At 39.9% G+C, this 259,935-nt stretch overlaps 2 protein-coding genes across 2 annotated transcripts; both read right to left on the bottom strand.

Moving 5' to 3' along the window:
* Positions 1 to 92,066: 92,066 nt before the first annotated feature.
* On the bottom strand, positions 92,067 to 215,455 carry eif3ha (eukaryotic translation initiation factor 3, subunit H, a). The gene is made up of 8 exons (XM_067447783.1): positions 215,302 to 215,455; positions 191,185 to 191,341; positions 136,955 to 137,122; positions 121,460 to 121,559; positions 112,143 to 112,292; positions 104,328 to 104,448; positions 97,809 to 97,941; positions 92,067 to 92,306 (listed from the first exon to the last, which is right to left on the bottom strand). Exons 1-8 carry the CDS (start codon positions 215,380 to 215,382, stop codon positions 92,209 to 92,211), a joined length of 1,008 nt encoding a protein of 335 aa, XP_067303884.1. The 5' UTR covers positions 215,383 to 215,455; the 3' UTR covers positions 92,067 to 92,208.
* Positions 215,456 to 221,308: 5,853 nt separating this feature from the next.
* Positions 221,309 to 251,906, bottom strand: rad21a (RAD21 cohesin complex component a). The gene is made up of 14 exons (XM_067447776.1): positions 251,770 to 251,906; positions 250,897 to 251,083; positions 250,683 to 250,812; positions 250,501 to 250,600; positions 246,746 to 246,852; positions 245,816 to 246,013; positions 244,967 to 245,089; positions 241,550 to 241,681; positions 239,027 to 239,250; positions 235,614 to 235,767; positions 232,343 to 232,488; positions 231,954 to 232,136; positions 228,156 to 228,239; positions 221,309 to 221,998 (listed from the first exon to the last, which is right to left on the bottom strand). Exons 2-14 carry the CDS (start codon positions 251,038 to 251,040, stop codon positions 221,807 to 221,809), a joined length of 1,917 nt encoding a protein of 638 aa, XP_067303877.1. The 5' UTR covers positions 251,041 to 251,083; positions 251,770 to 251,906; the 3' UTR covers positions 221,309 to 221,806.
* Positions 251,907 to 259,935: the final 8,029 nt, after the last annotated feature.

Raw genomic sequence — 259,935 nt, 5'->3', positions numbered from 1 at the left:
CTCTACGCATATGTTCTAGGGTATATTATGCCACGTGAAAGCACGAGGTATAGCGCAAACAACCTGTTAATCTGGTATTATTACACGGCTCTGTGAAATACTTGCTTCTGATTGGTCAATCGCTCTGTGGTGTGGCAAGCAGCGGGGCGAGGGACCGCGAGAGCGGGCCGGTGATTAATGTTAACGAGTGCCAGCTGCGTGGCACACCGGTCTCGTCTCGCGGCCATGTGACGGGAGCATAAAAGGAGGAGCAAGAGCTGCGGAAGACGAGAGAGGACCAGGCCTGGATTTTATGTTTAGTTTTGTTTATGTGTTTGCGGGCAGTCGTCCGTGAGGGGCTGCCCACGTTTTAGTTTGTGTGTGTTTGCGGGCAGTCGTCCGTGAGGGGCTGTCCGCGGTTTTACTTTCATTTTGTTTCTTTACTTTGAATAAATGTTGTTAAACGTTCGCCGGTTCCCGCCTCCTTCCTTCCCATCTACGAACTTCATTACACGCTCATTCCAGCGGTATGTTATTTCCAGATAACACACACCGCTCATCCGGGTACTGCGAGTTATCTTGACCGGTTCTACTTCTGTGCTTAACGCTGGCGCCATCTTGTGGCTTAAACAGCCGTGGGTTACAATGGAAGACTTCAAGGCGGGTTTCCTTTATAATGTTTTAAATATGGATATTTTTCTGACACAAACGCATCGATTGGAATCAGAAGGCTCTATTAACCCATCGGAGTCGTGTGGAGCACGTTATTTGACGGACAGCTGCATTTTTTATGGACTTCAAAAACAGCTACAACTAGGGCTGTGTTGAAAAAATCGATTCACCAATTCCGAATCGATTTTCATTTTAATTTCTAAAGATCGATCCGTAACTCAGAGGATCGATTTAATAATAGGCCTACATTTCCCCGTGAATTTTAATTTGCCGTGTCAATGAATTCACGCATGCGCGCGAGGTGGAAGGACACTAAAACAACGAACATGGCAGCTTTGAAAACTCCAGAACCGCCGCGGACAAAGAATACTAGAGTAGATAAACAAACTCAAGCCGAAGCTCTCATCACTTCTTGAATCGAAACCCAGCCCTAGCTCCAACTACTGCTGGGATTAACGTTAGCCTGGACTTTTTAAATATAACTCTGATTGTATTTGTCTGACAGAAGAATGTCATAAACACCTATAATGACCTGAGGGTGAGTAAATCATAGGCTTGGTTTCATTTTTGGGTGAACTAACCCTTTCAGCATTCATTCTCAACATTTAGCAGCGATAGATAAAGGCTTAAAGCAGGTGGAACTGGTTTTCTTCGCGGAAGCTTTGCGTAAGAGCTAATAAAATATTTAATCTCAAGACAATATTTAGTGTGTAATTTATTTGAGACTAGTAGCCGTGTAATAAGAGGGATAATGTCCACCCAGCCGGTTGTTATCTCAGAATAAACCCCTTCAGAGTGACGCTCCGCTTCGCCTCGGGGTCCTGATCACTCTGAAGGGGTTTATTCTGCGATAACAACCGGCTGGGTGGACATTATCCCTTACATACAATTGATTTCTCTGTCTGAGCAACCTATAAAGTCCAAACTGGGTGTCCAGGAAGCTGGAATGAAGATCTCCCAGAAAAATTGTCTCTCTCTCCTATGTCTGATATAAAATTATATAAAATAAATCTCCTGGCAAAATAACTGGTGTCCGGTCCTGTGAAATAAACTACCACGGGGAAAAGCTTAATTTTTAAGTCTTCAAAGGGAAGGCCAAAAACAGAGAGAAAAAGATGTGAAAGACAGGGCCTGTGAGAATCATAAAAATAGTGTTACCTTGATTTCTACATTCTGCACTCTGATCTCCAGCAGATCTATGGGATGGGGAAACCACACACACACACACACACACACACACACACACACACACAATATCAGCAATATATTATATCCGAGCACCATTACAGCGCTGTTCTGTTCCAGGATGGATGTGAGAATAACAGGTATAATCGAATGATCTACAGCGTGGCATAAAGTAAATCAGTGAGCTAATAATTGTACTGAAGGAGCTTCAAGATAAATAACAACATCAGATTAAAGCTCACGCTGCATATTAATTACAGAAACAAGGGAGCCAGCCGGTAATTTCGGCGGGTGAAATGAATCTCAGTATAGTTCAATCAATTTTACGCAGAAGCTCCAGGATTGGGCGGCGAGCTCCCAGGTGAAGATGGCATGAGGGCGTGTGGCAGAATGCCAATTCAATCCCCGGATTGTGGACAGTGCTTTGGTCCCCTTGGGCAGGGCATTCACAGCGAGATTACCGAGAGGGAGCTAAAGCACAAAGCACTCAATAACCTTCCTTTCTTTATTCCTCTGGTATATACTGGGAAAAACAGACCGGAGGAATCCGTCTAGACCACAGGGGGAACATTTGATGAGACTCCGTACACGCTGTATAAGCCGAAGTAATAGAGGAAAGCACTGTGGGCATACATGGTGGAGCAAAGCTATCAGATATACCGGTACACCGATCAGGCATAACATTATGACCAGTGAATAACACTGATGACCTCTACATTACGGGGCCTGTTAGTGGGTGGGATATATTAGGCAGCAAGTGAAAATTTTGTCCTCAGAGTTGATGTCTTACAAGCAGGAAAAATTGGGATTAATCCATCCATCCATCCATCCATCCATCCATCCATCCATCCGCCAATCAATCCGTCCATCCATCTGTCTGTCTGTCTGCCCATCCATCCGCCATTCAATCCATCCAGCCGTCCGTCCATCCATCCATCCATCCAAGCATCCATCCTTCCTTCCATCCATCCATCCATCCATCCATCCATGCATCCATGCATCCATCCATCCATCCAAGCATCCATCCATCCGTCCATCCGTCCGTCCGCCCATCCATCCATGCGTCCATCCATCATTCAATCCATGCATCCATCCATCCATCCATCCATGCCTGCGTCCATCCATGCGTCCATCCGTCCATGCGTCCATCCATCCATCCGTCCATCCATGCGTCCATCCCTCCATGCGTCCATCCATCCATCCATGCGTCCATCCATCCGTCCGCCCATCCATCCATGCGTCCATCCATCCATCCATCCATCCATCCATCATTCCATCCATGCATCCATCCATCCATCCATCCATGCGTCCATACGTGCGTCCATACGTGCGTCCATCCATGTGTCCGTCCATACGTGCATCCATCCATGTGTCCATCCATCCATGCGTCCATCCAAGCATCCATCCATACATGCGTCCATCCATGCATGCGTCCATCCATCCATGCGTCCATCCATCCATCCAAGCATCCATCCATCTATCCATCCATCCATCCATGCATCCATCCATCCATCCATCCATCCATGCGTCCATCCATACATGCGTCCATCCATACATGCGCCCATGCATCCATCCATCCATCCATTCATCCATCTATCCGTCAATCCATCCATTCATCCATCCATCCACGTACCCATCCAGGCATGCATCCATCCATCCATCCATCCAACCAACCGTCCATTCCTGCGTCCATCCATGTATCATCCATCCATCCATCCATCCATGCCTGTGTCATTTTTTTGATCAACATTAAAAACAGACAGCAGGAACCGTCCGGTTCGATTGTTTTACGGAGAACCTTTACACTTGGTGCAGTGATGGTTGCCATCCCTCCCGTGAAATACTCGTCCCGTATTTACAGGGAAAATGACGCGTATCAAATCAATATGGAATTTGTCCCTCACAGGTCCACACGGATTTTGCAGTGTGTAGAATACTAAAAGCAAATATAAAGAAATCCATTCTGGGTGTCTCTTATTTTGTCACACTGAAAGTGGCAGCCCTAGTGATGGTCTGATGGCATTTCTGTGTCCGTGAAAGAATACCGTGGGCTTCCAGGAACAGTAATACCGCGGTCACTGATGACTTTTCCAGCTCTCCTCAGTTATTGTCCTCAGGTTTAGTCTGGATCTCCGCTGAGCCGTGATGGAGCAGAGGCCGTGACCGCAGAATATGTGGCGGCACAATCGTATTACTGAGCTCCATGGAGACCCTCGCAGGCCCCGTTACCGGCACACGGACACCCCGCCGGTAAAACCACTATTATGCTTAAATGTTTTGTTAAAAAAAGATTAATGTTGGAATATGCTTTTTATAATATTACAAACAACAGTGTTTTTTTATGTGTACTTTATATTTTGGGGGCTTTAAAGTAAATATCTTTTGAGGATGGTTGTTAGTGAATGTTATGTTTTTGTGGACATTTAAAATCTTGTGGAATGCTCTTTTTTTAAATAATTTTTTGTAATGTATAAATAAAAGACATTCTAAAGTCAAAAAATTATCTCCCTCTCCCTCTCCCTCTCCCTCTCTCTCTCTCTCTCTCTCTCTCTCTCTCTCTCTCTCTCTCTCTCTCTCTCTCACACACACACACACACACACACACGCGTGCATTCAGCATAGCAACAACACTGGCAATCCCCTCCGCCAACCGGCCCTGAACTCTACAATTACCGCCGCCGCACAAGCAGATGCTCCCGCTGAGACCGAGCGTGGTGAGAGTGACACTCGCCGTAACGCCACACTTAAACGGCTCCACTCTTTTACGCCACACTCGCTCAAGACTGAAGTTACGGGATTGACAGCCGGATCCATGGATCAATATCGCTCTGGTACTTCATTTCAAGGTTACACGTTAATAGATGCACTTGGTAAAGTAATAACAGTAAAGCAAACCCTAACCGTGATATTACTCACCTTATCATTAAAGGGTTAGTTCAGCCCAAAATGAAATGTCTGTCCTTAACTCGTCTCCCTAATGTCGCTCCACACCCGTAAGACCTCCGCTCATCTTCACACACAGTTTAAGATATTTTATATTTAGCCCGAGAGCGTATGCAAGTGTATGCACACTATACTGTCCATGTCCAGAAAGGGAATAAAAACATCATCACAGTAGTCCATATGAGACATCAGTGGGTTAATTAGAGTCTCTTGAAGCATCCAAAATACATTTGGGTCCAAAAATAACAAAAACTACGACTTTATTCAGCATTGGCTTCTCTTCCAGGTTTGTGTTCAATCCTCAAATAAAGATTCAAACGGTTATGAATCAGCGAATTGATTCATGATTCGGATCGCCAATGTCACGTGATTTCGAATCATGAATCAATACGCTGATTCATAACCGTTTGAATCTTCATCAGATTATGACACGTCGCTCTGTCTCTATCAGCACTAACAACTATAGACAGGCACACAGTTTACTTTCAGTCATGTGAATGCGGCGGCAATAAACGCACCATTTGTCTGTGTGTGTCTGTGTGTGTGTTTGTGTGAGAGCCTGTTTATGAGGACACAAATTTGTATAACTACATGGGTATTACACTGGTATTACAATATAAATGTGTTTTATGAGGACATTTCAAATGTCCTCATATTTCAAATAGCTTTAAAAACATACAAAATGATGAGAAAGTTAAAATGCAGAATGTTTCCTGTGATGGGAAGTTTAGGGGCAGTGTGTGTGTGTGTGCGTGTGCGTGTGCGTGTGCGTGTGCGTGTGCGTGTGTGTGTGTGTGTGTGTGTGTGTGTGTGTGTGTGTGTGTGTGTGTGTGTTTACAGCTTCAGTCGTGTTGACAGGTGAAGCACTATTATCTGTGCCGACACAATGACCTGCCAGCCAATGACAGTCGGAGGACAGACGCGCCACTGAAACACTTTGCTTGCCTTTCAAGGTTTAATAAATGAATGCGCAGTGCCTTCATTCTCACGGAAACACGCTTTAATGCATGTACAGTTCCACTGCGCTTGACTTCGCTGTAATTAAACAAATGCACGTCCTTTCATTTAGATTTGCTTTACTGTGCTATGCATAACTGTGCAGTTACAGAACTGCTTTATGTGGTTTTTACATGGGGGAAAAAAAATCACTGTGGATGCACATTAAATAAATTAACCTCAAAGGGTTAGTTCAGCCAAAAATGAAATGTCTGTCATTAACTCCTCTCCCTAATGTCGCTCCACACCCGTAAGACCTCCGCTCATCTTCACACACAGTTTAAGATATTTTATATTTAGTCTGAGAGCATATGCAAGTGTATGCACACTATACTGTCCATGTCCAGAAAGGGAATAAAAACATCATCACAGTAGTCCATATGAGACATCAGTGGGTTAATTAGAGTCTCTTGAAGCATCCAAAATACATTTGGGTCCAAAAATAACAAAAACTACGACTTTATTCAGCATTGGCTTCTCTTCCGGGTTTGTGTTCAATCCTCAAATAAAGATTCAAACGGTTATGAGTCAGTGAATCGATTCATGATTCGGATCGCGTGTCAAACTGCTGAAATCACGAGACATTGGCGATCCGAATCACTGATCGATTCACTGATTCATAACCGTTCGAATCTGATTAAATGAAATAAACGCTTGAATAAAGAAATAAAATGCGGTATGGCACCCCTTATGGGTTCTACAGCTGTAGAGATTTGGTACTATATAGCACGAAAAGTGATTCCCCAACACTGTAAAAAATGTTATGTTCAATAAGTTATGACAACATGTGTTTTTACATTGTTTTAACTCATCAAAATAAGTTAAGAAATGTTCAACTTTTTTTATAAGTTATACAAGATGCAACACATTTTTTAAAGTCAGTTTAACATAATTTAAGTTCATTCATTCATTTATTCTTTATTTGACAGGGACAGTGGACAATAAAATATTAACCCAGAATTAGCTACAGAACTAAATTTCATCTGTTGTCCCTGAGCAGGAATACACCAAATCATCAATAACATACCATACAGATGAAATAAGTTAAAATAATTTAAACATCCAAGTCGACTGTATTTAAAGGTGCCCTAGAATGATTTGAAACAATATGTTAAATTGTTCTCCTATATCTACATAGAGGGTATGTGGATTATTTAAGGGCAAAAATTGTCCAGATACAGTTTTACAGGTCCATTTACAACCCTATAAATTGTCCCTAGGATGTAATGCTCGGTTTTGGAAGGGTCATGAATATTAATGTTGAGCTCTGCTCTGATTGGCTTATTTCAGCAGCTCACAGCAGTTCAGCGAATCGGCTCGAGTCCTGACACAACACAGACCGACTGAACATCTCAAACGGAGATTGATAAAATGCAGCTTACTTGTTTATTGGTGTTATCAGATCATCCGCGGGCGAGAGAGAGCTCACATTCGTGCGGTTTCAAGATTTCAGTAATTAAATCCCCCAAACAGAGCTTTTCTGTGAAAATAAACCTGTATACTATCCGGTTTTACCTAAACATGTCCAATCTGGCAACCCCAAAATGATCCCCAGCGCTTACGTCACGGTTGGGTTTATGTTGAGAAGCACTTTTTTTTCTGTTGAGTTTTTGATTTTCAGTACAGTAGCTCTCTCTCTCTCAAGTAAGCTGCATTATCAATCTCCATTTGAGATGTTCTGCTTAAAGTGTCGTTCAGTCTACATTTTAGACATGTCTTTTTCGTCAACAATATTGTTCACTCTGTCTTTTTCTTTCTTTTTATTTATTTATATAGCACCAGTAAACACAACCAACGTTGACCACTGTGCTTTACATAAAATACATAAAGAAACATCAAAGAAAACCCCAATAACATGCATATACCCCAAATAATAATAATACTTGTATAACCCCAAATATTGCATGTTCACATAGTGTTAGTCACAATGTAGGCTAAGGTAGCCTAATCTGAAATACATATAGGGAAAAACATCATAGGAAATGCCATACTTCAGTTCTCAAAAGTATAAATATATAATTTATGTTTTTACAAAATGAATAGCCTTGTCAAATGACTGTTGTTTTATCTTATATGGTGGAAAAGGTGACGCTTGCTAGATGGACCGAGTAAACGATCTGTAAGCAACGTATCTAGGGTTGTAGTTTGTAATACAAAATAATATTAACCTTTGTCATTAGACACACTAATTTATTTAATAATAATAATTTGTTCGATTTATATAGCGCTTTTCTAGGCACTCAAAGCGCTTTACATTGAAGGGGGATCTCCTCAACCCCCACCAATGTGCAGCACCACCTGATGATGCGACGGCAGCCATACTGCGCCAGAACGCTCACCACACACCAGCTGATTGGTGGAGAGGAGACCGAGTGATGAAGCCAATCAGGAGAGGGGGATTATTAGGAGGCCAATGGGCAAATTTGGCCAGGATGCTAGGGTTACGCCCCTACTCTTTATCGAAAGACATCCTGGGATTTTTAATGACCACAGAGAGTCAGGACCTCGGTTTAACGTCTCATCCGAAGGACGGTGCTCTTTGTCAGTATAGTGTCCCCATCACTATACTGAGGCATTAGGACCCACAAAGACCACAGGGTGAGCGCCCCCTGCTGGCCTCACTAACACCTCTACCAGCAGCTCCTGGTTTTCCCAGTTGGTCTCCCATCCAGGTACTGACCAGGCTCAGCCCTGCTTAGCTTCAGTGGGAAACCAGTCTTGGGCTACAGGGTGATATGGCTGCTGGCCAGTTTTGTATTTAGTTTGGTTTGGTACTTGGAGTATCCTATTGTTACTGCACTATCTTGCGTTATCTAGACAATGCTGTCCCTCTAAGAAACTTTCAATTTAATCAGAAATTGTGAAGCTTGCTTGAAATGGGCCGAACAAACGAACAATCTTGAATTAAATTGTTGTGGTATCGGATTATAACCATGACTGTTGACATTTTTTATCTGTGGGAAGGGTAGAAAAGTCCTCAGGTCTCCTGAACAGCCTGAACATGAAGTGTGTTACCTGCAGTCCCAGTTACCGTCAGTTCCGCCTGACAATGCACATGTTTGGACAGATGCAAATGTTGGGGGCGTGCATGTAAATGATCCCCAAAACTTACGTCACGGTTGGGTTTATGTTGAGAAGCACTTTTTTTTCTGTGGAGTTTTTGATTTACGAGATTTACATTAGAAGTAGGAGCCAATGGTGTTTGTCTAATAAACTCTTATTATTTCACTATGGCAAGGTTAATCAATTTTTCATTCAAGGGCACCTTTAAAAAATGTAGTCTGTAACTTTTTTTTTTCTGTGTATGATTGCGAGTTAAGAATCACTTCTGGTGCCAAATAGCACCATTTTTTTTAATTTATTTTTTAGAGTGCATGCACGCGATAACTGTGTATCATATGCACGCAAAAAAATCATTTTTGTTTATACATTGATAGCAGGATAAAAATTTGTGCTATAGACACACTTTCATGAGATCAGGCTGTGTTCATAAGCCTGGGGTGTGTCTAACTGCCGGCATAGAAAGCGTAATAGCCGATAAAAAATCTTAAACTATATCTGAAGATGAACGGAGGTCTTACCACCTGTAGCCACCCGCGAACGACATTAGAGTGAGTAAATTATTGAGAGAATTTTCATTTTTGGGTGAATTAACCCTTTAACTGTCATCGTCCCACAGGTGCTCTTTTTTTGATGGCCTTTTTTCATATCATATATTTAAGTAATCATCATAAATTAGGTTTCATTCAAAAGCTTACGAACTCAAAACTTCATCCTGTGAAAACCGTTTTGAAATCAGACGTTGCGTTATCATGGAAACGGTACTTCTTCTAGCAGGCTCCTCCCCCTAGTGGGCGGTGTCATGTTTCATATTACTGAAGTTATTTTAACTAGGCTACTTTATAATCAAAATATTTTCTAATCTTGACAAAACATATCGTCGGAAAGGTCTGAGTCTCAAGGTTCCATATTTGGAGACTGTTTCGTGATGGAAGTGATATTTGAACAGAAATTTACAGGAAAATGCATTAATGAATCAATCAGTGAAATGTGGATGACACCTGGTGGTTGATTGTGGTACAGCGCCCTAAACTAAATCTCATGGGGACTTTAATTTTTGTGATATCAACTTCAAATTTGGAACACAACTTGGTTAGACATTTGCATTTTATAGTAAAAAAAATTTGTAAACTATATATTTTGTATAAAATAAATATTTAGTACAGTATTTAATTCACAGTTAAACTTCCATAACTTTTTCATACTTTCATATTTTGAATTGCTTTTAAAAGGTTTATTTTCCAAATGCATTCTTGAATTACAGGCATTTATGTTTCGATAGTGCATTTTCATGGGGGGGGGGGCAGTTCATCTAAATAGATTTTCGATCAGCTAATCTACACTACTTCAAATGAGGCTCTTTAATTAAATTTTTGGACCCCGCTACTTCAAGCCTGTGTATGCATTATAAAGGTACATTTAAAATGTCATGCATATAAAGTTTTTATAAATAATGACATTTAAATAGTTAAAATGCATTATAATATTTGCAGATTTCTTGTTGCTTCTGAAATGGGTTGATTGATGTGTGTTTTATACTTTTTATATCTAAAGGTGTGTTCAATGAATAATATTAGCTGTGGTTACAATAATTCATGAGATCTTTATAAGGTGCATAATTAATGCATTAAATAGTTTAATTTATAAAGGTGTTACATAAATTGTTACCCAATTTTTATTATATATTGAAATATTTATCACTGGATTATACAAAATTATGCATTATGGAGTAAACATGTAATTTATTTTAAATATTTAATATTTAATTTATAAGCTAGGGGTTCAGTAAGATATTTGTGAAAGAAATTAATAATTACATTAATCAAAGGTTACATTAAATTGATTAAAAGTGACAGTAAAGAAGTTTAAAATGTTACAAAAGTTTCAATTTCAAATTTGAACTTTCTATTAAAAGATTCAGGAAAGATAAAATGTATCACGGTTTCCACAGAAATAACACTGATAATAACCATTAATGTTTTATATGAGAATGATTAGTGAAGGATCATGTGCAAAAAGGAGATATTTATCAACAAATATGTGGCAAGGGGGGCGTGGTTCAGCGAGGTCTGCAGCGGGAGAGAGAGCCGCGGGACGAGCGGTAAGTGAGTGGGTTGGACGCAGATTAATAACACCTGTCTCTTGTTCTAGTAATGAGCGCGGAGAGGGTATAAAACCTCGGCGGAACCAGAGACCAAGGAGAGAGAGAGATCGGACGGTTGTTGCGAAACCCCAGAGACTGAGTTGCCGGAAGCCGGAAGTGCCGACCCGGAAGTGATCGAATGTCTATGAGAATTCACACAGCAGTGTGTTGTTGAAGTTATACTAAGTTTTGACTATAATTAAAGAAGCATCAACCGTCCAGCCGACCCCCGTGTCCTCTTCCTTCCTTCTATTATCGAACTTTGTTACACTGGTGCCGAAACCCGGGAAGGAAGTAGGACCGCGCCGCCGCCATGACAACACCGACGCCCTCCGCCTCGCCGTTTGCGGACATCACCGCTCTCGCGGCCCTCCATCAGGAACAACATCAGTCCATGCTGGACTTGCGGGCAGACCAGGAGCGCCGCTTCGAGGCCATTGTCCGCGGCCAGCAAGAGGACCGCGAGAGGTTCCGGAGCTGGTTCGACCGGGAGGTTCGCACCGAAGCCGCCGGGCTCGCCAGCACACCGGTCCACGTGCCCCTACACAAGATGGGGCCACAGGACGATCCCGAGGCTTTCATAGACCTCTTTCAGAAGGCCGCGGAGGCCTGCGGGTGGCCCCGGGCACAGTGGCCGGTGCATCTCATACCTCTGCTGACCGGAGAAGCCCAGGCGGCCGCCCAACAACTGCCGGTGGCGAACCTCCTGGAGTATGAAGACCTGAAGAGGGCCATCATCCAGCGGGTCGGCCGGACCCCCGAGCAGCATCGTCAGCGGTTCCGCTCGCTGGAGTGGGGTGAGGCCGACCGACCCTTCGCGGTGGCCCAACAGCTCCGGGACGCGTGCCGCAAATGGCTATTGGCCGGTGGAAGCGACGTGGACCATATCGTCGATCTGGTGGTGCTGGAGCAGCTCATTGCTCGGCTCCCCAGGAAAACTGCCGATTGGGTCCAGTGCCACCGGCCCACGTCGCTGGAGACGGCCATCCACTTGGCGGAGGACCACCTGGTGGCGTGCCCGGGGGTCGGCGAACCCCTTCTAACCTCTCGCTCTCTCTCTCCCCCCTCTGTATCTCCCTCTCGCCCTATCCCTCTCCCTAGGTCCCGTCCTCCAGGCCCTGGACCATCCGGGAATTCGCGGGCTCCGCCCAGGGGGGCGGAACTCCTGGGGGTGGGGGGTGACAATGGCTCTGGTTCCACACCCTCCCCGCGCTCATTCTCCAACCCACTCCCCGCCGCAGGGGCACCGGGTAGGCCTGGGCTGGCCTGCTGGAGGTGCGGTGATCCGGTTCATTTTGTGGACCGATGTCCGAGGATGGACGTCGGGACAATGATCCGGATCCCGGACGTCCAGCGGACCACCCCCGATCAAGCAGGAGAGTACCAAATTCCTGTAAGTATCAAGGGAGGTACATATCAGGCCTTAGTGGATTCAGGATGCAACCAAACCTCGATCCATCAAAGCCTGATGCAGCCTGGGTAATTGGATACAAGCCGCATGGTTAAGGTGAGGTGTGTGCACGGGGATGTGGTGGAATATCCGGTTGTCCCAGTCACGATACAGTTTCGGGGTCAAAAGCATAGTGTAGAGGTGGCGGTTAGTCCACACCTCCGGCATCCGCTAATTCTGGGGACGGATTGGCCCGCCTTTACGGCTTTATTGGGATCATTGTGTGCAGATGCCGCTCTGGAGAAAAAGGCAAGGAAGGGGGCGGTGCGAGTACAGCTTGGGGAGACTGAACCGGGACCCTCGGCGACAACTCCAGAGGAACCGAGCGGGATTGAGAGACTAATTCTCTCGGACCGCGATGACTTTCCTCTGGAGCAGTCCCAGGATGAAACCCTTAAGAACGCTTTTCAGCAGGTCCGATCGATCGACGGACAGTCTCTCCAACCTGCCTTGCCGGTCTCCTATCCTTATTTTGCCATAATAAAGGATCGGTTGTATCGAGTGACCCAAGACACTCAAACAAAAGTAGATACAACCCAATTGTTAGTGCCAAAGAGCCGCCGGGAAATGCTTTTCCAGGCGGCTCACTCTAACCCGATGGCGGGCCACCTGGGACAGGCGGCCACGCTGAATCGTTTAATGACCCGATTTTTTTGGCCAGGCATTCATGACAACGTGCGCAGGTGGTGCGCGTCTTGTCCTGAATGTCAGTTGGTGAACCCACTGGCCGCCCCAAAAGCGCCATTGCGCCCCCTTCCATTAATGCAGGTTCCCTTCGAGAGAATTGCGATGGACCTCATCGGGCCATTAGAGCGATCCGCACGCGGACATCGTTTTGCGCTAGTTATCGTGGACTACGCAACACGATATCCGGAAGCAGTGGCTCTCCGCAACATCTCTGCGAAGAGTGTTGCGGACGCACTGTTTCGTTTAATCTCCCGAGTGGGGATTCCGAAAGAAATCCTCACTGATCAAGGCACGGCGTTTATGTCACGCACGTTAAGCGAATTGTACGGATTATTGGGCATTAAATCCATTCGAACAAGCGTCTATCACCCACAAACAGACGGCTTGGTCGAACGATTTAATCGCACTCTTAAATCCATGATCCGTAAATTCGTACAGGAAGACGCCAAAAATTGGGATCGGTGGTTAGAACCCCTCTTATTTGCTGTGCGGGAGGTCCTGCAAGCCTCCACGGGGTTTTCCCCCTTCGAGCTTCTCTACGGACGACAGCCACGGGGGGTGCTGGACGTCCTACGAGAAACTTGGGAGGAGAGGCCTTCTTTGGCCAAGAACGAAATTCAGTATGTGCTGGACTTGCGAACAAAACTCCACACTTTGGGGCGGCTATCGAGGGAGAATTTGTTGCAAGCCCAGGACCGCCAGAGCCGGTCATATAACAGGGGTACAAAACTACGCAAATTTACACCGGGAGAGAAAGTGCTCGTTCTACTCCCTACGTAGAGCTCAAAATTAATGTCAAAGTGGCAGGGGCCGTTTGAGGTCGCACGACAGGTAGGAGAGCTCGATTATGAAGTGATACGATCCGATAGGAACGGGGCACGTCAAATATACCACCTCAACCTGCTAAAAAAATGGAATGAGGTGGAATCAGTGTTGTTGGCAACGGTGATCGGGGGAGAGGATGATCTCGGGCCAGAGGCGAGCATTAAAGCGCAATCAATCGCGCTGGCCCCTGGGGGAGAGCACCTCTCACCGTTACAACTCACTGATTTATCAAAATTACAGGCGGAGTTCGCGGACGCGTTCTCGCCCCTACCGGGACGTACCGACTTGATTCAGCACCATATCGAGACCGAGCCGGGCGTGGTAGTTCGCAGCCGGCCGTATCGCTTGCCTGAACACAAGAAAAAAGTAGTTCAGGAAGAATTAGGCGCAATGCTCGACATGGGAGTAATCGAGGAGTCCAACAGTGACTGGGCGAGCCCGATAGTTTTGGTCCCCAAAACAGACGGCTCGGTCAGGTTCTGTGTGGACTACCGCAAGGTGAACGCTGTGTCGAAATTCGACGCGTATCCAATGCCGCGGGTTGACGAGTTGCTTGATCGGTTGGGCACGGCTCGATTTTATTCGACGCTGGACTTAACAAAGGGCTATTGGCAGATCCCCTTGTCTCCATTGTCCAAAGAAAAGACAGCTTTCACCACGCCGTTTGGATTGCACCAATTTGTCACGCTTCCTTTCGGGTTGTTCGGGGCGCCCGCTACCTTTCAGCGCCTCATGGACAGGATTTTGCGTCCCCATGCCGCATATGCTGCTGCCTATCTGGATGACATAGTGATTTATAGTCACGATTGGCAGCGGCATATGCAGCATGTGAGGGCGGTCCTGAGGTCGCTGAGGGGAGCGGGGCTCACGGCTAACCCAAAGAAGTGTGCGATTGGGCGGGTGGAAGTAAGGTATCTGGGCTTCCACTTGGGTCATGGACAGGTGCGTCCCCAAATTGATAAGACCGCAGCAATTGCAACCTGTCCAAGACCCAAGACCAAAAAGGAGGTTAGGCAGTTCTTGGGGCTGGCGGGATATTATAGACGGTTCATACCAAATTATTCGGACCTCACCAGCCCTTTGACTGACCTTACTAAAAAGGGGCTACCAGATACGGTCCAGTGGACGGAGCCGTGTCAACAGGCTTTTACCCCCGTAAAGGCGGCTCTATGTGGCGGGCCGCTCTTACTTTCCCCTGACTTTTCTCTCCCTTTCTTGTTGCAGACTGACGCGTCGGACAGGGGGCTGGGCGCAGTCCTGGCCCAGGAGGTGGAGGGGGGAGAGCGGCCGGTGCTGTACATTAGCCGTAAGCTCTCCAAGAGGGAAGCTAAGTACAGCACCATAGAGAAGGAGTGTCTGGCCATCAGGTGGGCCGTTCTCACCCTCCGCTACTACCTCCTGGGGCGGGAGTTCACCCTCTGTTCGGACCACGCTCCTCTCCAATGGCTCCACCGCATGAAGGATACCAACGCGCGGATCACCCATTGGTATCTAGCTCTTCAGCCGTTTAAGTTCAAGGTGGTCCACAGGCCGGGTGCTCAGATGGCTGTGGCCGATTTCCTCTCCAGAAATGGGGGGGGGGGGCTGCAGGCCGGACGGCTCCCCGGCCTGAGTCGGGCGGTGGGGGTATGTGGCAAGGGGGGCGTGGTTCAGCGAGGTCTGCAGCGGGAGAGAGAGCCGCGGGACGAGCGGTAAGTGAGTGGGTTGGACGCAGATTAATAACACCTGTCTCTTGTTCTAGTAATGAGCGCGGAGAGGGTATAAAACCTCGGCGGAACCAGAGACCAAGGAGAGAGAGAGATCGGACGGTTGTTGCGAAACCCCAGAGACTGAGTTGCCGGAAGCCGGAAGTGCCGACCCGGAAGTGATCGAATGTCTATGAGAATTCACACAGCAGTGTGTTGTTGAAGTTGTACTAAGTTTTGACTATAATTAAAGAAGCATCAACCGTCCAGCCGACCCCCGTGTCCTCTTCCTTCCTTCTATTATCGAACTTTGTTACAAAATAAAACTAACCTAAAGCAAAAACCCACGAGGGGGGAAAAACACCTAAACAGAATAATAACCTACAAAACACATACCAGGAAGGGTTACGGGGAAAACGGGACACGTAGACAGTACAACGATCTGACCAGGACTGACAAACACAAGGAGCTTAAGGCCTAGTCCACACAGACGCGGGTATTTTTATAACCGGAGTTTTTCCTCCTGCGTTTAAAAAAAAAAATCCCGTCCACACATGCTCGGTTTTAAAGGTCCCGTTCTTCGCGATTCCATCTTTCAAACTCTAGTTAGTGTGTAATGTTGCTGTTAGAGCATAAATAATACCTGTAAAATTATAAAGCTCAAAGTTCAATGCCAAGCGAGATGTTTTATTGAACAGAAGTTCCCTTTCAAAGCCTACAGCGAACGGCCGGTTTGGACGACACCGCTGCACTTCCTGCTGTGATGACGTCACTAGAACCGTTTGTTGACTAAAGCTCCGCCCACAGGAACACGCAAATTCGGGGGCGTGGTCTCGTTGCTCTCGCAGGTCGAGAATAGGAAGCGTTGTTTTTGTAGAGTGTGTTTGTCGCCATGCCATTGAAACGCTGTTATTTTCATCCCGGAGTCAGATCACCTTTGTTTGGCCGTCCCACGGACGCTGCACGAGATCAATGGCTACAGTTTATGGTTAACTCTGTTCCGGAAAATTATAATCACAATTTAAAACTATGTGCAGCACATTTTGCTGAGGACTGCTTCCTCAATCTCAATCAGTTTAATGCCGGATTCGCAGAAAGATTATTCTTAAAAGATGACGCAGTTCCCTCTTTGTCTGGAGAAGGCGTCGTTTATGGTGCACAACCGGTAAGTGTATTTTATTATTTAAGTCGGTCCGTTTAACAGTTTATGTAACTCATGACACAAAGTGCATCGCTGTTTAGCTTTGTTAACTAACGTTAGATGGTAATTGAAACTAATCCGAATAACTTAGCATATAAAAGTGTAGTAATTCATTCAGACACCATCGATTGTTGGTGTGTGTAATGATCAGTTTAAACTCCTGAATAGACAGCTGACCATTCTGAAACATCCAGCAAAAGTCTTTCCTGAGCAGGTTGTAATCGATCCTCTTCGATATTCTCCGGGTCTGATTCCGGCTCAAATTGATAAGGCAATGTAGACATTTCTACAATAACATTGAGTGCGCGTATCGCCCCGTTATGATAAGAGGCGGGACCTTTCCGGGCAAAGTGTGCTAAGCTGCTGTCCAATCACAGCGCGGGAAGCGCTGGCCCAATCAGAACTCGTTACGTGTTTCTGAAGGAGGGACTTCATAGCACAAGGAAATCATCAGGCCGTTTTTAGGACAGAGGAAACAGCGCTGTACAGATAAGTCAACTGTGTGAAAAATACTGTTTTTTTTTACACGCGAAACATGAACTCATGTTATATCGCACACTGAAAACATAATCAAAGCTTCGAAAACACGCGAAGAACGGGACCTTTAAAGAAATCTCTGTCTACATGAAAACGCAAAAACCCGCTATCAAGCGCTGTCAAGAGCATGCCACACCAGCGGCGGCGATATCACCGTAATAGTAAATGCATGTTGGCCAATCAGAAGCCTAGAATTTCATTCTCACGCCTCTGTTCCGCAATGTAATATCTCTGATCATGTTTCTGTGCACATGATACAAGCAGCCCTGTTAGCACAGTTACTATCAGCAATACGTGGGCTACGTCCACCATAGAACAGAATCGTCAAGCATAGGGTCGTCAACAAAGCAGTCAGCGGCACACACTCTGACGTCAAACACAGCGGATAGCGGCACACACTCTGACGTCAAACACAGCGGATAGCGGCACACACTCTGACGTCAAACACAGCGGATAGCGGCACACACTCTGACGTCAAACACAGCGGATAGCGGCACACACTCTGACGTCACACACAGCGGATAGCGGCACACACTCTGACGTCACACACAGCGGATAGCGGCACACACTCTGACGTCAAACACAGCGGATAGCGGCACACACTCTGACGTCAAACACAGCGGATAGCGGCACACACTCTGACGTCACACACAGCGGATAGCGGCACACACTCTGACGTCACACACAGCGGATAGCGGCACACTCTGACGTCAAACACAGCGGATAGCGGCACACACTCTGACGTCAAACACAGCGGATAGCGGCACACACTCTGATGTCACACACAGCGGATAGCGGCACACACTCTGACATCAAACACAGCGGATAGCGGCACACTCTGACGTCAAACACAGCGGATAGCGGCACACACTCTGACGTCAAACACAGCGGATAGCGGCACACACTCTGACGTCACACACAGCGGATAGCGGCACACACTCTGACGTCACACACAGCGGATAGCGGCACACACTCTGACGTCAAACACAGCGGATAGCGGCACACTGACGTCAAACACAGCGGATAGCGGCACACACTGACGTCACACACAGCGAATAGCGGCACACACTCTGACATCAAACACAGCGGATAGCGGCACACTCTGACGTCAAACACAGCGGATAGCGGCACACACTCTGACGTCAAACACAGCGGATAGCGGCACACACTCTGACGTCACACACAGCGGATAGCGGCACACACTCTGATGTCAAACACAGCGGATAGCGGCACACACTCTGACGTCAAACACAGCGGATAGCGGCACACACTCTGACGTCACACACAGCGGATAGCGGCACACACTCTGATGTCAAACACAGCGGATAGCGGCACACACTCTGACGTCACACACAGCGGATAGCGGCACACACTCTGACGTCACACACAGCGGATAGCGGCACACACTCTGACGTCAAACACAGCGGATAGCGGCACACACTCTGACGTCACACACAGCGGATAGCGGCACACACTCTGACGTCAAACACAGCGGATAGCGGCACACACTCTGACGTCACACACAGCGGATAGCGGCACACACTCTGATGTCAAACACAGCGGATAGCGGCACACACTCTGACGTCACACACAGCGGATAGCGGCACACACTCTGACGTCACACACAGCGGATAGCGGCACACACTCTGACGTCAAACACAGCGGATAGCGGCACACACTCTGACGTCACACACAGCGGATAGCGGCACACACTCTGACGTCACACACAGCGGATAGCGGCACACACTCTGACGTCAAACACAGCGGATAGCGGCACACTCTGACGTCAAACACAGCGGATAGCGGCACACACTCTGACGTCAAACACAGCGGATAGCGGCACACACTCTGACGTCACACACAGCGGATAGCGGCACACACTCTGATGTCAAACACAGCGGATAGCGGCACACACTCTGACGTCACACACAGCGGATAGCGGCACACACTCTGACGTCAAACACAGCGGATAGCGGCACACACTCTGACGTCAAACACAGCGGATAGCGGCACACACTCTGACGTCAAACACAGCGGATAGCGGCACACACTCTGACGTCACACACAGCGGATAGCGGCACACACTCTGACGTCACACACAGCGGATAGCGGCACACACTCTGACGTCACACCTAGCGGATAGCGGCACACACTCTGACGTCAAACACAGCGGATAGCGGCACACACTCTGACGTCACACACAGCGGATAGCGGCACACACTCTGACGTCACACACAGCGGATAGCGGCACACACTCTGACGTCAAACACAGCGGATAGCGGCACACACTCTGACGTAACACACAGCGGATAGCGGCACACACTCTGACGTCACACACAGCGGATAGCGGCACACACTCTGACATCAAACACAGCGGATAGCGGCACACACTCTGACATCAAACACAGCGGATAGCGGCACACACTCTGACGTCACACACAGCGGATAGCGGCACACACTCTGACATCAAACACAGCGGATAGCGGCACACACTCTGACGTCACACACAGCGGATAGCGGCACACACTCTGACGTCAAACACAGCGGATAGCGGCACACACTTTGACGTCAAACACAGCGGATAGCGGCACACACTCTGATGTCACACACAGCGGATAGCGGCACACACTCTGACGTCAAACACAGCGGATAGCGGCACACACTCTGACGTCAAACACAGCGGATAGCGGCACACACTCTGACGTCACACACAGCGGATAGCGGCACACACTCTGATGTCACACACAGCGGATAGCGGCACACACTCTGACGTCAAACACAGCGGATAGCGGCACACACTCTAACGTCAAACACAGCGGATAGCGGCACACACTCTGATGTCACACACAGCGGATAGCGGCACACACTCTAACGTCAAACACAGCGGATAGCGGCACACACTCTGATGTCACACACAGCGGATAGCGGCACACACTCTGACGTCAAACACAGCGGATAGCGGCACACACTCTGACGTCACACACAGCGGATAGCGGCACACACTCTAACGTCAAACACAGCGGATAGCGGCACACACTCTGACGTCACACACAGCGGATAGCGGCACACACTCTAACGTCAAACACAGCGGATAGCGGCACACACTCTGACGTCACACACAGCGGATAGCGGCACACACTCTGACGTCACACACAGCGGATAGCGGCACACACTCTGACGTCACACACAGCGGATAGCGGCACACACTCTAACGTCAAACACAGCGGATAGCGGCACACACTCTGACGTCACACACAGCGGATAGCGGCACACACTCTGACGTCACACACAGCGGATAGCGGCACACACTCTGACGTCAAACACAGCGGATAGCGGCACACACTCTGACGTCACACACAGCGGATAGCGGCACACACTCTAACGTCAAACACAGCGGATAGCGGCACACACTCTGATGTCACACACAGCGGATAGCGGCACACACTCTGACGTCACACACAGCGGATAGCGGCACACACTCTGACGTCACACACAGCGGATAGCGGCACACACTCTGACGTCAAACACAGCGGATAGCGGCACACACTCTGACGTCAAACACAGCGGATAGCGGCACACACTCTGACGTCAAACACAGCGGATAGCGGCACACACTCTGACGTCACACACAGCGGATAGCGGCACACACTCTGACGTCACACACAGCGGATAGCGGCACACACTCTGACGTCACACACAGCGGATAGCGGCACACACTCTGACGTCACACACAGCGGATAGCGGCACACACTCTGACGTCAAACACAGCGGATAGCGGCACACACTCTGACGTCAAACACAGCGGATAGCGGCACACACTCTGATATCGCAAGGCAAAAACGCCCGTTTTACTGTCCACACGACAACGCTGCAACCGGCGTTTCTGAAGATCCTCACCCTGGCAGGGGTTTTCAAAAATGTTTGGTTTTAGTGACCTGATACTGCGTTTCCGCAGCCGGATCTCACGAAAAATACGTATAAATAGTAGGAGTGTGCAATGTCGTGGAATGTATACGCCAAAACTCATTTTTGCGTGCATATGATACGCACTTTATGGCGTATTATACATACGAACCCCCCACCCCACCCCACTACCCTAAACCTACCCAAGAGCGTGTCATATACGCCATAAAGTGCGTATCATATGCACGCCAAAATGAGTTTTGCCGTATACTTTCTACCACACTGCACACTCTTATTATTTATATGCATTTATGTGTGATCGGGTTGGTTTCCGTGTGGACGAACGGCCGAACCGTGTTAAAAAAAAAAGTCACGGTTATAAAAATACCCGCGTTCGTGTGGACAAGGCCTAAGAAGGGAAGAAATCACGAGGGAACAGATGTTGGACAAATGAAACCAATAACGAGATAACAAGGGGGTAGGTCGTTTAATTGTGTACATCGGTCCCACACGAATCGATTCATTTAAACATAATTTGTTTATGTAACTTAAACATCATGGAATGAACACATTTTGAGTGATCATCAATTAAGTTGTTTCAAGGTAAATTTATACGACTCCCTGACATGATTCAGGCCTTCAAAAATCATATATTCATTCCTCCACTTCAGTTTCATATACTTTAATGTTACACGCCTGAATTATAAAACTGCACTAGCTAGTTGACAAACGTTTAGCTAGCAATAACACACATTAGGATCTTAAATGTAAAGCATTTAAAGCTCCTTCAGCAAAGCCGTTATGTGGTTTTAATCACAGCGTAAGCAAATGTCCACTCTTCTCCACAACGGCAACACACTGTGATTTAAATAGTTCCAACTTAATGAACATTAAACACTTTAAAACACGATCAAGTCTCAGCCTCTCATCTTGATCAAAAATACATAAAATTACACTTTTAAATATAAAATAACAACATTTACTCTCTTGATTTAGCCAGTTCAAACTTCAGTTTGACTTATATTTAAATTGATTGAACAAAATCAAATTAAGTCAACTGTATAGCAATTGTGTTGCTTTAGCTCATTTTAATGAAGCAATTTGAACAAGCGGTAAAAATAATCTTTTTCAGTGTTGGTGCCATCAAAAACTTTGTATATATTAGCATTACTGTAATTTAATATTACTGACACGAGTAAGTGCGATAGTGACTGGAGAGAGTGTAGAAAAACCTCTGCTGGAAGGGAAACGTTTTCATTACAGTGTCAATGATAAGTCTTAAGCTGCACTTCATATTTGGGACTAATCTGGAGCATTTAGGGCCTATGTAGGACAGCATGGAGTCAGCAGTTTACCGGGACAATGCAGACCGGCTCTCCTTTCGAGCGGCTCGTCTGTAATGCATTTAGAGCGCTGCGTTTGTCGGCCTTGGAGTTAATATTTCTTCCGATTTAAGCCAGGTGCACACTGGGTCTTGATTTTGCCATCTAAGACTAATTTCAGTGAGCAGAAAACATTCATTTCAAAGGCAGTCTTAGTGTGACGCTCACTGACAGATGATTAATTGCCTTTGCAATGAAATTGTTTAAGTTTCACTCAGCAGTCCTGCAGCATGACGTCTCTCACAACAGCCTTCTCATGAACAATCACGGCATACATTACGGTCGGTACAAATCCATGAATGAATGAACGAACGAACGCATGAATGAACGAACGAACGAACGCATGAATGAACGAACGAACGAACAAACAAACAATCACGCCATGCATTACGGTACAAATCCATAAATGAACGCACGAAGGAATGCATGAACGAATGAATGAATGAATGACTGAATGAATGAACGAACGAATGCATGAATGAATGAATGACAGACTTAATTAATGAATAAATGAATGAATGTATGAATGAATGAGTGAATACGAATGAACGAATGAATGCACGAGTGAACGGACGAATTAATGAATGAACGAACAAATGAATTAATGAATGCATGAATAAATAAATTAATGAATGAACGCTTGAATGAATGAACGAACGAACAAACAAACGAATGAATGAATGCATGAATGAATGAAGGAAGGAACAAACAAATGAATGAATGCATGAATGAACGCATGAATGAATGAATGAATGAATGAATGAATGAATGAATGAAACAATTAATGCACGAAAGCAGGTGCAAATGAATGCATGAATGAAAGAATGAATGAATGAATGAATGAATGAACCAATTAATGCACGAATGCAGGTGCAAATGAAAGAATGAATGAAAGAATGAATGAATGAACCAATTAATGCACAAACGCAGGTGCAAATGAATGCATGAATGAAAGAATGAATGAATGGCACAAATTAAACGCAGGAATGAATGAATGAATGAATGAATGAATGAATGAATGAATGAATGAATGAATGAATGAATGAATGAATGCACACATGAACAAACAAAACAATGAACAAATGACTGCACAAATGAATGAATACACAAACAAATGAATGCATGAACGAGCGAGTGAATGAGAGAAAACATGCAGCTGCCCACAGACCTCAGCGCTTCACTCTTTGGTCAGACCTTTATATTACTCCTTTTCCAGATAAAGTATTGCAATCATTAGCATTAGAGCTCAGGGCTTCACTTAAAGGGGACCTGTTAGTCTTGTTTATCATTTACTAGAACAGGTTTGCACGAATTATTCCTCATATTCTCCATTGGTGCGGCTCCTCTCTTCCCAGTCTGTCAGTAACTCTGTTTAGTTCCTGTCTCTATGAAGCCCCTCCTCCTGAAAGCACACTGTGCTCTGATTGGTCAGCTATTCTGCATATTAATTATTATAATGAGGAATACTGACTACAATGGAGGCGTTTCAGGAGCTCATAAACCGTGACTCTGATAGAGAGAAGAACTCCCGCTGGAGGCCAACGTTAGCAATCATAACCAAAATCTTAAAGGGGTAATTCAGTGGTTTTTCTAGGCTTGGTTGTGTTTATGAGGTGCAGTATAACATGTCTTAATACTCCTTTTTTTTCCTATCCCCCCTTTATTCCACACCGCTGTCTGTCCTTTGAACGGCTCGTTTGCTTCCAGCTTCTATGAAGCCCCTCCCTCTGAAAAACGCAATGGAGACAGAGCGACACGTGTCATAATCTGAAGCCACGCCCACCGGGGGGAAAACAAACCAACCGTCTCCATTGACTTTCTATTGCGGGAAGCGACCTCATTATTTCTGACTTATTAAAAAAAATCTAACAATGTTAAAAGCTGATATGTGACAAGGTGTACAGAAAACAAGCTAAAGAACCCAGAACCCAAGAACCCAGATGTATTTATAAGCTGCTGACCCAAAAAACAAGCTTTTAAAGACATAAAAGTGGATACAGGCAATTAAGACAGAGCGCGACATGCAAGATTACACTGAGAACTACGCCCACTGGATGGGAAAGTAATCAGCGACAGGAAATATAATATATAAAACTGACATTTGGGTATTTGACAACATGTTTACTGCACACGTAGACATACTGAGACATACTGAGTGTCAGGATCCCAAAATTGACCCATTCTTCCAGCCGAAGCTTCACTTCTTATTGCCTGTATCCATTTTTATCTCCTTAAATGCTCGTTTTTTGGGGTCAACAGCTTATAAAAACGTAGGTATGTGTTTTTGGCCTGTTTACTGTACACCTTGTCACATATCATCTTTTAGAAATCGTTCTGCTTTTTTTAATAAGTCCGAAATGGCAAGGAGGTAGCCTCACGCAATACAAAGTCAATGGAAAGCGTTGGATTGTTTTCCCCCTCTGGGTGGGCGTGGCCTAAATACGCTCTGTCTCTATGGTCTTAGATTGGTTAGATGGCCAAATGTAGTTTCCTGTGTTTTTATTGGCTGATGTGCCAAGCACAGTTTGTCCAGAAGCCACGCCCCTTCCCATTACGGGCAGAAGTCACATCTGCGGAGACTAGCGAGGGTTTATGATGTCACCAACCCAGGAAGAAGCTTGTTGTAGTCCAAACCGGCCATTTTTGTAGGCAATAAACTGCCGTAACTTTAAAAGACAATATCTCCGTTTGCATTAAACTTTCAGCGCTGTAACTTTACAGAGACTGTTTATGCTCAAGCAGCGACATTACACACTAACTAAAGTTAAAAAGTGACATCGCATGCAGCCGCCCCTTTAAGATACTATATAATTGCTGGATTTCCCGATAATGTTGTCTCGGATCTAAAAGCTGCTGAATTGGCAGCTGTGGCAGGCGAAATGTATTTCTGGGGACTGAAGTTTTCACGGATGATATTAGTGCACAAACACCTAACGGATCCGCGGACCGTGGATCCGAGTAAGAAGAGCATTTTTGCAGTGCATTCCTGTTAAATAGACTCCATAATGGTTTGCCAGCTGATGTAGCCTACCTTTCGGTAATATAATTAAAAAGCTAACAGCCATCAGTTTAATGACAATTGTATTATTAACTTATCCATGTCACCGTGAGTTACTATTTTAGTCATTTTCCTTAGTAAAAAAATAAAGAACATATTTTTCCTTTCTTCTTGCGTATCAGGAAGAATATTTTTTCAGGAAATATTTTTCAATTTCAACTTAAAATGTCAGGAGATGCATTGTTGACGTTACTGTTAAAAATGCACTTCCAATAAAGTGAGTGTTGGCAGAAACGGTCGTCATCTCTGTTGAGGCGGCAGGGGTGTTGGAAACTGCTGAATGTTACTAATAAAGTAACTTGTAATCTTATTTAGTTACTTTTAAAATCAAGTAATCTGTAAAGTAACAAAGTTACTTTTTAAAGGAGTAATCGGTAATCAGATTACGTTTTCAAAGTAACTATATATATATATATATATATATTAGGGGTGTAACGATACGCGTATTCGTATTGAACCGTTCGGTACGAGGCTTTCGGTTCGGTACGCATTATGTACCGAACGGTTCTTGGACTAATTAATTAGACTTGGAAAAATAAAAAAAAGTGTGTGAAATATAATAACATGCGTTCAACAATAATCAAAACGACATAACAGGCAATGCCCCTGACACCGCCGAAGTGAAAAAAAAAAAAAACAATTATTTTAGGCTGCTCAGTCAGGTGCTCGCTTACTCAGTAGGCTACGCGCTGAATGCTCGTGGCAAAATGGCTATCGCGTTTAACAGACCAGAAATAGAAGATCCTCCAATAACCAACAGGTCTGGTGTTTGGGTGAACTTTGGATTCTTTGTAAGCTATGATGGTGTTGGCAAGGATAAAAAAACAACGGTATGTCGCATTTGCTACATGATGGTACAGCAGCGGGAATAATTAATGTCATGTCAACTCATTTACGCCGACAACAAGACGAAAAAAAGGAGAAACAGCCACAAACTATCCCCGCAGCATTAAGACAGACATTTCCAACTTATTCAAATGGAAAAAGACATCACCGCGGCGAGTGGCCCATTTATAGCCGCTGATATGAGACCTAACGCCCGTTTCACACAAACTCTGTCTGCAGTGCGTAGTCTATGCGGTGCGTATTTTTTCCGTACCCATGTTAACGGTGGCGGACTGCAAACGCAGCATATTTGAATACGAATACGCATACGCAGCGCAAAACGCACTGCAGACGGAGTTTTAAGAACATGCTAATTGAGCCCCGTTACAATGTTCCTTCACGAGCCCATTTCAGCCAGCTTTGTCCCAAAAAACAAAAGCACAAACAGAGAACCAATTGGCCAAAGCAACAGCGGTTGGTCTGACAACAGACGGCTGGACGTCAAGGGCTACACAAAGCTACCTGACTGTAACGGCACATTACATTATGAATGGGAGCTGAACAGCCACGTTCTTCAGACACGCCCCCTTGAGAGTCACACCTGTTGAGGATTTGGCCAAAGGGATGACACAAGCAGTAGTGTGTGAAAAAAGTGTGGAGAGAGCTAATGTAAAGAGCTAATGTCTTATTTCTGTAACTACATAGAAGATGGGTAAAGTATAACTCCATCATTGTTCAATGTAAAAAAAAAAAAAATCATACTTTGTTAGTTTTAATAAAAAAATAATCAAAAAAGGTAATTTATCTGCCAATTTTTTCTTTTTGCTGTATCTAAAACATACCGAACCGTACCGAACCGAACCGTGACACCAGTGTATCGTATCGAACCGAACCGTGAATTTTGTGAACCGTTACACCCCTAATATATATATATATATATATATATTATATATAGATTCCTCATTAGTGTCAGCGTGGATCGGTCGAATGAGGCATCTATGTAAATATATCTATGATCACAGCAGTATTTTGACCTTCTTTAGTGGAAGTAATGGCGATGGGAACACTAGATGAGATTCGTCTGATATGAGGTAAAAAAATAACACAAATACTGTTGTGTTTCTCTCAGAAACTGATCGTTTCGTGTCTTAAGACATCAATGTGTCTCCACAAGCCACAGGGTTCAATATGGATTCGTATGTCTGTGTGTTTTATACTCTTATAGAATTACACCCCATTGACATGCATTATACGTGCAACGGTTGAGTTAAAAATCTTAATTTGTGTTTGACAGAAGAAATACATCTCAGATGCCCTGGGGGTCAGCAGATAAACATCACACTCATTTTTGGGTGAACTATCTCTTAGGTTTAACTTAAGAACCAAGTAGCGTTAAGTAGGTTTCGGGAAAAGCAGCCAGAGCTCAAGTCGCTCATGTACCATCAGACAAGCACCAATTGACAGTAAGAAAAGGAGGATTATAGAAAAATCAGCTGCAAGTGTCATGCAATATGATCTTACATGATTAAGTGTGGCATTTGCATCGCATTGGGTCGTCAGATTGATAATTATGAACAATGTGCAATTATTTTGGCTTCTTTGGCTTTGATTGCCGGAACAGAGAGCCAAATATCCATGTGTGCGAGTAAATAAATTCAAGATGAAGTGCAGCAGTAATTGAAAGCGCTTTATCACAGCTCTCAGATTTCCTTGTCTGAGTGAGTTCTGTTGAGCTTTGATCCTCACAATTAGCACTGAGATGTGTCTTCGTTAAAAAGTGCTGCGCTCCGTCACAAGTCCCGACATGGGAACGGCTTCGCATAACTCAAAAGACTCGATGCTTTCAGAGATATGGCAAGCAGCCTTAACATTTACTCCTTAAAACTAATTGTTATGCTACTAGTTCTTATTTTGTAGAAAGTAGTCATAATTTATTAGATACTAGAATTTATTTATTAAGGCTGTAATCAACCAAAGAAAATCTTGGAAAATCTAGGGGAAAAAAAAGTTAAATTCATTTAGCTGCACACTGTGCGCAGTACTTGGTAGGGTTGTTGTCTGCCTAAATAAATTATATATAAACATAAAAAACTATTAGGCTATTTGCAGTATATTAAATTGTTTTTGACCTGATTTTGCGCTGAAATGAGTTTCTGACGGTGTTGCATCAAATGCATATGTGCAATATATTAGCCTATGATTTCCCAAAATATTGTACTATGTTGTCAACTAGTGATGTCTTTGTTGACATGTAGAAGAGGACTAGGAAAACGCTCTCACAATTAAATAGATAATATACAGCAAAGTAGCCTACTTTAATCGGTCTTTCTTCTCCAGTGGGTTGGGCTAAACCAAAAGAAGTGAAAACAAGGGGGTGTCCTGAAGACAGACTGCTACCTGTGAAACGGGGGTGCTCTGAAAACACCCCCATTAGCAATTAGTGCTTTCCACCTAATGAAATCTGATGAACGCAGCAAAACTGATGAAATGAACGCAGCAACGCGAAAAAGTACTAGTACTTATTCCAAATGTGACTAGTAAGGGTTTTATTGAACTCTACAGTGGCCATTCTGACTAGTCATAACATGAAAATTTAAGCAGTTGTGACTAGCTTTTGTTGAATGAGTACTAGGGTCTATTGAATGAATACTAGTGTCTATTGAATGAGTACTAGTATCTATTGAATGAGTACTAGTGTCTACTGAATGAGTACTAGTGTCTTTTGAATGAGTACTAGTATCTATTGAATGAGTACTAGTATCTACTGAATGAGTACTAGTGTCCATTGAATGAGTACTAGTGTCTATTGAATGAGTGCAAGTATCTATTGAATGAGAACTAGTATCTACTGAATGAGTACTAGTGTCCATTGAATGAGTACTAGTGTATATTGAATGAGTACTAGTGTCTATTGAATGAGTACTAGTGTCTACTGAATGAGTACTAGTGTCTTTTGAATGAGTACTAGTATCTATTGAATGAGTACTAGTATCTACTGAATGAGTACTAGTATCTACTGAATGAGTACTAGTGTCCATTGAATGAGTACTAGTGTCTATTGAATGAGTGCAAGTATCTATTGAATGAGTACTAGTGTATATTGAATGAGTACTAGTATCTACTGAATGAGTACTAGTGTCTACTGAATGAGTACTAGTGTCTTTTGAATGAGTACTAGTGTCTACTGAATGAGTACTAGTGTCTACTGAATAAGTACTAGTGTCTATTGAATGAGTACTAGTGTATATTGAATGAGTACTAGTATCTATTGAATGAGTACTAGTGTCTACTGAATGAGTACTAGTGTCTACTGAATGAGTACTAGTGTCTACTGAATGAGTACTAGTGTACATTGAATGAGTACTAGTGTATATTGAATGAGTACTAGTGTCTATTGAATGAGTACTAGTGTACATTGAATGAGTACTAGTGTATATTGAATGAGTACTAGTGTCTTTTGAATGAGTACTAGTGTATATTGAATGAGTACTAGTGTCTATTGAATGAGTACTAGTGTCTATTGAATGAGTACTAGTGTACATTGAATGAGTACTAGTGTACATTGAATGAGTACTAGTGTATATTGAATGAGTACTAGTGTCTTTTGAATGAGTACTAGTGTATATTGAATGAGTACTAGTGTATATTGAATGAGTACTAGTGTCTATTGAATGAGTACTAGTGTACATTGAATGAGTACTAGTGTATATTGAATGAGTACTAGTGTCTTTTGAATGAGTACTAGTGTATATTGAATGAGTACTAGTGTCTATTGAATGAGTACTAGTGTCTATTGAATGAGTACTAGTGTACATTGAATGAGTACTAGTGTATATTGAATGAGTACTAGTGTCTTTTGAATGAGTACTAGTGTCTACTGAATGAGTACTAGTGTCTACTGAATGAGTACTAGTGTCTATTGAATGAGTACTAGCGTCTATTGAATGAGTACTAGTGTTTACTGAATGAGTACTAGTGTCTTTTGAATGAGTACTAGTATCTTTTGAATGAGTACTAGTGTCTATTGAATGAGTACTAGTGGCTTTTGAATGAGTACTAGTGTCTTTTGAATGAGTACTAGTGTATATTGAATGAGTACTAGTGTCTATTGAATGAGTACTAGTGTACATTGAATGAGTACTAGTGTATACTGAATGAGTACTAGTGTCTTTTGAATGAGAACTAGTGTCTACTGAATGAGTACTAGTGTCTACTGAATGAGTACTAGTGTCTATTGAATGAGTACTAGCGTCTATTGAATGAGTACTAGTGTTTACTGAATGAGTACTAGTGTTTACTGAATGAGTACTAGTGTCTTTTGAATGAGTACTAGTATCTTTTGAATGAGTACTAGTATCTTTTGAATGAGTACTAGTGCCTATTGAATGAGTACTAGTGTCTTTTGAATGAGTACTAGTATCTATTGAATGAGTACTAGTGTCTATTGAATGAGTACTAGTGTCTACTGAATGAGTACTAGTGTCTTTTGAATGAGTACTATTGTATATTGAATGAGTACTAGTGTCTATTGAATGAGTACTAGTGTCTACTGAATGAGTACTAGTGTCTTTTGAATGAGTACTAGTATCTACTGAATGAGTACTAGTATCTTTTGAATGAGTACTGGTGCCTATTGAATGAGTACTAGTGTATATTGAATGAGTACTAGTATCTATTGAATGAGTACTAGTGTCTACTGAATGAGTACTAGTGTCTTTTGAATGAGTACTAGTGTATATTGAATGAGTACTAGTGTATATTGAATGAGTACTAGTGTCTTTTGAATGAGTACGAGTGTCTATTGAATGAGTACTAGTGTATTTTGAATGAGTACTAGTGCCTATTGAATGAGTACTAGTGTCTATTGAATGAGTACTAGTGTCTATTGAATGAGTACTAGTGTCTACTGAATGAGTACTAGTGTCTACTGAATGAGTACTAGTGTCTATTGAATGAGTACTAGTGTCTACTGAATGAGTACTATTGTCTACTGAATGAGTACTAGTGTCTACTGAATGAGTACTAGTGTCTACTGAATGAGTACTAGTGTCTACTGAATGAGTACTAGTGTCTATTGAATGAGTACTAGTGTCTATTGAATGAGTACTAGTGTCTATTGAATGAGTACTAGTGTCTACTGAATGAGTACTAGTGTCTTTTGAATGAGTACTAGTGCCTATTGAATGAGTACTAGTGTCTTTTGAATGAGTACTAGTGTATATTGAATGAGTACTAGTATCTATTGAATGAGTACTAGTGTCTTTTGAATGAGTACTAGTGTCTATTGAATGAGTAGTAGTGTCTATTGAATGAGTACTAGTGTCTTTTGAATGAGTACTAGTGTCTTTTGAATGAGTACTAGTGTCTAATGAATGAGTACTAGTGTCTATTGAATGAGTACTAGTGTCTACTGAATGAGTACTAGTGTCTTTTGAATGAGTACTAGTGTCTATTGAATGAGTACTAGTGTCTTTTGAATGAGTACTAGTGTCTTTTGAATGAGTACTAGTGTATATTGAATGAGTACTAGTATCTATTGAATGAGTACTAGTGTCTTTTGAATGAGTACTAGTGTCTTTTGAATGAGTACTAGTGTCTATTGAATGAGTACTAGTGTCTACTGAATGAGTACTAGTGTATATTGAATGAGTACTAGTGTATATTGAATGAGTACTAGTATCTATTGAATGAGTACTAGTGTATATTGAATGAGTACTAGTATCTATTGAATGAGTACTAGTGTCTACTGAATGAGTACTAGTGCCTATTGAAGGAGTACTAGTGTCTATTGAATGAGTAATAGTATCTATTGAATAAGTATGAATGTTTAATTAATTAGTACTAGTAGCTAATTAATAAGTACTAGTGTCTAATAAGTAAGTACTTGTAGCATACAAATAGGTACTAGTATGTCTTAAGGATTAAATGTTTAAACGGCTTGCCATATCAGGGCCGTCTTGGGCTGAGGAGCTCCCAGGGCATAGTGCCAATCGTGGTGCATTCAAAGCAAGCAGCTATTCATAATTAAAGAGAATGTACAGTCAGACATCATTACTGCAAAATAAACCATCGAGATGGGTCTCTGATCGTCCTGAAGGAGTTTATTCTGCGGTGAAGGCCATCTGACTGTACATTATCCTGAGTAATGCATGCAACACTAACACTTTATTGTGTCCTTCTTACATGCATGCACTACAGTAATAGCTATACATTATGCATAATTACATGCAACTAAGCCTAACCAAACCCTCATCCTAACCATAACCCTATAGTACATGTAGTCAAATAATTCTCATCATTACTTAAATATATAATTACAGTGTAAAAAGTTGGGTTTTTTCTAGCATGAATTAGTACACAATTCTAGCATGCTTTAACATGTTTGTAGCATGTTTTAACATGTTGCTATCATGGTTAACATGTTTCTAGCATGATTTAACACATTACAATTTTTGAACACATTTCTAATAAGTATTAGTACATTGCTGGCATGTTTAACGTGTAGGTAACATTTTTAACACATTGCTAATACGTTTCTAACGGGATTTAACATGTCGCTAACATGTTTCTAACATGAATTAGAATCATTGCTAGCATGTTTTTAGCATGGTTTAACATTCTGCCAGCAGGTTTTAACATTTTTCTAGCATGAATTAGCACACAGTGCTAGCATGCTATACCATGTTTCTAGCATGATTTAACACATTTCTAATATGAATTAACACATTGCTGGAATGTTTTAATGTGTTGTTAGCATTCTTTAACACATTTTGCTAATACATTTCTAATATGATTTAACACGTCACTAATGTTTCTAACATGGATTAGCACATTCCTAGCCTGTTTCTAGCATGGTTTAACATACTGTTAACAGGTTTTAAAATTTAGCTAACATGAATTAACAGATTGCTAGCATGTTTCTATCATGATTTACCATTTCGCTAGCATTTTTATAGCATGAATTAGTACACAATGCTAGCATGTTTAACAGGTTTCCAACATGGTTTACATGTTTCTAGCATGATTTAACATATTTCTAATATGATTTAACACATTGTTGGCATGTTTTAACGTCTTGTTAACATTCTTTAACACATTGCTAATAAGAATCTAGCATTATTTTAAACATCGCTAACATGTTTCTAACATTAATTAGCACATTGCTTGCATTTTTCTAGCATACTGTTAACATGTTTTAGCATTTGGCTAGCAAGAATTAACACATTGCTAGCATGCGTCTAGCATGAATAACCATTTTGCTAGCATTTCTCTAGCATTAATTAACACACAATGCTAGCATGTTTTAACATGTTAGCATGGTTTAAATGTTTCTAGCATGATTTAACATTTCTAATATGAATTAATACATTGCTGAAATGTTTTAACGTGTTGTTAGCATTCCTAATGTGTTTCTAGCATGATTTATGCATATCCAAAATGATTAAATGAATAAAAACTGGCCAACTAAAACTAAAATAAAAAGTTGAGTAGGCTTGAGAAAGCCAGACCAGAAAGTTTGAAAATGACAAAAGTCTAAATTAAAACTAAAAACCATCAAAGTTAATAAAAAACATTATAAACTAAAACTAAAGCAACACTGATCTGTATTACATATAATAATAATAATAATTCTATAAAGAGCTATCATTTTAATTGAATTGATGTCATAATAGCAATAAAATATGAATTCACACTGAATGTTAGCTTATGATGTTTGACATGCAGGGCATGCTAGTATAACTCCATGAATTATAATTATTAAATTAAATTTTAAAAAGCAGCAACAACAACACACCACTGGGGATCGCCTGCCCTGATTTCTGCAGAATACAGCAGATCATCAACTCTGCATCGCTGGCAGATTTCAACTCATAAATAAGCCCAGCGTAACTTATTTGAGGTCCAAAAGTTTGATATTTAAAGTATTAAACACAATGAACAACAATAACTGTCTTCAACCCCACGGTATACGTGTTACTTAAGCAGCATTAAAGGGTTAGCTCACCAAAAAATGTGCATTGTGTGATGAATTCCTCCTGTGGTTGGCCAGCCGTCAGACCTCCGCTCATCTTCACACACAGATGAAGATATTAGTGTTGAAATCCGATGGCTCAGAAAGGCCTTCATTGACACCAATGTCATTTCCTCTCTCAAGACCCATAAAGGCACTAAAGACGTCGCTACAAAGCCCATCTCACTACAGCGGCTCTACAATCATTGATGAAGAGGCCAGAATAGAGTTAGTGCGCAAAAAACACTAAATAACGACTTATATAGTGATGGCCGATTTCAGAACAAAGCTTCGAACCGTTATGAGTCAGTGAATCGATTCATGATTCGGATCGCCAGTCACGTGATTTCAGCCAAGCCTGCAGTATCCCTCTCAGAAACTGAAGCCTCCGCGCCTCCTTTTTTAATCATTAGCATACTTTACTAGTCTAATTGGGTGGGCAGAAAGCTATGCTATAATCAGATATTATTAGTGTAAAAACGCGCGTTAAACTCACAGCTCGTGCAGTGATGAAGCGCAGCGTCTGAACAGAACCGCTCTGAGTCAAGAGCTGTTTTAAAACATGCTAGAAATGTGCTAACGCGTGCTAGAATAATTTTAAATCACACCAGAAACATGCAAACAATGTGTAAACCATGTTAGAGAACAGTTCAAAACATGCTAGAAATGTGCTAACGTGTGCCAGAATAATTTTAAATCACACCAGAAACATGCAAACAATGTGTAAACCATGTTAGAGAACAAGTTAAAACATGCTAGAAATGTGCTAACGCATGCTAGAAAAATGTCAAATCACACCAGAAACATGCAAACAATGTGTAAACCATGTTAGAGAAAAAAAATAAAACATGCTAGAAATGCGCTAACGCATGCTAGAAAAATGTCAAATCACACGAGAAACATGCAAACAATGTGTAAACCATGTTAGAGAACAGTTTAAAACATGCTAGAAATGTGCTAACGCGTGCTAGAATAATGTCAAATCACACCAGAAACATACAATGTGTAAACCATGTTAGAGAACAGTTTAAAACATGCCAAAAATGTGCTAACGCATGCTAGAATAATGTTAAATCACGCTAGAAACATGCAAACAATGTGTAAACCATGTTAGAGAAAAAAAATAAAACATGCTAGAAATGTGCTAACGCATGCTAGAAAAATGTCAAATCACACCAGAAACATGCAAACAATGTGTAAACCATGTTAGAGAAAAAAAATAAAACATGCTAGAAATGTGCTAACGCATGCTAGAAAAATGTCAAATCACACCAGAAACATACAATGTGTAAACCATGTTAGAGAACAGTTTAAAACATGCCAAAAATGTGCTAACGCATGCTAGAATAATGTTAAATCACGCTAGAAACATGCAAACAATGTGTAAACCATGTTAGAGAAAAAAAATAAAACATGCTAGAAATGTGCTAACGCATGCTAGAAAAATGTCAAATCACACCAGAAACATGCAAACAATGTGTAAACCATGTTAGAGAACAAGTTAAAACATGCTAGAAATCTGCTAACGCATGCTAGAATAGTGTTAAATCACACGAGAAACATGCAAACAATGTGTAAACCATGCTAGAGAACAAGTTAAAACATGCTAGAAATGTGCTAACGCATGCTAGAATAGTGTTAAATCACACGAGAAACATGCAAACAATGTGTAAACCATGCTAGAGAACAAGTTAAAACATGCTAGAAATCTGCTAACGCATGCTAGAATAGTGTTAAATCACACGAGAAACATGCAAACAATGTGTAAACCATGCTAGAGAAAAAAAATAAAACATGCTAGAAATGTGCTAACGCATGCTAGAAAAATGTCAAATCACACCAGAAACATGCAAACAATGTGTAAACCATGTTAGAGAACAAGTTAAAACATGCTAGAAATCTGCTAACGCATGCTAGAATAGTGTTAAATCACACGAGAAACATGCAAACAATGTGTAAACCATGCTAGAGAACAAGTTAAAACATGCTAGAAATCTGCTAACGTATGCTAGAATAGTGTTAAATCACACGAGAAACATGCAAACAATGTGTAAACCATGCTAGAGAACAAGTTAAAACATGCTAGAAATCTGCTAACGCATGCTAGAATAGTGTTAAATCACACGAGAAACATGCAAACAATGTGTAAACCATGCTAGAGAACAAGTTAAAACATGCTAGAAATGTGCTAACGCGTGCCAGAATAGTGACCTTTTCAGCATAACGAACGCGCATCACAGAACAGAGCAAGGCCAACATTTGTGCTTATAAAACTTAAACGTTATTATTTTGTGTTTAAATGAGTGATGGTTTGGCTAGATAAGACCCTTATTCATCATCTGGTGTCATTTAAAGCTGCACTGAAACTTTCATTTGGACCTTGAACCGTTTTTTTCCAATTGAAGTCCATTATATGGAGAAAAATGTATTTTCCACTAAAGAAAGACACGGACATCTGGGATGACATGAGGGTGAGTAAACTATCAGCAAAAGTTTATTTAAAAGTAAACTAATCCTTTAAGTTGATACAAGGATCATTATGTCAGCAATACTAAGTGTACTTATATATAAAATGCGTACTTTATAGTTTTCAAAACATAACAGAAATGCTGCCATCATTTCACCACAAGTTTGAGCTAACATGAAAATAATACTCATTAAAAGTGAATGGTGACAAAGTGGGCTCTAAAATAATGATGTATCACTCAATCAATACTTTTTATAGCATCAGTCCATCTAGTTGTTTAAGCCGTCAGCAATCAGAGCACGAAATTATTCCTGCCTCGTTCTGGAGCCAAACTACAGGACGTGTTCCGAGTCCAGCTGTTTCTGCCAGATTTCACCAGCACAATTAACCAACAAACATGTCTAACAGCCTTCATATCTGCAGGAGGTGTTGAGGAACACCAACAAGCTCAATACATGCGCTTCAGATTCAACATCGCCACTGATTTTGACAAGTGTGTTCAGGAATGATTATCTTTTGCTGCTCCTGGAAAAACAAACATCGTCTCCGGGGAGAAAAAAAGGAAAAAGGTGCTTTGAAAAATACAAATGGGAAAACCAATTAGAAAAAACCTATTAGAAATATGCTTAAATCATGCCAGAAACATGTAAGCCATGCTAGCAATGTGCTAATCTATGCTAGAAACATGTTAACGACATGTTAAATCATGCTTGAAACGTATTAGCAATGTGTTAAAGAATGCTAACACACATAAAAAATGCCAACAATGTGTTAATTCATATTAGAAATGTGTTAAATCATGCTAATGTGTTGAATCATGCCAGAAACATGCAAACCAGACTAGCAAAACATGTTAAAACATGCTAACAATGTGCTAATTCATATTATATGTTAAATCATGCTAATGTGTTAAATCATGATAATGTGTTGAATCATGCCAGAAACATGCAAACCAGGCTAGCAAAACATGTTAAAACATGCTAACAATGTGCTAATTCATATTATATGTTAAATCATGCTAATGTATTAAATAATGCTAGAAAAATGTAAACCAATGCTATCAAAACATGTTAAATCATGCTAGAAATATGCTAATCCAATGCTATGGTAAACCATAAACCATTTATGGTAAAAAATGTTAGCCATGTTTTAAAATGCAGTTGAAATCTTTTTTTAAATGTAATCAGCTTTGTAAACATTGACATGGTTGCTGTTAAATTGTTTGTCTTGACAGTATGTATATTTTTTATGGTGTATATATGTATTATTTATGTTATTTTATTGTTTATGTTGATCTGCCAAAGGACTGCGGGTGAAAATTAGCTTTGAGCTAAGTCCGGTACAATACATGAAATGGAAACATTTATGTTAAAAATTGTACATGGTCCTTTTTATAAATAAAGTAAAGTAAAGTAAGTAAAGTAGCAACATGTTAAACACGCTATCAATGTGCTAATTCATGCTAGAAACATGTCAGCGACATGTTAGAATCAAGTTAGAGAAACGTATTAGCAATGTGTTAAAGAATGCAAACAACAAGCTAAAAAAATGCCAACAATGTGTTAATTCGTGTTAGAAATATGTTAAAGCATGCTAGAAACATGTTAACCATGCTAACAAAACATGTTAAAACATGCTAGCAATGTGCTAATCCATGCTAGAAACATGTTAACCACATGTTAAATCATGCTAGAAACATGTTAACCATGCTAACAAAACATGTTAAAACATGCTAGCAATGTGCTAATCCATGCTAGAAACATGTTAACCACATGTTAAATCATGCTAGAAACATGTTAACCATGCTAACAAAACATGATAAAACATGCTAGCAATGTGCTAATCCATGCTAGAAACATATTAGCAATGTGTTAAAGAATGGTAACAATACATTACAGAACCAGAAAAGACCTCGATTGGACAGACTAACAACCAATCAGAGCAAAGGAGCGACGCATAGCGTTAGTTGTCAAATGTCAACAGAACTCAACTGCACTGCCAAGTCTGCGGATTTCGTGCATTTATAAATAATAATACAAACATTATAAATCACAGCAAACAAATCACTACAGGGGGGTTAATTCTATGGCATCAGTACACAAGTCTAAATCTAGACTGAGGTCGTGACTATAGAAAGATTTGGGGTGGATCACAGTGGCTCCGATGAGAGAAAGAGATAAGAGATCATCTTCCTGACCAGCCGTAAGGATATCAATGCTCACTTATTTACTCCTACAAACTCACACAGCAGACTGAGAGTTTCAATCCAGTCGCATCCGTCTGGTCGGCAATGATAACATATGTGATAGGAGGAGAAGGAAAAAAAGGTTGAGCTGCAAATCCAAGGTCAGCAGGTTCGCCTATTCTGATTCTGACCTCAAAACGCGGCAACGTCGCACAAAAAGCAACACAACCTGCAGTATGAACTTGATCTGGGCTCGTCACAATCACTCTTAGAAGAAAAGGTTCTATCGGCGCTACGTCTTTGGGACCCCTAAAAGGTTCACTGCAAAAAATGCTCTTCTTCCTCAGTATTTTTGTCTTGTTTCGAGTCCAAACATCTAAACATTCTTAAAACAAGAAGTATTTACTAGACAAGCAAAAGTAATTGTCTTGTTTTGGGGAAAATAACTCAAAATGAAGAGAGTTTTTGCTTAAAATAAGATAAATAATCTGCCAATGGGGTGAGAAAAATAATCTTAAAACAAAGTTATTCATAATTTTTGTTACCCCATTGGCAGATTCTTTATCTTATTTTAAGCAAAAACTTTCTTCATTTTGAGTTATTTTCCCCCCAAAACAAGACAATTTTTACTTGTCTATTAATTGTTTCTTAATGTAAGAAATTTTTAGGCTAGAAATCTAGACGCACCCTAGCGGCAGCAAATCTAATCTGCCACGAGTGTCGTCTAGCAACTCTCAATACCCTTCTGAGCTGTAAAAACTAAACTCTGGACGGCCCAATCACATCGTGTATAGAGTCGGTGGGCGGGGCTTAACATAATGACGGCCGAGTTGCGTTTGCGTGCTTCTACTAAACACAGAAACTGGCGAACGGCGCTCTGTCGAATCAGCTTTGACCGCGACTCTGGAAGACTTGAGTTAAGCTTTTCTCTGAGAAGAGAACGGCACTGAAGTCATTCTTAAAGCCCCACAGAAGTGCTTTGGATCGCGCCGCATTATTCAATGTGTTGACGTGATTTCCCCTGAAACGGCTCCAGCTGTTAGCAGCTCCTCCCCTTTTTTGAAACAGCCAATAGGGTTTCATTAATATACAGTTTGACTAGAGCGCAAGAGTGGACCTTTCTGTTTGGTAAAGTCAGTTTCCTCTAAACGTTTATCATCATAATCTCCTCCATATCGCTTTAAAATGCAGCATTCTGTGCAGAATTAAAATGGGTCGATTTGTTTGTTGTCTGCGCCGACTCGCGCATATGATCCGCGCTGCGCTCTTGTGTGTCTGTGGTCAAAATTTAGACCAGAGCCGTTGGGTGTGTGTGTGTGTGTGTGTGTGTGTGTGTGTGTGTGTGTGTGTGTGTGTGTGTGTGTGTGTGTGTGTGTGTGTGTGTGTAACTAACGTGAAAACAGACTTCATTCGCCTCAAATGAAAGCATATTTACACTGAATTGTTTCCTACCACATATATAGTGTGCTATGTGCCTTTCACCATATAGAAATTAGTAGATGTGTGTTAACTGACCGATTTCAGCTACAGCTTCAGCAGTGTAGGGGGCGGGCTTTAGATTCAAGAGAGCATTTTGATTGGACAGAAGATTTGACGAGAGAGTGAAGTTTACTTTACACTTTATGTTCCACTTTAACCACTTGTCTAGATACTATCTGCCCTCTGTCTTCTAGGCCAGCTCGGGCTACTCCCTCTAACCCTTGGTTATCTGATGTTCTTCGTGAACACCGGACCAAACTTAGGGCAGCAGAGAGAAAATGGCGCAAATCAAACGACCCATCTGACCTGAGTAAGTACCAATCTCTGCTCATTTCCTTCTCACAGGACGTCCATACAGCTAAATCCTCATATTTCCACAACAAAATCAACAGCACCTCAGACTCACGCACACTTTTCAGAACTTTCACCCCTCTCCTCTGTCCCCCTCCACCACCTCCCACCACCTCTCTTTCTGCAGACGATCTTGCCAATTTTTTCACAAACAAAACCACACTCATCAGCAGTCAGTTCACACCTCCACACACACACACTTTTGAATCAGCCACATCCACAGCCAAACATCTTCTCTCCTCCTTCTCTACACTCACTGAGGACGAAGTATCTAAGCTTCTCCTCTCCAGCCATCCCACTACCTGCCCTCTAGATCCCATCCCCTCACATCTCCTACAAGCCATCTCCCCTACACTCTTACCAGCACTCACACACATCATCAACACATCTCTCTCCACCGGCATCTTCCCTACCACATTCAAGCAGGCTCGAGTAACCCCACTGCTTAAAAAACCCACATTAGACACATCGCTTGTAGAGAACTACAGACCTGTTTCTCTCCTACCATTCATTGCGAAAACACTTGAAAGAGTTGTTTTCAATCAGGTCTCATCTTTCCTCTCACAGACTAATCAACTGGACGTAAACCAGTCAGGCTTCAAAAAGGGCCACTCAACTAAGACGGCATTACTGTCAGTTACTGAAGCCCTGCGGCTGGCTAAAGCTGCATCCAAATCATCAGTCCTCATCCTCCTTGATCTATCTGCTGCCTTTGACACTGTGAATCATCCGATTCTTCTGTCCACCCTCTCATCACTGGGCATCACAGGGACTCCACTCCACTGGTTTGAGTCCTATCTCACAGGTAGGTCTTTTAAGGTTGCCTGGAGAGGAGAGGTATCCAAAACACATCAACTGACCACGGGGGTTCCTCAGGGCTCAGTGCTTGGACCTCTCCTCTTCTCCATTTACACTACATCACTGGGACCCATCATTCAGGCACATGGTCTCTCTTATCATTGCTATGCTGATGACACACAGCTCTACCTCTCATTTCAACCAGATGATCCCACAGTAGCTGCACGAATCTCAAGCTGTCTGGCGGACATCTCGGCATGGATGAAAAAACATCACCTGCAGCTCAATCTAGCAAAGACTGAGCTGCTTGTTTTCCCTGCTAACCCCACCATACAACACGATTTTACCATCCAGCTAGGTTCATCTCTGATTACTCCTTCGGGGTCGGTCAGAAATCTTGGAGTAATCTTTTATGACCAGCTGTCCTTCAAAGACCACATCTCGAAGACGGCTCGGTCATGCAGGTTTGCATTACACAATATCAGGAAAATCAGACCGTTCCTTACGGAGCATGCAACACAGCTTCTCGTCCAAGCCCTGGTCATTTCTAGACTTGACTATTGCAACGCGCTTCTGGCTGGACTTCCATCTTGTGCAATCAAACCGTTGCAAATGATCCAGAACGCTGCAGCACGTCTTGTATTCAATGAGCCCAAAAGGGCTCATGTCACACCTCTATTCATCTCTCTGCATTGGCTACCACTCGCTGCCCGGATCAAATTCAAAGCCCTGACTCTTGCTTATGGATCTTCCACAAGCGCAGCACCCGCATACTTCGACTCACTCCTACGAGTCTACACCCCCACCAGAAGCCTTCGCTCAGCTAATGAGAGGAGGCTTGTGGTACCATCACAGAGAGGCATGAAATCCCTCTCTCGAACTTTTTCTTTCATTGTTCCGGGTTGGTGGAACGATCTTCCGTCCTCCATACGCACAACAGAATCACTCACTTCGTTCAAAAGACAGGTAAAAACTCATCTCTTCCACGAGCACTTAATCTTACATTAAAAAAAAAAAAAAAAAAAAAAAATTCCCCCTCTATTTCTCCTTTCTTCTTTCCTTTTCTGGTCTTTGCTACTCTGAGCTGTGGTGTACTTCAATAACGAGGCAAGGCACGCGTTTTACTCTTTATCAGTGAAGAGGGGTGAACACATGAGAACTCTACATCAGGGTATTACAGACACAACTTCCTGTATCTATAACATGCGCAGAGGGTACCCCAATACTAACTATGGCAAGTCTTCAGGCCCAACCTTAATGCACATATTAATAGTATCAAATACACAAATCTTAGTATTTAGGGCACTTTTTGTGTTTCGTTGCCTCTTCTTGACGGATCACTTCCTGTTCTCCTGAGTTGTAAGTCGCTTTGGATAAAAGCGTCTGCTAAATGCATAAATGTAAATGTAAATGTAAATGTAAGTCTGCGATGATGTCATCAAAATCTGAGATTCGTTTTAAAAGTAAGTGGGAGACTCTAAATTTTGAATGCTTATATCTCCTAAATGCTAATTTTGTCATAGTTTTGGAACATACCAGCTTATTCATAACTTTAAGGCTAACACAGTCATACTAAAAGCTAAAAAACTTCAATTTTGATTTCAATGGACCTTTAAGAAGGGAAGATGTGTTCGGAGTTTAGCCGACAGGATACGGCGAATGTTTAATCTGTCAGCTCTGCTTCACCTTCATTGCTCTGGTTGGTTGTAGCGCTATCCTATCGCGTGCAGAGGGAGTTTGACAGACAGCCGTTCATCCCGCCCCTCGGATTGAGCCGTCAATAGGGAGTTTCCAGACCAAACATCTTGATGTGGGTCTGGCTTGTCAGGCTAAGAATGTTTTATATTTAGACTAAACAAGACAAAAATACTAAATAAGAAATGCATGTTTTTGCAGTGTTCTATACAGAGCCCTTTTTAAGCGCCAAAAGCGTTATTTCTTGTCATTACAACCTTCTTAGCATAAAAGTTTCATTGGAGTTGAGAATATTCCAAAGAACCCTTTATGCTAAAAAGGTTCTATAATGACAAGAAAGAACACTTTTGGCGCTTAAAAGGGCTCTAAGAACATTTTAGGGTTCCAAATACGTAGCGCTGATAGAACCTGTTGTTCTAAGAGTTTACAGAAGTCATTAAATACTTTACACCCCTGTGCTGTCGTAGGTGTCCAGTGATTTGTAACAATGGATATTTCCTGACAAGAGTCCTTTGGGCGGTTGCCTTTAGGGCTGGTATTGACGGATCACTTTTGGCGGTCGAGCCGACTTTTGAGCTAGAACAGTAATTCAGCTGATCATGCTGGAAAATTAAGTCGTGAAACACTGGCAGAAGGATGGAGTCGGAGTAGTCTTGCGTAACCAGACTTCTGAGTTTTGGCATGAGAGAGTTCTGGAGGAAGATAGAGGTTTATTGGGGCAAAAATCAGGCAGTGTGAACTAGGCTTAACTTTATGTGTCGCTCCGTTGCTCTGATTGGTTGTAGGTCTGTCCAGGGGCGGAGCGGGGGGGTGGCTAATGGGGCTTAAGCCCCGAATGTTTTGTCAAAAGCCCCGAATCTTTTAGTAAAATAATAATAATAATAATTTTGTTTCATTTCCTCTCAGTCTTTCAGACTGGAGCGGCAAAAAAATGAAACAAAAGCTCCTTTACCGTGTGTGTGTGTGTGTGTGGCAGTCGGCAATGCGTCTCAGCTTGTTTGCTAATGCCAACTGCTAATAAAAACTAACGAAGAAGAATATACATCTTCTTCTTCGTCGTTGTCATCAGGGATTGGCGGGCTTTTGTATTTCACCGGCGTCGTAGTGAACTATAGTTAACATGGACACTACACATTTTTTTTTAAAGGAACACTAAACCTCACCGGCCAGAGAGAGATTATGCATCAGACGAAAGTGTTACAGGTTTGTGAATCCGCTGTTGTAACACTTGAGTTACATGACTGTATTGCTGGCTAGCTAGAGTTACGTTGAAGATTAACGTTAGGTTTTACTTATTAAGGCGAGACACGACAGGTGAAAACAAAGTCAATTTTGAGATTTTGGGCCAGTTTACTCCCTTAACATGTAAGCTTTCATGTCACAATAAAAAAAGGGCAACATTACACATTTAAGGGTGTTATTTCATTATATTTTGTCACCGTGCGCCTTTAGATTTCTACCTGAAATCATCCAAAGTTACTCTAACGCGAGCTCCCGTGCCGTCTCCTTTCACAGAAGCATGTCATGCCTGGTATCATTATAAAGCTCCCAGTCTCACACCCAGCGCTGTCTAATCCAAATATGGGCATTTCCTTTGAAGAACTAACCAACCGCGAAAGTTTGCAGCCGAAAACAACATCTGATTGGTCATGGATTCTGATGTAGCAAATTTGTCAGCTAAGCACAAAGTAAACCAAACTGAACTCTAAAGATTAATAATGATGTTTACACCATATTCCAATTCCACCTATGCAGGCTAACTTAAAAATAGTCAGATAATGGTTGGCTTTTTTATTTGCCAGGGGTTAAAATGAGTCATCCTTAACATGTTTGGTGTTTTGGATTCACTACAGCTGGAGAACAGTTAAATACCAAACAGGTTGTAGGCTCTACTGGGTGAATTTTATTTTTTTATTTTTTACTGAGTAACTCATTTTCCCAGATAGTATATAGATTTTTAGGCATTCTATTATCTCCAACAGTCTGAAAAATAGTGCATTTAGCTGATGTAAATGGAAAAAAATCTCCCCGGGGGAGTATGCCGCCGGACCCGTTTGGGCTAAGCCCCGAATGTTTACATCGTCTGGCTCCGCCCCTGGGTCTCTCCAGTCGAGGTCTTCCCTGGTTAGGTTGAAACACGCCCCATAATCACAGCCCAATGGAGCATCAGACTCATATTCTGACTGGAGCTGACTTTGACCATGCCAGGCTAATGTTATATCATGACACTGTGTTTGGCCAAATTGTTTGCTAGTTCGTATGACGAGTCACTGCTTATGCTCCAGTGACTTATGTTTAGGTTATTTATGCATTTTCATACAATATTTATTTGAAATCGCCACCTTGAAAAATAATTATGCCTTTCCGTTTGGTGATCGAATGCCACATGAACCCTGGTTGCATAGGATACATGTCCAAAAACAACATTTTTGAATGGCCTTTAATTAGAGAAAGATGAATTTTGCCTGCAGAATATGAAGCTACAGCATCAAGATCTGTGTGGTTAGCATTGGGGACAGAGGTGGACAAAGTACACAACTTACTTGAGTAAAAGTAACAGTACTGCTGGTCTAATATTACACCGTTTCAAGTGAAAGTTGTAAAAACAGATTTTTACTCTAGTAAAAGTACAGAAGTATTTGTTTTCAAAAGTACTTAAGTATCAAAAGTAAATTTCCTTTTTTATGTCGCCGCATAATTTAATTATAGTTGTATAAATGCACATTATGCCATCATGGTTTAAGCCAGTCGGCTTCTTCCATTTTGATATGAAGTGATGCAGTGTTCAAAAAAAGTTGGGAAACTTTACATGTCCCTATAAGAGTGATTTCTGATAGACTGTCTGCAACAACAACAACAAAAAAACCTTTTAAAAAGGGGAAAAAAAATACTTTTAAAGCTGCTACAGAAACGGCTTTCGACTTCGAGGACCTTGATAGAAATGTAGTGGAGTAAAAAGTACAATATTTATCTTAAAGTCAAAGTCAAGTTTCTTAGTGTTTATTTAGTTGACTTAAAGGGTTAGTTAATCTAAAAATGAAAATTAGCCCATGATTTACTCACCCTCAAGTCATCCTAGGTGTGTATGACATTCTTTTTTCAGACGAATAAAAGTTGAGTTACATTAAAAAAGTCCTGGTTAGTCCAAGCTTTATAATGGCAGGGATGGTTGCTCTGTTTTAATCCATAAAAAATGCATCTGTCCGTCAAATAAAATGCTCCACACGGCTCTGGGGGGATTAATACATGCCTTTGGAAATGAACTGATGCGTTTGTGTAAGAAAAATATACATATTTAAAACTTTATAAAGAGCCGTGTGGAGCATGTTATATGATGGACAGATTTTTATCGACTTCAAAAACAGAACAACAATCCCTCCCGTTATAAAGTGTGGATTAGCCAGGACATTTTTAATATAACTCTGATTGTATTCGTCTGGAAGAAGAATGTCATACACACCTAGGATGACCTGAGAGTGAGTAAATCATGATCATTTTCAAGTTTGGGTGAACCATCCCTTTAACACTTAGTCAATCACACAAAGATTTGGTGCTACTTACATTGCAAACTTCATGATCCAGTTATCAACATGTTGGTCTACTGCAAACATGAAAACTTTCCAGAGTGTTTGAACTGGTGGTGGCGCTACAGAGCTGGTGCTAGAGATCCCAAAGTTGGTCAGGTTACTATTTAGGACCACCTCTATCAGTGCACCAATTTTCATAATGTTCCTATGTATGGTCTCCTACTCCCATTGGGGAAGAATGATGAGAAAACCACTTTGCTTTTCTCTTCCAAGAAAGAATGATTATTTCAGATGGGTAAGAGAAGGGTGCAGCGCATGGACAACATATTGTAATGCATGGAAAATTGCATTAGTTTGCAAATTACAATGCATCATCTGTCAGGCTTTGAAGTTCTCCGCTTGCGCTTGTGATCTGCACCGATCACATTTCTTTTGGTTTTGCATTTAATTGTAGGTTTATAAGATGGGACAAGCCGCATAATCTTTTGGGAAGTCATGCCGCACTCTACAAAGCTCATTGCCTTTGATGCTTTGAGTTTGTGCGAGTGTTTGCGTTTTGTGTGTGTTGACAGCTCTGGTCGACGAAGCGGCTTGCGGTCGTTCATCTGTTTACTCTACCCATGTCTTCTCCAGCGGCTCTGGCACGACTCTTTGTCAAGAGTTCAAGAGAGGATCTTGCACTCGTTGCTTGTGTTTGCAGAATCATGTGCACACACACACATATCATTTATTCAATACAACTCAGCCATTTGACACTAAACCAACATGGTTTCGTACAAGAACTGGGCTGCAAGATTGCTTTGGACTGTTTTACAGCATGTTTGCCTTTGAATGAAATATTTAAAGACACACAAAGCCAACAGAAATAGAGCAAACCTGTTGTAGAGGGAAGGAGGAAATGAGTTTTAGTGCAGCAGCAGTTCTGAGGGTTTTAAGCCGAGATCAGGACATAAACACCCCACGGCGCGCACTAAACAAAGTAAATCCTCTAGTTTCTCACTCGCAAACACCATATAGTTTCGCTAATACTCCTGCTTTACTCACAAATGTTTCCTTGTCACCACAGAAAAGCCTAGTTTTGATTAGCTGCAAGGCTAGCAGGACTTGAATGAGGCTGCGTATGACCATAAATTATCATCTTTATCATACCTGGAGAAAGCCATCGGTTAGCATTGACATTCATCTTAAGCACAAGATATTAAATCTGCCATCTTTGCTCAGTTCTGGACACAAGAGACAACCACCTGAGCCGTAGATGCAACGGAGAGCACCACAGGAACATCATCTCAAACCCTTCATAATGAAGTCAAAGACAACAGACAGAGAAAGTCTATTTCAGACTTCAAAATAAACCTGTCACTGCACTGTTAAAAAGAAAAGGAAAAAAAGGCAAATTTTGAACTTTTGCAGTACAATCAACTTGGATTTTTAAGTTATTTCAACTTAAACTATGTTGAACTGACTTAAAAAAAAAATTGTTACATCTTGTATAACTAATAAAAAAAAGTTAAACATTCCTTAACTTATTTTGATGAGTTAAAACTGTAAAAACATATACTGTCATAATTTATTGAACATATATATTTTTTGCAGTGTGGATATAATATTGTATATATATATATATATATATATATATATATATATATATATATATATATATATATATATATATATATATATATATATACACAGTATTGTTCAAAATAATAGCAGTACAATGTGACTAACCAGAATAATCAAGGTTTTTAGTATATTTTTTTATTGCTACGTGGCAAACAAGTTACCAGTAGGTTCAGTAGATTCTCAGAAAACAAACAAGACCCAGCATTCATGATATGCTCACTCTTAAGGCTGTGCAATTGGGCAATTAGTGGAATTAGTTGAAAGGGGTGTGTTCAAAAAAATAGCAGTGTGGCATTCAATCACTGAGGTCATCAATTTTGTGAAGAAACAGGTGTGAATCAGGTGGCCCCTATTTAAAGGGGGGGTGAAATGCTGTTTCATGCATACTGATCTTTTTACACTGTTAAAGACTTGGAATCCCATACTAAACATAGACAAAATTTCAAAAGTTAAGGTGGACGTTTGATGGGAGTATTTCTTTGTCAAAAATACTACTTCCGGTTAGTCATAAGTTTCGGCAAGTTTTTTGAGATCATGCGTCCCCTTTGACGTTAATGGGGGCGGAATTTCCTTGTATGGGCCTTACGGACAATTCTACCGGAAGAGCGTGAGAGAGAGAGAGAGAGACAGAGAGAGGGAGACAGCGAAAGTAACAGGCTACGCCCATCAAAGCGCTGGCTCGTAGGCTGCGCTGCACAGGTAATGTGCACAATTAACAATGACATCAAAAAGTGCCAGACCAAGACAGTCCTGCACAGATTCCCCAAAAACCCCGCGTTAAGGCAACAGTGGATGTAATTTGCTTTTCCGGATCAGCAACTGAGTTGCGCGAATGTTTATATCTGTTCGCTGCATTTCGGTGCCGACTGTTTCATAAACAAGGCCCAGCTCGACACCGGATTTTCCCGATCGCCTAATGCTGAAGGATGGAGCAGTCCCAACGATAAAGGTCCCAACGTTAGAACCGCAGGCGGTGAGTGAGACTGCTTCAAATGTCTGTGTTTTTGCCTATGCTCATCAAGTAGCCCAAACATGATCACGTATAGCTAATTGATCAATGGAGCATGCGATGTGTAGTGCGTGTACATTTGTTTAGCTGGCCACTATATGTGTAACTTTATGTTTGTGTATTGTAAAAGCACTCCAAACAACAATACACAAAGAGGGGGGAAATATGTTGAACTAAATAAGCACGCTTCTTCATTCAAATGCGCTACTATTCCGTGTCTTTCTATGTAAACACTAACTAATCCTGCTGTGCAAAACCGGTCCGCTTACTGTCTACATAAACCACGCGTAAACACACACACACACACGTGCACAACTGCACTTCCCACATGTACACCTTCAAAGACAAAAATACGACGATATAATTCAAGTATAAATATGTAAATAACACAAGCCGCTAAGCATATTATATAGTTAGTGTATAACTTGTACCACATAGAGACGTCCTGCTCTAGTCGTTTTTGCTGCTGCTCCTGTTCAACTGCAGCCTCTGGGTCTGATTCCGGATCATAGATGTATGGCTGTATCTGATTAAAAGCCATATTTTTATTTTGAATAAAGTTTTTTTCCCGCTGTTAGGGATGAGACAGCTTTACTACGCACTCGACTCAACACAATAACAGCGGCGCGCACACGTCATTATTTAGCTCCGCTCACACGACACGCCCCCACCCGCTCGGCTTTTTTCGGAAAGACTCGGAACAGCGCATCTTTCTTATATAATTATAAAAAAAATAAAGACTTTTCGGAGATATGCAGGATGCAATGCTACTCTATAGGTACTCAAGATTGACATGACACTGACTGAAACTGAGTGTTTCACCCCCGTTTAAGGATGAAGCCAACACTTGTTGAACATGCATTTGAAAGCTGAGGAAAATGGGTCGTTCAAGACATTGTTCAGAAGAACAGCGTACTTTGATTAAAAAGTTGATTAGAGAGGGGAAAACCTATAAAGAGGTGCAAAAAATGATAGGCTGTTCAGCTAAAATGATCTCAAATGCCTTAAAATGGAGAGCAAAACCAGAGAGACGTGGAAGAAAACGGAAGACAACCATCAAAATGGATAGAAGAATAACCAGAATGGCAAAGGCTCAGCCAATGATCACCTCCAGGATGATCAAAGACAGTCTGGAGTTACCTGTAAGTACTGTGACAGTTAGAAGACGTCTGTGTGAAGCTAATCTATTTTCAAGAATCCCCCGCAAAGTCCCTCTGTTAAAAAAAAGGCATGTGCAGAAGAGGTTACAATTTGCCAAAGAACACATCAACTGGCCTAAAGAGAAATGGAGGAACATTTTGTGGACTGATGAGAGTAAAATTGTTCTTTTTGGGTCCAAGGGCCACAGGCAGTTTGTGAGACGACCCCCAAACTCTGAATTCAAGCCACAGTACACAGTGAAGACAGTGAAGCATGGAGGTGCAAGCATCATGATATGGGCATGTTTCTCCTACTATGGTGTTGGGCCTATTTATCGCATACCAGGGATCATGGATCAGTTTGCATATGTTAAAATACTTGTAGAGGTCATGTTGCCCTATGCTGAAGAGGACATGCCCTTGAAACGGTTGTTTCAACAAGACAATGACCCAAAACACACTAGTAAACGGGCAAAGTCTTGGTTCCAAACCAACAAAATTAATGTTATGGAGTGGCCAGCCCAATCTCCAGACCTTAATCCAATTGAGAACTTGTGGGGTGATATCAAAAATGCTGTTTCTGAAGCAAAACCAAGAAATGTGAATGAATTGTGGAATGTTGTTAAAGAATCATGGAGTGGAATAACAGCTGAGAGGTGCCACAAGTTGGTTGACTCCATGCCACACAGATGTCAAGCAGTTTTAAAAAACTGTGGTCATACAACTAAATATTAGTTTAGTGATTCACAGGATTGCTAAATCCCAGAAAAAAAAAATGTTTGTACAAAATAGTTTTGAGTTTGTCAAAGGTAGACACTGCTATTTTTTTGAACACACCCCTTTCCACTAATTGCCCAATTGCACAGCCTTAAGAGTGAGCATATCATGAATGCTGGGTCTTGTTTGTTTTCTGAGAATCTACTGAACCTACTGGTAACTTGTTTGCCACGTAGCAATAAAAAATATACTAAAAACCTTGATTATTCTGGTTAGTCACATTGTACTGCTATTATTTTGAACAAGACTGTATATATATATATATATATATATATATATATATATATATATATATATATATATATATATATATATATATATATATATATATATATATATATATTTAAAGATCTGTCTTGTTGTGGTATTTTTTGGCAAATTTTTAAAGTTTTTCAGTAGGGAAATATATCAAATTTTGAACTTTTGAGAAAAGTTTGGATAAATTAATACTTGTATTAATCAAGGATGCATTGAATTGGTCAAAAGTGACAGTAAAGACTTTGTTACATTGTTACAATAGATTCTATTTTAGATAAATGCTGTTATTTCGAACTTTCAATTCATTAGAAAATCCTGAAAGGTTTCTGTTTTCAACATTGATAATAATCAGAAATATTTCTTTGTATTTTGGAGCAACCAATCACGCTTCAGTAGCTTTAACCAGCAGCCATATCACCCTGTAGCCCAAGACTGGTCTCCACTGAAGCTAAGCAGGGCTGAGCCTGGTCAGTACCTGATGGGAGACCAACTGGGAAAACCAGGAGCTGCTGGTAGAGGTGTTAGTGAGGCCAGCAGGGGGCGCTCACCCTGTGGTCTGTGTGGGTCCTAACACCCCAGTATAGTGATGGGGACACTATACTGACTAAGAGCACCGTCCTTCGGATGAGACGTTAAACCGAGGTCCCGACTCTCCGTGGTCGTTAAAAATCCCATGTCCTTCGATAAAGAGTAGGGGCGTAACCCTGGCATCCCGGCCAAATTTGCCCATTGGCCCCTGTCCATCATGGCCTCCTAATAATCCCCCTCTCCTGATTGGCTTCATCACTCGGTCTCCTCTCCACTAATCAGCTGGTGTGTGGTGAGTGTTCTGGCGCAATATGGCTGCCGTCGCATCATCAGGTGGTGCTGCACATTGGTGGTGGTTGAGGAGATTCCCCCCTTCAATGTAAAGAGCTTTGAGTGCCTAGAAAAGCGCTATATAAATCGAACAAATTATTATTATTATTCAGTCTGACAATCCCATGGAAGAGTCTGGGTTTGGCGGTTGCCAGGAGAACGGGACTTGCCTGACTACATTGTGCAAAGTGTAAAGTTTGGTGGAAGGGAGATTATGGGGTGGGGTTGTTATTCAGGGGTTGGGCTTGGCCTCTTAGTTCCAGTGAAAGGAACTCTTAATGCTTCACCAAGACATTTTGGACAATTTCACGCTCCTGACTTTGTGGGATCAGTTTGTGGACGGCCCCTTCCTGTCCCAGCATGACTGCGCTCCAGTGCACAAAGCGTCGGTCCATAAAGACATGGATGAGGAGTTTGGTGTGGAGGAACTTGACTGGCCTGCACAGAGTCCTGAGCTCAACCCGATAGAACACCTTTGGGATGAATTAGAGCGGAGACTGAGAGCCAGGCCTTCTCGTCCAACATCAGTGCCTGACCTCACAAATGAGCTTCTAGAAGAATGGGCAAAAATCCCCATAAACACACTCCTAAACCTTGAGGAAAGCCTTCCCAGAAGAGCTGGAGCTGTTAGAGAGGGTGGGCCGACTCCAGATTAAACCCCACGGGTTAACAATGGGAAGCTCATGTGTGTGTAAAGGCAGTATAGTGTATATTTGGTTTTACTTTTACACGTTATGAAAGCAGGAACAAAAAAAAGAACAGCAGAGGGAAATAAAGTTACAAAAACAACAAATGATTTTTCACTAAATTAGCAGCCAAGTGACAGGAGGAGTTATGTTTGATGGTTTAAGCGTTTGGATTGCCAACCAAATTAAAAGTTTAAATGAAACTGACAATCTTTTCCTCAGCCATGCACCCAATTAAAATGTTTCTACTTCACCATTTAAAGCCACAATGCATTCTGGGTCAGCTCTACTTCCCAAATAAAGCTTGAGAGCAAAATGGACAGACGGATGAATTATTTAAATAAAAAAAAAGAACAGCTTTGCAACCACCTTCAGCAGCTCTTCTGAATCCGAAACACGCCACAGTTCACTTTCAATTATCTGTGTGAATGATAGACGAGTTAATCGTCTTCATCAACTCTTAGCCAAGTAGGTCTGGAGATCCAGATCTAGTTCTCTCTCCGCTAATGCCAGGGAAAATGATTATATTCCCGACTCGTACACGAAACCGATGGAATGATACAGATACAACGATAACATTTTTAATGGAGAGATTAAACGCCCTGCTCAGACGACGACTTCATTTTACTGCGAATATCTCTGTGGGTTATGGAGAAACGTATCTTGCGGTGCACGTCTGGCCCAGAGCTCAGACTTTAAAGAGTTTATCTGGGAAGCTCATCTCCTTTCATGTCTGGCATTCAAAACGCTTGTCTGCATCACGATAAGCCACATTCAGGAGGAGCGTTCTTCCTCATCCTACAAACACTTTCACAAACTTTTAACACACGCCGCTCTGTTCCGCTTCGGTAAGAAGTTGTGGAAAATATCCAAGGTTAGTCATGGCTTTTCAGGCTGATGTCTGCTGAAATCACAAGGATGTACGTGGCTGTATTGTTGAGCGGTTGACTGTTTCTGACCGCAAAAACTGGCCGTGGCGTTTGAAATCTGCTCACTAATGAGATGCATTCACTGCAAAAAATGCTTTTCTTATTTAGTATTTTGTTCTTGTTTCCAGTCCAAATATCAAAAAATTCTACAATCAAGATGCGTTTACTAGATAAGTGAAACGACATAAGATATATTTTCTTGTTTTCTGGGGAAAAATATCTAAATGAAGTGAGTTTTTGCTTAAAACAGGCAAAATGATCTGCCAATGGGGTGAGAAAAATAATCTTATTTCTGTTTGGGACGGAAACAGGAAACAAGATTTTAATCAGAAACAAGATTATTTTTCTCACCCCATTGGCAGATCATTTTTATGGAAGCCCTGAACCGCAAACTAGAAAAAAAATCTGTACAAAAAAATCTAGAATTTCGAGAATAAAGTCAAAATGTATTTCAAGAATAAAGTCGAAATATTTAGAGAATAAAGTAAAAATGTATTTCGAGAATAAAGTCAAAATATTTAGAGAATAAAGTAAAAATGTATTTCAAGAATAAAGTCGAAATATTTAGAGAATAAAGTAAAAATGTATTTCAAGAATAAAGTCGAAATATTTAGACTTTATTCTCCAAATACATTTTTACTTTATTTCGAGATTTAAGCCAAAATGACAAACGCAGCCTCATTGACGTTACAGTCCTGTGCCAGCCGCCATTGCACAGGGGGCCCGAAAACTTTCATCATCCATCTATAGAATACACTTCTCTATATCTCTACGGTGTGTTTTTCTTGAGAACTTGTAATTAAATAATGACACCACCAGTAGCCTATGCTTTGTCGGCTCATAGTTGCATGGAGGTGCATGTTCTGGGGATCATATTTCAACATTTAGCCTACACATCAGAAAATGTAATGTATTAATTTACCTCTACGTGGTCAATTTTGTTTAGAACTTGTGAAAAAATGAATGCCACCTACATATATATAACCTGTTAGAATGAAGTACATAACATTACATGTCAGTTTGACATTATATTCCTTCATACTTTTAAAAAGACCAGACATTAAATCCGTTTTGGATGTATTTTAAATGCATCAATCTGTATCTCATCATTTGGCCTGATCCCTTGATTTCCTCGGATTTAAGCTGGCTACCTCCATGCAGTCTGAGAAGTGTTTTCGCCTGTAAAGTCTATTCCTGCGCAGTATATTTTGTAACGTCCTAAGAAGACATAAGCCATGTTGGTAAATAACATTGTGCTGTAAAATTTCCTTTTGAAATCCTAGATAAAAGTAAAAAGCAACTATTATCCATGTCAGAAGCAGTTAGACTTCCAGCGCAGATCTCTACTAAAAAAAATATAACGACTTTATTCTCGGAATGTTTCGACTTTATTCTCTGAATGTTTCGACTTTATTCTCGGAATGTTTCGACTTTGATCTCGGAATGTTTCGACTTTGATCTCGGAATGTTTCGACTTTGATCTCGGAATGTTTCGACTTTGATCTCGGAATGTTTCGACTTTGATCTCGGAATGTTTCGACTTTGATCTCGGAATGTTTCGACTTTGATCTCGGAATGTTTCGACTTTATTCTCGGAATGTTTCGACTTTGATCTCGGAATGTTTCGACTTTGATCTCGGAATGTTTCGACTTTGATCTCGGAATGTTTCGACTTTGATCTCGGAATGTTTCGACTTTGATCTCGGAATGTTTCGACTTTGATCTCGGAATGTTATTCTCAAAATTATTGTTTTTTTTTTTACTTTGCAGTTCTGGGCTTCCGTACATTTTGCCTGTTTTAAGCAAAAACTCACTTTCATTTTATTTTTAAGAAAACAAGGAAAATATCGTCATTTTACTTTTTAGATATTTAGACTAGAAACAAGACAAGATTACTGAGCAAGAAGAGCATTTTTTTGCAGTGTTGTCAGTCATTCCACGAGCATTCAGTTTTCTTACTACTAAAATGTTTGAATATAAAGCACAGGAGTGCAAAACACCTTACATTACGAACAAGATGAACGATTCTGAATACATGAATCAATCTCACTCAGACGGCATACAATTCCTCATATAGATCTTTTATTATATTCCTGTATGAGCTGAAATAGACAGATCACACCAATTTCTCCAGTATTTGCGTCAATGCTCATTTGCACAGAATTAAACATGGATCGCCAAATGTCACTGTTAATTTAATGGCATTAAAAATGAATGAACTTTGATGCTTTGTCAATGCAAATATGTTATCAGTGTGATCATTTATATATTTATTTAAAACGCCAAGAACTGAAGGGGCTCTATCTGTTGGTTTTCTCATTACTCTTCCCCAATGGGAATCTATGGCAGCCCTACACAGGAAAATTGTGAAAATTGGTGCACTGATAGAGGTGGTCCTAAATACTAACCTGACCAACTTTGGGGTCTCTAGCACTAACTCTGCAGCGCCACCACCAGTTCAAACATTCACGTCTCTTTTGGTTATAACGTTTGAACCCTTTGTCCAAGAAACTAAATTCTAGGACATCTGATTCCCCTCCTCATCCTGACCACAATTAACATCTTCATTTAAGACTCCGCCCATTACAGTAGTCAACATTTTGAAATGCATTGTATTCCAAGTTTTACACTATACTCCTGTTTCAAAATGTCCAATTCTCAACAAGAAATATTCCTGTGATCAAAGCATCATTACTCCAGTCTCCAATGTCACATGTTCCTTCACAAATCATTCTAAAGTGATGATTTGCTGATCAAGAAACATTTGATTATCGATTATTGATTATCATCTTTAGTGAAAATTTGTGTGGAAACGGTTTCAGGATTCTTTATGAATAGAAAGTTCAAAAGAACAGCCTTTTATATGAAATAGAATCTTTTGTAATATTATAAGCATATTTACTGTCACTTTTGATTGATTTAATGCATCCTTTCTGAATGGAAATATACATTTTCAACACCAACCTTTAAACGGTGGTGTAATTGATTTCCAACCTGCGGAATTTGGAAAGATTTCCAAATTTCCAAAAGTGCATCTATCCATCATAAAAGTGCATCTGTCCATCATAAAAGTGCATCTGTCCATCATAAAAGTGCATCCGTCCATCATAAAAGTGCATCCATACATCATAAAAGTGCATCCATACATCATAAAAGTGCATCCATACATCATAAAAGTGCATTTATCCATCATAAAAGTGCATCTGTCCATCATAAAAGTGCATCTATCCATCATAAAAGTGCATCTGTCCATCATAAAAGTGCACCTATCCATCATAAAAGTGCATCTGTCCATCATAAAAGTGCACCTATCCATCATAAAAGTGCACCTATCCATCATAAAAGTGCATCTGTCCATCATAAAAGTGCATCTATCCATCATAAAAGTGCATCTGTCCATCATAAAAGTGCATCTATCCATCATAAAAGTGCATCTATCCATCATAAAAGTGCATCTGTCCATCATAAAAGTGCATCTATCCATCATAAAAGTGCATCTATCCATCATAAAAGTGCATCTATCCATCATAAAAGTGCACCTGTCCATCATAAAAGTGCATCTGTCCATCATAAAAGTGCATCTGTCCATCATAAAAGTGCACCTATCCATCATAAAAGTGCACCTGTCCATCATAAAAGTGCATCTGTCCATCATAAAAGTGCATCTATCCATCATAAAAGTGCATCTATCCATCATAAAAGTGCATCTATCCATCATAAAAGTGCATCTGTCCATCATAAAAGTGCATCTATCCATCATAAAAGTGCATCTATCCATCATAAAAGTGCATCTATCCATCATAAAAGTGCATCTGTCCATCATAAAAGTGCATCTATCCATCATAAAAGTGCATCTATCCATCATAAAAGTGCATCTGTCCATCATAAAAGTGCATCTATCCATCATAAAAGTGCATCTATCCATCATAAAAGTGCACCTATCCATCATAAAAGTGCATCTGTCCATCATAAAAGTGCATCTGTCCATCATAAAAGTGCACCTATCCATCATAAAAGTGCACCTGTCCATCATAAAAGTGCATCTGTCCATCATAAAAGTGCATCTGTCCATCATAAAAGTGCATCTGTCCATCATAAAAGTGCATCTATCCATCATAAAAGTGCATCTGTCCATCATAAAAGTGCATCTATCCATCATAAAAGTGCATCTATCCATCATAAAAGTGCATCTGTCCATCATAAAAGTGCATCTATCCATCATAAAAGTGCATCTATCCATCATAAAAGTGCACCTATCCATCATAAAAGTGCATCTGTCCATCATAAAAGTGCATCTGTCCATCATAAAAGTGCACCTATCCATCATAAAAGTGCACCTGTCCATCATAAAAGTGCATCTGTCCATCATAAAAGTGCATCTATCCATCATAAAAGTGCATCTGTCCATCATAAAAGTGCATCTATCCATCATAAAAGTGCATCTGTCCATCATAAAAGTGCATCTATCCATCATAAAAGTGCATCTATCCATCATAAAAGTGCACCTGTCCATCATAAAAGTGCACCTGTCCATCATAAAAGTGCATCTGTCCATCATAAAAGTGCATCTATCCATCATAAAAGTGCATCTGTCCATCATAAAAGTGCATCTATCCATCATAAAAGTGCATCTATCCATCATAAAAGTGCATCTATCCATCATAAAAGTGCATCTATCCATCATAAAAGTGCATCTATCCATCATAAAAGTGCATCTATCCATCATAAAAGTGCATCTGTCCATCATAAAAGTGCATCTATCCATCATAAAAGTGCATCTATCCATCATAAAAGTGCATCTGTCCATCATAAAAGTGCATCTATCCATCATAAAAGTGCATCTATCCATCATAAAAGTGCATCTGTCCATCATAAAAGTGCATCTGTCCATCATAAAAGTGCACCTATCCATCATAAAAGTGCACCTGTCCATCATAAAAGTGCATCTGTCCATCATAAAAGTGCATCTGTCCATCATAAAAGTGCATCTGTCCATCATAAAAGTGCATCTATCCATCATAAAAGTGCATCTGTCCATCATAAAAGTGCATCTATCCATCATAAAAGTGCATCTATCCATCATAAAAGTGCATCTGTCCATCATAAAAGTGCATCTATCCATCATAAAAGTGCACCTATCCATCATAAAAGTGCATCTGTCCATCATAAAAGTGCATCTGTCCATCATAAAAGTGCACCTATCCATCATAAAAGTGCACCTGTCCATCATAAAAGTGCATCTGTCCATCATAAAAGTGCATCTATCCATCATAAAAGTGCATCTGTCCATCATAAAAGTGCATCTATCCATCATAAAAGTGCATCTGTCCATCATAAAAGTGCATCTATCCATCATAAAAGTGCACCTGTCCATCATAAAAGTGCACCTGTCCATCATAAAAGTGCACCTGTCCATCATAAAAGTGCATCTGTCCATCATAAAAGTGCATCTATCCATCATAAAAGTGCATCTGTCCATCATAAAAGTGCATCTATCCATCATAAAAGTGCATCTATCCATCATAAAAGTGCATCTATCCATCATAAAAGTGCATCTATCCATCATAAAAGTGCATCTATCCATCATAAAAGTGCATCTGTCCATCATAAAAGTGCATCTATCCATCATAAAAGTGCATCTGTCCATCATAAAAGTGCATCTATCCATCATAAAAGTGCATCTATCCATCATAAAAGTGCATCTATCCATCATAAAAGTGCATCTATCCATCATAAAAGTGCATCTGTCCATCATAAAAGTGCATCTATCCATCATAAAAGTGCATCTGTCCATCATAAAAGTGCATCTATCCATCATAAAAGTGCATCTATCCATCATAAAAGTGCATCTATCCATCATAAAAGTGCATCTATCCATCATAAAAGTGCATCTGTCCATCATAAAAGTGCATCTATCCATCATAAAAGTGCATCTATCCATCATAAAAGTGCACCTATCCATCATAAAAGTGCATCTGTCCATCATAAAAGTGCATCTGTCCATCATAAAAGTGCACCTATCCATCATAAAAGTGCACCTGTCCATCATAAAAGTGCATCTGTCCATCATAAAAGTGCATCTGTCCATCATAAAAGTGCATCTGTCCATCATAAAAGTGCATCTATCCATCATAAAAGTGCATCTGTCCATCATAAAAGTGCATCTATCCATCATAAAAGTGCATCTATCCATCATAAAAGTGCATCTGTCCATCATAAAAGTGCATCTATCCATCATAAAAGTGCATCTATCCATCATAAAAGTGCACCTATCCATCATAAAAGTGCACCTGTCCATCATAAAAGTGCATCTGTCCATCATAAAAGTGCACCTATCCATCATAAAAGTGCACCTGTCCATCATAAAAGTGCATCTGTCCATCATAAAAGTGCATCTATCCATCATAAAAGTGCATCTGTCCATCATAAAAGTGCATCTATCCATCATAAAAGTGCATCTATCCATCATAAAAGTGCATCTGTCCATCATAAAAGTGCATCTATCCATCATAAAAGTGCATCTATCCATCATAAAAGTGCACCTGTCCATCATAAAAGTGCACCTGTCCATCATAAAAGTGCATCTGTCCATCATAAAAGTGCATCTATCCATCATAAAAGTGCATCTATCCATCATAAAAGTGCACCTGTCCATCATAAAAGTGCACCTGTCCATCATAAAAGTGCATCTGTCCATCATAAAAGTGCATCTGTCCATCATAAAAGTGCACCTATCCATCATAAAAGTGCATCTGTCCATCATAAAAGTGCATCTGTCCATCATAAAAGTGCATCCGTCCATCATAAAAGTGCATCCGTCCATCATAAAAGTGCATCCGTCCATCATAAAAGTGCATCCGTCCATCATAAAAGTGCATCCATCCATCATAAAAGTGCATCTGTCCATCATAAAAGTGCATCTATCCATCATAAAAGTGCATCTATCCATCATAAAAGTGCACCTGTCCATCATAAAAGTGCACCTGTCCATCATAAAAGTGCATCTGTCCATCATAAAAGTGCATCTATCCATCATAAAAGTGCATCTATCCATCATAAAAGTGCACCTGTCCATCATAAAAGTGCACCTGTCCATCATAAAAGTGCATCTGTCCATCATAAAAGTGCATCTGTCCATCATAAAAGTGCACCTATCCATCATAAAAGTGCATCTGTCCATCATAAAAGTGCATCTGTCCATCATAAAAGTGCATCCGTCCATCATAAAAGTGCATCCGTCCATCATAAAAGTGCATCCGTCCATCATAAAAGTGCATCCATCCATCATAAAAGTGCATCTATCCATCATAAAAGTGCACCTATCCATCATAAAAGTGCACCTATCCATCATAAAAGTGCATCTGTCCATCATAAAAGTGCATCTGTCCATCATAAAAGTGCACCTATCCATCATAAAAGTGCACCTGTCCATCATAAAAGTGCATCTGTCCATCATAAAAGTGCATCTGTCCATCATAAAAGTGCATCTGTCCATCATAAAAGTGCATCTATCCATCATAAAAGTGCATCTGTCCATCATAAAAGTGCATCTATCCATCATAAAAGTGCATCTATCCATCATAAAAGTGCATCTGTCCATCATAAAAGTGCATCTATCCATCATAAAAGTGCATCTATCCATCATAAAAGTGCACCTATCCATCATAAAAGTGCACCTGTCCATCATAAAAGTGCATCTGTCCATCATAAAAGTGCACCTATCCATCATAAAAGTGCACCTGTCCATCATAAAAGTGCATCTGTCCATCATAAAAGTGCATCTATCCATCATAAAAGTGCATCTGTCCATCATAAAAGTGCATCTATCCATCATAAAAGTGCATCTATCCATCATAAAAGTGCATCTGTCCATCATAAAAGTGCATCTATCCATCATAAAAGTGCATCTATCCATCATAAAAGTGCACCTGTCCATCATAAAAGTGCACCTGTCCATCATAAAAGTGCATCTGTCCATCATAAAAGTGCATCTATCCATCATAAAAGTGCATCTATCCATCATAAAAGTGCACCTGTCCATCATAAAAGTGCACCTGTCCATCATAAAAGTGCATCTGTCCATCATAAAAGTGCATCTGTCCATCATAAAAGTGCACCTATCCATCATAAAAGTGCATCTGTCCATCATAAAAGTGCATCTGTCCATCATAAAAGTGCATCCGTCCATCATAAAAGTGCATCCGTCCATCATAAAAGTGCATCCGTCCATCATAAAAGTGCATCCGTCCATCATAAAAGTGCATCCATCCATCATAAAAGTGCATCTGTCCATCATAAAAGTGCATCCGTCCATCATAAAAGTGCATCCGTCCATCATAAAAGTGCATCCATCCATCATAAAAGTGCATCTATCCATCATAAAAGTGCATCTGTCCATCATAAAAGTCCATCTGTCCATCATAAGTGCATCTATCCATCATAAAAGAGCATCTATCCATCATAAAAGTGCATCTATCCAAAACACATAGTAACCCTCTTTTTCCCTCCTTTAAAATCTTCTCGTACCCTGACACCAGATTTTATTCATACAGTCAGGCCATATGACTTTTATGAAGGAAAGGTCATTTAAAACAGCAGGCCTTTAGAAACCGAATGTTCGTCCTCATCTGAAAACAAAGCTCAGCGGTGCTCACAGAAGGAATTGGATCTTTTGACCGCGTGTGACCTCTCCATTATTCATATCCCGTTGTCCAGAGTGCAGTAACACTCATCATACACATGCGGCGGGCTATAAAACCACAAATATATACGCCAGAGCAGGATTCACACAGGCAGATGGACGCCTGCAGAGCCGTGGAAATGAGCCTCTGCCATCGCTATCAGTCACACAATGGAGAAAGCTTCATACATTACAGCGGGTTTATGGTCCTTCAACTCTACGTCAATGCCACAAAAACCTCTGAGAGCACTTTTATTCCACCTCGTGCCTTCCAAAGTCCTGCTTATATTGAACCCTGGCACCGGCTGTCCCGCTGAGCCCATCGAGCCATCAATCATGTTTTGTCAACCTTGTTTTTTGACTGCCCAATGGAGACGTGACGGAACCGCGAGTCCCAAAGCACTTCTCCATGGCTGAGTCCCAAGATCTCCTTATTTAGTTTATGAAATTACAGTTAGTGCATGAAAAGAGCATGCCAACGGTGATCTGATTCAACCTTCACACCGCAAAAAAGGCTCTTTTTATTTAGAAATTGTTCTTGTTTCCAGTCCAATATCTAAAAAGTCTTAAATCAAGATTCATTTACTGGATGTGTGGCGCAAGATATTTTTTCTTGTTTTCTGGGGAAAACAATCAAAATGAAGAGAGTTTTTGCTTAAAACAGGCAAAATGATCTGCCAATGGGGTGAGAAAAATAATCTTATTTCTGTTTGGGACGGAAACAAGAAACAAGATTTCAATCAGAAATAAGATTATTTTTCTCCCCCCATTGGCAGATCATTTTGCCTGTTTTAAGCAAAAACTCTCTTCATTTTCAACAAAACAAGGAAAAATCTCTTATGTCGTTGTACTTGTCTAGTAAATGCATCTTGATTTAAGAATTGTTAGATATTTAGACTGGAAACAAGACAGAATGACTGAGGAAGAAGAGCAGTTTTTGCAGTGTAGCAAATAAAAGAGCTCAAAACTAACAGCCACAAAACTCTACACTGCAAAAAAATTATTTTCTTACTTAGTATTTTTGTCTTGTTTCCAGTCCAAATATCTAAAAGTTCTTACATTAAGAAACATTTACTAGACAAGCAAAAGTAATTGTCTTGTTTTGGGAAAAATAACTCAAAATGAAGAGAGTTTTTGCTTAAAATAAGATAAATAATCTGCCAATGGGGTGAGAAAAATAATCTTGTTTTCTGTTTGAATTAAGATTGCTTATTTTAACCAAAAACTAACTCAATTTTGAGTTATTATCCCACACAACCAGACACTAGGCGTTTCTCAATGTCAAGGAAGGATCCTCGGAAGCCAGAATTCCAAGAGTGCTACGTCATCGACATCCGACGAAGGACTGCTCCAATGTCGAGGATCCTCGGAATTTCAACCAAGGACTGAGTCCTTCGTTCGAAAAATATGTCATATACAGAAAAGGATGCATATGAGTAGCCTTCGCGCTCTTCGCGTTTTTCAAATCACCCACAATCCTATGCGCGCAGCTTCGCTATCTTCAGACGTTCCCGGAGTCGGAGCGTGAACGGGGCAAATATGCTTGTATCGGAGTTTGGAGATGGGAAGGAAGGAGGCGGGAACCGGCGAACGTTCAACAACTTTATAATAAATAATAAACAAAACGAAAGTAACACGGGGAAAACCCTCACGGGCGACTGCCCGCACACACATAATAAACCATAAACTCCAGGCCTAGTCCTCTCTCATCTTCCACGCTCCACATTTATACTCCGAGTGACCGGTGACCAGCCGAGAAGACCGGTGACCAGCCGAGAAGACCGGTGACCGGCCGAGACCGGTGACCAGCCGAGAAGACCGGTGTCCAGCCGAGAAGACCGGTGACCGGCCGAGAAGACCGGTGACCGGCCGAGAAGACCGGTGACCGGCCGAGAAGACCAGTGACCGGCCGAGAAGACCGGTGACCGGCCGAGAAGACCGGTGACCGGCCGAGACCGGTGACCGGCCGAGACCGGTGACCGGCCGAGACCAATGACCAGCCGAGAAGACCGGTGACCAGCCGAGAAGACCGGTGACCAGCCGAGAAGACCGGTGACCAGCCGAGACCGGTGACCAGCCGAGACCGGTGACCAGCCGAGACCAATGACCGGCCGAGACCAATGACCGGCCGAGACCGGTGACCGGCCGAGACCGGTGACCGGCCGAGACCAATGACCGGCCGAGACCGGTGACCAGCCGAGAAGACCGGTGACCAGCCGAGAAGACCGGTGACCAGCCGAGACCGGTGACCAGCCGAGACCGGTGACCAGCCGAGACCGGTGACCAGCCGAGACCGGTGACCAGCCGAGACCAATGACCGGCCGAGACCAATGACCAGCCGAGAAGACCGGTGACCAGCCGAGAAGACCGGTGACCAGCCGAGAAGACCGGTGACCAGCCGAGAAGACCGGTGACCAGCCGAGAAGACCGGTGACCAGCCGAGAAGACCGGTGACCAGCCGAGAAGACCGGTGACCAGCCGAGAAGACCGGTGACCAGCCGAGACCGGTGACCAGCCGAGACCGGTGACCAGCCGAGACCGGTGACCAGCCGAGACCGGTGACCAGCCGAGACCGGTGACCAGCCGAGACCAATGACCAGCCGAGACCAATGACCAGCCGTGACCGGCCGAGACCGGTGACCGGCCGAGACCGGAGACAGGCCGAGACCGGTGACCAGCCGAGACCGGTGACCAGCCGAGACCGGTGACCAGCCGAGACCGGTGACCAGCCGAGACCGGTGACCAGCCGAGACCGGTGACCAGCCGAGACCGGTGACCAGCCGAGACCGGTGACCAGCCGAGACCGGTGACCAGCCGAGACCAATGACCAGCCGAGACCAATGACCGGCCGAGACCGGTGACCAGCCGAGAAGACCGGTGACCAGCCGAGAAGACCGGTGACCAGCCGAGAAGACCGGTGACCAGCCGAGAAGACCGGTGACCAGCCGAGACCGGTGACCAGCCGAGACCGGTGACCAGCCGAGACCAATGACCAGCCGAGACCAATGACCAGCCGTGACCGGCCGAGACCGGTGACCGGCCGAGACCGGAGACAGGCCGAGACCGGTGACGAGCCGAGACCGGTGACCAGCCGAGACCGGTGACCAGCCGAGACCGGTGACCAGCCGAGACCGGTGACCAGCCGAGACCGGTGACCAGCCGAGACCGGTGACCAGCCGAGACCAATGACCGGCCGAGACCGGTGACCGGCCGAGACCAATGACCGGCCGAGACCGGTGACCGGCCGAGACCAATGACCGGCCGAGACCGGTGACCGGCCGAGACCGGTGACCGGCCGAGACCGGTGACCGGCCGAGACCGGTGACCGGCCGAGACCGGTGACCAGCCGAGACCGGTGACCAGCCGAGACCGGTGACCGGCCGAGACCAATGACCGGCCGAGACCGGTGACCAGCCGAGACCGGTGACCAGCCGAGACCGGTGTGGCGGCAATCAGCTGCCGCTCATTATCACTCCACCGGCCCGCTCTCACGGTCCCTCACCTCGCTGATTGCCACAATGCTTTTATTTACGTTACCAAACATTTGTTATAACCGTAGTAAATATACGTAAAGTTTAACGTTTAAATGCCGGTACAAATTACTACTGTATTGATATAAAAATATATACAAATAACGTTACGATGGCCAACGGACCTTTTCACTTCCAAGGAATCATCCTTGACATTGAGAAACACCTAATAACTTTTGCTTGTCTAGTAAATGCTTCTTAATGTAAGAATTGTTTGATATTTGGACTGGGGGGAAGCATTTTTTTGAAGTGTAGGTATTGGAACTGATTTACCAGGAAATATAAAATATGCCAAAAATATAAGGTTGCAAATGCTTTTCAGAGTGTAAGAACTTGCTATTAGCAGAAACAACATTAGCAGAAAACGCCTGGATATGGTCAAATCAAATCCTAAAGCTGCATCTTCTATCACTATGGTAACCTCTTAAGGAAATCACTTTGATGGAGGCAAAGCAACAAGCTGCAAAATTATGCTGCTGATCTTTGTGTCTCACATCCGGCCATTATTAATATTCCCCAATGCCGAAATAGCTCATGAATCTGGCCATGAGATGGAAAAAAGGCAAATAATTCCTGCGCATGATTGCAGATCATTTGATGCAGAGCCAGAGCCCGATGAATGGCCGTTTTCAGCAGGTACTGATTATCAAGAGGTAATCAAATAAAACACGTTACACAATCTGAGCAAACCGTAGTGGCGCTACCATACAACAGACCGGAGTCAATAAGATTTATTTTTATATTGAAAGAGTAATACTATTATACAGCAAGGAGACATGAAATTGATGAAAAGAATCCTAAAAATGTTTGGTAACACTTTATAATAACTACATGCTATTAAGCATTTAGTAAATAGTCAATTAATCATTTATAAAGCATTAGTAGACATTAGTAAGCAGTTTATAAATACAGTTATAAATGCTTTGTTCTTGATTTATAAGCATATTTATAATGTGTTTAATTGTATTTTCATACTTTATTAATGACCGATTTATCATTTATAAATTCAGTATTACATTATTTACAAACCAGTTATTTAGGAGTTGTCGGTGGTTCATAACATCGTCTAGAAAGATGGTTAATAAACTATTTACATTTCTACATATTATTTAGACATTTAGTAATGGTTACTAAGTGTGTTAATAAATGCCTTATTATGTATTCCTATTGTAGTTCATGATTATTTCAAGTAGTTATAAAGCATTTAGCAGTTGTCAGTTAACTATTTCTGTGAGCTCATCTAAAGTGAGGAAGTAAGGGAAGAAGAAAATGGAAACTAAGACTCGCCAGAGAGGTAAGCATGCTGTTCTCTCCCTTTCCACTCACTCAGTTTTTAGTTTGCCACTGATTACAATTGTACAAATGATGCATGATGTCCAGAGGTGGAAAGTAACGAATTACATTTACTCGCGTTACTGTAATTGAGTAGTTTTTCTGTGTACTTCTACTTTTTTAAGTAGTTTTAAAAATATCTAATTTTACTTTTACTTAAGTACATTTTGATTAAAGTATTGTACTTCGCTAGATTTTAAACCACATCCATTACTGAGTAAAAATAAATCATTAATGCAAAGAGGGGAGGAAAAAAACGCGATCCGGAAATGACTAATATTGAATAGAGGGCGCGGGAGAGAACAAGCACGCAAATATCAGATGGAGACGAACAAGACAGACGTCAGTGACGCAGACCCAGGTGAAAGCAAAACGCCGTCGTGAACCCCTGGCTAGTATGGAAATACTTTGGATATAGAAAAAAATAACGTGGTGTTGTCCTGGAGGATATCAAATTTGCACAAAATGTGGATGCAAATGAAGAAACACATCGAACATGTTCGGGCACACATCCCTCTGTGCAGATAAAGGTATGTTTATAACTTAGGCTGATTGATTTCTGTGACGCAGAGGGAATCCCGGAATCCAGTCATGAACATTAACTTTACATTATAACGTAGAATTCACGTAATACACGCAAACTGGTGGATGAACGAAAAACTCGAAAGTAGAGCTGGAGGCCTTAGAAATAAATCAAATCGCGACATGGTCTGGGAATATTAAAGCACAAAACATTGCTATATGAATACATGATCTGCTGTTCTCTCTCTGTGAATGAGCTGCTCCGTCTACTACATATGCACTCTATTATTCTTAAACATTTTAACGAATCAATGATAAAAATAAGTTGTTAATCTAATTCATAATAATTTATTGAATTTAGTTTATTACACATGTTTTATTGAAATTTTAATAAACAAAATAAACAAATGGTTAAGTTTGTTATAATAAAGCATTTGTTCAACGCAAAAAAAAAGAAGACCAATCATCTTCATTCATTTAACATCATTTTAACTAGTTATAATAACCATCATTTAATAATAGGTACAATAATTGTTTAATTGATGTTTTCTGAGATAGTTGCCATATCATGAAAATCTCATTCTAATCACAACCCTACACACTGTAAACCCTAATAAGTTGAGAATACTCAAATGATTTGAGGAAAGTGATTCCCTCAGTTCAATTGAGTAAAGGAGTCTCCTAAAACTTGTATATTTAAGTTCACTTAACTTGGTGCTCACATTCACTGTACTTAAATTGTTAAGTTCACCAAACTGGGTACACCAGAAGTTCAGTACACCATGCTGGGTACAACCAATCAAAACTTCCCCATTGGCCCCAGCATGCATTGCAGCATGAATAAATTATGCGTCTAACTTTTCTTTGAATTTTTACTATTTCCTGTTACTTTTGTTGTTTTGTTCTGATGTTTTTGTAGCTTGTTTTATGATCTGTTTATCAGAATTTTGTCACTACTGTAAAAAGATTTTTGTCACCATTGTAGAGATTCATACGCAGATTAGTGATGTGTGTATGTGTCTAACTAATGCCATAGATTTCAACATTTTGTGCACATAAAATATTATATATATATATATATATATATATATATATATATATATATATATATATATATATATATATATATATATATATATATTAGCACAATAGTGAAGATTTTAGTATTATTAAAATTTCAAAACTATTAATAACTGCTTTGACATACAAAGCATTGGACTCTGCACAAGATCAGGGATTCTGCCGATACGTGATGATGTTATTATTATCATCAATGAATAAACAACACCACTTGATGATATTTTCTCTTGACTTTTTGTTACTTCACATAGGTGTCTCACAAACACAAAGCAGCCAGAGAAACACTAATATCACATAATCAAGGGTCAAGAGCCCAACTAAAGCAAACACTTATCCCCATCATGGTGACTTCCAACCAAACTATTATTTTCATTAAAACAGAAATAAAGTCAATCTGGTTATAAGTTAGTTCACTTATTATTGTTAGGTTTAGTAACTTACATATTACATATTTTTACTTGCCGAATTTAAGATTGCACACAATGAAAAAGTCTCCATCTTAATTTGGATCAGCAACAAGCAACAGATGAGGCGAAAAGGACCGCCTTTTGTAAATGTCCTCCAATCAGTGAATTAGTTCTCTTGTTGCTAGACAGAACTCCTGGCATGGCCAATCACATCAAAGCAAGAGCAGAGTGAGCTATTTTAATTACTTATGATTTTGAGTTCATTCAACTTGAAATCTTAAGTTTATGTATTTTGTTGGTTAATAAGTTATACTAACTTATATGTCTGAGTTTTTAGACTAAACTAGTAATATTTAGTCAATTTTACTTGATTTGTTTAAGTAAAGACAACATTAGGGTTTACAGTGCAGGGGAGAGTTTAAAAAAAGTAACTAAGTAACTTTTACTCTGAGTACATTTTAAATGAGTTACTTTTTACTCTTACTTGAGTACATTTTTAGACCAGTAATTTTGTACTTAAGTAAAGTTTCATTGAAGTAACAGTACTTTTACTTGAGTAGAATATTTTGTTACTCTTTCCACCTCTGATGATGTCAAATTATGCTTGTGCCATAAAAATGATTGGGGATTTAACCTGGTAGACCATCTATATCAGCTTCACTTTTTTAATGTTTTGTTTAAGACTTACAAAATGAGAAGGGCAACTTAATAAGCTGTATTTCTTGCATTAAATTAGGGATGTTAACCGTTGACCGATGGTTGACCGTATCAACGTTAACCGATCAAGTTGTCGGTTTAAAAAAAGTGATCTCTAAATTAGTCTGTTATAGACAGTGGACTAAACGCTACTACAGTTAGCCGTCTCATTACGAAATCATTTTGTGTGAAGTGAGCAAATCAGCAATGTTTACATTTTGGCAAAACAAAGATTTTTATTTTCTGTCATTGCAGATGTTTATTTTTTCATTTTATATCAAGTGTACAGTTGCAAAGTTTTGTTACACATTTTTGCATCTTGAAATAAATGTCCATGTTCTGTAACACTCTGTTGTGTGTTTATTTCCTTTTTTGGTTTAGAAGAAAAATGCTTTTCTTACTTAGTATTTTTGTCTTGTTTCTAGTCTAAATATCAAAAAATTCTTACATTAAGAAACATTTACTAGACAAGTACAAATTCTTGTCTTGTTTTGGGGGAAAATAACTCAAAATGAAGAGAGTTTTTGCTTAAAATAAGATAAATAATCTGCCAATGGGGTGAGAAAATGACATTGGTGTCAATGAAGGCCTTTCTGAGCCATCGGATTTCAACACTAATATCTTCATCTGTGTGTGAAGATGAGCGGAGGTCTGACGGCTGGCCAACCACTGGAGGAATTAATCACACAATGCACATTTTGGGGTGAACTAACCCTTTAAAAGCTGCCTACTCAGGGAGCTTAATATATTTTGGAACAAGCACTGCAAAGTTACACAGACAGCAGTTTCAACACAACTATAGATACAGCAACACCGCATTAAAATTCACCTCAAGCTCCAGCCCTTGGTGGTGCAGTGCCATCCTGCAGAGGGTCTGTGGAACCGAGAAAGTGCAAAAGATGTAACGTTTTCAATGTTAAATATATTTTAATACGCAGAGGTTGTCCATTCTGATTTAATGAGCATCTCAACACTGACTTAACCAATAGCATTGGTCGGGGGCGGGGCCATCAGTATGGGTGACCAATGGAAAGTCACATTTATTTGCATAGCTTTATAAAAACCCAGTTGAAAAAGTGCCAGTGCAGTTTAATTGATAGTATTACTGGGAAAACAGTTTCATTTGGTGGCATAAAAATGACTCACTTAAAGGAACACATTAGAAGCAGAACAGAAAATGCTTAATTATCTTGCTAAAGCTTTATAATTAGGCCTAATGGTTTGTAACTATTCCCTTCATGGGCTGTCAGAGCTTTAGTCGTTCATTGTATGAAATCCGTTCATATGCTCAGCTAATGGAGGTCTTAATAGTTGTCCCTTGTGCCAAAGTACAGGTTTTGATCATGGTTTTAACTCGTGTAGTTCTGAATTAGACACGTATTTGCTTCAACAAACATTTAATTTCATGTTCATTGTCACATTAACTTACATGTCAGATAATGATTCGACTTCTTGCGCCACCAAACAGAATTACAAAACACTTCCTCCATCTGTCAAAAGGAGCTTTTGGTTATACTTTAGCTCGTTTTATCATCATGTCACGGGTTTAAAAAGGGTAAAAGCACACCTTTCCTCTTCTAAACGCATGATTTGAGTTTTCACATGTGAAAAGGGACTAAAGTGCTTCTATAAATATGTCCATTAGAGAACATCTGTCTTCTTAAATCAGTGTTTGTGTAATCAGATCATTAGTTTGTTTGAGCTTCATAAAGAGCCATATGGTCTGCTCATCGGCATTAAATATTCCTATTGGCACAGCCATCCGATTTTGACAGATAATTTGTTTCCAGTTTGACAAGGTTTTGCAGCAAACAACTTATTCATGAAATGCAATAAGCAAATATGTAAAGGGCCATCTCAAATGCAACTTGTTTTATTGGAAAGTGGAGATTTCGTGTTGGCAAAGTCGCTTACGCCATCACGAGGAACAGCTCAGAGCTCTTACTGAAGGCCATAAAAAAGGGAAAAAGCAGTGATTTCAGCTCTGAAAATTGGGTGAGAATTTATTCCTCAGTTCCTGAGGTAAGCAATGTGAAAACGCTGACACTTCGGGAGAATTTACCGGCCTCCAAACCTTGAGCGAGTTTCTCAAACTCAAGGTTAACCCGCACAGAAAGCATTTGTCTAAATCATCGCAGGCGTCTGCAGAAGCCAGTCTGGGTCACTCTGACAGGAAGAGACCGTAAGTGGGCTCAGATTATCTGCTCAAAATGCAAAGAAAACATCAAGCTTTTAGTGTCACAGCTCATTCAGGGGCTTCCTGGACATTTTGTTAACATTGTGACACCAAAGCCACCGGACATCACATCCGCTGGGAACCTCAGGGGAAGGAAATTAACTCCTCTCCCTAATGTCGCTCCACACCCGTCAGACCTCCGTTCATCTTCACACACAGTTTAAGATATTTTATATTTAGTCCGAGAGCGTATGCAAGTGTATGCACACTATACTGTCCATGTCCAGAAAGGGAATAAAAACATCATCACAGTAGTCCATATGAGACATCAGTGGGTTAATTAGAGTCTCTTGAAGCATCCAAAATACATTTGGGTCCAAAAATAACAAAAACTACGACTTTATTCAGCATTGGCTTCTCTTCCGCGTGTGTTCAATCCTCAAATAAAGCTTCAAACGGTTATGAATCAGTGAATCGATTCATGATTCGGATCGCCAATGTCACGTGATTTCAGCAGTTTGACACGCGATCCGAATCATGAATCAATACGCTGATTCATAACCGTTTGAATCTTTATTTGAGGATTGAAAACAAACGTTTTTGTTATTTTTGGACCAAAATGTATTTGATGCCTCAAGATTCAATAGCCCTGAATCTAATGATTCAATTTTATGATTTTTGGACGAATGAATCAGAAGGTATAAGCCAAAATTTAAAAAAAATAGTATCTACGGACCAGTAGGTGGCACTGTGCCAAAACACTGCATGTTGCCTCAAGTCACGTTTGTGATGACGTACCAAGTTTGGTTTAAATACGTTAAACGGTGATATGCGTTGCGGTGATATAACCTTTAGTGTGTTTTTGCAACCGCTACATAAAATGTGTTCGCGCATTTATCAAAAACAATTTGACCAATCAGCTTGAATTCCATAACTTTTTGTCAGCATGGTCTGAAGATGATCCGGTTCAATTTTCTTGTAAATCGGACCAACGGCCTAGGAGAAGTTTAAAGTTGGTTTTCGGTCAATTAAAAATGGCGGGAAAAGTTACATAAACATGAGTGAAACTTTGGACAGTTGGTGGCGCTAGAGAGAATGATTTAGAGAGTCCAGATTTGGTGCGGTTACTATTGGTACTGACCTCTATCAGTGTACCAAATTTCATAACTTTCCCTCAAGCGGTGCTATGGGCTGCCATAGACTTAGGCGGAAAGCTAACGTTTCAAGTAAATATATATGCTTGTAACCAATTGCCTTAATATATAATTGTACTTGTAATCACTTATCTATCATGCAGATATGCTAATTAGAATATTACATGCCCAAAACATGTATCATGCAGTCCTGGGGTGCGTCTAGGAGGAATACAAATGAGTAATGGTCATTTTAAAGACCTAACGGCTGCCATTTTGAAAAAGGGGACTTTCTTGAAAGTGAAACTGTTGTAAACTTTTAGTATGTTTTTAAGCACATCTGATACTACTGTAAACCACTGAGAACCCTGTTGTTAGATTTTTTTGGGGGGGGTCAAACCATATTTGCAGCTGCACCTTCGGTACTTGGCCCCTGATTTGTCTGAGGAGTAATATTTGTCTGATAGTAATATCAGACCAAGCTTTGAAATGGCTGTTTTTGGAGTATCTGAGCAAGGTTTGGTCATGTCTAAAAAAGGTCAAGATGCTTGTGCTTTTGCATGTCTTTCGGCTCGGAGGAGAATTTTACTTGATTGGAAATCAAAGAAACCACCATTAGTTTCACTCTGGCTTGGCGATTTAATGCTGTTCTTGAAATTGGAGAATATAAATATAATCTTAGAGGATCCACCAAACGTTTGGACTCCAATGATCATATATTTTGAAAAGAGTGCAACTCTTCCCCCAAACGAAATGATGAACGCTTGAACACGTTTGAAGAAACAAGACAATCAGACACAACGGGCTAACAACCTTGTCAAATTCCTCCATATCATACTTTGAGAATCCGTATTTTATTTAAAATTTTTAATTTTTGTTAATGGTTGAGGGTAAGGGGAAAATTGTAAAATCATAAAGACATTCTTCTTTTTACCTGTATGTAATTTCTCACTGTTCTTTCTTTAATTTATATTTATTTATTTATTTATTTATTTATTTTCTTATTTATTTATTTATATATATATATATATAAAAAGAACCAAGATTATTTTTTCTGAAAAAAAAAAAAAACTCACTTCATTTCAAAACAAGTTTGCAATTTTACTTATCTAGTAAATGCATCCTGATGTATTATTATTATTTTTTTTTATATTTAAACTAGAAACAAGACAAAAAATACTAAGTAAGAGTAAAACTCCAAACGGTGTTTACAGAAAGAAATCCCCAATCACTTTTGTACCCAATGTATTATACTGCAAAAAATGCTCTTCTTATTTTTTATTTTTTTCAGTCCAAATATCTAAATATTCTTAAATCAAGATTCTTTTACTAGATAAGTCAAACGACATCAGATATTTTTGCTTGTTTTCTGGGGAAAAATATCAAAATGAAGTGAGTTTTAGCTCAAAACAGGCAAAATGATCTGCCAATGGGGTGAGAAAAATAATCTCATTTCTGTTTGGGACGGAAACAAGAAACAAGATTTCAATCAGAAACAAGATTATTTTTCTCCTCATTGGCAGATCATTTTGCCCGTTTTAAGCAAAAACTCACTTCATTTTGATTTTATTTTTAAGAAAACAAGAAAAAATATATTATGTAATATTACTTTAAAAAAAAAAAAATTATTGGACAAACTAATTGATGGCAGATTTTCCATCCAATAAATATGTGTAGTCCCAGCTCATGAAAATCTAATCCATGCATTGAAATGTAATCGAGTTGGTCCAACTCAATTTTTATCAAATACAGTTTAATATATTTATATATACATGACTTTTTTGAATGTGTCAAACTTTCATCATACACAATGTATATAATGAACATTTAAGAAAAGTTTAGGTGAACATAATTTAAATGTCTCATATCTATGAAGGCCTTGAATCATTATTTTGTATTATTATGTGTAGTAAATGCATCTTGATTTAAGAATATTTAGATATTTAGACTAGAAACAAGACAAAATTACGCAGAGCAGCATTTTTTGCAATGTTCAAAATCCTGCATATGGCACTGTTGCATAACAGTTTTGTGTGTGTGTGAAAATAATCAAAAAATGCTGCCGGGGTAAGAGTTAAGTCGACCATTGGCAGATGCAACAAAAAGTTAGTTTAAGGCCCTGGCAGCACAGGTTTCGCTCCATCATGGTGGCCTTCTTACAGAGAAAGCAGGTATTGTGAGGGAGGTCAAATTTAAAGCCAAATCAATCATTGGTTTGTCCATTCTATCAACCGCTTACAGAACCCGTATCTCAAGAAAAGCCACTCGTCATAATTATCCCAGAGACAGTTCAGAGTCCGCATTAAAGCGCTTGTATGGCAAGCCGTGTTAGCTTAAATTGTTTCCAGCGTTACTCGTCGTAATTGCATTTTTACTAGTAAGAATACAATTAGAAAGCTCTACAATTCAATTGTTACTAGTAACAATTAGAGAGCTCAATTTTTCAATTATTACTTGTAACAATTCCAGTTAGAGGTCAGAGAGCTCTATAAATTCATTTTTACAAGTCATATGTCTCTTGACTTCCATTAATTTTCAATTAGAGCTCTACAATTGCATAGTAACAATGCAATTGTTGCAATTTTACTAGTAACAATTGAATTAGAGCTCTACCATTGCCTTTTTACTAGTAACAATTCAATTTGAGAGCTTTACAACTGCATTTTTACTAGTAACAATTGAATTACAAATGCAGTTTTACTGGTAACAATTGAATAAGAGATCTCTACAATTGCATTTTTACTAGTAACAATTGAATTACAAATGCAGTTTTACTAGTAACAATTGAATTAGAGATCTCTACAATTGCCTTTTTACTAGTAACAATTGAATTAGAGAGCTCTATAATTGCATATTTACTAGTAACAAATGAATTAGAGAGCTCTACAATTGCCTTTTTACTATTAACAATTGAATTAGAGCTCTACAATTGCATTTTTACTAGAACAATTGAATTAGAGAGCTCTACAATTGCATTTTACTAGTAACAAATGAATTAGAGAGCTCTACAATTGCATATTTACTAGTAACAAATGAATTAGAGCTCTACAATTGCCTTTTTACTATTAACAATTGAATTAGAGAGCTCTACAATTGCATATTTACTAGAACAATTGAATTAGAGCTCTACAATTGCATATTTACTAGTAACAAATGAATCAGAGCTCTACAATTGCATTTTACTAGTAACAATTAAATTAGAGAGCTCTACAATTGCATTTTTACTAGAACAATTGAATTAGAGCTCTACAATTGCATTTTACTAGTAACAATTAAATTAGAGAGCTCTACAATTGCATTTTTACTAGAACAATTGAATTAGAGAGCTCTACAATTGCATTTTTACTAGAACAATTGAATTAGAGAGCTCTACAATTGCATTTTTACTAGAACAATTGAATTAGAGCTCTACAATTGCATTTTACTAGTAACAATTAAATTAGAGAGCTCTACAATTGCATTTTTACTAGAACAATTGAATTAGAGAGCTCTACAATTGCATTTTTACTAGAACAATTAAATTAGAGAGCTCTACAATTGCATTTTTACTAGAACAATTGAATTAGAGAGCTCTACAATTGCATTTTACTAGTAACAATTAAATTAGAGAGCTCTACAATTGCCTTTTTACTAGTAACAAATGAATTAGAGAGCTCTACAATTGCATATTTACTAGTAACAAATGAATTAGAGAGCTCTACAATTGCATTTTTACTAGAACAATTGAATTAGAGCTCTACAATTGCCTTTTTACTATTAACAATTAAATTAGAGCTCTACAATTGCATTTTTACTAGAACAATTAAATTAGAGAGCTCTACAATTGCATTTTTACTAGAACAATTGAATTAGAGCTCTACAATTGCCTTTTTACTATTAACAATTAAATTAGAGCTCTACAATTGCATTTTTACTAGAACAATTGAATTAGAGAGCTCTACAATTGCATTTTACTAGTAACAATTAAATTAGAGAGCTCTATAATTGCATATTTACTAGTAACAAATAAATTAGAGAGCTCTACAATTGCATTTTTACTAGAACAATTGAATTAGAGCTCTACAATTGCCTTTTTACTATTAACAATTAAATTAGAGCTCTACAATTGCATTTTTACTAGAACAATTGAATTAGAGAGCTCTACAATTGCCTTTTTACTAGTAACAATTGAATTAGAGAGCTCTACATTTGCATTTTACTAGTAACAATTAAATTAGAGAGCTCTACAATTGCATTTTTACTAGAACAATTGAATTAGAGCTCTACAATTGCCTTTTTACTATTAACAATTAAATTAGAGCTCTACAATTGCATTTTTACTAGAACAATTAAATTAGAGAGCTCTACAATTGCATTTTTACTAGAACAATTGAATTAGAGCTCTACAATTGCCTTTTTACTATTAACAATTAAATTAGAGCTCTACAATTGCATTTTTACTAGAACAATTGAATTAGAGAGCTCTACAATTGCATTTTACTAGTAACAATTAAATTAGAGAGCTCTATAATTGCATATTTACTAGTAACAAATAAATTAGAGAGCTCTACAATTGCATTTTTACTAGAACAATTGAATTAGAGCTCTACAATTGCCTTTTTACTATTAACAATTAAATTAGAGCTCTACAATTGCATTTTTACTAGAACAATTGAATTAGAGAGCTCTACAATTGCATTTTACTAGTAACAATTAAATTAGAGAGCTCTACAATTGCATTTTTACTAGAACAATTGAATTAGAGCTCTACAATTGCATTTTACTAGTAACAATTAAATTAGAGAGCTCTACAATTGCATTTTTACTAGAACAATTGAATTAGAGCTCTACAATTGCATTTTACTAGTAACAATTAAATTGGAGAGCTCTACAATTGCATTTTTACTAGAACAATTGAATTAGAGCTCTACAATTGCCTTTTTACTATTAACAATTAAATTAGAGCTCTACAATTGCATTTTTACTAGAACAATTGAATTAGAGAGCTCTACAATTGCATTTTACTAGTAACAATTAAATTAGAGAGCTCTACAATTGCATTTTTACTAGAACAATTGAATTAGAGAGCTCTACAATTGCATTTGACTAGTAACAATTAAATTAGAGAGCTCTACAATTGCATTTTTACTAGAACAATTGAATTAGAGAGCTCTACAATTGCATTTTACTAGTAACAATTAAATAAGAGAGCTCTACAATTGCATTTTTACTAGAACAATTGAATTAAAGAGCTCTACAATTGCATTTTACTAGTAACAATTAAATTAGAGAGCTCTACAATTGCATTTTTACTAGAACAATTGAATTAGAGAGCTCTACAATTGCATTTTACTAGTAACAATTAAATTAGAGAGCTCTACAATTGCATTTTTACTAGAACAATTGAATTAGAGCTCTACAATTGCGTTTTTACTATTAACAATTGAATTAGAGCTCTACAATTGCATTTTACTAGTAACAATTAAATTAGAGAGCTCTACAATTGCATTTTTACTAGAACAATTGAATTAGAGCTCTACAATTGCATTTTTACTAGAACAATTGAATTAGAGCTCTACAATTGCATTTTTACTAGAACAATTAAATTAGAGAGCTCTACAATTGCATTTTACTAGTAACAATTAAATTAGAGAGCTCTACAATTGCATTTTTACTAGAACAATTGAATTAGAGCTCTACAATTGCCTTTTTACTATTAACAATTAAATTAGAGCTCTACAATTGCATTTTTACTAGAACAATTGAATTAGAGAGCTCTACAATTGCATTTTACTAGTAACAATTAAATTAGAGAGCTCTACAATTGCATTTTTACTAGAACAATTGAATTAGAGAGCTCTACAATTGCATTTGACTAGTAACAATTAAATTAGAGAGCTCTACAATTGCATTTTTACTAGAACAATTGAATTAGAGAGCTCTACAATTGCATTTTACTAGTAACAATTAAATTAGAGAGCTCTACAATTGCATTTTTACTAGAACAATTGAATTAGAGAGCTCTACAATTGCATTTTACTAGTAACAATTAAATTAGAGAGCTCTACAACTGCATTTTTACTAGAACAATTGAATTAGAGAGCTCTACAATTGCATTTTACTAGTAACAATTAAATTAGAGAGCTCTACAATTGCATTTTTACTAGAACAATTGAATTAGAGAGCTCTACAATTGCATTTTACTAGTAACAATTAAATAAGAGAGCTCTACAATTGCATTTTTACTAGAACAATTGAATTAGAGAGCTCTACAATTGCATTTTACTAGTAACAATTAAATTAGAGAGCTCTACAATTGCATTTTTACTAGAACAATTGAATTAGAGAGCTCTACAATTGCATTTTACTAGTAACAATTAAATTAGAGAGCTCTACAATTGCATTTTTACTAGAACAATTGAATTAGAGCTCTACAATTGCGTTTTTACTATTAACAATTGAATTAGAGCTCTACAATTGCATTTTACTAGTAACAATTAAATTAGAGAGCTCTACAATTGCATTTTTACTAGAACAATTGAATTAGAGCTCTACAATTGCATTTTTACTAGAACAATTGAATTAGAGCTCTACAATTGCATTTTACTATTAACAATTAAATTAGAGAGCTCTACAATTGCATTTTTACTAGAACAATTGAATTAGAGCTCTACAATTGCCTTTTTACTATTAACAATTAAATTAGAGCTCTACAATTGCATTTTTACTAGAACAATTGAATTAGAGAGCTCTACAATTGCATTTTACTAGTAACAATTAAATTAGAGAGCTCTACAATTGCATTTTTACTAGAACAATTGAATTAGAGAGCTCTACAATTGCATTTTACTAGTAACAATTAAATTAGAGAGCTCTACAATTGCATTTTTACTAGAACAATTGAATTAGAGAGCTCTACAATTGCATTTGACTAGTAACAATTAAATTAGAGAGCTCTACAATTGCATTTTTACTAGAACAATTGAATTAGAGAGCTCTACAATTGCATTTTACTAGTAACAATTAAATTAGAGAGCTCTACAATTGCATTTTTACTAGAACAATTGAATTAGAGAGCTCTACAATTGCATTTGACTAGTAACAATTAAATTAGAGAGCTCTACAATTGCATTTTTACTAGAACAATTGAATTAGAGAGCTCTACAATTGCATTTTACTAGTAACAATTAAATAAGAGAGCTCTACAATTGCATTTTTACTAGAACAATTGAATTAGAGAGCTCTACAATAGCATTTTACTAGTAACAATTAAATTAGAGAGCTCTACAATTGCATTTTTACTAGAACAATTGAATTAGAGAGCTCTACAATTGCATTTTACTAGTAACAATTAAATTAGAGAGCTCTACAATTGCATTTTTACTAGAACAATTGAATTAGAGCTCTACAATTGCGTTTTTACTATTAACAATTGAATTAGAGCTCTACAATTGCGTTTTTACTATTAACAATTGAATTAGAGCTCTACAATTGCATTTTACTAGTAACAATTAAATTAGAGAGCTCTACAATTGCATTTTTACTAGAACAATTGAATTAGAGCTCTACAATTGCATTTTTACTAGAACAATTGAATTAGAGCTCTACAATTGCATTTTAATAGTAACAATTAAATTAGAGAGCTCTACAATTGCATTTTTACTAGAACAATTGAATTAGAGAGCTCTACAATTGCATTTTACTAGTAACAATTAAATTAGAGAGCTCTACAATTGCATTTTTACTAGAACAATTGAATTAGAGAGCTCTACAATTGCATTTGACTAGTAACAATTAAATTAGAGAGCTCTACAATTGCATTTTTACTAGAACAATTGAATTAGAGAGCTCTACAATTGCATTTTACTAGTAACAATTAAATTAGAGAGCTCTACAATTGCATTTTTACTAGAACAATTGAATTAGAGAGCTCTACAATTGCATTTTACTAGTAACAATTAAATTAGAGAGCTCTACAATTGCATTTTTACTAGAACAATTGAATTAGAGAGCTCTACAATTGCATTTTACTAGTAACAATTAAATTAGAGAGCTCTACAATTGCATTTTTACTAGAACAATTGAATTAGAGAGCTCTACAATTGCATTTTACTAGTAACAATTAAATTAGAGAGCTCTACAATTGCATTTTTACTAGAACAATTGAATTAGAGCTCTACAATTGCATTTTTACTAGAACAATTGAATTAGAGAGCTCTACAACTGCATTTTTACTAGTAACAATTGAATTAGAGAGCTCTACAATTGCATTTTTACTAGTAACAATTGAATTAGAGAGCTCTACAACTGCATTTTTACTAGTAACAATTAAATAAGAGAGCTCTACAATTGCATTTTTACTAGAACAATTGAATTAGAGAGCTCTACAACTGCATTTTTACTAGTAACAATTGAATTAGAGCTCTACAATTGCATTTTTACTAGTAACAATTGAATTAGAGAGCTCTACAACTGCATTTTTACTAGTAATGATTGAATTAGAGAGCTCTACAACTGTATTTTTACTAGTAATGATTGAATTAGAGAGCTCTACAACTGTATTTTTACTAGTAACAACTGAATTAGAGAGCTCTACAACTGTATTTTTACTAGTAATGATTGAATTAGAGAGCTCTACAACTGTATTTTTACTAGTAACAATTGAATTAGAGCTCTACAATTGCATTTTTACTAGTAACAACTGAATTAGAGAGCTCTACAACTGTATTTTTACTAGTAATGATTGAATTAGAGAGCTCTACAACTGTATTTTTACTAGTAACAATTGAATTAGAGCGCTCTACCATTGCCTTTTTACTAGAACAACTGAATTAGAGAGCTCTACAACTGCATTTTTACTAGAACAATTGAATTAGAGAGCTCTACAACTGTATTTTTACTAGTAACAATTAAATAAGAGAGCTCTACAATTGCATTTTTACTAGAACAACTGAATTAGAGAGCTCTACAACTGCATTTTTACTAGAACAATTGAATTAGAGAGCTCTACGACTGTATTTTTACTAGTAACAATTAAATAAGAGAGCTCTACAACTGCATTTTTACTAGTAACAATTGAATCAGAGCTCTACAATTGCATTTTTACTAGTAACAATTAAATAAGAGAGCTCTACAACTGCATTTTTACTAGTAACAATTGAATCAGAGCTCTACAATTGCATTTTTACTAGTAACAATTGAATTAGAGAGCTCTACAATTGCATTTTTACTAGTAACAATTGAATTAGAGCTCTACAATTGCATTTTTACTAGTAACAATTGAATTAGAGCGCTCTACCATTGCCTTTTTACTAGTAACAATTGAATTAGAGAGCTCTACAATTGCATTTTTACTAGAACAATTGAATTAGAGAGCTCTACAATTGCATTTTTACTAGTAACAATTGAATCAGAGCTCTACAATTGCATTTTTACTAGTAACAATTAAATAAGAGAGCTCTACAACTGCATTTTTACTAGTAACAATTGAATCAGAGCTCTACAATTGCATTTTTACTAGTAACAATTAAATAAGAGAGCTCTACAACTGCATTTTTACTAGTAACAATTGAATCAGAGCTCTACAATTGCCTTTTTACTAGTAACAATTGAATTAGAGAGCTCTACAATTGCATTTTTACTAGAACAATTAAATTAGAGAGCTCTACAATTGCATTTTTACTAGAACAATTGAATCAGAGCTCTACAATTGCATTTTTACTAGTAACAATTAAATAAGAGAGCTCTACAACTGCATTTTTACTAGTAACAATTGAATCAGAGCTCTACAATTGCATTTTTACTAGTAACAATTGAATTAGAGAGCTCTACAATTGCATTTTTACTAGTAACAATTGAATTAGAGCTCTACAATTGCATTTTTACTAGTAACAATTGAATTAGAGCGCTCTACCATTGCCTTTTTACTAGTAACAATTGAATTAGAGAGCTCTACAATTGCATTTTTACTAGTAACAATTGAATTAGAGCGCTCTACCATTGCCTTTTTACTAGTAACAATTGAATTAGAGCTCTACAATTGCATTTTTACTAGTAACAATTGAATTAGAGCGCTCTACCATTGCCTTTTTACTAGTAACAATTGAATTAGAGAGCTCTACAATTGCATTTTTACTAGAACAATTGAATTAGAGAGCTCTACAACTGCATTTTTACTAGTAACAATTGAATTAGAGAGCTCTGCAATTACATTTTTAATAGTAATTGAATTGTTAATAGTAAAAAGGCAATTGTAGAGCTTAATTCAATTGTTACTAGTAAAAAGGCAATGGTAGAGCTCTAATTCAATTGTTACTAGTAAAAATGCAGTTGTAGAGCTCTCTAATTCAATTGTTACTGGTAAAAATGCAATTGAATTTTAAATAGTAAAAAGAGATATGTATAATTGCAGAGCTCTTTAATTCAATTAGAGAACTCTACAATTGGAATTCTTACTAGTAATAATTGGATTATAGAGCTCTCTAGTTCAATTGATAATTGTACAAATGTAAGTTCAGAGCTCTCTAATTAAAAATTTATGGAAGTCAATGGAGACGTATGACTGGTAAAAATTAATTTGTGGAGCTCTTTTAACTGGAATTGTTAGTATAATTGAATTCTTACTAGTAAAATGAAATTAAGTAAAGTAATGTAATGCTGGGAACAATTTCAGCAAAAATGGCTTGCCATACAGTCGTGCCTTATGACGAAGCATCCCGCATCCTCTTTCTGACTGGCTTCAGTTCTCTCAAGGTCTCTCGATCTGCAATCTCCCATATTTTCCCTCATCACGCAAATCCTTCATTCATCTTTCCCACCCACACCTCTGCTAAATCAATATTTTCTTTAGGTTTTGAGGATTTACAAGATTACTTTTAGAAGAGTTGGGGGGGGGGGGTCCTCTCATCTTCTATTGCATGTGCATAGGGAAGCTGCAGTTGCCATGGCAATTTCATAAAGAAAAAAAGCGAGTCATGACTTTACAGTGAGATAACTCGTTTCATTTTATTAAGCCGAGGCAATGTCCATCATTACTGACACGCTGATTTGAACGGCGCAGCTGCTGTTTTTTAATCAACGTGACATATTTCAATAGTTCGCTGTAACGCACCTCGAGTTTCCTGCTTTCATACACACACACATACAGAGAGAGATAGTGTGAGTGAGAGAGTGTGTGTGAGAGAGAGAGAGAGTGAGAGACTATTGAGCAACACATACAGCTTCACTCAGGACCAGAGTTCTGCATTATGTAGTGCTTATACAACGCTTGTTTACTACGCAAGTATACAACGCACTGTTAGGAGCAAATGACAGTGTTTTACCAGAGACTGGCCTTAAAGGGTTAGTTCACCAAAAATAAAACTTCTGTCATTAACTCCTCCCCCTAATGTCGCTCCACACCCGTAAGACCTCCGTTCATCTTCACACACAGTTTAAGATATTTTATATTTAGTCCGAGAGCGTATGCAAGTGTATGCACACTATACTGTCCATGTCCAGAAAGGGAATAAAAACATCATCACAGTAGTCCATATGAGACATCAGTGGGTTAATTAGAGTCTCTTGAAGCATCCAAAATACATTTCAATCCTCAAATAAAGATTCAAACGGTTATGAATCAGTGAATCGATCAGTGATTCGGATCGCGTGTCAAACTGCTGAAATCACGAGACACTGGCGATCCGAATCACTGATCAATTCACTGATTCATAACCGTTTGAATCTTTATTTGAGGATTGAAAACAAAGAAAGGATTGAAGGTCTTGGTCTTGCCTCGGACTTAGAGGACTCTGGATTTTATCTCAAGACCAGTCAAGACCACAGCTGCTGGATCTCAGTAAATCGCTGGAGCATTGTCTGATTTAACATCATTAATGTGATCTGATGTCAAACGTACTGCTTAAAATGCAATCAAGAACTTTTTCTGTAACGTGATTTCTTTTGTTTCTGTGCTCAAAAATGCCCAAAATGTATATAAATGGCCATGTATGTGTGTGTGTGTGTATGTATATGTAAATATGAATATGTATATATATATATATATATTGAAAACAGTATGTATGAAAACAGCTCTCTTGCTTCTGTGATATTGCTTAATTTTATATATATATATATATATATATATATATATATATATATATATATATATATATATATATATATATATATATATATATATATATATATATATATATACACACACACACACACATACAAAATTTATATATATATATAATTAAGCAATATCACAGAAGCAAGAGAGCTGTTTTCATGAATATAAGCGTGATTGCAAATTTGCAAAAAAAATATTTATTTTAAGTGTCTTAAAATGTAGCACAGATTAGTGATATGTTAATGTTTTAATGGTAAATTATTCTTTACATTATTTATGACGGTGTAATTTTTACTAATTCAGATGCGACTTCTGTGCCATTAAATTTGTCAGTGGTTTGATTGGTAACAGCGATAAAGTCTCTTACTATTCTAATTACATTTATTCATTAAGTACAAGTAATTTCTCAAACAGCAGATATGGATCTTCTAGATTAATTTAAGGAGTCTTGGTCTTGACTAGAGCACTAAAGGACATCACAGTCTTCAATGGTGACGCTGGACATACACATTGAGCTTCTTTCTAAGGACACTTACTGTTACTGTACAACTTCGAGAAGTCAATGTTAAGATCAACACTGAACAGAGTCAAAGTTAATCATAACTAAGTGATGATTGGCCAATAATGGTGACACCTGATAATAAGCAGAGTTCTCTGAAGGAAGAATAAAAAAACGAAAACTGTCTTAATTTATACTTGCCAGCATCCGTGTTCATTTTGACCGCACATTTTCAAATCCTTTGACTCAAATGCCATTAGGTTGCCATATTTTAGTCACCTGTTTTTAGTTAAGTGTAGAGTTTTAGTCGACTAAAATCGAATGAGTTCAATTGTAACGCATTGATTGAGCAATTGAGCATCACATAACCGACTGTTACTTCAACTCATATTTTGACATTATTTTGTTGTTAACATAAAAAATAACACCAAAGAGCTCAATTCACTGTTTTTAAAACATCTATATCGTTTTTATAACTGTACCTCTGTTTTAGTTAGTCGGCTATATCAGGTTAAGCTAAAGCTTCAAATAAGTTTATTCTTTTTTTAAATTTTAGTTAGCATTTATTTAATTTCAAGTAATTACGTTTTTTTATGGTTTAAGTTTACTATTATAACCCTGATTCTTTATTGAATACGTGTCGTTTCCTCCTGACTATGAGCTAAATGGAAATGAAATTAAAAACTTAATTTAATTATATAATGAGATTCCTGATGGAAATGTTGGTGACACTTTAGTATAGGGAACACATTCACTATTAACTCCGACTTTTCCCTCAATAATCTCCTAATTTACTGCTTATTAATAGTTAGTAAGGTAGTTTTTGTAGCGTTTAAGTTTAGGTATTGGGTCGGATTAAGGGATGTAGAATAAGCTCATGCAGAATAAGGCATTAATATGAGCTTTAGAAGTGCTTATAAACAGACAATATCAAAGTAATATGCATGATAATGAGCAACTCGTTAATAACTGAACCTTAAAATAAAGTGTTACCAAAATGTTTTTAAAAATCAAAATTCATAATGTCTAATCTGTGGCAAAGGTGAAAAAAAAAATCTAATAACGAATGACCATTATTGGTTCGTGATGAGATTAGTGAATTATGATCACCTGATCATCTTCATTTTTGGCTTTGTAACAAATTATGTTTTGGTAAACACGGTTACAAAAATAACCATCTCGCATAAAAAGCCACGAGTCAAACGGCCCAACTAAAGCCAACACTGATCCCCATAATGGTGAGCAGATATGTTCATGGATTAACATTGGGGATTTAGCTGTGTAGGCCTGAATAAAACAAGGATTTTTAGGATACGTTTATCAATAAAATTCAGTCTTTCTACGACAAAACATGTTTAATCCAGTGCTGTTTTGTTTGAAGAAATTTGCTAGCAATTTCTGGGTGAAAATTTGTTTTACAACTGTTTTTATTTTAGCCTAGACACTAAAAAATAAATAAATGACATGTCAAACCAATTTTTGAATGTTCATATGTGAAGATTATCAGGCTTTTATTATAGAGCTTGAGAAGCCCGATCAATCCAGGAGCCTTGCAAACACAAATGAAACACTAATTTATATTTATGAGCCACTGGTGCTTTTGACAGATAGCATTTTTACACTGACCCATGTTAAATATATAGCCGAAACCTCATATATCTGCTGCTTATAAAAGAACAAAGACAATTAGAAAATCATTTTAAAAGGATGTGGAAAAACTAGAGTAGCAAGCAATGCTTCTGTCTCCAGATTAATACGTCGCCCACGCTCTTCTGCCAATGGAAATGATGAACATCGGGTATAATCGTTAACCAACCCAGATATAAAGTGACCTCAGCCAAAAGTGTGCAAATCTGTCTTCTTTGAAGTGACAAATATCCATTTAGTCTTTTGCATTGATAGTGCATTCAGAATGCTGTTTTTGGAATTTAAATGTGAGGATAAAATGACAGGAATACAATAAATGCATTCAATAATAGTAGCAAAATGTTAATTATGATGATAACAATACATTGTTAATTAATTACGGCGAGACACTATAGGGAATATTTTAAAATTACAAGATATCACTATGAAACCTTTCCAGTTTATTACTGGCATAAACATAAGAAAAAAATGTATTACAAGTTTTGTATAAAATAATGTTTTAATATGCAAATGAGGCCTTGCATACTTAAATATACGCTCATTTGCATATATTTCTAAAAGCAAAATCTGGAAATTGGAAAGGGCCAGGTTCAAAATTCTTGATTGTATTTGTTAACATATTAGATGAGAGGGCTTTTACAGAGGGGACTCTGGATATCTTATTCTGTACTTTAGTTAATTACAGAATACTGACAATAGCCTTGAAAAATCAATTTGCCATATTTTTTGGAGTAAAAAGACCTATAACTCAAGATAGGAATTATATATCAACAAATCCCTCTGTAAAAGCCTTCACAGTATAGTTAAGTATAAGACTGGAAAAGTTGGTGCTTGTAGATGAGAAAACGGCCTTTAAAGTTTTGTATTGTATAATTGCATACATTTCCCCCAACCTAAAAACAAAAGATATATTCACTTCATTTATATCAGCAGTGTATAACATTTAAAACACATATAAATTAATACATTATTAATAGCAAAAGCCTTAAGCTGAAGAGAACTACCTTAACAAACATCATAACAGTCACAAAAACAGCAAAAACCTGTCCCTGTTTGCGGTATGTCCATCTATAACGATTTCAATCTAATTCTGACAGGGTTTCATCATCTAATCTGTTGTTGTTTACTTTCTTTTTATCATCCCTTGCTACTTTGTCCTTTCTGTGAATGTTTGAGCTTTTCGTGGTTGGTTAGTTCTACAAAGGGAATGGCCATATTTCGATTAGATCGTCTCATGAGTATAATAAATTGAAAACTAATTATTTGAAATTGTAATAGATCACACTATTACATTTTTTCTGTATTTTTGATCAGATAAATGCAGGCTTAATGAGCAGAAGAAACTTCTTTCAAAAACATTACAGATAGTGATGTGTCCAAACGTTTGGCCTGTAGTGTGTGTTGACTGAACATTTGATTAACTGCAGCTTCATTTATTAAGGAAAGAGTTTGTGAACTGAATGTGTCGAGGCTTCTGATGTCATTTGATTCCTGTTATTAAATGCTCACCGCAAACTGGTGTTTCTTATCAGACATTATTAATGTATTGTCAGAATAATAAACACACTTAAACAGATTTAACGCATTAGTGCCGCCCACTCTTCTGCATCACTGCTATTTTTTTCATTCATTTCTCCCATATGGATCTTAGTTAAAGGGTAAAGTTTGGACCATTGTAAAAACTTAAAGGACAACTCCGGTGAATTTTTTAGTTTATCTTGATCGTTATATCTATGCGAGTACAGTCCATAGAAAAAAAAACGAACCGGATTGGTGCTTGCAACGCGGAGTTATTACAGTTGATGCCCAGAGCCCCCCCTCAGCTAAAATGGCAGCTTTGGGGGCATAAACGTAACTTAACGTCTTAACAGACACAAAATGTAATTAAAATGTCTGTCCAACATGAACAGGTCCCTCACACGACAACGAGATGCGTTTAGCCACTTAGCCATTGTTTAAATTCACCTGTTTTAGCCGGCTAGCTGTGTCTCGCTGTGGACGCAGCGGTAGCCGGAAAAATAGTCCAGTGAGGAAGAGCGTCGTGTGTATGAAGAGGCTCTGCTCATCGGCTACTACACTGTTAAGAAATATTGTTGGTTTAACTTAAAAAGTAAGTAACCTGGTTGCCTTAAAATTTTGAGTTTATTGAAATAAACAATTAACATTGTTGATACAATTAAGGAAATTGGTTTAATAAATAGAAACTCAAAATAGCATTGTATCTGAACCACATACATTTGATAAATCATAAAAATAGCATAATTTAGCATGTTTCACTGCGTCATCACAAATGCTTACAACATCTTTTAATAACATTTGATTAAAGGTTAACGATTCTCAAAAATGTTCATTGTATTAACGCTTTCATACTTTTAAGGCAACCAGGTAACTTATACTTAAACTTTTTTTTACAGTGTAGCACTATTATTAGACACTAGTGCTTATACATTAGACACTACTAGATGAATTAGATACTAGTACTTATTAACTAGTAACATTTCTTATCTTACTAGTCACAACTGCTTTACTCGTCTTATGTAATGACAAGTCAAAATGGCCACTGTAGAGTTCAATAAAAAAAATTTTACTAGTAACATTTGGAAGAAATACTAGTATCTAATAAGTACTAGAAACTAATGAACAAGTAACTAGTATTTACTGAATAAGTACTAGTATCTAATGAATAACTACTAGCATTTAAATAATTGGCACTAGTAGCTAATGCATAAGTACTAGAACTTAATGGTTTTGATACTAGTATCTAAAAAAAATAAGTAAAAATAAATATATAAAAAGTACTAGTAGCATTAAAATATAGTTCCCTTTAAGGATTAAATGTTAAAACGGCTTGCCATACTGAAACCCTGATAATTAAGCAAATTTCAAAACAAGAAACACACACGACTGTTGGGCAACTGAAGGTGTTTTTTTTACCATTTCAGACATGACATGGAAATATTTATGTACCGTAGACAGCATTTAAAGTGGATAACCTGCTGTGGAAGAACACGAGCAAGAAATGTGCGGCTCATAGTGCATATAAATATCCAACAGGCTCATTAAGACACCCGAGACCACAGGCATTTAGTGCACAAACCCAGTGTGAAAGCCAGTGTGTCTGCTGGCTTTAAAAGTGAGATTTCAAGAAAAACTTCACCAGTTTATTCCTGAAGACGGCAGGATTCTTCCACATGCGCTGAGACTTGGGGAATGAAACATCACAAAAACAAACAAGACAGTAATGAGAGATGCGTTCATTTTTATTGCACAAATTACAGAAAATCTGCACAAGATCTCCCATTAAAGGGAAGTTCACCCAAAAATGAGAGTGTGATGATTGTCTGCTGACCCGTAGGGTGTGTTTGTTTCTTCAGGAGAACACAAATGAAGATTTTTAACTCAGCCGTTGCTCGTATAATGCATGTCAATGGGGTGTGTTTCTATGAGAGTAAAAAACACACAGACATACGAGTCCATATTAAACCCTGAGGCTCGTGGAGACACACTGATGTCTTAAGACACGAAACGATCGCTTTCTGAGAGAAACACAACAGTATTTGTGTTATTTTACACCTCATATCAGACGAATCTCATCTAGTGTTCCCATCCGCCATTACTCCCGCTGGAGAAAGTCAAAATACCGGTGTGGTCATAGATATATTTCTGTGTGGATCGGTTGAATGAGACATCTAGGTAAATATATCTATGATCACGCTAGATTTTCTTACACAGAAGTAATTGCCGATGGGAACACTAGATGAGATTAATCTGATATGAGGTAAAATAACACACATACTGTTGTGTTTCTCACAGAAAGCGATCGTTTCGTGTCTTAAGACATCAGTGTGTCTCCACGAGCCTCAGGGTTTAATATGGATTCGTATGTCTGTGTGTTTTTTACTCTCATAGAAATACACCCCATTGACATGCATTATACGAGCAACGGCTGAGTTAAAAATCTTCATTTGTGTTCTCCTGAAAAAACAAACACACCCTGGGGGTCAGCAGATAAACATCAGTCATTTTTGGATGAACTGTCCCTTTAAACTCCTCATAATGTTGGCGTTTGGAGATGGAAAGGCGGCTCCGTCTCTAGCTGTTGTGGCCCTGCAGAGCCTCCGCCATGAACAGCTTCCCCAAGTTCTGCGAGGTGAACTCCTTGATGTTCTGACAGTAGTTGTTGATTTGTCCTTGTGAAGAAACAGAAGGAAACAAATAAATTATACACACCATGATATCGATTATTCAGATGGAGGAGCCAGAAGTAAACAGCATAGCACCGCCATTAGGCCTGGAGAAGCCAGATAAAACGACACCAAAATACAGGATTGAGGTCAGAGAGCCGCGGTTCTGCAGCTTATTCTGATATTATGGTCCTTCATTGGCTAACAGATGAGAGCGGTCTCGGCTGGAATGGACCATTTTATGCACACTGAGATACTGCATTACAAAAAAAGTGCGTAAAAGAAAACGTTTGCGCTCAGTTGAGGTGGATGCCTTTTAATCCTGAAAGACGATGTGCACAACTCGACTGACGAGGCTGTGATTGGATAACTGCACTATCCAGCTGACCAATGGCGTCGCTGCATCTCAAATGTTGGTTGGGTGGCTCTGGAATGCCAGAGTCAGTCTGTGATCAGTGTATGCGTGTGTGTGTGTGTTCCTCAAGAAGTCTCACACGATTGAGTGTGTGTGTGTGTGTGTGTGTGTGTATGTGTGTGTTCCTCAAATCTCAGACGATTGTGTGTGTGTGTGTGTGTTCCTCAAGAAGTCTCACACGATTGTGTGTGTGTGTGTTCCTCAAATCTCACAATTGTGTGTGTGTGTGTGTTCCTCAAATCTCACAATTGTGTGTGTGTGTGTGTTCCTCAAGAAGTCTCACACAATTGTGTGTGTGTGTGTTCATCAAATCTCACACAATTGTGTGTGTGTGTGTTCCTCAAATCTCACAATTGTGTGTGTGTGTGTGTTCCTCAAGAAGTCTCACACGATTGTTTGTGTGTGTGTTCATCAAATCTCACACAATTGTGTGTGAGTGTGTGTGTGTGTGTTCCTCAAGAAGTCTCACACAATTGTGTGTGAGTGTGTGTGTGTGTGTGTGTTTTCCTCAAGAAGTCTCACATGATGGTGTGTGTTCCTCCAGAAGTCTCACTCAATTGTGTGCATGTCTGTGTGTCTCCAGAAGCATTTCACACGATTGTATTCACCTACACCTGCATCCCAACACAAGAGAACATGAGTGTGTGTGTGTGTGTGTGTGTGTGTGTGTGTGTTTTGCCTGATGCGTCTATAAGACGACACTCGTTTATAGTGTGTGTGTGTGTGTCTATGTTTTGCCTGATGCTCTGAGACGACACTCATTTATGGTGTGTGTGTGTGTGTGTTTGGCCTTTTGTTCAGAGACGACACTCATTTAAGGTGTGTGTATGTGTGTGTGTGTGTTTTGCCTGATGTTCTGAGACGACACTCATTTATGGTGTCTGTGTGTGTGTGTGTGTGTGTGTGTGTTTTGCCTGATGTTCTGAGATGACACTGATTTATGATGGATGTGTGTGTGTGTGTTTTGCCTGATGTTCTGAGACGACACTGATTTATGATGGATGTGTGTGTGTGTGTGTGTGTGTGTGTGTGTGTGTGTGTGTTTGGCCTTTTGTTCTGAGACGACACTGATTTATGATGGATGTGTGTGTGTGTTGCCTGATGTTCTGAGACGACACTCATTTATGGTGTGTGTGTGTTTCGCCTGATGCTCTGAGACGACACTGATTTATGATGGGTGTGTGTGTGTGTGTGTGTGTGTGTGTGTGTGTGTGTTGCCTGATGTTCTGAGACGACACTCATTTATGGTGTGTGTGTGTTTCGCCTGATGCTCTGAGACGACACTGATTTATGATGGATGTGTGTGTGTGTGTGTGTGTGTGTGTGTGTCACTCATTTATGATAGAGGAATAAGAGCCTGATTGAGCAATAGTTTATCTCTGATATTTTGAGTCAGTTTCTCAGGAAGAGATGATTTTGTTCTCTTGAGCACATGGGATGGAAACGCTGCTTTACTCACAAATGTTTTATGCCATATTCCAATTTTGAGTAGTTAAATTTACATCTTTGGATGGAAACGGTTATTGTTTTGCATAGTATGCCCTAGTGGAGTCATGATGGAGTTATTATAGAGTTTCACAGCCGTATTCGAGGCATCTGCTGCGATCAGCTCTTCCAATTGAAATAAAATTAAGACCTGCACATCATTTCCATCGGCTTCAATGCAAAAAACATACATTACAAATGAACAATGGAGGAAAAACTATTTTTGTAACATTAATACTATACTGAAAATAAGTTTTAAATGTAATTAACTTTCTTTTCCCTGAATTGCACAACATCGCATCACTGGGCCAACTGGGACAGCAGGGGAAAAAATCTGCATCAAGGTGCCCGACTACATTTAGAAACAAAATAGAATTTAATTAAATAAGACGAATCATGCTGATGGCAAACTATAGACAACCGTAGTCCTTTATCATCCTCTTCAGAGATGATGGCTGTCTGATACTCGAGGGCGAAGCTAACTGCTTCCCCATCAGGATCACAACATAGTGTGAAGATTTAAGACCTGCCGTTATTCCCATTCCCATTTAAACCGACTCGTTTATTGCCGAATTGACCAATTCAGGGATCAATTCTTCTAGACAGAGTACTATACATTTCCAATACCCTACAGAGTGTGCTGGATGTGTGGGGGAATTTCATTTATCTTTAGTAGACTTAGACTAAACATTAAAAAGACACAAAAATAAATAATGAAATAAAAGAAGGGCCAACAAAGGAAGATTATACTTGTTGTGTGGGAGTCAGCATGGTCATAATTAACTTCAAACCAGTAATAATTTTGCCCAGCGGTCCCTTAGAAGAAAATGGTGTTTGTGTGTAATTGTGGAAAAGCTATGAGATGTCTATCAAGAAAAGATACGTGGAATGATGCCTATTGGATGACAAAGAAAAACAAGTGGCAGTCGGCCACCATTAACCACAACCAAGGCTAGATAAGTTTATGAATGGAGTATAAGGAGTAATGCACCTGCAATGAAACCATGAGTTAGAGCTAGGCATGTGACGGTATCAATTTTTCATGTTGCGATTAATTGCGGAAGCTTTTATCACGGTATACGGTATTATCACGATATTGGAATACGTTGCAAAAAAAAAGTGTTGTCATAGTATAACAGCTAATAACAAAAATAACTGAATGTTTAAATACAATAATACAATGCAGCAATATATGTAAAAGTTACATTTTCAAACAGATTCAAGTGCAAAAGAATTAGGCTATAATTCACATTACAATAAGGTCTCATTATTTCCTGCTTTAACTAAGATTGTGCAATAGCTACATTCATTACAGAAAGTGTTTTTTTTTTGTGTGTGTTAATGTTAGTTAAAAAATATAAATTATTTACGCTATTTTTAAGTGCCCACGATAACAATACCGTGCATATTAGGGCTGCACGATTAATCGAAATCAAACCGCAATCGCGATTTGTCTCGTGTGCGATTATGACAGCTCAAAGGCTGCGATTTTAATTAAATAAATAAATGCCCAGTGTGTTAGCGAAGAGCTGCTCTGTGATCAGGAGTAACACTGCTCCGTCTGAAAGACTGCGAGTTTGAGTCGCTCATAACGTGCGTTTGAAAAAGCAACACGAGTCAAACATCTTCACAAACTAGTGAAGCGTTCATAAACCTATTCAGCAAAAGACAACGTTTAATAACATGTTTTACCTCACTTCATATCGTCAGTCGAGTGTGTGTGAGCTGATGTGGCTTCTCATCTGAGTGAGGCAGACGATGCGTTATTTTATAGCATTCTCTGTCAATCAGCACTGCATTATTATACACTTTATTTTTATGAAAATACCCTTGACGGCTTGAAGAACTCAAATACACCATATTTTGCTGCTGTCGTGTTTATTGTCGTCATGTTTAATCAAAGCGTCTCTATCTTCTGTTTACAGCGTTAGCTTCACATCATGGGTTTCCTGAAAACTAACGTCAATTACTTCTCTGAGGCGAATGTGGCGTTTTCCGCTCGAGGGCGCCCTCTGGCTTTCAGTATGAATTAAACTTTTGGGTAATCAATAATAAGAAAATACATTTTAAAACTTAAACTTAAAAAATTATAAATTTGTTGGACAATCCATGTTTTTCTTCAATGTACAGGAGTTTTTTTCCCCACAGTGGATGCACAAGAGGTTCATATTTCATATTAAAGACAGACTTTAAAGGGGTACTTCAGCACTGGGAAGATGAATCTGTATTTAAACTGGGTCATTAATGTAGTAGAAATGTGAAATTATTTTTGAATTTGGTGCTTTCTAGACTGAGAAACGACAGAAAATGTATTTTTGTCTCATGGGGATGAAAGACTACAATTCCCAGAATGCTTCGCTGCCCTGTGAGGCCATTCCCAAAGCCACCTACTGGATTACAGTGAGTTCAGAAAGTACAATTAAATACTGAACGCGTGTTCAATATAACGATCGAGTTGCCGCGTGAGTCTCATAGCAGACTCAGATTAGGAGTCAGATTACATTTAACGTCATAAGTGAGCTGATGAGCTCTCGTGATGAGAGCTGAGGTAATCGCGACCACGTTCGCGGCATACATTCACAACGCGTTTTCAGTTCATGCCTTTGGAAGCTTAACTTTCATAGAAATTAATTTGAGAAGTTAAAACACTTACATTGCTTAGCTTCCGTTTAAATGAATGCCTGCAGCTGAGCTGTGAGTGTGATCTCCATTCCCCATGCACGAGTTGAAAACATGAGGAAATGGCTCCCTCTGCCGGCTGTAGTCTTTAGGCTCTGGGCAATCATTCCTCTCGTGACGGAAATATCGTCAATTTGCGTCACGAGAGGAATTTTTCCAGAAATAAAATGCATAAATCTCTCGTCTCAGGGAGATATGAGAGGGGGGAGCACGATCATTTGAATATACTCCAGGGTTTCTACTGATACAAAGCCATATGCTAATCGCTGAAGTAACCCTTTAAGAATAACTCCTTAGGCTTAGACCTTTCTAACGTTTTTTAGTCATTGGCTGTCTGCATATTAATAGGTAACCCAGCAGTTTTTTTTTTGTGTGTGTAAAAAGTTTTCTGTAAAATATTACGAAAATAATAATAATAATTAGTATTAGTATTATATAGTTATATTTGTTCTGACCTACTCTTTTTTATTTGTAATTATGAAAATGTTATTGTAATGGTAATATTTCTTATTTTAAAAAATATTTTTAGCAGTAATAATAATCATAATAATTATTATTAGTCACATTAATATAAAAACACAAAATATTATAAACACACACTTTTCATTTATAAAAAAATTATAATAACAATAATCGCATTTTAAATCGCAATCGCAATTTTACCCAGAATAATCGCAATTATATATTGTCCCCAAATCGTGCAGCCCTAGTGCATATTCATTACCGTGATATATCGCATGATAACTATGTCTAGTTAGAACTGTATGAAAGTGTGAGCTGAGAATGAGATGGTCAGATGAACAGCTGCATTTCACTTTGTTGTTCTTAAAATAAAGTTTACCTTCCTGAGACCTGGAACTTCGAACTTCTTTGACATATTGAAGACAATTGGGACGACATAAGAAAAGCCTCTGTTTAGCTGAGGGTACCTGCGATGAGGAGCGTGTCCATGCGAGGAGGAGCCTGCGGAGGCTTGAACATCTTGGTGATGTCTTCCTCCGGTAATGGAGGCTCTCCGCGACTCTGACGCTGGGCGTTTTCCTGCTGCCGCCTTTGGAGATACTAGAGGATGCAGAAAAAGAGAAAATGAGCCAAGGAAAGGGAAAAAAACAGAAACAAGAAACTCTTCATAGAGGAGCCTGGGGCGGCCCAAGCAGTGTCAGCAAAACAAAAGGTCTTCAAAAGGGTGAAAGGGAAACAGAACTCAAAGAGAATGATGGAAGAGATCAGGCAGATCGTCTGCTGGAATACAGATACAATATGAAGACACACACAGATTACACACTATTCCCATGACTGAGGTCATTACTGGACTACTAGTCTAGACCAAAGAGAGATATAAATAATGGACAAATAAAGGACAAAAACACGAGAGAGGAAGGAGCTGGAGGGAGGGAGGGAGGAGATGGAGGGAGGAAGGAAGGAGATGGAGGGAGGGAGGGGATGGAGGGAGGAAGGAAGGAAGGAGATGGAGGGAGGGAGGGAGGAGATGGAGGGAGGGAGGGGATGGAGGGAGGAAGGAAGGAAGGAGATGGAGGGAGGGAGGGAGGAGATGGAGGGAGGAAGGAAGGAGATGGAGGGAGGGAGGGAGGGAGGGATGAGATGGAGGGATGAGATGGAGGGAGGGAGGGAGGAGATGGAGGTCGGAAGGAAGGAGATGGAGGTAGGAAGGAAGGAGATGGAGGGAGGAGATGGAGGGAGGGAGGAAGGAAGGAGATGGAGAGAGGGAGGGAGGAGATGGAGGGAGGAAGGAAGGAGATGGAGGGAGGGAGGGAGGGAGGGATGAGATGGAGGGAGGGAGGGAGGAGATGGAGGGAGGGAGGGGATGGAGGGAGGAAGGAAGGAAGGAGATGGAGGGAGGGAGGGGATGGAGGGAGGAAGGAAGGAAGGAGATGGAGGGAGGGAGGGGATGGAGGGAGGAAGGAAGGAAGGAGATGGAGGGAGGGAGGGAGGAGATGGAGGGAGGAAGGAAGGAGATGGAGGGAGGGAGGGAGGGAGGGATGAGATGGAGGGATGAGATGGAGGGAGGGAGGGAGGAGATGGAGGTCGGAAGGAAGGAGATGGAGGTAGGAAGGAAGGAGATGGAGGGAGGAGATGGAGGGAGGGAGGAAGGAAGGAGATGGAGAGAGGGAGGGAGGAGATGGAGGGAGGAAGGAAGGAGATGGAGGGAGGGAGGGAGGGAGGGATGAGATGGAGGGAGGGAGGGAGGAGATGGAGGTCGGAAGGAAGGAGATGGAGGTAGGAAGGAAGGAGATGGAGGTAGGAAGGAAGGAGATGGAAGGGAGGGAGGAGATGGAGGGAGGGAGGAGACGGAGGTAGGAAGGAGATGGAGGTAGGAAGGAAGGAGATGGAGGTAGGAAGGAAAGAGAGGGAGGGAGGGAGGGAGGGAGGGAGGGAGGGAGGGAGGGAGGGAGGAGGGAGGAAGGAGATGGAGGGAGGGAGGAAGGAGATGGAGGGAGATGGAGGGAGGGAGGAAGGAGATGGAGGGAGGGAGGGAGGGAGGGAGGGAGGAAGGAGATGGAGGGAGGGAGGGAGGGAGGAAGGAGATGGAGGGAGGGAGGGAGGGAGGAAGGAGATGGAGGGAGGGAGGGAGGGAGGGAGGAAGGAGATGGAGGGAGGGAGGGAGGGAGGGAGGAAGGAGATGGAGGGAGGGAGGGAGGGAGGGAGGGAGGGAGGAAGGAGATGGAGGGAGGGAGGGAGGGAGGAAGGAGATGGAGGGAGGGAGGGAGGGAGGAAGGAGATGGAGGGAGGGAGGGAGGGAGGGAGGAAGGGATGGGGGGGAGGGAGGGAGGAAGGAGATGGAGGGAGGGAGGAAAAGCAGCACCTGTGTGTTTATTGAATATTCTGCATTACAGAAAGTAAAAGGAAGTGTCATGTTAAAGGGTCAGTTCACCCAAAAATGAAATGATGAAAAGATGGCGACGCCCAGCTCGCCCCTACTTTAAGCCTCAGAACGGCTCATCAGAATCCTGTGGGTGACGTGACGGACACTACGGATATTTTTTTTCACAGTCTATGGAACTAATCCTTAAAGTAAAGGATGTGTCTGATTGAGTAAAAGTGTCTGATTATGTCCACTGTTAAGGCGACGCCAGTGCAGACGATCCAGTGCAGTCATTACTGTAACAGAACCGTAAGGCAGGATGAACTGACACATCTGAAGCGGCAGACAGCACAGCTCCCACACCTGCCCTAGTTTTGTCAAGCTCTACCACTCGCCTTTTTAAAAGATGTAGTATATCAAGTTTAAACATTGTATAGTCAAGGGGAAAAAAAGAAGAGGAATTCATATCCTATTTGAGTTGGTGCGACTTATGTCACCGCTGAGGATACCGGCCATTTTTGTTGAAATTAGGCATATGATTTAGGAATGCAAACTGCCAACACAGCGGCAATTCTCTTTGATATTAAATGGTGATTGATGCGGGTCATTTGGTTTATACGGTTCACCCGGGGCCCAGCGCGCGGGGATGTGTGGAGGCGGAGGCGGGAAGGCTATGATGGATGACAACAGTAATTACGGCAGATTTCAGTGCGGTTGATATAGGAGCCATTGAGATGACCTGCTGGTGACCAAGTCGCTTGGGTTTGGCCTCGTTCACTCCGCCATTTCAGGGCACCCTTTAAATTTCTTTGAAAGGTTCAACCATCCTGTCAAACAGGAAGCGCTAGTGGTCTAATAAACACTGCAATCAGGGAGAGTTCCTCCAGAGAGACTTCCAAGTGTGTTTCGTTCTGGAAGAAAGCAATAATTTTCAAAGTGCTAAAGAGGCAAGAGGAACAGGCCAATATTTTACCCAAAAACTCATATGAACTCATGGAATTCAAAATGAGAAGCTTAGTCTCAGGTGCTCTTTTCAATAAAGAGTGCAACAATCAGTTCCACAAGTAAAAACTCAATTTCCTCCACAGGGAAAATTAACTATAAAGTATAAAGCATTAAAGTCAGCCCTACTGCGAGCGACGAGGTTGTTAATCGATGGCGTTTGCTTCCGTCAGACCACATTATTTCAGGTTAGTTTTAAAATAATCCTTTAACTGTGGAATTCGTGGTGAAAAACTACATTACCCATCATGCTGTGCAGGAAATTCTAAAGAGCTCTTTAGCTCCGCCCACTCCCTAAAGCACTGCCAATCAAGTCAATCAACATATTTCTCAATTTTTTTATTTAGTTATGCGGTTTGCAATGCTTCGTGGGATTGTAGTTATTCTCCTCACTAAAGCCGTTAAGGTCACAGTCTTGTAGTTTTATATTTATGTCTGATTTTCAATTAGTTTTTCACTAAAATCAATGTTTATAACGCTGTGATTCTCTCCATAGCCGAACACAAATGAAGATTTTTAACTCAGCCGTTGCTCGTATAATGCATGTCAATGGGGTGTGTTTCTATGAGAGTAAAAAACACACAGACATACGAGTCCATATTAAACCCTGAGGCTCGTGGAGACACACTGATGTCTTAAGACACGAAACGATCACTTTCTGAGAGAAACACAACAGTATTTGTGTTATTTTACCTCATATCAGACGAATCTCATCTAGTGTTCCCATCAGCTATTACTTCCGCTGAATACCGGCGTGATCATTGAAATATTTATATAGATTCCTCAGTGTCTGTGCGGATCAGTCTAATGAGGCATCTACGTAAATATTCTATGACCGCGCCGGTATTTTGACCTTCTTCAGCGGAAGTAATGGCGGATGGGAACACTAGATGAGATTCGTCTGATATGAGGTAAAAATAACAAATACTGTTGTGTTTCTGGCTGAAAGTGATCGTTTCGGGGTCTTAAAGGGATAGTTCACCCAAAATTGAAAATTTTGTCATCATTCATTAACCCTCATGTTGTTCCAAACCTGTATGAGTTTCCTAGTTTTCTGCCGAACAAAAAAATATATATTTTGAAGAATGTTTGTAAGCAACCATCACTACCATAGTAGGGAAAAAATACTATGGTAGTGAATGGTTGCTCTATCTTACAAACATTTTTTTCAAAATATCTTATGTTTTAAGCAGAACAAAGAAACTCATACAGGTTTGGAACAACATGAGGGTTAGTAAAGGATAACAGAATCTTCATTTTTGGGTCAACTATCCCTTTTAAGACATCAGTGTGTCTCCACGAGCCTCAGGGTTTAATATGGACTCGTATGTCTGTGTGTTTTTTACTCTCATAGAAACACACCCCATTGACATGCATTATACGAGCAGCGGCTGAGTTAAAAATCTTCATTTGTGTTCTCCTGAAGAAACAAACACACCCTGGGGGTCAGCAGACAAACATCACACTTATTTTTAGGTGGACTATCCCTTTAAGAAACATCTGTCGTCCCTGTTTGCTGATCTTCTGGCTGGGAAAAGCAAGAAAAACTTATTTTAAGAAATGAGCCACCGTTCCAGCTGTTTCAGTCACATTCACGCTATTGTGCAGCGATTGGAAAAATAGCATTCGTTGTTATCTGATGTCAAGGCTGGAATGATCCTGTTGTTCTTGCGTAAGGTCAGATATGAAGCAGCTCCTCACAGGATGAGCCCACAGTGATCCACGCTCACCCGTCTGCTTTCTGCCGCTCAGAACTCATGTTTACAAAATGGCAGAAATTCAAAAGCCTATAAAATATAAAGGGCTTTTTGGCCAATTTGTCAGCCTGGCCAAATGGTTGATATTATGAATCTGAAGCGAAGTGGGATTGTAAATTAGGCGGCCCTCCTGAACCCTAAATAACATCTATTGAGCGCGTCTATCTCAGGCCGAGAGACGACAGCCATTAATGGGCTGGGTCATTCATAGTGTGCAGGAGATTCTCATGTCCCCATCACTCACACCACATACACACACACACACACACACACTCACTGAATTAGGCCCTGTCCACACGAACACGGGTATTTTCAAAACTGCAGTGTTTTCTACGCGGTTTGGCTGTTCGTCCACACGCAAACGCTGTATCCGGTTACTGAAACCGGACTTTTTTGAAAACTCCGGCCAGGGTGAAGATTTTTAGAAACTCCGGTTACAGCGTTGTCGTGTAGATGGTAAAACCGGAGATTTCGGCTTTTTAAATTGAAGTGCGCGCCGTTCTTTCCTTTGTTTGATGTTAGATCAACTTTTGATTTACGTGAGTCGATTCTGTGCGGTGGACTCCATAACAGCGCTTATCACACGTATATAGATACATGTTCAGTTATTTAATTGTATTGCAGAATAAAGGCACCAGAATGCAATAATACAAAATAGTAAAGCAAGTGTGTGACGCTATTACAGTCCACTTCGGCCCTGCACCTGTATACAGTTACCTGTCACTGAGTCCAAAGTAAAGGAACTTGTAGGAAGTGTTTCACTTGAGCCCATGGCATCCCTCAGTCAGTGCAATGTGCATCGGTGCAGTGAATGGGACCCATATGGAAATCAGGCAGCCAATCATAGCGTAGTTTTGCGTTCTCATGTGGACAGAATTTATTTTTAAAACCGCGCTTGTGTGGACGCGATTGTTTTTTAAAACGGAGGAGGAAAAACTCCGGTAATAAAAATAGCCGTGTACGTGTGGACTAGGCCTTAGATGATTGGATGGGCGGGGCTACTGAATTTGATGAGTCGATGGGCGGGGCTACTGAATTTGATGAGTCGATGGGCGGGGCTACTGGATTTGATGAGTCATGGGTAGGGCTACTGAATTAGATAAGTCGGTGGGCGGGGCTACTAGATTAGATGAGTCGGTGGGCGGGGCTACTGAATTAGATAAGTCAGTGGGCGGGGCTACTGGATTAGATGAGTCGGTGGGCGGGGCTACTAGATTAGATGAGTCGGTGGGCGGGGCTACTGAATTAGATGAGTCGTGGGCGGGGCTACTGAATTAGATAAGTCGGTGGGCGGGGCTACTGGATTAGATTAGTCGGTGGGCGGGGCTACTGAATTAGATTAGTCTGTGGGCGGGGCTACTGGATTAGATGAGTCGGTGGGCGGGGCTACTGAATTAGAGGAGTTGGTGGGCGGGGCTACTGAATTAGATGAGTTGGTGGGCGGGGCTACTGGATTAAATGAGTCGTGGGCGGGGCTACTGAATTAGATGAGTCGGTGGGCGGGGCTACTGGATTAGATGAGTCGGTGGGCGGGGCTACTGAATTAGATGAGTCGGTGGGCAGGGCTACTGGATTAGATGAGTCGGTGGGCGGGGCTACTGGATTAGATGAGTCGGTGGGCGGGGCTACTGGATTAGACGAGTCGGTGGGCTGTGGGTGAAAAAAATTGTACTGTGCTCGATTAACTGAGACTTACAGCACTTTCAGGTTGTTGCCCTTGTTTCTTTCGTTGCTTCTAGTGCTCTCCCCTTTTGTAGGACGCTATGCATAAAAGCGTCTGCTAAATGATTCAATGTAAATGCATCCAACCAAACTCCTCTAGACCTGCGTGCCTGTAGTGATATATTTCAGATCGGCCACTGTACCTGCGTCTTCTGCTGCTGCTGCTTGCTGAGGTTGCGGCAGTACGTGTTGTACTTCACGATATCTTGGCTCATGTCGTCCACGCGGTCCATCAGCAGCTGAAGGCTTTTTTCCAGGTGGTTGCTATGGAAACAGATTGACAGACGGTTTAGTTGAACAAAGTTTGCGTAAATAACGGCTGACTGCACATCAAAGTGTAATTGCAGCAAAGTGATCTTCCACGCAATTAAAACCCACGATGACAGAAGCATGATGTGCCTGATAAGGCCGACGATCTGCTCTGAATTTACACGCTTCAGGGAGACGTCTAATCGCAGCTGATTTATGAGGGGCCACCAAGTATCAGAAACCTGATATATCGCCTCCAAAACCTCTTAAGCTGCATACGTAGGGAGCATATTAAAGAGCAGTGCTGACACCAAGCGTGCATGCTTTACTATTCGCCAAGAACATCATATTATAGGTGAGCTGAATAAACTCCTTATTGCAATAAGGCATTAAAGGTGCACTATGTAGTATTTTTGCAGTAAAATATCCAAAAACCACTAGGCCAGTGTTATATATTTTGTTCAGTTGAGTTCTTACAATATCCCAGATGTTTTCAACTATTTGTAAATTGTGAGAAAATTAGTATTTTAACTGAGGACCGGGACATTTCAGCATAGCGTTTGATGGAGTCGCCTGTCAATCATGTCATATCTGCGTTACCCTCGGTTTCGGCTTTTATTTGGCAGGAGCGCTTTACTCTTAGCAGTGTGAACAAGTGAACGCACGGAGTAACGTCACAACATCATTTTCAACACACTTAAATGTATCTAATATGATAAACAGAGCTGCTTTACCTCATAATCATAACCGGAAGAGCGGATCAGTGCAGGCGCCCGGTGACTGTCCCGTCCCGTCATAATAAAAGTCCCGGTGCTCGCGAGCCGTGTGCTTGTGTAACAATCGCTCCAGCAGCCGTGCTCAGCTCCACAACACTCGCTCCTGCTCTGCTTTACTACAGTAACGTTAATAACCAATCGCTCCAGCGGCCGTGCTCAGCTCCTCAACACTCGCTCCTGCTCTGCTTTACTACAGTAACGTTAATAACCAATCGCTCCAGCGGCCGTGCTCAGCTCCTCAACACTCGCTCCTGCTCTGCTTTACTACAGTAACGTTAATAACCAATCGCTCCAGCGGCCGTGCTCAGCTCCTCAACACTCGCTCCTGCTCTGCTTCACTACAGTAACGTTAATAACCAATCGCTCCAGCAGCCGTGCTCATCTCCTCAACACTCGCTCCTGCTCTGCTTCACTACAGTAACGTTAATAACCAATCGCTCCAGCGGCCGTGCTCAGCTCCTCAACACTCGCTCCTGCTCTGCTTCACTACAGTAACGTTAATAACCAATCGCTCCAGCGGCCGTGCTCAGCTCCTCAACACTCGCTCCTGCTCTGCTTCACTACAGTAACGTTAATAACCAATCGCTCCAGCGGCTGTGCTCAGCTCCTCAACACTCGCTCCTGCTCTGCTTCACTACAGTAACGTTAATAACCAATCGCTCCAGCGGCCGTGCTCAGCTCCTCAACACTCGCTCTTGCTCTGCTTCACTACAGTAACGTTAATAACCAATCGCTCCAGCGGCCGTGCTCAGCTCCTCAACACTCGCTCCTGCTCTGCTTCACTACAGTAACGTTAATAACCAATCGCTCCAGCGGCCGTGCTCAGCTCCTCAACACTCGCTTCTGCTCTGCTTCACTACAGTAACGTTAATAACCAATCGCTCCAGCGGCCGTGCTCAGCTCCTCAACACTCGCTCCTGCTCTGCTTCACTACAGTAACGTTAATAACCAATCGCTCCAGCAGCCGTGCTCAGCTCCTCAACACTCGCTCCTGCTCTGCTTCACTACAGTAACGTTAATAACCAATCGCTCCAGCGGCCGTGCTCAGCTCCACAACACTCGGTCCTGCTCTGCTTCACTACAGTAACGTTAATAACCAATCGCTCCAGCGGCCGTGCTCAGCTCCTCAACACTCGCTCCTGCTCTGCTTCACTACAGTAACGTTAATAACCAATCGCTCCAGCGGCCGTGCTCAGCTCCTCAACACTCGCTCCTGCTCTGCTTCACTACAGTAACGTTAATAACCAATCGCTCCAGTGGCCGTGCTCAGCTCCTCAACACTCGGTCCTGCTCTGCTTTACACTACAGTAACGTCAATAACCAATCGCTCCAGCGGCCGTGCTCAGCTCCTCAACACTCGCTCCTGCTCTGCTTCACTACAGTAACGTTAATAACCAATCGCTCCAGCGGCCGTGCTCAGCTCCACAACACTCGCTCCTGCTCTGCTTCACTACAGTAACGTTAATAACCAATCGCTCCAGCGGCCGTGCTCAGCTCCTCAACACTCGCTCCTGCTCTGCTTCACTACAGTAACGTTAATAACCAATCGCTCCAGCGGCCGTGCTCAGCTCCTCAACACTCGCTCCTGCTCTGCTTCACTACAGTAACGTTAATAACCAATCGCTCCAGCGGCCGTGCTCAGCTCCACAACACTCGCTCCTGCTCTGCTTCACTACAGTAACGTTAATAACCAATCGCTCCAGCGGCCGTGCTCAGCTCCTCAACACTCGCTCCTGCTCTGCTTCACTACAGTAACGTTAATAACCAATCGCTCCAGCGGCCGTGCTCAGCTCCACAACACTCGCTCCTGCTCTGCTTCACTACAGTAACGTTAATAACCAATCGCTCCAGCGGCCGTGCTCAGCTCCTCAACACTCGCTCCTGCTCTGCTTCACTACAGTAACGTTAATAACCAATCGCTCCAGCGGCCGTGCTCAGCTCCTCAACACTCGCTGCTGCTCTGCTTCACTACAGTAACGTTAATAACCAATCGCTCCAGCGGCCGTGCTCAGCTCCTCAACACTCGCTTCTGCTCTGCTTCACTACAGTAACGTTAATAACCAATCGCTCCAGCGGCCGTGCTCAGCTCCTCAACACTCGCTTCTGCTCTGCTTCACTACAGTAACGTTAATAACCAATCGCTCCAGCAGCCGTGCTCAGCTCCACAACACTCGGTCCTGCTCTGCTTCACTACAGTAACGTTAATAACCAATCGCTCCAGCAGCCGTGCTCAGCTCCTCAACACTCGTCCTGCTCTGCTTCACTACAGTAACGTTAATAACCAATCGCTCCAGCAGCCGTGCTCAGCTCCTCAACACTCGGTCCTGCTCTGCTTCACTACAGTAACGTTAATAACCAATCGCTCCAGCGGCCGTGTTCAGCTCCTCAACACTCGCTGCTGCTCTGCTTCACTACAGTAACGTTAATAACCAATCGCTCCAGCGGCCGTGCTCAGCTCCTCAACACTCGCTCCTGCTCTGCTTTACTACAGTAACGTTAATAACCAATCGCTCCAGCGGCCGTGCTCAGCTCCTCAACACTCGCTCCTGCTCTGCTTCACTACAGTAACGTTAATAACCAATCGCTCCAGCGGCCGTGCTCAGCTCCACAACACTCGCTCCTGCTCTGCTTCACTACAGTAACGTTAATAACCAATCGCTCCAGCGGCCGTGCTCAGCTCCTCAACACTCGCTCCTGCTCTGCTTCACTACAGTAACGTTAATAACCAATCGCTCCAGCGGCCGTGCTCAGCTCCTCAACACTCGCTGCTGCTCTGCTTCACTACAGTAACGTTAATAACCAATCGCTCCAGCGGCCGTGCTCAGCTCCTCAACACTCGCTCCTGCTCTGCTTCACTACAGTAACGTTAATAACCAATCGCTCCAGCGGCCGTGCTCAGCTCCTCAACACTCGCTCCTGCTCTGCTTCACTACAGTAACGTTAATAACCAATCGCTCCAGCGGCCGTGCTCAGCTCCTCAACACTCGCTGCTGCTCTGCTTCACTACAGTAACGTTAATAACCAATCGCTCCAGCGGCCGTGCTCAGCTCCTCAACACTCGCTCCTGCTCTGCTTCACTACAGTAACGTTAATAACCGCATGCATGAACGTGATTTCTGCCCGAGTCCTATTTTCCCCCGGCTGTGAGGTGAAGACCACATGTCCCAAGATGCTGCGCTCACACTTTGCATCATCAAACTATGCCTTTGTTTTGAATAGGCGCCCTCTAGTGGACGGAAAGCTGCATAGTGCACCTTTAATAAGGCATTAATTCCATAAAGCAAGAACTGACAATAAGGTTAAATGTGTACCTTGAATGCTATGCAAGTTGCTTTGGATAAAAGCGTCCGCCAAATGCATGAATTTAAATGTAAATAGATTGAAACGCTTTGATTGATTAAATGTGACAATGCTTCTCATGTTTGGAAAGATGTCTGACACATGTTAATGTTATAAGCAATTGAAACTTGCAGTGCTTTCAGATGCGATTTATCGAGCAGCCCTACTCTACTCACCAATCAGCAAATCAATGAGAAGAACAATCACACTAAGAATGTTTGTTTTACGAATCAGGAAGAGTTTGACTTAATTTTCAGTGCGTTCAAAGTTTTACACAATCTTTAAAATTATTCGATTGGGGCTTATACAGAACTCTAGGACTCGATTTAAAGGAAACCTTTATGCCAAAAAAATTTGTAAGGAGAAATATCTTGTTATATGATTGTTAACAAGCAGTTTTGTTCATAAAAATGTAAAAAAGTTGGAAAGTGGATCTATCTAGAACCTTTTCTTCTAAGAGTGTGTCATACGGTTAGCCAAATGAAGCACTTTTGCACCTAAATCGATTGTAATTGCATTGGACAAAAGTGACCAGCCGAGTCTTCTTGAAAATAACAACTTTGGAGCAACGTGACGGACAAGCAAATGAAGACAATTTTCATTCCTTTAACATTCAACATTACATGCTTTCAAGTCTCTGTGTTTTTGGAGTGACACATCTGCTCTATAGACCTATTGGTATTTGTCAAGAAAGGAAAGGGCATCTCTGTACACAGGAAGACCGAAATTACATGCTGAATACATTATCATTATCGGCGTGCTGATGGGAAGGCTGAATGATTTCACCAGCAGGGCCTATTAAACACACACCAACTCCTGGGGATGTTCTGAATTACAAATGAAAGACTTCGTCAAAATGGCAAAGATTGTGCCGACTCATAAAACATTAACTACAAAGACCAAAACACCTGCTCACATCCCACATATTTAGTCTATCAATTAGTCTGATTCAGAAGAGAGTCCTGAACAGCTGTGGCTGCTGGGGAGCAGACACAGTCAGAAAAATTACATTCTTAGTTCATACGTTCATTAAAGGGAAAAAAAAAAAAGATATTTCTTGCTCTTTCGAAATAAGAGATCAATGAACTATGTAGATCAGAGCTGGGTGATATAGCTAAAATAACACCCTTTTGATGAAACTCCAAATATATCTCAGCATTTATATCTTTATACACTGAAAGGGTGTGTGTTCAATCAGAGGAACCATCGTTTCAACCAAACAGTCACTGCAGCCTCAATGTGTCAAATATACGAACCAAACCGCTATTAAGGTCGTTTAAAAATAATCAAGGCTTGCTTTCCGAAACATTTTCGAACGAGAATATCTGCACTACTGTTCAAAAATGTTTCAAAGCTGCGTTTATTTGACCAAAAATACAGTAAAATAGTGAAATATTTTTAATATGTAACTCATCAGTCCTCTATGTGAATATATAGTAAAGTGTGATTTATTCCTGTGATCAAAGCTGAATTTATCATCATTACTCCAGTCTTCAGTGTCTCATGATCCTTCACTAATCATTCTCAGATGAGGATCTGATCATCAACACACATTTCAAGGCCTATTCAATATTCAACAACCTGGCAAAATATATAATTCACATTCAGAAAATCAATAAAAGTACAAAAGCAAAAGAGCCCAAGCGGAAATGCTCCTGCAAAACCAAACTAGAGCAAGAGAAATAAAATGCAATAGCATATGGGCCTTTTATAGACTAATCACGGCTCTACATTCAGCACGTTTAACACGCGGTCCTTGAAGCTCATATTAGTACAAGGAAAAAGAAAACTCATTCGGGATGTAATGAGGCTCATTTCTGGGAACTGCTCTCCTGGAAACAGACTCGACTCAATCTGTAATAAAATTCAGCAGAATCTAACTGGATTAGCCAAATTAATTTAGAAGAGAGGAGTATTTGCAGGAGAATAGAGCGTCCAGCCTCGGGAAGCAGAATTACTGACGGACTCCCGAAAATGAAATTTTAGGTCAGTGGCTCTCAACTGGTGGGCTGTTATGTGGAATAAAAAAAAGTAATGTTTAATGCTAATATGCAACTAACCGTGCAAAATGAATAGGTTCATGAAGTTAAAATGCTTCCCTATTATTTTTGACATCTGGTCAAACTCCGCAGTATTTTGGCCCAGATTCAGCGGTCACTTGTTAATTTGGCGAGGGCTAGGGGTGGGGGTTCACGAACAAATTCGCAATTCTATTCTATTCTATTCTATTCTATTCTTCTACCGATTCGCATTGATTCACAAATTAAAAGAAATGTATTTTCTAAAGTGTTGCACTTCTTTAACGTCATGCTTCTCAAAGTTATTGACACATTTGAGTGTTATTAATCACAATAAGCCACAAAACAGGAGAGAGAAAAATAAAATAAAATTGGATGTGTAACAGTGTATTAGATCTGTGCGTTCATTTTTAAAGGGACAGCAGCCTAATAAACGTTTGTGGTCTGTTTCTTTTTTTTGGGGGGGGGGGGGGGGGGCCTAGCTGTTTCATGCATACTGAGCTTTTTACACTCGGACTTAGAGGACTCTGGATTTTATCTCAAGACCAGTCAAGACCACAACTGCAGGATCTCAGTAAATCGCTGGAGCATTGTCTGATTTAACATCATTAATGTGATCTGATGTCAAACTTACTGCCTAAAATGCAATCAAGAACTTCTTCTGTAATTTGATTTCTTTTGTTTCTGTGCTGCCGGGTTCAAAATCAATGCAGCATTGTCTCAAATGGCCAAAATATATATAGAATATAATTAAGCAATATCACAGGAGCAAGAGAGCTGATTTCATGAATATAAACCTGATTGCAAATGATATTGATTTGTACAAACATTCAATAAACAAGAAGTTAATATTACATTTCTCTGCTAATTCATTTCGTTATTAAATGAATCGGCTGCTTTGAACAAATGGTTAAATAAATGATTCTGTGAATGTTAAATTATGTTAATGTTTTAATGTTAAATTAATCTGAACATTATTTATGACGGTGTAATTGTACCAATTCAGATCCGACTTCTGTGCCATTCATTTTATCGTCAGTGGTTTGATTGGTAACAGTGCTAAAGTGTCTTACTATTCTAGTTGTATTTATTCATTAAATATAAGACGTTTCTCAGACAGCAGATATGGATCTTCTAGATTAATTTAAGGAGTGCTGGTCTGGTCTTAGTCTTAGTTTAGGTGGTCTTGACTACTTCACTACTAGACAATATTAAATTTAAACCCAATTAAGAAAAGCAGCTTTTGGTTGTACTGGGAGATTATATACTAGATGCAAATGCTTGAGTGTGTATTTGTCTGACAGAGTCGTATACGCTGGAATAAAATCACTGTTTCGCATTGCCGCATTTCTCTGCTCCCAGAAGGCTGGTTTTGTAACTATAAAGCCCTATTTCGAATGTCAAGATTAAATGGTTTCATCAGGGCATGTCAGCGTGTATTGCATTTGCTCGGTCAACTTCCTGTGCGAAACAGACCCGTGGCAGAGAGGCTTAAAAGACGAACTGATGAGATGAATCAGCAGAGGACAAATCTTCTGCTCCAGAATTAGTAACGCGAGGTCGTGTTGATTCTAACCTGCTGGAGAGACTGAGCAGCTCGTGCTTGTCAGCCACCGTACTTTTCTCCTGCAGATCCCACATCAGCACGTTTATGAGATGAGAGTTCTTGATGGTGATGGGGACTTCCTCGAACATGAGCTCGAAGCCAACGCAGGCCTTCTTCAGCCTGTGAAAACAGAGGAAAAAAAGCTGTCAGTATTTATGGCGGACCAATTTTTCAATAAACGTATACATTTACTCAGCAAGGACGCATCACAAACACCACTGAAACATTAAAATGCCCAATTATGCCATTTTAAAAGATCCTAATGTTGTTCTGGAGTCTCATACAACAGGTTTACATGCATCAAAATACAAAATAATCATCAAAATACACCTTAATAATGTACATTCACTGCAAAAATGCTTTTCTTACTTAGTATTTTTGTCTTGTTTCTAGTTCAAAATATTCTTACATTTACTAGACAAGTAAAAATTATTGTCTTGTTTTGGAAAAAAATAACTCAAAATGAAGAGAGTTTTTGCTTAAAATAAGATAAATAATCTGCCAATGGGGTGAGCAAAATAATGTTGTTTTAAGATGATTTTACTCACCCCACTGTCAGATTATTTATTCAGTCTGAGAATGGATTACATTAATAGAAGTTTAAGAAAGATTCAGCAAAAATGGGTTTTTACTGTTAACAAAAGAACTTCAGGAAGTTTTTTGAAAGTTAGTCTTGGTTGTTTTAGACTCACAGATTAATTTTGTCTACTGTAGAAGATTTTTATTATTGAATTTAATGTAAAATAAGCTGTACATAAGACACTATTAGATATCGGCTGTTTGCTGAGGTTGTGTCTGCCCTGTATTAAGTTCGTGGGGACCTTGACAATGTGCTTGAAAATAACATGTAGAAGATGCATGATGGACAGAAAAAGATTTTGGTGACGTATGAGCCAGGAAACCAACTGGAAAACTAGCTGAAGGTTGTTACCATTTTGGGAAAGCAGCTGTGTATATGCGCTAGGTAAACCAAAGAACTGGGATTCTCTCCTGCAGGGGAAACTCGGCTTTGTTAATTTGAATAAAGTCTTTCTGAAATCAAATGATCTTTGGGAAATGATTTTTGCAAGAAGAAAATTTCCAACACTACATATAACAATCCCTCAGCAAGGAATAGGCATTTATTATTATAATATTTTGAGTGAAAACAGGTGTATTTTATTTACTGACAATGTAGATGTGTCCTAAAAAGTTCAGGGAGTAAAGAAAATAGAAAGATTGTTATATAATAGAACACTAAAGCAAAACAAAAAATTCTGATAAATATAATAATTTAACCATCAACAACAAATGCAAATGTATATAGTTGTAACAACAAAACAACAACAAACAACAAATGCAAATCTTCTCAAATACAAATTGAGGAAAATTTGCTGGGTTTTTTTTTGGGGGGGGGGGGTAAAATAAGTTCTGTCAAATATATATATATGTATATATATGTATATATATGTATATATATATATATATATATATATATATATATATATATATATATATATATATATATATATATATATATATATATATATATATATATATTAGGGCCAGGACTTTAACACGTTAATTAAGATTAATTAATTACGCAAAAAAATAAATAATTTTAACCACACTTGTTTTTGCACCGCGGAACGTTTTATACTGGAACACCAACAACAAACCATAGTGAACATGAGTGAAGAAGCTGATGAGACCGCTCTGCTTGGCCCGTGGACGGGAAATTTTGTTTTAAAAAACGAAAGGATGGAAGCGTCGTCAAGAGCACGGTTGTGTGCAAGCGATACAACAAGGAGTTAGCGTATCACCGCAGCACATCGAGCCTCAAATATCACAAATATGCTTTTGCTACACTTAATGGCAAACATTTCGCTGGTCTGCTGGACTGAAATAAATAAACTATATTTTGTTGATTAAGCTTATGTATTCAGTCATTATTCAATGGTATACTAAAAATACATGTGAAAAATTACTTCTCATTGTTCTCAGGTCAAATATTTATATGCGATTAAAATGTGATGAATTAATTACAACGCCTCTAATTAATTAGATTAACCGAGTCCCAGCCCTAATATATATACACACACATATATATATATACACACACATAAATATATTATATATATATATATATATATATATATATATATATATATACACACACATATATATATTATATATATGGGCCGGGACTCGATTACATTTTTGTATCTAATTAATATAAATAATATATATATATTAATTCTTAAATGCTCTATTTTAAATGTTTAATCAAATGTTATTGTAATAGTATTTTTTCTTGTTTTGTTAATTTTTTTATTTAGTAATAATGATGATGATAATTATTTAGTCATTAATTTATAAACAAAATGTTATACACACACTTTTCATTTCTATTATTATTCGAAATCGCAAATTGCAGTTTTAACCAGATTAATCACAGTAAGACACTTTCCCCAAAACGTGCAGCCCTAGTTTTTACTCAGAACCATGTGGACCTAATGTGGATTTCAGTCATATAATGTTGTTTAAATATATATTGCAAAGCCTTTTATATGCAGCTAATCTCTACACCTGCTTAGCATTTATAATGTAAACCGCACTAATCGCATGAAAATAACAATATACTACCGCAATCGTGTGTTTATTAGCTTCTAGTTTCATGTGTAGAAACGTTCCGTTGGGTTTGTTTTTCAGCTCAGAACGAGGAAGTGTACAGGACAGAGTTATCCAGAAGGGCGGGAATTATAGTCATGTTTCCTCACGTAAGATGATTGACAGCTGTGGGTGAGCCATAACTCACGAAAAACCAGGAACAGGAGAGACCGAGTGCGCTCTGAACGCTCTTTTAGCACTTTGGGTTGTGCAGAATTCAGTGGGAAATGAATAGAAATATATTCTGTAGGACTAAATATTTTGCAAACGTGAAAAATATGCACCCTTTTGGACTAAACGCACTAATGGACGCTGTTCCGTTAAGCCATGCGAGTACAAATCTGAGCAGATGTAAATCAATTCATAATGAATGTTCAAAACATTTAAAATATATATATTGGTAACACTTTACTTGAAGGGGTGTGCATTACACTGACATGACACCTTTATAGTCATGACATCCTGAATATGAAAGAGCTTTTCTGCATGTTTATGACAACTGTTATTAAGTATCATTCGCTCAATTATGTCTTTTTTCTGCAAAGATGACATTGAGACAACTTGACATAAACCAATACATTATAACCTGTCATTTTATAAAGGCGTCATGTCAGTCTTATGCACACTCCTTCAAGTAAAGTGTTAACATTTTTTATACATGTATACTCCTGATATAAATTAAGAAATGAATGTCACTGTAATCCAGTTTTATCATCGGTGGTCAAATATCAAAGCTGAGTCTTTAATCTTTCTAATGATAGTCAGTTTGTCCACACAAAGTAAGAGTGTGATGTTTTATAGTGCAGTGAATGTTGGGCAATAATCTGGGGCCGTTTGCCATCTTTGTACATAAAGAGGTTCATTTAGTTTTAAATGCTATTGCATCTTGCACAGATTGTAGAATATCCCAAAGAAAATGAGATTTGTACTTTAAGGTGTGTTTGATTTTTATGCACTAATGTGAGAAGACCCTCCTCTCAACTCAATCAATGCAATTCAATGAAATTATTCAACGGTGTACATGGAATACGAAGGATTTTTAATGCATGTTTGTAGATTGTAGAATATCCCAAAGAAAATGAGATTAGCACACTAAGTGTGATTTTTATGCACTAATGTGAGAAGACCCTCCTCTCAACTCAATCAATGCAATTCAATGAAACGCACATTATTAGACGGGGTTAGCAGCCATTTTTTTTCCGGCCATCTGTCTTTAAGATGACTACTTGTGTCGGTGCACTACGAGTCTCATTCTGAGAGCAGTTAGAGGGTCACTGGACACACCGGCCCGACCACAATCCATCATTTCAATGAGTATATGTTCTGCGCTTTGAGCTGAATTGCAGAAAATTATGGAGGAGCAGAAGAATGTTTGAGGAATATCAATACAGCACTGCCTCGCAGACCCGGAGCTCAGATTGCTATTCCAGATGAATCTGACAAGCGATCTGTATGCATCATTCAGGATGACCCACCCCGCTATGTTCACCACACAAATAAGAGGCTTATTTTCATAATCGATAGCACTGCTCTCCTTAACGAGCTGAATATTCAAGAGGCGTCGTCGAATGACGGGAGCGTTGGCGGATGACAAGGTCAAGACAGGCCACACCAACACGTCTGATGCCAAACATGGAGCGCCGCGCTTCACCCATCTCAAATTTGTAATGTTTCTGAGTAAAGCCAGACATTTGAGGAGTCAGTGGAACAAAACGACTGAACAAATCAAACATGTATAAACTATTTGATTTGTAAACTTAATTTGATGCGGACAACATACATGACATACACAAACATACATAAACATACATGACATACACAAACATACATGACATACACAAACATACATGACATACACAAACATACATAAACATACATGACATACACAAACATACATAAACATACATGACATACACAAACATACGACATACACAAACATACATGCATACACAAACATACATGACATACACAAACATACATAAACATACATGACATACACAAACATACATGACATACACAAACATACATAAACATACATGACATACACAAACATACATGACATACATGACATACACAAACATACATGCATACACAAACATACATGACATACACAAACATACATATACATACATGACATACACAAACATACATGCATACACAAACATACATAAACATACGACATACACAAACATACATGACATACACAAACATACATAAACATACATGACATACAAACATACATAAACATACGACATACACAAACATACATGACATACACAAACATACATAAACATACATGACATACAAACATACATAAACATACGACATACACAAACATACATGCATACACAAACATACATAAACATACGACATACACAAACATACATGCATACACAAACATACATAAACATACATGACATACACAAACATACATGACATACACAAATATACATGACATACACAATCATACATGACATACACAAACATACATAAACATACATGACATACACAAACATACATGCATACACAAACATACATAAACATACGACACACATACATGCATACACAAACATACATAAACATACATGAGATACACAAACATACATAAACATACATGACATACACAAACATACATGCATACACAAACATACATAAACTTACGACATACACAAACATACATGACATACACAAACATACATGCATACACAAACATACATAAACATACATGCATACACAAACATACATAAACATACATGACATACACAAACATACATGACATACACAAACATACATGACATACACAAACATACATGACATACACAAACATACATGACATACACAAACATACATGACATACACAAACATACATGACATACACAAACATACATGACATACACAAACATACATGACATTAGTGTTGTCAAAAATATCGATATTTCGATATGTATCGATACTGGAATATCTGAAGCGATACGATTCTCAGTTTTTACAGTATCGATATCAGCTGCGCTCTCCTCTCTGACCGTCAGCGAGTTGACACACACCGGCATATTCTCCCTCAGCCCGGTTAACCTCTGAGCACGGCGAACGCGCGTTCTGCTGGACTTTCTCCTCATGACAGTGTGTTAGTGATAGTGTGTGATCGGTCTGAATTTCGCGCGGGATTGCACATAAATTAATTCTAGCCTACTAATGCCCGCAGATTTCGTGCTCCACATCTGAAGCGCACACACACATAGCCTACCCTAATAAAGCCGCCTCTGACATGATACAAGTGCAAACATTTGCTTCCTTTTCCAGCTTATTATTGGTCAAATACACTCAAAGAATTATCAGCGCACATCTGGAAGAGTATTAACGTAAACACAGTCGCAAACAGTTCAGGAAGAACGAGTAACAGGAGCAGTGTTTAGGACCCATGCGTCTGTTAGTCTTAAAGGGACCGCGGTCATTTGCTATTCAAACTACAAAAACACAAACGATCAACTGCTCTTGACTGATCAACTTGTGTAACTTTAATAGTTTCATCTGTACGCTATTGAATTTTTTACAAAGAACATTATCCAATGTTGTTTTAAATGTAATTACTATGCATTTTTTTTATTCAGTTTCTTATCTGAATGTTAGACTTACCTGAAAAAATAAAGCAGTCTATTTAATTTGTATCTTCTATTCTATTGCATTTATTTGTGCTATTGTTTGTAATCTGTTTATTTGTTCTTATTTTATTACTGTTTACTCGTCTTTTTAAATTCAATTTACCATTCGAAATCAAGCTTTCTTGTGCCGTGTGTAAGCTACTGCAACACAATTACCCTATTGTAAAAAATACATTGAGATAGCAAAAATTTGTGAGATAATTTTAATAGTAATTGATCAATTGATCAATAATTGTTCAAATCAAAATTATGCCCAACCCTAAGGAACATGCTGGCCACATGAATTTTTAGTAAAAAATAACAATGAATAATAAGTTCTGTTGTCATATTAAGCATCTTATCTTATTTATTTATTTATTTATTTTTTTACTGTGGTATCGATTTAGTATCGATATATCGATATTTTAGTCTGATATCGTATCGAAGTCATAATTTTGGTATCGTGACAACACTACATGACATACACAAACATACAAAAACATACATGACATACACAAACATACATGCATACACAAACATACATAAACATACGACATACACAAACATACATGCATACACAAACATACATAAACATACGACACACATACATGCATACACAAACATACATAAACATACATGACATACACAAACATACATAAACATACATGACATACACAAACATACATGCATACACAAACATACATGACATACACAAACATACATGCATACACAAACATACATAAACATACATGCATACACAAACATACATAAACATACATGACATACACAAACATACATGACATACACAAACATACATGCATACACAAACATACATGACATACACAAACATACATGCATACACAAACATACATAAACATACATGCATACACAAACATACATAAACATACATGACATACACAAACATACATGACATACACAAACATACATGCATACACAAACATACATAAACATACATAAACATACGACACACATACATGCATACACAAACATACATAAACATACATGACATACACAAACATACATAAACATACATGACATACACAAACATACATGACATACACAAACATACATAAACTTACGACATACACAAACATACATGACATACACAAACATACATGCATACACAAACATACATAAACATACGACACACATACATGCATACACAAACATACATAAACATACATGACATACACAAACATACATAAACATACATGACATACACAAACATACATAAACATACGACACACATACATGCATACACAAACATACATAAACTTACGACATACACAAACATACATGACATACACAAACATACATGCATACACAAACATACATAAACATACATGACATACACAAACATACATGACATACACAAACATACATGACATACACAAACATACATGACATACACAAACATACATGACATACACAAACATACATGACATACACAAACATACATGACATAGACAAACATACACAAACATACATGACATAGACAAACATACATAAACACACATGACATACACAAACATACATAAACATACATGACATAGACAAACATACACAAACATACATGACATACACAAACATACATAAACATACATGACATACACAAACATACATGACATACACAAACATACATGACATACACAAACATACATGACATACACAAACATACATAAACATACATGACATAGACAAACATACATGACATACACAAACATACATGACATACACAAACATACATGACATAGACAAACATACATAAACACACATGACATGCACAAACATACGTAAACATACATGACATACACAAGCATACATGACATAGACAAACATACATATGTAACAAACATAAACATAATATACATGCACATGCATGCATTCATAAATGCACAAATAAATAATATAAAATATATGATAATAATAATAAACACTATTAAATGTATGTATACATTTTTTCTAAATAATCCAAATATATATATAAAATATATAATGTAAGAAATATAAAACACAAAATAATCAATAAATAATATAATTAAATTCATTTATTTATAATTAATAGTCCAATTATATATATATATAAAATATATTATATATAAATTTATATTAATAAACAAATAAATAATTAGAACTTATTAAAAAATATATGATTGATACAATAGACCCCAACACACACACACACACACACACACACACACACACACAAATAAACTAATTCAGAGAGAAGCGCAAACATTTATATAAAATGGAGCATAAATAACTAATTTATTAAATAATTTGTATTATAATAATAAATAATCATAGTCAAATAAATATATACTAATTAAATATAATTTATTTATACATTACACATAATAATAATAATAATAATAAAAATACTACTAAAAATAAAAACATTATACATTAATACATATAAAATTAAAGTCCTGGCCCATTTCAGTATCATTTGTTTTGTTTTTTCTCTGTTGGATTACAGAATTCATATTGAATTACGTAAACCATTGCAAAATTCACATTTTATATACCAGACAAATCTTTGGGAGAACTGTGTTTAATACAGTAAACAGGGTTGACTTTGACTTCACTGTGAACCCAGTTTCCCTGCGGCGAACCCTTCAGCGCTCGAGTCCCTGAGCCAAAGTGTGTGTGTGTGTGTGTGTGTGTGTGTGTGTGTGTGTGTGTGTTTTTCCTCCTGATCGCTCAGACGTCACTGCTTTGCTGATCCATTCCCCCATTAGGCTTATGTCTAGCAGCAATTTAAAATCAATTACCATCTGCCCAGAGGCCCGCGAGGTTGTAAACTTTGTGCATTTGTTTGTTTGGCAGACAGAGCTGACAACTCCTTCAAAGACGCCCCACCGCGACGAATAAAAGCCTCTCACTGACGGCGCTTCTGTTTGTGTGCGCGTATCATTAGCAGCAGATTAATAGTAAGAGGAAAAGGAAGCGACCCAAGTGGAGTAGAAGCAGTCTTACCCCTCCGGAGTGAAGTCTTTCTCCTTGCAGATCTCCATTAATTTGGGGGTCAACCTGTAGGCCTTCAGACAGAGAGAGCCCTGAGCAGTCTTTATGGGATCTATGAAGCAAAAACACATCACACAGGTAAGTAAGATCCGGAAGCTGCTTCTCAATGAGACTTTAAAGGGATACTCCACCGCTTTTTCATTTTCAACTTTTTAACGCTGTTTAAAACACACACGCAGCGTATTCGTTCAGCTGCATTCCCTTTCCCTGCTCTCCCCCATCTCTCTCTAGCTCACACATGCTTACTTTCTCTCTCTCGCACGCAGATTGATTCATGATTCGGATCGCGTGTCAAACTGCTGAAATCACGACATTGGCGATCCGAATCATGAATCGATTCGCTGATTCATAACCGTTTGAATCTTTATTTGAGGATTGAGCACAAACGCGGAAGAGAAGCCAATGCTGAATAAAGTCGTAGTTTTTGTTATTTTTGGACCCAAATGTATTTTGGATGCTTCAAGAGACTCTAATTAACCCACTGATGTCTCATATGGACTACTGTGATGATGTTTTTATTCCCTTTCTGGACATGGACAGTATAGTGTGCATACACTTGCATACGCTCTCGGACTAAATATAAAATATCTTAAACTGTGTGTGAAGATGAACGGAGGTCTTACGGGTGTGGAGCGACATTAGGGAGAGGAGTTAATGACAGACATTTCATTTTTGGCTGAACTAACCCTTTAACACCAGAACACATACTGAGAAACGCCTACAGAGTTTGACATTAGCAGGTTTAAGTCAGGTGACCGTGCAATACTCTAACTACAACAAGACAAGTACTGGGTAAAAAAGTCCATTTGTATTGAGTCTGAAGTATTTCAGTCACATTTTTCTGGTTTTAAATGAAAAGCAACATTTCTTTTGACTCATGCGCCCTCTTGAATAGATTTTTTCCCAATGTATTCTGTTTTTGCCTGAACAAAAAAAGGTATTTTATAAAGTCAAGGTGATTCTTGATACCTCTTGGAACGGAGGCAAAAAATATTTGGAGACTTGATAGTTGTCAAAACAGCTAAAGGGCCATGCAACACACACTTTTAAAGTGTTTAAAGGCACTTATATAATCACTTCTTCTCTCTTTGCTTACTGCTGAGTCCACGATGGACCGAACAGAAAAAAAAAATTAAAGGGGGGGTGAAACACTCAGTTTCAGTCAATCTCATGTCAATCTTGAGTACCTATAGAGTAGTATTGCATCCTTCATATCTCCAAAAAGTCTTTAGTTTTATCATATTTATAAAAGAAATATAGGCTGTACCGAGTCTTTCCGGAAAAAAACGAGCGCCTGGAGGCGTATCGAGTGGGCGGAGCTAAAGAATGATGAGGCGTATCGTGTGGGCGGAGCTAAAGAATGACGAGCGCACACAAAGCGGTGACGTCCTCAAGCGTGGAGAAACCCATCGCTATCTCAGCTAATACAGATAATGATCCAGAATCAGATCCGGAGGCTGAAATAAACTGAACAGGAGAAGCAGCAGCAGCAGGACGTCCGTCTCTGTGGTATGGACTGTATTTAGTGGTCTGTCAACATTTGTGTGTGTTTACTCGCAGTTTATGAGGACATGATTCGGTTTATGGACTATTGTATGCGACTAAACCTTAGCAGTAGCAGAACGGTTTTGCACGTCAGACTAGTGTAACGTTATACAGAGAACAACAATGGAGTCCGTTAGCGCATTTGAATAACGAAGCACGCGATCGTGTCGTTTACTGATGTTTACTCACGCGACGATAGCCGACAGCACAGACATCTGAAGCAGTTTAACTCACCGGCTGCTTCCAAAGCAGGACCGAACCTTTATCGCTGGGACCGCTCCGTCAGAAACACACTTCTTTGGTATGATTTGGTGAAGTCCTGTAACAGCAGTGACCGTGGAGATCCACTTTGAGACGCGACTGAAGCGATGTTGTGAAGCTTCTCGTCATTTCTGCGTTCAAATCGGTTCAAATGCAGCGCTGCCTTCCCAGAATGCTGTGCTGAAGCGTTGAAGTTGCCCATAGGAATTAAGTGGAGCGCGGCGCCTGGATCGACTGGATCTGCACCTGAGAGTGTGTATGGGCGTGCGTTTCCTCTCTCGCTCTAGTCGCGCCGCACCCTACCGGGAGAAGAGCCCGTACGGCCCATACAAGGACCTTCCGCTCTATTAACGTCAAGCCGACCCATACTCGAAAAAAACTCTCTGAAACTTGTGAGAAACCGGAAGGAGTATTTTTGACACAGAAATACTCCAAACGTCCAACATTAGTTTTTGAAACTTTGTCTGTGTTTAGGATGGGAATCCAAGTCTTTAACAGTGTAAAGCTCAGTGTGCATGAAACAGCATTTCATCGCCCCTTTAACCAGAAAAGATTTCCACCACAAAGGCGGCGGAGCCTCATAGCCACATCTACTTATTACATCATCGCCACGGACCAATGGGAGTTCAAAGGCGTTGACTAAAGGCTTTATCAAACGGCTTCAATCTCCTGAAAAGAAACCCTAATCTCCTTGAACTCGGCCTATCACACCAGTCTGTTCTCAATGTGCCTCATGCAATGGAAGACATCATTAAAATCAATGGCTGAATGGATCTGACCTCATATACAGCATCAGAACCTCAATATTACAGGAGACGGGTTCTTTCAGTGGCATTAAATAATAAATATAATGGTTCAAAGGGACAAAGGAAGGAATTGAATATTCTCTCCACTAAAGACTCCACGAATGGCAGATTTTAGGGCTGTGCGGTGTAGCTATAATTCATTATTTCTCATTATATCTCTGATGATATTTGATACCCACTACCATTCAAAAGTTTCGAATCACATTGAACTGATACTTTTGCTCACAGAGGAAGCATTGAATTGATCAAAAACAACACTAATGCTGAGAACTATAATTACTGCAGGAAATGATGGATTTTTATTCAGTCTTCACCTGCACAAAGTAAAGCCGCCGCATCCCTCCAGTCTACTCAGAAACCTCATTCTTACAAAATGACTGTGCTAATTTGGTACTACAGAAACATTTCTTATTACCGTGGCACTGTTGGAAATGGTTCTGCTACTTAATGAAGTGTGGAAATGGTAATACAATGTCTTTTTCGGTCGTTGAAATATTGAGTACACTTTTCCTCAAGCCCAATTTTGGTTTCAAAAAGAAACTGCTTTCCCTGGAAACTCGAAAGCGTCGCAGTCGCTAAAGAAGAAAGCCAACTGGATTTAACCAGGAGAGAGAGAGAGAGAGAGAGAGAGAGAGAGAGAGAGAGAGAGAGAGAGAGAGAGAGAGAGAGAGAGAGAGAGAGAGAGAGAGAGAGAGAGAGAGAGAGAGAGAGAGAGAGAGAGAGAGAGAGAGAGAGAGAGAGAGAGAGAGAGAGAGAGAGAGAGAGAGAGAGAGAGAGGAGAGAGAGAGCGAGAGAGAGAGAGAGAGCACAACAAGACAAGGGTTTTGCAGTTTGAGAAGCAGATGCATTTTGGGACTAAACATCAGGTTATCTGCAAATGTGAAGAGAGGACTGCTGGCCTTTCAGGACTTTCACTGACGCTACGCTAACAAGGTTCAAATACACAAAAGATCAAAGACTGGATGGTAAACGATTAACAAGGCTTTTATGGGTGGAATCAAATCTACTGGAAGAGCTGCAGAAAGCACCAGATCTGCATATAAGTGATGCACCACATTTCTGCCAAAAACGCCATTGGCTGTGGAAAATGAATAAAATAAAGGCAGCACATACAATGATCCAGGTTTGATCATGTTTAATGTAAACACTGGCTAATGCTGCTCTCCTGCTACAAAGATGCGAGACATCTACACAACATGTGAAAAACAACACATTAGCACTTGCATGTTTTTCTAGAAGCAATAGCACCATCGCATTTACTACATTAAAGAGTTCAGAATTAAAATCAGTTCTAGAGTCATGCTGTGTGTTCAGTTAGCATGCTTAGCTATGTATGCATGCATGGATGGATGCACAGATGGATGGATGCATGGATGCACGGATGGACGGATGGATGGATGCACAAATGGATGGATGGATAAATAGATGGATTGATGGACGGATGGATGGATGGACGGATGGATGGATGCACAAATGGATGGATGGATGCACAAATGGATGGATGGATGCACAAATGGATGGATGGATGAATGTTGGATGGATGGATGGATGCACAGATGGATAAATAGATGGATTGATGGACGGATGGATGGATGCACGGATGGATGGACAGATGGATGGATGCACGGACAGATGCACGGATAGATGCACAGATGGATGCACGGATGGATGGACAGATGCACGGATGGATGGATGGATAGATGGATGGATGGATGGATGCACAGATGGATGGACAGATGGATGCACAGATGGATGGATGCACGGATGGATGCACGGATGGATGGACAGATGGATGGATGCACAGACAGATGCACGGATAGATGCACAGATGGATGGATGGATGGATGCACGGATGGATGGACAGATGCACGGATGGATGGATGGATAGATGGATGGATGGATGGATGCACAGATGGATGGACAGATGCACGGATGGATGCACGGATGGATGCACGGATGGATGCACAGATGGATGGCTGGATGGATGGATGCACGGATGGATGCATGGATGGACGGATGGATGGATGCACGGATGGATGGACAGATGCACGGATGGATGGATAGATGGATGCACGGATGGATGCACAGATGGATGGATGGATGGATGGACGGATGGACGGATGGATGGATGCACGGATGGATGGATGGACGGATGCATGGATGGATGGATGGATGCACAGATGGATGGACAGATGAATGGATGGATGCACAGATGGATGGATGGACGGATGGATGGATAGATGGATGCACGGATGGATGCACAGATGGATGGATGGATGGATGGACGGATGGATGGATGCACGGATGGATGGATGGACGGATGCATGGATGGATGGATGGATGCACAGATGGATGGACAGATGAATGGATGGATGCACAGATGGATGGATGGACGGATGCACGGATGGATGGACGGATGGATGGATGCACGGATGGATGGATGGATGCACAGATGGATGAATGGATGCACGGATGGCTGGACAGGTGCATGGATGGATGGATGGAACAACAATTATAGAAAGATAGATGGTTAAGGGCCTGGTTTCACAGACAGGCTTTAGATTAAACCAGGATTAGGCTTTAGTTTAATCAGGGCGTTTAAGAAGCTTTTATAAACATTATGAGACAAAACAATGACACTGACATTAATATATGATTTGAGTTAAAACAGTCTGGAAAAGAGCAATACCCATATTTACAACATATCTCTACTGCATTTCTCAAATAATGTAAAAGTAAATGAAGAACACAGCATTTATTTGAAATAAAAAGTCACTACATTTACCACCAAATGTGTTGTTAATGTTCAATACGTCACCCAGCTTTAATTGTTACTTTGATGCAATTTAAACAACCAAAACAGATGAAGGTTATGCTTAGAGATTTATTATTATTATTATGATATATTAAATGATGTCTTTGAGTAGAGGAGAAAGCTCAGATACAGGCCTTCAATGGATCATTAGAAATGGGAACAAAGCGTATGCCAATAACAGAAAGGTCACAGAGTTAAGCGCCATAAAACAACCACTTCCCTCCTGCGCCTACAAGACATTTATATTCACCGACGGATAACCAATCTCAGGCACGAGGGCCAGGAGGTCACGCAGAGAAGCCTTTCCCCTCCTTCATGAAGAAATCATCGACTGCAGGTGCTGTCAGTTTTCATAATCAAGCTGCGCCAACCACAAAAGCGCACTACTGCTTTTAGAGAGCGGGTTATATTGAATTAATGTGCTTGTCAGAGAGTTGTCAAAGCTTTTGAGGTGTTCATATGGACCTTATCGGCGCTGCCACTCACTCGCGCACACACACACACACACACACACACACACACACACACACACACACACACACACACACACACACACACACACACACACACGCGCGCCCGGCAGAGGGTCTGAGTGCTTCACAGACATCCTTTGCCAAAGCAGCATCTATCTAGAGTCACGGTGGCCATTCTTAATAATAAAACAATGATAAAACAGAAACCCTGGATATATATATATACTGCACGATTCTATATTAATTGAGAATCCTGGTTTTATTTCAAACAGAGGTCACGATTCTTACTAAAAATGGCATGTCATTTACTAGAGGTTCTGACAAAATGTTAATTGCTGCAGTCTATTTAAAATGATTAATCTGAATTATTAAATAAAATTGGTTGAATGAATGTTTCAACAACTCACTCAGACTGCACTTATTTCATTACTGGATCAATCAGTGTTTTCGAATCTCTTGAGTGAATGATTCAATGACTCATAAAGACTGCATTTGTTTCATTACTGGATGAATCAGTGTTTTCGAATCTCTTGAGTGAATGATTCAATGACTCACTCATAAAGACTGCATTTGTTTCATTACTAGATGAATCAGTGTTTTCGAATCTATTGAGTGAATGATTCAATGACTCACTCATAAAGACTGCACTTGTTTCATTACTGGATGAATCCACTTTTTTGAACAAATCTCTTCAGTGAATGATTCAATGACTCACTCATAAAGACTGCATTTGTTTCATTACTGGATGAATCAGTGTTTTCGAATCTCTTGAGTGAATGATTCAATGACTCACTCAAAGACTGAAATGCATTTACGCATCAGAAACGATATTAAAACGTCTCAAGTCATAAGACCGGGATCGCACATTTTAATAAAACTTAACAGCCAAATAAAAAGTGCATTAAAATAATGATATTATTCAATGTATTATATATAATCACCCAATGAAAGCAATGCAAGTTGATTTATGTAAATATTAGTCTGCCTAAAAGAGCATTAAATCTCCTGAAGTCAGGTGACGTGTGTCTTGTAATGCATTGGAGTGAGTTTCCACTAAAAACGGCTTTCTCAAAAAGGGTCAGATCTGCTAAACTCACACAGAAACCGCGAGACTTCTCCTCGGTATGCAGAGAGATGTGAGCAGATTTTTATTTAGCCTTTAATATATCAGCCTGCATTATTGATGGGTTTAAAGGGGGCATGATTAAATATAAAGCACGGCAGCCGGGATCCGAGTCTAGAATACAGGGCAGTAAAATCCTCCAGATCCTGAATACACACTCCAGCCGCCATTGTACCAACACACTTTACATTCACGAAACAGACGGATGCTTTCATCTGAAGTGGCTTGCGTTGTATTCAAGGCATTCATTTTAAAACCCTTTACTGAGCATCAGGAACCCCAGATCAACAACCACAAGACATTCCTATCGGCATCAGGCGCTTTAATTGATTTAAAATACAGTCTTTAACACTGCAAAATGTGTTCTCAGGAATAATGTAAAGCAGAGAATGTAAACTCGCCTTAATGGGGAAACCGCTCAGAGCAACCATAAACCGGTGATGTAGTGGCGATAATAAAAATAAAGAGATGTTGAAACGAGAAGCATTCTGCATTCATAAACTTAAAGCACTGGCTCACAGTGAGCATACCAGGGCTCCAGACTGCGAACAAATAGGTGCATTTTGCGATTTTTTTTTTTTGCTGGTCAGCATGAGCATTGCCCAAAGCATCACACTGCCTCCGCCGGCTCGCCTTCTTCCCATAGTGCATCCTGGGGCCATGTGTTCCTCAGGTAAGCCACACAGCAGAACGGAAGTGGGGGGCGGAGCTTACTTTCTTAACAGAAGTAGCGCCACCTACGGTTTTGGAGTGTAGTTGCGTTTATCACATACATGTACGAAACGACGGAGAAACACGACAAGCGTGCGTGTTGCGTGTCTGACGCGGCTCTGTTGCTGCTCCAACCTATGGGAAGCCAAACAATCCAAAAGTGGGATGAGTCAGCGGGCTGTTACAGAGCTCGCGCCGCGCGGACATGTCATCTGCGCGGTTCAATAGACCGAGCCGCGCGGCCGACTCGTCAGCGCAGCGCGGACGTGTTTACTAGCGCTACCCAATGGGCAGCGCGGCGCGAATTAATCAGTTTTTTTCACGGCCTATGGAACTAATCCTCACCAGCGCTGCAATGAACAATTTAAACCGATACAAGTTCTTTTGAAGCAGAAACTTCAATGACTTTGTAATCAAATATGATATTATGATATAGCCTAATATCTATCTATCTATCTATCTATCTATCTATCTATCTATCTATTTATTTATGGTTCGCGCCGCGCTGCCCATTGGGTAGCGCTAGTAAACACGTCCGCGCTGCGCTGACGAGTCGGCCGCGCGGCTCGGTCTATTGAACCGCGCAGATGACATGTCCGCGCGGCGCGAGCTCTGTAACAGCCCGCTGACTCATCCCACTTTTGGATTGTTTGGCTTCCCATAGGTTGGAGCAGCAACAGAGCCGCGTCAGACACGCAACACGCACGCTTGTCGTGTTTCTCCGTCGTTTCGTACATGTATGTGATAAACGCAACTACGCTCCAAAACCGTAGGTGGCGCTACTTCTGTTAAGAACGTAAGCTCCGCCCCCCACTTCCGTTCTGTGGCTGGCGTCCTGTGGCTGGCGTCCTGTGGCTGGCGTCCTGTGGCTGGCGTCCTGTGGCTGGCGTCCTGTGGCTGGCGTCCTGTGGATGGCGTCCTGTGGCTGGCGTCCTGTGGCTGGCGTCCTGTGGCTGGCGTCCTGTGGATGGCGTCCTGTGGATGGCGTCCTGTGGATGGCGTCCTGTGGCTGGCGTCCTGTGGCTGGCGTCCTGTGGATGGCGTTCTGTGGCTGGCGTCCTGTGGATGGCGTTCTGTGGCTGGCGTCCTGTGGATGGCGTCCTGTGGCTGGCGTCCTGTGGCTGGCGTTCTGTGGCTGGCGTCCTGTGGATCAGAGTCCTGCACGGGTCCATTTTTGGAGACCCGCCCCCGCCCGTACCCGCAAGGTTTAGCACCAGATCCGACCCGTGACCCGTGAAAATTTCAAAATTAAATCCGTACCCGCCCAGACCCGTTAATATTTGGCCCGTTACCCGACCCGTGCCCGCGATAAATCACACACGCTAAAACATTCAAATTAAAATGCTTTATTTTTTTATCCTACACCTCTTTCAACATCAACAGCGTCATGAATGGGCTAATGAAACAGGCAAAAGTGCCTTTAAAGACTCATTGTCAACAATTTCATATAGCTACTCCACTCACCAGCTTTACTTTTACTTCATCCATTGCTACTCCTGCAACGCTCGCTCCTTCTGCGCTGCGAGAGGCATCAACTAAAGTTTCAATGTCGCAGTGGTGGTGACGTGATGGGTCAAATGGTATATCATTGTTGCGTGTATGTGTAATGGTAATTTGGACATAGAAATTGTAATAGCCTACAATATGTTGGATGGGGGAAGAAGGAGCTGGGAACCAGCGAACATTTAAAAGACTTAACCAAACAAAACGAAAGTAACGTGAGTAGCCCTTCATGGACATCTCCCATGCGCACACGCATAACAAAACGTAAACACAACTCAACGTCAAATCCAGGTCTGGTGATCTCTCGTCCTTATATGCTTCCGAGCTCCCTCAGAGGACTCGAGACCGGTGTGGCTCGCAGGTGACGCTCATTCACAATCACGCCCTGGTCTCTCTCTCTCTCGCTCTCGCGTTCACTTTGCCACAGAAATATTGCACATATTTTTCATCCGCCCATCCGCGCTACTACCCGCCCGCACAGAGTTAATTATCCGCCCGCATCCCCGCCCGTGAATTTTATAAATGTCATAATCCACCCGTTTTAGCCACTTTTATGCGGGTACCCGCGGATACCCGCGGGTACCCGACCCGTTGCAGGACTCTGCTGTGGATGGCGTTCTGTGGCTGGCGTTCTGTGGCTGGCGTCCTGTGGATGGCGTCCTGTGGATGGCGTTCTGTGGATGGCGTTCTGTGGCTGGCGTCCTGTGGATGGCGTTCTGTGGCTGGCGTCCTGTGGATGGCGTCCTGTGGATGGCGTTCTGTGGCTGGCGTTCTGTGGCTGGCGTCCTGTGGATGGCGTTCTGTGGCTGGCGTTCTGTGGCTGGCGTCCTGTGGATGGCGTTCTGTGGCTGGCGTTCTGTGGCTGGCGTTCTGTGGCTGGCGTCCTGTGGATGGCGTCCTGTGGATGGCGTTCTGTGGATGGCGTTCTGTGGCTGGCGTCCTGTGGATGGCGTCCTGTGGATGGCGTCCTGTGGATGGCGTCCTGTGGATGGCGTTCTGTGGCTGGCGTTCTGTGGCTGGCGTCCTGTGGATGGCGTTCTGTGGCTGGCGTTCTGTGGCTGGCGTTCTGTGGCTGGCGTCCTGTGGATGGCGTCCTGTGGATGGCGTTCTGTGGCTGGCGTTCTGTGGCTGGCGTCCTGTGGATGGCGTTCTGTGGCTGGCGTTCTGTGGCTGGCGTTCTGTGGCTGGTGTTCTGTGGCTGGCGTCCTGTGGCTGGCGTTCTGTAACTGGCGGGGCTGCAGCTGGATATGTCTCGGTTTAGCACAACTTGAGAGTGAACTATTCCTCTTTATAACCTTTAAGGGTTACTTCACCAAAAATGTAAATTATGTTATTAATTCCTCACCCTCATGATTCGGATCACCAAAGTCTCGTGATTTCAGCAGTTTGACACGCGATCCGAATCATGAATCGATTCACTGACTCATAACGGTTCGAAGCTTTGTTCTGAAATCGGCCATCACTATATAAGTCGTTATTTAGTGTTTTTTGCGCACTAACTCTATTCTGGCCTCTTCATCAATGATTGTAGAGCCGCTGTAGTGAGATGGGCTTTGTAACGACGTCTTTAGTGCCTTTATGGGTCTTGAGAGAGGAAATGACATTGGTGTCAATGAAGGCCTTTCTGAGCCATCGGATTTCAACACTAATATCTTCATCTGTGTGTGAAGATGAGCGGAGGTCTGACGGCTGGCCAACCACAGGAGGAATTAAGCACACAATGCACATTTTTGGGGGAACTAACGTTCACCCAATTTTATACAAAGGACTACTTTATAGACCATTTCAGAATGTTTGTAAACAATCGCCTCAAGATACTTCCGGGCGGCAGAACGCGAGCGGCTTCTACTGACAAACTGAAGAGATCAGCCGGCGACTGTAAACAGTTACATAGTTAAGAACATTGCTGTTGATTAAAGTTGAAACTATGACGAAAACGTGTTGTGATACGTGCGCCGTCAGATATACAGCAAAAGTTGTAGGACTGTATCGATTTCCTTCAGAAAGAAGTAAATATATCCAGCTAAACCCGTGGGTGAGGAGGCTAAAGCGAGTGGACGTCCTCAAAAGTGGCGCTACAGAGAAGTATTCTCAAAACGGTCCATCGACAAAATCACAGCAGAGAATAATTATCATCAGCTGGGGAAATTCAAGACTAATATTAGTAAACTTTAGATCTCTTTTAACCCCTTACGATTCAAAGATCATACGGCCTCAGATTACTACTGTTCAACATTCACTGCTCATCACTCTATATTACTTTATCTGGACAAACTCAGTCTTCAGAAAAGACTCCAGCTTTGATATTTGAACACTGTTTATGATAAAACTGGGTTGCAGTGACATTAATTTCTTAATTTATGTCAGGAGTGCATTCGATCCGTTATGAACGATATTTTGAACAGATATTTTGTACGCACGTTCATTCTCTCGTCTGCACTCATTTGTGTTCACAGAGATCGCAAAGAACAGCTTTCAGTTTAAGTCCTCATATTTGGAGAAATATTGACATGTCACGTTTGCAAAATATTTCGTCATACAGAATACCATTTCTATTCATTTCTCACAGAATTATTCGATATAAAAGAGTTAAAACATGCGCAGACCTCTCTCTGTGTCTCTTCTTAATGATATGCATCTGACATCAGTCATCAGGCTTTGATATTGCTCAACGCCGCCCTCGCATGACGCGCTCCCTGCTTCGGACATTTCCTCATTCTGGCTCTGTGGAGAACGAGTCTGTTCTACATTTCTACGCGTGAACTAAGAAGCAAATAAACACACGATAACTATGGAATAAGGTTTTTGTGTGATTGTTCATGTGATTTCGGCTATTTTATATCAATAATAGATGTTTATTATGACTGCTAACAGGTGTAGTGATTAGCTCCATATAAAATGATAAATAACATTTTAACATCGGGAGTTTGTGAGATATTGCAGATGCTACGAGTCATTTAAGTTGATCATCGCATCAAATCAGCTGGTACACGGCACGACCGTTTGCACCGCGAGCCGGCCGCGATCACACAAGCTTTCGTGTTAAACACAGACACCAGAGCGTTCAATGCTTTAGATACAAAAAATAAAGAAAACATTTGTGCAAATGATTTGTTGAAAAGCAGAGAACAGGTAAATAGTTAGATAACAGGGAAATAGACCATCTACGATAGTCTTACATATTGTAAGTCAAACAGCAACAGTCACTAAAATAACTACTCAATGGTAGGCTGAGGCTCATTTAAAAATGATGGTTTTAGACTAGCGCTACATCTGCTGGAGCAAGGTTAGGCATTTCATGTATCGCTATCTCCTGAATTAGTTAATCAGTCCCTTAAAGGGGGGGGGGGGGGGGGTGAAATGCTGTTTCATGCATACTGATCTTTTTACACTGTTAAAGACTTGGAATCCCATACTAAACATAGACAAAGTTTCAAAAGTTAAGGTGGACGTTTGATGGGAGTATTTCTTTGTCAAAAATACTACTTCCGGTTAGTCATAAGTTTCGGCAAGTTTTTTGAGATCATGCGTCCCCTTTGACGTTAATGGGGGCGGAATTTCCTTGTATGGGCCTTACGGACAATTCTACCGGAAGAGCGTGAGAGAGAGAGAGAGAGAGAGAGAGAGAGAGAGAGAGAGAGAGAGAGGGAGAGAGCGAAAGTAACAGCCTACGCCCATCAAAGCGCTGGCTTGTAGGATGCTGGACAGGTGATATAACCAGTAGCTACTGACTTACCCACTGATAGGCCGGCGGTCGATCTGTATTAGCACTTTCCTCACGCGGCGGGCGAATCACTTTCCTCACAGAGTGACTCACTTTCCTCACGCGGCAGGCGAATCACTTTCCTCACTGAGCGAATCACTTTCCTCACAGAGCGAATGACTTTCCTCACAGAGCGAATCACTTTCCTCACGCGGCAGGCGAATAACTTTCCTCACTGAGCGAATCACTTTCCTCACAGAGCGAATCACTTTCCTCACAGAGCGAATCACTTTCCTCACAGAGCGAATCACTTTCCTCACAGAGCGACTCACTTTCCTCACGCGGCGGGCGAATCACTTTCCTCACTGAGCGAATCACTTTCCTCCTTGAGCGAATCACTTTCCTCACAGAGCGAATCACTTTCCTCACACAGCGACTCACTTTCCTCACTGAGCGACTCACTTTCCTCACTGAGCGAATCACTTTCCTCACTGAGCGAATCACTTTCCTCACTGAGCGAATCACTTTCCTCACAGAGCGAATCACTTTCCTCACAGAGCGACTCACTTTCCTCACAGAGCGACTCACTTTCCTCACGCGGCAGGCGAATCACTTTCCTCACTGAGCGAATCACTTTCCTCACAGAGCGAATCACTTTCCTCACAGAGCGAATCACTTTCCTCACAGAGCTAATCACTTTCCTCACGCGGCAGGCGAATCACTTTCCTCACTGAGCGAATCACTTTCCTCACAGAGCGAATCACTTTCCTCACAGAGCGAATCACTTTCCTCACAGAGCGAATCACTTTCCTCACAGAGCGACTCACTTTCCTCACGCGGCGGGCGAATCACTTTCCTCACTGAGCGAATCACTTTCCTCACTGAGCGAATCACTTTCCTCACAGAGCGACTCACTTTCCTCACTGAGCGACTCACTTTCCTCACTGAGCGACTCACTTTCCTCACTGAGCGACTCACTTTCCTCACTGAGCGAATCACTTTCCTCACTGAGCGAATCACTTTCCTCACTGAGCGAATCACTTTCCTCACTGAGCGAATCACTTTCCTCACAGAGCGACTCACTTTCCTCACAGAGCGAATCACTTTCCTCACAGAGCGAATCACTTTCCTCACTGAGCGACTCACTTTCCTCACTGAGCGACTCACTTTCCTCACTGAGCGAATCACTTTCCTCACTGAGCGAATCACTTTCCTCACTGAGCGAATCACTTTCCTCACAGAGCGAATCACTTTCCTCACAGAGCGACTCACTTTCCTCACAGAGCGACTCACTTTCCTCACGCGGCAGGCGAATCACTTTCCTCACTGAGCGAATCACTTTCCTCACAGAGCGACTCACTTTCCTCACAGAGCGAATCACTTTCCTCACAGAGCGAATCACTTTCCTCACGCGGCAGGCGAATCACTTTCCTCACTGAGCGAATCACTTTCCTCACAGAGCGAATCACTTTCCTCACAGAGCGAATCACTTTCCTCACAGAGCGACTCACTTTCCTCACGCGGCGGGCGAATCACTTTCCTCACTGAGCGAATCACTTTCCTCACTGAGCGAATCACTTTCCTCACTGAGCGAATCACTTTCCTCACTGAGCGAATCACTTTCCTCACTGAGCGAATCACTTTCCTCACTGAGCGAATCACTTTCCTCACAGAGCGAATCACTTTCCTCACAGAGCGACTCACTTTCCTCACAGAGCGACTCACTTTCCTCACAGAGCGACTCACTTTCCTCACTGCAGCGCGCTGCTGCACACGTCATTATTTAGCTCCGCTCACACGATACGCCCCCACCCGCTCGGCTTTTTTCGGAAAGACTCGGAACAGCGCATCTTTCTTATATAATTATAATAAAAATAAAGACTTTTCGGAGATATGCAGGATGCAATGCTACTCTATAGGTACTCAAGATTGACATGACACTGACTGAAACTGAGTGTTTCACCCCCCCTTTAATAATCATGTTAACTATGTCTGAATCCCAAGCAATTTACTAGCGCTGCCATAGGAACGCTTCGGCTTTTGCCACCCGGACGAACGTTTATTACTGTTGTGACGTCATGGCGAATTGTCCTATAGCTACACACTGTAAAAATGTTTGTTTTAACTTGCCTTAAAATGTTGAGTTTATTGAAATAAAAAATTTGAGTAGATACAATGAAGGAAATTGGTTTAATAAATAGAAACTCAATTTATTTTTATAGTTTATATTTATATTGTATCCGAACCACATAAACAATGTGATAAATCATGATAATAGAACAATTTGGCTGCGTCATCACAAAACACAATTACCAAATATGCTTACAAAATCTTTTAATAATATTTGAATAATTGGTCGATTCTCAAAAATGTTCATTGTATTAACTCAAAATTTTAATTTCAATAAACTCAAAATTAAGGCAAGCAGGTAACTTATTTTTTAAATGTTTTTTTACAGTGCACACACTCCCCTAAACACATCCATGTGACGAACTAATGAGACTCACCGTAGATGAGCACCACAGACTCTTCGATGGCGTGCTGGTAGCTGAACTGCGAGTCCAACAAGGCCCGGCTGACAAAAGAGCCGTAGTATGTGGACTGATACCAGCCGACGTGAAGATGGTCGATGTTCACATGCCGCAGACTCCTCATCATCTCCATCTGGTATTGAACTGGAAAGGATAAAGAGAGAGAAAATGAGTTTACATCCGCTTTATGAGAAATGATTGTGCCGGGTAAAAGGAAAGTTTGACATTTCATTAGTCAAAGCGGAAGGCTTCGTGCTGGTGCATCATGGGAGTGCTGGAAGAACAATGGCTGAGCTTATTCCCAGCGCACAATCATTTGACCAGCAACACAGTGACTTACAACAGTGTGTGATGGATTATTTATAACACACCTATATCTGATACTAGCACATATGACACAAATATACCAGTTTACATTTGTATTATTATTGGATGAGACATGTATAGATCATAGGCAACAGATTAATTGTCTAATCTGATTATAAATGGTAAATGGACTGCATCCAGCTCGTCGGGAGCAGCTGGGGTTAGGTGTCTTGCTCATGGACACCTTGACACTTGGTCAGGTGGAACCGGGGATCGAACCACCAACCTTCTGGTTTGTAGACAACCTACATGAACCCCTGAGCCACTGCCGCCCCATTTTTCAGGATTCATCCAAGAATCCTGAAAAATGTGTTTAATGTATTTTTGATGAAATAATGCCGGCTTTGTCAAAATCATTAGAAAAATCTTACAAACGTCAAACTTTTGAACATTGGTGTTTAACACTTTTCCCAAGCTAAAGGTCCCTTTAAAATAATAAAAGCATCACACATTCATACATACGCATGTGTGTGTGTGAGTGTGTGTGTGTGTGTGTGTGTGTGTGTGTGTGTGTGTGTGTGTGTGTGTGTGTGTGTGTGTGTGTGTGTGTGTGAGTGAGTGAGTGAGTGAGTGAGTGAGTGAGTGAGTGAGTGAGTGAGTGAGTGAGTGAGTGAGTGAGTGTGTGTGTGTGTGTGTGTTGAGTAGGTTTAGGGGCAGGGGCAGTGTAGGGGAATAGAAAACATGGTGGTACAGTATAAAAACCATTACGCCTATGGAATGTCCCCACATTTCACAAAAACAAACGCTTGAGTGTGTGTGTGTGTGTGTGTGTGTGTGTGTGTGTGTGTGTGTGTGTGTGTGTGTGTGTGTGTGTGTGTGTGTGTGTGAGAGATGGGTAGGTTTAGGGGCAGTGTAAGGGGATAGAAAATATGTCTTGTACAGTATAAAAACCATCACGCCTATGGAATGTCTCCACATTTCACAAAAACAAACATACATGTGTGTGGGTGCGTGTGTGTGTGTGTGTGTGTGTGTGTGTGTGTAGACACACAAATACATATACACACACACATAAGAAAAAGATGCAACGGAAAAAAGTGAAAGTAAATTATAAAAATACTAGATAAGTTAAATTAATTAAAAAAATTCAGTTGAAAATCTAAATACTTTAACCTTTAAAATAAATATATATTTTGTTCATCTGTACTGTTTTATTTATTTTATTACCGAGCTTTGTTTCTGCTTATAAACACTGCAAATAATATAGACTTAAGTTTTAGAAAAATTCATAAACTTTAGTCTTGTTTCATCTATCGTGTTAAGTTTAAAAGCAGAAACAACGCTCAAAAAATTAAAAATGCTAATAATAATTGAAGTGTTTAGAGTATTTAAAAGCAAAAACAAATCTCGATACAATTATTAATATCTAAAAAAAGACTAAAAATAAAAATTTAAGTCGTTTTCATTGTTTAGAAGCAGAAACAGAAACTATTAAAGGGTTACTTCAGCGATTAGCATATGGCTTTGTATCAGTAGAAACCCTGGAGTATATTCAAATGATTGTGCTTTCCTCCTCATATCCCCCTGAGACGAGAGATTTATGGATTTTATTTCTGGAAAAATTCCTCCTATGATGCAAAATGACGATTTTTGCATCACAGGAGGAATGTTTGCCCAAAGGCTAAAGACTACAGCCAGCAGAGGGAGCCATTTCCGCATGTTTTGAACCCGTTCATGAGGGACGGAGATCACACTCACAGCTCAGCTCAGCTACAGGCACTCATTTAAACTGAGCTATGGTGAGCAATGCAAGTCTTTTAACTTCTCAAATTAATTTCTATGAAAGTTAAGCTTGCAAAGGCATGAACTGAAACGCGTGCCAGACTGAACTGGCGTTGTGAATGTATGCCGCGAGTGTAGTCGCGATTACCTCAGCGCTCATCACTCCTGCAGTCAGTGCTCAGTGCTGTGAGACTCGCGCGGTCACTCACTCATTATATTGAACACACACGTTCAGTTTTTAATTGAAGAGTCTTCTCTGTTCTCTAATACCCCTTTTCCACCAAGGCAGTGCTGGTGCTAAATCGGAGCCAGAGCCTAGTTTCAAATCGGTTCTTTGTGTTTCCACAGCCAAAGCACCAGCTCCGAGCCAGAAAAAGTGGTTCTTAAGTAACACCAAAACATTGCTGGGCTAGAAGTAAGAACCGCTTGCGTCACCGGCTGGGGGCGGCGTTACCGTGATCAACAAGATGAACACAAACCTGTGACCGCCATTTTTTCAATAGCAGCTAATCAAGCTAACAGCTGCTGGATTGTAATCTCCGTCTATACAAATCATGGAGAGCTACACAAATGCGTTGGATTTGCGGCGTTTTAATGCTGATGTAGGATCATTAAGCCATGAGCGACTGAGGGAAGGCTAGTTCGAGATGCATCGGCGCGCGCTGTGCAGACTGATTGCGTATGACATCCAAATACAGCGAGCGCCAACGACCCCTTATGCTTTTGAATCGCTCGCGCAGTATTTGGATATCATATGTGGGTTGGTCTGCGCAGCGTCAATGCATTAGATAGAACACGCCTGGAAATTGTGTGTGTGTGTGTGTTTCCCGCTGCCTCGCTAGCAGTAGAGTCCTGCAACGGGTCGGGTACCCGCGGGCATAAAAGTGGCTAAAACAGGTGGATTGTGACATAAATTATAAAATACACGGGCGGGGTGTGGGCGGATAATTAATTCCGTGCGAGCGGGTAGAAGCGCGGATGAAAAATATGTGCAATATTTTTCTGTGCTGTGGCGAGGCGGAGGAGCGAGCGAGACCGGGGCGTGATGGCGAATGAGTGTCACCTGTGAGCCACACCGGTCTCAAATCCTCTCACGAGGGAGCTCGGCGGCATATAAGGACGAGAGATCACCAGACCTGGGTTTTACGTTGAGTTGTGTTTGTTTTATTATGTGTGTGCGTGGCAGATGTCCGTGAGGGGCCGCGTTACTTTCGCTTTGTTTGGTTAAGTCTTTTAAATGTTCGCCGGTTCTCGAAAAACGATCAAAACGATCCGGTCGTCCTTCTTCCCCCCCAAACATACTGTATTACAATTTCTATGTCCAATTTACCATTACACATACAAGCAACAACTATTTGCCATTTGATCCATCACGTCACCACCACTGTGACTTTTGTTGATGCCACTCGTAGCCCAGATGGAGCGAGCGTTGCAGGATTAGCAATGGATGAAGTAAAAGTAAAGTTGGTGAGAAGTATATAAAATTGTTGACAACGAGTCTATAAAGGCACTTTAGCCTGTTTCTTTAGCCCATTCATGATGCTGTTGATGTTGAGAGAAGTGCAATATTAAAAAAAATAAAGCATTTTATTTGGAATGATTTTAGCGTGTGTGATTTATTGCGGGCAGGGTTCGGGTAACGGGCAAATATTAACGGGTCTGGGATGGACCCGTGCAGGACTCTGGTATGACGTAAGACCTGGCTCTGTTGTGGCTCTTAGCATGTGGAAAAGAAAACGGTTCTTAGAAGGCTCTCAAGTCGAACCAACTTAGAACTGACACTATCACTGGCTCCGAACTAGCACCCGGTTCATTCTGGTGGAAAAGGGGTATAACTCAGTCACTGTAATCAAGTTGGTGGCTTTGTGAATGGCCTCACAGGGCAGCGAAGCATTCTGGGAATTGTAGTCTTTCATCCCCATGAGACAAAAATAAATTTTCTGTCTTTTCTCAGTCTAGAAGGCACCAAATTCAAAAATAATTTCACATTTCTACTACATTGATGAGCCAGTTTAAATACAGATTCATCTTCCCAGCGCTGAAGTACCCCTTTAAAATAGTATTTTTTAAATGATAAAAAAAAGTTTTTTGTAATTCTCTTTACAACTATTTTATTGTCCTTGTTTTTATCTTAATTCTTTGACCTGGTATTCTTATTTCTCATGCAGGTCATCACGAGTTAATATTCATTTCTATGTAAAGCACTTTGAATTGCCACTGCTTAAAAATAAACCCAAGCAAATGCACAGAGAGAGAGAGAGAGAGAGAGAGAGAGAGAGAGAGAGAGAGAGAGAGAGAGAGAGAGAGAGAGAGAGAGAGAGAGAGAGAGAGAGAGAGAGAGAGAGAGAGAGAGAGAGAGAGAGAGAGAGAGAGAGAGAGAGAGAGAGAGAGAGAGAGAGAGAGAGAGAGAGCGAGAGCGAGAGCGAGAGCGAGAGCGAGAGCGAGAGCGAGAGCGAGAGCGAGAGCGAGAGCGAGAGAGAGAGAGCGAGAGCGAGAGCGAGAGCGAGAGCGAGAGCGAGAGCGAGAGCGAGAGCGAGAGCGAGAGCGAGAGCGAGAGCGAGAGCGAGAGAGAGAGAGAGAGAGAGAGAGAGAGAGAGGACTCCGGACTTTTCCAGACCGCTGGAGGAGCAGGAGAGAGAGAAGCGTGGGATGAGGAACGTCTCCTGTGGAAGAGAAACGCTGTCACTGCTCAGTTAATATACGGGATTCCGGATCCACCGGATGAAAGCAGAGGAAGAATCGTCATGGAGACTGCCTGAAGAACGGAGCGCCGGCCAAGAGATGTGGGAGCACTGTGCTTTTCTCCAGAGTGAGGACGGGACAGCCACACACACACAGACACACCAAGGTTATTATAGTTTTGCTTTTTTAAATTAGTTTTTATTTTATTATCGTTTTCAATTTTGCTACAAATTTCAGTTTAGTTTTAGTTAGTTTTACAAATGGTTTTGCTAGTTTTAGTTTAGTTTTTATTTTGCAAATACATTTCTATTTAGTTTTTATTTATTTAGTTTCAGTTTTAGTTTTAGTAATTATAGTTTAGCAGAGTTACCATAATGAAGTGTAGAGACCAAATCAAGGTTTTTAATTTCAGCAAAGTTTAATTAACAGATTAGAGTTTAATCTTACTAAACATCCTTAAGTGAAATCACTTGATAAACGAGCATTATTGTTTAAACCCAGGACGGTCTTACAAAACATGCAGTAAAGTTGGGTCTTCACCTTTGAGCAAAACAGCTTGAGTCAAACTATGACCTATACAGGATCTATCTTAAAGAACAAAATAGATGCAACGTAAAATATAAAAGTAAAAATTATAAATTCCAGACAAACTCACTCATAACAGATGAAATATTGTTAAACAATTAAAAGCTTATTTTAATTTCTTCAGTAGTACAATGTAGGCTAGCAGTGTCTACACACTGTTTTGCTCTGTGTGTGTGTGTGTGTGTGTGTGTGTACATGTTTTTCTAGCCTGGTGAGGACTTCAAACTGAATGCACACAGACTCGTGTCACCGTGGGGACCTAAATTGAGGTCCCCATGGGTACAAAAGCTTATAAATCATACATAATGAGTTCTTTTGAAAATGTAAAAATGCAGAATGTTTCCTGTGATGGGTAGGTTTAGGGGCAGGGGCAGTGTAAGGGGACAGAATATATGGTTTGTATGGTATAAAAACCGCCTATATGGCAAGTCCCCACAAAGATAGCGCACCAGACATGTGTGTGTGCGTGCGTGTGTGTGTGTGTGTGTGTTTGTTGTGCAATAATTGTAAAGGGGACCAATGTCCTCACTTATCTAGTAAAATATTATGATAACTGACTAGTAAGACTGGTCCTCACTAGTTAAAAAGGCTTATAAATCGGCCAAAACATGTTTTTATTTAAATCTATTGTTTTGCACGTTCTTGGGATGGGTAGGTTTAGGGATAGGGGTTGGGTTAGGAGATATAAAATATCATTAACCTGATATAAAATCAATGGAAGTCCATGCAATGTCCTCACTTATATAGTGAAACAAACCTGTGTGTGTGTGTGTGTGTCCTGGCATTCCCTACTTTGTGGGGAAATGTCTCCACACAGATAATAATATTATTAGTAGTAAATGATTATGATAACACCTTTGAGCCTGTCAATATTATGCAAACATGAAATCTCAAACGCACAGTAGGCTAGTAACGTTATTTGCTAATATAGTTGCTGACTTTTGCGCCTGCGTCTCTCGTCATGTAAGAAACGGCATTCTAAAACAGTGAGCTTAAAAGAAGTTCAACGTGCATCTCATTACCTTGTGTTATTTCCCCTTTCACTGCCACGGACGCATTGATTCTTTGTGAACTCCCGTTTAGGACTGGCGATGTGTTGCCTGTCTGCACGCGTCCGTCACAGGACAGCGGTTAATCTCCTCCTCAGCTCACTTGACGCGCACTAGCGCAATAGACACTCCCTCAACCGCCACAGTCAGATTTTCCACCACATTAAAGAGAGCTTATTAACAACGAAAACGAATATTTATTTTTGCTAATTATTATTTTATTTCAGTTAGTTTTTTAGTAAGAGTAGTTAGTTTCGTTTAGTTTTAGTTTTTTATTTATTCAGATTTTTAAATTTTATTTCAGTTTACGAAAATGTTTTTTGACCAATAGTTTTAGTCTTAGTTTCAGTTTTCGTTTACGAAAATAACCTTGAGACACACACACACACAGACACACACACACACAGACACACACACACACAGACACACACACACACAGACACACACACACACAGACACACACACACACACACACACACACAGACACACACACACACAGACACACACACACAGTCAACTCCTCCTGAAACAGGGCTTGAGCATGATGTAAGCTTCAGAAGGTCGGTGTAAATCAGCCTGATGTGTTATTCTAGCAGCTAGATATATATGTACTACACCACCTACTCCTACGCCACCTATTACTACACCTACGCCACCTACTCCTACGCCACCTATTACTACACCTACGCCACCTACTCCTACACCACCTACTCCTACGCCACCTATTACTACACCACGCCACCTACCCCTACGCCACCTACCCCTACACCACCTATTACTACACCACACCACCTACTCCTACGCCACCTATTACTACACCTACGCCACCTACTCCTACACCACCTACTCCTACGCCACCTATTACTACACCACACCACCTACCCCTACGCCACCTACCCCTACGCCACCTACCCCTACACCACCTATTACTACACCACACCACCTACCCCTACGCCACCTACCCCTACACCACCTATTACTACACCACACCACCTACCCCTACGCCACCTATTACTACACCACACACCTACCCCTACACCACCTACCCCTACGCCACCTATTACTACACCACACACCTACCCCTACACCACCTACCCCTACGCCACCTATTACTACACCACACCAGCTACCCCTACACCACCTACCCCTACGCCACCTATTACTACACCACACCAGCTACCCCTACACCACCTACCCCTACGCCACCTATTACTAAACCACACCACCTACCCCTCCACCACCTACCCACCTACCCCTACGCCACCTATTACTACACCACACCAGCTACCCCTACACCACCTACCCCTACGCCACCTATTACTACACCACACCACCTACCCCTCCACCACCTACCCACCTACCCCTACACCACCTACTACTACTACTACTACACCACCTACCCCTACACCACCTACTACTACGCCACCTATTACTACACCACACACCTACCCCTACACCACCTACCCCTACGCCACCTATTACTACACCACACCACCTACTCCTACGCCACCTATTACTACACCACACACCTACCCCTACACCACCTACCCCTACGCCACCTATTACTACACCACACCAGCTACCCCTACACCACATACTACTCCTACACCACCTACTACTACTACACCACATACTACTCCTACACCACCTACTACTCCTACACCACATACTACTCCTACACCACCTACTACTACACCACCTACTACTACTCCTACACCACCTACTACTACTCCTACACCACCTACTACTCCTACACCACCTACTACTCCTACACCACCTACTACTACTACTACTACTACACCACATACTACTCCTACACCACCTACTACTACTACACCACCTACTACTCCTACACCACCTACTACTCCTCCTACACCACCTACTACTACTCCTACACCACCTACTACTCCTACACCACCTACTACTACTACTACACCACATACTACTACTACTACACCACATACTACTCCTACACCACCTACTACTACTACTACACCACCTACTACTCCTACACCACCTACTACTACTACACCACCTACTACTACTACTACACCACCTACTACTACTACACTACTACTCCTTCACTACTACTCCTACAACGCCACCTACTACTACTACTACTACTACTACACCACCTACTAATACTACTCCACCTACCACTACAATATGCCGTTTATATTTATTTTAGGAAGTATTAATATTACTACTACTATCATTACTATAATGTACCTGTGAATGTTTTTGGACACTGTTTTGGAACTTCAGCTTATCGACAATAAATACATATAAAAACAAATTATGAAGATGTTAGAGGGACACCCAAAAATGGACAATTTGATGTTTATCTGCTGACCACCAGTGCATTCAACATATAGGTGTGTGTTTGTTTCTTCAGTAGAACACAAATGAAGATTTTTAACTTCAGCCGTCGAAAAAAAACATCTCGGATGCCCTGGGTAAGCAGATAAACATCAAATTTTCATTTTTGGGTGAACTATCCCTTTAAATATATATTATTGATATATCTGATATTTTATTCTATTCACACAGAGCATGTTTTCTGCCTTAGTTGGAAGAAGGGACTTGGGAAACACAAAACAAGAGAATCCAATAACACACATTTGTTCCTCAGGACAGATTGAATCGGTTTGAGACAGGCAAACACTCAACAGCGCTCTTGACCGTCCCAACGTCACTACACCGCCTCAGACACAATATTTCACCAAACAAACAAGATCTCATCAAATATCAAGAGGATTAGGAGTCTATCAGAGTGTGTGCATGTACAAAGGACAAACTCAAGTCTAAAGTTGGTGTTGGAATAAGAAAAAAAACACATCAAATAATATTTCCCAGAGGAGACTGGTGTGCACAACTCGAGCTCAATAAAAGCGCACGTCTGTGTGGCACAAAACCCAAACATAGGGCTGAGCGATATGACCAAATATATCGTCTGGACGATAGAAAATGTCTATCGTTTTATATAAGCGCCACGATAAGCCGTTTATGGCAGAATTTTACATCAAGATGCACCTCACGCCACGGCATGCCCATGCACGCTGCAATACATAAACAAACATGGAGGAAGACGGTAGTAGACGCGGTTCAGACCAGGTTATCACCTGCGCAAGAACCACGAAAAAGAATACAGAGAGAGTCAACGAGCAAAAACTGCAAAAGCAGCGTCGAGAGGTGGCATAAGCGCTCAAAACAAACTCCAGACACAGCCGCTGCAACAGGCTTTAGCGCGTGGCACACCATATAGCCATAGCTCCCGCAGATGGAAGGAGATCACCTCTGCTGTTGCCAAGCAAATCTGGCAAAGATATGGATCTCCACAGTCGAGAAACGCGGGTTGTGTGAGTTTCTATTGCCTGCGGTTACGTCCGAGGACGTATTGATATTTGTTTCTTCCACAATGAGTGTTATTGGAGTATTTGTTCTTCTCTCGCCCTCTTTCTGTCTGTCTCCCTTCCTGTGTTTTCTTGCCTGATAGGTAAATGGTTACCACCGGTGTTCATTCATCTAATCTGGGAGTTGCCTACGCCCTGATTGGTGCGTGTCCTGAGGCGTCCAATGTAAAGCTGCAGAGAGAAACGGGGAAAGGAGAGAGACATGCGGAGGTTGAGGCTGATCCGGTTCTCCAAACCCAGACCAGAGAGAGCTAGGTGTGCTTTTTGTTGTAATGTGTAATGGGTGTTAGTGTTAACAAGTTGGTGTCAGTAGCCGCGTTTCCATTACCCTTCAAATTGCGAATTGAAAATACGCCCAATGGAAACGCGGCAATTTCGCAAAAACTCCCATATAGCGCAAAAAGGTTTTTACGGTCTCATGAGCTGGTTTTTCAGGCAATTCGAAAAAGGACATTTTCGCAAAACTTCAATGGAAACGGTTTTTCCGCATTTACAGGTCGCCTGCTGCGGTGACGCATTGCTGCAACATAGGGCCTATATATTATATCTTCCACTCAATTGTGTCGTAATAACAAGATAATGTAGTTAAAAGGACATATTTTCTCCTAATAAGGACTATAGGCTATATATATTGTAATTAAGACATATATTCAAGAAATGTATTAAAGCAGAAAGCGCTAGCCTATAGTTTCAGCCTTACTCAAAGGCTGAGGAAACAGTTACGCACGTCAAGCCATTCCAGACGATCTTAGTTTGCTTCTTATTTAATAAACAGGCAATTAATTGATGAAAAAAACCGATCAAAATAAAAATACAATTTATACAAAACTAAAAAAAAAATAAGACTTTCTGGAAAATAAAACTCGAAGTGATCAAAATAATGTGAGGTCTCAAACATGTTGCGATTCTTACTCATGCTGCTCACTTTTCATAATCAACATATAAATTAAAATAATAATATTACAGGCTAATGTTTAGGCCTAAACGTAGCCTGTTTAGTTTCGTAGTTAGGCTGTTTTCTTTAACCCACGGCCGATAAAAGCGCCGACGTTCTCATTTTTTCCTTCTTCCTTTAAGAGAGATGAAACGATTCACAATACTCTTGTCATTTTTAGCTCTACAGATGAGTTCAAGACAATTATAAACTATAAACTGTCTATTTTTATTTGTGGACTCGGGGAACTCATTATTTTGCACTCACTCCTGCACCTGCACTCTGGTCTCCATTTCAAAAAAATTATTTCGTTTATTAAATGCCAATTTTTTCTTTTCCAAAGCATTTCTAAATTCAGTTCAAATGCCAATCAAACGAAATATCAGCCAAAATAACGAAAGTGGTAAAAAAAAAAAAAAAAAAAAACATTTGAGTTAACATGCAAACTCAAACATTTCGCTCTACTCTATATGCGTCAACCTGCCGCGCGTAAACGTCGATCATTCTTCACAGATGACGGTTCGGTTTGGAGAGAAGACGAGACGGAGTTCTTTATTAAACTCATAAAAGACAATATAGGATTACAGTAATACTGGATTCTAAACACAGAAATGCTACATTATCATGAAGACCTTGAAGCAGATCTGACACACACACACACACACACACCTCATATCCGTGCCGCTTAAGTAACCTAAGGGGCTTTCTTTGCCCTTAATGCTGGGATAACACACACGTCTCCTTCCTGTAATAATAATGGCTAGTGTGATGGATGGGATATAGAAACCTACCCACTGCCATCGTTCTGGACTGACCTATCGTGAGAGGAAAGTAATGTTTTAGTCGCATAACTGCAGCTATGGAAACGCTGTCATTTCGCAACAGTTTTTTAATCGACATTTAAGAAATATCACAAAAGTTTTTCGCAAATCTGTAACGGAAACGCAGCTAGTTATAATCAGTTAAGATGTTATGGGTAAAGTAGGGTGGAGGATACCTAATCTCTTTTCTCCTGTTTAATGGTTAGTTAGGGAGTGAGGGAAGTTCTCTGTTGTTTTCTTTGTTTTTCTTTAACGTAGGTCATTTAATACTTAATTCCTTTTAGGTAGAGGTATATTTGTTTTCTTTTGTTTAGGCCCTCCTCCCGAGGTCTTTTTGTTTATTTTTCTATTTATTTATGAATGGGCTTTATTCCAAAGGAAATGTATATTTAAATTTGTGATCACTGCTTGGTAACAAAAAAAGGCAGAAACGCCATTTCAGAATTGAAAAGTTGTTTGATTACTCTGGGTCTGGAGAGCTGGAGAAGCTCAGTCTCTCCATCTTTTTGTTCGTCGTTCCCTATTTTCCCCTAGATTAAGGGAAGACGTAACACTGCTCTATAAGAATACTACTTGGAAACATCTTTACACCTACATGATGCTGCAAAGAGAAGTCTGGGTGGTGTTACTGTTAAAAGTTGAATACTGCTATATGTTGAAATATTTTAATGGTAGGTGTTAACTTTACCAACAGTCTTGCTTAGGAAAAAAGGTTCTAGATTAAAAAAAATGTAGTCCATACTACCTTTATTTGTTTTGTATAACATTTCAAACTGCATTTCCACATTGCATTTTGGTATAGACCATTCAAAAACTGAATTAACAGAAAAATTGCTTTATCGTTATCGGGATATGAAATGCGGGCCATATCGCACAGCCCTACCCAAACATGATGCAAAACATTGGCTAGCTTGATGAAAGCATAATAAAGTGGAAGAACTATTCTTAATTTCCCTAACGCATTGCACTAGGGGCGTGCGATATATCGTCTGCGATATCGAAATTGTTGTTTTAATGTGCGATCTGACATTATCGAGCAAATCCCTCACAGTGTGTGTGTGTGTGCATACAGTACGCAATGTAGTGCGGGTGCATGCTTTTTTAAATAATTATCACAGGAAAAATCCAGATATCAGCATGATAACAAATGTGATATTGATTTTTATACAAGTTTACAAAACAAGAATTTAATATTAAGTGACTTACATTTTAGGCACCATATCCATTTTTCTCTATTTCGTCAACGAGAATAGTTCAAAACAAAGTCCCAGCACTGTAATCGCGTCTCTGAGCAACACACACAGTGTTTTCCTTACTGAATCAATCAGCTTTTTGAACTAGTCAGTTGAATCAATGCTTCAGTGACTAAGATAGATTAAGATAGTCAAAGGATTCGTTCCTGAATTAATCAGTTGTTCGAATGAATCGGTTGAATCTCAATGACTCACTCATTAACAGTGACTTGCTGCCGCCTAGTGGTGGTTTTAATTTCACATTTAAAGTTTAAATAATTTCAAATATCAGTAAACATTAAAACATCAACAAACAAAAAAATGCATAACTGCAGGTTATTTGTCACCTCTAAGCTCATTAAACTGTGTTAATGCCACTTCAAAAACAGCTTCTATGTTTCCTCTGCATTGCAAAGATGAATTTTGTTGATACTTATTTAATTTGATAGGTAACAGCCCTATTGTGTCATATTTATATATATATATATATATATATATATATATATATATATATATATATATATATATATATATATATATATATATATATATATATATATATATATATATATATACACACACACACACGTTTACAGCGGCGGTAACTGGAGCAGATCTAACAACCCTGATGCGGAAACACTACTGACTTCGTGATTGGCTGATAGGTGGAGGGCGGAGCTTCAGGCCAAAACACAACATGTCAACATCAGTTGAGCACTGCAACAACTTTTAAATGACAATATCCCGGCTGGAATACTGTTTTCATTGATATTTATTTGAAAGTATTTGAAATGATTTCATAATGTCTAGTGACATATCAGGGCCATTTTATGATTCACTGAAATACATTTCTTACAGTTCCTTTAAACTTTTTGGAAAAGATGATTTCTGTCACTGCTGTGAACTGACCACCACACAGAATAGGAAGAATATCAAAAACTTTAGGAGTCAGTGGATCACCAGCACAATAACACTCAGCAAAAATAGTCTTATCATTATCGGGAAAATCCCAGAAAAAAAATTAATAAAAAAATAAAATATTTTGTTAATATCTTACACTCCTACACTGCACTCTCAGCACTCAGCAGATGATGATATTCCTCCGAGAAGACCCTTCTTCTTGCTATTCCACACCTATCCCAGCCAGCTTCTCTAATGGCAGGTGACTGGCAGCCTAACGCATCAGTCCCGGAGCTGCGTGCATGGAATGAATTCAGCACAAGCGTTTGCTTTGGCAAACTCGAGCATGCCCACCAGGCCTAACGACTAAATTCATCACCGCGAGGTCCTGACAGGCGACGCTGAATATGAATGAGACGCCGAAATGTAATTTGTTCCGAAACTCTTGGTTGGCTTCCTCCAAAGCAAATGCACGAGGGGACGACGTTTTAAAGAACTAAATTGAAGCCAAACAAGCGATTCAAATCTTCAAGCCCCAAAATAAACACTCTCAAGGCCCTGCTTCTAGAGGAAAGACAGCCCTGCCATAGCAAACAATCCCTACAGTGCTGTAAAGGCTGATGGGTATGAGGCAATACATTCAGCCCAAGATGCAATTTGCATTCCCATGGAAGCCTCACAATGACACTTCCTTGATATGAAACCCTCTAAAAATACCCCTGCCAAATGAGGCGAGAACGAGAGGACGATTACGCACCTTTTACAATAGTCACCAAAGGAAAGAAAAAGCATGAAACAATGAACACAATGGCTTTTTTTGAGGAGAAATCCAACATATACAAGGCTCTGCACTCCGACCGTTTCATTACATAACCCCCTCTTAATAAATATTAAGTTGTAGTCAAGTCGCTCAAGCTGTCGTCCGTCTTTCAAAGGGAATTGATACAGTACAAACACAGACGCAATAACGTCATAAAGCAAGATGACAACATAAGTTATAACCGTAATTAAACTAAACTATCCCTGTTTTCTCTTCATCAGCAGATATTATAACCGTAATTAAACTAAACTATCCCTGTTTTCTCTTCATCAGCAGATATTATAACCGTAATTAAACTAAACTATCCTTGTTCTCTCTTCATCAGCAGATATTATAACCGTAATTAAACTAAACTATCACCGTTCTCTCTCCATCAGCAGATATTATAACCGTAATTAAACTAAACTATCCCTGTTCTCTCTTCATCAGCAGATATTATAACCGTAATTAAACTAAACTATCCCTGTTCTCTCTTCTTCAGCAGATATTATAACCGTAATTAAACTAAACTATCCCTGTTCTCTCTTCATCAGCAGATATTATAACCGTAATTAAACTAAACTATCCCTGTTCTCTCTTCATCAGCAGATATTATAACCGTAATTAAACTAAACTATCCTTGTTCTCTCTTCATCAGCAGATATTATAACCGTAATTAAACTAAACTATCCCTGTTCTCTCTTCTTCAGCAGATATTATAACCGTAATTAAACTAAACTATCCCTGTTCTCTCTTCATCAGCAGATATTATAACCGTAATTAAACTAAACTATCCCTGTTCTCTCTTCATCAGCAGATATTATAACCGTAATTAAACTAAACTATCCCTGTTCTCTCTTCATCAGCAGATATTATAACCGTAATTAAACTAAACTATCCTTGTTCTCTCTTCATCAGCAGATATTATAACCGTAATTAAACTAAACTATCCCTGTTCTCTCTTCATCAGCAGATATTATAACCGTAATTAAACTAAACTATCCCTGTTCTCTCTTCATCAGCAGATATTATAACCGTAATTAAACTAAACTATCCCTGTTCTCTCTCCATCAGCAGATATTATAACCGTAATTAAACTAAACTATCCCTGTTCTCTCTTCATCAGCAGATATTATAACCGTAATTAGACTAAACTATCCCTGTTCTCTCTTCATCGGCAGATATTATAACCGTAATTAAACTAAACTATCCCTGTTCTCTTTTCATCGGCAGATATTATAACCGTAATTAAACTAAACTATCCCTGTTCTCTCTTCATCAGCAGATATTATAACCGTAATTAAACTAAACTATCCCTGTTCTCTCGTCATCAGCAGATATTATAACGGTAATTAAACTAAACTATCCCTGTTCTCTCTTCATCGGCAGATATTATAACCATAATTAAACTAAACTATCCCTGTTCTCTCTTCATCAGCAGATATTATAACCGTAATTAAACTAAACTATCCCTGTTCTCTCTTCATCAGCAGATATTATAACCGTAATTAAACTAAACTATCCCTGTTCTCTCTTCATCAGCAGATATTATAACCGTAATTAAACTAAACTATCCCTGTTCTCTCTTCATCAGGAGATATTATAACCGTAATTAAACTAAACTATCCCTGTTCTCTCTTCATCGGCAGATATTATAACCGTAATTAAACTAAACTATCCCTGTTCTCTCTTCATCGGCAGATATTATAACCGTAATTAAACTAAACTATCCCTGTTCTCTCTTCATCGGCAGATATTATAACCGTAATTAAACTAAACTATCCCTGTTCTCTCTCCATCGGCAGATATTATAACCGTAATTAAACTAAACTATCCCTGTTCTCTCTTCATCTGCAGATATTATAACCGTAATTAAACTAAACTATCCCTGTTCTCTCTTCATCGGCAGATATTATAACCGTAATTAAACTAAACTATCCCTGTTCTCTCTTCATCTGCAGATATTATAACCGTAATTAAACTAAACTACCCCTGTTCTCTCTTCATCGGCAGATATTATAACCGTAATTAAACTAAACTACCCCTGTTCTCTCTTCATCGGCAGATATTATAACCGTAATTAAACTAAACTACCCCTGTTCTCTCTTCATCGGCAGATATTATAACCGTAATTAAACTAAACTATCCCTGTTCTCTCTCTTCATCGGCAGATATTATAACCGTAATTAAACTAAACTATCCCTGTTCTCTCTTCATCAGCAGATATTATAACCGTAATTAAACTAAACTATCCCTGTTCTCTCTCCATCAGCAGATATTATAACCGTAATTAAACTAAACTATCCCTGTTCTCTCTCTTCATCAGCAGATATTATAACCGTAATTAAACTAAACTATCCCTGTTCTCTCTTCATCAGCAGATATTATAACCGTAATTAAACTAAACTATCCCTGTTCTCTCTTCATCAGCAGATATTATAACCGTAATTAAACTAAACTATCCCTGTTCTCTCTTCATCGGCAGATATTATAACCGTAATTAAACTAAACTATCCCTGTTCTCTCTTCATCAGCAGATATTATAACCGTAATTAAACTAAACTATCCCTGTTCTCTCTTCATCTGCAGATATTATAACCGTAATTAAACTAAACTATCCCTGTTCTCTCTTCATCAGCAGATATTATAACCGTAATTAAACTAAACTATCCCTGTTCTCTCTTCATCAGCAGATATTATAACAGTAATTAAACTAAACTATCCCTGTTCTCTCTCCATCAGCAGATATTATAACCGTTATTAAACTAAACTATCCCTGTTCTCTCTTCATCAGCAGATATTATAACCGTAATTAAACTAAACTATCCCTGATCTCTCTTCATCAGCAGATATTATAACCGTAATTAAACTAAACTATCCCTGTTTTCTCTTCATCAGCAGATATTATAACCGTAATTAAACTAAACTATCCCTGTTCTCTCTTCATCAGCAGATATTATAACCGTAATTAAACTAAACTATCCCTGTTCTCTCTTCATCGGCAGATATTATAACCGTAATTAAACTAAACTATCCCTGTTCTCTCTCCATCAGCAGATATTATAACCGTAATTAAACTAAACTATCCCTGTTCTCTCTCCATCAGCAGATATTATAACCGTAATTAAACTAAACTATCCCTGTTCTCTCTTCATCGGCAGATATTATAACTGTAATTAAACTAAACTATCCCTGTTCTCTCTTCTTCAGCAGATATTATAACCGTAATTAAACTAAACTATCCCTGTTCTCTCTTCATCGGCAGATATTATAACCGTAATTAAACTAAACTATCCCTGTTCTCTCTTCATCAGCAGATATTATAACCGTAATTAAACTAAACTATCCCTGTTCTCTCTCCATCAGCAGATATTATAACCGTAATTAAACTAAACTATCCCTGTTCTCTCTCTTCATCAGCAGATATTATAACCGTAATTAAACTAAACTATCCCTGTTCTCTCTCCATCGGCAGATATTATAACCGTAATTAAACTAAACTATCCCTGTTCTCTCTTCATCAGCAGATATTATAACCGTAATTAAACTAAACTATCCCCGTTCTCTCTTCATCAGCAGATATTATAACCGTAATTAAACTAAACTATCCCTGTTCTCTCTTCATCAGCAGATATTATAACCGTAATTAAACTAAACTATCCCTGTTCTCTCTTCATCAGCAGATATTATAGCCGTAATTAAACTAAACTATCCCTGTTCTCTCGTCATCTGCAGATATTATAACTGTAATTAAACTAAACTATCCCTGTTCTCTCTTCTTCAGCAGATATTATAACCGTAATTAAACTAAACTATCCCTGTTCTCTCTTCATCGGCAGATATTATAACCGTAATTAAACTAAACTATCCCTGTTCTCTCTCCATCGGCAGATATTATAACCGTAATTAAACTAAACTATCCCTGTTCTCTCTTCATCAGCAGATATTATAACCGTAATTAAACTAAACTATCCCTGTTCTCTCTTCATCAGCAGATATTATAACCGTAATTAAACTAAACTATCCCTGTTCTCTCTTCATCTGCAGATATTATAACCGTAATTAAACTAAACTATCCCTGTTCTCTCTTCATCAGCAGATATTATAACCGTAATTAAACTAAACTATCCCTGTTCTCTCTTCATCAGCAGATATTATAACAGTAATTAAACTAAACTATCCCTGTTCTCTCTCCATCAGCAGATATTATAACCGTTATTAAACTAAACTATCCCTGTTCTCTCTTCATCAGCAGATATTATAACCGTAATTAAACTAAACTATCCCTGTTCTCTCTTCATCAGCAGATATTATAGCCGTAATTAAACTAAACTATCCCTGTTCTCTCTTCATCAGCAGATATTATAACCGTAATTAAACTAAACTATCCCTGTTCTCTCTTCATCTGCAGATATTATAACCGTAATTAAACTAAACTATCCCTGTTCTCTCGTCATCTGCAGATATTATAACCGTAATTAAACTAAACTATCCCTGATCTCTCTTCATCAGCAGATATTATAACCGTAATTAAACTAAACTATCCCTGTTTTCTCTTCATCAGCAGATATTAGAACCGTAATTAAACTAAACTATCCCTGTTCTCTCTTCATCAGCAGATATTATAACCGTAATTAAACTAAACTATCCCTGTTCTCTCTTCATCGGCAGATATTATAACCGTAATTAAACTAAACTATCCCTGTTCTCTCTCCATCAGCAGATATTATAACCGTAATTAAACTAAACTATCCCTGTTCTCTCTCCATCAGCAGATATTATAACCGTAATTAAACTAAACTATCCCTGTTCTCTCTTCATCTGCAGATATTATAACCGTAATTAAACTAAACTATCCCTGTTCTCTCTTCATCGGCAGATATTATAACCGTAATTAAACTAAACTATCCCTGTTCTCTCTTCATCGGCAGATATTATAACCGTAATTAAACTAAACTATCCCTGTTCTCTCTTCATCAGCAGATATTATAACCGTAATTAAACTAAACTATCCCTGTTCTCTCTTCATCGGCAGATATTATAACCGTAATTAAACTAAACTATCCCTGTTCTCTCTCCATCAGCAGATATTATAACCGTAATTAAACTAAACTATCCCTGTTCTCTCTTCTTCAGCAGATATTATAACCGTAATTAGACTAAACTATCCCTGTTCTCTCTTCATCTGCAGATATTATAACTGTAATTAAACTAAACTATCCCTGTTCTCTCTTCATCGGCAGATATTATAACCGTAATTAGACTAAACTATCCCCGTTCTCTCTTCATCTGCAGATATTATAACCATAATTAAACTAAACTATCCCTGTTCTCTCTCCATCAGCAGATATTATAACCGTAATTAAACTAAACTATCCCTGTTCTCTCTTCATCGGCAGATATTATAACCGTAATTAGACTAAACTATCCCCGTTCTCTCTTCATCTGCAGATATTATAACCATAATTAAACTAAACTATCCCTGTTCTCTCTCCATCAGCAGATATTATAACCGTAATTAAACTAAACTATCCCTGTTCTCTCTTCATCGGCAGATATTATAACCGTAATTAAACTAAACTATCCCTGTTCTCTCTTCATCGGCAGATATTATAACCGTAATTAAACTAAACTATCCCTGTTCTCTCTTCATCGGCAGATATTATAACCGTAATTAAACTAAACTATCCCTGTTCTCTCTTCATCTGCAGATATTATAACCGTAATTAAACTAAACTATCCCTGTTTTCTCTTCATCAGCAGATATTATAACCGTAATTAAACTAAACTATCCCTGTTCTCTCTTCATCGGCAGATATTATAACCGTAATTAAACTAAACTATCCCTGTTCTCTCTCCATCAGCAGATATTATAACCGTAATTAAACTAAACTATCCCTGTTCTCTCTTCATCGGCAGATATTATAACCGTAATTAAACTAAACTATCCCTGTTCTCTCTTCATCTGCAGATATTATAACCGTAATTAAACTAAACTATCCCTGTTCTCTCTTCATCTGCAGATATTATAACCGTAATTAAACTAAACTATCCCTGTTCTCTCTTCATCAGCAGATATTATAACTGTAATTAAACTAAACTATCCCTGTTCTCTCTTCATCGGCAGATATTATAACCGTAATTAAACTAAACTATCCCTGTTCTCTCTTCATCAGCAGATATTATAACCGTAATTAAACTAAACTATCACCGTTCTCTCTTCATCAGCAGATATTATAACCGTAATTAAACTAAACTATCCCTGTTCTCTCTCCATCAGCAGATATTATAACCGTAATTAAACTAAACTATCCCTGTTCTCTCTTCTTCAGCAGATATTATAACCGTAATTAAACTAAACTATCCCTGTTCTCTCTTCATCAGCAGATATTATAGCCGTAATTAAACTAAACTATCCCTGTTCTCTCTTCATCAGCAGATATTATAACCGTAATTAAACTAAACTATCCCTGTTCTCTCTTCATCAGCAGATATTATAACCGTAATTAAACTAAACTACCCCTGTTCTCTCTTCATCAGCAGATATTATAACCGTAATTAAACTAAACTCTCCCTGTTCTCTCTTCATCAGCAGATATTATAGCCGTAATTAAACTAAACTATCCCTGTTCTCTCTTCATCAGCAGATATTATAACCGTAATTAAACTAAACTATCCCTGTTCTCTCTTCATCAGCAGATATTATAACCGTAATTAAACTAAACTATCCCTGTTCTCTCTTCATCAGCAGATATTATAGCCGTAATTAAACTAAACTATCCCTGTTCTCTCTTCATCAGCAGATATTATAACCGTAATTAAACTAAACTATCCCTGTTCTCTCTTCATCAGCAGATATTATAACCGTAATTAAACTAAACTATCCCTGTTCTCTCTTCATCAGCAGATATTATAACCGTAATTAAACTAAACTATCCCTGTTCTCTCTTCATCAGCAGATATTATAACCGTAATTAAACTAAACTATCCCTGTTCTCTCTTCATCAGCAGATATTATAACCGTAATTAAACTAAACTATCCCTGTTCTCTCTTCATCTGCAGATATTATAACCTGTAATTAAACTAAACTATCCCTGTTCTCTCTCATCAGCAGATATTATAACCGTAATTAAACTAAACTATCCCTGTTCTCTCTTCATCAGCAGATATTATAACCGTAATTAAACTAAACTATCCCTGTTCTCTCTTCATCAGCAGATATTATAACCGTAATTAAACTAAACTATCCCTGTTCTCTCTTCATCAGCAGATATTATAACCGTAATTAAACTAAACTATCCCTGTTCTCTCTTCATCAGCAGATATTATAACCGTAATTAAACTAAACTATCCCTGTTCTCTCTTCTTCAGCAGATATTATAACCGTAATTAAACTAAACTATCCCTGTTCTCTCTTCATCAGCAGATATTATAACCGTAATTAAACTAAACTATCCCTGTTCTCTCTTCATCAGCAGATATTATAACCGTAATTAAACTAAACTATCCCTGTTCTCTCTTCATCAGCAGATATTATAACCGTAATTAAACTAAACTATCCCTGTTCTCTCTCTTCATCAGCAGATATTATAACCGTAATTAAACTAAACTATCCCTGTTCTCTCTTCATCAGCAGATATTATAACCGTAATTAAACTAAACTATCCCTGTTCTCTCTTCATCAGCAGATATTATAACCGTAATTAAACTAAACTATCCCTGTTCTCTCTTCATCAGCAGATATTATAACCGTAATTAAACTAAACTATCCCTGTTCTCTCTTCATCAGCAGATATTATAACCGTAATTAAACTAAACTATCCCTGTTCTCTCTTCATCAGCAGATATTATAACCGTAATTAAACTAAACTATCCCTGTTCTCTCTTCATCAGCAGATATTATAACCGTAATTAAACTAAACTATCCCTGTTCTCTCTCCATCAGCAGATATTATAACCGTAATTAAACTAAACTATCCCTGTTCTCTCTCCATCAGCAGATATTATAACCGTAATTAAACTAAACTATCCCTGTTCTCTCTCCATCAGCAGATATTATAACCGTAATTAAACTAAACTATCCCTGTTCTCTCTTCATCAGCAGATATTATAACCGTAATTAGACTAAACTATCCCTGTTCTCTCTTCATCAGCAGATATTATAACCGTAATTAAACTAAACTATCCCTGTTCTCTCTTCATCGGCAGATATTATAACCGTAATTAAACTAAACTATCCCTGTTCTCTCAGGGATATTTATTATGCATTTAATAAAATTACAAAAAAATGGCTCTTATAAAATGGTAAAAATGCCTCTGGAAATTAACTTCAAGGGGCAAATATCAACTTGTAATGGGTAGGTTCATGTCTGATATTAATCAGAAAGTGCTCCTAAAGAAAAATGTTAGCGTAGAGCCCTGACATAACATGGGATGAAAATGCTACATATCAGTCATCGGATGCAAAACAAAACGGATGCTCTTTGCATAAATGCCTTTTGAACAACAAGGCGATAATTCGCTCCCTTGATCTTCAGAGAAAGCTGAAGTCTCATTTAAGCCGGAGCGAGCACAGAAAGCTTGGATTGCAGAGCATTGCATCCCATTGTTGTTCTCACTGTGGCTGTATAATTCAAAGGCTGGCACTTGAGGGTCAAACCCCACCCGACCTGAATTACTTAGACTGTGTTACGCTGCCACAGAAAGGAACAATAATTTCATGAAACACCGGGTTTTGCTGTCAAGCCTCGAGTGTGAAACTCAATCCGAGTGGGAGGCAAAGACGTCATTACCTGGACGAGCGGTGACATTTGATTTGCCATGGAAAACTCTCCCCCTGACGAAATCCACCATTAGGCCAACACGGCCCTTCTATGTAGAGTGACACCGGTAATAAGAGCCTGTGTCAGCTGGGAGAATAATTTATTGCCTTTTTGTGGGCCCTGATTTCTTAGTGTCAAGGCAACCATGAATCCCGCTCGGCAAACAGGCCCGTCAAACGTGAGGGCAATAACTGGCGTCTGGAATTGCACGCTTTCACATCCAGCACTTCTCAGGTCATGTACAGCTCAAGCTCATGTTGTAATTCATCAAGGCTTGCAAATGGATTGCTTATTATTGGCCAGGGCTGATAGACTGGAGCCGTAGGCTAGAAGACATGAAGTATAATGCCGGCGCAATTTCATTCGCCTTTTCCGCGCGTCCGTTAACAGCCTGGCGCTACCAAACAGAAGCAGCGTATGAAATCCAACATCAAGGCCATGTTTTGCACCGCAGGTCCATCCGTAATGTGTTCTCGCACGCGCCCAAATCCCCACGACACGCATCTGATTTACGAGCAATTCGCCGTAGTGCAAGAACCAGCCGAGGAAAGATGTTCGATGTTCGAATTCTTGGAGAATTTGCATAGATGTTCGATTGCAGGCTCTCTGAAAGCAATAACAGTTTGTGTTCTACAATATTGATCCATGGTTAAAAATATATGACTTGAGAAAAACGGCTTTGTCAAAACAGGATGCATCTCATTTTAATGCATGTCAATGTATTCGGATTATATCAGCTTTTCTTCTAAAATAAATGTTCAGAAATGTACTTCCAATCTGAAACCACATGCATCAAGCTCGAGATTTCATGATAAATCACTACTGATCTGCAATTAAAGCTTTTTATTCTTCTTCTGAGACTCAGATTTCCTCCTAGACATTAAGCTACATACACCAAACTCAGACCAAACCTTTAGACTGTTCTGATGAGAGTTGCTAAATCTTTTCAGACTGATCCGGCTTACGGTTTTCCTATAAATGTCAACCAAAACTTGGAACAATCCGATAGACTTTCATTGACTGAAAGTTCAAATGAGCCAAGACTGTTTAAACTCCAACTGTCAAAATTCAATTTAAACTGTCAAAATTCTAAATTTAAACTTTTATTGACTGAAAGTTCAAATGAGCCAAGACTGTTTAAACTCCAACTGTCGAAATTCAAAATTTAAACTGTCAAAATTTAAACTTTTATTGACCGAAAGTTCAAATGAGCCAAGACTGTTCAATTCTAATTTAAACTGCCAGAAGCCAATTAGACTCAATTAAACTGCTATTCTATGCACTCTTTCTAATCCACTGAGACTCATTTAAATCAGTCATCCCTCAACCACTTTCTATCTATAACTATCACTTTCTATCTAATAACTTCTAATAACTATCACTATCTTGTTAAATTATGTTAACAACATGCTAATTTATGTTAAAACATGTTGACTATCATGTTGAATCATGTTGATTTAGCATTTTATTTACATGCAAGCAACATGTTCATTCAAGCTAAATAATTAACAACATTCTAAATCGTGCTAGCAACACATTAAAACATGTTAGCAAAATGCTAATAAATGCTAGCAAAATCCTAAATCGTCGCTAACAATGTGTTAAAACATGCTTTATAATGCTAACATTAACGTTAAATCACGCTAACAACCTGTTAAATTATTCAATCAACATTCTAATTCATGTTAAAACAAGCCAACATGATAAATCATACTAGCAAAACATGCTAATTTGCGCTAGCAACGTGTTAAAACATGCTAAATAATACTAGCAACATGCTAAATCATGTTAGCAACCTGTTAAATTATTCCATCAAAATGCTAATTCATATTAAAAAAGCCAACATGATAAATAATGCTAGCAACATGCAAATTTGTGATAAAGCTAAATCATACTAGTGACATGTTCATTCATGCTAAAACATGCTAACAACATGCTAATTCAAGCTTGTGACATGTTAAAACATGCTAGTGGCATACTAAAACCTGTTAGCTAGCTAGTAGACAAAAAAAAAACAAAAAACTTAGAAGCTTTTCAGGTCTAAATGGTTTTTAAAACGACAAACTTTCTGGCTAAAAGTTTGTACACCGACTTTAATCCTCACGTTTAAAACGGTATTGTAAGTTGAAGAAAGTATAAAGTTATTGCATTAATCGTAACGCAAGAAAGTTGTCCGTTCATGACGGTGCGCATAAGACTAACGACCACTTCATCTGCGCCTCTGCATTGCATAGCCGAAGATTCATGCCTCGAATAACCATGAGCCACGGCAACGATTAGACAAATTACAACCACGTTCAGCTCGACAAGTCCAACCAGAACCTCCAAAGGGTAATCATCACAGAGCCCAACTTCATTTTTCCTCCCAATGAGCCCTGGGAATAAGCCACAGCCATACCGAAAGACAATGCCACGGCCTGAAGGACTGACAATCAAACGGATAGAGATCTGCATTATGCATGCGTCTCAGCCTTCCAAAACTGCAATACTCGAATTCGATACGGCTGAGCAGAGCCTGCGTGATGGCACTGCGAAATGGGCAATCCGAAACGCCAGCTTTAACCCAAAAAAGATTAAACCAGATGATTTGAAACCCCCACTGTGCACAATCAACCAACAAAGGTCAACACTGGGCCCTCTGACACACTCCATTCTTCCATTTGGAATAACAAGACGCCTCCCGTTGTGGCAATCTACGGCGTCCATCCGGCGAGGTCTGCCAACAACGGACGAGGCTGCAGTACGGAGAACGGGATCCTGGTTCATTAAGCACAAACCACGGTGAGAATACATACAGCGACAGCAGGCCAACAGCATTAGCTCACTCTAGAGCATTGTGGGCATTAGTCAGGGTAAACGCCACACGAACGCAAATGAAAATAGGCTTCGGCCTTGACTATTTCATTCAGGGTTGTGCGCAATTCAGACATGAAGAACCGGCTCCGGCTCAATTTAACTGAATTGGTGACAGGAAGTTAAATTACAACATAAATGCACAGAAAAAGGAAAGCTTAACACGGGTAATGCATTCTGTGACAAAGCGTTTTTCCATCTAAGCTAACTTAACTCCTCAAATAAATGGCATTTTAAATTATAAACCTTCAAGACTTTTTCAAAAACGACAACATTCTTCAAAAACTCTGCTTTTCTAGTTCAAAGTGTATGTTTACTGTATTATTATGTGAACAAACTACATTCAAATACAGAGCCGGATAGTAACAGACTACATTAACGAGTACGGTTCTTCAGTAAAATTTAGGGATCTGTTCTTTACTCAAGAATCATTTTTGCGGTGGAGTACATTTGAGAGGCAAATGTTGTACTCATTACTCCGCTACATTTCTATCCATAACCGTAATAGGGTATATGCAGGAATCCTGAAGTTAATTTCAATACCTTTTTAAGACTTTTTAAAGACCTTCTCAAAATATTTTAAGACCCCAATTCAAGTTCTAATCGGCAACAAACCTTTAATAAACAGTTGTAGTCGAATGTAGACTTAAAATCTCTATCGTAGGTAGGGCTGTGTTGAAAAAAAATCGATTCACCAATTCTGAATCGATTTTCAAATTAATTTCTAAAGATCGATCCGTAACTCAGGATCGATTTAATAATAGGCCTACATTTTCCCCTTGATTTTAATTTGCCGCGTTATTGAATTCACGCATGCGCGAGGTGGAAGGACACTAAAACAACGAACATGGCAGCTTTGAAAACTCCAGAACTGCCGCGGACAGAGAATACTAGAGTAGGTAAACAAACTCAAGCTAAAGCTCTCGTAACTATACTGCCGCCGCCGTGCTGAAGAAGCGCCGCGGACAGACCGAGTTTTCCCTCACTCTTCCTATTCTCTCGTTACCGCGGCGGACAGAGAATACTAGAGTAGACATGTGCCGATTTTCGATAATGCGATTTATCACGATAATGAATATGCACGATATTGTTATCGTGGGCACTTTAAAATATCGTAAATAATAATTTATTAACAATTTATAATTTTTTTATAATGCACTCAAGAATACTTTGCCCATCAACCGTATAATTGCTCAACACCGCTGTATTCTGCGTCAAAGGGACACGCGCTCAGATATAAACAAGCCCAACGTGCGTTTGCACATGACTGAACCGGTGAAGGAGACGCGCTGCTGAAGTGCCGCTCAGTGACAGCAGAGGGCGCTGATGAACTGCAGAATGCAGCCGTTACCCCGGAAACCAGCAAACAAACAAAAAAAAACGCATGTAGTTTTTAAAACATCCATTAGTTTTTGTAATCTCACTGTTGTTCATCAAAGCACCAAATACTTAATACATAAAGACTTAATAGGCTATTTATTTTCAAATTTAAACATTTTTATGTTTTAATCTGGACTACAACCCTAATAATTAGAACTGTTCTAATTATTTGTTAATTCATTATTACCAAACTGACAATGAAAAATACTTATAAAGAATTAATCATTCTATGTTAATTTCTTAGTTACTTTTTAATAACATTAAAATCAAAATCAAAATAACATTTTTAATGGACCTAAGATAAAACTAACAATGATCAGTATTTCTGAACTAACATTAACAAAAACATTATTATTTTCTGTACCAAATGTAACTGTTGCTCAATCTTAGTTAATGCATTAAATAATGAGCCCTTATTGTAATTTGTAAGCCTACCTGTTGTTCTTTATAGCCTAATTCTTTTTCACTTTAATCTGTTTGAAAATTTTACTTTTACAGCTCTGAAAAATATCAAGAGACCACTTAACATTGATTTCTCATTGATTTCTTAATGGTCTCTTAATTTTTTTCCAGAGCTGTATATATTTTTGGTGCATTATTGTATTTAAACATTCAGTTATTTTTGTTCTCACAAAAATAGTTCTTAAAGCTGTTATGCTATGGCAACACTTTTTTTTTGCAACTTATTTAAATATCGTGATAATATCGTATATCGTGATAAAACGTCATCAATTAATCGCAGCATGAAAAATTGATATCGGCACATGCCTATACTAGAGTTAGGTAGACGAGTGAACTCGGGCTGCTGGATATGTCAAGACCGCGGCTTACGTCACAGCCGTTCTCACTGCAGCGCGCGCTTACTGCCAAGGAAGTTGCAATGGCTGGCTTGTCATGACAGCACGCGCCCTCTCCACAGCGCACAGTTGTTCTTTACAACCATCAATACTCCATTAATTTGCAGTTGAATGTCTATAATAATAGTATCAATATGTTGCATAACTAGGCCTACAGTCCTGTAATATTCAGGTAACAGCTGGAAAAAATGCTCTCTTTAAAAACACTTCTCTAAATCTCAAAGATCGGATCAGATCGGATCAGATCAGATCGAATAATGATAATCGATTCAAGATCTTGAGAATCGGAATCGAATCGATTCTTGAAATTTGAATCGAAACCCAGCCCTAATCGTAGGCCAATTTTGTATCGTTTATATTGCATATCTGTTTCGCGACGTATGGAGGGCGACACATCACCTTACTGCGCATTTCACAAAATACATGACGTCACCCGTAGACGGCGCTCGCCAGGGATGGAGATTAACTTTTTTCAAAGTCTACGACTCAATGTTTTTACCAGCCACTTTTTTTGTTTTTAACTGACAATGTGTAACTGCATGTGAAAATTAATACTACAAGCTCTACAATACTTAACAGTTTATTTAATCTCAAGTCTCAATGAAATACTGACATTCTTACGATGATTTGTGGTCTTTTATGGCTTCCAGTTTTATGGTTTTTAGTCCCATGAATGAAACTATTCGTTCTGGCATCTTTGAAGCGTGTTGACGACACACCGAGCAGAACATTGTCAGTAGGGATTGGGAAGCACCGAAATCACAATTCTTGGACGAAACCAAAAAAGAAGAAACCAAAGCCGAAAACCGAAAAATAAAATTCAAACTAAAATGTTTAACTTGACCTCACTCATGTGTACATTAAATAATAATGCACATGCCTACTGGCCTGCACAAAGGTGCAGAAATTGAATAAAGTAATCAAATGTAAAATAACTGCATATTTAACTGTTTAAATGAAAGATTAATCCTTATTAAACTTACAAAAGCTATTCAATCAAGAGCATTGTTTAATGTCAAACTAAATATAAGGACACCACTCAGGCAGCAGTAAAGGCTACTGCGCCTTTAAGACCTGATGCAGGGATATGCTCGTCTTCTCGACTGTGCATACTATACAGTTCACTTAAGGCATATTCAGACGATGTCTGCTAGGATACTCATCAAGATGGACATGCTGACACTTCTTGTGTGAGTTTGTCCGTTTAAGCGCAAGACTTGAAAGAGAACTCAATATTTGCGCGCTGTGAGACGAGCGCGCGCTCTCGGATGATGCACAGCGTCAGATCTTCTCTCAGCGCGCGCGAGTCTCACAGCGCGTCTTCACGCGAGTGATGACGGAGAAAACGACTGGTCATATGCGCACATACGGCAGCACTCGCATGCATTGAACAAAGTTTACAAAGAGGTGAGACAGCTCGGTAGCTGAAGCGAGTTTACCCGCCACAACTCTAAATCAGCCGCGTCTGGCTGGTGGCGGTGCTAATGTCAATCCCTGGCGCGCGCTCCGAGCCGATCTCAGACTGAGCACCCCGTTGTTTTTTAACACTTATGGGGATGAAAATAAATATATTCATAAATACTTTTTGGAGTCAAACTCTTTTGACAAAGCTTGAACAAAATACTTTCAAAATTTAAGACTTTATAAAGCCGTGATAAGACTTTAATACTTTATAAGGGTCTAAATTTTCCCAAAATTGATTTATCACCTTTTAATACTTTTCAAGACCCCGCGGATACCCTGCGTAAGTACCCGTAACTACAACTAAAATAATTTAAAAAGGAAAAAGGAAATTTCTCGGAAACCCTCGGTTTGTTGTTTCGCAAACGTGATTGGATTGTGCAGGCGTCACTGATTACCCATTCACATGCGTTATATGACCGACACACAGCAACGGTTGAGTTAAAAATCTTCATTTGTGTTCTAGTGAAGGAGCAAACACAACTACATGTTGGATGCACTGCGGGTCAGCAGATAAACATCACATTTTATTTTTGGGTTGAACTAACTCTTTAAATAAGAAAGATATTGAAAGTCTTTGGTCATTTGAGAGCACGATGCTAACGGTCTAACCCGAATCAATGATGTATGCTAAGCCATGCTAAAAGTGCCAATGTTTGTTCAAGGTCAGGCGAACTCACAACCGGCCTAAAAAACAATTAAATCCAGTTCTAATAAGGATAGTTCACCCAAAAATGATAGGGGGGAAAAATACTATGGTAGTCAATGGTTGCTCTCTCTGCTTGGTTATAAACTTTCTTCCAAATATCTTTTTTTGTGTTCGGCAGAAGAAAGAAACTCATACAGGTCTGGAACAACTTGAGGGTGAGTAAATGATGACAAATTTCATTTTTGGGTGAGCTATCCCTTTAAGTCACACACTAATAGACATGGCATGGATTCAACAGTCATTTTAAAAGCACGTTCTCTAGCAAGGCCACATGAAAAACCTCAGAAGAGAGCGAGTCTGCGCTCCAAGAATCCCACGGGATGTACGAGGTGCGCGTGGCAAAGGAAGAGAAGTAAAAGGAGGGGCGACGCACAACAGCTTGAATGATGGGATGTATTTGTCAATTGAAGGGTTGCTTTGGTCGAATCTTGTCCCATTAGATGCACAAGATATTGACTGGTATAAAGCAGCCTGATGTTTATTTTCCCCTCTGCTTTTTTCCGCAGCGCTGCATCCCTCCCGGCGTGGCGGAGAAGGTGTCAGGCACACACAGGGCTCTCTTAACTAAGATTAATTGCAGCTAATCTGCGATGCCCGGTGGAACACAGAACAAAGCGAGCCTCAGATCCTATTATGCAGCTGCTTGCGAGGAGAAAATTAGCTGGCTTGCCTGGCCGACGACGGACGAGATGTGGGAGCTCGATATGTTGTGTTTTCAGTCACACATGCATTTGTCAATAAGACGGTGGGAAAACGTGTGTGTGTCACGATGATGGACAGATGATCAACAGAAACTGACCAATGAGATCATCAGGGCGGGCTTTAGCCGATGACGGACAGATGATCGACAGAAACTGACCAATGAGATCATCAGGGCGGGCTTTAGCCGATGACGGACAGATGATCGACAGAAACTGACCAATGAGATCATCAGGGCGGGCTTTAGCCGATGACGGACAGATGATCAACAGAAACTGACCAATGAGATCATCAGGGCGGGCTTTAGCCGATGACGGACAGATGATCAAAAAAAACTGACCAATGAGATCATCAGGGCGGGCTTTAGCCGATGACGGACAGATGATCAACAGAAACTGACCAATGAGATCATCAGGGTGGGCTTTAGCCGATGACGGACAGATGATCAACAGAAACTGACCAATGAGATCATCAGGGCGGGCTTTAGCCGATGACGGACAGATGATCAACAGAAACTGACCAATGAGATCATCAGGGCGGGCTTTAGCCGATGACGGACAGATGATCAACAGAAACTGACCAATGAGATCATCAGGGCGGGCTTTAGCCGATGACGGACAGATGATCAACAGAAACTGACCAATGAGATCATCAGGGCGGGCTTTAGCCGATGACGGACAGATGATCGACAGAAACTGACCAATGAGATCATCAGGGCGGGCTTTAGCCAATGATGGACAGATGATCAACAGTAACTGACCAATGAGATCATCAGGGCGGGCTTTAGCCGATGACGGACAGATGATCAACAGTAACTGACCAATGAGATCATCAGGGCGGGCTTTAGCCGATGACGGACAGATGATCAACAGAAACTGACCAATGAGATCATCAAGGGCGGGCTTTAGCCGATGACGGACAGATGAGCAACAGAAACTGACCAATGAGATCATCAGGGCGGGCTTTAGCCGATGACGGACAGATGATCGACAGAAACTGACCAATGAGATCATCAGGGCGGGCTTTAGCCGATGACGGACAGATGATCGACAGAAACTGACCAATGAGATCATCAGGGCGGGCTTTAGCCAATGATGGACAGATGATCAACAGTAACTGACCAATGAGATCATCAGGGCGGGCTTTAGCCAATGATGGACAGATGATCAACAGAAACTGACCAATGAGATCATCAGGGCGGGCTTTAGCCAATGATGGACAGATGATCGACAGAAACTGACCAATGAGATCATCAGGGCGGGCTTTAGCCGATGACGGACAGATGATCGACAGAAACTGACCAATGAGATCATCAGGGCGGGCTTTAGCCGATGACGGACAGATGATCGACAGAAACTGACCAATGAGATCATCAGGGCGGGCTTTAGCCAATGATGGACAGATGATCAACAGTAACTGACCAATGAGATCATCAGGGCGGGCTTTAGCCAATGATGGACAGATGATCAACAGTAACGTAATCACGCCATCAAAGGCTTTTTGTCAGTAACCAAACAGTTAACTGGAGCCATTGACTTCCATAGTAGGAAAAAAAAATACTATAGCAGTCAATGGCTCCAGTTACTGACATTCTTCAAAATATCTTCCCTTGTGTTCAGCTGAAGAAAGAAACTTTCTTCATTTGATGATGTTTTTATTCCCTTTCTGGACATGGACAGTATAGTGTGCATACACTTGCATACGCTCTCGGACTAAATATAAAATATCTTAAACTGTGTGTGAAGATGAACGGAGGTCTTACGGGTGTGGAGCGACATTAGGGAGAGGAGTTAATGACAGACATTTCATTTTTGGCTGAACTAACCCTTTAAATGAAAAACGACATGATGGTGAGTTCATGATGACAGTTTACATTTGTGTTGGGGTGAATTATACCTTATATATAGGCTGACTACTGCAAGCTGAGCCTTGGATAAAACAACTATATCGCAAATCATAGTTTCCATCAACGATACATTTTTATATTGTGATGTATTCTTCATCCTCACCAACAGGCACAGTAAGATCCTCAAATCTGCATCTACATCTCCGCTAGACTCTAGAAGAGGACAAATGCACCCGCATGCTTCACCATGAACTTCATATTTCAGGCAGTCAATTAAGGGGGAAGCCTCTAGGGAAGCAAAGCACAATAACTGTTTTATGCAGTAGTGCCTTATGGCAGCCCGCTGGATGAAATATGGCCCTCCGGAGACGCAGATTATAACAAGCATTACCCAACAGCCAAACACAAGAGCTACTGTCATCGCTTTACATGATAATATTAGGATTTTTTTAATGTCTGCTGATCTGAAAAGGCTTGGATGGCAGGCTGGATGCTTCAAACTATTCAATTTGTTAACACACATTAATGAGTTACATCGCAAACCAACATTTGTACAACATTTATGAGAGTAAAACACACAGACATACGAATCCATATTAAACCCTGAGGCTCGTGGAGACACACTGATGTCTGAAGACACGAAACGAAACAACAGTATTTGTGTTATTTTACCTCATATCAGACGAATCTCATCTAGTGTTCCCATCAGCTATTACTTCCACCGAAGAAGGTCAAAATACCAGTGTGGTCATAGATATATTTATTAGGGATGTAACGATTAAGATTTTACATGGTCGATCCCGATTTCCTATTTTATTTTAAGCAACAAACAATAAAGTAAGAAAGTATACATGAACAAGATGTTTATTTGGTATTTAATAGGCCAATTTGGCTTTTGGCCAATGAAAACAAGTTTGCAATCTGAAATTAATAGGAAATTAAATTAGGTTGAACCTACTTATAAAAATTAACATTACCTATTAACTTTAACATATGCATATTCTGCAATCCAAACAACGAATTTACTTAAATCAGCATTTGTTTTTAAATTCAGTGTAAAGAAAAAAAGTCTTTACCAGTTAAATTAATATAAATAATTAAATTAATTTAAAAAGTATATAAATACATTGTTCCAAAAATGTTAAATCAAATAATGTTTAGTGCAACGAAAAAACAAAGATGCTACATCAAATTAAGTCAATGTAATTAAGGTAAGGTAAAATAAAAATGATCATTCTTAACTGATACAATGTCACGTCAAAAGTGCATGGACGTTCTTCTTTACAAACAGAAGCATTTCGGCTTTCTCACAAGTTAGTCTGTTTGGTTTCTCGTCCAACACGTGAGAAGCTGAGCTGAACAAGCGCTCACTATCTACGCTTGTGCACGGCGCAGAGCGGTACGCTCGCGCAACTTCAGCTCGCGCAGGAAAGCGGCTCTTACCGTATGTGTGCCCGTACACCGACGGCTGTTCGCTTCTTGATGTCTGTGCTTCAGACAGGTAGCTCTGCATTTCCAGTCCTGCTCACATTGCAAAATACTTCCACACAAGTGACATGTTTGCAAATGATTGCAATATAAGCGTATGTGGATTGCGCAAGCGGGCGCACCTCCAGAAAAATCAGCGGAAAGAAAAAAAACGATTCCGATTTTGGGCCGGTCAACCGGTGCATCCCTAATATTTATTTAGATTCCTCATTATTGTCAGCGTGGATCGGTTGAATGAGGAATCTATGTATATTATATCATGTTTATATATATATATATAAGATTGCACCGGTATTTTGACCTTCTCCAGCGGAAGTAATAGCTGATGGGAACACTAGATGAGATTCGTCTGATATGAGGTAAAAAAAAACACACATACTGTTGTGTTTCTGGCAGAAAGCGATCGTTTCGTGTCTTCAGACATCAGTGTGTCTCCACGAGCCTCAGGGTTTAATATGGACTCGTATGTCTGTGTGTTTTTTACTCTCATAGAAACACACCCCATTGACATGCATTATACGAGCAACGGCTGAGTTAAAAATCTTCATTTGTGTTCTCCTGAAGAAACAAACACACCCTGGGGGTCAGCAGACAAACATCAGTCATTTTTGGGTGAAATCTCCCTTTAAATAGACTTTTCCTGATCCAACAAACTAAGTAACTTTACAAGTGTGTCAACTTGTTCTGCTAACCCCAACCCTAACCTAACAGTCCTGATAAACTCTGACCGTTAGCTGACATAAGGGTGCAAAACTACTTATGGCAGAATGTCTAAAGTGGAATACTAATTAACCCTTAAATGCATGACTGTTTGACCAAACGTTCTTACATTCGGGTCGTTAGCGAATCTATATTTAACACGGCTAGACCTCTACCTGTCACAATAATATATACAACTCCAGATGTTAGAGTAACAGTTACAGAAGAATAAAATAAACCCTATTTCATTACCTTTTGAGCTTGTAAGGGTTTAGTTTGAGCAGATGTTTTATCATCATCATATGTCCTCATCAGAGCTCATTTACATTCAGCATCTGCTCATATTCGCCATCTCACGCATATTCTTAAACTTTCATCTTCAAAAATCAATATTTTGGTCGCTGACAGCTTTTTGAGCACATCCATCATCTGTGACAGTGACACTAGTATCTAACTGTGTTCAGTTCTCGTTCTGTGCAGTAAATCGCTGAGCCATTTCAAGTTTTGCAGATTATAATTATCATCGTTTCCTTTTCTGTGGAGGTGACTGAGTGAAACGCCACTTCATCACTGCATATCAGACACCGCCACCTTGTGGAATAAAGGTGAACTGCACCTTATTTTGTCATTATAGATTAATTTATTATTGTAAATAATACATTTTAGACACCTCGGGTAGTTAGTGACCCTATACAATATTGACAAAAAACTAGTGGAAAAGCAGGCATTCAATTATAACTATTATTTTTTTCTTGTTATATTGATTAAAATGGATTGATTGAGGAATACTAACAAGGCTGATGTCTAACTTAAAAAAATGAATGAGGAGGAGGGTAGTGAATGACGACCCGAGGTATGCATTTAAGGGTTAATTAGTTATTAATAATACTAATTTGCACTGCTTTTAAATCTCCCAATGACCAGCAGCAATGCTTTAGCCAGAACTAAAGCCTAAAACCCAAACTTGCTAGTCTGCTGCCTTGCCATCGCTGGCCATTTCCTTCTGGAAATGCAAATCTAGTTTGTGGATTAATTATCCAGCGTGATACGATTGTGCCGTGTCAGTTCACAGCCTTTCCTAATCTGACAGATGGCGCTTAATTCTGTCGACGTGCTGGCAAAGTGCAACTTCAAGTGCTCAGCTGTAGCGCTAATTTGGAAAATACCCCGCCTGTCACAACTTCCTCAACCGCTATTTACGATCAGTCTTTCAGTCGGCAATGATCCAGTTGAAGAAAGCATTGAAACGCTCGTGTTTACATCTCACAATCATATGAATCACAACTGTTTAAATGTTATTCGGTGGTTCTTTGGTCAGCATCCAATTTAAACGATCGTTCTTCTCGTGTGAATGCCATTTAGATGTCATTACATCAAACTTTCTAAGGAGTTTCTTGTCAGTTCTATAAAATTAATAAATGTATTTGTTTATAAATAATTATTGGGCATGAAGAGGAAACATAACCTTAAACTATTGACTGCATCTGAATTCATATCATCCCATATCAAGTTCAAAATGCCTGATTCTCATTTGGGATGACTAGCTAAGGACTTCAGTATATTCTGAGGGAAACGGAATAATGAATAGGGAAATATAGGGGCGTGGCTCGTTATAATTTGGCAGTTCTTTAGTCAGCATCCAATTTTAACGATCATTCTTCTTGCGTAAATACCATTTAGTTTTCCTTACATCAAACTTTCTCAGGAGTTTCTTGTCAGTTCTGTAAAATGAATACTAGAGTAACTGTATTTGTTTATAAATAATTATTGGGCATGAGGGGAAACAACCTGCATCTTAATTCATGAGTGTGTGTGTGTGTGTGTGGTAACCAGAGCTGCTAACATGAGCTCTTAAAGCTCCTCCCTCTTCCTAAAAGGGGGCGGGGAGCACCAGCTCATTTGCATTTAAAGGTAAACACACAAAAGTCATGTGTCTGCTCACCCTCAAAAAGGGACAATTTTAACATGTTATTAAAAAAATTGTCTGTAGGACATTTTGAGCTGAAACTTCACACACACTTCACAGACTCATCTTGTAAAAAGGGGCATTATAGGACCGTTTAAAGATTACAATGTTTTGGGGTGGAAAATGCACCCAAATGTATTTTGGATGCTTCAAGAGACTCTAATTAACCCACTGATGTCTCATATGGACTACTGTGATGATGTTTTTATTCCCTTTCTGGACATGGACAGTATAGTGTGCATACACTTGCATACGCTCTCAGACTAAATATAAAATATCTTAAACTGTGTGTGAAGATGAACGGAGGTCTTACGGGTGTGGAGCAACATTAGGGGGAGGAGTTAATGACAGACATTTCATTTTTGGGTGAACTAACCCTTTAAAGGTGCACTATGCAGTTTTCCGTCCACTGGAGGGCGCCTATTCAAAAGAAATGCGTAGTTTGATGACACCAAATGTGAGCGCAGCATCTTGGGACATGTGGTCTTCACCTCACAGCCGGTGGAAAATAGGACTCGGGCAGAAATCATGTTCATGCCTGCGGTTATTAACGTTACTGTAGTGAAGCAGAGCAGAAGCGAGTGTTGTGGAGCTGAGCACGGCCGCTGGAGCGATGGTTACATAAACACGCTTAGCAAGCACCGGGACTTTTATTATGACGGGACACAGTCGCCAGGCGCCTGCACAGATCCGCTCTTCCGGTTATGATTATGAGGTAAAGCAGCTCCGTTTATCATATTAGATACATTTAAGTGTGTTGAAAACGATGTTGTGCCAAATAAAAGCCGAAACCGAGGGTAGCGCAGATATGACGCGATTGACAGGCGACTCGCTCAAACGCTGTGCTGACACGTCCCGGTCCTCAGTTAGAATAGCAATTTTCTCACAATTTACAAATAGTTGCAAACATTTTCGGATATTGTAAGAACTCAACTAAACAAAATATATAACACTGGCCTAGTGGTTTTTGGATATTTTACTGCAAAAATACTACACAGTGCACCTTTAACAGTGATTGAAAAACAGACATCAGTGGCACCAAACCTTCAAACGCTTCTCTTAATCCGACTCTGGAGCCATGGCTGAGTGATTCCCGGAAGATACGTGCTAGTCACTGTGGCTGATCTTCCAGCACTTGTGATTAATTATGCCTTGAGAAAGGTGCAGAGCAATCTACTAAAACCCCGGACAGGACACATTCAGTGGTGGCATCAGGGACCATTAATAAATCAGGCCATTTAAGTAGAAGATGGGAACACTGCCAGGGTCATAATGGCGGGCCGCGTCCCCTGAGGATCCAAACGGGAAACGGATCGTGATTCCTCACTGATTAACTTACCCTTAAAGGGTTAGCTCACCCAAAAATGAAAATGTGATTTTTATCTGACCCCCAGTGCATCCAACATGTAGGTGTGTGTGTTTCTTCAGGAGAACACAAATGAAGATTTTTAACTCAACCGTTGCTGTGTGCCGGTCATAATGATGTGAATGGGGAACAATGGTGAGGTCAAGCTGGCGCAATCATATTTTTTTTTATATGATTTTTATATGATTGCGCCAGCTTGACCTCATCAGACGGCAGTAATAGCGGATGGGAACACTAGATGAGATTCGTCTGATATGAGGTGTAAAATAACACAAATACTGTTGTGTTTCTCTCAGAAAGCGATCGTTCGTGTCTTCAGACATCAGTGTGTCGTCAGGAGCAGCAGGGTGTGTGTGTGTGTGTTGTCTAAGCGTGTTTTTTTGTTTGTATGTTTTGCTCTCATAGAATTGTTCCCCAATCACATCATTATGACCGGCACACAGCAACGGTTGAGTTAAAAATCTTCATTTGTGTTCTCCTGAAGAAACACACACACCTACATGTTGATGCCCTGGGGTCAGCAGATCAACATCACAGGCTCATTTTTGGGTGAACTAACCCTTTAGTGCGCATTCGAGTCTGGGTTCAGGTGTTTAAGGTTTCCCAGCTGGGGTTTACAATGAAACTGGGGGACAGGTTTCTGCAGGTTTCAGAGTCAAATTTAAAGGCATAATCCACTGTTTTTTCATATTAAACCATGTTATTCCCTTAAAGCAACACTCCACCGTTAGAATTAGGGCTTATTCTGCTTCTTTCCTACATTTAGATATCTGGGCAAATGCATTTTTGTCTCAGTGCATTGTTTTAGTTTGCCAGGGTCGCCGCTAGCTTAGCTTAGCATAATGAATGGAATCCTATGTTGCCAGCTAGCATGTCCAGAGTAAAAGTGATTTTAAAACAAACAACCTAATTACTTCTTGTGGCCTGCGTATTCACAACGAGTACAAATAGTGATGCAGATTAAGACTAGGCGATTTCCTAAGCAGATGTTGACTTGGGACTATATTATGGGGAAGCACAGTAATATCATTTGATAAGTACGTGGAGAACCGAAGATCCTCCCCAGAGGATGTTTTAGTCATTTTCTCTGGCTTTAATACTGTAAGAACATTAACCCAAGTTATTTAATTTTAGAGTAATTAGTATTTTTAGAAAGGGGGGGATTTTTCCGGTCCTTTGTTCAACCGAATCTAACGAGACAACTTTTATGATTTTTGGGCAAACCGTTCAGAAGTCACAAGCTAAAATAGCCATTTTTCATATCTCAGGACCAGTAGGTGGTGCTTTGCCGAAACGCAGCATGTAGTCCCAAGTCACCCTTGAGATGATCTATACCAAGTTTGGTCAGAATACAATAAAGCGCTGCGGACATACAGCCTTATGGCTATTCAAGCGCTGCGTAAGATTCGTTTGTGTTATTCAAAAACCACTTTGATAAATCCACTTCAATTCCAGAACTTTTTGTTGGTGTCGGCTAAAGATGGTCTGGTTAAATTTTCATGCAAATCTAGGTTTTGTCCTGAGCAGCGAAATCAGAGGAAAACGTTTCATTTCTACCCCTTACGTTTCAAACGATATTAGCACAAACCAAACTTTGGACAGCTGGTGGCGCTAGACGGATTGAGTTAAGACCCCTAAATTGGTGTCTTTATCTTGGGGCCAGTTCTCTAACAGCGTGCCAAATTTCATAACTTTCCCAGAAGAGGCTCTACGGGCAGCCATTGACATGAAGCGGAAGAAATGGAAGGAGAATAATACGAATCCCAACGGATGCAATAACTGCCTACGCACCTTTAGTGCTCGACCCATAATAACCCTGAGTGGAACAACCACTGAAATTATACAACTTAACTGCTGAGCAGCAACTCAAGCTCTCAATTTATTTCGTGACAGATACTTGAGTGACTTTCAAAATGGAAATGACAGCTTGAACTCTTTCCAAGAAAGAGAATTAAGAAAATGTCTTGCAACCACAGTAAAAAGAACAAAATTGACTCAGAACTGCTGAATTATTGAAAATTAATGCTACTAAAAGTTATGCCATGGCTGGATTACCGCCTGATGGTGTGCAAAGATGTTCAATAATACAACATATTCCATTTCATACATATAGAAATAAAACGGTATAAAATCACTCGCACTGTCTCTCACACTTAGGTCAGTGAAGAAGCCATTTGAAGTCTCAGGAGGATAATAATTCAACATCAGGAGTTCAGAACCAGGGGCGCGGACGGACAGACACACACACACACACACACACACACACACACACCTTCATGAAACAGAATGGGCAAGTCAAACAATCATATCGAAGTTGAACCTCACTATATTATCTATACACTACACTAAAAATGTCTGTCATCTGAGGCAGTGCATTACATTTATAATCTTACGTTATGAAGTTTACTATATCTGCAGTTTTTTCCCCTGACATTTGGCCAAGATCTCATGTTGTAAAATATGACGTGCTACAAACAGGTTATATAAGAATACTGCTTTTGACTTGATGACAAACGCTTCAGCAAGACGCTGTTCTCCGCTCCTCAAACACAAAACATGTTTCTTGAGTACAGAAAACTCTTTCCTCAAAGAAACTATTTATTCACCCTAATATCATAGACGAGCTGAGCATACGGCACTTATGTATGCGTGTATGTATGTGTGTGTGTGTGTGTATGCATGTGTATGCGTGTGTGTGTATGCATGTGTATGCATGCATGGCTGTGCATGCGTGTATGTGCATGCGTGTCTGTGCATGTTGATGTATGTGTGTATGCATATGTGTGTTTATGTATGCGTATGCGTGTGTATGTGTGCGCATGCCTATGTATGCATGCATGCGTGTATGCGCGTATGAATTCATGTGTATGCATGTGTATGTGCATGTATACATGCATGCGTATGCATGCGTGTCTGTGTATGTGTATGCGTGTGTATGCATGTATGCGTGCGCGCGCGCGCATGTGTATGCATGTTTATGTGTGTGTATGCATGTTTAAGTGTGTGTATGCATGTGTATGCGTATGCATGTGTGGGTATGCATGTGTATGTGTGTGTGTGTATGCGTTGGTATGCGCATTTGTGTATGCATGCGTGTATGCGTATATGTGTTTATGTATGTATGCATCTGTGTGTATGCATGTCTATGTATGCATGTGTATGTGTGTGCATGTGTATGCGCGTTTGCGTGTGTAGCCTTTGTATAAATGTGTATGTGTTGTGTGTGCACATGTGTAAGTGTGTTTAAGTATGTGTGGGTATGCGTGTGTGTGTGTGTGTGTGTGTGTGTGTGTGTGTGTGTAAGTGTGTTTATGCATGTGTATGTGTGGGTATGCGTGTGTGTGTGTATGTGTGCGTATGCGCGTTTGTGTATGTATGCATGTGTATGTGTATGCATGCGTGTTTGCGTGTATAGCCTTTGTATGCATGTGTACGTGTATGTTGTGTGTGTATGCATGTGTATGTGTATGTGTGCATGTGTATGCGTGTGCATGTGTATGCATGTGTGTATGTGTTTGTATGTATGCATGTGTATGTGTATGTGTGCATGTGTATGCGTGTGCATGTGTATGCATGTGTGTATGCGTTTGTATGTATGCATGTGTATGTGTGTGTATGTGTATGTATATGCGTTTGTATGTATGCATGTGTATGTGTGTGTATGTGTATGTATATGCGTTTGTATGTATGCATGTGTATGTGTGTGTATGTGTATGTATATGCGTTTGTATGTATGCATGTGTATGTGTGTGTATGTGTATGTATATGCATGTGTGTATGTGTGTATGTGTGTATGTGTATGTGTATGTGTGTGTATGCGTGTGTATGCATGTGTGTATGCATGTGTGTGCGTATGCATGTGTATGTGTGTGTATGTGTATGTATATGCGTTTGTATGTATGCATGTGTATGTGTGTGTATGTGTATGTATATGCGTTTGTATGTATGCATGTGTATGTGTGTGTATGTGTATGTATATGCATGTGTGTATGTGTGTATGTGTGTATGTGTATGTGTATGTGTATGTGTGTGTATGCGTGTGTATGCGTGTAGCCTTTGTATGCATGTGTATGTGCATGCACGTGTGTGTATGTTTATAATAATCATCGCTACTTATATTATTGGAAAATGACCAACTATTTATTGGGTGTCCCAGCCGTAGCCTCGCCACCGTTCAGAACATGTGACCACAAGTTAGACTTGACTTGGTCAAGTTCATTTCAACGCTGAACGCGCCGCCTCGCCGTACATGTGAACAGCACAAGCCAAATGGAAAGTGTGTTTGATCCAATGCGGAGGGCTAGATAAGCTTATCTAAGGGCCACATTGTGGGGCTAATCTTGGAGCTGTGCACATGTGGCTCCGCTTAATCGATAACGGCGCACACCTGCAGCTCCGCATGAGCTCAATGAAGCACCAGATGACAGAAGCTCCACGGAAACTTGAATCGAGTTCAGGGTCGCTGCTTTCATTGACGCGTGCAGATATTCAACCAGTAATCAAGCACACACTCACGCTGGCCTCAGGATGAGCTCCACCGCAATCAATCTGTTCTCTGACCGCTTCAACGCCAGAACAACAGGGCGGAAAACTCAGGAAAACGTGACGCCCAGCCTTCAGAAAAAGCTGAAGGAACTACATCATAGCACTGCACTAAACGCTCTTCTTACTCAGTCATTCTGTCTTGTTTCTAGACTAAATATCTAACAATTCCTAAATCAAGATGCATTTACTAGATCAGTACAATGACATAAGATATTTTTCTTGTTTTCTTAAAAATATAATCAAAATGAAGTGAGTTTTTGCCTAAAATAAGCAAAATGATCTGCCAATGGGGTGAGAAAAATAATCTTATTTCTGATTGAAATCTTGTTTCTTGTTTCCGTCCCGAACAGAAATAAGATTATTTTTCTCACCCCATTGGCAGATCATTTTGCCTGTTTTAAGCAAAAACTCACTTCATTTTGATTATATTTTTAAGAAAACAAGACAAAATTGTTTTACTTATCGAGTAAAGTCATCTTGATTTGAGAATTTTTTGATATTTTGACTGGAAACAAGACACAAATACTAAATAAAGAGAGCATTTTTTGCAGTGATAGTTTGTCAGGACAATATTTGGCCGAGATGCAACTATTTGAAAATCTGAGGGTAAAAAAAAAAAAAAGAAAAAAAGAAAAAAATTGAGAAAATCTCCTTTAAAGTTGTCCAAATGAAGTCCTTAGCAATGCATATTACTAATAATAAAAAAATTACTATATATTTACAGTAGGAACTAGAGCTGTCAATGAATATTCTAAATTTGAATATACATTCGAATATTTTTTAAAGCTGTAGTCCGTAACTTTTTGCGCTCTAGTGGTTAATAAACAGAACTGCATGCATCTTGCGGAAGAACATTGCAGCCGGAGCTACTTCTCTCTGTTTATAGCCGCGTTTCCACCGCAGGAACTTTGGGTGGTACTCGATGTGTTTCGACCGCAGGGTATAAATGAAGTTCCGGATAAATATTTCCCCCTCCAAACGGCCCTGCTCGCGAGGTAGTACTTTTTCAAAGTTCAGGAACTTTCGAGGGTGGGACTTGGGCGCTGAACATGCTGATTGGTTTAGCATTTTATTTCAACCGGCATTTTTAAAAGTCTTTTGCGAGGTTCGGTCTGCGTTGAGTAAATATCAGTCTTGCTCTCTGTCTGATGGCGCGCGGTCGTCTCAGCCATCTCACGTGCAATATCCGTAATAGCTGATAATAATATACATTGTCATTTTAAATCTAGCTTTACAAGCTTTCTGAATATGCTGCATGCTGCTGAATCTGCATATTAGTGCTCTTTTCTGTCGTTGTTAATTACCTCTTTAGTAAACCAATACATAACCAGCAAAAGCAGCACAGCTTGAATCTCTTCCATACTCGTTATTCATTTTTTTTCACCATGTAAACGACCTGACCGATTACTTTAAGTGTGTGTCCTTACATGACGTGACAGCACGCACCGCGCTCATGCTGACAAGAGAGGAAAGCTCATTTTTCTGAGGGGTAAACTTTTTATTTCGTGTGTTATGAAGATAATGTTGGAGTAATGACACAGCGTATATTGCCCCGGGCAGTTTTTACTGTAACTGCGCCTGTCAGAAGATTTTTTTTTTTCTCTGAGATGATTATTACACTTTACAACAGATAAATAGCTTATAATATTGTATTAGTGCCGGTGGCCGTTAAGAGTTGCTATGGTTGAAAACAGCGTTGACATTTTTGATGCAGCAGACAAAATGATTGCGATTGAAAGTCATCACATGTAAACACCAGATCGGTTTAGATAACGGCTCATGTAAACAGTCCACTAAATCTTTCAATCGGTACACACAAAAATGATTACTGTCCGTCAGTGACTTGGAGGAGCAGTCGCGCGCAGTCCTCCATCACCGGGCTAATCTGCCTAATCTTCACGGTACTTTAGATCGCGGTGGAAACGCAGACAGAGGCAGGTCTGGGGGGAGAAAAGTTCCTGGTACAAATTGTTCCGGGTAATTTTGGTGGAAACGGGGCTTATGTCTATGGCGGATCACGCCGGGACTGTGCTCCTCCGCAGCGGTACCGACCAGTCTGGCCTGAAAGAGTCCCAGCCTAAACACTTATTATAAGTGTACCATAATGATTCAGGGTAAGACAAAAACACGGTTTGGAAAATGGATTCATTTTGTACATTCTCATTATATAATTTTTGTAAATCATGTGTTTAAAAAACGAATTTCGAAGGTGAAATTTAATATTAAAATAATAAAAAAATACATTTTTAAAAAGTGGGGAAAAAACGCCCGCGGTAGTAGAGGCGTGGCTGTCTGCTTTGCGAGTGTGCGAGCACATGGGGGTTCAGGGACAGGTCAGAGGTCGCAGGAGTCACTGCTGAAAGTTGACGCATCCTGCAGTGAAGATGACAGAAAGTGCCGAGCCCAACTCGACCGCGGCAGAGGAAGAGATTTAACTCCAAAACTAAAGCCATGTCTGGAAGTACTTCGGATATTGGTCTGTAGGAGGTAAAACTGTTGAGCCGCGAGATAAAGTTGTATATGGAAGCTCTGTAAGATACAGTTAGCATACCACGCCTCATTTTATTTAACGTTAAACAGAAGCATCACTAAAGTGTAGGCTGCTGTACTGACTGAAGAGATATCGCCTGAATAAAGGATAAACGCACTGCTAACACTGGTGTGATTATTCACCGCTTCATCTCAAGGAGAAGCTCCATGTTTAGCACAGCAGAGCTCGCTCAGAGCGCTCAATATGCTGTAAAACCTACATTAATATTAATAATATTTGTTTCAATCACTGAATGAAGCCTGCTATATTTGGGACAAGAGGCGACTTTAAATTGCTTGCACAAAACTCTTGATCAGCGCTCAGAGTTTGTTCATTTAAACCGTTATCGAGACAGAGTGAGGTCGGCTGTCTTGGCCATTCATTTATTACTGGTTTTTGTGTAAGTAATACGTTGTCAAATGTGTTTTAACATAACTAAACTACCTATTCCCGTAGTTATGCCTCTCTGTATTAATTTGTCCTGTTATTAACGTAATGTGCACCCAGATGTTCAAATAGTTTGAATAATCGTGTTTTTTAGAAGGAATTTTCTAACGTCATTTTTGACAGCCCTAGTAGGAACAAGATCTTAGTATCCTAATGATTTTTGGCATAAAAGAAAAATGGATAATTTTGACTCATGCAATGCATTATTGGCTATTGGCACAGATATACTGTGAGACGCTGGACTGGTGTTGGGCTCCAGGGTCACATTTCACTATTTTTACAGTATTTTTGATGAAGCAATACAGTTTTGTGTAGAAGAGACTTTTCAAAACTATTTTTAAAAAATGACTGCCCCCAAAATTTTGAACAGTTTATACAAGTGGTTTAATTTTCTACATTCAGAGTTCTGAAAGCCTGTAATCAAAATGTGGGCCAAAATCTCTAGCAATTAAGTAAATGTCAAAATGAACTGCCAAAAAGTTACAAATTCAGATGAAGCGGCCCGTCAGTGGGGAGAGTTAGCACGAGTCAACATGTTGGATTGCACTTCTTGATCATCCTTTATGCTGAATACATTTAGGAAAAACATCTCTTTGGACATTTTTACTTATAATAAATTGGTAGTAGGGGTGAATACTGGAGTTTGACAAATAAATGTCAACACTACAATATGTAAAACTGCAGAAAATAAAAATAGATGTGTAATATGTACATTACAGCTATTATTTATCCAAATGGCAAATGTCTAGAATAAAATTAGATTAGCTAGAGACAAAGTGAAACATATGCGTGCGTACATGCATGTGTGTATGTATGCGTGTGTGTGTGTGTGTGCATAAGTGTGTATGTGTGCATGCGGATATGTATGCGTGTATACATGTATGTGTGTATGAGCGTGCGTGAGTATGTATGCGTGTATGCATGTATGTTTGTATGCGTGTATTTGTGCATTTATGCGTGTGTATGTTTGCATGTATGTGTGTGTATGTGTGTATTTGTGCATGTATGCGTGTGCATGTATGGATGTGCAATATGCGTGTGTATGTTTGGATGTATGCGTGTGTATGTGTGTATTTGTGCATGTATGCGTGTGCATGTATGGATGTGCAATATGCGTGTGTATGTTTGGATGTATGCGTGTGTATGTGTGTATTTGTGCATGTATGTGCGTGCATGTTTACATGTATGTATGCGTGCGTGTATTTGTGCATGTATGGATGTGTATGTTTGCGTGTGTATGTTTGGATATATGCGTGCGTATGTGTGTATTTGTGCATGTATGCGTGTCCATGTTTGGATGTATGCGTGTGTATGTTTGGATATATGCGTGCGTATGTGTGTATTTGTGCATGTATGCGTGTCCATGTTTGGATGTTTGCGTGTGTATGTTTGGATATATGCGTGCGTATGTGTGTATTTGTGCATGTATGCGTGTCCATGTTTGGATGTTTGCGTGTGTATGTTTGGATATATGCGTGCGTATGTGTGTATTTGTGCATGTATGCGTGTCCATGTTTGGATGTTTGCGCGTGTATGTTTGGATGTATGTGTGCGTATGTGTGTATTTGTGCATGTATGCGTGTGCATGTATGCGTGTGTATGTTTGGATGTATGCGTGTGTATGTGTGTATTTGTGCATGTATGCGTGTGCATGTATGCGTGTGTATGTTTGGATGTATGCGTGTGTATGTGTATGTTTGCGCGTGTATGTTTGGATGTATGCGTGCGTATGTGTGTATTTGTGCATGTATGCGTGTGCATGTATGCGTGTGTATGTTTGGATGTATGCGTGTGTATGTGTATGTTTGCGCGTGTATGTTTGGATGTATGCGTGCGTATGTGTGTATTTGTGCATATATGCGTGTGTATGTTTGCGTGTGTATGTTTGGATGTATGCGTGTGTATGTGTGTATTTGTGCATTTATGCGTGTGTATGTTTGCGTGTGTATGTTTGGATGCATGCGTGCATATGTGTGTATGTTTGCGTGTGTATGTTTGGATGTATGCGTGTGTATGTGTGTATTTGTGCATGTATGCGTGTGCATGTATGGATGTGCAATATGCGTGTGTATGTTTGGATGTATGCGTGTGTATGTGTGCATTTGTGCATGTATGTGCGTGCATGTTTACATGTATGCATGCGTGCGTGTATTTGTGCATGTATGGATGTGTATGTTTGCGTGTGTATGTTTGGATATATGTGTGCGTATGTGTGTATTTGTGCATGTATGCGTGTGTATGTTTGGATGTATGCGTGTGTATGTGTATGTTTGCGTGTGTATGTTTGGATGTATGTGTGCGTATGTGTGTATTTGTGCATGTATGCGTGTGCATGTATGCGTGTGTATGTTTGGATGTATGCGTGTGTATGTGTGTATTTGTGCATGTATGCGTGTGCATGTATGCGTGTGCATGTATGCGTGTGTATGTTTGGATGTATGCGTGTGTATGTGTATGTTTGCGCGTGTATGTTTGGATGTATGCGTGCGTATGTGTGTATTTGTGCATATATGCGTGTGTATGTTTGGGTGTGTATGTTTGGATGTATGCGTGTGTATGTGTGTATTTGTGCATTTATGCGTGTGTATGTTTGCGTGTGTATGTTTGGATGTATGCGTGCGTATGTGTGTATTTGTGCATATATGCGTGTATGTTTGCGTGTGTATGTTTGGATGCATGCGTGCATATGTGTGTATGTTTGCGTGTGTATGTTTGGATGTATGCGTGTGTATGTGTGTATTTGTGCATATATGCGTGTATATGTTTGTTTGTATGTGTGTGTATGTTTGGATGTATGTGCGTATTTGTGGATGTATGTGCGTGTATGTTTGGATGTATGTGTGTATTTGTGCATTTATGCATGTGTATGTTTGGATGTATGTGTGTATTTGTGCATATATGCGTGTGTATGTTTGGATGTATGTGTGTATTTGTGCATATATGCGTGTGTATGTTTGCGTGTATGTGTGTGTATGTTTGGATGTATGTGCGTATTTGTGGATGTATGTGCGTGTATGTTTACATGTATGCGCATGTATGCATGTGTGTGTGTATTTGTGCATATATGCGTGTGTATGTTTGGATGTATGTGTGTATTTGTGCATGTATGTGTATATGTTTACATGTGTGCATGTATGGGTGTGTATGTATGCGTGTGCATGTTTGCGCATGTATGTATGCGTGTATGCGTGTATGTGTATGCGTGTGTATGCATGCACACACATATTTAGGTAGATAACTCACACCATGCAGTAGAACGGTAAATATTTCCCAAAACCCCTCCACCATTCAGCTTGTCCTCAATTTTGAGACCACAATACAAAGGAAACCCCATAAAGTCATCTGTTAAACTTCAGGGAATAACCAGCAGAAAATAAGGAGACGTAAACTTTTCTTCGGCGTCCTAGTCTCTGCAATTTAAGCTCCACTTATCCGCATCCCATTCCTCATCCTCCATGGACAGACAGAAAAACACACCGTGCCTGACAGGACTGAAAGACTGATGAGCTGAGAGAGGGGTCCATGAGACAGAACTTAACAGGCGGCTCACGTTGAGACACACTCCATAACGCAGGCAACTTTTCTTTCATGTAGAGAGTCAAAAGGACTTGCACTTCAGTTCAGGATCAAGTCAATGCTAAAATCAAAACCACAACAAAACAACGCAAAGCCTCGAGTCTTTCTAACGCATCACTACAACAAAGCACTGAGTTCTGACTGACTGACAGCCGCTGTAAATCCCAGCATGCCTTCAACAGCTGACCAATCGCTTCAAACCAGAGGAATAATAATACAAGCCACAAACCAAAGCTGAACAAACCACATGCAGAGGAACACCGAGCTGGATCGGCACAGAGCGGCTTGACCCGCCTCACGGTGGGAGAGCAGCTTATATTTGTTCTTTGGACTTTCATTTATTTTGTTGACTGTTTGTTTGAATAATTTAACCGAAAAGTTTATTTCATTGAGTTAAAAACTTTAAAGGGTCACTTCAGCGATTAGCATATGGCTTTGTATCAGTAGAAACCCTGGAGTATATTCAAATGATCGTGCTTCACCCCATATCCCCCTGAGACGAGAGACTTATGCATTTTATTTCTGGAAAAATTATTCCAGTGACGCAAATATCGTCAATTTACGTAATCGGAGGAATGTTTGGCCAGAGGCTAAAGACTACAGCCAGCAGAGGGAGCCATTTCCTCATGTTTTCAACTCGCACATGGGCAGATGAAGAGCGCACTCACAGCTCAGCTCGGCTCAGGCATTCATGGAAACGGCGCAGCCGGCGGAGCAAAGTGAGTGTTTTATCTTCTCAAGTTAATTCCTATGAAAGTTAATCTTCCAAAGGCATGAACTGAAAACGCGCTGAGAACGACTGGCGCGAGCGCGGACGCGTTTACCTCAGCTCTCATCACGAGCTCATTCAGCTCATCACGGTGCGTGCAATCTGACTCCTGAAGCGTTTTGGGCTGTGAGACTCCCTCAGCAAGTAAACCGTTCATTCACTTGTTCGAGTAAAAAATTAGCCTGTCTGGAAAAAAGTGTGATATTTTTTTTATTTTGTGTGTGTGTTGTAAATATAATTTATCCTGAAGCAATATTCTCACCAGTGTTCAGTCAGCTTTGACATATTTAAATCTGTATATTGTGATTTTTTTTATTGAATCATTTCAAATTTGTGATATTTTCGCCTTTTGTAAAGGGCATTTTCCCCTAATCTTATTAAATATAGGCTATGCTTCAGGTTTCATTTATATTGTTAAATTTGATCAATAAATTTAATTAAAACACTATAAGGGCTGTTACCAAGCAATTTAAATAATTTTCACTGAAAACTGCATTAAATAATGTTTTGAGATTTGTAGTTTTGTAGTTTCATTCAAACACTGAATCGTTCAGTAACACACTTGTGTTGTTGCTGTGAGTGAGACGCGTTACGGGTCTGCTAGGAACGATTTTCTGGATGGATGGATGGATGCACTTTTATGAAGGATGGATGGATGGATGCACTTTTATGAAGGATGGATGGATGGATGCACTTTTATGAAGGATGGATGGATGGATGCACTTTTATGAAGGATGGATGGATGGATGCACTTTTATGAAGGATGGATGGATGGATGCACTTTTATGAAGGATGGATGGATGGATGCACTTTTATGAAGGATGGATGGATGGATGCGCTTTTATGAAGGATGGATGGATGGATGCGCTTTTATGAAGGATGGATGGATGGATGCGCTTTTATGAAGGATGGATGGATGGATGCGCTTTTATGAAGGATGGATGGATGGATGCGCTTTTATGAAGGATGGATGGATGGATGCGCTTTTATGAAGGATGGATGGATGGATGCGCTTTTATGAAGGATGGATGGATGGATGCGCTTTTATGAAGGATGGATGGATGGATGCGCTTTTATGAAGGATGGATGGATGGATGCGCTTTTATGAAGGATGGATGGATGGATGCACTTTTATGAAGGATGGATGGATGGATGCACTTTTATGAAGGATGGATGGATGGATGCACTTTTATGAAGGATGGATGGATGGATGCACTTTTATGAAGGATGGATGGATGGATGCACTTTTATGAAGGATGGATGGATGGATGCACTTTTATGAAGGATGGATGGATGGATGCGCTTTTATGAAGGATGGATGGATGGATGCGCTTTTATGAAGGATGGATGGATGGATGCGCTTTTATGATGGATGGATGGATGGATGCGCTTTTATGAAGGATGGATGGATGGATGCGCTTTTATGAAGGATGGATGGATGGATGCACTTTTATGAAGGATGGATGGATGGATGCACTTTTATGATGGATGGATGGATGGATGCACTTTTATGAAGGATGGATGGATGGATGCACTTTTATGAAGGATGGATGGATGGATGCACTTTTATGAAGGATGGATGGATGGATGCACTTTTATGAAGGATGGATGGATGGATGCACTTTTATGAAGGATGGATGGATGGATGCACTTTTATGAAGGATGGATGGATGGATGCACTTTTATGAAGGATGGATGGATGGATGCACTTTTATGAAGGATGGATGGATGGATGCACTTTTATGAAGGATGGATGGATGGATGCACTTTTATGAAGGATGGATGGATGGATGCACTTTTATGAAGGATGGATGGATGGATGCACTTTTATGAAGGATGGATGGATGGATGCACTTTTATGAAGGATGGATGGATGGATGCACTTTTATGAAGGATGGATGGATGGATGCACTTTTATGAAGGATGGATGGATGGATGCGCTTTTATGAAGGATGGATGGATGGATGCACTTTTATGAAGGATGGATGGATGGATGCACTTTTATGAAGGATGGATGGATGGATGCGCTTTTATGATGGATGGATGGATGGATGCACTTTTATGAAGGATGGATGGATGGATGCACTTTTATGAAGGATGGATGGATGGATGCACTTTTATGAAGGATGGATGGATGGATGCACTTTTATGAAGGATGGATGGATGGATGCACTTTTATGAAGGATGGATGGATGGATGCACTTTTATGAAGGATGGATGGATGGATGCACTTTTATGAAGGATGGATGGATGGATGCACTTTTATGAAGGATGGATGGATGGATGCGCTTTTATGATGGATGGATGGATGGATGCGCTTTTATGATGGATGGATGGATGGATGGATACACTTCTACAATGTTTTTTTAATATAACTTTGTCTGAAAGAAGAATGTCATACACCCCTAGAATGAGGGAGAGTAAATCATGGGCTAATATTAATTGTTGGCTGAACTCATCCCCCTCCGTGCACTGCTGAGGCCGGCCGTCGATCCATCTCTGCGGTGAACACACAGGCAGGCGTGCAGTCCCTGAACTCAGGCCCGCTCTCGACACGGCAAGCATCTCTGGATCCACATAACAGGCAGCGCTGTATCGAGCCGCATTAGGAGCGATGTTTCACACGCCGGCCGGAGAGATAAAGCAGAGCGCTTCGGTCTCTGGTCCTGAGGCTTGTTAGCGCTCAGCCGAACGGCTCAACCGTGCTAACAAGCTGCATCTAACGGCTCAAGGTCAGGTAGTTAAAGGGCCGCGGATGGGGCTGACCTCTCCGCGACCCTTGACACCGAGCCCATAAGGGTCTGGGAGATAATTACACAACCTGGACCAGGCCAGAAACTAATAAACGCTTCCTGCCACGGATGGACAGAACGAAGCAGCACTGCGGATGGAGAGAACAGCCAGTCCAGCTGGGAATAATTGCAGGATAACGATGGTATGATAGCCGTAAATGCACAATTAGATAAAATAAAATACATTTTTTTTAATCAAGCAATTTGAATCTTAGCGCAGCTGTCGATTCTCTTAAAGGGTTAGTTCAGCCAAAACTGAAATGTCTCTCATGAACTCCTCTCCCTAATCTCGCTCCACACCCATAAGACCTCCGTTCATCTTCACACACAGTTTAAGATATTTTATATTTAGTCCGAGAGCGTATGCAAGTGTATGCACACTATACTGTCCATGTCCAGAAAGGGAATAAAAACATCATCACAGTAGTCCATATGAGACATCAGTGGGTTAATTAGAGTCTCTTGAAGCATCCAAAATACATTTGGGTCCAAAAATAACAAAAACTACGACTTTATTCAGCATTGGCTTCTCTTCTGGGTTTGTGTTTAATCCTCAAATAAAGATTCAAACGGTTATGAATCAGTGAATCGATCAGTGATTCGCATCGCCAATGTCTCGTGATTTCAGCAGTTTGACACGTGATCCGAATCATGAATCGATTCGCTGACTCATAACCGTTTGAATCTTTATTTGAGGATTGAACACACACGCGGAAGAGAAGCCAATGCTGAATAAAGTCGTAGTTTTTGTTATTTTGGACCCAAATGTATTTTGGATGCTTCAAGAGACTCTAGTTAACCCACTGATGTCTCATATGGACTACTTTGAATCGAGAGAAGCAGATATTGTTATCGCGATTAAACATGCAGCCCCAAGTCTGGAGCACCGAGCCTCACCTTCATCAAACTCCACATCCTCTTCAGTGTGCTGAGGGAAGGGGAAGCAGTTGGTGATCTCCAGCCGGTCCTCCACCACCAAGCCCAGCAGAACGCCCTGCACCACCTCACTGCCCTGGCCCTCCTCCTGATAGTGCTTAATGATCTTCAGCACCACCTGCACACACACACACACACACATACACGTTTATTTTTGTGAAATGTGAGGACATTTCATTGGCACAACAGTTTTATACCGTGCAAACCGTATTTTCTATCCCCCCTACACTGCCGCTACCCCTAAACCTACCCATCACACACACACTGCCCCTAAACCTACCCATCACACACACACTGCCCCTAAACCTACCCATCACACACACACAACCCCTAAACCTACCAATCACACACACACACACACACACCCTAAACCTACCCATCACACACACACACACACACACCCTAAACCTACCCATCACACACACACACACACACACACACACCCTAAACCTACCCATCACACACACACTGCCCCTAAACCTACCAATCACACACACCCTAAACCTACCCATCACACACACACAACCCCTAAACCTACCAATCACACACACCCTAAACCTACCCATCACACACACACACACACACACACACACACACACACACACCCTAAACCTACCCATCACACACACACTGCCCCTAAACCTACCAATCACACACACCCTAAACCTACCCATCACACACACACAACCCCTAAACCTACCAATCACACACACCCTAAACCTACCCATCACACACACACACACACACACCCTAAACCTACCCATCACACACACTGCCCCTAAACCTACCAATCACACACTGCCCCTAAACCTACCAATCACACACTGCCCCTAAACCTACCAATCACACACACCCTAAACCTACCCATCACACAGACACACACACACACACACACACACACACACACACACACACACTGCCCCTAAACCTACCCATCACAGGAAACATTCTGCATTTTTACTTTCTCATAAAAACTCCTCCTGTGTGATTTATAAGCCTTTTGTAAAGTGGGGCCATGGGTAATGTCCTCATATTTCACCCTCTGCTGTAATACCTGTGTCATACCCATGGCATTATACACATTTGTGTCCTCATTTTTCATGAAAACATGCCCACTCATACACACACACAGTCAGCAGACGCCAGGGAAAAGCTCTTGCCAAACCAGGTTTGGGCCTGGCGAAGCAAATCGAATAATATTTCATACAGGTTCTCTCCCCTAGAGGCATTTGAAATAATAATAATAATAATAGATTTTATTTATAATGCACTTTTCATTCCGAAGAATCTCAAAGTGCAACGGGGGGGGGGGGGGGGGGATAACAACAAAAAATGAATAACAAGTAAAAATATAGAATACTACAAACAGTCAACCAACACAGAAAACAGAACAGAAACAGAGCTGATGGTGAACAGAAACAGAGCTGATGGTGGACAGAAACAGAGCTGATGGTGAACAGAAACAGAGCTGATGGTGAACAGAAACAGAGCTGATGGTGGACAGAAACAGAGCTGATGGTGAACAGAAACAGAGCTGATGGTGAACAGAAACAGAGCTGATGGTGAACAGAAACAGAGCTGATGGTGGACAGAAACAGAGCTGATGGTGAACAGAAGCAGAGCTGATGGTGGACAGAAACAGAGCTGATGGTGAACAGAAACAGAGCTGATGGTGAACAGAAACAGAGCTGATGGTGAACAGAAACAGAGCTGATGGTGAACAGAAACAGAGCTGATGGTGAACAGAAACAGAGCTGATGGTGAACAGAAACAGAGCTGATGGTGGACAGAAACAGAGCTGATGGTGAACAGAAACAGAGCTGATGGTGAACAGAAACAGAGCTGATGGTGAACAGAAACAGAGCTGATGGTGAACAGAAACAGAGCTGATGGTGAACAGAAACAGAGCTGATGGTGAACAGAAACAGAGCTGATGGTGAACAGAAACAGAGCTGATGGTGGACAGAAAACAGAGCTGATGGTGAACGGAAACAGAGCTGATGGTGAACAGAAAAGGAGCTGATGGTGAACAGAAAACAGAGCTGATGGTGAACAGAAAACAGAGCTGATGGTGAACAGAAACAGAGCTGATGGTGAACAGAAACAGAGCTGATGGTGAACAGAAACAGAGCTGATGGTGGACAGAAAACAGAGCTGATGGTGAACGGAAACAGAGCTGATGGTGAACAGAAAAGGAGCTGATGGTGAACAGAAAACAGAGCTGATGGTGAACAGAAAACAGAGCTGATGGTGGACAGAAACAGAGCTGATGGTGAACGGAAACAGAGCTGATGGTGAACAGAAACAGAGCTGATGGTGAACAGAAACAGAGCTGATGGTGAACAGAAACAGAGCTGATGGTGAACAGAAACAGAGCTGATGGTGAACAGAAAACAGAGCTGATGGTGAACAGAAACAGAGCTGATGGTGAACAGAAACAGAGCTGATGGTGAACAGAAACAGAGCTGATGGTGAACAGAAACAGAGCTGATGGTGAACAGAAACAGAGCTGATGGTGAACAGAAACAGAGCTGATGGTGGACAGAAACAGAGCTGATGGTGAACAGAAACAGAGCTGATGGTGAACAGAAACAGAGCTGATGGTGAACAGAAACAGAGCTGATGGTGAACAGAAACAGAGCTGATGGTGAACAGAAACAGAGCTGATGGTGAACAGAAACAGAGCTGATGGTGAACAGAAACAGAGCTGATGGTGAACAGAAAACAGAGCTGATGGTGAACAGAAAACAGAGCTGATGGTGAACAGAAAACAGAGCTGATGGTGAACAGAAAACAGAGCTGATGGTGAACGGAAACAGAGCTGATGGTGAACAGAAACAGAGCTGATGGTGAACAGAAACAGAGCTGATGGTGGACAGAAAACAGAGCTGATGGTGAACGGAAACAGAGCTGATGGTGAACAGAAAAGGAGCTGATGGTGAACAGAAAACAGAGCTGATGGTGAACAGAAAACAGAGCTGATGGTGGACAGAAACAGAGCTGATGGTGAACGGAAACAGAGCTGATGGTGAACAGAAACAGAGCTGATGGTGAACAGAAACAGAGCTGATGGTGAACAGAAACAGAGCTGATGGTGAACAGAAACAGAGCTGATGGTGAACAGAAACAGAGCTGATGGTGAACAGAAACAGAGCTGATGGTGGACAGAAAACAGAGCTGATGGTGAACGGAAACAGAGCTGATGGTGAACAGAAAAGGAGCTGATGGTGAACAGAAAACAGAGCTGATGGTGAACAGAAAACAGAGCTGATGGTGAACAGAAAACAGAGCTGATGGTGGAAGTCTCTGTTAGCTCCGCGGCACACTGTGGTCCACTCCATGTTTCAGATTTCTCCCACAAAATGTCTGTGTGTCGCCGGTGCCGGAGCAGAAATTACATTTATATACATTTACTGCAGAAAGATCAGCGAAATGTAACACACACACACACACACACACACACACACACCTGGTTAGCATTTAACTAGGCATGTACGCTTCCTCAACGCCAAGTCATGTTACGCAATTTTGCATTATTTTGATCATCGGGTGTAGCAGAATAAGGTTAATGCTTTAAAGGTGCAGTGTGTAAGTTTTAGTGGCATCTAGTGTTGAAATTGTGAATTGCACCTAGTCCTGTGATGCAATGAACCAGCGAACACACAAGTCTCAGACGGCAACAGAACCACTAAAAAATATATTACGCGCACACACACACACACACACACACACACACACACACACACACACACACACACACACACACACACATACAGCTGATCCACAACGGCTCCTCTATGACATTTGTCTGAGTGAGATTGGCCTGTTTTGTTGTTGATGTTGTATCTGAAGCTCATGTAGAGGCTCCGCCCTCTTCTGGAAAGGGGGTGGGGACTAAGGAGCAGCAGCTCATTTGCATATAAAGGGACACACACACACACAAAACCTCTTCCTGAGTCTCTCGTCTTTTAGAAGTGTAGTTTAAAACAAAAGCTTATATTTATGAGTTGAGACTCACCTGTCATTAATTTACGTTCTCATTTGAAAATATTAGACTTTTTTGAATTTATTTAGCCTGTTGTTAATAAAAAGATCCAACAGCAGTAGTTATAAAAACACTTTAGTGACAGCGCTCTATCTATCTATCTATCTATCTATCTATCTATCTATCTAGGTGTGTGTGAGTGAAAATCGATGTTGAATGAAAAAAAAGTTTATTCAGTCCACTACTGTTGATATAATGGTCAAAAACAGAAATAATTATATATATATATATATATATATATATATATATATATATATATATATATATATATATATATATATATATATATATATATATATATATATATATATATATATATATATATATATATATATATATATATATATATATATATATATATATGGGACATAATCATGCAAATAATCGGTAATAAAAAACCCAATATCAGTCGATCTCTAACCACAGCCCCGTCACCGATAGTGAATATAATATTCAATCGGCCGATATAATTATATATATTTTTATTGTGTGATATATCAATGCATCCCTTCATATTAAAGGTTTCTACAGAGGGGATTTGGAATTTCTGTTTATCATTTAAATCAGAAAATACTGTCAACAGCTGAAAAAAATAGTGTGTTTTAGGAATAAAATGTTCTGAATGACAAATGAACAAACCTTTAGAATATAGACAGGGGGAAACCTGAAGAGCTGCTGATTTCAGACTCAAAACTCATCTTGAGAAAACGGCCTTGCTTTGCAATTAAAAGCCACAGATGCGAAGTAACACTTAAAAGTTGTCTTCTTTCCATTAGTCTGAAAGACGGCATGTTATGCAAGCAAGAAAAGTTGATATTAACCTATGCATGACACAAATAAGCCATGCTTTGAGAAAGCTCTGAATCTCCTGACCCCAATCAGACATCTTTCTATAAAATACAGCAATATTCAGACAGATTCTCTCATTTTGTGCGCAAGCAAAACAGCGCTGCATCTCGGCGGACACTCGCGGTCGGCTCTCCGGAGACTGCCGTTAATGCCAGGCTTACACTCACACTCTTACTTATTACATTCGTCTCAGGAGGACTTTCAGTGTTTCCCACAGACTCGAAAGCAATGCGTGATCACATTTTCATAAAGTCATTATTTATGCTCATAATGAAAAGTGAAAGACATGAGCGAGTGAAAATTGAGATTTGGGGTGCGATGTTAAGGAATTGAACAAAACGACACTACCGCTTAAAGGGGGGGTGAAATGCTGTTTTATGCATACTGATCTTTTTACACTGTTAAAGACTTGGAATCCCATACTAAACATAGACAAAGTTTCAAAAGTTAAGGTGGACGTTTGATGGGAGTATTTCTTTGTCAAAAATACTACTTCCGGTTAGTCATAAGTTTCGGCAAGTTTTTTGAGATCATGCGTCCCCTTTGACGTTAACGGGGGCGGAATTTCCTTGTATGGGCCTTACGGACAATTCTACCGGAAGAGCGTGAGAGAGAGAGAGAGAGAGAGAGAGAGAGACAGAGAGAGGGAGACAGCGAAAGCAACAGGCTACGCCCATCAAAGCGCTGGCTCGTAGGATGCGCTGCACAGGTAATGTGCACAATTAACAATGACATCAAAAAGTGCCAGACCAAGACAGTCCTGCACAGATTCTCCAAAAACCCCGCGTTAAGGCAACAGTGGATGTAATTTGCTTTTCCGGATCAGCAACTGAGTTGCGCGAATGTTTATATCTGTTCGCTGCATTTCGGTGCCGACTGTTTCATATGGAGCAGTCCCAACGTTAGAAGGGTGAGTGAGACTGCTTCAAATGTCTGTGTTTTTGCCTATGCTCATCAAGTAGCCCAAACATGATCACGTATAGTTAATTGATCAATGGAGCATGCGATGTGTAGTGCGTGTACATTTGTTTAGCTGGCCACTATATGTGTAACTTTATGTTTGTGTATTGTAAAAGCACTCCAAACAACAATACACAAAGAGTGGGGAAATATGTTGAACTAAATAAGCGCGCTCCTTCATTCAAATGCGCTACTATTCCGTGTCTTTCTATGTAAACACTAACTAATCCTGCTGTGCAAAACCGGTCCGCTTACTGTCTACATAAACCACGCGTAAACACACAAACACACACGTGCACTTCCCACATGTACACCTTCAAAGACAAAAATACGACGATATAATTCAAGTATAAATATGTAAATAACACAAGCCGCTAAGCATATTATATAGTTAGTGTATAACTTGTAGCACATAGAGACGTCCTGCTCTAGTCGTTTTTGCTGCTGCTCCTGTTCAACTGCAGCCTCTGGGTCTGATTCCGGATCATAGATGTATGGCTGTATCTGATTAAAAGCCATATTTTTATTTTGAATAAAGTTTTTTTCCGCTGTTAGGGATGAGACAGCTTTACTACGCACTCGACTCAACACAATAACAGCGGCGCGCACACGTCATTATTTAGCTCCGCTCACACGACACGCCCCCACCCGCTCGGCTTTTTCCGGAAAGACTCGGAACAGCGCATCTTTCTTATATAATTATAAAAAAAATAAAGACTTTTCGGAGATATGCAGGATGCAATACTACTCTATAGGTACTCAAGATTGACATGACACTGACTGAAACTGAGTGTTTCACCCCCCCTTTAACTACACACCACCGCCCTTCAAGCCGCCATCTCGCGTAATCACATATTAAGAAATCTAGTATTTGATCATGCCTAACATGTCTTCAAATGCAAACCCTACAAATAAGTAAGCAGTTATGATCTGCAATACTTCAAGCAACTTGACTTATTTATTAAAGAGCCATACAGGCACTCTGTGGGTAAGGGCTTTACAAATGAAAAGTATTATTTTTCCAGCCACAAAAAAAATGACTAATTTGCCTCTTTGCATATTTTAACCTTAATTAATACACTAATGGTAATATAAATAATAGAAGAAAAATACTTTAAGGGGTCATTAATGGACCATAATTATAGCACAAATAGTATTTAGTACTAAAAGTTCTCAAAATATTCAAAAGCTTAAATATAGTTTATTTCATAACATTTATTTAATTGCAAAATAGTTAAGGTGTACGGTTACATTTGACTATGATAGTAGGGAATATCTCAAGGCTAAATATAAGAAGAGCATTACAATGTTCATTTCCATCACTCTCCATAATAAAATGACACTGTAAATCCAGTTGATGTAATAATCAATGCACACTATGCTGTGCTGTTTACCAAATATTGCTGCAAATACCAGTATAGTTGTCTGTTCACATGTATTGATTGATACAGCGCTGGTTTGAACTATTGAGTGCCGTGATCATGAGCGAGTGAGCGCGAGTGAGTGAGCGCGAGTGAGTGACCGCGAGTGAGCGAGTGAGCGAGCGAGTGTGCGAGCGAGTGTGCGAGCAAGCGAGTGTGCGAGCGAGCGAGTGTGCGAGCGAGCGAGTGTGCGAGCGAGCGAGTGTGCGAGTGAGTGAGCGCGAGTGAGCGAGTGTGTGAGCGAGTGTGCGAGCGAGTGTGCGAGTGAGTGAGCGAGTGAGTGAGCGAGTGTGCGAGCGAGTGAGCGAGTGTGTGAGCGAGTGTGCGAGCGAGTGAGCGCGAGTGAGCGAGTGTGTGAGCGAGTGTGTGAGCGAGTGTGCGAGCGAGTGAGCGCGAGTGAGCGAGTGAGCGAGTGTGCGAGTGAGTGAGCGCGAGTGAGCGAGTGTGTGAGCGAGTGTGCGAGCGAGTGAGCGAGTGTGTGAGCGAGTGTGCGAGTGAGTGAGCGCGAGTGAGCGAGTGTGTGAGCGAGTGAGCGCGAGTGAGCGAGTGTGTGAGCGAGTGTGCGAGCGAGTGAGTGCGAGTGAGCGAGTGTGTGAGCGAGTGTGCGAGCGAGCGCTAAAGAAACCATAGACTGTAAAAAATATGGCTGTAGTGTCCGTGACGTCACCCATAGGATTCTGATGAGCCGTTCTGAAGCGTAAAGTAGAGACGAGCTGGGCGTCGCCATCTTGTGAGCGAGTCATCACAAGTCACGCCAAGATAACTGAAAATGGGCAAAAAGGCGGGATGTGGGCGGAGCTTAGGAGACAATGACTATAGACGGCAGATAATTGGCTTTCCACCTGTCACTCAAAGTAACCCTTAATTATGCAGAACTTTAAAGCTTTATATAACGTAAACGAATGAGTTATAAATAAATTCACCCCCTCACAGTCGTCATGAAGGTCAAAGTTAGCCGTATAGAACAAAACCACAATGTCCCAGACTGTAAACATGTTTTATTCTGCTGTAAAGTTGTGCATTTTAACATGAGGCTCAATGAGATTCTAGCTCTAGCTCTAGTGGCCAGTCGAGGAACTGCAGTTTACATTACTTCAGTATCAGCTTAGGATAAGGAAATGCAGTGCGTTGTAGCGACTCAGGCGAATCAAACACACAATCGCCAGTTACATTTAACAAATATGTTTTGAAAGTTGTGCTGATGGACAGACCTTCCCCCAACACAACAGAGGGAGATTCTTCAGTCACCCTGGAAACCATCTGATAAGGTGTTTTACGACCCGAAAGGAATTTGGCCACATGAAGTTTCAGACACAAAGAGCTTAAGACACAGAGCTTTTGCCTCAAATTATAGACAAACCATCTATAGATGAACATGCACCCCAGGACATTATATGTAAACACATAACTGTTTTGTAAAATGTTTCTTCTGTATGGTATTTTGCATCTTTTTGTCTTTGTCTTAACAAAGTACTAGTTCAGATAACCTCATATATGTCATGTCTCCTATCAAATTAATGCTCACTTCACGACTTACACTTCCATGTATATCACTTATTCAGAAAATGCAATGTGTGTTTGTTGCATTAATTATAGTATGAAGAACTCAGAGACCCACTGAGTCCAACTTTTAAACAAAGAGCTATAAATTCTGCTGAGGAATTTCCCGCCGGGAAATCCCAACACTCTCATTGGTTAAGTCTAACCCTGGAGGGTGGGACTATTTCCAGACCTTAAAAAGACCAGTGAAGACAGGCTCTTCCCTCTTACCCTGTTCTCTTACTCCGCTCTCTTCACTTCTCCTCTTGCTCTTACTGTGGGAGCCAACACCCACGGTGGGGGGGCTGGCACTTAAGCCATGCCACCAATGCAGGCCCTCCAAGCAGGCCTCAGCCCTTCCAAAAATCTTCTCTTCTACAATCCGATCTTCAAGAACACGAAGCATCGCTAAAGCAAACAGCCGCTTCCCTCCCAACCTCGGAAAGGACCGCCGGACACGCAGAGACACGCAGAGACACATACGCACACAAGCGAGAAGCCAAAACGAAACCAAAAAGAATGCAAGTATTCTTATTCTTACTGCTGTAAAGAGGGTGTGTTATTCTCCCGTTGGGATAAATTAACTCCGTGAAGGTCGTATTTGGGGAACTGAAGGAAAGTTGTTTCTTACCCTCCCCCACTCTCTTTGTCTCTCTCTCTCTCTCTCTCTTTGTCTCTCTCTCTCTCTTTTATCTCTCTCTAACTTCAGTCTATTCATTATTCTCTTTTATGTATTCTTTCGTTAATATCTATATTTCTACTATCTTGATGCCTATTTAGTATGTACTTTCTGTGTGAATTGTAGTGTTATTTTTAGTCTGTGTTTATTAAACCTCCAGAAGACATTTAATGAGTTGAGTCTGTTATTCTGCCACATACACAAAGTCAATGAAACTTGCGATCTAAACGTTACCTAACTGCTTATGCTACTATGTTAGTAAAGTAAACTGTATGACCATTTGAAATATTGAACTTATCCTGATCAGTAAAGTTAATGTTTCTTATGCGCTCGTAAAGCAGTAATCCATTATTGAGAATTGATTTGAAAAGTCTATAACTAATTTGCAGGACAAACTTAGTAGGATAATTTCAAGAAATTTCATAAAGGGTTACTTGTATTTAATTAAACAATTTTCCCTATCGGAAAATTTTAATACGTAATGAACAACTGGCAAATTATATTCATGAATGACATGAATATTGAATATTAAATCCCTTTTGAGTTAATTATTCCCCGAGACATTAAACTCATAAGCTCGTAGTTGTTACAGCGTCTTTTAAATAACGTTAAAAAAATGACGAAGCAATATGTGGCGGCCGGTGTTGAATTTGGGAGCAAACTGATTGAATGGTGTGTTTAATATTAACATCAATACTATTCTTAATGAAAAACAGAACAGGACAACGACAAGCTCGCTTAAACGGGCGCTTTTACATTTAGCTCTGAAACTGAATCATCCGCCGTATATCGTCAGCTCCTCACTCGTGATGAATGAAATCTGACTCCTGCTGCAGTTTAGTTTTTAATTGTAGCGTCTGTTCTCTAACGTAACAAAATTATTTTTACTATAAAACTATCAAAACAATATTGAAGCCTGTTTATGATTTCATACAGCTATATATCTATAATGAAGTCTTGACATCATATCCGGGAGAAGTCAGTAAATTCCAGTAAAATCACAGTAGGGCTGGGACAACGTGTCGACGTCATCGATGACGTCGACGCAAAAAATACGTCGACGCAAAATATGCGCGTCGATTCGTCAGACTCAAAATAAAGATGGCGGCGCCGGAGAGTAGTAGCAACCATAGATGTACATAATAAAGTATATTATGTAATTAAGTATATTATTTATTATGTATATCTATGGTAGCAACACGAGTGGCTCCTCAGACTTTCAGAAGTGCAAGGCTTGCGGGTTGGCCAGTCTATGGGGTTGGCGCGCGGTGCGCACGGAGCATCACAGGCATGTGCGCACGCGTTTTGTTGTCACGGCTACATAAACAAATTTCTGCACACAGGAAGACAGATGTTTTGGTAATATTTGATGTATTTTAATCACAAAAACAAACGTTTGCATCAAGTGAAAGCATCGGACACATTGGCTACGTTACCTACATAATAAGCTGTTTTAAATTTAAAATGTTCACTGTCTAATCGCGCTGATGTGACCGAGGGTATCCATCCTCTAAGTGAGCAGTTTCATCCCAGGACTATTCCGGTTTTAAACGAGTATTGGCGCCCGTAATGCACTCTACATGTAACTGTTTTCACTGTCATGCCGCGGATGCGCGTGGCGTTTCTGTTGCGGGTCAGCCACGGGGCTGCGTGGCGTTTTCTCTGCCTTTGCACACTAGAAGCGTGTCTGACGCGGCGCTGCTGCTGCTATTGATGCGGAGGGAAGCCCTATTCCTAATGTTAAACAGAAATAGCCTACTGATACAGCAAAGACAACGTCGGCAGTAGCCACATATCTGGTATTGACGGCAAAATAGGCTACAGAATATTTCGTTCTGTATTGACAGTTGCAATATTTCAAAATCGATCATTGACGTTTTTTATTATTACAATTAGGCCTATATCTGCATTTATGTAAACCTACAGACTTTGAAACATGAAAATGTCATTTAATAATATGTATTCGTGTCAAAATGATATATAAACATCTTTTCCTATTCTATTTTGCCTGGAGACGCTCCCAACACACGTGAAAAATAGGCGCTCTTCTATTTCTAGCATGCACGTGTTTTCCGCGCGTCACAGGCAGTGTGCAGAACCTGTTAACATGGGAGCCGAAACAAAAACGGACACGCCACGCAGCCGAGACGCTCACGCTTGCAGTGTGTCCCCGGATTTGATTAACCAACTTGTTGATATTTAATCGATGGCCATAGCCTATAGGCTGAGTTGCATACATAGAAAAATCGTATAATATGTTTCTTTGTTGTAGGTTAATACTTATTTATTTGTGTGTGTGTGTGTGTGTGTGTGTGTGTGTGTGGCCTACTTTATGTTTTCAAGGTTTTATTGAATGCATTGTTCTTGTATAGTCTTTTACTTTGGAATTTTAAGAGCAATAAACATATATTGCAATGTTAAGGAATTCGTTTTTTCATTCAGATAATTAAATCAACATGTATAAATTGCTATTAGGCAATTAATGGGGAGATAATCGGTAATCGAATCATAACCGAATCGGACAGGAAAAATTAATCGTTAGATTAATCGATGCATCGGAAAAATAATCGCTAGATTAATCGTTTAAAAAATAATAGTTTATCCCAGCCCTGAATCACAGGCTTTGCTTATCCGTGCAAAACTCAGATGTGGAGTAATGTCTAAATCACAGAGGTCCAGATAATACTAATCCCAGGCGAATAGTGCTTATGTGTGGGAAACAGATATTTATGTGTGCAAGCTTCAACTTCCCGGAAAATATCAATCTGCCTAAAGATGGAGGGCTGAACGTGAGATTGCGCCATCGCAAACACTCAGAGCAGAAACCATGGAGAAAGACCTGGGGTTAATGGAAGAACAAATACACTCAGTGTCTAATTATGCCGTCTGTACAGCCTCTCTGAATACCAATCGAACTGAGGCTTTTCAAGAACATATCTTCGATCCCATTGAGAGAGGCCTGAGGCATGATGGGATGCGTTTCTCAGAAGGGACACAATTTTCACATCAGCATTATCAGATGGGTGCATCAGTACATCTGTAGTTTCATACGGAGAACCGAGGTAGGGAAGCATTTAGAGCCAAGACGAGAAGGATGTCATTTATTGTCGCTTCAGCAGATAAGACCGGCCAATCCCACCTGAAATCACTCCCATTGGGATCTGCAAATGATTTTATGCCAGTCGGTTCCCAGGGTTTTGCAGGTGTTATGAAAGTAAATTAAGACCTTTTTAAGAAATAAATTGAAGAGATTATACACTATATTGCCAAAAGTATTGGGCCGCCCCTCCAAATCCCTGAGTTCAGGTGTTCAATCCGTGTATAACTCCAGCTCTCGGCCTGCAGACGCTTCTACACACATTAGTGAAAGAATGGGTCGCTCTCAGGAGCTCAGTGAACTCAAGCGTGGGGCCGTGATAGGCTGACACCTGTGCAATAAGTCCATTCCTGACATTTCCTCACTACTAAATATTCCACGCTCAACTGTTAGTGGGATTATAACAAAGAGGAAGCCATTGGGAACAACAGCAGCTCAGCCACGAAGTGAAATCACAGAGCGGGGTCAGCGCATGCTGGGGTCACAGTGCGGAGAAGTCTCCAACTTTCTGCAGAGTCAACAGCTCCAGACCTCCAGACTTCTGTGGCCTTCAGATGAGCTCAAGAACAGCGGAGAGAGCTTCATGGAATGGGTTTCCATGGCCGAGCAGCTCATCCAAGCCTTACATCACCAAGAGCAATGCAAAGCGTGGGATGCAGTGGAGTAAAGCAGCCGCCACTGGACTCTAGAGCAGTGAGACGTGTTCTCTGAGCGACCAATCACGCTTCAGTCGGACAATCCCATGGATGAGTCTGGGTTTGGCGGTCGCCAGGAGAATGAGACTTGACTGACTGCATTGTGCCAAGTGTGAAGTTTGGTAGAGGGGGGGGGGGTGTGTTTTTGTTTTGTTAGGGATTGGGCTTGGCCTCTTAGTTCCCGTGAAAGGAACTCTTAATGCTTCACCAAGACATTTTGGACAATTTCATGCTCCTGACTTTGTGGGATCAGTTTGTGGACGGCCCCTTCCTGTCCCAGCATGACTGCGCTCCAGTGCACAAAGCGTCGCTCCATAAAGACATGGATGAGGAGTTTGGTGTGGAGGAACTGGACTGGCCTGCACAGAGTCCTGAGCTCTTATTTGCGTATTTGTGATTCCTTAGTTATTTTTGTTATTGACATTTTAATCAAGGCTTTAAAAATCTTTTTTTTAAATCCACTTGCCCTGACCGACTTCTGATGCCTTCATCCGAAAGTTGACCAATTTGTCATTCCGAATTATACAGTAAATCCCATTTTTATGAAAAGCTTTTGTCCCCGTTTTACACATCGTGAAAACCCATAAATGTAATGCCACCAATTTAAGACGATTAAAGCCTTAAATTGTCAGAAGTCAAATTAAAACTTTTATAAGAGCTTCTTAAAACCCGCAGGTTTTTGGATTGAACACTGGGATTGACCAATCAGAGTCGAGTACTCCACAGAGCCTTGTAACGAGGTGCAATACAGAGTAGATCAATTATTTCTCGCACGAAGGAATCGCAAATCAAACATCCCTTACGATTCCCATTGCTGTAGCCTGAAGCCGCATGGAACAAATCTGCCATCATGTACCACAACATTCATAAAACACTGAGCTGGAGGCGATATTACACACAATTCTCCTGGTGCAAGTAACATGTCAAGCCCAAATGACCTGACAGAGCTCACCACATCCCAGCTGTAAAGATATATGAAGCATTTCACAGTGGCGTGTGGAATTAATTATGGATGGACTCCCGGTGAACAAAGTTACAGCCTTTAAAAACTCCACACAGATGGTGGTCAGACATATGGTGGGCGTCCGCAGCTCATTTTCACATGAGCCACAGGCTCTACAAGTTGTTTTCCCAGAGCTTATTGTTGCTTCTTTGGTTTGTAACAGGCTTTAAGGTCAGACGGAAAAAGAGATGAGGTAAAGTCAATATTCTCCGAGCGGAGCCCTGCCAATCTGATCATTTCGAGTCGAGGCGTCGCACTGGAAGAAAAGCCCGTTCCCCTAAATCATTCAGGAGGGAAGTCACACACCTGCTTCCTCAAATCAATTTTTGATTGACGGCTGGAAACTAGGGATCCAGGGAGGTTGTTAGGCCTATTTTAGGGGGGGGGCTGCATGATTAATCGTATATGATAACTAGGGCTGGGCAAAAAAAAAAGATTTTTCGATTAATCGGTTTTTAAAATCTGGTCGATTCAGAATCGATTCTCAAAGGCCATGAATCGATTTTTTTAAATATTTATTTCCGCTAACATTGAACATAAGCTTAACGTAAATCTATTTACTAGTCTTCTCCACTAGATGTCACCCATTTGCCTTGAGTGATCTTACGAAGGAGCGAGAGGCGCACATCATTTATCCATTCAGTGTTTAAATGGCAGCTTCCGGTGCGTTGTCGCCTTTTATAATGCTGAGGTAAAATGCTGGAGTAATACTAAAAATCTGCGGAACCATTTGATGTGACAACACAACACACAGCCGAGCACACACACACACACACACACACACACACACACAGCCGAGCACACACACACACACACACACACACAGCCGAGCACACAACCGCTACAAAAAGGATCATACACGCGAATCCTTGCCTTGCATTAGGATCAAACTTGAGCAGTCACTTAAGCACGTACGTTAGCCATTATAGACATATTCAAATTATAGTCCATATACAGCGCAGGATCAATAATTCAAACCCTAATAGCTCATATTACAAACAGATTTCCTCTAATAATAGTTAGTCCACAGTCAACTTAAGTCAGCACGTTGAGGTATTGTTTTCCCTTACCACAGCAACTACCCATGTCCAGGAATTAACCATAGACTGTAAAAAACGGGAAAAAATGAATACGTTTTTCATGCATGTAAAGTAAATGCACACATGACGAGCGGCAAAATCGCAAGAAAAGCTCGTCGTGAACTGAAAATTGTTTTTTTTTTAAATCATCCAATATCCATTTTATGTTTTAAAATAAATATATCAAAACATTCATAAAATACTTCCCAGATAATTTTTTTAGAATAAAGTTGCATCAAATTTGTATTTACCAATTGTATGGATTTGAAATATAGAGATAAGTTCTGTTATGTACTCAGGTGTACCTAAAATAAAAGGTTTGTGGCTCTTCATTTCTTTTTAATTACCCATTTATGTTTACGGTTCTTTTTTATAAATACCTTTAGTATTTGTATTAAATCTATATTCATTTGAGTTGAATCAAGAATCCAAAATCGAATTGAGAATTGAAACGATTTGAGAGCTTGTGAATTGAAATCGAATTGGAACATCTGAATCGATACCCAGCCCTAATGAAAACGATATCCGCTTCTCTCGATTGATTTCAAATAATTGTCACGATATTGGCCCGCTCGTTTTTTTATCCTTAAAACATGTTTTTCCTTTGGGGTTTGCGTCGATAACGAGCCTCCACTAGCAGTCATGCGTGTGGTTGCCAGATGCGAAGAGCTTAAATCCCTCAAATAGAGCTTTCCCGTTAAAAGGATATACTTAATCATGGTGTTTAACTTAGTCAGTGCAATCTGGCAACCCTCTGCACGCGCTCCTCTAAATGCGGAATAGGGCTGTCACTTTTTATTCGATATTGGAATATGCATTCGAACATGACGTGAGATATCCGTAATCGAACTATAAATAAACGATCCGCTTTTTAAAGTGCCATGTAGCGCAATTTTTTACCGTCGGGTGTTTACATGGAGCACTGTAATCGGTTTAAAAGTCCAATCTGAAGGAAAATGCTCCATATAAACACCTCAGTCGTAATAAAAATGCCCAAACTGAATGAAACTGTAATCGTTTTGAGATGGGTGGATAAACCTTTTCATGAATCGATCAAACTAAACATTTCACCATCTAAACGACCCGAGCGGATTACTGTTGAGTGTGTGTCCTTATATGACGTACACGCCGCGCTAATAATTCATTACATTTATATAGCGCTTTTCTAGGCACTCAAAGCGCTTTACATAGAAGGGGCGAATCTCCTCAACCACCACCAATGTGCAGCACCACCTGATGATGCGATGGCAGCCATATTGGGCCAGAACGCTCACCACACACCAGCTGATTGGTGGAGAGGAGACCGAGTGATGAAGCCAATCAGGAGAGGGGGATTATTAGGAGGCCATGATGGACAGAGGCCAATGGGCAAATTTGGCCAGGATGCCGGGGTTACGCCCCTACTCTTTATCGAAGGACATCCTGGGATTTTTAACGACCACAGAGAGTCAGGACCTCGGTTTAACATCTCGTCCGAAGGCGACAATGCTCTTTGTCAGAACAGTGTCCCCATCACTATACTGGGGTGTTAGGACCCACACAGAGCACAGGGTGAGCGCCCCCTGCTGGCCTCACTAACACCTCTACCAGCAGCTCCTGGTTTTCCCAGTTGGTCTCCCATCAGGTACTGACCAGACTCAGCCCTGCTTAGCTTCAGTGGAGACCAGTCTTGGGCTACAGGGTGATATGGCTGCTGGTTAATAGCTTTGAGATGGGTGGATAAACCTTTTCATGAATCGATCAAACGAAACATTTCACCACCTAAACGACCCGAGCGGATTACTGTTAAGTGTGTGTCCTTATATGACGTACACGCCGCGCTAATGCACCGCGCATGTTGACGAGAGAGGAAAGTACATTTTTCTGAGGGATAAACTTTTTATTTCATAAGAAGTTATGAAGGTAATGTTGGCATAATGGCACTGTCCCTAAACCTATGTAAGCAAACTATCAACTACTTCAACGGCGCCTGACATTATTTGTTCTGAGATGATTATTACACTTTACAACAAATAAATAGCTTTTATAAAACCGTATAAGTCCGTTGAGAGTTGCTATGGCATCCGTGAACACATTCAGCTGCTGGAGAGGACGCGTCGACTTCTGATGCGGTAGACAAACTGAGCTGTGATTAAGTTGATAACCTGCTGTTTCAAACATTAAGTTAACTATTTATTTTCCCATACAGGCTGTGGCACCGGGTCGGGTAACGGGCCAAATGAGCACTTAATCTTATCATAAAAATAAAAAAAAACCTCTTCCTCCTCTATTTCTCCTTTCTTCTTCCCTTTTCTGGTTTTTGCTCCTCGGCATACAAATCTTGGTATTTAGGGCACTTTTTGTGTTTCGTTGCCTCTTCTTGACGGATCGCTTCCTGTTTTCCTGAGTTTTAAGTCGCTTTGGATAAAAGCGTCTGCTAAATGCATAAATGTAAATATTAACGGGTTTGGGCGGGTGCGGATTTAATTTTGATATTTTCAAAATCGAATCGTTTAGAATCGAAAATCGATTATGAATCGAATCGTGAGATGGTAAGATTCCCACCCCTATTATTTTCTAAAAGAAGCGCTGTGCTTCACTCGAATCATCAGATGAGCCGAAATTATTATTTGCGTCATCGGAGTAATTTTTCCAGAAGTTAAATGCATAAATCTTTTGTCTCAGGGGGATATGGGGTGAAGCACGATCATTCGAATGTACTCCAGGGTTTTCTACTGATAGAAAGCCATATGCTAATCGCTGAAGTGACCCTTTAAAGTCCACATCAAATCAAAACTTCGGCTTTTGGGAGTGCGATAGAAGCGCTCAAAACCTACACTCACGTCCGCCAATCAGGAGCAATGATTCTGACGACATCACTGCACTCCAATCGTCCAATCAAATGCTCTGTAGAGTCTGAAGCTCCGCCCCCTACTAGGGCTGGGTATTGTCATGTCTGTTCCTCTTAAAGCAATAATGACCGCTGATGACTCAAACTACAACAAAACATTTATGAACAGGATTACAGATTGATGCAACACACACACACACGTTCAGTCTCACTGACTGACGCTCTCCTGTCCCCATGTTGAGACAGATCGTAAGAGTGTGAGTGTGTGTGTCTATCATACATGTTGTGAAGGGAAGTTAATTTTTTGTTTGTTATTAAAAGTACGATTTCCTAACCCAAAAATAACAGAACTGTAAATATTGTTCCCGAAATATGAATATTACTGTCAAAACTGCACAATTTAGATAAAAATAGGACACGGGTATGACCACAAGTTCAGTCAAAATTAAAATCATCATCAATATTGACGGAGTATAAGAAAACATGGCAGATTATAGACCATCTGTAAATAATGTCCGGCCATTTTGTGAGTGTAAAGTGCTTTGGGTGTACAGTTGTACATATAAATAAATGCCTCATTCATTCATGTTTATAGTCATTACATCCCATCTGTGCTTTTCTAACCAATGGCACAGGAAGTCAAATAATATAAAGACATTTACTTTAGGACGGATGATGATGATAATGCTGAGCGGAGAGATGAACGAGATGAGTCCTCACAAGGTCAACCTGACGTCTAAACCGCAGTAAAACCACATCCAGACACGGACAGAAGAGTTTGAGCAAGACAACAGCGCACTCTTCTGGCAGCGGGGAATAATGCGGTCACATCAGCACACACACACACACACACACACACTCACTCTCACTCTCTCTCTCTCACTCTCACACACACACACACACACGATCTATCTGAGATAAGCGCTTTATATTCAGAGATTCCTGGAACATACAAACAACCAGGTTTACACAAACATATGAACTGTTTTCCACACTGATAATAATCCTAAATGTGTGTTGATGATCAGATCCTCATCTGAGAGTGATTAGTGAAGGATCATGTGACTCTGAAGACTGGAGTAATGATGATAAATTCAGCTTTGATCACAGGAATAAATCACACTTCACTATATATTCACATAGAGGACTGATGAGTTACTGGAGGAATATTACACTGCTTTACTGGAGTTATGGTCAAATTAATGAGCAGATGAACTAACAAAACTTTTGAATGATGGTATGATATAAAAATTAAGTTAAAGTCCCAGTGAACCGGAAGTAGCGAGTGAGTTTTCTTCAGAGCTGTGAAATATTTCCAAAAAGTCGCAATATTAAAATCATTAAGTCGTAACATAATAGTTATAGTAATATTAAAGTCGTAAAGTAATAGTTATAGTAATATTAAAGTCGTAAAGTAATAGTTATAGTAATATTAAAGTCGTAACGTAAAAGTCGTAATATTAAAGTCGTAAAGTAATAGTTATAGTAATTGTAAAGTCGTAACGTAATAGTTAAAGTCGTAATATTAAAGTCGTAAAGTAATAGTTATAGTAATATTAAAGTCGTAACGTAAAAGTCGTAATATTAAAGTCGTAACGTAATAGTTAAAGTCGTAATATTAAAGTCGTAAAGTAATAGTTATAGTAATATTAAATTCGTAACGTAAAAGTCATAATATTAAAATCGTAAAGTAATAGTTATAGTAATATTAAAGGCACAATATGTAATGTTTCAGCATTAAAAATATAAAAGATCACTATATCTATGTTATATATTTTTTAAAGTTGTGTGTTTACATTATCCCGACAGTTCCAATTAACTTCTAAATCCAGAGAAATTAATATTTTAATTCGAAGACACGGACCGTGTCTTTATTTCCGTTATGTCGCCAGTCTTTCACGTCATATCCACGTTTGCGTCTTGCTTCCTGCGAAACTCGGCGGAACCTATGGGCGGAACCGCCAAACTCAAAGAGGAACACTGACAGACAGTATAAGGGGAACCCCCGTATAAAAAAGTCTGTATGATAATGGATCATGACTACTCTTTGCCTGTACGTTTTGCCAGCTCAACAAAGCGCAAACGTAAGGGTGAAAAAAATGACCCGAGAAGATTTTGGGACAGTAGAAGAAGCAAGAGACGTGTAAACCTTGGAGAAGCCTTTGAAAGATGGCGAAATCTTCGTGACAAGCTCGGACTGCAGAGAGATGCTGATCTCGCTTGCGTTTTAATAAACAGGTCATTTAAGTAACCATTCAGCTAACATAATAATCATATAATCATAACATGCTGTATGTTTGCATATTGCATAGCGATCTTGACCACATTGAGACGCGTTTAGCTGAATACGTAATGTTATACATTTTGTATCGGCTTTTCAAACAGGCGGATTCTGTGTTTTTGGAGACTGAAAGAGCTATTTTTTAAAAAACTGATTCAAAAGTATTTCTATCCGTATATTTGGTGACACGATGATGTCGTGTAAAACGCAGATGGACTAGCTATTATTGGTTTTATATGTAGCTGGAGAAAGTAACGTTAGCTTCATAAGGTAATATGCCACTATCTTTGTCAATTAATATAAGGTGACCGTCACTTTTATCATATGTTAATACTACCTACATATAATATTGATTTAATAATGATCTACTTATTCATATATCTCTGAGTTCCAAAATAAATGTTTATTAGAATGATTGATGAACGTGGGGAGCGACACACCGCGTGTTCCAATGAACAACGTATTGCTGGTGCTGGTTCTCTCATTTACTATGTTTTATGTTGGTAATGATAAACTAAATTGAAATGTATTTCCTTATTGAACAGTTGATATACAGAATGTTCGACAATCGCGGATGCCATGTCAACATATCTATAATTTGAGTAACTCAAATTATGATGCGCGGTTAATATGTCAACATAGCCTACCAACTTATAGGTATGTTGACACAGCGACCGCCCGCACAACATTCTGTCTCGCACATTATCTAACGTTACTGATAAGTTTGTTAAGTAACGGTAGCTCGCTGCTATTTCATTAGATTGACATTACATAAAGTGAAAAGCCGTAACTAAATTTAACAATAATAGAGATGTAATATAACAATCAATTACCTTGTCAGTGAACATGTTTTCTGCTGGAGATGCCAGATTCGCTGGTTGACTGGCAATAATGACAACAACTCCCATGAGCCCACGCACTTTCCCGACGTCACCAAAGTACGTCAGTTGTTATTATTTTGAATGAGTGACCCCTAGTGGCCAAAAGTTGCATACTGCACGTTTAAAGTCATAAAGTAATAGTTATAGTAATATTAAAGTCGTAACGTAAAAGTCGTAATATTAAAGTCGTAAAGTAATAGTTATAGTAATATTAAAGTCGTAACGTAAAAGTCGTAATATTAAAGTCGTAAAGTAATAGTTATAGTAATTTTAAAGTCGTAACGTAATAGTTAAAGTCGTAATATTAAAGTCGTAAAGTAATAGTTATAGTAATATTAAATTCGTAACGTAAAAGTCATAATATTAAAGTCGTAAAGTAATAGTTATAGTAATTTTAAAGTCGTAACGTAATAGTTAAAGTCGTAAAGTAATAGTTATAGTAATATTAAAGTCGTAACGTAATAGTTATAGTAATATTAAAGTCGTAAAGTAATAGTTATAGTAATATTAAAGTCGTAACGTAAAAGTCATAATATTAAAATCGTAAAGTAATAGTTATAGTAATATTAAGGTCGTAAATTAATAGTTAAAGTTGTAATATTAAGTCGTAATGTAATAGTTAAAGTACTAATGTTAAAGTCGTAACGTAATAGTTAAAGTCGTAATATTAAAGTCGTAAAGTAATAGTTATAGTAATATTAAAGTCGTAACGTAAAAGTCGTAATATTAAAGTCGTAAAGTAATAGTTATAGTAATATTAAAGTCGTAACGTAATAGTTATAGTAATATTAAAGTCGTAAAGTAATAGTTATAGTAATATTAAAGTCGTAACGTAAAAGTCATAATATTAAAATCGTAAAGTAATAGTTATAGTAATATTAAGGTCGTAAATTAATAGTTAAAGTTGTAATATTAAGTCGTAATGTAATAGTTAAAGTACTAATGTTAAAGTCATAACGTAATAGTTAAAGTCGTAATATTAAAGTCGTAACTGTAGTATTTATTTTAGGTTGTGATGGCTTTTTGATTAGTGTTTTCCTAATATTGCATGTATTTGTTATTGCTACTGAAAGTTATTAGTAATGTAATGTTTTAATATTGTGTGCACCTGCCAGGGGACTGCAGATGGAAACTAGCATTAGCTAATTCTGGTACAAAACAACTTTTTGTAAGATTAATGTATTTTGTACATTGTCCCTGACAAATAAACTAATTAAATTAAATTAATATAGAACAGAGGGCAGAGTTTTTACCTCAGCCCTCCTTCTCATAGCAGACTAATGGTTGGTTACGCATTTAAAACGCAATTTTTTGAGTATTAACTTTTTTGAGGACTACTCACACACATCCCTTTATATTATTAATTATTTTGTTTAGAAATATATATAAACAATGTTTTAAACAAAATAACTATTAAAATAATATCACGATATATTTCTTAAATAAATAAAAATATATAATTCTTAAAAAATAAAATATATGCATTTCTTTAAAAATATAAAAATAAAAATATATGTATTTCTTACATTTTATATATATATATACATACACACACAGCGTTGGAAAAAATTAAGAGACCACTTAACATTGATTCTCAATTTTTTTCAGAGCTAGCTATATATACACATACATACACACACACACACACACACACACACACACACACACACACACACATTTATATTTTGTTTTAAAAACATTTATATTAAAAGAAAAAAAATATCCTTTTTATTATTTGTATGAATCATTTTGCTAAAACTTTTTATTTTTATTTATTACTTAATATGTTGTGAAGGGAAAGTTAATTGTATTTTATGTTCTTGTATAAAGAAATATTATAATAAAATAATTTTTATTATCGTACGGACCCCAAACTTTTGAACAGTAGTTTTAGTGCTCACTTACAAAAGACAACAATATCAAAATATACAGCATAAGCTACGACAAGGTGCTTACTCTGAAATACACACTGCTGGGACTGAGTGAGTGAGTGAGAGAGAGTGTATGTGTGAGTGTGTGAGTGAGTGAGTGAGTGAGAGAGTGTGTGAGTGTGTGAGTGTGTGAGCGAGTGAGCGAGTGAGTGTGTGAGTGTGTGAGCGAGTGAGTGAGTGAGTGAGAGAGAGTGTATGTGTGTGTGTGAGTGAGTGAGTGAGTGAGTGAGTGAGTGAGTATGTATGAAAGAGAGTGTGTATGTGAGAGAGAGTGTGTCTGTGTGTGAGAGAGAGAGTGTGTATGTGAGAGAGAGTGTGTCTGTGTGTGAGAGAGAGAGTGTGTATGTGTGAGAGAGTGTGTATGTGTGAGAGAGAGAGTATGTATGAAAGAGAGTGTGTATGTGAGAGAGAGTGTGTATGTATGTATGAAAGAGAGTGTGTATGTGAGAGAGAGTGTGTATGTATGTATGAAAGAGAGTGTGTATGTGAGAGAGAGTGTGTATGTATGTATGAAAGAGAGTGTGTATGTGAGAGAGAATGTGTATGTGTGAGAGAGAGAAAGTATGAAAGAGAGTGTGTGTGTATGTGTGTGTTAGAGAGTGAGTGAGTGAATGTGTGTACCACAGCACAGCTCATAAACTATGGTAAAGCTTACAGTAAAAACCAAACACAAACACAGTTTAACTTTATCCAGCGCGCTTCCTGTTCGAGTAACCGATGAACGCAGAGCTCCCCCTACCATCCTCCCGCCGGACACACACACACACACACACACAATAATCCCTCACCAGCCCGTCGATCTGGATCTGTTTGACCGGAGACTCCAGCTGACCGGACGTCGAAGCGGCGGATTCTTTGCGGCTCGCCATTATCAGAAGAAGAGGAATAACCGAAGCACGTGTGCGAAGGCTCTTCCGGGACGATGAGACCACTTCCTGTGCGAAGACGCTTCAAAATAAGGGTCGCGAATTAGCGGGTTAAAGGGATAGCTAACCCAAAATTGAAATGTATCCCATGATTTAGTCATTCTAGGTGTGTATGACATTCTTCTTTCAGACCAAAACAATCAGAGTTATATTAAAAATGTCCTGACTCTTCCAAGCTTCATAACGACAGTGAATGCTGGTTCTGTCCATCATCCATCATAAAAGTGCATCTGTCATTATAAGGTCTATATATACACATCTATACACTATAAGTACACATCTATACAATATATATATATATAATGTACCGCTCTGGAAAAAAATTAAGAGACTACATAACATGTATTTCTCAATGTTAAGTCTCTTAATTTTTTTCCAGAGCTGTACATTATATATATATATATATATATATATATATATATATATATATATATATATATATATATATATATATATATATATATATATATATAGTATAGATGTGTACTTATAGAGTATAGATGTGTATATATAGACCTTATAATGACAGATGCAGACACATGCGACAACGAAGACCCCGTACTGTTGCCCACCTTAAGACTTGTTTGCAGGAAGAATGGGACAAAATTACACCTGAAACACTTCATCACTTGGTGTCTTCAGTCCCTAAACGTCTTTTAAGTGTTGTGAAAAGGAATGGCAACATTACAAAGTGGTAAATGCTTTACTGTCCCAACTTTTTTTGAAATGTGTTGCAGGTCTGAATGACAGGAAAGGATGCATATTTACAAATGACATGAAGTTGGCCAGACAAAACATGACATATGTTGTGTTCATATTGTCTGCAATGAAATACAAGTCAAAGTAAATTTAGAAATCACTACTTTCTTTTTTTATTTGCGTTTTCCAAACTGTCCCAACTTTTTCTGATTTGGGGTTGTGTATATATATACACACTCACCTAAAGGATTATTAGGAGCACACACTAATACTGTGTTTGACCCTTTCTCCTTCAGAACTGCCTTAATTCTCTGTGGCATTGATCAACAAGCTGCTGAAAGCATTCTTTAGAAATGTTGGCCCATATTGATAGGAGAGCATCTTGCAGTTGATGGAGATTTGTGGGATGCACATCCAGGGCACGAAGCTCCCGTTCCACCACATCCCAAAGATGCTCTATTGGGTTGAGATCTGGGGACTGTGGCGGCCATTTTAGTGCAGTCAACTCAATGTCATGTTCAAGAAACCAATTTGAAATGATTGGAGCTTTGTGACATGGTGCATTATCCTGCTGGAAGTAGCCATCAGAGGATGGGCACATGAAGGGTCGCAATCCGTCCCGTGAAATACGGAATCGTCCCGTATTTTCAGGAAAAATTATGCATCCCGTATCAAAGCAATACGGGACGCGATTTGTCCCGTATTTTACATAAGTCCACCCGCATTGTGTGAAGACACGTCCTATTCTGCCCCTAGTTGGGTCGCTGCCGTCGTTGGTTTGTTTCAGGTTCACGGGCCGTGAATCACGGCCAGAGTCAGAAGAGGAGGGGACCCCGCCTCAGAGTCCTGCACGGGTCCATTTTTGGAGACCCGCCCCCGCCCGTACCCGCAAGGTTTAGCACCAGATCCGACCCGTGACCCGTGAAAATTTCAAAATTAAATCCGTACCCGCCCAGACCCGTTAATATTTGGCCCGTTACCCGACCCGTGCCCGCGATAAATCACACACGCTAAAACATTCAAATTAAAATGCTTTATTTTTTTATCCTACACCTCTCTCAACATCAACAGCGTCATGAATGGGCTAATGAAACAGGCAAAAGTGCCTTTAAAGACTCATTGTCAACAATTTCATATAGCTACTCCACTCACCAGCTTTACTTTTACTTCATCCATTGCTACTCCTGCAACGCTCGCTCCTTCTGCGCTACGAGAGGCATCAACAAAAGTTTCAATGTCGCAGTGGTGGTGACGTGATGGGTCAAATGGTATATCATTGTTGCGTGTATGTGTAATGGTAATTTGGACATAGAAATTGTAATAGCCTACAATATGTTGGATGGGGGAAGAAGGAGGCGGGAACCAGCGAACATTTAAAAGACTTTAACCAAACAAAACGAAAGTAACGTGAGTAGCCCTTCATGGACATCTCCCATGCGCACACGCATAATAAAACATAAACACAACTCAACGTCAAATCCAGGTCTGGTGATCTCTCGTCCTTATATGCTTCCGAGCTCCCTCAGAGGACTCGAGACCGGTGTGGCTCGCAGGTGACGCTCATTCACAATCACGCCCTGGTCTCTCTCTCTCTTGCTCTCGCGTTCACTTTGCCACAGAAATATTGCACATATTTTTCATCCGCCCATCCGCGCTACTACCCGCCCGCACAGAGTTAATTATCCGCCCGCATCCCCGCCCGTGAATTTTATAAATGTCATAATCCACCCGTTTTAGCCACTTTTATGCGGGTACCCGCGGGTACCCGACCCGTTGCAGGACTCTGCCCCGCCTCGCCATTTCTTTTCTATATGGGCAGAATCCATTTGAAACGATGGCGGAGGGAGGTCCAGATACTCTATATCAAAATAATTTTTTGATTGATAGCGTTAGATTTCATATGCTGCCTATAAAGAAATAATGTTAATAATGTAGGCTACATTAATGATGTTATGGTATGATTTGTTTATTAAGGTTAAGTTGTACAGTCAGACACAAGCATTACTTTAATAAGATATATATATAATACATATTTAATCAAAATAGGACCTTTTAGGAATAAAATAAACAACTATTTGTTATGCTTAACAAATTTAAATAATTGCATCATCCAATACTATAGAATTAACAATAGACTATAAAAACGGAATAATACATAAATATATTTACTTAACTTACCAAAAATAAAAATGTTGTTGAGTGTTTTATTAAAATGAGAAATGATTGTAGATATTATATCATTTACAGTTATTTAGGTGTGGTTTCACTGTTTGGATGGTGTTACTGCAAACAATGACAAATATTGTAGTCAAAATCTTTGTTCACAACACTATATAATTACTCGAGTTAATTAGCGATTTCTTCTCCTACTCCCCTCTAGGTTACAGCAGCTGAGTCTGTTTTTCATTGTCATAGCTGTATTATACTGAGTGCATCTGTTCACACTGATTTCAATAGCAGATATCCTATTATAATGGCCATTGGTATCAATCTTAATATATATACAAATTATGAAAACATAATTTAAATTATGATATACGACCACTGCCCTGGCTCACCATCAGGACTGTGGTCATCATGCCACCGCTGCGGCAGGCGTCCCTTATTTTTCTGTATTGAAGGTGGCAACCCTAGGTACATGGTGGTCATAAAGGGATGGACATGGTCAGAAACAATGCTCAGGTAGGCCGTGGCATTTAACCGATGCCCAATTGGCACTAAGGGGCCTAAAGTGTGCCAAGAAAACATCCCCCACACCATTACACCACCACCACCAGCCTGCACAGTGGGAACAAGGCATGATGGATCCATGTTCTCATTCTGTTTACGCCAAATTCTGACTCTACCATCTGAATGTCTCAACAGAAATCGAGACTCATCAGACCTGGCAACATTTCTCCCGTCTTCAATTGTCCAATTTTGGTGAGCTCGTGCAAATTGTCGCCTCTTTTTTTTATTTGTAGTGGAGATGAGTGGTACCCGGTGGGGTCTTCTGCTGTTGGAGCCCATCCGCCTCAAGGTTGTGTGTGTTGTGGCTTCACAAATGCTTTGCTGCATACCTCGGTTGTAACGAGTGGTTATTTCAGTCAAAGTTGCTCTTCTATCAGCTTGAATCAGTCGGCCCATTCTCCTCTGACCTCGAGCATCAACAAGGCATTTTCTCCCACAGGACTGCCGCATACTGGATGCTCTTCCCTTTTCACACCATTCTTTGTAAACCCTAGAAATGGTTGTGTGTGTAAATCCCAGTAACTGAGCAGATTGTGAAATACTCAGACCGGCCCGTCTGGCACCAACAACCATGCCACGCTCAAAACGGCTTAAATCACCTTTCTTTCCCATTCTGACATTCAGTTTGGAGTTCAGGAGATTGTCTTGACCAGGACCACACCCCTAAATGCACTGAAGAACTGCCATGTGATTGGCTGATTAGATAATGGCATTATTGAGAAATTGAACAGGTGTTCCTAATAATCCTTTAGGTGAGGGTGAGTGTATGTGTATATATATATATATATATACAGTTGTAGGCAAAATTGTATTTGAGCACCCTGCTATTTTGCAAGTTCTCCCATTTAGGAAAATGCAGAAGGAAAATGCAGAAATCACAACGTATGATTTCGTAACTATTTATTTGTATGATACAGCTGCAAATAAGTATTTGAACACCTGAGAAAATCAATGTTAATATTTGGTACAGTAGCCTTTTTTTGCAATTCCAGAGGTCAAACGTTTCCAGGTTTGCACACACTGCAGGAGGGATTCTGGCCCACTCCTCCACACAGATCTTCTCTAGATCCGTCAGGTTTCTGGCCTGTCGCTGAGAAACACGGAGTTTGAGCTCCTCCAAAGATTCTCTATTGGGTTTAGGTCTGGAGACTGGCTGGGCCACGCCAGAACCTTGATATGCTTCTGACAGAGACACTTCTTGGTTATCCTGGCTGTGCTTCGGGTCATTGTCATGTTGGAAGACCCAGCCTTGACCCATCTTCAATGCTCTAACTGAGGGAAGGAGGTTGTTCCCCAAAATCTCGCAATACATGGCCCCGGTCATTCTCTCCTTAATACAGTGCAGTCGCCCTGTCCCATGTGCAGAAAAACACCCCCACAGCATGATGCTGCCACCCCCATGCCTCACAGTAGGGATGGTACTCATCATTCTGCTTCCTCCGAACACATTTAGTGGAACTTTATGACCAAAAAGTTCTATTTTGGTCTCATCTGACCACGACTTTCTCCCATGACTCCTCTGGATCATCCAAATGGTCATTGGCAAACTTAAGACGGGTCTGGACATGTGCTGGCTTAAGCAGGGGAACCTTCTGTGCCATGCATGATCTCAAACCATCACGTCTTAGTGTATTACCAACAGTAACCATGGAAACGGTGGTCCCAGCTCTTCTCAGGTCATTGGCCAGCTCCTCCGTGTAGCTCTGGGCTGATTTCTCACCTTAGGATCATTGAGACCCCACGAGGTGAGATCTGGCATGGAGCCCCAGTCCGAGGGAGATTGACAGTCATGTTTAGCTTCTTCCATTTTCTAATGATTGCTCCAACAGTGGACCTTTTTTCACAGAGCTGCTTGGCCATTTCCAGCCTTGTGGAGGTGTATGAGTGTGTCTCTAGTGTCTTTGGACAGTTCTTTGGTCTTGGCCATGTTAGTAGTTGAATTCTTACTGATTGTATGGGGTGGACAGGTGTCTTTATGCAGCTAATGACCTCAAACAGGAGCATCTAATGTAGGATAATAAATGGAGTGGCGGTGGACATTTTAAAGGCAGACTAACAGGTCTTTGAGGGTCAGAATTATAGCTGATAGACAGGTGTTCAAATACTTATTTGCAGCTGTATCATACAAATAAATAGTTAAAACATCATACATGGTGATTTCTGGATTATTATTTTTTTATTACGTCTCACAGTGGACATGCACCTACGATGACAATTTTAGACCCCTCCATGATTTCCAAATGGGAGAACTCGCAAAATAGCAGGGTGTTCATTTTCCTCACTATATATGCTAAATAAATGGCTAAATGTCAAAGTGGGTGGGTCTTGTCCCACCCTTATACAATGGTACCAAAATCCATGACTAAATATATATGCGCGCGCACACACACACACACACACACAATATAATGCTAAAGAACCAGGTAAAATGAGAACATGATATTTTCAATCAATATCAAAATTTAATCACAAGTGCATAAAAATTCCAATTGTATGTAGGAGTTTAAGAAACCTTTAATAATCATAATTGCCATTAAAAGAGAGATACAAAACATTGAAGCATTATGTCATTAAATCCACTTGGGTTTCCAAAAATAAACCTTTGTCTCTCAATTGTGACATTATTAAAATGTTAAAATGTACACGTAACTAAGTCTACTACAAATGTAAAACTTACTGGGATAAAGCTTATAAAGGAAAATAAAAACAGAACAATGGAGAGAAAAAAAACAAGTAGTGAAACTGAAAGATCCCAACGGTCTTGACAACATGTACTAGCAGTTAACACTTACTATATGGGTACAACGTCTTCATGATCTATTGGGTTCGACTCAAAACCTTTAAATTGGCCCCAAAGAACAAAAACAGATACAAAAGCAACAGTAGCAAAACAAAACTGTTAAATACAACTACTAAAAACATGATGGAGGGTAGGCATCTATACAATGTGGAAGCGCGGTCCGGGCGTAGCCACGATGTCGCTGTAGGGCTCCGTCTGTGTCAGCTCGATGGCCTGTTGTTTCTTCAGCACCAGGAAGCTGTAAAACTTGGCCGCAGCCTGTTTCTTGTTGTTATTTCTGCACAGCTCCAGCAGGCTGATGGACTGAGCGCCGGTTTTAGCCACCACACGCTGTCAAAGCACAGCAAGAAATGAGGAAACGCGCTTCAAACGGCTTTTTTATTTGGTCATGCATGAACACACAGGGCTCGACATTAACACTCGTCTGGGACAAGTGGATTTTTTTAAAGGGAAAAGTTACAATTTTATTTGCCCGACAGACAAGAGCCTGATTAAAACGACAATAACAAAAGATAACTATCACAATAATGAGTGTGCATTAATTTAGTGTAAATGGTTTTATATGTATAACACGATACAGTTAAACATCACACAACCAAGAGTGATTTCCTGAATATCATCACGACTGAAAATGCCACGGATTTCCTATGACAGCTCCATTTAACATCCAATTAACATTCTAGGGCTGTTTCGAATGCCATTTTTTGAGCTTCGAAGCTTAGGTGGCAATCAATATCGAATATTCGAAGCTTCGGTGGGTGGGGCTAAATATATAATAATAGTGTCGGTTTGCATTTGTATCATCTTTCACGACTTCACGTTTCACTCTTCGGCATCGTAAATGTGTTGCGGCAGACCCAGTGGAGTGCATTTGGTGCAATATGATCAGGTGGCACACATTCTTTAAATATTAATAAACATTTAATAATCTTTTAAATAGAACAGTTTCCGGTACGCATTACACGGGCAGGTTTATGCTCCGAAAACGGACAGTGCACAAGTGATACAAAACAAAGTCTGTTGAGAGCAAGAACTTTAATAAGGTATTCATAACGAACCTTTCTTTAAAACAAATGCATCCCAAAACAGAAATTAAATTAGTAACACACAGTGATTTCAATGAACTGCATGCTTATAAACAGTTGAATAAGAATAAATGAATTGTTTTTAAAATGACACAAAATGTAATATCTATTACAATTAGTTTTATTCTATATAAGGGATTTATTTTGTCTTATTCTGACTTTTTGTTAATTTAAATCTTTAAAATGCGCAATGCTTTTATTGAAAGCATGTTGCGGTGTTTTTTTTAATTTATTATTATTTCAAGCATGAGTGAGAATGAGTCCACGACGGAAGTCACGTGTTGAAAAAAAAAACAAAAAAACGAATATTCGAATCTCAAAACTGAAAATCGAATGCCACCTCACCGAACGAATATTCGATTATTCTAGTACAGCCCTATAACATTCACTTACATTTTAGATGCACAGCAGAACCATAACAATCTCAGAGTAACAAGTGTGTGTTACTGAACGATTCAGTGTTTGGATGAATCGACTCAATGACTCACTCGTTAAGACTCACCTGCTGCCACCTACTGGTGGTTTAGTATCATGTTTAAACATTTTCCAACATTTATTTGTCTATTCAAAACTACAAAACTACTATTCAAAACATTATTTAATGGAGTTGTAGTTTTTCAGTGTAAATTATTTAATTTGACAATTTAATTTAATTTTAACAGCCATATAGTGTCTTATTTTAATTTAATGTATTGACCAAATTAACAGTATAAAATTAAACCTGAAGCATAGCCTAAATTTAATAAGATTAGGGGAAATGCCCTTTATATTGAACACTGGTGAGAATATTGCTTGATAATAAATTATATTTACAACACACAAAAAATATTGAAAAGATATATATTTTCCGGAGAACCAAATGTTTTACTCAGTCATTCACTTGTCTGGAAAAAAGTTAGCTTTGTGTGTGTGTGTGTGTGGTAAATATAACTTATTCTGAAGCAATATTCTCACAAGTGTTCAATCAGCTTTGACATATTTTAAATCTGCAGATTTGTGATACTTTTACCTTTAATAAAGGGCATTTCCCCCCTAATCTTATTAAATATAGGCTATGCTTCAGGTTTCATATTATATTGTTAAATTTGATCTAAACACTAAATTATAAGACACTATAGGGATGTCACCAATCAAATGAAATAATTTACACTGAACAATTACAACTACATTAAATAATGTTTTGAGATTTGTAGTTTTGAATGAACAAAAGAAATGTTGAAAAGAATATGAAACTAAACCACCAGCAAGTGACTGTCTTAATGAGCGAGTCATTAATTCAAACGATTCATTCAAATGACTGATTCATTAAAGAATGAGGCGGTCGTTTACAATCTTTGATTCGACCGATTCATTCAAACACTGAATCATTCAGAAACTGTTGCTGTGAGACGCGTTATGGTTCTGCTGTTTGGAACTATTTTTGCTGCTGAAATCAAACAAAAACTGTCAATATTGCATCTAAAATGTAAGCGACTTAATGTTAATTAATTGTCTAATGACCTGTCATATGAAATCCGTGGCATTTTCAGACGTGACGATATTCAGGAAAACACTCTTGGTTGTGTGATGTTTAACTAGGGATGGGTATCGTTAAGGTTTTAACGGTATTACTACTCTTATTGATACTGCTTATCGGTCCGGTATATATACATATATATATTCTAGTAATCAAATGTAAAATAACACTGCATAGTTTATCATAGATAGCTTAAATTAATGCTTATTAAAGCTGAAGTTATTCATTCAGGAGCTGTGAGTGATTTTCTCTGTGCATTTGGTTGTTTAATTCGCAGTAATTCATCAGCATGGTTATTTACACTGCTGCCTCTTTAAGACAGACGTGCAGATCTATAGGCGACTGATAATAGGCAGATGCACTACACTTTCTCCCGACTATATCCATAATAACTACGTCCATTTTAGACACAAACTGTGTTGTGTTTAAGAGACTCTCCAAGCCGGTCATTTTGACACAGATGTTTGTGTTCATTTGATCGTTTAGACGCGAGTGCGAAACAGGAAGTGTAATTTGCTCGTCTCGTCGCGGGCTGTTTCAGAGCGCGCGCTGACTTGGGAGCAATCTCTTGCGGACATTTTTGTGCTTTTAATCGCTCTTTTTATTATTAAACGCGTCCCACAATTTACCAACAGTAGCTAGACTGTATTTTACAACAATCTCTGATCGTGCTGATTCTGTCATTACGTTTGAGTTTTAGGGAGAAATGGCAGCGTATGGCTACTGCTGCAAAGGGAATTAAGTTGCGCTAGTCATAAAATATTATTATTATAATCTTTGGAAGCCAAAATCTAAAATAAAATCAGACTATCAGAGATCTAAAGTGTGACCAGGCTATGTTTGAACGTTTAGTTCTGTCCGCGGCTGTCGTTTGTCTCTCTCTCTCTCTCTCTCTCGTGCTCGCTCTCGTTCTCTCTCTCTCGTCACGTGTATTTTCAAAAGTACCGACAGCAGAACCGATAACGTCAGAGCTTATCGATACAACGGTCTTTCAAAATTCAGCCCCGGGCCCATTTAATACCGGTTTTTGGTACCCATCCCTGTGTTTAACTGCATCATGTGTTATAAATAGAAAAACAGCACATGTTGAATGTTTAGCGCAGTTTCTCAGTATGAGTGGTGCTCATGTGTTGTGATTTCTCCTTCTGTCAGTCTTACCCCTTTTCCACCAAGGCAGTGCTGGTGCTAAATCGGAGCCAGAGCCTAGTTTCAAATCGGTTCTTTGTGTTTCCACAGCCAAAGCACCAGCTCCGAGCCAGGAAAAGTGGTTCTTAAGTAACACCAAAACATTGCTGGGCTAGAAGTAAGAACCGCTTGCGTCACCGGCTGGGGGCGGCGTTACCGTGATCAACAAGATGAACACAAACCTGTGACCGCCATTTTTTCAATAGCAGCTAATCAAGCTAACAGCTGCTGGATTGTAATCTCCGTCTATACAAATCATGGAGAGCTGCACAAATGCGTTGGATATGCGGCGTTTTAATGCTGATGTAGGATCATAAAGCCATGAGCCACTGAGGGAAGGCTTGTTCGAGATGCATCGGCGCGCGCTGTGCAGACTGATTGCGTATGACATCAAAGTAGAGCGAGCGCCAACGACCCCTTATGCTTTTGAATCGCTCGCACAGTATTTGGATCATATGTGGGTTGGTCTGCGCAGCGTCAATGCATTAGATAGAACACGCCTGGAAATTGTGTGTGTGTGTGTGTGTGTGTGTGTGTGTGTGTGTTTCCCGCTGCCTCGCTAGCAGTAGGGTCCTGCAACGGGTCGGGTACCCGCGGGCATAAAAGTGGCTAAAACAGGTGGATTGTGACATAAATTATAAAATACACGGGCGGGGTGCGGGCGGATAATTAATTCCGTGCTAGCGCGTAGAAGCGCGGATGAAAAATATGTGCAATATTTTTCTGTGCTGTGGCGAGGCGGAGGAGCGAGCGAGACCGGGGCGTGATGGCGAATGAGTGTCACCTGTGAGCCACACCGGTCTCAAATCCTCTCACGAGGGAGCTCGGCGGCATATAAGGACGAGAGATCACCACCAGACCTGGATTTTACCTTGAGTTGTGTTTGTTTTATTATGTGTGTGCGTGGCAGATGTCCGTGAGGGGCCGCGTTACTTTCGCTTTGTTTGGTTAAGTCTTTTAAATGTTCGCCGGTTCTCGAAAAACGATCAAAACGATCCGGTCGTCCTTCTTCCCCCCCAAACATACTGTATTACAATTTCTATGTCCAATTTACCATTACACATACACGCAACAACGATATGCCATATGATCCATCACGTCACCACCACTGTGACTTTTGTTGATGCCACTCGTAGCCCAGATGGAGCGAGCGTTGCAGGATTAGCAATGGATGAAGTAAAAGTAAAGTTGGTGAGTGAAGTATATAAAATTGTTGACAACGAGTCTATAAAGGCACTTTAGCCTGTTTCTTTAGCCCATTCATGATGCTGTTGATGTTGAGAGAAGTGCAATATAAAAAAAAAATAAAGCATTTTAATTGGAATGATTTTAGCGTGTGAGATTTATTGCGGGCACGGATCGGGTAACGTGCAAATATTAACAGGTCTGGGATGGACCCGTGCAGGACTCTGGTATGACGTAAGACCTGGCTCTGTTGTGGCTCTTAGCATGTGGAAAAGAAAACGGTTCTTAGAAGGCTCTCAAGTCGAACCAACTTAGAACTGACACTAGCACTGGCTCCGAACTAGCACCCGGTTCATTCTGGTGGAAAAGGGGTATCTTACTTACATTATTTATTATCCACTATTAGAGGTGGAACGGTACGCGTATTCGTACCGAACCATTTCGGTACAGGGCTTTCAGTTCGGTGCACGTGTGTACCGAACGCTATAAGGCCATCTTTAACAGCCGGCTAGTTTTAAGCACAGAACAAACTTCAATCAGAAATCCCTCACGAACATATTAAGTATTCAGTCTGTCATCATGAAATTCAAACGATAAATGCTGTTTTGTGGCTCTTTAATGTGACCAGACTGATCAGTATAGGCGCGTCAGTATAAACGGCAGCGCGGCGCGTGAACGCGATCATCTCTTCCTAAAAAATAAACATGAATTAATTTCTAGGATATCTTACAACTTACTGAAATGTACTGCCGTGTAATCACTCAATCGGTGTTTGAACTGTGGAAAGACAAAACAGCTTGCAATGCCCGTACGTAGCATCACATTTACCTCCGGCAGGTCATTTAGTGCGCACATCTGTGTTAGTTCACTAGAGAAACAAACTCTTTCGCTAAATATATGCACTATATATTCATTATATTCTACTTAACCTGCTATTGACGTCTTATTAATTTAATATATGTTTAAATAAATCTGTCATGATTTGACAGCCGTGTAAAAATTATATTTCAGCAAAAAATTGGAGAAGGAAAAAATATTTAATTCGATTTAGAAGTTAATGCATAAACGGCCTTATGTGAAGCTTATGAGTGTTGATGATTATATCTAAACTGAATTGAGGCATGTTTGGGCTCTGTTGTAGCCTAAGCACAGACTCCCTTTATTTACAGAATTATCTTTAAGAAACGTTTAGTTATAATTGAATTAGACTTTTTTTCAGTAAACCACTGCTGGATAAAAATAAATAAAAAGCAATTTTGTAAAACTGCTGTACTGAAATCATACCGAACCGTGACTTCAAAACCGAGGTATGTACCGACTACACCCCTATCCACTATCAATCGCCACTTACACTAAATTAACGCAGAATCATTCTTGCATGTTCGTGTTTTTTATTTATTGGCATTTTAATCAGGCTCTTGTCCGTCGGGCAAGTAAAATTCTCGTTCACTTTTCCGTTCACGAAATCCACAAGCGTTAATGTCGAGCCCTGACACAACTTAGTCCGAATACAAACCTGAAGGCCGTGAAGCATCTGCTGAGTTCTCTTGTTCCACCGTCTCTCCTCCTGGTCCTGGTCTCCTCCTTGACCCTCTTCGCCCTGTTGTGTAGAACAAATTGAACAAATATCAGTAACAGTTTGAGCTGCATTGTTAAAAGATGCCGATGTAAACATGCTCCTGAATGACAACGATTCAGCTATGCAAGATCACGGCACACACCAGATCTGGAGTCGATCTAACGAGTAAATCACGCTTTTCACCAGTAGGGGGCGACAAGTGACCGTTAAAAACAAGTATTTCTCATTGTATCATTCACTCAAGAGATTTGTTCAAAAACACTGATTCATCCAGTAATAAAACAAGTGAAGTCTTTATGAGTCATTGAATCATTCACTCAAGAGATTCATTCAAAAACACTGATTCATCCAGTTAAGAATCAAGCAATGGCCCTGTCCCAAATGGCACCCTAAACCCTCACGGTCTTCCTCTGAGTCCACACTTTCATGACGTAATGCCACTTTGACTACCGGGTAGAAGTCCGCTGCATAGCTCGCAAACTTGCGCGCTCAGCTGAAGTGCGCATCGAGGCCGCATAGCAGCTGCAAACGGGGGCGCTCACGAGCACACTTCTTTAAGCTTAATATGACCCCAATCGACATTTCATTCATTAAAAAAAAAGTTCCCTTCATCTCAGAGGAATAAAATTTGGTGACTTTTGCTAAATTATCTATCTATACATGCACAAAAACCCTGGCTTGATTCGGTTGAAAAAAATCACTTAATGTTGTCTTTGGGGTCAATATGACCCCAATTGAAAATGAATGGGAAATGCAATTTTTTTTTTTTTTTTTCCCATTTGACCCCAAACAAAATCTATAAATCCAGCATAAATCTGAACATTTTCACACAGGAATGAAGGTCTGGTTCTTGAGCACAAATGCAATGTAGAAAACACATGCTCACACACACGCACACACACACGCGTATGAATGCCATAGAGAGCATTTGTATATAATTTTGCAAAAAAAAATTGCCAAAAATGCATAAAAAAAAGATATAAAGGGGTGAGACCTAATGCACACACACACACAAACGAGCGCGTGCGCACGCACACACACACACACAAAAATACACGTGCTCTTTTGCGCTCGCTCGTTCACTCGCGCGCACACTCTCTCATACACCTACAAACGCGCGCACACACACACACACACACTGACACAAAGACACATGCTCTCTCTCGCTCACTCGCGCATGCGAGCACACACAGAGGTTCAGAGAGAGCAAGACAGAGCTCAAACAGAGATGAAAGACAACCGATCTTTTCCACTTTGAGAAAGTTTATGTTGAGTTGTAAGAGCTGCATTTGTGTTTTGAAAACAAATAAGTTGTTTCTACACAAAAGATATAACAGAGTGTGTTTGGTGTCCTGCACATGGATCATTCTGTGCTGGCAGAATGGCAAAGAGGTACACTCTTCCTGAGACCCTGGACTATGTGCTGGATTCCAGGAAAAATGAAGAAAAACTAGAATACTTTGAGTCTGGGGAGACTCAGTGTCTGAGGACTGCAATCACCTTTACTCCTGTGCATTTCTGGATATTATTTATTCACATTATTTATTTTATTTTGTCTACATTCTAAAGTTAATTATTTTTACAAACTGACTGAGATTTGTGTGACTTATGAGACATTTAGGAGCATTGGCCACATCAGGTAAAACGAATGGCTTTCAATGGCCCTCTGCTGGTCAAAACCAGTTATTGCTTTAAAATTTATATCCATAGGTCAAAATTCAACCACCAGATGGCAGAATTCTACACCTAACACCTAGATCAATATCCAGAAACAATTTAAAATATAGCTGCTAGCAGCCATTATAGGGGCCAAGCGCAAGAAAAGCAGACAAGGAAGCCAGCAGCTGACCAACTGCAAAAATAATAAAGACATTTGTAGACAAATTTTAAGCAAAAAAAAGAGACAATTACATGTTTTGTTTAATTATAGCGCCACCAAGTGGCACAATCATACCAATTTTTTTGTGTGTCCTCGGAGTGAGCCCATAGATGTGTGTGTCAATTTTGGTGGAAATATCTCATTTTGTTTTGGAGTTATAGACATTTATGTGAAAAAACACGTAAAAAATGACTGACACATGACTTTGATTGGATTTTACTACCCCTTACTATCAATATTTTGAGATTTGGGCATTGGTGTATAGCTATCGACCTATGTTTCCGATTTTCTGACGCTGGTTTCGTCTCGATCGGACTAGCGGTTTCCAAGATATCAGCTAATGTTTTATAAGCACTTAATTACCACGCTGCACAAACCGTACATAGAAACCTGGCAAATTTGGTATCGTTGGACTCAGCAAGGATTCAGGTGTCCAAAAAAGTTACTCCCATCAAAATATGTCAACCACACCCAAAGTTATAAGCGTTTGGGAAAAAAATTCTCCACTAGGTGGCGCTGTTTTGAAACTTCTCAGGCTACTTCAGGGCATCGTGGTGATGACCCATACCAAGTTTCGTAACGATCCGTTCATGCATTCGTAAAATACAGCATTTTAGCACATAATTCAAAATGGCCGACGCCCAAAATGGCCAACATGGTAAAATCGGATATCCTTCGACTCGACATGACGCCCTGAATCTAATGAGACCAATTTTATGGTTTTTGAATAAACGGTTCAGAGGTTATAAGCCAAAAAAGCCATTTTTGCTATCTCCTGACCACTAGGTGGCGCTGCACCGAAACGCTGCAGGTTGACTCAGGTCTTGCCTGTGATGACAGGTACCAAGTTTGGTTTGAATACGACAAAGCGTTGCGGAGATATAGCCTTTTGTGTGTTTTCGCAAGCGCTACGTAAAATTTGTTCGCGCGTTAATCGAAAACGATTTGACAAAACTTGAATTCCATTACTTTTTGTCACCATGGTCTGAGGATGATCTGGTTCAATTTTCGTGTAAATCGGACAAACGGCCTAGGACGAGTTCGAAAAAGTAGGTTTTCAGCTAATTAAAAATGGCAGGAAAATTTACATAACGGAAAATGACGTCATATGGTGACATCATTTGATTCGGCTAGATCCTAGGATTCAGAGGAAAAATGAATTTTGTTTCTATGCCTTATGGTTCAAAAGTTATTAGCATAAACATGAGTGAAACTTTGGACAGTTGGTGGCGCTAGAGAGAATGGTTTAGAGACTCCAAATTTGGTGTGGTTACTATTAGTAAAGACTTCTACCAGTGTACCAAATTTCATTACTTAATAATAAGAAGAAATCATACGATTTCAATAGGGGCTCCGCACCTTCGGTGCTTGGCCCCTAATTAAATTTGGATTATAATTTTAGTGATTTTTTCATAAAAAAATGATATTTCACATGCTAGTTTATGGTGTAGGTACGTATTATAGTGATAAATATGTACAAAAGTGCTTCAAATCTCCCAAAACAGAGCATTAATGTATAGACGAGAAGTAAACAAAAAAAATGATACATTATTTGTATTATTGAAAATGTATATATTTTTTGCAATTACAGTATAAATTCAAAGGTCACACAGACCCCAAAGCTAACATCTGTAAACAGAAAATGAGGACCACATGACGAATGGGACACCCTATGGTCTCGTGGACTTAACGGACACACGCACACAGCAGCCATTGTAAGACCACAAGACTGAAAGTGCACATGAAGTGTGCCATTTGGGACAGGGCTTAAGTCTTTATGAGTGAGTCGCTGAATCATTCACTCAAGAGATTTGCTCAAAAACACTGATGAATCAAATGAAAGCCGAAAGCCTCACCTCCTCGTCGCTGTCGTCTTTGTCCTTATCCTTGCCCTTGTCGTCTAACAGGTCCAGCTCCGGCACCAGTTGAGAGAGGTTGGTGAGGTCCTCTGGAGGAAGATCCACCTGGGGCATTTCCAGCTGATGGGAAAGGACCGATGGATCCACAGGCTGAAGCGTCGGCTCCAACACGCCCATTTGCTGCAATGACAATCATGTAATTACATTAATGCATTTGGCAGACGCTTTTATCCAAAGGTACACATTTTTGTCGTCAATTCTTGCTTTCCCTGGGAATCGAACCCATGACCATGGCATTGCTAGCGCCACGCTCTACTGGTTGAGCTACAGGAAAGCTAACCCCACTAACCCTTCACTAGGTCAGCACGATCATCTGGTTGACTTACAGGCAACACTGCATCTTTCTCCAGCGACTTCCGCTTGAGTCCGCGCTGGCGAGACGGCGGTGGCATCATGGACTCGTCGAGAGCGGTTCTGCTGCCCTCCATTGAGGACGCCTGAAGCAAACTGGGCTCCTCCATGATGGTCTGATCTGTAGGATACACACGCTTACACTCAATGCTTTTAAAGTGCTTTCACATCTCTAGTTCGGGTCATTTGGTCCGAACCAAAGGCAAACATTATTACATTGCTGCAATTTTTAGCTTTTTTTGGTTCCTTTCACACCACACTGATTGCTTTGATCTGAACCAGTTGAAACCATAGACTGTAAAAAAATAAAAAATAAAAAAAAGGCTGTAGTGATCGTGACGTCACCCATAGGAATCCAATAAGCTGTTCTGAAGCATAAAGTAGAGCTGGGCGTCGCCATCTTGCGAGCGAGTCATCGCGCGTCACTCCCGGATAACAGAAAATGGGGAAAAAGGCGGGATGTGGTCGGAGCTTAGGTGACGCAATGACTATAGACGGCGGATATCGCCCCCTTCAAAAAAAACATATCCTCTTGTCCCAGACAAGCGTTAAAGGGTTCACCCAAAAATGAACATGTCATTAATTACTCTCCCTCATGTCGTTGGACACCCGTAAGGCCTTCGTTCATCTTCGTCATGTATATTATCATCATGTATAATCTTCAGAACACAAATGAAGATATTTTTGTTGAAAGCTGAGAAAGGCTTCAGATAGGCCGTTGGCATTCATAGAACTGTCGCGATAGTTGATAAATCAATTAATCGCACGATAAAAAAAAAAATGAGCTCGATAATTTTTCCGGCCGCGATGATTTCCATTTGCATGCTTTTTTGTTTTCCCCGTCTCTCTCGTTGACTGCGCACACCTCGACCGTTTGGGGAGGTGTGTATACTCGACGCGCAGACCGGGTGCGGCGTGATGAGACGTCATTCTCGGCCGGTAGATTCGTCTGGAACTCGTGGCTCTTCGGTTGCGGAGCCACACGCAAAGATACGAAATTTGACGTGTACAACGGCAAGCGAAATGGGGTCTCGCGCACTCTGGGTCTACGTCATTTTACCGTGCGCACCCTCGCGCTCGAGCGGACGCGTCGTGTATAAACGAGGCTTAAAGCTACACTGAAGTTTGATAAACGAGAGTTAATTCTTCAGTTCAGTCTGTGTGTGCTAAAGGCTCATCAGTTCCTGTAGAGATAGCGATACACATTCTCCTCTTGCCAAATAAATGAAGAGCATGTCATCAATGTCTTCTCTCTCGCTGTATCAAAATATCCCTTTCCTCAGAGATGGTCAAGCTCAGTTTGTGCATGATTAGGCTATGATATAACAATTTTTTTTAATACTGTATCCTAAATTGTGGATAATTAATATATCATATGCTGAAGTACATTTCTGGATAAAAAGAAAAAAACAACAAACACCGTACAGAACGGAAAACGTGCCCTAATATCGAACCGAACCGCGGGTTTAGTGAACCGCCGCCGCTAATCTGCTCCTAAAAAACAATCATCCGCCGCAGTTTACATCCATTTTATTTATTGTTTTTGGTATTTATTTATTCAAGTGCATTTTTTAAACAGACTGAGAGTCCATTGCTTTTATTGTTTTTGGTTGTTTTGTTCATTTATTGTGGTTATTTAAAACGTTTTCCATTTTTAGTGTTAAATAGTCTTTAGAAATCAGGGGTGTCCATGGTTAACCGATTAACCGTTAAAAATTGCGTAACCGAGTGAAACATTTTGCTCGGTTAAGTGGCGTCAATGACGTGCTTTGAATTTAGTTGTAATATATTTTTGCACTAGAGACCGCCAGAGCGCTCCCAGACATTTGTAATATCCACAAGAAGAAGTCATGACCAGCTTTCTAAGCGGGCAAAGAAAGCGTGGGAGCACTTTAAAATTGAGAGTGATGGGGCAAAATGTAAGTATTGCAATGCAGTGCTTACCACATTTTTCAGGCTATAAGTCGCTCCGGAGTATGAGTCGCATCAGTCAAAATATGCGTCATGAAGAGGAAAATAACAAGTCGCACTGGACTAAAAGTCGCATTAGGGCAGAAGCAGAGCGGGAGCCGCGCGCGCTGTGCATAACGGATCAGAAGAAAGAAAGTTTGAAGTGAGAAACTTGTGAATGACTAGAGAAAAGCAGACGTTACTTTAACTGTAATGAAGAAAACAAAAAAGCTAATCGCGGACTGAAAGCAAGATGGCCAGAGCTGAAGGGACGAGTCCACAGATGCTTGAACTCTCTGCCGGGAGAGGCTCCGCCGCGCGAGTCAAACGCTGTGTGAATCGGTCTCGGCTGCATATTTTACTACATGCCCTAATCGTGACGGCGTCCTCGCGGCCACTCGCATCGCTCCAGTTCACGAGCGCATCTCATCCTAATTTAACGAAACTCAGCATACGCCTCACAGACATGAAATATATCTTAAGAAAGCTTGAAATGTCTTTTAACAATTTAAAACGAAAAGAAATAGGCTACTCTCTGATTAGGTAACCCATGATGTGCATTTCTCTCTATAGGCGCGTTCACTACGGAGATGGCGGTCGTCAAAATGTTTAACCGAGTATTAAACGCTAAGGGCCTCGGTTAACGGTTAATGAAAAACTTGAAAACGTGCAGCCCTATTAGAAATTAAAGTTTACTGATCTTTGAAAAGGTGTAAATGCATTATGCCATTATCATTATTTTAGATGAAAATGGTCTCAGAACGACAATATTATCATTTATCACAATTTCTTGGCCAATTTATCGTCCAGCAAAATTCGTTATCGTGACAGGCCTAGGCATTCAGTCTCGTTGTAAAGTGATTGTCCAGCCGCTGTAGTGAGATGGGCTGTGTGTCGATGTGTTTAGGGCCTTTATGGGTCTTGTGAGTGGGAATGGACTGAATGCCAATGGAGGCCTATCTGAAGCCTTTCTCAGCTTTACACTAAAATATCTTCATTTGTGTTCTGAAGATGAACGCAGGTCTGACGGGTGTCCAACCACATGAGGGGAGGAATTAATGACATAATGTTCATTTTGGGGTGAACTAACCCTTTAATGTCGAGCCCTGCCTAAAGGATGGATGACTTTTTTTTGGTATTCAAAATTTGGGAAAGCTTGGAAGAGCCAGGACATTTTTTAATATAACTCTTATTGTGTTCATCTGAAAGAAGAAAGCCATTCACACCTAGGATGGCTTGAGGAAGAGATAATCAAGGGATACTTTAGCTACAGTAGTTGTAATTGCAGTGGCTCACCAATCACGTCGCTCCGGTGACCCAAAGCATCCTCTCGGGGCACTTCCGGGTTCTCCAGCTCCTTCAGGAAGTCCTCCAGGCTGTCGGCTTCTCCTCCCTTCCTCCTCTTCCTCAGCTCATCAGGCACCACTGGAGTCAAGCAGCGAGTGAACATCTGCAACAGACACCCATCATTTCAGCCCTGAGCTTTAACGGCCCACTGAAATCAAAATTAAGGTAACGTCCTAGCCTTTAACCTGTTAAGCTGATTTCTAAATTTTGAAAAAATCCTAAGAAATGTATACTCAGACTAAAACAAATACAGTTTGTGAATCCTTTGCACTAAAAGCATAATTATGGTCTCATTTGAAAGCAGACACCTGGCAGTTTACTGTAAAGTCAAAATGATAATATTTTTTATAATAAAAAAAAGCTATAATAAGCTTCAAAGTTTTGTAAAGTTATTAGAAATGTATTTGTATGATATATCTTTATGAAAATAAAATTGAAGTGGGCCTTGGAGAAATCTAGAACTGCAAAACAGCTAAAGCCACAAGTCTGACCATGTTATATTTCAGATCTGAAGATGATCAGTCTAAAACTCTGAATTTTATTAAACGTTTTACAAGATCGTTTCATGTGATTTTATTTTGAGATATCGCTGAAATATCAACTGATGTTTATTGCCACATCTTCTCAGCTTTCATTCTCTATTTTGCCTCTATTGTTTAGAGGTGCAAACTGCCCCATTCAGTTTGTCTCCCCGGCATTCACACTTCTGCGGACTGGTTATGGCTCCAATTATTATTCTTTTGTCTGCATTATAATTACTAACGATTCTCTATTCAAACTGTTCTATTCAAACCTCATTTATAAATCAAACCTCTCACTTTACCCTCACTGAGGCTCTATTGAATGCATTTCGTCCAAATAAGCATTTCAGTAGTTTTACATTTAGAAAATGTTCATAAAAATAAAGTATTTACTCAGTGGCAGGTGCATCTAGGGCAAGCTAGCATGTTAGCTTAGCACACCAGCAAAACAACAATTTATACGATTAAAATCATGTTTTATTCAAAACTTGCTTCATATCACTTTATAATTTATAAGTCGAGTGTTTTATATAACAATATGTGATCTCATATAGCTTCGGGTCAAAAAATCTGACAGAAAATATACAATGCTAAAAGCTATGTGGAATAGCATTGCATTATAAATATCATCTATTATGAAACCACCCAACATGGCATAAAGAACACAGACCAACCATATATTGCCGCGATTGTGTGTTTATTGTCTTAAAACGTGTTTATCTGCATAAAATAGCGATCTGACGATCCCAGGGAGCTGTGTGGATATGTCCATATGTCAGATACTTCCTGAATGTCACATGGTGTGTCTGTTCTTCATGTGTTCCCCATTGGGTGAATTTTCAGTAGTACAGCTTTCCAGCGCCCTCCGGCTGCCAGAATGAATTGAAAACACAGCATATCACAGCCTACTGCTCTCATAATCACACATCCGCGGATTTTGGATAAAGATTGAATAAATAATACTTCTCTGTATAGAAATTTGACTCAAACGTGTGAGAATCTATCAATATTTCTCCACATCTGCACACTTTTGAAGTAAAAGCCCTGAGGGAAGTTGTTTTGTCGAGTGTCTTCATGACGACCAAGGAGGATTTTTTTATGAATGGGAGCAAATGACGCGCATATTACAATCAAAAGGTAGCGACGCCCAAGATCATATTCATAACTCCTGGAACATATTAACACATTACGGTCACTATAAGACTTTGAGAATAAAACAGAGGTAAAAAAATTAAACTTTAGTCTTAGATCTTTTTAATGATGTATAGTTTGTCAAGGTAATTACTTACATCTGATAGTAATTTTGAGCTAATTTAAACAAAGAGACCTTCAGTGCGTCCTCGTCCTCGTGACGGTTATCAGGTTAAAAGGTAAAAAAATAGGGATGGGCATTTTCCCAAAATATTGTACACTAAAAATACTATTCAATTTTACTGCGTTGATTTGCTGGCTGTAAATGCAATGAATACTTGAGAAATCCCTCTAAATCTCGCAGTTATAACAATCCACTGGGTGGCGCTGTGGAGCAGGTTAATAAGTAGGGATGGGCATTTTCCCACAATATTGTATTCGAATATTTGGGCTCATAAAAATCGAATATTGAAATATTCGTTTATTTAAATTAGGTAGGCTATTTTGAGAAAATGAGATGTTTTTTTTTTTTTTAAATCAACATGTAACCATTTCTGAACAAGCTTATGATTAGGCAATGTACACAACACGCATTCGTTATATCTGTTTAACTTTTAAAACATTAAACAGTATGTGTAAAAAAAATATATATGCCTGAAGAACAAAAGCATTATAAGCTCAAGCAGCGCGAGCGGAAAAAACACTAAGAAATCAGAGTGCGCCATGTTATTGTGCAGAACACACACACACACACACACACACACACAGCAATCGGTATATGGTTGTCGTGTTTGTATTGTTTGTCAATTTCATGTTGAGAGAAAGGATAATATTATTGGATGATATTATCGGGTGAGAACGCGCCCCGCTGACAGACGTGGCGGAGACCAAGATAAGGGTGAAGTTTGAGTGAAGCACTTTGTGTTTTCTGTTCTTAAACCCTCGATGGAACCGAAAGCAAGCATTTAGCTCGAGATCATTTTGCGATCATAATCTCGCCCTCACTCGAGGTTCAGACGCTTACCTGCACTCGTGAACGCAGTGATGCGTTTCCTCATTCGGCTGGTGTCTGGATGCGATTCTCGTCGTTCTGGTGATATTACGATAACTCCGTTTCATTAACTGATTTGATCAAACATAACTCCATTGTGTAAGATCATTTTAAATTGTCATTAAGTAATTCCAAACATCGCGAGGCAGTCGACATTATGATGAAATACACTAAACGTATTAACCCGCTCCACAGCGCCACCCGGTGGATTGAGTTATAACTGCGAGATTTAGAGGGATTTATGGATTCACTGCATTTCCAGCCACCAAATCAACGCAGTAAAATTCAAATAGTATTTTTAGCTTTGGAATATTAATTAAAGATCGAATATTTGTGCACACCCCTAGTAAAAAAACACACAAATACTGTTGTGCTTCTCTCAGAAAGCGATCGGTTCGTGTCTTTAGACATCAGTGTGTCGTCATGAGCAGCAGGGTTTGTGTGTGTGTTCTCTAAGCGTGTTTTTTTTTATCTCTCATAGAATTGTTCCCCATTCACATCATTATGACCGGCACACAGCAACGGTTGAGTTAAAATCTTCATTTGTGTTCTCCTGAAGAAACACACACACCTATGATGCCCTGGGGTAAGCAGATAAACATCACATTTTCATTTTAGGGTGGACTATCCCTTTAAGGAGAAGTGGGAGCGAGCATCACCTTCAGCAGACGGCCGTTCCAGAGGGGCTGAGCGGGCAGAGAGAAAAGCTTCTCCACGCCGCCCGTCTCCTTCCACATCATCAGCTTCTTGGTAGGAGGAGCCAAATCCAGCGTGGTGACGATATCGGAGTAATCGCTCAGCTGGGCGCGGATGGTCTTGCTGTCGAGCTCCTTCAGGCTGTCCACGATTAGCTTCCTCTTCCTCTTAGCCTTGGTCTCTTTCACTGAAGACAAGAAGAAGCGTCACAGTTAAAGGGTTAGTTCAGCCAAAAATGAAATGTCTGTCATTAACTCCTCTCCCTAATGTCGCTCCACACCCGTAAGACCTCCGCTCATCTTCACACACAGTTTAAGATATTTTATATTTAGTCCGAGAGCGTATGCAAGTGTATGCACACTATACTGTCCATGTCCAGAAAGGGAATAAAAACATCATCACAGTAGTCCATATGAGACATCAGTGGGTTAATTAGAGTCTCTTGAAGCATCCAAAATACATTTGGGTCCAAAAATAACAAAAACTACGACTTTATTCAGCATTGGCTTCTCTTCCGCGTTTGTGTTCAATCCTCAAATAAAGATTCAAACGGTTATGAATCAGCGAATTGATTCATGATTCGGATCGCGTGTCAAACTGCTGAAATCACGTGACATTGGCGATCCGAATCATGAATCAATTCGCTGATTCATAACTGTTTGAATCTTTATTTGAGGATTGAACACAAACCCGGAAGAGAAGCCAATGCTGAATAAAGTCGTAGTTTTTGTTATTTTTGGACCCAAATGTATTTTGGATGCTTCAAGAGACTCTAATTAACCCACTGATGTTTCATATGGACTACTGTGATGATGTTTTTATTCCCTTTCTGGACATGGACAGTATAGTGTGCATACACTTGCATACGCTCTCAGACTAAATATAAAATATCTTAAACTGTGTGTGAAGATGAACGGAGGTCTGACGGGTGTGGAGCGACATTAGGGAGAGGAGTTAATGACAGACATTTCATTTTTGGGGGAAGAATTGGTTAAAAAACCTTTTCCAAGCTTGTTTAAACTTTCTTTATATATCAATACATAATAAAAATGTAAGTACTCTGAAAAAGAAAGTATAAAAATTGAGTGTCTGTAGACCTCTCAGGACTGTTTTAAAGACAGCTCATTATTTCCATTCACTCCACCTTCTCCCTTCTGGGCTCTTTCCAAAGCCACGCCCCCAAAACACATAAACGCGCCTCACCGACCAATCAGCTGGAAGACGCATTATTGACCTGAGACGAGCGGAGTGCAAATAGTCACATCATGTCAGAATCGTAATAAATGTAATAAAAATCTAACTATATCAGTATGATCAGTATTTTTCTCTCATAATTATGACTTTGAGCATGTCTTTTTTTACTTTTTATCTCAATTATGACTTTAAAAAGTGATATTTTTAACAGTTTATTTAATAATCAGGATTTTAAAAATAATATTTTCAACTTTTTCTGTTATAATGAGGACATAAAATCATAATTTGGATCTGTCATAATTTTGGCTTTAAATCCCAAAACTGAAATATTTCAACTTTTCATCTCAATTTTGGCTTGTCATGTTTTTGAATTCCTCACTATTATTTTTTAAATCATATTTTCAACATTCTCTTATAATTAGGACTTTAAAAATCAATTTCGTTTTCTCATCTCAAACGTCAGTGTGTGAATGTCATAATTTAGATTTTTTAAATCTAATTTCAGCTTTTAATCTCATAATAACGACTTTTAAAATCATAATTTTGATTTGCATGTCACTATCCCAGAATTTTTTTAATCCTTATTTCAACTTTTCATCTCATAATTATGACTTAGCATGTCATATTTGTGACTTTATTTCACTATTATGATTTTTAAACACATTCAAAACTCATAATTAGGACTTTAAAAAATCATAAGTTTATCTTCTCATCTCTTAAATGTCAGTGTGTGAATGTCAATTTAGATTTATTAAATCAAATTTTGGCACTCTCTCATAATTGCTTAAAATAGAAATTGAGTTCAAATAATTATGACTTAATAACAATTTCTACTTTTCACAATGACTTATAATATTTTTGAATTTTCATCTGATAATGAGGACATTAAATCCATAATTTAGATTTTTAATCTCTGAATTTTGCCTTTTTATCTGTTAATTAAATTTAATTTTGACTTCATCTAATAATTATGACCTAATATCATAATTTAATTTCATAATTATGATTAGTGTCACATTTTCAACATTTTATTTAAGATAATGACAAGTCATAACTATGAGATATAAAGCAATAAAAAAAATCTAAGAACACAATGTATAATTTTTGAACGAATTTAAATTTGATTCATGCTCATTTTTCATGATATAATTAGCTTTTTTTTTGTGCAAAATATTTGTTAAAACATTTTGAAATCACGCTTATTTTTACAGCTTGTGCAGTACATTCGGCGGGAATTGAATGCCATGGCTTTGAGGCTGAGAGTTAATTGTGAATTAGTGGTTAGTTTGTACCAGTGATGTCGATGGGCTCGAGGGCGAAGGCTTCGTCTTCATTGGGCACCAGCGTGGTCTGCTCCGTCTGGTCCGTGGTGTTAGGAAGAGGCTCCACTGGTCCAGATTCTGGACTGTCAGGGCCGCCAGGAGCTGAAATAATGCAGAAGTGTCAGGAGGCTAAACACCGTTGCTCATACATATTTAAAAGTGCATTAACTCCTACAGATATTGACATTTGAAACCAGAACCATCACAGAAAGGAGTCCTGTACACACGATTGTGTATCGGGGTAAATGTAACAATTTTTAAATATAAAAAGGTTTAAAGGGTTAGTTCAGCCAAAAATGAAATGTCGCTCCACACCCGTAAGACCTCCGTTCATCTTCACACACAGTTTAAGATATTTTATATTTAGCCCGAGAGCGTATGCAAGTGTATGCACACTATACTGTCCATGTCCAGAAAGGGAATAAAAACATCACAGTAGTCCATATGAGACATCAGTGGGTTAATTAGAGTCTCTTGAAGCATCCAAAATACATTTGGGTCCAAAAATAACAAAAACTACGACTTTATTCAGCATTGGCTTCTCTTCCGCGTTTGTGTTCAATCCTCAAATAAAGATTCAAACGGTTATGAGTCAGCGAATCGATTCATGATTCGGATCGCCAATGTCTCGTGATTTCAGCAGTTTGACACGCGATCCGAATCATGAATCAATTCGCTGACTCATAACCGTTTGAATCTTTATTTGAGGATGAACGGAGGTCTTACGGGTGTGGAGCGACATTAGGGAGAGGAGTTAATGACAGACATTTCATTTTTGGGTGAACTAACTATATACACACACATGAAACTGACAATTATAATAGGTTAATTTCATTTTTAATTTAGTGAATTTATAACTAAAAATAAAAAATATTTATATTAAAATATTCAAATGTGATTTTAACCCTTTTTGCACAATTGTGTCTTTGGAATGACATCAAGTATATACTTTAAATTATAAATGTCTGTGAGTCTGTACTTTCTGGAGACGTGCATCACTTTGGCATGTTTAACACAAAGTAACTTATTTCCTCTGGGAACATTTCTGCCTGGATTTGGCCAACCCAAATTGAAAAGCTTCCCATAAACCAGTCTCTTAATACACAATATTGGTGTCATTTTACAGGAAACCCTTAAGGGGGTCGCACACCGGACGCGGAGCTCGGCAGCGCACCACGTCTTTAAAATTCGAACACATTGTTTTCAATGAGTGTACGCACACCGGTGGCGGCATTCGGCGCCTGTCCGCGAAAGTAAGGTTGTTCTAAATCCTCAGGAAGTTGTTCTAAATCCTGCCGCGTAGGGCTGGGCGATAAATCGATTTTATGGATTAATTCGAGTTTTCAGTTTACGACGATTTTTGTGAATGAAAATCGGTTTTCTCTTTAAAATCCGCCGACGCTCCCCTCTGGGCTCCCGTAATGGCTCAGCACTCCCCGCGCGCGTTTGCCACAGAGGTACACAAACAACAAGGATAGCGTCAACATTCAGTTTTTCACAGAACAATTAACAATACCCCGCTGCAAAGTGTGTTTGAAGTCTGAACGGAACCGCGCTAGGCGCTATACTCATTTAAAGCTGCGCTGACACGAACGCAGCGCGAGCTCACACACGGGCCAATCTCGTGACAGACACGATACACAGCGCTGGTGATCCAGTGAGAGACCGTTTAAATCAACACCCCATCGCTACTGTGATCTAGTGGAAGCGGTCGGCGCAGAATTCTGTTATAAACCACAGATATCAGCTCTAACAGAGCTGTGCGAAGGTCAGGGGTTTCAGTCACAAATCACCAACATTCACCATGATTTACTGTAGTAAAACCACATGGATTTAATGTTGTTGTTGTCATTATTTATCTCAGGATTCGTACAACCTTTTGAGATTAAAATTCAAGCACTTTCCAATGGTTTTCAAGAGCTTCACACATATTTCCAGCACTTCAAAGCTCTAAATATCCGATTGTAATGTTATTTTTAATGTGATGGTTTGTAAAACTAAAAGTTTAAAGGGGTCTTGTGAAAGAAATAGTGGAATGTTTTTTTTTGTATATTTTTTAAAAATGTGTAATCCATTTTGTAGCATTTTTATTTTAAAAAAGATATGAAATGCCCACCACTATAACCAGCAGAAGAGCACTTATTGATTTATTAGCGATTTCCACTCCCTAATGTATGGAGAAAACTACGAAGTCACAGTCTCAGGAAAAACTAAACTTTTCTTCAAATTGTGACTAAATTACAGTAAAGTAAAGAGCTCCTTTAATAATCACTGAAGCTGTCGATCAGTTCAGTGTGAGACTATTGAAAAACAATGCTAATCTATATTTAATAAGACCATAACATTTAAATTTTCCCTATACTTTTTTTGCACATTACTGTTGTTAATAAAAGTTAATTTTATCTGCATATCAATTCATAAACCTTTGATATGTATACTGTATATTGCAAAAGATATGGTGCCCATTTATACTGTGGAATAGTCGGGGGGTTATTCACATGCTGAAAGTTCTGCACCCCAGGTAGGCACTTCTACCAAGCCGCAAATATTTAATTTTAATAATAAAGTTAAAACTTGTTTTGAACAATTTCTTTGTCATCTGCAGATTGATTTTAAAATCGTTTTAAATCGTAAATCGAATTTTTGGTGAAAAAAATCGGGGATTTTTTGGGGGGGCCATATCGCCCAGCCCTACTGCCGCGCCACAGAGCGCCATTTCAAGGCTCTATATTAAAAGTATATTATCGTTAAGGTATACTGATTTCACCCTTTGCTACAAGACACATTTGTTTTACATTCTGAGTTCAACAGCTTGAATAAAGTCTAAACATATTTTGGGGAAAGGTATAATAAACGTAGCCTTTTAAAATCCTTTTAGAATGTGCGCGTCCGGTGTGCGATACCTGAGACGCTGCGCGGCGCGCCGCCGAGCTCCGCGTCCAGTGTGCGACCCCCTTTAGAAGTTACATAAAACACTGCTAAAAGTGATAAACATGTAAGTACAATACAGGCCAACAGTTTGGACATTACTATTTGTAATGTTTTTGAAAGAAGTTTCTTCTGCTCATCAAGCCTGCATTTATTTGATCAAAAATACAGAAAAAAATGTAATGTGATATATTATTGCAATTTAAAATAATTGGTTTTTAATTTATTATACTTTAAATTATCATTTATTTCTGTGATCAAAGCTGAATTTTCAGGATGGTTCCTCCAGTCTTCAGTGATCATGATCCTTCAGAAATCATTCTCAAAGTTAGAAACAGTTCTGCTGCTTAATGTTTTTGCGAGGCAAGTAAAACGCATTGTTATTCTCCCAGTAATTTACTACAGCAGCTGAAGAATCAGAAGTTCACACACATAACTAAATAGAGACGCTCTACTCACGAGAAAAGTTATCAAAGTCGTCTTCGTCATCGCCGTGGTCTTGAGGCATCATCACGCTGTCAGTGATAGCCGGAGGATCGTCGAATATTCCACCACCGTCTTCATTGCTCAGAATCTTATCCACTGAAACACAAACACAGTTCAGCATCACGTTATTCCAGCCTCTCACGGGTTAAGCCTAACCGTGCGTTCACACCGCCACAAGTGTAGGTACTTTTACTGTTGGTGTGTGTGCGCGTGCAAGCGTGTGTGGATGACCATATCTGGTCAGCCACCACCGAAGACCATTTCTGACCCAGGAAAAACCCTGGTGTGTATTATATATTAAAAAAAAAACATTTAAAAACTGAGAATGAAACCATTTGTGTTTCACATTCTTTCTGGGAAAAGAAAGCATCGCTACAACAAATCGTTCACGTTTGGGTGGGTGTGTCAGACAGCAAGTTATTTTTCATAAAATAATTGTGTTTTATAACTTTTTAACATCAAGCAAGTCACATAAGTAACAGTCGTGTGCCCAGTCTATTCTCTGTTATTAAAACCTACACTTTTCACAATGTTGAAGTAGCCTATTCAAATCATTCAGACATTGCGTGCCATTGCGAAATACATTTGCGATATTTCGATGATTTCGATATATTGCACAGCCCTAATTTGTAGTATTTTTGCTAGAATAATATGTACGGTGGCTCTGAGTTGTCAAAAAGTCTCTCAAAATGCATTTTTACAGATGTAAAAAAAAAAAAAAAAACGCAGGAAATCAAACATGTTCCGAATTGTTTTTTGCCGGACGAAAGTGGCGCATGTGAATCACGGACTCAGTGTGCAAAGGCCTTAACTAGAACTCACTCAGAATTCCCCCATCCGTGCTTTCCAGGTTGTTGTCTCCGAAGTCGTCATAATCGAGGTTAGTGGGTTTATCCGGGAGGTTTGCGGGACCAGGCTCAGGTTCCAGAAGCAGATTAGACGCAGAGGATCCGTGGATGATGTCCACCTCAAAGGCATTCTCCTCCCTCATCATCTCACGATCATCCATGCCAAAATCACCTGCAGTATCACGAGCATTAAAGGGTTAGTTCAGCCAAAAATGAAATGTCTGTCATTAACTCCTCTCCCTAATGTCGCTCCACACCCGTAAGACCTCCGTTCATCTTCACACACAGTTTAAGATATTTTACATTTAGTCCGAGAGCGTATGCAAGTGTATGCACACTTTACTGTCCATGTCAGCATTGTCTTCTCTTCCACGTTTGTGTTCAATCCTCAAATAAAGATTCAAACGGTTATGAATCAGCGAATCGATTCAATGATTTGGATCGCCAATGTCAGGTGATTTCAGCAGTTTGACACGCGAATCATGAATCGATTCACTGATTCATAACCGTTCAAATCTTTATTTGAGGATTGAACACAAACCCGGAAGAGAAGCCAATGCTGAATAAAGTCGTAGTTTTTGTTATTTTTGGACCCAAATGTATTTTGGATGCTTCAAGAGACTCTAATTAACCCACTGATGTCTCATATGGACTACTGTGATGATGTTTTTATTCCCTTTCTGGACATGGACAGTATAGTGTGCATACACTTGCATACGCTCTCGGACTAAATATAAAATATCTTAAACTGTGTGTGAAGATGAGCGGAGGTCTTACGGTTGTGGAGCGACATTAGGGTGAGGAGTTAATGACAGACATTTCATTTTTGGGTGCCTTAACCCTTTAAGTTAAGGAGCACATGGACCTCTAATGGTGTAAATATGAACAGCTTGAGAGTTTTTACCGAAGTCATTGTCGGTCATGAGGCTGATGTTTCCCACTTCCTCCCTCATGGTGATCTCCTCAACACGACTCTGGTTCAGGGTGAACTGCTGCGCTACATCTATATCACTGATAAACAAATACAGTCAACTTATCACAGATCATCCAGGATTGGTGTGTAGTTTAAAATCAAGAAAAAACATCACAATTACATTAAACACAAACCATATGCTTTTTTTTTTTTTTTTTTTACCAAGGTGCACCTGTGCTCTTAAGATGAAACATACAGAAGTGAATTTAGAAACTTTAGGGGCACAATTAACTATTTCTGCTTTATATATATATATATATATTAGGGATGTCAATTTTCACAAATTCCCATGAACGATCGTCGTTTAAATTAACGATCAATTAATCGATTAATCGTTAACCATAATACTAAAATATGCGTCTACAGCAGTGGCTTGTAGCCGACTGCATGACAGGATGTACAAATGCTGCTCAAAACGCCATGTTCACCAAATGAATGAGAAGGATTTTTTTTATCTAAACAAAGAGCTATGGGATTGTAAAACTAGTCGATGTTATTTAAAATTTAATTAAATGACTTATTTAATAACCAAATATAACCTGTAATAAAACACGAACGCCACCTCAGATCTGATTATTCAGAATGTGTGGACGCACTTCCAAGAGCAACGTGCTGAAACATCACCTAAACCCAATTAATTCAAACGATTTATTAAAATATTGTTCTCATTTATGTTATGTAATGTGACAGTCCCAATCATAGTTATTATTAGTCGTGCGTTGCTGTTTGAACTGCGTGAGCTGAAGCGGATGCGCTGAATCACTGGTAAGTTACACTGAAGCTTTGCTAGCGGGTTATTTAACTCAACAAAAAACTTCCTATATGAAATTAATCAGATTTATATAAAGTTAACCAAATTTTACAAATTATATATCTTCACAAAATAATGTGAATGCACAAGTGAACTTGAATTGAGTTGCTGATATTCATATTCAGAATGGGAGACGCGCTCTAGGAACAACGCTCTGAACACGGCACCTAAACCCAATGACTTTACAACCATTTATTAAAACAGTGTTCTCATTTCTGTTATATAATATGACTGTCCCAATCATAGTTATTATGCATTGCTCTGTATGCGCTAAAGCCGAAGCACTGAATGAAAACCGGTAGCCATCACTGACTGAAGCTATTTGCTAGTGCGTTTTATTTCGCTAAAAGAAACGCATCCTATATGATTGATCGCATGTATAACGTTACAAAATAAATGCAATATTACAAATTACTTCAGCACAATCTGATCCGAATGCACAAGTGAACTTTAACCAAGTTACATGCGCGAGTCAGAGTGCGTGACCGAGAACCATGTTGTGCACGGGCTCTTCCTGGATCAACGCAATGAAACACACGGCAAATAAACCCAAATACTTAACAATCACAATGTTTTATTACAAAAGTGTTCTCATTAATGCTGTGTAATATGACAGTCCCACTCATAGTCATTATTAGCTGTGCATTGCTGTTGGAGCTAAAGCTGAAGCTGATCACCGCCACGCTTTTACTACCGCTCGCCTCTAACGTTAATTATTAACCAAATGCATCCTTATGAGATAAATCAGCTATAGATAGGCCTGCACAAAATAAACACAATAGTACAAAATTTGCACAAAACAAAAGGCTGCGAATGCACATGCAAACTTGCAGTCATGATGAAGGTGTGACTCCAGCTGTAAAATGGTCCCTAGTAGAACTGGGGCACGCTCGCATCATTTTTCCTCCCGTTTCGCGGTTGAGCCGCACGCACGCCCATGACCCTGCTTATAAGTCTTATCGATCAAATGTCTTATCGACAATTAATCGATCATCGATTAATCGTTGACATCCCTAATATATATATATTAGGGATGCCACAATACTCAATATTGAACCGTTCAGTACGGCACTCATGGTTCAATACGCGCTGGTGAATTGAGCTTTTTTCGGTTTGGTATTTAATTAATCATTTCCATTTCTCTCCGTTTGAAATATTTCTCTGAGTTTATTTCGGCTCTTTCTAAGTGTGCCTGTGAGTCCAAATTATGAAATTATTTAGTGTTTTTTTTTCCAACAACAAAACCTGAGCCAAATATTACATTTCTATAACTGTGATAAGTTGTTGAATTTAACAAAATACTAAAAACTAGAGCTGTCAATCGATTAAAAACTTTAACTAGATAAATCATACATTTTTTCTGTGATTAATCGCAATAAATATGTTTTTGTACGTTTTTAATATAATAATTTCACAGTTAATCAAATTAATGTAAAAAACACATAAAGACGGTATAAATTAAATACTTGTTTAAATGGCATCTTTTTATGAATGAAGGCCAGTATTACTGATATTAATACAGCTACTGATATTTTTTACATTTATTATTAGGCTTCAAAAATATAACAGTTTTTAATTTAAGTAAACTTAAAACAATGCTAACATAAACCCATAATAAATATCATGTTTACTCCTGCCCTTCCTGTCTTAATAGTTAGGAAATATACAGATATTTAATAAAGTTATCAAAGTTATATGGAGTCTGCACTGCATAAACTATAAATAAAATAGTTAATCCTTATTAAAGCTACAAAAGTTATTTAGTCAAGAGCAGCGAGTCATTTTCTCTGTTCCCTTTGTTCTTTAACTTTACTGACAGGAAGCTTTATTGGCTGCTGTCCCTTTAAGAGCAGACAGACACGCGGATCTCACTGTTTATATACCGTCTATTGATCGCGCCGCATTCTCTCAACTCTTTTTGTTCATTTTAGACTTTATATAAATCATTTAAGACTGCTCTTATGAGGATAGTCGTTGAAGATATGCCTTGAAGCAAGTCTACAATTTTGCTTTGTCACTTTTTAATACTTTTTAAATCCCTGCAGACACCCTTTTATACTCGATGCGCTCGCCGTTGTGCTATTCTATGAAACGACAGAGGGCGACTCGGAGTAATTGTTCTATAAACCATCAGGAAAAAGCGTCGACAAGAAGTGGGCTAATGCACACAAGTGATGATATTTATTTTAGTACAAAAAAAACCACACTAATAAAGATGAATCGTGTAAAACTCAGTAAACCTTGATATTATTACTAGTGGCATGAGAACAAAATATGCACTAAATTAACGATCTCTTAAATATTTCACTAAACATTTTAGTGTCTTGATTTATTTATTTAGTGGATTAAACATGGATCTTTATTTATGAGCTTTTGTTGGCTCATTTAGTACATATACCTCATTTGTATGTGCAAACTGGTGCCGGTGTGATGAGACGTCATGCTCGGCTAGATTCGCCGAGAACTCGTTCACCTTCGGAAGCGCGCCGTTACAAAAACCGTGCTCCACGACCGCCCCTCCGCGTTGACATCATTTTTGCCGCGCGCACCCTCATGCTCAAGCGAACGCGTCGAGTACAAACAAGGCTTTAGACAGCACGAAACTGCAAGGAGTTGTTTTTCACACGTTTTTTTGTATAATAACTTTTTAACATCAAGCTAGTCACATAACTAACAGTAGTCGTGTCGTGTGCCCACTCCCAGTCTATTCTCTGCTTTATGCCGACCTAAAACATACACTTTTCACAATGTTGAAGTAGCCTGCGTGCCATTGCGATATGTACATTTGCGATATATTGTGCATCCCTACTAAAAAGTATCTAACTTGATGTCCAGCCCTAAATATCAATGTGTAAGAACAACAAGCATCTCTTACTCCAGATCAGGGAGAGGCTGGTCGAAATCGTGGAACTCCTCTGGTAAAGTGATGGCGTTGTACGCAGCCTCACGGTTATCTTCCGGCAGATCAACGACACCTGAAGAAACACACACATTACAGTGAACACACATGCCTCCAAAATGAGTGATTTTACTACAACAGCCGTTTAGATTCAATACCTGGGCGGAAAGCCATTTTGATCTTGATGAACGCTTCATTACAATCAGCCAGAAGATATTTGGCTTTTCTGTGGTAGATCCTCACCACACCCAGGAGAAGATGGCCAGATGTGCGCAGAGCCATCTTCACCTATTTAAGTAGAGCAGAAAAAGCAGAATTACCACATGCATGAACGCTGAACACACACCGCTCAAAAGCAGACGAGAAACGCACCTTTGGTGAAATGATGCTTTCCACACTGCTTTCCAGGTTGCATTCAAAGACGTGCGCTTTGGTCAGCTTTTTGTCCCAATGGGCCGCCAGCCAGATCTTGGCCAGCGGCCCACGTTTACTGAGGACGAAGTGGGCGTAAAACATTGCCCTGGTGTCTGGTCAGCACTCTGAGACCTTTCTGCTACACCTGAATGGAGACACAAGAGCATCCAACCAAAATTAGACCACAATAAAGTCATGCAGATGGCATCTAGATGGGTTTGAGACACTGAATACACATGCAGATTAATCTATAACCACCCAATGACATGCACATGCAATCAAAAATACATCTTTAGATGTGCTTACTTACTCTGAGTTCTTAAGTTAGATTTATCATACAAATAGTATTGCCCGCCTTTACAGCAATATTAAAACAAGCAGAAAACGCGGTAAAACTCAACTACACGGCTGCAAAACGCTCCATAACCCAAAGCTAATCTTTCAGAATAGGGCTAACACACACAAAAACATAGAAAAATGCCTTTGATGATGCAAAACAGTTGCGTTGATCTCCACACAAGCGTTTGGCTAAGTTGTTGATTAGCAAGCTGAGCTACATAGCTGTAAAAAAAAAAACACATTATATCACGTATACCCTACACGTGATTTATCACATTGTCTTGGTCACACACAACGATTAGAAGTTGCAAAGGAGCTAAATTTAGAATTTAATAAAGCCCGCGAAGTTATTTCCAAGCTATCGTTAGCCATTAACATTAGCCAACTGTTGATTAGCAACGGCGCCGCCAGCGTCAAATTTCATTCTCCTGCTCGTGTATTCATCTTCACACGAATATTAATCCGCGATTATACACATTTCGCAGAACGTACCATTCAAGATGTGGTATCCGTGTCGATCGCGGCCAGGCTTTTCTCCCGCCTCCTGCGGAGAGAAGTTAGCAAGCGTTTCCTCTCATTGAATCCGACAAAGATGGCGCGCGCTCTCGGCGGGATGTTTACAGTCAAAATTTGGCGGTGGGCGGCGCTTGGTCAGTGATTGACAGGAAGCGGCTGTAGGGGAAGCAGCCGGTGGGCGGGGCTTGGTTGGTGATTGACAGGGCGTGGCTGCAGGGGAGCCCAATGGCGGCGCGCTGTGCGGTTGGCAGAGGGCGGTGTTGTGTTACTAAACGAACAATGAGCAGAGCGACAGGAAGTCGAGTCTACAGTTCTAATGTATAGAGTCTCTTTGTTTGTATGAGCAGATAGCCCACACACACACACACACACATATATTTATATAGGCCTATACACACTCACCAAAATTATTACTAGAAAAACCTTACTAATACTGTGTTTGTATGGAACATTTTTAGCAAAACCCGTTGTTGAGTTAAAGCTCTAGGGGGAGATCCTGTTTAAAATATGCTCAGATGAGGAACTCGTTTCTATAGTAGATCAGTAAGTTTAGGGGTAAGTAAGGTACAAAGATGTGCCTTTTCACTTTTGTACCTTAGGGTACCGCCCCAGTGACAGAACTGTACCTTTTTTTCTGAGAGCTATAGCATTTTATGGATCTTGTTGTAATTTACCCCAAATTCTATCATCAATAAGTAAATCAAACGTAGCCTATCTGTTTTGCTGTGCTAATGGTTTTGACCGTAGCTCAGAGGAATGTATATAATCGCTTGAAAAACAATGCTTAAGCATCAAAGAATATATAGTTATAATGAATTATTTCCACTTCAGGATCCAGTGGAGCAACACTAATGCAGTTGAGCTCAATCCCTCAGGAGATGTGTGTCAGGATTCAGTCATTCAGGGAGGAAGACAATGAGTGTCAATGATTTATGAATGAGAAGCTTTTGCTTCCCTCAAGCATGACTGAAAGAGAATCGAGCTGGCTGTATAAAATGTCTGCGATGTTTAATAGGGAGCCAGTGCAGTGTTGACAGAACTGGACTAATATGATCATACTTCCTGGTTCTAGTAAGAACTCGAGCTGCTGCGTTTAAGACCAGCTGGAGATTGTTTATTAAGCGAGCAGGGCAACCACCCAGTAGAGCATCTATCTATCTATCTATCTATCTATCTATCTATCTATCTATCTATCTATCTATCTATCTATCTATCTATCCATCCATCCATCCATCCATCCATCCATCCATCCATCCATCCATTCATCCATCCATCCATCCATCCATCTATCTATCTATCTATCTATCCATCCATCCATCCATCCATCCATCCATCCATCCGTGCATCCATCCATCCATCCATCCATCCATCCATCCATCCATCTATCTATCTATCTATCTATCTATCTATCTATCTATCTATCTATCTATCTATCTATCTATCTATCCATCCATCCATCCATCCATCCATCCATCCGTGCATCCATCCATCCATCCATCCATCCATCCATCCATCTATCTATCTATCTATCTATCTATCTATCTATCTATCTATCTATCTATCTATCTATCTATCTATCTATCTATCTATCTATCTATCTATCTATCTATCTATCTATCTATCTATCTATCTATCTATCTATCATGGACCAGCTGGAGTTTGTTTATTAAGCGAGCAGGGCAACCACCCAGTAGAGCATTACAATAATCTAGCCTTGAGCTCATGAACGCATCGACTAACTGTTCAGCATTTTGCATTTGTCATAGTTTAGATTATATATATTAAGATGGAAGAATGTGGTTTTACAGAAGTTAGAAACGTGGCTTTCAAATGAAAGATTGGTATCAAAGAGTTTATATTTGGACTATTTTAGAGGCCAATTGCGGAGTAACCCAGAACCTGTGACATGCGTCATAGACATAAACAGAGAGAAGTAGTTCCAGCTAAAATGTTAAAACGCGTGCAGTTTGTGCCCCGCCAACTGTTTCAGATGTGCTGGTTCCAGGAGTATTTTTTTCATTCATTTCTTCATTAGAGAATTTAGAAGAGTCTTTGGCGTTAATGAGCCATGAACCCAACCAACCAGCAATGAGAATCACAAACTTTGATTTGAAGCAAAAACTTCTGTGACTGTGAACTCAAGGGCTTTAGAGAGGGAAAGAACTACAATCCCATGAAGAATACTCAAGTTAAAGATGGAGAAACACAAACCTACTCATTTAAAATGAATAATTATACATTAAAAACAAAGTTTTTTGAGTTTAATGCAAAATATGCATATTCAAATATTTAATTTTTTTGAGTGTAGACTTGATTACATAATTTGCAGTGCTTTTGTACATTATTGGTGGAATTTTCTACACAGAATCATGGGTAATGTAGTTTTTCACCACAAAACGATTATTTTAAAACTAAACTTTAATTATATGTGCTTATTAATGTATATTTACTTCTTCTCAAGTAATAAAGTATTCTCGTAAGTTTATAATATGCCGTTGAAAACACATACGGGTGAGGGGTTCGAATGCCGGTCGCCATGTTGCTCCTCCATCTTGAATGTACAGTAGCCAAAGAGGGACATACCCGTAAATTCAAGCTTTGCCTTTGGCGTTTTAACACTCGATGGCACCGTGTCGAATGTGAAGAGGGGGATTGCCGTGTTAATCTTGGACTCCGTAGGCGTTAAAACGAAATCGGAATTGAGAGGAACAGAAACTGATATTCACTGGATGGTCATAAACCTTTACACCGCTAGATGGGGGAAAATATCACACAGTGGAGCTTTAACAGAAGCAAACACGATCGATGAACAACCTCGTCATTCACAGTTGTGCTCACTTTAACGCTTCATAAGTTATAGATAACAAGGCAGTTTCTATGGAGGAATGATTGGAGTTAAGTTCTGTTGTGCCAGACTAGAGTGCCAAAAGTTACACTGTACCTTTAAAGAAACAGTACACCCGCAATATTGATCAATACAGAAAACTTAATACTCGACCAAAAAGTATAAGATCATTCACACAGTTCACACTTGAAATAAACAAAACAACAACACACAAATGTATCAAATATCATTTATTTATTTTTTATAAAAGCATTTTTTATATATATATCTTAAAAAATCTGAACTTTCATTGTATTGTTTGTAATTCTGTAAAATAAAGGAATCCAAGGATGAAGCAAAGAATCAAGATTGAGATCAAACGGATCCTCACGTGTGCCAAATACACATACAAACATGAGGCCGAGTGAAAGATGCTTTTCCTACGAAACAGGCAGGAATGTCAGTACTGTAACCATCAGGAAAACTCCAGTGTTAGACAAGGAAAACTAAATCCAGGAGCAGATGATGAGGAGATTGTGCTAACAACATAACGCAAGAAGTGTCTCGAGAAAAGGCACGTTCGTTTGCAGACGCGTGTAAAGCCTGATTGAATCCTGATAGAACCTTAAAATATTTGGAGAACCGGTTGCCACAGTTTCCACTCAATTCATGCACACACGTTCAAATCTACATTAATGTGGCAACCCGTAAACACTTTTAAATAATGTGCTTTTCATCATCTTGAATAATTTGGGACACATTATGTTCACTTTTCAACGCTCTTGTGTACATAGCATAAACCTGTCCTATCAGATGATCACCATGCAAATATATAGTATTAGGTAAATATGATCAAAGATCGCTTTAAAAATAAATCTGCATTGTTTATCCTTTTGACGTTTCATTAAAAAAAATGCACTAAATTCTAACCTTTCTTGGAAGTAAAACAACTGAAAGTGGAGGAAACTCTGTTTTTCTCTAATACAGTCATTCCCAAACTGTGGTCCGTGGAAAGGCAAAATAAATAAAAAAATTTGCCAGGAAATTCCCACAAAAAAAATATAAAAAAAGTAAGAAGAATATGTAGGCCTATATTGATATAACATTTGTATTAAATAGTCAAGTTATTGTGCGATTACTAAAATAGCCTAGTGGCGCTCGGCCGTGACGTTTAAGTTCAGTGCCGTTATGGATCGGTGGATAGCAACGGGTTCTCTGAAGAGAAAAGAGACCGAGGCAGAAGTTACAACAAATGAAGAGATTGATGCATCTATGAGGCAGAGTCATCATAAAAAACAATAAAAGATAATACTGCGAAAGCTGTATACACTGTTCACTGACTCATAACCGTTTGAATCTTTATTTGAGGATTGAACACAAACGCGGAAGAGAAGCCAATGCTGAATAAAGTCGTAGTTTTTGTTATTTTTGGACCCAAATGTATTTTGGATGCTTCAAGAGACTCTAATTAACCCACTGATGTCTCATATGGACTACTGTGATGATGTTTTTATTCCCTTTCTGGACATGGACAGTATAGTGTGCATACACTTGCATACGCTCTCGGACTAAATATAAAATATCTTAAACTGTGTGTGAAGATGAGCGGAGGTCTTACGGGTGTGGAGCGACATTAGGGAGAGGAGTTAATGACAGACATTTCATTTTTGGCTGAACTAACTATATACACACACATGAAATTGACATTTATAATGGGTTAATTTCATTTTTAATTTAGTGAATTTAGAACTTAAAATGAAAATTATTTATATTAAAATGTTAGAAGTGATTTTAACCCCTTTTTTGCACATAATTTTTTGCATTGCCTACATTACATTCAGAATATTTGTTTTCATGGCCTTCACTATATCGTCCTAATGCATGGCAAGGAGTAGAGTTTGAGCGGACAAGATCACAGATAAAGAACCGCAGAGAGTCTTAGGGTCAGAAAGACACAAAACGGCCACTACAGCACCACATGTTGTTTGGGAGGGTTTGAAGACAAATCCTCCTCACTCATCCAGAGACAAACTCCAGTATATTCAGTGGTCAGACACGACTGGAGCTTCAGGTGGGACCTGGTTCTGTGGTCAGATGACACTAAAACAAGAGCTTTTTTTTTGCTGGAGGTCCTGGACTTCTTTTTTTGACATATGGCATCATGGCTTCTAGCAAACACCAGCAGATACAAAATCAAAACCTGACCTTGATGATCTGCTAGAAATCTGATAATGGGCCATGGCTGGATCTTCTATCAGAACAATGTTCCAGAACAAACTTCACAGAAATCTGTCACTGAGCACAAAATGAAGGCCTTTGACCTGAACCCTACAGAGAATGAGTAAAGAGAAGAAATGGGAATCTGAAGGAATAAGAAAGGAATTCATCTTTTATCTCCAAACTCATCAGGTATTGTAGAAGAATGGTGCGCTCAAGTCCTTCTGGGATGTTCGTATTTACGAGGTGAGAAGTCATGTCTACGACATCATGTGCGCTGACCAAACAAGATGGCGGTGTTCCTTCTTTTAATGAATATCATGAAAATACAGCAAGGTTTGTTAACTCTACGCATAGAAAATGAGAACAAAGAATGCACATCAGGTGAGTTTTAATCTTTTATGTTTTTAATGAATCTATGAAGCCACTGTAAACGGTGTCCTTATATATTAGGCTAATTGTTATATTACAATGCTAGCTGGCTTCGTTGTAAATGACCCAACCTGATAGTGTCACTGCTAATATATATAGTTATATATATTACAGACGATGCATCCATTAATTCGGCCATGTTTCTCACGGACACGCCCCAAACTCGTACAGATCAGAGCTTAAAGAAAATCCCAATCTTCCCCCCTGGTATTTATGTAAATACATAATTACGTAACCTCGTAAATACGAGTTTTACGACATGACTTGAACGCACCAGAAGTCTCAGCACGGTAATCTCGGGAAACTGACTTTTTAAAAGGTATTTAATAAAAGAGTGAATAATTATTATTATTATGCTCAACATCTATTCCCCCATTCTCAATTGTTATATTTCAATGAAAGGTTTGATTTTTGTGAATTTTTGAATGAAACGTCAAAAGGATAAATGATGCAGATTTATTTTCCACAGCATGCTTTGCTCATATTTACCTCATAATTCTGACATCTGACTTTGTTACCAGTTCACACATTTCTATCGTCACATGATCCATCCCTCTCAGCCATCAACTATTGTCTTCAATAGGGAAAATGTTCTTGCAAAAGTGCTGTATATGGTAATCCTGTCACGAAATTAAACCGTAGTCAGGGCAGACACCATATTAAACATCTCCCCTGAAATAAAGACCATGTTGAAATCAGTTTTGCATCATGGGACAACCAAATACCATATTAATTGTTCGTTCATAACAGAAAAATCAATGGAAGACGTTCTGGAAACCTGACCTGAAGCTCTGAATGGATGACGCGCTCTCCTAATCAAGCCTGATGTTTTATTCATTTGCTCTTTTTATCTTCTGTCTACATTGAGAGCAAATGCGAAACTAGTGTTAAATATCATTAAAATTATCGTCAGATTCTAGAGATCCATGCTATCCATGTAAACACTGAACAAACATTGGGTGTCACACGACTGACGTCCATCATATTCGTGGTTTTAAAGAGAGCAAACAATGTGGTGACATTCAGAAATTTTAGCGTACACTGTCAGGAAAAAAGGGGCGGTACCCTAAGGTACAAAACCAAAAAGGTACTAATATGTTCCTTTAAGGTACTAATGCGCACTCTTAAAGTACTGATATGTACATTTTAAGTTATTAATATGTATCGTTTAGGGGTAAGTAAGGTACAAAGATGTGCCTTTTCACTTTTGTACCTTAGGGTACCGCCCCAGTGACAGAACTGTACCTTTTCTTCTGAGAGTGTAAACAGATTTGGTGTGTTTTAAGTCCCTCCATGTTTGTCATCAGTCCAAAAAAGCGACGTCACTGCGTTAACAAACTAGTTACTAGTTAGATTGACATGTAAGAGCGGTTCTCTGAGCTCCTCAGATGTAAGATGCTTGTCACTTCCACATAAACAAATTCAGAACAAGATCAAGCAGTCAGAAGTGGAGTGAGATCCGGATTATCTGCAGTGTGAACGCGCCGCTGATATGACATTAGGCTTGTAAAAAAAGCGGTTTGTGCCGTTGGATTTAACACCGTGTCCTACCCAGACATGACGCACAATAAAAGGCATCTTTTCCATGTTAACCACAACAAAACCATCTAACATTGATCATTTAGGAGCTGGTTATGTGCTTTATTTAATATGGGTCTGTGTATCATTTTGAGTGACTTTTATATTTATCTGTACTGAAAGTGGCGATGGATCTGAAACTGATGAGCAAACAAGTGTATGACTCCGCCCACACTCTCGTCGGATTGGCTGTGATTTTTGATTTAGTTACAAATGCAGAACTCTTGCAGAGACTCCGCCCACACTCTCATATAATTGGCTGTGATTTTTTATTTAGTTGTGAGTGCAGAACTTGCAGAGACTCCGCCCACACTCTCTTCTGATTGGCTGTAATTTTTGGTTTAGTTAAAAATGCAGAACTCTTGCAGACAGACTCCGCCCACACTCTCTTCTGATTGGCTGTGATTTTTTGATTAAGTTGTGAGGGAAGAACTCTTGCAGACAGACTCCGCCCACACTCTCTTCTGATTGGCTGTGATTTTTTGATTAAGTTGTGAGGGAAGAACTCTTGCAGACAGACTCCGCCCACACTCTCTTCTGATTGGCTGTGATTTTTTGATTAAGTTGTGAGGGAAGAACTCTTGCAGACAGACTCCGCCCACACTCTCTTCTAATTGGCTGTGGTTTGTGATTGAATTTGTCATGTCTTGTGTATAAGACACAGCGTCAATCTTTAAATGTAAAAATAGTAAAATTATGTCAGTTTGACAAAATTCAGACAAAGACTTATACAGAAGAAAAAAAAAACACTAAACCTTTGGGACATTTTGTGGAACACCTAAACTGAATCCAAATATAAGCAGCATGAACGTTTGTTTACGCGTTCATACAAATCCCCTTTGGACTCGCAGATGAAGTCCATCTGAAAGCTCAGGCACTGTTTCGCACGCTCGACTTCTCCACGTCATCCTGCGTTTTCATAAGGCGCGCAACGTTTGCACTGAATAAATATACAGACAACCTCAGCAAAACCATCCAGAGGTTAAAGGGATAGTCCAGCCAAAAATGAGCCTGTGATGTTGATCTGCTGACCCCCAGGGCATCAACATGTAGGTGTGTTTGTTTCTTCAGGAGAACACAAATGAAGATTT

This window comes from Pseudorasbora parva, chromosome 7 (assembly GCF_024679245.1).
Source record: "Pseudorasbora parva isolate DD20220531a chromosome 7, ASM2467924v1, whole genome shotgun sequence".
Taxonomy (NCBI): Eukaryota; Metazoa; Chordata; class Actinopteri; order Cypriniformes; family Gobionidae; genus Pseudorasbora; species Pseudorasbora parva.
This window is presented reverse-complemented; position numbering and strand designations above follow the sequence as displayed.

Coding starts and splice junctions, on each gene's coding strand:
- eif3ha (XM_067447783.1), bottom strand. CDS start 215,382: ATGGCGAGCCGCAAAGAATCCGCCGCTTCGACGTCCGGTCAGCTGGAG. Junction 121,560..136,954: donor GTCTGTGGTGCTCATCTACG/GTGAGTCTCATT, acceptor TTTGCTTCATAG/ATCCCATAAAGACTGCTCAG. Junction 97,942..104,327: donor AGCAGCAGCAGAAGACGCAG/GTACAGTGGCCG, acceptor TGCATCCTCTAG/TATCTCCAAAGGCGGCAGCA.
- rad21a (XM_067447776.1), bottom strand. CDS start 251,040: ATGTTTTACGCCCACTTCGTCCTCAGTAAACGTGGGCCGCTGGCCAAG. Junction 232,489..235,613: donor TCACCGGAGCGACGTGATTG/GTGAGCCACTGC, acceptor TGTATCCTACAG/ATCAGACCATCATGGAGGAG. Junction 232,137..232,342: donor AGAAAGATGCAGTGTTGCCT/GTAAGTCAACCA, acceptor TTGTCATTGCAG/CAAATGGGCGTGTTGGAGCC.